Source organism: Ovis aries, chromosome 1 (genome assembly GCF_016772045.2).
Source record: "Ovis aries strain OAR_USU_Benz2616 breed Rambouillet chromosome 1, ARS-UI_Ramb_v3.0, whole genome shotgun sequence".
Lineage (NCBI taxonomy): Eukaryota > Metazoa > Chordata > Mammalia > Artiodactyla > Bovidae > Ovis > Ovis aries.
This window is the reverse complement of record NC_056054.1, coordinates 238,888,370-239,176,727: the sequence shown is the minus strand read 5'-3', so window position 1 is coordinate 239,176,727 and position 288,358 is coordinate 238,888,370. Positions and strand designations below refer to the sequence as shown.

Genomic DNA, 288,358 nt, shown 5'->3' with positions numbered 1-288,358 from the left:
TTTCAATTATTGTAAAATATATGTAGCATAACATTTGCCCTCTTATTCAGTTTTAAGTGAGTCCATCACATTGTTGTACAACCATCTCCAAAACTCTTTTTCCTGTTGCAAAGCTGAAATTCTGTGTCATTATACAGCTCTCCATTTCACTCTCCCCCCAGCCCCTTCTGTTTGCTACAATCGCCACTCTACTTTCTAAGAATCTGATGACTCTAAGTACCTCACATAAGTAGGATCATACAATATCTTTTTTGTGACTAGCTTACTGTTTTTAAGGTTCATCTATGTTATAGCATGTGTCAGACCCCACTGTATGCATATGCATTTTATCTATGCATCTATCAATGGACACTTGGGTTGCTTCCACCTTTTGGCTATTATGAATAATGCTACTAGGAACATGGGTGTACAAATATCATTTTGGGACTTTGCTTTCAATTCTTGTGGATATATACCCAGAAGTAGAATTGCTGGATTATAGGGTAAATTTATTTTTAATGGATTTTAGCCTAGGGTAGATTACTTAACATCTGTGCTTTGGTTTCTTCATCTGTAAATTCAGTTCAGTTCAGTTCAGCTGCTCAGTCGTGTCCGACTGTTTGCGACCCCATGAATAGCAGCACGCCAGGCCTCCCTGTCCATCACCATCTCCCAGAGTTCACTCAGACTCATGTGTATCAAGTCCGTGATGCCATCCAGCCATCTCATCCTCTGTCGTCCCCTTCTCTTCCTTCCCCCAATCCCTCCCAGCATCAGAGTCTTTTCCAATGAGTCAATTCTTCGCATGAGGTGGTCAAAGTATTGGAGTTTCAGCTTTAGCATCAGTCCTTCCAATGAACACCCAGGACTGATCTCCTTTAGGATGAACTGGTTGGATCTCCTTGCAGTCCAAGGGACTCTCAGAAGTCTTCTCCAACACCACAGTTCAAAAGCATCAATTCTTCAGCACTCAGCTTTCTTCACAGTCCAACATCCATACATGACCAAAGGGAAAACCATAGCCTTGACTAGACGGACCTTTGTTGGCAATGTCTCTGCTTTTCAATATGCTGTCTAGGTTGGTCATAACTTTCCTTCCAAGGAGTAAGTGTCTTTTAATTTCATGGCTGCAATCACCATCTGCAGTGATTTTGGAGCCCCAAAAAATAAAGTCTGACACTTGTTTCTACTATTTCCCCATCTATTTCCCATGAAGTGATGGGACCATATGCCATGACTGGAATAATCCTTTTACTATTATTAGCACAATGTCAGAAAGATAGAAACCAAGTAGATTCATTTCTGTGTTATTTTTGAGTTGACAAGTGTCAGCAGCTTCTAGAGTGTATGTTGGTAAGTTGGAGTGAGGCTACAAGAGTACATGTGTGTTTCCATGAAGTAGGGGTGGGCATTATTGAATCCTGACTCCCATCACCTCATCAGCCATTTGACATTCACTAGGAAGTTTTTTCTCTTTCCCTTCTCTTCTTAGGGGCTTATGTGAAGACCACTTTTACAGGAAATAAGTGTCCGAGATGGAGAAGGATGTGTAACATCTTTAATCAGTAACATTTTTCAACTAAATCACACCTTTAAGCTTATCACTTATATTTCTTTGTGTCAGTATTTCCAACAACCGTAGAAATAGCTAACAAATTTACCAGCAATCCTACTTATCACCTGGAGAACTTACACAAAAAAGATCAGTGACCTATTCAGAGAGCTTAGGATTTACACTCTGGGCTGTCAGGAAGATGAGCTCATGGATAAATTTGGTGGTGTGGTCATCCTGAATGAAAGTGGTTCGGCCCAGCCAGATGCTTCATTGAGTACCACAAAAGTCTATGCAGTCACACCCAAGAGAGCTACAACATGTGTGAGTGTGTGTTGTGAGAGAAGGACACTAGAACTCGTTATCCTATTTTATAGGGAAAAATCTACCTCTGCTCCAAGGCACACCCAGCCTAACCACTAGTTTCCATCCTTCGCAGACATCTCCCCTCAACCTTCATCCCTGGGCTTCCATCCAGTTACCCTCCTGACCCTGGTTTTTGCCCATGGCCAACCATGGGCCAGCTCTCATAGTCCTTGTGGTTTTCACCACACCTACAGTCTCAGCAGCATCAGTTGATTGGGCTCTATTTTTTTTAATATTTCTTTTTATTGATTTGACTGTGGTGGGCCTTAGTTGCAGCATGTGGCATCTTTAGTTGTGGCGTGTGGGATCTAGTTCCCTGACCAAGGATGGAACCAGGACCCCCTGCATTGGGAGCACAGAGTCTTAGCCATTGGACCACCAGGGAAGTCCCCTAGTCTCTCTTTCTTGAAACACTTTCTTCTCTTGCTCCTGTGACACCACATTTTATACTTACCCCTCCAGCTCTCAGTCTTCAACAGATTCTCTCCCTAGCTGTCTGACGTCTTACAGATGTAGGGCCCCAAGGCCCACAGGAATTTCTCCAGTACTGAGCTCACAGCCCTGCAGCACCGCTTGCTGTTCACATGCCAGGTATGTCCTCACCTTTGGGAGCTGGCATCGCCTCTGCTGGAACACTCTTCCCCTGGGAGTCCATAGTGCTAACTTCCTCACTTCTTTGAAATCTTAAGGTTCACCATCTCAGGAAGGCCTTCCTGACCTCCCTATTTAAGACCATAAGCCAGTTCCACCCCCTCACAATCCTAATTCTCCTCTTTGTTCTCTCTCAGAAGAAACCTTCATTTAGTAATCTTCTAGGATGGGAAATAGATGGGGAAACACTGGAAACAGTGTCACACTTTATTTTGGGGGGCTCCAAAATCACTGCAGATGGTGATTGCTGCCATGAAATTAAAAGACGCTTACTCCTTGGAAGGAAAGTTATGACCAATCTAATAGCATATTCAAAAGCAGAGATATCACTTTGCCAACAAAGGTCCCTCTAGTCAAGGCTATGGTTTTTCCAATGGTCATGTATGGATGTGAGAGTTGGACTGTGAAGAAAGCTGAGTGCCAAAGAATTGATGCTTTTGAACTGTAGTGTTGGAGAAGACTCTTGAGAGTCCCTTGGACTGCAAGGAGATCCAGCCAGTCCATCCTAAAGGAGATCAGTCCTTGGTGTTCATTGGAAGGACTGATGCTAAAGCTGAAACTCCAATACTTTGGCCACCTCATGTGAAGAGTTGACTAGTTGACTCACTGGAAAAGACCCTGATGCTGGAAGGGATTGAGGGCAGCAGGAGAAGGGGACAACAGAGGATGAGATGGCTGGATGGCATCACCGACTCGATGGACATGAGTTTGGGTAAACTCTGGGAGTTGGTGATGGACAGGGAGGCCTGGCGTGCTGCGATTCATGGGGTTGCAAAGAGTCAGACACGACTGAGCGACTGAACTGAGCTGAACTTAGGATACTATACAACTGATTCCTCCAGCATCAGTATAGAATATATCCACTGCATTTCGCTGGTGCCTCAGAATGTAAAGAGTCTGCAGGCAGTGTGGAAGGCCCCAGTTCTATCTCCAAGTTGAGAAGATCCCCTAGAGAAGGGAATGCCTACTCACTCCAGCATTCTTGCCTGGAGACTCCCACGGACAGAGGAGCCTGGTGGGCTACAGTCCACAGGGTCTCAAAGAGTCAGACACTACTGAGTGACTAACAAATACATTATAGACACTCAACATATATTTTTAAAATAAATGATTCAATCTCCATGCCAACAACTGTCACATTATATCTCCAGCTCTACTCCCTCTTCTGAGCTTCAAAACCATATGTTGAACTGACTGCTTGGCATTTGCATTTGGATATTTGAAAGGAATCTCAAAATTAGTATGACCAAAAATGAACTCCTGGTGAAATGCCATTTCAGCAATGGCAATACTGTACCCCAAGTCGCAGAGGCCAGAATCCTTGGAATCACAGTTGATTCTGTTGCAGTGAAAAGGAAAAAAGAGGAATGCGTTTTTATTTTCCCTTTTCTGAGCAGGCCTGACCGTTCCTAGTTTTTTTTTAGTTTCAGTTCAGTTCAGTTCAGTCACTCAGTCATGTCTGACTCTTTGCGACCCCATGAATTGCAGCACACCAGGCCGCCCTGTCCATCACCAACTCCTGGAGTTCACTCAGACTCACATCCATCGAGTCGGTGATGCCATCCAGCCACCTCATCCTCTGTCGTCCCCTTCTCCTGCTGCCCCCAATCCCTCCCAGCATCAGAGTCTTTTCCAATGAGTCAACTCTTCGCACGAGGTGGCCAAAGTATTGGGGTTTCAGCTTTAGCATCATTTCTTCCAAAGAAATCCCAGGGCTGATCTCCTTCTGAATGGATTGATTGGATCTCCTTGCAGTCCAAGGGACTCTCAAGAGTCTTCTCCAACACCACAGTTCAAAAGCATCCATTCTTCGGCTCTCAGCTTTCTTCACAGTCCAACTCTCACATCCGTACATGACCACAGGAAAAACCATAGCCTTGACTAGACGGACCTTAGTCAGCAAAGTAATGTCTCTGCTTTTGAATATGCTATCTAGGTTGCTCATAACTTTTCTTTTTTACTTTAACTGCGCCTAATTCTGCACGTCTGTAACTAAGTTTGCTTCTCTGTCCCCTAAGTCTGTAGGAGGTACATTTACACCTATTATCCTTCGACTCTATGCTAAATACATCTTGTAACACACAGGTAAGTATGTTACCCTTAAAACATTTTCTTCTCCTTATAGTTCTTTTTCACATATCAGAAAGAAGGCCTCAGGACGGCCAGACTCAGTTACTGGGTTACTGATGCTAGCTTATGACTGTTTTTGAAGCAATGCAAGAGTAAAAAGACAAGATCCTAACACAGTTGTTCCTCATCACTGACTGCTGACTGTAAGCTCCCATCAAGCCCCTAGACTCCTCATGGACAGGGGACACAGCCTACTCTGTTCCCCTCTCCGCCGGCTGAGAAGTAAAGCCACTTTTCTATTACCTCCAAACTCTGTCTCCATATTTTTTATTTGACTTCAGTTGGCTGAAAAAGCCAAGATTTTGGCCAGCATCAATTTCTCCCCTTTCCTGCTGCTTTGTATCCAGCCCGTCAGCAAGTCACCTCCATTCTTCTTCTACACCGTATCCTCCAAGTTCTGTTTCTCACCTTCTCCACCACTGAGACATGGCTGATGAGGTCTGAGCCATGTGAAGATCTGAGAGAGGAGCTTCTAGAGCATCAGGTATAAGCAAATGTGTAGGCTTTGTGACTAGGCGTTGCACTGAAAATAAACTTAGTCTGAAAGGAACAGAATAGGAAGGATTGAAAGGGGAAGTGGTAGGAGATGAGGTCAGAGAGGGATAGTGGGAGGGACATCTTGTGAAAATCATTCTAGACTGTGATTAGATTTTGAATTTTATACTGGAGTTTTTTAAGGAGATCTGCTTAATGCTTGAAAGAATTGCTCTGGATCACTGATGGTAATGACTAGAAATGGGGACATGAGTTAGGGCCTCAGGTCAGTCCTCTGGGCAAGACGATACTGGCTAGACTTTTTGCCTAGCTGTGGCTTTCTTCATATTCTTGATTTACTATTTTCCCAATATTTTTTTATTCCTGAATTCTTTTGAATTCACAAAAATTTCTGTGTTGTGATATGATTCCACTTTTTTACTATTCAAGGGATTTTTAATTGCTGACAAAAGCTTGTCAGGGACTGCCCTGGTGGTCCAGGGGCTAAGACTCTACACTCCCAATGCAGGGTGCCCAGGTTCAATCCCTGGCCAAGGAACTAGGCCCAACTGCAACTAAAATCTAGCTGCAACTAAAAAAATCCCACATACCACAACTAAGACCCATATAGCCAAACAAGTAAATAAAAATCTTGTATTGAGAGGAGAAGCAAATGTGACCTACATAAGTAGGACTGTGTAAGTAAAAGTGTTAGTTGCTCAGTCGTGTCCAATTCTTTGCGACCCCACTGACTATAGCCCGCCAGGCTCCTCTGTCCATGGAATTCTTCAGGCAATAATATTGGAGTAGGTTGCCATTCCCTTATCTAGGGGATCTTCCCAGCTCAGGGATGGAACCTGTGTCTCCTGCATTGGCAGGCAGATTCTTTACCATCTGAGCCACCAGGGTAGCAAGGATTGTGTAACTCAGCTTCATATTCTTGCGTCTTGTGAGCAGAAAGTTTTTAGTCTACTTTCTAATTAGTCTACTTAGATCAATACCAAAAGCTAATTCCTATGGGGCAGCCACAGCCCTTGATTTCCTGACTGTTCTCACCACTCTAAACCACAACTGAAATGGCCAAATAATTTATTGATAGATATTGCCCAATTCACTACTAAAGAGGTTGGGAAGTATTTGGAAACTCAGATGGTAAAGAATCTGCCTGCCATGTGTGAGACACAGGTTCACCTCCTGGATTGAGAGGATCCCCTGGAGAAGGGACTGTCAACCCACTCCAGTATTCTTGCCTGGAGAATTCCATGGACAGAGGAGGCTGGGGGACTACAGTCCATGTGGTCACAAAGAGTTGGACACTGAGTGACTAAAACACACACACACAGACTCCAGGACAATACAAACGCTAACTCACTTAATGTTCAAAAGAATTCTAAGAGGTATGTGTTATTATGATCGTATTTGCTGAGGTAGAAACTGAGCCTCAGTCAAGTCATAGTCTTTGCTCAAGGTCATGCTGTAAATAGGTGGGGGAGGGAGATGTCTGATGCCCAAGGCTACATGTTTCCCTCCACCCACACTGCTTCCCAAACAAGCCTTCAGATTTGACATTTCCTGCTGATGAGAGTGACTACCCTGGTGAGCAGAGTATGTGGGTGGAGAGGAAAAATAATACTGGGAAATAGGAAGGAGGTCTGAAACTTATGACTTGGGTTGGATTGGAGTTGGGGCAATTGAAGTTCAGAATATATTTTGCCATGGACTCAGTTGTTCTGTGTCTCACTCTTTATGACCCTATGCACTGCAGCACACCAGGTTTCCTTGTTCTTCACCATCTCTTGGAGTTTGCTCCATTGAGTCCGTGATCCCATCCAACCATCTCATCTTCTGCCACCCACTTCTCTTCTTGCTTTTCAATCTTTCCCACCATCAGGGTCTTTTCCAATGAGTTTGCTATCCAAGTCACATGGCCAGAGTATTGGAGCTTCAGCTTCACATCAGTCCTTTCAATGAATATCAGGGTTGATTTCCTTTAGGACTGATTGATTGGAGGGACTCTCAAGAGTCTTCTCTGGCACCACAGTTCAAAAACATCAATTCTTCCATTCTCAGTATTAATATATATAATATCAATAACCTCGGATATGCAGATAACACCACCCTTATGGCAGAAAGTGAAGAGGAACTAAAAGCCTCTTGATGAAAGTGAAAGAGGAGAGTGAAAAAGTTGGCTTAAAGCTCAACATTCAGAAAACGAAGATCATGGCATCTGGTCCCATCACTTCATAGGAAATTGTTGGGGAAACAATGGAAACAATGTCAGACTTTTTTTGGGGGGGGGCTCCAAAATCACTGCAGATCGTGACTGCAGCCATGAAATTAAAAGGCGCTTACTCCTTGGAAGAAAAGTTATGACCAACCTAGATAGCATATTGAAAAGCAGACATTACTTTGCCAACAAAGGTCCGTCTAGTCAAGGCTATGGTTTTTCCAGCGGTCATGTATGGATGTGAGAGTTGGACTGTGAAGAAGGCAGAGCACCGAAGAACTGATGCTTTTGAACTGTGGTGTTGGAGAAGACTCCTGAGAGTCCCTTGGACTGCAAGGAGATCCAACCAGTCCATTCTAAAGGAGATCAGCCCTGGGTGTTCTTTTGGAAGGAATGATGCTAAAGCTGAAACTCCAGTTGTTTGGCCACCTCATGTGAAGAACTGACTCATTGGAAAAGACTCTGATGCTGGGAGGGATTGGGAGCAGGAGGAAAAGGGGACAACAGAGGATGAGATGGCTGGATGGCATCACTTGATGGATGTGAGTTTGAGTGAACTCCGGGAATTGGTGATGAACAGGGAGGCCTGGCGTGCTGCAATTCATGGGGTTGCAAAGAGTCAGACACGACTGAGCGACTGAACTGAACTGAACTGAACTCATTACTAATATAAAAATATATTTCAAGTTTTCTTTAATATTTGACTTAAAAAAACTTTTCACCCATAAACTGTTAGAAAGTCAAGGTTATGATGCCAATTCTAAAAAGTAAAACAAAAACCAAGTTCTCTCCTGTAATGATATGAATCTTGAATTTTAAAATCTTATCAATTTATTTAACTTCCCAGAGGCAGTTGTCCCTCCCGTAAAGTGGAGATAACAGCAGCACCTCTGGGATGTATCTCGGGGTGGGGGAGGGGGGAGTTGGAAGATGGATGATAAGTACCACTAGGAGCACATGAAGTGCTCTACAAGTATTAACTTCTTTCCACATTACATATACTAATCACATGGTATTTTAGTGATAGCATGGGAATTGTATTCTTTTCATTTTTATTAGAATAGGTCAAAAATAGTTCATTGGCAACAAGCAAAATGTTTTCATCTACCAGTTTCTAAGGCTAGAGTAACATACCTGATTCAGAATCCATTGGTTATACCCTTAATTCATAGACATCATTGGTCTATGAAAATCAATGAGGGAATATAGGCAAAAGGGAAAGCCATAGAAATCTTTACTAAATGCTTTAAGAAGCAAGGGTGGGGATCTGGTAAGTAGTTGACTTTGTTTTACTCTTACCCTGAATGGATTTTTTAGTAGAAAAAGAGATCGCATGGAATTAAAAAATTTGTTTTCTGAAAAATCCTGGTGGAGCGGGCATCTATCTGAATCCAGTGGGGAGGACCAAAAATGTTGCTTAAAAGGCTTTTGTAAGAAAGGCAGGCATAGTTCTTGTGCAGAGTAGGCTAGCTGAATAAGGGAGATCCAGAAATCCAGAGTCCTGTTACTGCCTCCTGTGGTTATAAAAGCACAAGGGTAAGTGTTTTAAAGGGAAGTGTTTTGTTGAGAGGTGGGGAAGATAATGGGATAAGTTGAACAAGTGTTTAGAAAGATAAAGGTTTATAAAAAACTTGTAGATGTCCTTTGCTGTAGGAAGGGCTTCCCTGGTGGTTCAGATGGTAAAGAATCTGTCTGCAGTGCAGGAGGCCTGGGTTTGATCCCTAAGTTGGGAATATCCCCTGGAGAAGGAAATGGCAACCTACTCCAGGATCTTTGCCTGGAGAATTCCATGGACAGAGAACCCTGGCGGGCTACAATCTATGGGGTTACAAAGAGTCGGGACAACTGAGTGACTAACACCACACTACTACTAATCACATGCTGGGTGTGTGTGCTCAGCCACACTGACTCTTGGCAAACCTGTGGACTATAGCCTGCTTTGAAGGCTAGAGTAATGAATACAGTCTTCAAAAACAATGAAAAGTTAACAATAACAACAAAATAAGATTACAAACTGATTGTTTACAAAAACTACTTACAAGAACAACTCTTTCGACTGTGTTGATTGACAAAGGGTGAGCCTCCTGGTTAATCATTACTTTTTGTCTCTGATGGGTGTGTTGAATAGTAATTATCAGAAAGAGCAAAGCTGAATAGGTCTTTAAAGCTTCTTCAAGGAGCTGGAGTAAATCCAGAGGAGAAAACTTCTGCTGAGGGATGAAGGATTTGTGTTCCAGATACAGTGAAACTTAGGCATCTGCCCTCTGGTGCCCAAGTGGTGAAGGACAAGGGTGACAATTCAAGGTAACCAATTTGTAAATGTGAAATACTTTAGCTATAGATTAGGTGTGGAGAGGGCATAGTGAAGGAGAATATGCTCAGTTTGAGGTAAAGACATTAAAATTCATGTTTTGGAAGGTCTCAAGGTTTAGACCAAAAATTAGTAACTTGTGAGTGTTCAGGTATTTTCTAAGCATTTGTTTCCTCCCAAGATTTATATCACTGTTAGTGAAACAAGTAACATTATTATCCTCATTTTGGAAAGAACAGAAATGATCATACCATCAAGATTCTATTTATACTGAAAAATAAGTGATAGGGGAATCATATGAAATTTCATCCCTTGAACTACCTACTCAGGAAAAATAGGCCATCAACCCAAATATATCATTATATTACTTGCTCTTTTGCCTGATACATCTGTATTGAAACTAAGCTGTTGTTCAGTCACCCAGTCTTGTCCAACTCTTTGTGACCCCATGGATTGCAGCACTCCAGGCGTCCCTATCCTTCACCATCTCCCAAAGCTTGCTGAAAACTCATGTCCACTGAGTCGGTAATGCCATCCAGCCATCTCATCTTGTCATCCCCTTCTCTTGCCTTCAATCTTTCCCAGCATCAGGGTCTTTTCCAACGAGATGACTCTTCACCTCAAGTGGCCAAAGTATTGGAGCTTCAGCTTCAGCATCAGTCCTTCAAATGAATATAAGGATTAATTTCCTTTAGGATTGACTGGTTTGATCTCCTTGCAGTCCAAGGAACTCTCAAGAGTCTTCTCCAGCACCAGAGTTCAAAGGCCTCAGTTCCTTGGCACTCAGCCTTTTTTTTTTTTGTCCTGCTTTCACATCCATACATGAATACTGGAAAAATCATAGCTTTGACTAGACAGACCTTTTAGGTAAAGTAATGTCTCTGCTTTTTAATATGCTGTGTAGGTTTGTCATTGCTTGTCTTCTAAGGTGCAAGCTTTTTTATTTTCTTCTTCTTTTTTTAAAATTTCATGGCTGCAGCCACCATCCACCATGATTTTGGAGACCAAGAAAATAAAGTTTGTCACTGTTTCCATTATTTCCCTATCTATTTGTAATGGGACATGAAGTAACGGGACCGGATGCCATGATCTTGGTTTTTTGAATGTTGAGTATTAAACCAACTTTTTCACTCTCTCTTTTTACCTTCAGTCTAGAGGTTCTTTAGTTCCTCTTCTAGTTTCTGCCATAAGGGTGGTGTCATCTGCATATCTGAGGTTATTGATACTTCTTCCTGCAATCTTGATTCCAGGTTATGCTTCTTCCAGCCCAGCATTTCACGTGATGTACTTTGCATATAAGTTAAAAAAGCAGGGTTACAATATATAGCCTTGACGTACTCCTTATCAGGTCCTAGAGATTTTTTAAAAGTCTATGTGACTATCAGGTAATTCAAGGGCCTTCCAAAGTAACCTCATCCCCTGGAGAAGGGAATGGCAACCCACTCCAGTATTCTTGCTGGAGAATTCTGAGGACAGAGGAGCCTGGCAGGGCTACAGTCCATGGGGTTTCAAAGAGTCAGACAGGACTGAATGACTAACACTCCCTTCCAAAGTAATCTCATACTCTCCCTACCGCTCCTTTTTGCATAATGACATCAGACTTGGAATTCAAGATCTCAAGGAAGTGGGATTGTTCTCTTGGAAGCAGATGAGGAAAAAGGAATTGAGGAAGAAAAGGAAGCAGATGGCAGGAAGTGAGAGATTATTGCCAACCACTCACTCAGCCATAAGGTTCCAGCCGTAGGGCTGTTTTTATTCAGTTGCTCAGTTGTGTCCTGTTCTTTGCGACCCCATGGACTGCAGCATGCCAGTCTTCCCTGTCCTTCACTATCTCTCGGAGTTGGCACAAACTCATGTCCATTGAGTCAGTGATGCCATCCAATCATCTCCTCCTCTATTGCTCCTTTCTCCTCCTGCCCTCAATCTTTCCCAGCATCAGGGTTTTTCCAATGAGTCAGCCAGAGGGTACAATGGGCCAATAACCTCTACTCTCACCACCAGCTCAATAATTCCCTGGCCAGGGGGTGAAACTGGGCCCCTGCATTGGGGTGGAGTGGAGTCCTAACCAATGGACTACAGGGAAGTCCCTCTCTCTTCTTGACTAATTTTTTTAAAAAAGGAAAAAGAAAGCAGCATTTAATACTTCCCAATGGCCTAAAAATCTGGTGAAAATCATGGACAGTTACCTGCCCTGCCCCACAAAGGGACACATAATTCTATGTGCAGTTTCAGGAGGTTCATGGACACTGTGAAGCTCTCTAAGGATCCCAGGTGAAGAATCTCAGTTTCTGTTTACTGTAAACGTCCCCCTTCCTTACCTGGCCTTTTTGGCCTGGTTCTCTATCTCAGATACACAGAACTGTGAGGCTGGAAAGCATTTTTTTTCAACTGTGCTACTGAGGCAACTAGACATAAAGAACTCACATGCTGGCCCTAAATCCTGGAGTGTGAGGAGCAGAACTAGAGGCTCCACCGACATTTGTCACACTAACCTCATGCTGCCTCTGAATATTTCCTGCCCCTTTGAAGTCAATTAATACCAACTGCAAAACAGTCCCAAAACTCACTCTAAAAATACCTTCTTCATCGCACCTTATTCTCTCTACTCCCTTCCCTTTGTTTATGTTCATGCAATATTGGATTTTCTTGAAATGCAAACAGGAAAAATACAATCAGAAACCAGACTGGAATTGAAAAATCAGTTCACAAGTGCAAGAATGTTTTAGCTACAGAGGTGTCTGTGCCTCTTTGTCAGGGTTCGCTTTATGTTCGGCTGGGCTGTTTGCTCATTTGTGGAGAATCTTCGGGCTGGACCAGTGAACGAATATCTATGCACCTTGAGTAAAAGGTTGGGTTGAATCCTCTGGGGGCATTCTTGTATCATTCTCCCCAATTCCTCTTCCAGTGCTGGACCATACATCACAATCGAGTGTAGAGTTTTTTAAATTATGAAAAGAGGTGAGTGGAGATAAGTCTGCTGCAGGATTACTGACCTTGGAGTCAGGCTTCTGGGCATGCAAACAGGGATGAGAATCGTGCTGTGACGCTATGTGCAAGGACTCAACATCATCACTAGTCGTGGAAGCCTGGGAGGACACTAAAGTTGTTTCATCATTTGTAGTTCAGTAATAGGTATATTTTGTTTTTGTTTTCAGGCAAGAAAATTTCAGAAGGAAAGTCTGGAAGGAATTTGGCAAATGTAAACCATCCTGGGGTAATATTTAAAATATTCTATTTTTTCTCCACTATTTAATTCCTAATGTAGTATGAACTTCTTGGTTCAGCTGGCACATGGTTTTAGGTAATAAACAATATATATTTCATGTATACATAATACCTATCTCATTTTCTTTAATTTATATTATAAAAGTACTACATATATTTTGTAAACTTTTCAACTGTATAGAAGAATAAAAGTGACATCCTGGAGAAAACCCTGTTAAAAATTCCTTCTATATCTTTCTAGAAATCTGTTATCCACAGCTAGTATTTATATATGTCAATATTTATTAGTCTCTAGTAGTCTCAGGACTCAAGAGTCTTGGAGATTAGCATCAAGACATGTTTCTTTTACTTCCATCCTATCTGAAGGGTAACAGGAAGACCAGTCTTGTAGCAGGCTTACCTACCAAAAAGCTCCAAGAATCCCTGGGAAAATTTCTGTCCCATAGAACCATCATGGCGATTGTATCTGGCTCCTGGGAGTAAAACTCTATGCAGACACCTTCCTGAGATATTAGCACTGGCCTCTCACAGCAGGTTGCTAACGTTTTCCCTTGTACTGACTTTTTACATGCGTACTCAACCTCTTTTCTTAACCTCACACCAGACTGGGAAAACCAGACTACAACTTTAACATGATTTTGTTGAAGGTTCAGAGATAACAGAAGGAAAACACAGCACAGAAGACAAGCTATAATTCTTACTAGAGGTGGTCTATATCCAAATGCTCAGCCTCGGAGTCTGGTAACCCCTCCCTACCTCCCACCCAGATACCATAAGGCAGGGACCGCATCTCCTCCGTCTTTCAGGTAGCCCTTTGGCCTGTTTCTCCTAGCTGGAATCCAGGCTCCCAGATTCCCTCAGGCCATGAGCAAAAGGAATAGGTTTTACCTTGAGTCCATGTCCCTCATGACTGCCCCCTCCAAATGAGAGTGGGAATGTCCTCCTCCTTCAGGGAAGGCCTTCTCCTTTTCACTCAGGAAGGTGTGGTTTTGACCCAAAAGGTGGTCAGGAATCAGAACATTTTCCACATCTGGACTTTTCAGTCTTGTCATAAAAATCATGTTTGGCAGTAAGTGTCACCTGTGGGCCACTATGAGTCAGAAACCTAGCCACACCCAGTCCAGTTCCCTAAGGCTCAAGGTGAGGCTGTGGTCTGATCACCTCTCCTGGAGTTGTCAGTCTTGCTCTTGATTTCTTGCGAACAATCCCTTAAATAACAGCACACATCACACTCCCTCAAGACAAGTGAAAGTTTACCAGGATAAGGCTATACTTACAAGAAATTTTACTGTAAGGTGGAATCATATGAAAAAAAGCAAATCCTAACCATGGTAATCATTTTCATTTTAGAAGCCGAAATAAATTCGTTACCTCGGGAATGATGTCTGAGATCTGATTCAAGAATTACTTGGGAGTGCAAGTGGATGACACAAAGTGGGTAGGGGTTTCGATGAACCGAAACTGGCCATAGTTGATTGTTATTGAAATTAAGTGATGGATACATGAGGCTCCGTTATGTAAGGAGGGCAATTATAGGTTACCCCCCTTCCTCTTCAAGGGAAACTCTTATCATTAGCCCTAGTATGATGAGACCTGTGGGTCTTGTTCTCCTTTCACCATGTTTAGGGATGTGTGTCATCTTGCTAGATGTATAAACAGAGGATTCAGGCACTGTATTTCTAAATGATAAAAGAAATTCTAGGGCTTCCCAGGTGGTTCAGTGGTAAAGAATCCCCCTGCCAATGCAGGAGACACAGGTTTGATTCCTGGGTCAGGAAGTTCCCCTGGAGGAGGAAATGGCAGCGCACTCCAGTATTCTTGCCTGGAGAATCCTATAGACAGGGGAATCTGGCGGGCTCCAGTCTATGGGGCCACAAAAGAGTTGGACACGACTTAGCGACCAAACAACAACAACAAAAACAACAAAAGGAATTCTACCTGTGCTACTTTACACCACTTATTAAAAATATATATTTTATTGGTACAATTTGAATGGAACCTGGTGAGGGCAGCTTGAAAGAATGGCTGGTCACCAGGACAAGATGACATCTCTGGTCTTAGTACTAAGTTTATGGCAGGGGCCTTGTTCTGGAATGTGGTCCTCACTTTTACAAACTCAGAAACTTAAAATTAGCACATATAGACACAATGAGACTCTAAGGGTTAATGAATGCCAATAAATTAACTTGCAATAGGAAATATAACTCTAAGCAGACCCCAAATCCATGTTTGCTGCTTAGCACATTTTCTCTTACAGGAAACTTTTTATGCAAAATCAGTTATAATCAGAAGGGTGTTTGGTAAGAGCCAGTTGTAGAACAGTGAATTTTCAACCAGGGAGAGTTAACATCCCCTGGGGAGCTAGGTAAACAGAAGGACCTTTAGGGAAATTTTTGCGTGTGGTGAAGTTTTCTTTCTCTCTCTTTTTTTAGTATATGTCATTAGAAATGGAATAACAAATATAATTCAATAGTACATTTCGGGGGGGAACTTAAACCCTATTGCTTTCATAATGACAATTATAAAATGCAAAGCTCAATGGACTCTTCTTGGCTAGTGACACTCAGATTGGAGGGTGGCAATTCACAAATCAGACTCTCTGGAGGGTCTCATTTTTTGCTTTTTCAAAATGAGGAAAGAAAACATGTTCACTGAGGCACCAAGAAAAAGCCAGACACAAGGAAACTTATATTTGCAGGGCCCAAATCAAATTTTCTGTTCTCAAGGTTTTTTTCACTAAAGAGTTTTGTGATAAATATAACTTTAGTTTTTTATTAGTCACTAACTGGCCATCTGTGGGTCCGCACAGAGTCGGACACAACTGAAGCGACTTAGCAGCAGCAGCAACTGGCTCCAAAATCACTGCAGATGGTGACTGCAGCCATGAAATTAAAAGACACTTACTCCTTGGAAGAAAAGTTATGACCAACCTAGATAGCATATTCAAAAGCAGAGACATTACTTTGCCAACAAAGGTCCGTCTAGTCAAGGCTATGGTTTTTCCTATAGTCATGGATGGATGTGAGAGTTGGACTGTGCAGAAAGCTGAGCACTGAACAATTGATGCTTTTGAGCTGTGGTGTTGAAGGAGACTCTTGAGAGTCCCTTGGACTGCAAGGAGATCCAACCAGTCCATTCTAAAGGAGATGAGCCCTGGGATTTCTTTGGAAGGAATGATGCTAAAGCTGAAACTCCAGTGTTTGGCCACCTCATGGGAAGAGTTGACTCATTGGAAAAGACTCTGATGCTGGGAGGGATTGGGGGCAGGAGGAGAAGGGGACAACAGAGGATGAGATGGCTGGATGTCATCACGGACTCGATGGACGCAGGTCTGAGTGAACTCCGGGAGTTGGTGATGGACAGGGAGGCCTGGCGTGCTGCAGTTCATGCAAAGAGTCGGACACGACTGAGAGACTGAACTGTGAGAATCTTTTTTGTGTGGGTGCTCTGGGTCTCCATTGCTGCACGCGTGCTTTCTCTAGTTGCGGCGAGCAGGGGCTACTCCCTAGTTGCAGTGCACGGGCTTCTCATTGCCGTGGCTTCTCTTGTTGCAGAGCTTAGGCTTTTGGCGTGCGGGTTTCAGTAGTTGCAGCATGCAGGCTCAGCAGCTGTGGCACATGGGCTTAGTTGCTTCACAGTATGTGGAATCTTCCCGGACCAGGGATGGAACCCATTGCCCCTGCGTTGGTAGGCAGATTCTTATCCACTCTACCACCAGGGCAGTCCTAACTGTGGGAACTGATGTGAAAATGTATCTATGCTACTCACAAAGTAGCACACAATACTACAAAGGACTACCATAGTTTTGTGACCAAATTCTGCAGCTAGGCCAAACCACTGCGTGGTGACAGCAGACATCCGATGGTCCCAGCACTGACTTTCTCCCCTCCTCCTCTCCGAAAGACCCTCTGTTCACTTGGGGATGGCTATGATTCCTGGGAAGAGGACGACACTCTTGTGCTAGCACATTACAACCCCTCGAACACACAATTGGTTTGTAACTTAAACCAGTCCAATCAGTGTGGATCTGAGAACTTTTTCTAATAACAATACTGGGACAAAGATGGACTCCCTTTCCTGGTGGCTTCAGCAGCCATCTTCGGCCACGACGAAGGCCCACATTGGGAGTAAGTCTCCACCAAGACTGGTAAGAGAAACAGAAAGACGTAGAGTGACTGGGGACATCACTGCATCACTGGACCAAATGTGCCTGAAACCAGCACTGCCTTTGGGGCTTCCCTGGTGGCTGAGATGGTAAAGAGTCCACCTGCAATGCAAGAGACCTAGGTTCAATTTCTGGGTTGAGAAGATTCCCTGGAGGAGGAAATGACAATCCATTCCAGTATCCCTTGCCTGGAAAGTTCCATGGACAGAGGAGCCTGGCTACAGTCCAGGGGGTTGCAAAGAGCTGGACACGACTGAATGACTAAGCTCACAACACACAGCACTACCTTTGGACTTGACCAGTTACTTGTACCAAAGAGTTCTTTTCACTACTTCAACCATTTGTAGTTGTAGTTGAAAGCACTCGTGAGTGGATCAGGGTGCCGCTGAATCTGCATTGCTTGAAGTTCTTATTTTCCAACAGGCTCCAAAAGCAGTCAGTGAAGCAAGTCACAAAGACAGAAGCTCCAGTAACTGTCGTGTTCTTAACTTTTGCTGTGTATTAGAATCATATAGAGACCTTTGAAAAATCTCAGGCAGATTAAATGAAAATCTGTGAAGGTGGGACCCAGAAAACAATTTTTAAAACCCCTCCAAGAGATTTCCAATGGCAGACTATGCTGAAAACCCCTGGTCTAAGTAAATATTTAGTTCTATCCATTTAATGGAATCTGCAGACAAAATGTTCAAAATATATCTTCCCACTAAAGTGGGGAAAGAATGCTGACAGGTATTAATAACTTGTATCATAAGGTTAATGCAAACCATATTTGTATGACAGAAAAGCAAGATTTATCTGGAGTCTTGTTTTACCTTTAAAATGTATGCCAATTTTGTACTCTACTGAGCTTTATATTCTTTCTTCTCTTTCCCTTTCTCCTTTCAACATTTAATTGGAGCTTACCATGTCTAGTCACAGTGACAGACAACAGGAAAACAAGGAGAAACACAGTTCTTACAATCCAGAAAAAAATAGGTAATAAGTCTAGTAATTGCAACAAAATCTGCTGACTTTGTGAAAAGGGCAGCTCAGGGCACCATGTCAACAGAACAGGGACTCCGAACCTCCTGGGGGAAATGTTTAATCTGAAACCAAAGGAATGCATATGAGTTACCTTGGTAGACGATGGAAGAGGATCCAGACAGTGGAAGTAAAGGAACTGAAAGAACACAGCAGGGGAAGAGGAGAGTTCAAGATGAGGCTAGAGAATAAGGCAGGAGCCACAATTTATCCCACAAGCAATGCACATCAACTGAAGGGATTTAAGCAGTCAAAGGACATGATTTCTCTTTGAAAGATAGTTCTGGCTGCTGTGGAGGAAACGCACTGGAGGAGAGGAACACAAGCGGGGAAAAGAGGAACTTACTATGAAGGGATTAGGGAGACCAGTTAACTGGGGGTAGATACAGTAGCCCAGGTAAGAGCAAGGAGGCCACTGGATGGAGAGAAGTGGGCTCATTTGAATGACATTTTAAGAGAATGTAATTAATAGGGCTTGGTAATTGACTAGCTGTGATGAGTGAGGGGTAGAGAGAGAAGCCAAGGGTGATATGTCTCGTTTGAGCAACTATGTGGATGGTAATGCTATTTCTTGAGTAAGGAACACCGGAAGGAGAGCAAGTTTGTATGAAATGAGTTGAATTTTGTTTGTCTTGAGTTTGAAGTATCTGTTGTACCTGTTACACATGTAGCTACATGTAGCTACAGATAGCTGATAGCTGATACATGTGTTTCCAATTCAGGAGAGCAATATGCACTAGAGATCTACAGTTAAGAGTTATCAGCAAATTGATGGTAGTAAAACCAAGAGAAAGAACTAAATTACCAGGTATAAGTCTGTAGAGACATGACTTAGGACAAAACTCTGTGGACCACCTACAACTAAGAGGACAGTAGAGAACATGGTCTTGCAAAGAAAAATGAGAACACACTGATAAAGAGAGAGGAGACAAAACAAGAGAGGGTTAAAGAAAAAGAAAAGGTTGAGAAAAGGTATATTTTTTAGAAAGAGTGATCTACCCTGTCAAATGCTGATGAAAGAGCTCATAAGATGAGGATTGAAAAATGTACAGACAATGGATTTAGCAACATGGAAGATCCTGGAAGGGCTTCCCAGGTGGCTCAGTGGTAAAGAATCCACTTCCCAATGTAGGATGTGAAAGATACACAGGTTCCATCCATGGGTCAGGAAGATCCCTTGGAGGAGGAAATGGCAACCCACTCTAGTATTCCTGCTTGGAGAATCCCATGGACAGAGGAGCCTGATGGTCTACACCCATGGGGTCGCAAACAGTTGGACACAACTGAGCAACTGAGCACAATCACAAGGTCCTGGAAGTGTTACCATGCGTAGCTTAGGGAGGGAAGATAAACTTTTTCAGAAGTTACTGAAAAGGAGAATAGAAAGAGTGTGGTAATTGGAGAGGGATATGAGTCAAAGGATGTTAAGATGAGACAGACTGGGAAATGCTTTTTTTTTTTTTTTTTGTAATGAAAAGAAATCAGGAAGACAGATAAAGCAGAAAATACAAAAGTGTCAGGATACTGGAAGGAATGGGATCTAGACACATGAGGGTTGCCTTTTCTACTGGAATAGGAGAAAGAATATCAGTGCAGAGAACAGTGAGGATTGTAGGTTTGTTGGCCAGAAGTGGAGAAAATTCCTAACCGATCACTTCTGTTTGTTCTGTGAAGGAGGCAGTCATCAACAGAGAATGAGAGGAGGTGGTGAGTGGGTCAGAGGTGTAGAAGATCTGTCAGTGAAGAAGATCTGAAATAGTTGTTGAAAATGGGAGACGGCTGACTAGGGAATCAGTAGGCTAGGCAGGCAGTGGTAAGGGCTTCACTGAGACTGATGACCATCATAACCAGGATGGTCTGTGTGCTTCAGCGTATTTTCTTCTGTGGGGCTCAGCAGCCTATGAGCTAGCAAGAAAAAAAAAATGGACAGATGCATTCATACACAGTGGGCAAGATAGGCGCCACAGGAGGTGCTACACAAAGAATGTAGAATATTGGCAGTGACGGGTTGTTTGAAGATGTGGGTTGTGAATCAATCATGATTGGGAGAGGGAGTGAAATACAGACGCGCAGAGGCTGTTAAGGGGATCCCCCAGTGGTTCAGCGGTGAAGAATCTGCCTGCATTGCTGGAGATGCAGGAGATGTGGGTTTGGTCCTTGTCAGGAAAATCCCCTGGAGGAGGGCATGGCAACCCACTCCAGCATTCTTGCCTGGAGAATCCTATGGACTGAGGAGCCTGGGCATAGGATCCATAGCACCGTAAATAGTCGGACATGACTGAGCACAGCACAGAGGCTGTTAAATAGAGAAGGCTCGGGTGAGAGAACTGAAGGTCCCTTTAAAGCTGAAGAACCAGAGTGTTGGAGGTAACTGATCCATAAGCTGGATCAATTTCAGAGGATGGGGTGTCTGAAACTGTTTTCAGAAGCAGAACAGATCAGGCGAAGACAAGTGCCAGAGAGCCAGCAGTGAAAGCAAATGTCTGAAAGAAACATGGAAAACTTTGGGAAATAAGATCAAGGGAAGAAGAAGCCAAGTTGTTGGATGGACCACCTACATATCCCAGTTTGATGAGAGGACTTCAGAGAGAAGGACACTTGGAACCTAGTTCAGTTTAGTTCAGTCACTCAGTTGTGTCTGACTCTTTGCGACCCCATGGACTTCAGCACACCAGGCTTCCCTGTCCATCACCAACTCCCAGAGCTTGCTCAAAGTCATGTCCATCAAGTCAGTGATGGCATCTAACCATCTCATCCTCTGTCGTCCCCTTCTCCTGGCTTCAATCTTTCCCAGCATTAGGGTCTTTTCCAGCATCAGGTGACCAGAGTATTGGAGTTTCAGCTTCAGCATCAGTCCTTGCAACGAATATTCAGGACTGATTTCCTTTAGGATGGACTGGTTGGATCTCCTCACAATCCAAGTGACTCTCAAGAGTCTTCTCCAACATCACAGTTCAAAAGCATCCATTCTTCGACACTCAGCTTTCTTTATAGTCTCACACCCATACATGACCACTGGAAAAACCATAGCCTTGACTAGACTGACCTTTGTTGACAAAGTAACGTCTCTGGTTTCTAATATGCTGTCTAGATTGGTCATAATTTTTCTTCCAAGGAGCAAGCGTCTTTTAATTTCATGGCTTCAGTCACCATCTGCAGTGATTTTGGAGCCCAAGAAAATAAAGTCTGTCATTGTTTCCACTGTTTCCCCATCTATTTGCCATAAAGTGATGGCTGGATGACACGATCTTCATTTTTTGAACGTTGAGTTTTAAGCCAGGTTTTCACTCTCTTCTTTCACTTTCATCAAAGGCTCCTTAGTTCCTCTTCACTTTCTGCCATAAGGGTGGTGTTATCTTCATGTCTGAGGTTATTGATACTCCTCCTGGCAATCTTGATTTCAGCTTGTGCTTCATCCAGCCCGGATTTCGCATGATGTACTCTGCATAGCAGTTAAATAAGCAGGGTGACAATATACAGCCTTGATGTACTCCTTTCCCAATTTGGAAAATCCCAGTTTGGAAACTTGGAAGCTAAAGGCTCCACATGATCTTGCCACTGCCCATTCCTCCGATCATTTCTATCCTCAACTCCAGCCACCTCACCCTCCTTGCGCGCCCTCAGATGTGTGAAGCTCATTCTCACCTCAGGGCTTTTGCCCATACTTTTCCTTCCATTTTGAGTACTCTTCTTCCAAATAGTTCACATTTTTTCCCAGTGTAGTTCACTTCTAAATCCATGATAAAGCAATTTAATACGGTAAAATTGTTTTCTATCACAGATGAGTGATTTTCAAAAACTTGTTCTTGATAGCTATTATAAATCTCTGTGTCTTATTTTACTGTGATTCACTGAAACATTCCTAAACTCAAACCATAAATCTATACAGTACATTTTTCCTGTTCAAAACTGTGCAGTTTCTTTATTGTTACTAAACACAGACAAATCTGAGTAGTCACTTCCACAATATATGATTCATGCCAGGAAGCTCTGTGATGCCTTCCAGACCACAGTCTCCGCAGGTCAGTGAAGAGGACACTTCACTTCACCTTCTGATGAGCAAACACTCCAGCAATCCTCAGCCTGTCACTTCAGTCAGGTTTATGCTCCTGTATCACTTCTTTGGAATCTTCTCTGATCAGTCTATCTAAAATAGTAGCTCTCAACTCTGACTCCTCGCTCATAATTCCTATTCTAAAATCCTTTTTCAGAGTATTTAACGCAATGTGAAATTACAGTACACATATATTTTCCTAATTATCGACCCTCCCATTAGAATGTAATCTCAACGCTTGTCCCCACTGCATTCTCAGCACCTAAACAGATCATGGACTACACTAGGTACTTAATAAATATTTGTTGGACTGTATAGATGAACAGAAAAGAGGAAGGATCCAGGAAGCACATGAAAGGCAGCTATCAGTAATAAAGAAGGCATGGCTGAACAGCATAAATTCTAATTAATTTTGGCTTTTGTTTTTGGCCACACTGTGAGACTTGTGGGATATTAATTCCCCAACCAAGGATTGAACCCAGGCCCTCAGCAGTGACAGCATGGGGGCCTAACCACTGGACAATCAGGGAATTCCCATAAGCAGAGCTTTGAAACAAAGGTGAAAGGAGAAAGTTTGAAAGGTACAGTTGAAAACTGACTGCAATCAGATCCTATATTGCAGTCAATCTATATTCCAAAGTAATGCCTGAGTTTTAGATATGTGACAATGTGCAGAGCTCTTCTACAAAAATCCATTTTATGAGCTAGAGTATGCAATGCCACAAAATGAATCTAGTTATACTATTATCCTCTGTAGTATTTAGGATAATTAAGATGCTAACTCAAGCAGAGAAGGAATTTATTGGACATGTGTTAGGTACCCTGCAGAATCAAGGGGCAGCTCTGAGCCCAGGTCCTTAAGGGATATGAACAGGAGCATATCTGTGAGGTCACGGAGCAGGTCATTGAGCGTCTTGCAGGGCCGCTGCTAAAATGAATCTGTGCCAACCCTTCTGAGTCCTCAGGTTTCAAAGTCCCAGGAGAGAGACTTATGGGCTCAGCACGAAAAGCAGAGGGCACGTGGTCTTTTGTCTGACAGTCCCACCAAACTGTGTTCAACTGGAAAGAAATTGCTCTCCAAACGTAAACTGGGGTGCAATTACCAAGACAGCAAAAATGATCAAGGGGAAAGAAGTGTCTTCCTGATGCACTTAGTGAGAATTACTCACTCCCTCATATATGTATGCAGAGTTCCTTATTTGCCATACCTTTACCTATGCCTAACCACACTCTGACTGAATGAATGTTGTCTGCGTAGCTTTTCATTCCCTCTACCAGCTTACAGCCCAGAAGGCAGTGGCCACAGCAGCTGTATTATCTGGAAAACGGTGTCCTGGAGGTCTCCAATCCTCTATTTCAAAATTAACATAGAAATACTCTGAGGAGTGAATTTAGGCAAAAGTAAATGCATTTTTCTCCATTCCACTATAGAAAATTTTTATAAATTTTTAATTTAAAAAGAGTGAGAAACATTTTTCACATTTCTAATGTGAAAAACATACAAAATGAATACGGCAATACATCCTTAGTTGCTTTTCTATCTTCTCTAAGTCTGTAAAATGCCCACATAATGTCCTTATGTTAGCAAAAAATGTTTTAAATTAAAATTAAAAAGGATATAATACAAATCTAATTTTCTTTCGAGCTGACTCAGCTAAAAATCCCTTCAACAGTTTGGCCAATTAGCTCCCTACCTGGCAAAACTTTTGAATTAGGCTAGAAATAAAATGTTCAATTCACTGGAGAATAACTCTACTCATAACTGGTGAGGAAGAAATTATTCTCAGATTTTTCTAAGCTGTACCTGGGAACATAATTCTAGAAAACCATCATTGTAGAAAATACCTTACTGGATCTGTCAGAGGTTCTCTTATAACCACTGTAAAATAAAATAAAATGAAACAGACTAATTCCATAGGGAGACTAGGAGTGAAAATAAATCAAATACTATAAAGAGCAAAGGCATATCCATAGGATAAACATTATTCAGTCATTAAAATGTGTAAAGTATTGATACTTGCTATATCATGAACATTGAAAACACTATGCTAACTGAAAGAGTGCTTTCCAGGTGGAGCAAGTGGTAAAGAACCTGCCTGCCAATGCAGGGGACAGACGTCAGTAAGAGATACGGGTTCCATCCCTGGGTGGGGAAGATCTCCTGGAGGGAGGAACGGCAAACCACTCCAGTATTTTTGCCTGCAGAATCCCATGGACAGAGGAGCCTGGTGGGCCACAGTCCATAGGGTCACAGGTAGACACAAAAAGCCATATATTGTTTAAGTTCAGTTCAGTTCAGTCACTCAGCCATGTCCAACTCTTTGCGACCCCATGAATCGCAGGACGCCAGGCCTCCCTGTTCATCACCATCATCTGGAGTTCACTCAGACTCACATCCATCGAGTCCGTGATGCCATCCAGCCATCTCATCCTCTGTCGTCCCCTTCTCCTCCTGCCCCCAATCCCTCCCAGCATCAGAGTCTTTTCCAATGAGTCAACTCTTCACATGAGGTGTCCGAAGTACTGGAGCTTCAGCTTTTGCATCATTCCCTCCAAAGAAATCCCAGGGTTGATCTCCTTCAGAATGGACTGGTTGGATCTCCCTGCAGTCCAAGGGACTCTCAAGAGTCTTCTCCAACACCACAACATCAATTCTTCAGCGCTCAGCCTTCTTCACAGTCCAACTCTCACATCCATACATGACCACAGGAAAAACCATAGCCTTGACTAGACGGACCTTAGTCAGCAAAGTAATGTCTCTGCTGTTGAATATGCTATCTAGGTTGGTCATAACTTTTCTTCCAAGCAGTAACCGTCTTTTAATTTCATGGCTGCAGTCACCATCTGTAGCGATTTTGGAGCCCCAAAAAATGAAGTCTGACACTGTTTCCACTGTTTCCCCATCTATTTCCCATGAAGTGATGGGACCAGATGCCATGATCTTCATTTTCTGAATGTTGAGCTTTAAGCCAACTTTTCCACTCTCCTCTTTCACTTTCATCAAGAGGCTTTTTAGTTCCTCTTCACTTTCTGCCATAAGGGTGGTGTCATCTGCATATCTGAAGTTATTGATATTTCTCCCGGCAATCTTGATTCCAGCTTGTGTTTCTTCCAGTCCAGCGTTTCTCATGATGTACTCTACATAGAAGTTAAATAAGCAGGGGGACAATATACAGCCTTGACATACTCCTTTTCCTATTTGGAACCAGTCTGTTGTTCCATGTCCAGTTTTAACTGTTGCTTCCTGACCTGCATACAGATTTCTCAAGAGGCAGGTCAGGTGGTCTGGTATTCCCATCTCTTTCAGAATTTTCCACAGTTTATTGTGATCCACACAGTCAAAGGCTTTGGCATAGTCAATAAAGCAGAAATAGATGTTTTTCTGGAACTCTCTTGCTTTTTCCATGATCCAGCAGATGTTGGCAATTTGATCTCTGGTTCCTCCGCCTTTTCTAAAACCAGCTTGAACATCAGGAATTTCACGGTTCACGTATCGCTGAAGCCTCGCTTGGAGAATTTTGAGCATTACTTTACTAGCATGTGAGATGAGTGCAATTGTGCGGTAGTTTGAGCATTCTTTGGCATTGCCTTTCTTTGGGATTGGAATGAAAACTACCTTTTCCAGTCCTGTGGCCACTGCTGAGTTTTCCAAATTTGTTGGCATATTGAGTGCAGCACTTTCACAGCATCATCTTTCAGGATTTGAAATAGCTCAACTGGAATTCCATCACCTCCACTAGCTTTGTTCAAGAGATCTCTAGTCTTTCCCATTCTGTTCTTTTCCTCTATTTCTTTGCATTGATCACTGAGGAAGGCTTTCTTATCTCTTCTTGCTATTCTTTGGAACTCTGCATTCAGATGCTTATATTGTTCCTTTTCTCCTTTGCTTTTTGCTCTCTTCTTTTCACAGCTATTTGTAAGGCCTTCTCAGACAGCCATTTTGCTTTTTGCATTTCTTTTCCATGGGGATGGTCTTGATCCTTTATCTAGTACAATGTCACGAACCTCCGTACATAGTTCATCAGGCACTCTTGTCTATCAGATCTAGTCCCTTAAATCTATTTCTCATTTCTACTGTATAATCATAAGGGATTTGATTTAGGTCATACCTGAATGGTCTAGTCGTTTTCCCTACTTTCTTCAATTTAAGTCTGAATCTGGCAATAAGGAATTCATGATCTGAGCCACAGTCAGCTCCTGGTCTTGTTTTTGTTGACTGTATAAAGCTTCTCCATCTTTGGCTGCAAAGACTATACTCAATCTGATTTCGGGGTTGACTATCTGGTGATGTCCATGTGTAGAGTCTTCTCTTGTGTTGTTGGAAGAGGGTGTTTGCTATGACCAGTGCGTTCTCTTGGCAAAACTCTATTTGCCTTTGCCCTGCTTCATTCCGTACTCCAAGGCCAAATATGCCTGTTACTCCAGGTGTTTCTTGACTTCCTACGTTTGCATTCCAGTCCCCTATAATGAAAAGGACATCTCTTTCGGGTGTTAGTTCTAAAAGGTGTTATAGGTCTTCATAGAACCATTCAACTTCAGCTTCTTCAGCACCGGTTTGGGCATAGGTTTGGGTTATGGTGATATTGAATGCTTTGCCTTGGAAACGAACAGAGATCATTCTGTCGTTTTGAGACTGCATCCAAGTACTGCATTTTGGACTCTTTTGTTGACCATGATGGCTACTCCATTTCTCCTAAGGGATTTCTGCCCACAGTAGTAGATATAATGGTCATCTGAGTTAAATTCACCCATTCCAGTCCATTTTAGTTCACTGATTCCTAGAATGTCGACGTTCACTCTTGCCATCTCCTGTTTGACCACTTCCAATCTGCCTTGATTCATGGACCTGATATTCCAGGTTCCTATGCAATATTGCTGTTTACGGCATCGGACCTTGCTTGTATCACCAGTCACATCCACAACTGGGTACTGTTTTTGCTTTGGCTCCATCCCTTCATTCTTTCTGGAGTTATTTCTCCATTGATCTCCAGTAGCATATTGGGCACCTACTGACCTGGGGAGTTCCTCTTTCAGTATCCTATCATTTTGCGTTTTCATACTGTTCTTGGGGTTCTCAAGGCTAGAATACTGAAGTGGTTTGCCATTCCCTTCTCCAGTGGACCACATTCTGTCAGACCTCTCCACCATGACCCATCCAAGGAACGGCGGCTGTGAGGGCGCAGGAGGGCCGAGCGGAGCTACTCCATGTTCAAGATCAGGAGGGGCGACTTTGTCCAAGGTAAGGAGCAGTGGCTGTGCTTTGCTGGAGCAGTCGTGAAGAGATACCCTGCATCCAAGGTAAGAGAAACCCAAGTAAGATGGTAGGTGTTGTGAGAGGGTATCAGAGGGCAGACACACTGAAACCATAATCACAGAAAACTAGCCAATCTGATCACACTAGGACCACAGCCTTGTCGAACTCAATGAAACTAAGCCATGCTGTGTGGAGCCACCCAAGACGGGCAGGTCATGGTTGAGAGGTGTGACAGAATGTGGTCCACTGGAGAAGGGAATGGCAAACCACCTCAGTATTCTTGCCTTGAGAACCCCATGAACAGTATATATTGTATAATTCTACTTATTTGAAACATCCCCAAGAGGCAAATCTGCAGAAAGTAGATTAGTGGTTGTCAGGGACTGGAGGGAGGAGGAAATGGGGAGTGATTCCTCATGGATATGGGTTTCTTTCTGGAGTGATGAAAATGTTCTGTAATCAGATAGTGGTGACCATGTTTGCACAACTTTGTGAATATTCCAAACCGCAGTCAATTGCACTTTGAAAGGGTGAATTTTATGTTATTTGAAATATTTCTCAAAAAAATAATTTTTAAAAGGAGGGAAGGACTTCTCTGGTCATCCAGAGGTTAAGAGTCCATGGTCCTAATGCAGGGGGCACAGGTTCAAATCCTGGTTGGGGAACATGCCACTCGGCATGGCCAAAGAAATAAAATTTAAATTAAAGAAGAAGGGTGGGGGCGGGGAAGGAAGGAAGCTTAGAAAGTTTGGCATGAAAAGAAATTGTTCTAAGTGCCTAAGAAAGGCATGGAATTTGGTATTTATGTCTAGGCAAAGAGTGGAACAAAAAAAGGCATGGGAAAGGATACCAAATAATTATACCCTTAAGGTCCTAAACATTAAAAAAATTTTTTTAATTATATTGCTCATATTGTGAGACAAATCACTTTCTCCTTTTGGAAAGTACATGGTGACTCGCTCATTTTTTTAAGTACTGAAAAAAGTTGTCTATGGCCTTTCTCAGTTCTTTTAGTTTATGTATTGTGGAACAGTCTTGGTGCAAATCAAGTAATTCTATTTTGCTGCAGGACTTACACTCACTTGAGCTTTGTAAGGGCTTTTAATTTGGAATAAAAGCATATGGTTTGCAGACCATGCCAGAAAATCAAATTCTAACCATCTATACTTGCTCCAGTGAAACTCAAAGACTTCCCTGGATTTTCTTTTCCTCATTCTCTGAATTTTAATCTGTGTGATTTTAGCCTTTGAGTTAACTGAGAAGCCTTTTCGTTCTGTGCACTAAGCACATTCCTTCAAAGCCACAGGCATCCACTTCTCATTGGATTTATGACAATCACAACATCGGCATGCAGGTATTAAAAAAACTCCATTTGCTTTTCCCATCACACCTCTGGTTACCTCAGGGAACCCCTCTTCGGTAGAAAAGGAGTAAAGATAATTTCTGCCATCCAAACCATGTCCAAATACTCCAGAGTATTCTGCAGTCATGTGCCTTTTCTTCTGCACATTTCTACAGCCCTAGCTATTGAATCATACTAGGAATTTTGCTTTCCAGAAGAAGGTGGACTTTCAAGGAAAAATGGTTCCAACAGACAGCAGCCCAAAGGAACTTCCCTTCTGCAGAATAGCCCCCTGCCACCTAAGATACTCCTTTCTGTAGACTGGTAAGTTTATGAATTAAATGATTTTCAAGGATGGAATGGCCTGAGAGCATTCTAAACTTTACGACTTTACCCTTTGTTCAACACACAACATAGATCATTCTAAGTATTTAATATTTAACACGATGGAGTCACTGCCTTTGTAAAAAGAGCTAGAAAAGGTTTTAAAATTTGCTTTGTTTTCCTATCAGCACAATGCCATACGTAAATGGGTGGATCAGAGTTCAAAGTAAAAGAGTAAAGACTAAGAAAAATAAAGAATAAAAGAGGTAAAAGATCTCACGAAGTTTGTGAGAAAGGGCAAAAACCCTTTTCTCTGGGTTGCCTCTTTGTAGCTGGTCATTGGGCAGACTGTTCTGTGAGACTAGAGATGATAATGGCAGGAGAGGAAAATGAAAATTGTGATCTTTGCAACTAAAAAACATCAATTTAGTTTCAAGTACAATGAAAGTGCATGGCCTCTCATTCTGACAGTTATATAATTAGCAATATTTCTAATGAAACAAACAATTTACACTACACTTTAAAAATTCTTATAAAAAGTTGATAGGGTTTAAGTTGATTAATGCAGATATCTATATTCCTGATGCTTTTTTATTTTAGGCCCATTAAGAAAATAAAATTACTTTTCCCATGTATCCCTATTATAGTAAGTAGACTCTTATGGACTCATGGCTACCAAACATAATTAAGTCATTTGAGTTCCTGTGCAGAGAGGACTGGAACTATATAAAGATCCATTAATATTCAAGTGACAGTCATTCAATATATGTATTTTATTGCCATAAAGCATATAATTGTTTTCTCATCTTGAAATAGTATACACTATTTTGCAAAGCTGAGAAACAGTGGGTTTCTTCTGCTTTTATAATTAAAACATCGTTCTCAAAGTTTGCAAAGCTCACTGAAGTAACCACACTAATGGTGAAGCTGGGCTTGCTTGTTTTGCTTTAAAGGAAAGTATGTAGGTTTGAGCATAACTGTCATGGTGGTTTTAAAAACGAGTATGTTTAAACCAGAGGCAATATAGTACTACACCCTTTGTACCAAAGTATTTTTCACTTGTAGTGAAAGAAAGGAAAAGAGATGACAGTTACCAATCACTGTGGAAACCATGGAAGGGTAAGCTAAAGAGAGATTTAAACATATATATTAAAAGAAAAGGACAGAGAACAGTATGTAAAGTATAGTGAGTGAAGTCGCTCAGTCGTGTCCGACTCTTTGAGACCCCATGGACTGTAGCCTACCACGCTCCTCTGTCCATGGGATTTTCCAGGCAATAGTACTGGAGTGGATTGCCATTTCATCCTCCAGAGGATCTTCCCAACCCAGGGATCGAACCCTGGTTTCCCGCATTGTAGACAGACGCTTTACCATCTGAGCCACCAGGGAAGTAAAGTATAGTAGGAAGGCTTTAATATAACAGTAGACAGATCTTCCTAATCATGAAGGCTGTGAGAACTACAAAGAGGTATTATGTTTTCCTGTGGAGATTAAAAACTCCATTTAGATATAATATTACCTAGAAAAAAGAGAGCTGGCTTAGCTAGTGCCTTGAGATTCCCATGTTTCTTTCACTAGCATGGAGGGAAAAGGACAGAAAAAAAAAAAAAAAAGGACCCTGGACCAAGCCTATAGGTAAAACCTTCAGCCTGTCTACCTGAGTCCTTTGGAGACTAGGCAGTTCGAATAGCTGAGTTTTCTGGGGAGTTATGTGTGTATCATTCTGAGAATTAAATTTTTGTTTTGTTTAAACTTTATTTATTTTTGGCTGTGCTGGGTCTCTGTTGCTGAATGGGCTTTTCTTTAGTTTTGAAGAGTGGGGGCTACTCTCTAGTTGCAGTGTGTGGGCTTCCCATTGCAGTGGTTTGAGACCTCTAGGGCACTTGAGCTTCAGGATTTGGGGGTCCATGGGCTCAGTAGTTTCAGCTCCTGGGCTCTAGAGCACAGGCTCGATAACTGTGCACAGGCTTAAGTTGCTCCAAGGAATGTGGGATCTTCCTGGATCATGGATTGAACCCGTGTCTCCTGAATTGGCAGGTGGATTCTTTACAACTGAGCCACCAGGGAGGCCCATAAGAATTAAAATTTTCAATAAAAGTACTACTAAAAATGTATTTAAGTTTTTTCTTCTTTAGACTTCAAAAAAAATTTTTTAATACAAGTTAAACTCAGTATAGAAATTAAGAAGGCAAAGAAAGTCATAATCCTACCACCCAGAAACCACCAGGTAACATTTTCTCTCAGTTCCTTAGAGTGTTTTAGACAGAATTCATGTTATAAAATAATGAGACCCTCAGTCCACATTAGTATATTCTAAAGTCCTCTACTACACTGAACATTTTACATGCATGGTCTCATCTGGTCTCTACAAGCCAATGAGATAGGTGTTATTATTCCTATTTTAGAGATGAAGAAAACAAAGCTTTGAGAATTTATCAAGGATCCATAAGAAGCCACAAAAACTAAATTTAAATCCTTTTGTCCATTCCCAAAGACTGATTTCTCATAGGATCATACCCTAAAGGGCAACATACTGTTATACATTTTAAAGGTTCCCACACAAGCATCCTTTACACACTTTTTAAAAAATTAATTTAATTGGAGGCTAACTACTTTACAATATTGCTTTACCCACTCTTAATGCTTTTTCAAACTTTCCTTCGCATCAGGTTCTCATTTTCCAGTTTTCACAAAAGTCTGTTTTCTTCTTATAGTATCCACACCACTTTCTAGTTTGCTATTTTAAATTTACTCAAGCTTGGAAACATCAATAACAAAATAAACTCAGGAAATTTGTGAAATACAAAGGAGACTTCCAATGGGTGAAGTATATGTAGACTTTGTAATTACATATATTGATTATTCCCTATTCACAGAGCTGTTCAGAGAAATGATATGTTACCATTCTGGCTTTGAGACTTAAGAGCTATTATGCTTAAGTCTAAACATGAATCAGCAAATCCTAAAAAATAAACACACTCGTAATCCAAAATGTTTTAATATATATGTAGATAGTTACAGATGGAAAGGCATATCCCAGAGTCAAGAAACTGGTCATATAGGAGAGCATCTGCAGAAAATGTTCATATACAAACTACAAAAAAATTAATGTGCCATAAAACAAACAAGGCACAGGAGTGGGTAAGGGTGTGGAATGTTCAAACAAGAAAAGGAAGAGGCTCATTAGATGCTCTGTGGGGAACAAAAAAAAGTGAGTCCCAGATTCAAAAGGAAGACTGCTCCCAACTCATTCAGGCCCCAAAAAGCAAAGAACATCAGAAAGAACAACAAAGCAGAGAGACTGGAGACAAGGGGTTTTTGTTCAGTCACCAAGTCTTGTCTGACTCTTCATGACCCCATGGACTGCAGCATGTCAGGCCTCCCTGTCCCCCACCATCTCCTGGAGTTTGCCTAAGTTCATGTCCATTGCATCGGTGATGCCATCCAACTATCTCACCCTCTGTCGTCTTCTCTGGAGAAGGGAGCAGCAAACCACCCTAGTATATTTGCCATGAGAACCCCATAAACTGTAATAAAAAGACAAGGGGAGTTTGATACAAATAAAAAAAAGAGACTAACACATGCTTTGTTGTTTTGCTTGGGATAAGAATAATGGGTATAGAGGAAGAATAAAAGTTGCCCTAAGAAGACACAAGGATATTATTTCAATTTCAGCTGCAGTCGGCCCTGCTTATCTCTACCCAATGTGGACAAATAAGAAGCCTCACAGGGCTATTTTTATTGTATAAGCTTGGCAGGCATGTTGCTTTTAACCTGATGACATATGCTACAATTTCATGTACTATGTAAAGTTTTCTCTTATTTGTGAGGTTGTTAACATGAAAGCTTCATTAGTCAAGTTATCACTATAATCAAAAATGATCTGAGTATAGTCTGCTTACAGTTATTTTGCAAGTGCATAACATGTTTCTTCCACACATGTATGGAAAAAAGATGCCTACAAGGGGATGATGGGTGGCAATTTCAATTGTGCTTCTCTTCCACTGGCCTGTTTCCTGCGAGGCTCTCTCTTAAGAGAAAGAAGAAACATGATGCCACTTTGACTTGGAAATCTCTAACTCTTAGGGGGCAAAGTTACAACAGAGCCTGGAGCACTGCTTAGAGTCTGACGTTTCTAAAGCCCTTCCTGATTTGCTACGTGGGATGAGATTCTCAGAATAAGGTTCTGGATAGATATTCAAGACTGAACCCCATTTTCCACCCTTCCACGCAACTTCCTCCTTAAGCCTGTTCCTCCTTAAGTCTTCCTGTGTCCCTGAGAGTGACCTGACATGTCGGCATCTGAATTTTTCAGGCCAGTAGCTTATGGTCACCCACTTAAAAACAACACAAAACAAAAATCAAGTTTTTGTTTAAGGGAGAAGGGAAATTTGCCTGGAAAGTAGTAAACATGGCCTCCCTTTGCCCTCTTTACACTTTATTCAAACAGAATTTTAAAAAGTGACTGTAATTTATATCTAGATAATTAAGAACTGATTACAATTTGTCTGTATCCATTGTTTATAAATGTCGAATGGCAGTGTGTCTCTTAGATGCTTTGGTAATAGGGGAAAAAATTAATCCTTGATAAACTACAATATAGTCACACAAATTTGAGTACTATTTAAACTTATTAGCATGGCAACTTAAACTTAAGCAACAAGGTAAGTACTTAGTATATGCACAGCCAAATAAAATACATGAACTGCCTAAAAAATGTTGCATTTTAAAAATTCATATTCACGTCCCACTATTCTATGGCTATTAACATCATGGTGTGCTTTAAAGTCAAAAACATTAAACTGTCTAGAAATGCTATGAATAATAATAGAATTACATGGTGAACTTTATTTTTAAGTTTAGATCAATAAGGAGGAAAACAATAAACTAGTCAGGAAAAGCATCAAAAAAATATAGTCATTTATATACACAGAGGATTTGAACAGTATAGATTCACTTTCAGGTGATTCAATCCTATTTACACATTTACGATACAAACTACATCTTAACTCAAGAAACTGACCATATTTAGCACCGAGAAAGAAACTTCACTTAGCCTGTGATCATGACCTCAGTATCTTGACACAGGAAAAGAAATTTTATGAAATCTCTATGTATTTATCACTATCAACTTAAAAAATTGTTTTGAAAAATAACTACTGCGTATCATCAATTCACAAGTGATTCAGGAGGAAGAAACAAACTGGGACTACTTGATATTGCGCACGACTCTCCTACAGTGGTTTGTTTTCATCTCCTCCAAGGCTTGCTCCAACTGCTGAACCAAGTGGAGCAGGGTGGCTGGGTCTGTCTGCAGAACTTGAGTGTTGTGATCTCCATTCTGATTAAGGTGGAGCTTTATAGTCACTGATGGTTTAATCTGTTGCCTGAGGCTTCTGCTTGCAAGCTTAGTTTTAAAAGGAATAAGAGCATAATAACTATTTAACAATCATGCTGGACATATGAATAGTGACATTATACCATACACAAAAATTGAATTTCAGATAAATCACAGACTTCAAAATGAACAGTAAACTTTAAAATCTTTGGGAAAAAAAAAACTACGATGTATAGGTAGTCATACAGTATGCAAGGGTTATAAAAACAAAACTCATAAATAAAAAACTGATAAACTGAAATACATTAAAATTATTAAAACTTCTTGGAAAGATATCTAAAAATAGTTAAAAAAAAACACCAAGCCACAACCTGAGAAAAGATACTTTGTAACACATAAAACCAAAAAACAGTATCAAGAATGTATGAAGAAGTGTTCTGACTCAATAAAACCCCCACAAAACCAAGAAAATTGTACAGATCTATGAAAGCACTTTGCAAAAGTAATAAAAATAAACACAGGAAATACGTTCAACTTTATTAGAAAATGGCCAATAAAATCATGCTGTTTATCAGACTGGCAAGAATTAGAAACCTGCCCATAAGGAGCACTGCGAAGTGATGGTAATGACTTGGTAACTTATCTGCTGCTGGTGAGAGTGATGAGAGAATTACTTTGGAAAACAGATAAAATTACTAGCAATTCCACTCAGAGGTACATACCGTAAACTCTTACACATATACACATATTCATAATAGTACTTGTTTCCAAGAGCCAAAAGCTAGACATATCTCAAATATTCTTTACCAACAGAATGGATAAATTGAGAATATTCATACAATGAAATGCTTACTAAATGACAGGGAAGAGAAGTAAACTACAGCAATCTGAACTGTCAATAAATCTAAAAAGAAAATGTTTAATCAAAAAAGCAAGTTGCATATGCCTTCAAGGAGCCTATAATCTGCTTTATACCTTCTCCTGTGTTAATATATATTTAAGCACTCAAGACACTGGGATAGAATTGCTAAGCTTGTCTAGCTGAATTTCTGTAACCTATTCGGACCACTCAAATCAGAAGAATCTACTATTACAGCGGTTTACAAACGTTATTACACATTAGAATTACCTGGGTGACAAGGGAGCTTTAAAAAATCCTGATGCCCAGGTAAAACTCTGTACCAATAAATCAGAACCTCTGGGGCAGAACACAGATATCAGAATTTTTTTAAAGCTCCCTAAGGTCATTTCAATGTGCAATCAAGTTTGGGAACTAGGGAGCTATCCTACATATTCATTTGTTCATTCTCAGATTCACATGGGTCTTTACAACTTATGCTGTCTCCTCTCTCAATAATATCACCCTGATTATCTCCATTCATTTCTTTTTTCTGAAATTTACCCTTCTTTTATTGATGCTTTTCTGGAACATGCCAGTGTACACTGAACTACCTGAGATACAGCTTTTCTGAAATACTCAGAAGTACCTTTATTTATACAGTTATATTCTTTTTTTCCCTCCAGAACCTTATTTCATAACTATCTTTAATTACTAGTTATTTTGAGACATCTAATATCACTAAACAAATAATATCTTTTCCAGCTGAGAAAGTATCTTACAATCCTGGTTCCCAAAGCATTCAGCACAGCCCTAATCAGTGATTGGATGGCATTCAATAAACATCTCTTAACTAGCTTATCTGTCACTGCTTGAGAAAGGGCTGCATGCAATGTCTGAAAACTCCTTTTTGGTTGTGTACGTGGCTTTAAAAACAACCCAACCCTCATAAAAAGAAGGCAGACATAGAAGAATATTTATTGAATCATTTCATGAATAGAAAGTTAAAGAGCAGAAAAAAATAATCTATGCATTAAAAGTCAGGATGCTGGTTGCCTTTGAAAAGGCTGGGGAAGTAACTTGTAGAAGGCAAGAAGGATGCTTCTGAGGTGCTGATCATGGGTGCTGCTTTCATAGGTGTTTTTACCACATGATAATTCATTGGGCTATATACTGACCTATGCACTTTTCTATAAATGTGCTTTATTTAGACAGAAAAGGGTTTTCTAAAAGCTAAGCACCACTTAAAAAATATAGGTAACCATCTGCTTTTCCAAAATAACCTATTTCTTACAAACTTCACAAATTAAACCAATGTGAACATATTAAAAATATAAGAAAATGGGGAATTCCCTGACAGTCCAATGGTTAGAACCCAGCCCTCTCACTGCCAAGAACCTGGGTTCAATCCTTGGTTGGGGAACTAAAGAATCCCACAAGTCTTGCGGTGTGGTTTGGGAAAAAAAAAAGAAAATGAACTATTTGTGAAATGGTCTAAAAATGGACATTAAAAAACTGAAGTTTCAAACCAGAATTTGGTTAAGGTGGTAAAGAATATAATAAGTGTGAAGACATAAGCCTAAAATAAATCTTATATTCTATGTCAGATTTTTTAAAAAAAAGTCATACCTGTACATCCAGTCGCCATTCAAGGCTGTGGTAACTGGGAAGGTCTGGTGCCAATTCACTCAGGATAGTTCTGATCTCCTTTCTGTTGTCTAGATAAAGCTGAAGCAACAATTTGTTCAGTTCTTCAGGAAATCCCAGAACAAAAACAGAATCTTGGAAATCCAGTTCAGAAATCTAAAAATGAATCAAGTTTATCAAAATTTATTTGTGTCTAATAAATGCTGAAATACTGGATATACACACAAAAATATGAATTCTATTGTCTAGTAAAAGAAACAACACTGCTTAGTAAAAGGCAACCCCTGTCCACTATTCCAAATTCTGAGTTTCTGATACATAAAAATAAAAATAAGCAACAAAAGCGAAAACAAACTAGTGGGTCAAAAGGCTTCTGCACAGCAAAGGAAAGCATCAACAAAATGAAAAGGCAACCTACTGAATGAAAGAAAAATCTGCAAATCACGTATCTGATACACAATAGCAAAATAAATAAATAAATAAACCCATAAATAATCTGATTTTAAAATGGGCAGAAGATCTGAATTCATATTTTCCAAAGAACACATGTAGAAGGCCAACAGGCACATGAAAAGATGCTCAGCATCACTCATCACCAGGGAAATGTAAATCAAAATGATGAGATATCACTTCACATCCACTGGAATGGATAGTATTAAAATGACAAGAAACAAGTGTTGGTAAGGCTGTGGAGAAAAGGGAACTCTTGTACACTGTTGGTAGGAACATAAATTGGTGCAGTCACTATGGAAAACAGTATGGAGGTTCTTCAAAAAACTAAAAATAGAACTACCATATGATCTAGCAATTCTACTTCTGGATATTTATCCCAAAAAAACAAAAACACAAATTCGAACAGACATATGCACCCCCATGTTCACTGAAGCATCTATTTACAGTGGATAAAACGTGAAAACAAACTAAGTATCCATCGAAGGATGAACGCATAGAAAAGTTGTGGCATATATACACAGCGGAATATTACCCATCCGTAAAAAAAAAAAAAAAAAGGAATCTTGCCATTTGCAACAACATGGATGGAACTTGAGGGCATTATGCTAAGTGAATTAAGTCAGGCAGAAAAAGAAATACTATATGATCTCTCTTACATGTCAAATCTAAGACAAACGAAAAACAAAAAAAGCCCCACAAAACTCACAGATACAGAGAACAGATTGGTGGTTGCCAGAGGCAGGGGGTAGGTGGAAGAAAACGGTTTAGGTAAATCTTAGTGGGATATTCAGATGCTGACCAGACACATAAAGTCATGTATTTGGTCACCAAAGGGACCAAAGGGAGAGAAGGACGTGGAGTCACAGATTTTGGCTATCCAATGGAACAACATTATTAGGGACCAAGCAACCCTAACATTGGTGCTGACTCTAAATAGGAAAAAAGGAAACTGCCAACAGCAGGCTTGCTTTTACTCCCTTACTGGATGACCAACATGAGGAGGGATAAATAGGTGGAGAAAAAGTAGAGGAAGCACAAGTTTTTTGTTTCTCTTCCCTTCATTGCATTTGCCTCAGCCACTTTAATACTCTACTTCCCTTGCCCTTTTCCAGTTTCTGCACGCTGCCCTTTTTGGGAGGGGATGTCACTGTCATTAGACTTGTTTCTGTTTGTAACAGCATAGGCTTGGGTTATCTTGTCCCTTTAGCAAGTATTTCCTGAGATCCTACTATGGGATAGGTCCCATGCTAGGAATAAAGAACTGAATAAATCAAATGGGCTCAATCCCGGTGAGGAGGGCTTATAGTCTTTGGGACCAGGTGGGTTAGGTTTGTTGACCAATCACATCAGGTAGTCTGTCAGAAGATTCAACTCGACTAAATCGAAGAGCAAGAGGCTAGAGATTGATTGCGAGGAGGAGAGCAGCCAGGTAAGCTCTGAAGAGGGCCAGAAAAGATCACCTAGGAAGCAAAGATGAGTTCCTGCATCAACTAATGGAACACATTTATGTGACAGAGCATTTGCTGTGGAACACCTCTAAGTGTAACATTTTAGGAAGTCTGACAAAAGGAATCTATCAAATATATTTTTATGCAGTTAACCACTCAAATAATCTAATTATTTCACCCTAATTATTAGGGTGAAACACCATAACTCAATAAGCCACACTCTGTCTTTCATCACTTCCAGCGTGAGGATTTGCTATCAAAATGTTAAGCCTTTAGGGTAGTTTCCCAAATTTACCTGACCTTAAGAATGTTTTAAAGCACCTTAGAAAAATATTCTCAAGCCCCTCTTCTGGAAAATCTGATTCAACAGGTTTGAGACAGGAATCAGAAATTTGGTTTAAAAGGGTCACACAACATTCTCACTAAAAGGTAAGTCTGAGAAACAGTAGAATGGACAATATATAAATTAAGCTGTGTGTCTGTGTGTGTATGCGTGTGTGTGTGTTTGTGTATGTGAGTGAAGTCATTTCAATCCTGTTGGATTCTTTGCGACCCCATGGACTGTAGCCCACCAGGCTCCTCTGTCCATGGGATTCTCCAGGCAAGAAAACTGGAGTGGATTGCCATGCCCTCCTCCAGGGCATCTTCCTGACCCAGGGATTGAACCTGAGTTTCTTATGTCTCCTGCATTGGCAGGTGGGTTCTTACCACTAGCACCACCTGGGAAATCCCATGTAGCCAGCTGTAATTTTTCAAATATTTTTTTCTATTAAGAGCATGGAGAAACAACAACTGGCACAAGATTCTCAGCCAGTATTAAAAAGGGAAAAATGTGGGAAAAAAGGAAAAAAATACTTTATTAAAATACAAAAAGAACTGCCAAAACGCCCAGTTTTCTCAATTCTCCAACAAGCTAGATACTGCTAATACACAAGAAGTTAAATCATTTCATTCTCTGTCTTCTTAGGATATACACAGTAACATGTGGAATTACAGGCAATTCTAATTTATACCAACAAGAAGCATTCGTGCCAGCAGGTCACCTTACAGTCAGATTATGTACGCATGGCTTCACTCAATCAATTATAAATCAGTAACAACATTACTGAAATGAGGAGATCCTACCAGGACTGATACACAGAGTATACTGAACCTCCTTAAGGTCCTGGTAATACAAAACTGCCCACAAAAGCCCTTACCATGAGCTTTGAACTTTCAGTGAGGAGGTATATTAAGCCTTCCACACCATGTTGGACAGTGTCACTACTCACGCTGAGTTTTCCTGAAAAAGAGTAAATATGATCCATTACTCCATGTTTTCGAACACTGCAATAAAAAATAATTTTGGTAATAACCTCCTGTTCATCAGCCATTCCCAGGCAAATGCCTTCAGTTATTTCCCACCATGTAACCTTCTTTACAAAATACAGATGCGTGGAGACAATACCAGGTGTACTATCCCTCTCCTGAGCGCGCAGCTACTTCAAGCCTAACAGAAGAGACAATATCGGAAACTTCCCCTCGTCCATCGGGGGAAAAATAGTTCAGTAAAAGCAGATGTCTGAACAACGAACAACAGCCAAACACTTACGTATTTATGGTTCACCGAACTATTCCACACACTTGGATGCATATAAGCATCATAGTGTATCCGGCAAATGGTGTTATGTCCATTACACGCCAAAAAACACAAGCTTTTTTTTAAAAACAAACAAACAAACAAACAAACAAACAAAAAACCTCAGTATTTAGAGCACGGGCAGGATCTGCGCCCTGACTTAAGAGCCCTTCTGCCACAACGGCGGGGGGGGGGGGGGGGGGGCGGTGAAGGGGAGGGTACAACCCTTGTCCCAAGAACCCCGTCCTCTCCACGGAGATAGAGAACGGCCCACACTTCCCAGAGCAGACTGCACAGCTGTGCCTCCCTGTTTCTTACTGGCAGCGCCTTCGTAGATCTTGGGGTTCGAGCCACGCCTCAGGAACTCCACCGCAATTCGCCCAAACTCTGCGACCACTGCAACGGAAGCCAGGAGACCCTGAGCGCCAGGCGCTCCCTCGATCCCCTCCCCAGACCGCAGGGATCCACCCCCCGCCGCCGCGCGCCCTAACCCGCGCTGTCCACTTTCGGCAGGAAGGCCAGGTGCTCCTTGTGCTCCTCCGACAGGTCCAGCAGCATCTTCCCTGGGTAGCCAATTTCACTGGGCAGCGCCGACCCCACCCTCGCGACTTCCGGGCCCCGAGTCCAAGCGTAAAGAGGCTCCGGCGCTTCAGCGCCCGGAGGTTTGGGTTCCGGCTGAAGGCCGCCCTACACTCAAACGCCTTCCTAAGCGCAGACTGAGAGCAGGAGATCCTTCAGTTTGTGAATCAGATGTCCCCTGCGGGGCTCAGAATGCCTTGCTCTGAGGAAGATGAAAAGAAGTTTAAAATTCTACTCGCCCCCTTGCGGAGCTTACGTTAATGATGTTAGTGGCTAACATTTATGAAGCACTGTGTCAAGGCTGTATGTTGTCACCCTGCTTATTTAACTCATATGCAGAGTACATAATGAGAAACCCTGGGCTGGAAGAAGCACAAGCTGGAATCAAGATTGCCAGGAGAAATATCAATAACCTCAGATATGCAGATGACACCACCCTTATGGCAGAAAGTGAAGAGGAGCTAAAAAGCCTCTTGATGAAAGTAAAAGAGGAGAGTAAAAAAGTTGGCTTAAAGCTCAACATTCAGAAAACGAAGATCATGGCATCTGGTCCCATCACTTCATGGGAAATAGATGGGGAAACAGTGGAAACTGTCAGACTTTATTTTGGGGCTCCAAAATCACCACAGATGGTGACTGCAGCCATGAAATTAAAAGACGCTTACTCCTTGGAAGGAAAGTTATGACCAACTTAGATAGTATGTTCAAAAGCAGACACGTTACTTTGCCGACTAAGGTCCATCTAGTCAAGGCTATGGTTTTTCCAGTGGTCATGTATGGATGTGAGAGTTGGACTGTAAAGCCAAAGAACTGATGCTTTTGAACTGTGGTGTTGGAGAAGACTCTTAAGAGTCCCTTGGACTGCAAGGAGATCCAACCAGTCTGTTGTAAAGGAGATCAGTCCTGGGTGTTCATTGGAAGGACTGATGCTAAAGCTGAAACTCCAATACTTTGGCCACCTGATGCGAAGAGTTGACTCATTGGAAAAGACTCTGATGCTGGGAGGGATTGGGGGCAGGAGGAGAAGGGGACGACAGAGGATGAGATGGCTGAATGGCATCACTGACTCGATGAACGTGAATCTGAGTGAACTCCAGGAGTTGGTGATGGACAGGGAGGCCTGGCATGCTGCGATTCATGGGGTCGCAAAGAGTCGGACACAACTGAGCAGCTGAACTGAACTGAACTGAACTGATGTCAGGAATTGTTCTTAGGTTTATTAACTTGTTTAGAGTTCACAAGAACCTTATGAGGTAGGTATCCTTATTGTCCCCAGTAGAGATAAGTAAACTGAGACAGGTCAAGCAACTGAAACTAACTTTTTTTAGAGCTAAGTAGTTTGCACAGAGCTTCTGTATATATTATTTTACTTGATTTATCTTAATAACCATGCCATTGTTTGTACAGATGGGCCATTTGTACAGCGCGGGTCATCATTTGTACATGAAGAATCCAAAGCTCCAGATACTGTGTTATCAGCCAGTGACAGAGATGGAAGAAGGTCAGAGCCCTTGACCACCTGCTCTGAAATCCATCATTCTGCACAGCATCCTGAAAGATGGAGGTTTGTAACAAGTTCCATGAGTGATTATAAATTAGGATAAAGATGAGGAGGAAGACAATGACCCATTCTTGTCTTTATTTTTTATGTGTTAAGGGCAGTGGGAGAATTTGGTTCCTTTAGCAACTCATTCTTCTCACCTGCTGTGGTTCAAATATAAGAGACTATTGAACAGCTTATTAATAAGAATATGACTCCTCAATTCTCACTCTCTTAGTGGAGGAAAGGGTGGGGGGAAGGAGAGAAATTTCATGTCTATGTTTGTTATATCTAGGGTTATAGATAAAAAGCTAACTATATACTACAAGATATCTATATGAACATTGGAAATGTTTTTCAGCTCTACTCTCTGTGTCTCCCTCATCCCTTACATGTGACTGGAACTGAAATTGTTTCCTATTGTTGTTGTTCAGTCACTGAGTCATGTCCAACTTTTTGCTTCCCCATGGACTGCAGCATGCCGGCTTCCCTGTTTCCTATGTGGGGGCACAGAAAGGCAGATCCTTAAACTTGTTAGGTCTTGAAGCAGCATTTGCAGCTGCTGCTGCTGCTGCTAAGTCACTTTAGTCGTGTCCGACTCTGTACGACCCCACAGACGGCAGCCCACCAGGCTCCCCCGTCCCTGGGATTCTCCAGGCAAGAACACCGGAGTGGGTTGCCATTTCCTTCTCCAATGCATGAAAGTGAAAAGTGAAAGTGAAGTCCTCACTCTTAGACTATGTTGCAGATCAGCAAAAATGGCATTTTCTGAAGATTTTATTCATACATTATGGAGAGAATGTCCATTATAGAGGGAATAAGGAATGCTGAAATGAATTTACAAATAGGTATACTATTATGCTAATATAATATAGCATTTCTTCTCTGTGATCTCAGGGACTTCAGCAGGAGAGATGATGGAGGTTGAGGGTGAAGATGGGAAATAAGGATGAACAGAATGGGGTGGTCAAGGAAGGTGGTCAAAAAGCCAAGTTATAGCTGGGGAAACCAACCTGGGAGTTAGAACTTGCTAGGACAATGTATACAGTGACTTTCTGGCACCAGATGTTTTATGGTTGTTTAGAAGTAATTACCTAACTGAAAAACCAAAACTCTAGATTCCAGATCTGAATCTGACACTTAACTACTAGGACCTCCACCAAGTTGTTTTTATATGTTATCAATTTAGCCTCTTCATTTGTAAAATGTGTGCTTTAATGATGACTGTCCTTAGTGTGCCATGCAGGGCTGCTATGATGCTCAGATGAATTAACAAATTCATATTAAGAAATTCATCTTGATGATCAAATTAAATAAACTAGCATTAAGCAACTGATTTGTAAGTGGAAATATTTATGTTTTATGAGCAGATGTTGTGTGCATGTGTCATTGAGAATGCCTTGTACATGATTATCATAAAATTCATTTATTTAATTTAACAAATATTTATAGAGCAGTTATTCAAAGCTCAAGCATATGCTATTCATTGGCAATTTAGAGATGAATAAAACACTGTCCTTGCCTAAGAGAAGATAGTAAAGGAGACAGTCAAGGAATTTCAATACAGTGTGAAAGTGGGAATACCTGAGGAAAGAACAGAATGACCCAGAGCAAAGAGAAGGTGATGCTTAACGTTGATTTCAGTAAGATTCAGGTTTAGAATAAATGTCCCATGGTATCCTGCCTATGCTCATATACTGCTTGACAACTGTTTAATATTGTAAGAAAGTAAGACCTTAATATCACTTCATACTATCTTACTTCTAGAGCTAAAGTGAATAAAGAATAAAGACTCAGTTTTTCAGTTGATTCTGTCAGGGAATCAATTGTGCTGTCACATTCTTTTCTTATCATCCTCCCCCTCATCTACCTTCCTTTCCCCTCATATTTTTTCATATTGCTTTCTTCTTCATAGACATTCCTGCCCCAGGAACTTTGTACCAGGCATCTCCTTGGTTACGTTTCAGTGATAGGTAAATAGTTTTCATTCCAACCCCAAAGACAGGCAATGCCAAAGAATATTCAAACTACCCCACCATTGCATTCATTTCACATGCTAGCGAACTAATGCTCAAAATTCTCCAAGCAAGGCTCCAGCAGTATGTGAACTGAGAACTTCTAGGTGTTCAAGCTGGATTTAGAAAAGGCAGAGAAACCAGAGATCAAATTGCCAACATATGTTGGATCATAGGAAAAGCAAGAGAATTCCAGAAAAACATCTACTTCTGCTTTATTGCCTACGCTAAAGCCTTTGACTATGTGGATCACAATGAACTGTGCAACATTCTTAAAGAGATGAGAATACCAGACCACCTTACCTGCCTGCTGAGAAATCTGTATACAGGTCAAGAAGCAACAGTTAGAACCGGACATGGAAAAACAGACCAGTTCCAAATTGGGAAAGGAGTACATCAAGGCTGTATATTGTCCCCCTACTTATTTAACTTATATGCCAAAGTACATCATGTGAAATCCCAAACTGGATGAAGACAAGCTGGCATCAAGATTGCCAGGAGAATTATCAGTAACCTCAGATATGCATATGACACCACCCTTATGGCAGAAAGCAAAGAGGAATTGAAGAGCCTCTTGATGAAAGTGAAAGAGGAGTGTGAAAAAGCTGGCTTAAAGCTCAACATTCAAAAAATGAAGATCATGGCATCCAATCCCATCACTTCATGGCAAATAGATGGGGAAACAATGGAAAGAGTGACAGACTTTATTTTGGGGGGCTCCAAAATCACTGCAGATGGTGACTGCAGCCATGAAATTAAAAGATGGTTGCTCCTTGGGAAAAAAAGCTATGACCAATCTAGACAGCATATAAAAAGCAGAGATGTTACTTTGCCAACAAAGGTCCATCTAGTCAATGCTACAGTTTTTCCTGTAGTCATGTATGAATGTGAGAGTTGGACCATAAAGAAGGCTGAGCATCAAAGAACTGATGCTTTTGAACTGTGGTTTTGGAGAAGACTCTTGAGAGTCCCTTGGACTGCAGAGGTCAAACCAGTCAATCCTAAAGGAAATCAGTCCTGAATATTCATTGGAAGGACTGATGCTGAAGCTGAAGCTCCAATACTTTGGCCATCTGATGGGAAAAACTCATTGGAAAAGACCCTGATGATGGGAAAGATTTAAGGCGGGAGGAGAAGGGAATGACAGAGGATGAGATAGTTGGATGGCATCACTGACTCTCTGGACATGAGTTTGAGCAAGTTCTGGGAAGTGGTAATGGACAAGAAAGCCTGGCATGCTGCAGTCCATGGGGTGACAAAGAGTCAGACATGAATGATCAACTGAACTGAACTGAACTGATTATCTCTTGCAAGGAATTGCACTTCAGTTCAACACATGTTCAAGGGGAAGGTAACATGGTGGCATCCATCACATGAACTGCCCTCTTATGAGTCTGAGGCTGGCATCAAGTAGTTTATGAATTAGCTCCTAAAATTTTTCTCATTATTTTAGTTAACTTCTTAAACTGGATGATAAAATTCATTCAGGAAAGGGTACAGAGTTGGGGGAAAAAAACCACTTCTTGTCGAATTTTCTCAAATTGAACACATCTATTAATCCATATCAAGAAATAGAATGTTACCAGTACCCCAGAACTGTGCTGTGCTCTCTTTCAGTTACAATCCCCTCTTACTGTCTCTGCAATGACTAACACTTCTGTACATGCTGCCTACAACATCTCTTCAGCATTATCTTTCCTTTTTTTTTTTGTATCAACTTTCTATGTGCCCAACCCTATAATATCAAACTAGAAACCTACTTTTAGATGGCTTTAGATTTTAGGTGTCTCTGACTATTGTAAAAGGATCTATCTTATAAACCTTTCTAGCAAATAGAATTAAAATTTTTAAATATTTAAAAAAACATTTAATACCTGATTTGAAAGACTTCTACACTAAAAAACTAAAAAACTTTGATGAGTGAAATCAAGAAAGACTTAGATAAATGGGGACATATACCATGGATGGTGAGATATATGGTGGGTTGTAAGATTCACTATTATTAAGAAGTTAGTCTCAAATAATCAATATAGGCAACAATCCCAATAGCCTTTTTTTTAAAATAGAGGATGGCAAGTTTATTTTATTTTTTTATTTTTTACACGTTTATTTAAAAATCTTTTTGGAAATGCAGGTGGCTAAGAATAGCCAAAACAAACTAGGAAAAAGAACAAATCAATTGTAAATTGATTTTTGACAAAGGTGCCAAGGTACTTGGGCTTCCCTGGTGCCTCAGTGGTAAAGAGTCACCTACCAATGCAGGAGACACAGTATCGATTCCTGGGTCAGGAAGATCTCCTGGAGAAGGAAATGGTGACCCACTCCAGTATCCTTGCCTAGGAAATCCTATCGACAGAGGAGCATGGAGATCTACAGTCTGTGAGGTCACAAAGAGATGGACACCACTTAACAACTAAACACACGTAGACCTAAAGAACTCTGAAACTTCTAGAAGAAAACATTTGAGAATATCTTCATGGCTTTGGGGTGGGCAAAGATTCCTTAGAGAGGAAGCAGAAAGCATGAACTATAAAAGAAAAAAAAGATAAACTGTACTTCATTGGAGTTAAAAACTTTCATTCATCAAAAGACACCATTAATAAAGGAAAGAGAGAGGCCACAGATTAGGAAAAAATTCTTACAGTACATACATCTGACAAGGAACTTGTATCATGAGTATGTAAAAGTCTCCAATAAACCAATAATTAAAAGATAAACAACAGAATTTTCTAAATGGACAAAAACTTAATTGACACTTCACAAAATAAAAGGTACAAATAGCCAAGAATCACATGGAAAAGCATTCAATATTATTAGTCATCAAAGAAATGCAAATTAAAACCACAATGAGAAGTCATTTTAAACCCACTAGAATAGCTAAAAATCAAAAGTTCTAATGACACCAAATTTTGGTGAGTCTGTAAAGTGACCAGAACATTTATTACTAGAGGTGTAAAACTATAATACTGCTTTGGAGAACTGTTAGGTAGGTTCTTATAATGTTACTATATATTTACCATATTATCTCACAATTACATACCTAGATGCTTGCCCCCAAAGAAATGAAAGAATGTATCCAGAAAAAGACCTTTACCATAATGTTTAAAGCAGCTTTATTCGCAAAACTGGAGACAGTCCAAATGTCATACATCTGAATACATTGTGATGTGACCACACAGTGGAATACTACTCAATAGTAAAAAAAAAGATCCAAGGAAGACTTGTATAGAGGAAGTGCAAATATTGGAGTTATTAGACCTGGACTGGGAAATAACTATGAATAACATGTCCAAAATATTAGAATACTAGTAAAGTATTTAATCAGAGCAGCAGAAACTGTAAAAAAAAAAAAGTAACAAGTTAGAAAACAAATATACAATATAAAGAGTAAACAAAAGGGGTTCATTGTAGAAAACTAATAAAATTAGTAAAATTGACAGAACCATTAACAAGACTGACTATTCATGGCAAAAATAAAAATAGGGCAAAAGATCCCAGCAATGATATCAGCAATGAATAAAGGAATATTACTACATAGAGAAAAAAAAAGAACGTAGTACTAATACATACAACAATGCTGCTGCTGCTGCTAAGTCACTTCAGTCATGTCCGACTCTGTGCGACCCCATAGATGGCAGCCCACCAGGCTCCCCCATCCCTGGGATTCTCCAGGCAAGAACACTGGAGTGGGTTGCCATTTCCTTCTCCAATGCATGAAAGTGAAAAGTAAAAGTGAAGTTGCTCAGTCGTGTCCGACTCTTAGTGACCCCATGGACTGCAGCCTACCAGGCTCCTCCATCCACGAGATTTTCCAGGCAGGAGTACTGGAGTTGGGTGTCATTGCCTTCTCTGGCAACAATGTTAATGAGCCTCAGTTGATTAAGTTGAGAAAAATAACCCAGACATAAAGTGAACAGCTATATGATTCCTTTAATTGGAAACTGTTATATGCAGAGGTATATCAGGAAATCAGAATAGCAGTTGTCTATAAATTTAAGAGCTTGAAGCAACTTTCTGGGGTAATGAAGTGTTTACGTCTTGACTGGGGTATTAGTTACACAGATGTATATAATTGTTCAAGCTGTTGAATCTTACATTTAAGATCTTTGTAATTCACTGTAGGCAAACTCTACATCAGTTTAAAAAACTTAATAGCAAGCAGTGTTTTAGCAGAAATTCAAAAGATATCCGAGACCAGTATTAGACATAGATGGTATTTATAACTCTACCAGGGACTTTCCTGTATCAGTTGGGTTCAGTCACTCAGTCGTGTCCAACTCTTTGCCACCCCATGGACCACAGCATGCCAGGCTTCCCTGTCCATCACCATCTCCTGGAACTTGCTCAAACTCATGTGCATCAAGTTGGTGATGCCATCCAGCCATCTCATCCCTATATAGAATATTTTCCCTATATAGAATTTTTTGAATTAATATTTTCACTGTGTACTGCAATCATATGTTTGAAAACAAAAAACATTTTAAAAAGCCCCAGGAAAGCAAAAAATAAATAAATAAGATAGACATTCTTGCTCGTGTCCTTGTTTCTCATCTTCCCAGTTGCCCTACTACCCCCATAGGCAACTGCTCTTCTCAGTTTCTTATGAATTATACCTCAGACTCTTTGTGTAAAAACAAATGCCCTAAATTTTCTTTTCTTTTTTTTAAAATTTATTTATTTTAATTGAAGGCTAATTACTTTACAATATTGTATTGATTTTGCCATACATCAACATGAATCTGCCACGGGTGTACACATGTTCCCAATCTTGAACTCCCCCCCCCACCTCCCTCCCCGTACCATCCCTCTGGCTCATCCCAGTGCACCAGCCCCAAGCATCCTGTATCCTGCATCGAACCTAGACTGGCGATTCGTTTCTTATATGATATTATACATGTTTCAATGCCATTTTCCCAAATCATCCCACCCTCTCCCTCTCCTGCAGAGTCCAAAAGACTGTTCTATACATCTGTGTCTCTTTTGCTGTCTCTCATACAGGGTTATTGTTACTATGTTTCTAAATTCCATATATATGCATTAGTATACTGTATTGGTGTTTTTCTTTCTGGCTTACTTCACTCTGTATAATCAGCTCCAGTTTCATCTACCTCATTAAAACTGATTCAAATGTATTCTTTTTGATGGATGAGTAATACTTCATTGTGTGTATGTACCACAGCTTTCTTATCCAGTCATCTGCTGATGGACATCTAGGTTGCTTCCATGTCCTGGCTATTATAAACAGTGCTGCGATGAACACTGGGGTACACGTGTCTCTTTCACTTCTGGTTTCCTTGGTGTGTATGCCCAGCAGTGGGATTGCTGGGTCATAAGGCAGTTCTGTCCCCAGTTTTTTAAGAAATCTCCACACTGTTCTCCATAGTGGCTGTACTAGTTTGCATTCCCACCAACAGTGTAAGAGGGTTCCCTTTTCTCCACACCCTCTCCAGCATTTATTGCTTGTAGACTTTTGGATCACAGCCATTCTGACTGGCGTGAAATGGTACTTCATTGTGGTTTTGATTTGCATTTCTCTGATAATGAGTGATGTTGAGCATCTTTTCATGTGTTTGTTAGCCATCTGTATGTCTTCTTTGGAGAAATGTCTATTTAGTTCTTTGGCCCATTTTTTGATTGGGTCGTTTATTTTTCTGGAGTTGAGCTGCAGGAGTTCCTTCTATATTCTTGAGGTTAGTTGTTTGTCAGTTGCTTCATTTGCTATTATTTTCTCCCATTCCGAAGACTGTCTTTTCACCTTGCTTATAGTTTCCTATGTTGTGCAGAAGCTTTTAATTTTAATTAGGTCCCATTTGTTTATTTTTGCTTTTATTTCCAGTATTCTGGGAGGTGGGTCATAGAGGATCCTGCTGTGATTTATGTCAGAGAGTGTTTTGCCTATGTTCTCCTCTAGGAGTTTTATAGTTTCTGGTCTTACATTTAGATCTTTAATCCCTTTTGAGTTTCTTTTTGTGTATGGTGTTAAAAGTGTTCTAGTTTCATTCTTTAACAAGTGGTTGACCAGTTTTCCCAGCACCACTTGTTAAAGAGATTGTCTTTAATCCATTGTATGTTCTTGCCTCCTTTGTCGAAGATAAGGTGTCCATAGGTGTGTGGATTTATCTCTGGGCTTTCTATTTTGTTCCATTGATTTATATTTCTGTCTTTGTGCCAGTACCATACTGTCTTGATGACTGTGGCTTTGTAGTAGAGCCTGAAGTCAGGCAAGTTGATTCCTCCAGGTCCATTCTTCTTTCTCAAGATTGCTTTGGCTATTCAAGGTTTTTTATATTTCCATACAAATTGTGAAATTATTTGTTCTAGTTCTCTGAAAAATACCACTGGTAGCTTGATAGGGATTGCATTGAATCTATAGATTGCTTTGAGTAGTATACTCATTTTCACTATATTGATTCTTCCAATCCATGAACATGGTATATTTCTCCATCTATTAGTGTCCTCTTTGATTTCTTTCACCAGTATTTTATAGTTTTCCTTGTATAAGTCTTTAGTTTCTTTAAGGTAGATATATTCCTAAGTATTTTATTCTTTTCATTGCAATGGTGAATGGAATTGTTTCCTTAATTTCTTTTTCTATTTTCTCATTATTAGTGTATAGGAATGCAAGGGATTTCTGTGTGCTGATTTTATATCCTGCAGCTTTACCATATTCATTGATTAGCTCTAGTAATTTTCTGGTGGAGTCTTTAGGGTTTTCTATGTAGAGGACCATGTCATCTGCAAACAGTGAGAGTTTTACTTCTTCTTTTCCAATTTGGATTCCTTTTATTTCTTTTTCTGCTCTGATTGCTGTGGCCAAAACTTCCAGAACTATGTTGAATAGTAGTGGTGAAAGTGGGCACCCTTGTCTTGTTCCTGGCTTTAGGGGAAATGCTTTCAATTTTTCACCATTGAGGATAATGTTTGCTGTGGGTTTGTCATAGATAGCTTTTATTATGTTGAGGTATTTTCCTACTATTCCTGCTTTCTGGAGAGTTTTTAATCATAAATGGATGTTGAATTTTGTCAAAGGCTTTCTCTGCATCTATTAAGTTAGGGTGATGGAGTTTGAGAAAACATGGTATTGAACTTTAAATATTCATGTATCATCAGAACTGTTATTAGAAACCCCAAAATTAAAACAGTTTTCAGAAACTTTAGCATTAGAATTAGAAGTTCTGTCTGACCAGGTCTTCATACAAACTGGGGTTGTTGTGACTTTTCAAAGCACAATTTCTGGAGGATTTTCACATGCTGTCAAGCTTCCTTGGATAGTCAGATTAGAAATGCTCTTTTTCGCTAGGACTCTTGCTATTCCTAACTGTTGAAGCCATCGTTTCTCTTTAAAGGCACTGCAAGAAAACAGGGCATAATTTATAAGGAGGTCCATTCTTGTACCCATTTATAGCTGCTGCTGCTGCTAAGTTGCTTCAGTCATGTCCAACTCTGTGCGACCCCATAGATGGCAGCCCACTATACTCCCCCGTCCCTGAGATTCTCCAGGCAAGAACACTGGAGTGGATTGCCATTTCCTTCTCCAATGCACGAAAGTGAAAAGTGAAAGTGAAGTCGCTCAGTCATGTCCAACTCCTAGCAACCCCATGGACTGCAGCCTACCAGGCTCCTCTGTCCATGGGATTTTCCAGGCAAGTGTACTGGAGTGGGGTGCCATTGCCTTCTCCCCATTTATAGCTAAAGTGATGGAAACCTTGGGCTTATTTTGTGGTTCTTGTGGCTGGTTTGTCTTGTCCTATGAGGAGGTAAACAGGAAAAAGGAATCTTTCTAGAACCATTTCCTTGTGAAGCAGTGGGAATGAAATCATCCCAAGGCAATACCAAAAGGTGAGCACTCACAGCTAGAAACAGAAACCCACTCAATGTCATAGAATTTGCTGGGTTGAAGCTTTTTTTTTTTTTTTGGCCATGCTATACAACTTGCAGGAACCTTAGTTTCTGAACTAGGGATTGAGCCCACTTCCTTGGCAGCAACAACCTGGGGTGCTAACCACTGGACCAATAGGGAATTCCCTCCTTGGTACTTTTTATCAAAATGAAACAAAACAAAACAACATAGAGAGTTCTGCTTTTATCAGGAGCATAAGAGCCCATCAGAAACATCTCTGGGGATTACCATCTATTCTCAGTACACTCTGAACCTTCTGGACCAATCCTCCACATTTGGATCTTCACTAACCTGGATTCCTAGGTTACATCAAGTTCACTGGAATTAGACAATAAGCTGTAAGGAAGACAGTTTTCTAGGCACACCTTGGCAATATTCTTTGATGTATATAAAGCTGACACTGTCTTCTGAGGAATGAGATGGTCACTGTCAGCTCCATACCAGTTACCTGCACTCACCACCCGAGACCCACATTAGCACTGGATCTGAGTTAACTCAATACTCTGAGTCAACCTTCACAAGTATGTTTTTGTGAAGCTAAAGATGGCATTCCTAGAGACTTCCCTGGTGGTCTCATGGCTAACTCTCTGTGCTCCGAATGCAGGGGGGCCAGGTTCAATCCCTGGTCAAGGACCTAGATCCCACAGGCCACAACTAAAAGACTGAAGATTCTGCATGCTGCAACTAAGACCGAGCACAGCCAAATAAATAAATAAAAATAAATATTAAAATAAATGAATGAATGAATAATGTTAAAAATAATGTGGAGTTCCTGAATGACACATAGTCCAGCAAATGCTCTCATATGATGCCAGATGAAATGTCTGGGGTCCTGGTTGGGAGATCACATTTCTCACAAAATTGGGAACATCTAATGGACCCTCCCTGACCCAGTTCTCCTGGGTCACCACCATGAAGGATTAGTTAGGCTCTTTCCCATCTCCTGGCTATGATACTAGCTTGATAATGGTGGACCCCACCATCAAGATGGCATGTGTCCATTTCTCACATTTCAGCCCAAGAGCTGTAACTGGTCCTTCAGCACTAAGTGCTCAGACCACCTGGCTGCCTGGCTTGACTGCCAGCTTCAGATGGACATGGGTGCTTTCATGACTCCTGCGAGGGGCGACCTGAGTCAAACCAAAGAGAGCTTTTCAGGGGCATAAGGTGTGCAGGTTCCCCTGTGCCCTCCACAACACACCAACAGGGGAATGTGGGCTACATCCTGGGAAAGATGCTGTGGGAAACGGAGAAGACAGATGGGAAGGCAGTCAAGAGTACAAATGCAAGGAAGAGAAAAATATTGAGAAATGAGAAACAATAAGACTGGAAATAAGATTTCTATTCACAACCTCATTGTGCTCAGTTTAGTTCAGTCATTCAGTCGAGTCTAACTCTTTGTGACCCCTGCAGCACGCCAGGCTTCGCATGCATCACCAACTCCCAGAGCTTGCTCAAAGTCATATCCATCAAGTTGGTGATGCCATCAACCATCTCATCCTCTGTTGTCCTCTTATCCTCCTGCCTTCAATCTTTCCCAGCCTTAGGGTCTTTTCCACTGAGTCAGCTCTTCACCTCAGGTGGCCAAAGTATTGGAGCTTCAGTATCAGTTCTTCCAATGAATATTCAGAACTGATTTCCTTAGGATTGACTGGTTTGATCTTGCAGTCCAAGGGACTCTCAAGAATCTTCTCCAAAACCACAATTCAAAATCATCAATTCTTCGATGCTCAGCCTTCTTTATGGTCCAACTCTCAAATCCATACATGACTACTGGAAAAACCATAGCTTTGACTAGACGGACCTTTGTCAGCAAAGTAATGTCTCTGCTTTTTAATATGCTGTCTAGATTGGTCATAGCTTTTCTTCCAAGGAACAAGCATCTTTTAATTTCAGGGGTGCAGTCACCATCTGCAGTGATTTTGAAAGTGAAAGTGAAGTTGCTCAGTCATGTCCGTGGACAGTAGCCCACCAGGATCCTCCATCCATGGGATTCTCCAGGCAAGAATACTGGAGTGGGTTGCCATTTCCTTCTCCAGGGGATCTTCCCGACCCAGGGATCAACCCCAGGTCTCCTGCATTGCAGGCAGACGGTTTAACCTCTGAGCCACCAGGGGACCCCCCCACCCAACCCCGAACATCTATCTGCCATGAAGTGATGGGATCAGATGCCATGGTCTTCATTTTTTGAATGTTGAGCTTTAAGCCAGCTTTTTCACACTCCTCTTTCACTTTCATCAAGAGGCTCTTCAATTCCTCTTTGTTTTCTGCCGTAAGGGTGGTGTCATATGCATATCTGAGGTTACTGATATTCTCCTGGCAATCTTGATGCCAGCTTGTCTTCATCCAGCTTGGGATTTCACATGATGTACTTTGCATATAAGTTAAATAAGTAGGGGGACAATATACAGTCTTGATGTACCCCTTTCCCAATTTGGAACTGGTCTGTTTTTCCATGTCCGGTTCTAACTGTTGCTTCTTGACCTGCATACAGATTTCTCAGGAGGCAGGTAAGGTGGTCTGGTATTCCCGTCTCTTTAAGGATTTTCCATTTTTTGTTGTGATCCATGTAGTCAAAGGCTTTGAGGTAGTCAATGAAGCAGAAGTAGATGTTTTTCTGGAATTCTCTTGCTTTTTCTATGATCCAGTGGTTGTTGGCAATTTGATCTCTGGTTCCTCTGCCTTTTCTAAATCCAGCTTAACTATCTGGAAATTCTTGGTTCACGTACTGTTGGAGCTCCGCTTGGAGAATTTTGAACATTACTTTGCAAGCGTGTAAGATAAGTGCAATTGTGTGGTAGTTTGAGCATTCTTTGGCATTGTTTTCCTTTGGGATTGGAACGAAAACTGACCTTTTCCAGTCCTGTGGCCACTGCTGAGTTTTCCAAATTTGCTGGCATATTGAGTGTAGCACTTTCACAGGGTCATCTTTTAGGATTTGAAATAGCTCAACTGGAATTCCATCACCTCCACTAGTTTTGTTTGAAGTGATGCTTCTGAAGGCCCACTTGATTTCCCATTCCAGGATATCTGGCTTTAGGTGAGTGGTCACACCATCGTGGTTATCTGGGTCATGAAGATATTTTTTTGTGTAGTTCTTCTGTGTATTCTTGCCACCTCTTCTTAATATCTTCTGTTTCTGTTAGGTCCATACGGTTTCTGTCCTTTATTGTGCCCATCTTTGCATGAAGTGTTCCCTTGGTATCTCTAATTTTCTTGAAGAGATCTCTAGTCTTTCCCATTCTATTGTTTTCCTCTCTTTCTTTGCATTGATCGCTGAGGAAGCCTTTTTTTATCTCTCCTTGATATTATTTGGAACTCTGCATTCAAATGGGTAGATCTTTCCCTTTCTCCTTTGCCTTTGGCTTCTCTTCTTTTCTCAGCTATTTGTAAGGCCTTCTCAGACAACCATTTTGCCTTTTTGCATTTCTTTTTCTTGGGGATGATCTTGATCACCAGCTCCTGTACTGTGTCCCGAACCTCCGTCCATAGTTCTTCAGGCACTCTGTCTATAATATCTAATCTCTTGAATCTATTTGTCACTTCCACTGTATAATCATAAGGGATTTGATTTAGGTCATACTTGAGTGGTCTAGTGGTTTTCTCTACTTTCTTCAATTTAAGTCTGAATTTTGCAATAAGGAGTTCATGATCTGAGCCACAGTCAGCTCCCAGTCTTCTTTTGCTGACTGTATAGAGCTTCTCCATCTTCAGCTGCAAAAAATATAATCAATCTGGTTTTGGTATTGACCATCTGGTGATATCCATGTGTGGTATCTTCTTTTGTGTTGTTGGAAGATGGTGTTTGCTATGACCAGTGCGTTCTCTTGAAAAACTCTGTTAGCCTTTGCCCTGCTTCATTTTTGTACTCCAAGGCCAAACTTGCCTGTTACTCCAAGTATCTCTTGACTTCCTACTTTTGCATTCTAGTCCTCTGTGATGAAAAGGACATCTTTTTGGGGTGTTAGTTCTAGAAGGTCTTGTAGATCATCATCAGTTCAGTTCAGTTCAGTTCAGTTGCTCAGTCGTGTCCGACTCTTTGTGACCCCATGAATCGCAGCACGCTAGGCCTCCCTGTCCATCATCAACTCCCAGAGTTCACTCAGACTCATGTCCATTGAGTCAGTGATGTCATCCAGCCATCTCATCCTCTGTCGTCCCCTTCTCCTCCTGCCCCCTATCCCTCCCAGCATCAGAGTCTTTTCCAATGAGTCAACTCTTCACATGAGGTGGCCAAAGTACTGGAGTTTCAGCTTTAGCATCATTCCTTCCAAAGAAATCCCAGGGCTGATCTCCTTCAGAATGGACTGGTGATCTCCTTGCAGTCCAAGGGACTCTCAAGAGTCTTCTCCAACACCATAGTTCAAAAGCATCAATTCTTCGGCGCTCTGCCTTCTTCACTGTCCAACTCTCACATCCATCCATGACCACAGGAAAAACCATAGCCTTGACTAGACGGACCTTAGTCAGCAAAGTAATGTCTCTGCTTTTGAATATGCTATCTAGGTTGGTCATAACTTTTCTTCCAAGGAGTAAGCGTCTTTTAATTTCATGGCTGCAATCACCATCTGTAGTGATTTTGGAGCCCCCCAAAATAAAGTCTGACACTGTTTCCACTGTTTCCCCATCTATTTCCCATGAAGTGATGGGACCAGATGCCATGATCTTCATTTTCTGAATGTTGAGCTTTCAGCCAACTTTTTCACTCTCCTCTTTCACTTTCATCAAGAGGCTTTTTAGTTCTTCTTCACTTTCTGCCATAAGGATGGTGTCATCTGCATATCTGAGGTTATTGATATTTCTCCCGGCAATCTTGATTCCAGCTTGTGCTTCTTCCAGTCCAGCGTTTCTCATGATGTACTCTGCATAGAAGTTAAATAAGCAGGGTGACAATATACAGCCTTGACGTACTCCTTTTCCTATTTGGAACCAGTCTGTTGTTCCATGTCCAGTTCTAACTGTTGCTTCCTGACCTGCATACAGATTTCTCAAGAGGCAGGTCAGGTGGTCTGTATTCCCATCTCTTTCAGAATTCTCCACAGTTTATTGTGATCCACAATAGGATCACAGGCTTTGGCATAGTCAATAAAGCAGAAATAGATGTTTTTCTGGAACTCTCTTGCTTTTTCCATGATCCAGCAGATGTTGGCAATTTGATCTCTGGTTCCTCCGCCTTTTCTAAAACCAGCTTGAACATCAGGAATTTCATGGTTCATGTATTGCTGAAGCCTGGCTTGGAGAATTTTGAGCATTACTTTACTAGCGTGTGAGATGAGTGCAATTGTGTGGTAGTTTGAGCATTCTTTGGCATTGCCTTTCTTTGGGATTGGGATGAAAACTGACCTTTTCCAGTCCTGTGGCCACTGCTGAGTTTTCCAAATTTGCTGGCATATTGAGTGCAGCACTTTCATAGCATCATCTTTCAGGATTTGAAATAGCTCAACTGGAATTCCATCACCTCCACTAGCTTTGTTCATACTGATGCTTTCTAAGGCCCACTTGACTTCACATTCCAGGATGTCTGGCTCTAGGTAAGTGATCACACCATCACGATTATCTTGGTCATGAAGATCATTTTTGTACAGTTCTTCTGTGTATTCTTGCCACCTCTTCTTAATATCTTCTGCTTCTGTTAGGTCCAGACCATTTCTGTCCTTTATCAAGCCCATCTTTGCATGAAATGTTCCCTTGGTATCTCTAATTTTCTTGAAGAGATCTCTAGTCTTTCCCATTCTGTTCTTTTCCTCGACATAGAACTGTTTAATTTTAGCTTTTTCGGCATTTGTGGTTGAAGCATAGACTTGGATTACTGTGATATTGAATGATTTGCCTTGGAAAAGAAGAGAGATTATTCTGTCATTTTTGAGATTGCACCCAAGTACTCCATTTTGGACTTTTTTGTTGACTATGAGGTCTAGTGCATTTTTTCTATGGGATTCTTGCCCACAGTAGTAGATTTAATGGTCATCTGTATTAAATTCTCCCATTCCAGTCCATTTTAGTTCCTGATTCCTAAAATGTCAACGTTCACTCTTGCCATCTCCTGTTTGACCACTTCCAGTTTACCTTGATTCATGGACCTAACATTCCAGATTGCTATACAATATTCCTCTTTACAACATCAGATCTTGCTTCCATCACTAGTCACATCCACAGTTTTAAGGCTAAAATTATTCTCACCAGTAGGTGGCAACAATCTAGATGATATAAAGACAAATACAGAAAGGCCACTAAAACTGTCTAGCTTTAGTTTTTCTTTCCTTCTCATGATATTGAGTAAGGGGGAAAGCCATTCATAAATCTATATTTCCACTGTAATCATGGCACCCAAGAATGCCTCATAAGTCGTCGATGGGTCCTGAGATCTAATTAGAGTTCTGTTTTCAGTGAAAACTGATGACCCACATATAAAATTTTACCTTATAAAATGAATGTGCCTGAAAAATTTGCTTCTGACACACTTGTTTATGTCTTTAAATGTGATAATGGATTACTTTTTAAACTTACCTTAATGTTAATATCAATTCTATTCTCTTATCCAATGTAGTTCTCCCCCAGCCTGTATATCTTATCTATAAGTCAACTGAAGTCTTATGATTCAGTTTGTCATTAAATTGTTCTTTTCTTCCCTTCCACTTTCACTACCGTCCAGGCTTCCATTGACACTTTTGATATCTCCCAGATTGCAAGTTTCCCCCTTCTCCCTTTAATTATAATTAGCAGTTTCTTTTAGTTTAAAGAAAAAGAAGCAGCAGCAGCAAAGGAACTTATTCATTGATACAACTCTTCTCTTCCTGAAAATTTGATGAGTAGAATACTACATGGATGAACCAATAAAATCAGTTCATTTTGTCCTGAATGTGATGTTAGGCTGAGGACCTTGAAGCTGGGGACTGATGCATTGGAACAACCTGTATTACACCATATGGCATGTTAGGGCTTTGTGGACCATTTGTTCCCTGTGTGTGTGTGTGTTTTAGCCACTCAGTCATGTCCGACTCCGTGGGACCCCATGGACTGTAACCCACCAGGCTTCTCTGTCCATGGGATTCTCCAGGCATGCATACTGGAGTGGATTGCCATGCCCTCCTCCAGAGGAGCTTCCCGGCCCAGGGATCAAACTCAGATCTCCTGCATTGCAGGCCAACTCTTTACCATCTGAGCCACAAGGTTGTTCCCTAGAACTGCCCTATTAAAGTTCACCTTTGTTTGAAGAGAAAAGCTTACCTGGCCACAGCTAAGCAGTAGATGGCGTTCTCCCTTGGAGTCCTCCCACTATGCTCTGAGAAAGATGCGAGGGAAGATCTGAGTAAAAAGTCAGCACTGGGAGTTGCATAGTAAAATGATGGGTGTGAATAGCCCACTCTTGAAATTGGAGGGAGAGGGACTTGGGGCATATATGTATTTTTTATGAGCTTTTCTTTTTTCCTAGTTGTGGCAGTAATTTTTTTCCGGCTTTGTTGTCTTTTTTGTAATTCAGAGAATGTGTTTGCATCTACCAGTGGAGGAAATTTGACCGTCTCTTCTCTTGTGTCCTGCTGTGCAATTGCCAAAGGATGGGCAAGTTTCCTGCTCACAGTTTGCTCCTCGAGGGGCAGCAGTTTGCTCTCAGTGCCTCCTTGTGAGTTCTTGCCCATAGCTTTCTGCCAGCTCTTGGAGGTCATTTTGGGTTTGGTGAAACCGTCCACCATCACAACATCTCCAACTTTTGCCCCCAAGACCCTTGCCCCACAAAGCTGGCCTTTATTCAGGTTGTGACTCTGAGCTCTGAGTACCCATTGTTTTATTTTAATATAAATCCTCATGGAGACTGAGATTTTCAGAAAAGAAACCGTGGACCACATTTTACTCAGTAAATACAACACGCAGTCTTTATGCTTGTGTTTGCACGCAATGGTCAGAGGAGTTTGTCCTGCTGCGTTTTTGCAATCCAGGCACAGCACGCTGCAATTGACAAAGGCCTTCAGAATCAACAGTTGGCCAGCTTCCGCGGCTGCATGAATGGGGCATTTAGAGACGTCTGTGTGCAGGGCTTCCTGGCACCATGCTCGGTAGGGGTGCACGCCGACTGTCTCATGGGGCCGCACACCCTGTTTCAGGGCCCATTCAGTGAGCTCAATGTACCCATAAAAGGCGGCGATGTACAGGGCGACCCTTTTCTGATACCTGAATGAATGAAACAAGCCAGAGCAAACAGACAAATGTAGTTTCACTAAATACCCCTGAAGCATTCTGGTTAAAATATTTATTTCTTCCTAACTTTTACCTAAAATCAGAAAAGGCCTATAGTAATATATGGGCTTCCCAGATGGGGCTAGTGGTAACGAACCCACCTGTCAATGCAGAAGACACAAGAGATATGAGTTCGGTCCCTGGGTGGGGAAGATCCCCTGGAGGATGAAATGGCAACCCACTCCGGTATTCTTGCTTGGAGAATCCCATGGGCAGAGGAGCCTGGAGGGCTACAATCCATGGGGTCACAAAGAGTTGGGACACAACTGAAGTGACTTAGCATGCAATATGCAGGTTAAAGCACACAGGCCCTGCTTATACACGTTGTCCTACTGTGCATATGTAAATAATTCAAAGTGGTTTCTTTGGAGCAGTTTTCTTTTTCATGAAAATCAAATGTTCAAGAAAAATATTAAGCTTTGTATTAACTGGGAAAGTACGGGAAGAAATTCAGTACATTTTTAGAAATTTGAACGTTTTGTGTGTTTGTCTGCTTTGTCCTTATTTTCTGGCTTCTCAGAGTCTCCACTGCTGTTCTGATCTAAACCACTAGATTGCCTCCCACCAGCATGACCACCAGTGCCACAGTCTCCTAACGGGTCTCCCACTTCCTTCTTATCCCGCTATGGGCTTTTCCTCACATAGTGCTTAGCAATCTTTTTTTCCTTTAAGTTGGTGATGGCCTATGCCCTGTTCTAAACACTCTAATACCTTCCTGCTGCAACCGAAATTCTAATGCTTCACTTTGGCCTACAAGGCCCCTGTCACCAGGACCCTGCCCATCTCTAACATCACTTCCTACCAACTTCCCTTCTCTTCCCTTACTGGCCTTCCCGACATCTCTGTCCTTCCAATACCCCATCAGGCACAAATCAAATGATTGGTGAAGAGTGTTCAGAGAAATAAGAATTAGGGAGGCAAAGCTAGACAGGGCTCTGCCAGGTATTATCCAGATCCACTTGGACAAGGCTTATCAGACCCCATTGTAGAGATGGAGGCAAGCTAGACTGGTATCATCCAAAATCTACTGCATAGAACTAACTCTTGTTTCTGATTACATGCTCACCACAGCATCTGTTCCTGTCTGTTGGCTTCCCATGGAATTCTCCTGAATGAGAAAGATGGTCTTCCCAGAACATGGGAGTTTCTAGGGCCCTATGACAGTTAGAGTCTAACTAACTAGAGTTATACATGAACGCATTGGTGTTTTGGTTCATATATCAATTTATTTTGAAATTCATTAGTGTAAGCCAGCAACTCTGAATTTGATCAGTTTTCCTGATTTGGGGAGAAAAGCCTCTCCTGTGTCGCCTAACTGGCCTTTGCTTTCATCCTTAATACCCATGTTGTTGGAACTAGAGCACTCTTGTTGCTGAGACTAGTTGATTCTGCCTCCTAAACGATCTTTTCACTATCTATCTGTTCTCCTAGACCCACCTCTGCTACGTAAGCCTAGCTCAGGCTGCCAGTGTCATTTGCCTGTCTGCCTCTATTCCTCATACTGGAGCCAGAGCCAACATTCTAAAACGCAGATTGCATCATGGTCTTTCTCTACCTTCCATGTCTTCCCACCATTCAAAAGATAAAGTCCAAATTCCTTCACATTCCTACAGGAGCCTTCATGAGCTGGCCTCTTCTAACCTTTCCAGCCTCTGGCCACTAGCTTCCTCTTATTCTATAATCTACTATGTGGAACTTCTTTCAGTTTTTTAAATCTATTCTTGCCCCTGGGTCTTTGTACATGTGGTTCCATCTGTTTGAAAGTGTTAGTTAATTGATCGTGTCTGATTCTTTGCTACCCTGTGGACTGTAGCCCTCAAGGCTCCTCTGTCCATGGGATTTCCCAGGCATGAATACTGGAGTGGGTAGCCATTCCCTTCTCCAGGAGATCTTCCCAACCGAGGGATCAAACCCAGGTCTCCTGTATTGCAGGCAGATTCTTCACTATCTGAGCCACCAGGAAAGCCCTCATTGGAACATTTTAATTCTTATCCCAATCATTTACCTGAGTATCAGCCCTTCAAGTTCCTTTTTAAGGATGCTTTATCTGCTCCTGTAACTCTAGTTGTCCCTACTATACGTTCCTATATCTTCTTGCACAATACCCATGTCATCATACTTTTCAGGCTGAATGGTAACAGCAGTGACACCTAACATTTATATCCTCCTTACCGTGTGCCAGGCTGACCTCTAAGTTCCTTATGATATTAGCTCAGTTAATCTCTAAAGTAGTTCTATAAGATAGGTGCTATTATTATTCGCATTTTACAGAAGAAGAAACTGAGGATGACTACTTGCTCAAGTGTACACAATTAAACACTGAGGGAGTAGGGCTATGAATCTAAGTAAATGGGTACTGAAGTTTGTACCCTTGAACATTTTGCAATTCTGTTCTTCCAAGAATTGGTTACTTGTTTTGTGTTTCTTCTACTGGACTGTAAGCTTGCTAAAGGCAGGAACCATATCTTGTTTATTGCTCATAGTACATAGTAAATGCTCAACTGGTGTTTGTTGATTGGGTGGATGAATTGCAAAAGGAGTTTTTCAGTCTTATTATTTATATTCTCTGAGCTCTTAGATTTTATTTAAAGAGTAAGTGGAAATGGTTAAGTACATGAGCACTGGAGTAAGTTGCTGGGATCGAAAACTTAGTTGGGCCCTTTGCTAGCTGTGTGATGTTGGGGAGATTTCCTAAATCAGTTTCCTTACCTGTAAAATAAGATAAAGAATAAGATTTTTATGGGTAATCTCATAGAAATGTTCTAAGTATAAAATAAGGTAATAAGTAGAACACAATGTCTGCTACAAAGTATTCAACAAATATGCACTGTTGAAAGCAATGAAATGGTTCTTTGCATTCAGAGCATGAAAAGAGAGCATTATAATTATCCCCAAATAGAAATTGATTTAAATTATTTGAATATCTTAGAAAATTTCAAAAGCTGACTTTCCAGTCACCTCACAGCCTCCTGTGTGTGTGTGGGTATCTGTACATTATGATTAAATCACCACAAGGGGGCACTGTTCAAAAAAATACCACTGCATTAAAACCTAAAAGGTAGTTTATGCACCTGGGAAGCTACTGGCTGCAGAGATAGGTTAAAATGTCCACCTGCTTCTCTGAACCTACCCTCCTCCACTGCCCCAGCAGCACAGGCAACACTTCATGTGTGGCAAAAGTTTGAAGGTGAAGGTGAAGTCGCTCAGTCGTGTCCGACCCTTTGCAACCCCATGGACTGTAACCTACTAGGCTTCTCCGTCCATGGGATTCTCCAGGCAAGAATACTGGAGTGGATTGCCATTTCCTTCTCCAGGGGATCTTCCCAACCCAGGGATCGAACCCGGGTCTCCCGCATTGGAGGCAGACGCTTTAACCTCTTAAGTGTGCATTAAATGTAGTTTGATAAGTTATATGATAGCTTAGGAAGAGACCACGGATATTTTCAGCCAATCAATTAGCAATCAGTGGTTTTTAGAACAATTGAATATAAGAGTGGCAAGGCACTTATTATTGTGGTAGCCTTTAAAAAGTGCTGTTAAAAGTCTAATATCCAAACCAAACTGAAGTCTCCCATTTAGATTAGTATAAGGAAAGCCTTCCTGAATTGCAATTCATCACCAAAGGCTCTCAGCCCTGGTGACATCCTTGCTGTCTTATTCCAGAATATATTGCAATAAAAATGTCTAACGGGAACTTTCGTGGAGCAACACCCCAGCTAAAGAGGTCCTATGAGAGTTTAGGAAAAATTGATTAGTTTAGCATTTGCTTTAACTCGTACTTGAGGACTGGTCCTTCATTTGATAAATAGCGTTGGACTTGAAGTTTTTGTCCAAGGAGACAACCCATCAGAAACTCCTTCCATCCGTCCCAGACATCCAAACGAAGTGTTGTGCCTGTGGATAAAGAGAGGTGGAGATGGTTAGAGTCACCAGATTTTGGTGATCAAAAAACATCTAATGATAGCTTTCTCCAAACTGGCCTGAACTAGGTGCCAAATGAAAAGTAGCCTTTGAATAAGGAGACAGGGATGCCTAAAAGTGCGAGAGAAAGAGAGATGCTGTCTTTAGCTTAGGCCTACATTAATTTGGAAAAACTTTTTAACTTCTGTACACTTGCATTTTCTCATCTGCACAGTGAAAGCATACAATGCTGGACTTCTTTCTGCAGCTATCTTAAAGTAGTCCTGTGGACGCTGATTCCTTGCTGATCTATACATCACCATGTAAATGTAAGCTGTTGTGTTGAAAGAGAAACTCAATGGTGGCAGGACATATGGACTTCTTGGGCCTTTAGCTTATGTTGTGGGCTATGGGTAAAGACGAACAATCCTTGCATTGTCGCCTTCACAAAACAGGAGCCATTCTGCATTATGAACATAATTGCATTGCAGCTGGAGGACTTATCACTTGTTCCACAAAAGCCTGCCTGCTCCTGGCTTTCTGACTACATTCCCTTTGTCCTTCAGGCTGGTGTTTCCCAGGAATCTTTCCTCAGGCTTCTGCTCTTACTGTGTTCCCTCAGGATAAAACCCAGTCTTGGGAACTTTCTTGAAAGTCCAGAGGTTTAAACTCCATGCTTCCACTGCAGGGGGCATGGGTTTGATCCCTAGTTGGGAAACTAAGATCCCCTGGCTGGAGTCCAAACTCCAGCCAGGCCCCTGCTCCAGCTGCAGATTCCTCCTGCTGGGGACATCACCAGCCGAAGGATCATGCTAGAACCCTACTGTTGTGAAAGACAACCTTTGCAGTGCGACCAGAAAGAGAAAAAAACAAAACAGACTCCTCCCCATCTGACCCACTCAGACCTTGCTCCCTCAGCTTGCCTCCCTCACTCTGTTCTGGCCATTCTGACCATTCACCTGTTCTTCAGATACATGAAGTCCACTCCCGTCTGAGGATCGAAAGACCTACAGCTTCTTTTGCTTCCAAGGGGCTTTATCCAGGTCCACAGGGCAAGTGTCCTTGTTACTCAGCTTTGCCTTCAACATTGTATCCTCACAGAGGACCATCTTTCTGCCACAACCCACCCTCCCCAAAACCCCTTATGCTGTGACCTTACTTTTACTTCTTCATAGTCCCTATTGTCAGTACTTGAAATCATTTTACTAGTTTGGACATTTTTTTTCATGGCCTACTAAAGAGGAAGATCCTTTAGGACTCACCGCACCACCTGCCACTTGCTGAGTGTTCACAGATGGTCCTCTGTGAGGATACAAGTGCCCACTCCAAGTTTGTTGGCTGACTGACAGGCCACCTCAGTGCCACTGATGGCATCGTTGATCACCCCTGTGCCCTCACCCCTGAGTCCGCAAACTCCAGCCAGGCCCCCAGCTGCAGATTGCTTCTGCCGGGGACATCACCAGCCAAGGGATCATGCTAGAACCTACTGTTGTGAAAGACAACCTTTCCCCCTCAACCTGCTTTTCCTCCTGTCCCATGTCTCAGTTTGTGTTACCACCATCTTCCTTCCTTGCTGCCTGAACTGGAAACCTGGGAGTTGTTCTCCATCCCTTCCTTTCTCTCACACCCCCAACATCTATACAATCACTTGTTTTTCTTTAGTCACTCAGTCGTGTCCAGCTGTTTGTGACCCCATAGACTGTAGCCCGCCATGCTCCTCTGTCCGTGGGATTCTGCAGGCAAGAATACTGTAATGGGTTGCCATTTCCTTTTCCAGGGGATCTCCCTGACCCAGGGATTGAAGCTGTGTGTCCTGCCTGGCAGGCAGATTCTTTACCACTGAGCCACCTGGGAAGCTCATACAATCACTAAGACCTGACAGTTTTACTCTTGTTTTCTCACCTCCATCTCAACCAGCTCTGTCCTATTTCAGGCCTAGATAATCTCTCACCTAAATCTACCTTGAAAGCTCCCCACAACCTCCCCGTCTTTATTCAATTCTCTGCTCGAATGTCATCTCCTGCTCTAGCCAACCATCTACAATAACCTCTCCCCACCTTACCATACCACTCTCTATTCCCTTCTGCTTTCTTTTATAGTTCTTCATTCTATTTAAAATTGGATATTTTTCTGCTGGATGATGCATGCCTTCCCCACTGAAAAGCGAGCTTCAAGACAGTAGGAACCTTGTTACCTAAAAAAAAAAAAGGCCTTTTATTTATTTGGCTTTGGTCTTAGTTGTAGCATGCAAGATCTTTAGATGTGGCGTGTAGAATCTAGTCCCATGACCAGGGATCGAACCTGTGCCCCCTGCATTGGGTCTTAGCCACTGGACCACCAGGGAAGTCCCTGGAAACTTGCCACTCTAGCTCACAAGTCTGTGCTTGTTTTCCCTAAAGGTGCCTGGCTCATGGTGGATGATCAGTAAATACTTCTTGAATGAAGTTCTGACCCACAGCTCAAACACGTTCTGGCCATGTACTGCCCTCCTAACCCTTAGTAGCTCAGTAGACTGGCCTGTGTTTCTCTCTGTACCCCAGGCTGTTTCTGGATTTGTGGCTTCTTTTGATATCCCTTCTTTTAAATTCTTCTGATTCTCCCACTTTTCTCTCAATAGTTTACGATGCAATCCTGGCATCACCTCCTCCAGGAAGCCCTCTTTGACTGCACCATCCTCTTACTTCTCCAAATAGGATGAATGACTGTTCAGCTGGTTACCATAGAATACTTGGAAACTCTTTTGTCATTGAACATACATTTTTGCTTTGGAATTGCCAGTTGACAAACACTAAAAGAGAACTATTTGAGCCCAAGCGTTATGTTTCATCTAGTCTATGGGCTGTATTTTAATTGTGCTCTTGGGTTGCAAGGAGACCCTCAAGAAAATGGGGCTTATTATATCGAGATAATGACAACATCTTGATTTCTAAGGATCCAAGACACCTCTCAAAATGGGCCATCTCTCCCATGGGTCCCAAGATCTCTCTCTCATGCCCTCTAGGTCTCTTTGGGTGCTCTCCTTTCTCCACTGACAGGCTGCCCCGCTTACTCCCGGAGTTTCTGTCCTATCACAACTTTGGCATGCATGCCGCATGGATTTGCTGTAACCCAACCTTACTTCTTGACACTTTTCATTTTTCACCCCTACTGATAACCAATTTTGTCTCTCTACATTTCCCAGTTTGAATTCACAAGAATGATAGTTAGTAATAACAATAGTAATATATTGAATATGAATAGCTAATATTCACTGAATGCTTATTATATGTTCTAAGTACATGAATAATTTCATAATTTAAAATTCACAACAATCCTAAGTGATGGGTTGTATTATTTTCTCCATTTGACAGCTGAGGAAACTGAGGCACTGTAAGATGAAGTAACCCCCAGGTTTTCCATAACCAGTAAGTAGTGGAACCAGGTGTTGGACTTGGACAATCTGGCTCGTGGGCCCTTGTTCCTGTCCTCTATGTTATGCTTGTCTCCAAGAGAGACTCTAGTTGCCTCAGCTAGGAGAGCTGAGGTCACTGGACAGCAGATGGATTGATTGCTTTTGACTCAATATGATGGCCCCAGAAGTTGCATGCCAAAGTGATGATGAGACAGTGTGTGACTAGGCTCATCCACACATATCCTCAGGCTCAGACAGGTTCACCATAAATACTTGTAGGTGAGAAAGAAGGAAGGTAGAATATTCATAACAGCAGTAGCCTTAGAGTCACAAAAGGCTGAAGATAAGAAGATCCCCCAGGGCTTCCCTGATGGTCCAGAGGTATACAATTTGCAGGGGACATGGGTTCAATCTCTGATCAGGGAACTAAGATCCCACATGCCTCAGGGCATCTCCTCTCTGCAACTAGAGAAAGCCCTCTCAAAGACCCAGCACAACCAAAAAAACAAAAAAAAGGATCCTAAAAGACCAGCCCATGGAGAATTGTCTGAATTACTCAGTGAGCTGGGAGTAGAATTTGGCTTGGAATTCATATCTCTAGGATTCTTTTGAATGCTTAGAAAGCCTCCTTTTTTTTCAGTTACCTTTCTTCTCTTTCTTTCCTTTTTGCTTCTCCGCTCTCGCCCTTCTTGCCTCCACTTCACAGGTAGACACCCACACATGTTCTTCCTGCTGATCCCTCTCATGTGGTTTTGTTGTTGTTTGTTTTGTTTTTGATCCCTCCCTTTTACAGAATGGGTATTTTTTATGCCCCCTTCTGATGCCTATGTCAGAAGCTTTTTCTCTATCTCCTTTATACTTTAATAAAACTTTATTACACCAAAGGTCTGAGTGATCAAGCCTCATCTCTGGCCCTGGATTGAATTCTTCTCCTCCAGGGGCCAAAAATCCTGGCGTCGTGATTCAACAACAACCTTTCATTTTGGGGGCTCATCCGGGATCCTTCAGGACAAGGTGAGGATGCTTGGAGCTCTAGCTCTTTGTTCTCTTAGCGAACACGTTTTCTGCGGCGCTTGGACTTCCCTGGTGGCTCAGACGGTAAAGTGTCTGCCTACAATGCGGGAGACCCCGGTTCGTTCCCTGGGTCGGGAAGATCTCCTGGAGAAGGAAGTGGCAACCCACTCCAGTACTTTTGCCTGGAAAATTCCATGGACGGAGGAGCCTCATAGGCTACAGTCCATGGGGTCTCAAAAAGTCAGGCACGACTGAGCAACTTCGTTTTATAGAATGTTACAATCTGTAGTCTTGAAGTGGGGCTCTTCTTCCCTTACTCTTGGCCCTAGGATTTCTTGACCTTGGCCTCATTGTCCTTTGTGGGTTGATTCCTAGTTGATGGCGTGTTTACTCACAGAGCCTGATCTGCATTAATACCCTCAAAGCTCCTAGCCTACCTTAACCCTCACAAGTCTGGCCTCAGCTAGGAGAACTCACTCTCTTGCTGGAGAATTATGGAATTATTCTGTAGAGATTGAGTAGCAGTTCTACAAATACACTCTAGAAATGCCTTAATAAACATTTTCCAAAACATGGATTATCCCCGACATAATAGATTTGTTTTTCTAAAGCTTCTTGCTGTATTTAAACTTTCTTGTAAAATATTTGAGGACTTTCCTGACAGTCCAGTGGTTAAGACTTCATCTTCCAACACAGAGAGTATAGGTTTGATCCCTGGTCAGGGAACTAAGATTCCACATACACTGTGGCCAAAACACCAAAACATAAAAATCAGCAGCAATATGGTAACAAATTCAATAAAGACTTTAAAAATGGTCCACATCAAGAGAAAATCTTAAAATGAAATATTGAATTTCTATGACTAGCGCTAGAAACAAGAGATTTTAAACACTGTACCAAGTATACTGATATCATCTCCCAACTTAAGTGACTTACTATGTTTTTAATTTATGAAAATCACTCACACATGAGCATTGAAAAGCTTTAGCTTAGCACTCTACCCTAGGCTCCTTGGTCCTCCACAGTGAGGCCACATAGTCTCCATTTGAATGACTGGAACAGTCTGAATTTCAGTAGCAGAGGATGTGTTAAGATGGCAGGCCAGCAGCTCAGAAGTTTGGTGGAAAGTTGCTCTTCCTATTCATCCTGATCAGATGTTGTCCTGTTTTAATAACTTGCCTTACTCCTCCAGGAATAAGAGACCAAGCCCCCATCTTATGCCTCAGAGCACAAGTCTCAGTATCCTACTCTACCTTTGGGGTTTCAGAACTGAGATCCCACCTCTGTTCTCTGAGCTCAGAACCTGGAGAATTCTTATTCTGAATCCTAGTCTCTTCTCTTACACGTTGACAGAGGCTCCAGCGTCAGCAACCAGCTTGCCTCATTTCCTACCTTTTATGTCATTCATTCATTGATTCCTGGTGGCTCAGCAGTAAAGAATCTGCCTGCAACTCAGGGGACATGGGTTGGCTCTCTGGGTGGGGAAGATCCCCTAGAGAAGGAAATGACAACCCACTCCAGTATTCTTGCCTGGAAAATTCCATGGACAGAGGAGCCTGGCAGGCTATAGTCCGTGGGGTCTCAAAGAGTCCAACAGGACTTGACGACTAAATACCAAACAACAAAACAAAATAAATTCCTGGTGCTGATTCACCTACCGGGCCCCTGCTGGATCTCCCTAAGGTTCACCTTCTGTCTTCTTCCATCTTACCGATTGTTAATCCAGACTTACCTGCCTATTCCAGGACCCTCACCAGCACAGTATTTTACGTGAACAAATGTTACAGGTGTTTTAACTATTAATTTCAGTTTTTTGTAGTAAAGCAGTTCTAATTTCTCAAAGCTCAAAGGTGACAATGGATGGTTTTTCTCTTAATGCTTAACTTTGGAATTTCTAGCAAATTTCTAGGCAAGTTAGTAAGCACCATTTAGTAGATAATCCTTCCATCCAAATTGAGCTGTAATGCCTCCTTTGTCAAACATTAAATTCCTTCATAAGCTTAGGAATTCTGTTAGAAAATAGCAACTTATTTTTAAAGTGCTATGTTGCTCCAGAAAGTACAACTAAAATTTATAACCAAAAGTAAAACTAATGAGACTTAAACTTAAGGACTCTTCCTACATGAACTGTCTAATTCTTTACTCTTAATTTTTTAAAGTGGGTTCCCCAAATTGTATATATTTACAAAACCTGGATCCACCCACTCCCTACTTCCAGACCCATCTACCATGCCTCAGCTATTCAGGAAAGCAAGGGCAAGCAACAGTGCCCGTTCTAGGGAAGGTCTCCATCCTCTCCCTGTGTGGTCCCTATATCCCAAGTTCCTGGATTCCTCATGCATACTCTGGGGACAGTATTTGCCTGTCTGATTTGGGCTTTTTCTTTCTGAACGTGGAAACCATGTCTCTGGCTTGGGTTTCCCTTAATGGAAATCAAAACAGAACACTGATCAGAACTTTAAGAGGACAAATAAAATAGGTATCAGTAAAGACACTGGGTTGACAGTAAAAGTTGTTGGAAAGAGCCCCACCCTGAATGTGAGATGACTATTCATTACCCATATGACCTTGAACAAGGTCACTTAACTTCTCTGAGCCTCAGTTTTCTCATATATAAAAGGAATTAAAATGGCACAGTAGGTCTCTGCTGCTGCTACTGCTAAGTCACTTCAGTCGTGTCCGACTCTGTGCGACCCCATAGACGGCAGCCCACCAGGCTCCCCCGTCCCTGGGATTCTCCAGGCAAGAACACTGGAGTGGGTTGCCATTTCCTCCTCTAGACAGTAGGTCTCTAAGTGGCCTAAAATCTGGCTGAGGGGCGCTGGAGCCCACCTAGATTTCGTGGCCTGAGCTGACAGGACCCTTTTCTTGGAATAGTCTCTCAGATGTGATATGCTCAGTCTGGGCCATGAATACATGCCATGAGATGTTCACAGTGCCAAATGGATCATTCTGTCCTGTATAGGTTGATTCAAGAAAAGGTGTATGTGTGTGTGTGTGTGTGCATGTTTTTGTCTATTGGACCTATATAATGTGTCACTAAATCTGAAGTCATAAAATTAGAAAATCACAAACATTAGGAAATGTTTAGCTTTGATCAATGTTTGATAAGTTAATTCTCAGACATTCTATCACCAAAAGAGCCCTTTATCCCTGTAATCTTCTTTGTAATGCCTGCAACCTTTCTGTCTCCATCCGGTTTATTGAAATTGCTCTCTCTGAGCTCACCAATGACCTTTAAGCCAGATCAAAAGGTTTTTAATCACACACTGTCTTTGGTGTTTTACCAGCATCCAGTGAACAGTCTCTTCTTCATCATCTGTGACAATGCAGAATCCCTGCTCTGCTTCCGACTCTGACAGCTTTCTGTATCATTTTCTGACTCCTGTCTACTTATGTCAACTTCAGCACCTCCTTCTTTGAGGATCATTTTAAAGTGTGTTATCCTTGACATACCCCGAGCAAGTAATTTAAGCATATAGAATCTTTTTGTTTTCTTTAAATCTATAAAAAATTAGGGGTTGGGGGAATTCCCCGGTGGTCCCATGGTTAGGATTCCATAATTCCATTGCAGGTGGCACAGGTTTGATCCTTTGTGGGGAAGTAAGATCCTGATTCCACATGGTGCAACCAAAACAAAAAACAAAACAAAAATAGAGGTTGAACCAGGCCATTTCTGAATTCTCTTCAGTCTCTAAAGTGTCTCATCATGACCTGAGCAGCACAAGCCTGAAGAAAAGTCACCCTGGTTTTCTCACTTATCTTTTGTCATTTCATGAAATAACTAGGTCATCAGCTGCTTGAAGACAAATGCCACTTGTGTAGTATAGTGTGTGCATGCTCAGTCATGTCCGACTCTTTGCAACCCCATGGACTGTAGCCTTTCAGGCTCCTCTGTCCACAGGGATCTTCAGGCAAGAATACTGGAGAGGGTTGCCATGCCCTCCTCCAGGGGATCTTCCCGACCCAGGGACTGAACCTGCATTTCCTGCATCTCCTGCACTGCAGGCAGATTCTTTACCACTGAGCCACTGGGGAAGCTCTTGAGACTGTGAGAAGGTTCTTATTTTTAGTCTACAGACCCAGACAACAAAGAGGGTTTTTTTTTTTGTTGTTGTGTTTTGTTTTGTTTTTTGCTGTGCTGGGCCTTCAGTGTGGCGTGCAGGCTTCTCTAGTTGCAGTGAGCAGGCTTATTTAGTTGCCCCAAAGCATGTGGGGCTCTTAGTTCCTTGCACAGGAATGGAACCCGTGTCCCTGCATTGGAAGGTAGATTCTTTATCTCTGGACCACCATGGAGACCCCCCAAAGAAGGGGGGTAATTTTCATAAATTTGATCATTTACATCCACACTGCACCTATAGAGGTTTTAGTTTAGAAACAATCCCCCCTCCTGTGGTGCATCTGGTATCAAAGAACCCAAGTGCCGAGTAGTAGGTGCTGTCACACATCACGGGGGGTACCGAGGTCTGTCTTGTAGTCCCTGAGCAGGTTGCAGTCATACATCTCCAGTCCCTCTGGGGTCCGAAGACAGAAGACACTCACGGGGAAGCCACATCTCAGAGCTATCAGTGTTCTCAGATCAGACACTTTTTTACCAAGAAGGGAAATGCCCTCCATGATGGCCATGGTCTCTTGGGTCACAGCGTTGAACACACAGAGAGTGGGCTTATCTTCCTCCTAAGGGAAGAGGAAAGGAGAGAACTCAGAAATACGTCTTGTCTGGGGGTTGGGACGCGGGACAAACATCTTGGAGTGTTGCTCTCAGTGCCTCTAGCTCCTACAGCACGGGTACTAAGGTTGCAAACAAGAGCCAGTGAGGTGCCTTGACTTCTGGTCTGAGTCTCACGCTTCTGTCTGAAGATATTTGTGAGCCCTGATGGAGTAGGATATAGCAACTCACTCCAGTTTTCTTGCCTGGAGAATCCCATGGATAGAGGAGCCCAGACCATGGGGTCACAAAGAAGTGACTTAGCATGGCTTTGAGAAAAGTGAAGGAGACTTGGCAGGGCTTTGAGTCTCTTTGTACTTCTTATCTATGGGCCCAAAAACCCAGGAGGAGTGGTCATCATATATACCCATGCTCTGCTTCTGGAGGTGTTAGTTTAGTAACAGTTCCTCCATCATGATGTACTTTAATAAGGAAATACTGTGGATTCTAAACCTCAGCCAATTAAAAAACTCTAGGAGGTTGTCTGTGGGGAGTGGGACTGAGCTCAGGGTAGGAGTAGAATTTTGCTTATCATTTTATGCTCTTCCTCTTTTGTATGGTTTGACTTTTTTGTTGTTGTTAATAACTGCATGTATTTACTTTTACTGTTTTAAAAAGGGAAGTACTCGAGAAGATCCCCTGGAGAAGGAAATGGCAACCCACTCCAGTGTTCTTGCCAAGAAAATCCCGTGAATGGAGGAGCCTGTGCAGGCTACATACCATGGGGTCGAAAAGAGTCCGATATGACTAAGCGACTTCACTTTCACTTTTCACTAAATAAAAGTGACAAAAGTTTCCTTTGCTCTTTTTTTTTTTTTCCTTTGCTCTTTTTGTTTTGGAATCTAAGATGGAACTCAGATATCCGAGAGTTAAGAAGGAATGTTTAGGAGAATGTTAATCTGTTAAGACAGTTAAATCAATCAGACCAGAACTAAAAAAAAATGTAGCAAAAGGGGCCAATGGGGAAAGAGCGGGAAGGAAAGGTTACTAAAATTTCTAAAATTTTCCGTTTTACAACCACAACAACAAAAGAGAAACTGGCTTTACTTTCTCTTTAGCGGATTCAGGAAGATCTTGTTTTTCTTTAGCGTGATGCTGCCACAGCAGATGTCAGCTCACGGAGCTGCCACCCAGGGTCCCAGTAACTGGTTTCACAGGGTCTTGAGCAAAACTGAGAAGCTGGCCTGGCCTCCAGGTTCCTCAAGTGACTGCTCCAGCCAGCCACTGCTCCCTTGCCCAACTCCTGCTCCCCTCCCGCTTCTTTCTATCAGAATTGTCTTGGGTTTCTGCAGGAACCCCTCCCTGCTTTGGGGTCTGTAATACATGAAATTCGTTGTGCACCTCCCAGATAATACATTACCACAATGTGAGCAACACACAGATATCTTTGAAAGAGCCTTTAAGGAGTAGTGTTATTGATGATCGCTTAGGCTGTGGCGCTCTTATCTGAGGTCCATTTCGGGGACTCAGATCACTGGGAGCAGTTGAGCTCTCTTCTGCTGAGCTAATCTGCAGGCAGAGCTGCTCACTGAATTTTAAGTGCTTAGAACCATTTTCCTCAACAGCTCCTCATAAACGCCCTCAGAAAACATGGAAAGGACATAGGAGTCACCCTTTGTCTTTCATCACACTCCTGTGTTCCTATAGCCCCATTAAGGCTCCTAATCCATATGATATTTATAGCCAGGAAGAAATTCCTATGAAATCTGAATAAAAAGATAGTGAGGAAGAGAGAAAAATTATATTTTATGTAATAGTTATTTCTTATTTCTTTTATGATTACTCTGATTTCCCTAAAGTTAGCCCTTGATCTGGGTTTTAATTTATATTTAGAATTAAATGCAGAGTGTACAAACAAAACAGCAAAGCCCCAAGTCACCCTTAATGACTAACTGCTATTTGATGTTAGAAAAATAAGTTTAAAAAGTATTTTTCAGAATATGAATAAATATTTGCCTCCTTCATTCTAACGTGGGGTATGTTGGAAACTATTGCTTGAGTTTTGTTCATTGTTGTCACCCAGTGCCTAGAATAGTACCCAGTACAGAGTGGACTGTCCATAAATATGTATTGAATAAATAAGTCATAACACATCTGGAACACTGTTCTCATAGCACTATTTTAACTCTGTATTTTCACCATTTTATAAACTTTGTTTTTGTGGGAACCCATTTTAAGTTCAGTAACCCATTTTAGTGAAGGATAGGGAAACCTGGTGTGCTGTAGTCCATAGGGTCACAAAGAACTGGACATGACTTCATTGGAAGGACTCCAATACTTTGGCCACCTCATGTGAAGAGTTGACTCATTGGAAAAGACCCTGAGGCTGGGAGGGATTGGGGGCAGGAGGAGAAGGGGACGACAGAGGATGAGATGGCTGGATGGCATCACCAACTCAATGCACATGAGTTTGGGTGAACTCTGGGAGTTGGTGATGGACAGGGAGGCCTGGCGTCCTGCGATTCGTGGGGTCGCAAAGAGTCGGACACGACTGAGCGACTGAACTGAACTGAACTGAACTGGCAACTGAACAACATTTTAAGTTCTACTGTGGCATACCAATTGATGATGCTTCTTCATATTGGTTTTACAGAGAAGGAGCAGGTAACCATTGATTAATAGCAACTTGCTGACTTATCATATCTATTTATAAAAAAGGCATTTATCTATATGATATCCCTCCCTGAATGTTCTGAACATTGAAACACTGGTAGTTATACCCAAGAAAGTCAGATACTGTTAAATCAGCAATTCCATAAACAAACCATTATTGACAAATGTAAAATTAGGTTTTCTACTTTACAAGCAAACCAAGGCACCATGGTAAGAAATACATACAAAATGTCTTACTTTTCAATAAAGAAAATACATAGATCTATTTCATGCATGCGTGCATGCTCAGATGCTCAGTTACTCTTTGCAACCGTATGGACGGTAGCCCACCAGGTTCCTCTGTCCATGGGATTCTCCAGGCAAGAATACTGGAGTGGGTTGCCATGCCCTCCTCTAGGGGATATTCCTGACTCAGGAATCAAACCTGTATTGCAGGCAAATTCTTTACTGCTGAGCCACAGGGGAAATTCTCTAAATATAATTCTGCCAGAGAAGGAGAAAATAAAGATCATTAAGAATCTGTGGAACTTGAGTTTTTAACTAAACCCTTCATGTTGGCCAGTCCTGTGACTTATAATCCTATTCTTCCTGGACTCTCTGGAAGAGTCTTGTACCTCTACATTTGATTCTTGTCATTAGTAGTTTAGAACTTTAGGGAAAGTTTAGAGTTCAGTGCAAAGGCAGCTTGTATCACTGTGATGGATGATGCTTAATTGGCAGAAGTTATGAAATATTTTTGTAAGTAAAATTATGAACATTGGTTGCTTTGGGGAGAGAAACGGGGGGCCAAAGGAAGGAGAGAGACTTTTTATTGTATATCCTTCTGTAACATTTGAATTGAGCACCATGTGAATGTACTACCTGCTGCTGCTACTGCTGCTAAGTCGCTTCAGTCGTGTCCGACTCTGTGCGACCCCACAGACGGCAGCCCGCCAGGCTTCCCCATCCCTGGGATTCTCCAGGCAAGAACACTGGAGTGGGTTGCCATTTCCTTCTCCAATGCATGAAAGTGAAAAGTGAAAGTGAAGTCGCTCAGTCGTGTCCGACCCTTAGCGACCCCATGGACTGCAGCCTTCCAGGCTCCTCCGTCCATGGGATTTTCCAGGCAAGAGTACTGGAGTGGGGTGCCATTGCCTTCTCCAAAAACACATTATGTATATACATATTTAAAGACATGAAAGACATTTAAGAAATAACATGGAATTTAATCTGCTTAAAAATGTATTGTACTACAATTTTCTGAATATTAGAGGGAGAAAAGCAGAAGAAATTGTTTTTATTTCCTTTTCTGATGATTAAGCATCTTTCAAGAACATAAAAACAATACCTCTAAAATAAGAAACAAGAAAAGGATGCCCACTCTTGCCACTCTTATGCAATGTATTGGAAGCTCTAGTCAGAGCAATTAAGCAAAAAAAAAAAAAAAGAGAGAGAGAGAGAGAGAGAGATGAAAGGCATTCAAATTGGAAAGGAAGATGTAAAGCTGTCACAATTTATGGATGACTTGATTTTATATAGAGAAAAGCCTAAAGACTCTACAAAAAATCTATTAGAAATAATAAACAAAGTTGCAGAGTACAAAATCAACTTTCAAAAATCTGTTGCAATTCTAGGGACTTCCTTGATGGTCCAGTGGTTGAGAATCAGTGGTTGCAATTCAGGGGATACAAGTTCGATCCCTAGTTGGGGAACTAAGATCCCACATGCCTTGGGGCAACTAAGCTCACGTGCCACAATAAGAGAACCCAAACACCACAGTGAAGATCCCCTGTGCCACAGCTAAAGACCCAATGCAGCCAAATAAGTCAGTTCAATTCAGTTCAGTCGCTCAGTCGTGTCTGACTCTTTGCGACCACATAAACTGCAGCACGCCAGGCCTCCCCATTCATCACCAATTCCCGGAGTTTACTCAAACTCATGTCCATTGAGTCGGTGATGCAATCCAACCATCTCATCTTCTGTCATCCCCTTCCCCTCCTGCCCTCAATCTTTCCCAGCATCAGTCTTTTCCAATGGGTCAGCTCTTCACATCAGGTGGCCAAAATATTGGAGTTTCAGCTTCAACATCAGTCCTTCCAATGAATACCCAGAACTGATCTCCTTTAGAATGGGCTGGTTGGATCTCCTTGCAGTCCAAGGACTCTCAAGAATCTTCTCCAACACCACAGTTCAAAAGCATCAATTCTTCAGCACTCAGCTTTCTTCACAGTCCAACTCTCACATCCATACATGACTACTGGAAAAACCACAGCCTTGACTAGACAGACCTTTGTTGGCAAAGTAATGTCTCTGTGTAATGTCAAATAAGTAAGCAAATATTAAAATGCTACTCTCAATTCATCCCACCCTCTCCTTACCCTTCAAGAGGGAAGGGATATATATATATATATATATATATATACTTATGGCTGATTTATGTTGTTGTATGGCAGAAACCAACAGAACAATTACCATCCAAAGGGGGAAAAAAAAGAACAAAGAAAAGACAAAGAATCTGTTGCATTTCTAAATGCTGACAATGAATTAGCAGAAAGAGAAATTAAGAAAGCAATCCCATTTATAATCACAATGAAAAGGATAAAATACCTAGCAACAAATTTAACCAAGGAGGCGAAAGACTTGTACACTGAAAACTCTAAAGCTGTTGAATGAAACTGAAGACAACACAAAGAAATAGAAAGATATTCCATTAGTTCTAAGAATCAATATGATTGGACACCTGAAACTAACACAACATTGTAAATCAACTGTGTGCCAATAAAGTTTTTTTAAAAGTGGACTTGTTGTGACAGTATATGGCCTACAAATCCTAAAATATTTACTATCTAACCTTCTGCAAAGTAAAAAAATAACAAAACTTTGCCAGTTCTTGTGTTAGATAATTATATCTCAGCAATGTTGAAAATGTTGGCTTGAGTATTACCATAGTTTTGTAAGAGAATGTTGTTCTTGCTTCATAATACACACTTAAGTATTTAGAAACAAAGAATCAACATTATTAAAATGTTCATAATAACTAAAACAGTCTACAGAGTCAATGCAATCTCCATCGAGGTCCCAAGCACATTTCTCACAGAACTAGAACAACAACAACAAAAATCCTAAAATTTATATGGAACCACAGAAGATACTGAATAGCCAAAGCAGTTTTGAGACAAAAGAACAAAAAAGTTGAGGATACCACACATTCTGGTTTCAAACTATATTACAAAGCTATATTAATAAAAATGACATGGTATTGGCAAAAATAGATTCATGGAGTAGAATTGAGAGCTCCAAAATAAACCCACACATATATGGACAATTAATTTACATGAAAGAAGCAAAGAATATAAAATGGAGAAAGGATGGTCTCTTCAATAAATGTTGAGAAAACTGGAAAACCACATGCAAAAAAAAGAAGAAAGAAAGAAAAAAGAAAGAAACTAGATCAATATCTCCTACCATGCACAAAAGTCAACTCAGAATAGATTAAAGACTTAAATGTAGGACCTGAAACCATAAAATGTGATAGAAAAGAACACAAGAAGTATGCTCTTTGACATTAGTCTTGGCAATATTTTTCCAGGTATGTCTCCTCAGGCAAGGGGAACAAAAGGAAAACAGTACTACATCAAACTATAGAACTAAAAAGCTTCTGCACAGCAAAACAGTAATTCAAAAAGACATATGTACCCCTGCCCATGTTCATTGCAGCATCATTTACCATAGCCAAGATATGGAAACAACCCTAAATGCCCATCAACAAAAGAATGGATAAAGAAGATGTGGTGTATATATATATATATATATATATATATATATATATATATATATATATATATTTGTGTGTGGGGGTGTACAATGGAACTACTTGGCCATAAAATGATTAAATCTTGCCATTTACAACAACATGATGGACCCAGAGGATTTTATGTTAAGTACAATCAGACAGAGAAAGACAAATATCATATGATTTCACTCCATATGGAATATAAAAAGCAAACTAGCAACACCAAAAAGATGAACAAATCAAACCAAAGACATAGATACAGTGAACAGAGTAGTAGTTAGCAGACAGGAAGAAGTGGAGGTAAAGGGATATGACAGGGGTAAAGGGGATCAGTGGTACAGAGATGAATGGAAACTAAATTTCTAGTGACAAGCATGCTATAGAGTTTACGGAGTAGAAATATAATATTGCATGCATTAAAATTATATAATATTATAAACAAATGTTGTGGCAATGAAAATAAACTTTAAAAATACATGAACAAATGCTTATAAGACATGAAAAACACATATAAAAATATAGTCTTTTTATTTACCTAAATGGGGATCAAACAATGTTTATTTTTCTGTGACTTATCTTTATTACATAATAGTAAATATTTTAGAATATTCCTTTTAAAAATAGACTTCCCACTTAGTCTATCAGTAAAATACATGAAAACAAAGAGTTAGCTTTAGCTACCATTAACATTTTTTAAATGCTAAATATGAGAAAATTAGTGCCCCATTTAGCCAAGAATATGTACTTTACTACGTTCCTTGAGGTTGGTGTTTTCAGATGGAGTAGAGAACTAGTACTGAATAGTATTTCTATCTTAGAGAGCAACTCTTATATTGCTTGTCTCTTTGAGAAATTGTTAAAAGTTAAGGATCCTTCACCCCAAAAGTCTCCAGGTACATAGTTTTGCATATTTTGCTATTTTAGGATTTTGTTCTTAAAGCCCAGCCATGGATCCCAAATTAAGCACCACTGATTACGGACAGTTTAAATGGAAAATGCTGTCTCTGTACATACAGCTAATTCATGAATGGCTGTGCTGATGGATTTGAGTGTAGAAACTGCCCCTTCATTTTTATTGTTATGGAGAATTTCTTCCCTTTCCTCATTCCCATAATCTGTTGTAAACCCAAAGAAGTGACTTAACCTTCTTTCTCTCACATCAGTATTCTAGATCTGCTCCTTGGTCTTGCTTCCATATTGGTTTACGGGTTGCTCTGTGATGACTATTTTGGGGCAGGCAACTTACAGGGAAAGAGGAGGGAAGGGAAAAAAGGAGTTAATGAGGGAACTCTATCCAGTCTCCATGCCTTGTTTACCTTACTGCATGGATTTTTGCCCAAGACTAGTTTTACAAGTGGAAGAGAGGGGAAGGCAAGAAGAGAAAACCTCTTCCTAAGTTACAAAATCACTTTGGTTGAATTATCCATAAGTTTATCCAAAGTGAGGTAGACATCTTGGACAAATGTTACTCTGTTCATCCATCATACCTTAACAAAGCATTTGAGAGTTGAACAAAATGATATTCCAACATCAGCAAGACTCCAGCTGTCCTTTAGAGCTGCTCCAGCATACATCAGCTCCAGATACCTCCTGCCTTGTTCATCTTCAGAGAGAGGAATGTGGAAATAATCCTTTAAAATCAATAGCACATTATGAAAACAGCACATCTCTACATTACTAGACCAGCCATGTAATCTCTTTTCTTTTACATTTTCCACTGAGTATTATAAAATTGTTTGGGAGAGAAGGAAGAAGTCTTAGACAGGGGTTTTCAACCTGGAGTCTTTAGATATTCCCCAAAGTTTATGGATAGAATTTAGATGGGAAAAAAGTATATTTGGTTTTTATTAACTCCAAATAAAATTGGAATTTTTGTTATGAATATAGGCAACAAACTAAAGTAGCCGTAATTGCCTGTTCCTATGACTTTGTCACCAATAGAAATCACAGGTATCTTCATATCCCATTATAGTTGCTGCAGATATCTCAAAATATTTATACTGATCTCCTTTGAAACTGTAATAGTTATGAGACACACTGAAAACACTTGCTGTGTTAATAAGGAAACCCACATGTCACCAATTTGTTTTCTAATTTTTGAAAATTGTATTTCAGTATAACTGGTTTGCTTTTTGTGGATATGCATTTTATTTTATGCATTTAAAAAGGAGTCCATAGGCTTCACCAGACTGCCTAAGGGATCCATGACACATAAAGGTTAAGAGCCTCTATGTTAGAAGATCTAGATTTTAGAGGTCATAGTAATTAATAAATATCATATAACTATGATTCAATAAATGCTCCTCAGCAAGTGGGAATAGATCATCTCCAGTTAAATACCATTTGATGGTCAGTTCCTAAATATTTGTCTTAATTTCCCACTTTAGAGTGAGCATTTATAAGAAACTTTTAAGAAAAGTACTGCACTCAAATTATTTCTTATTCTGGCTCCACGATCCTAGGTTAAATGGTCAACCTCTCTGAACTGCAGTTATTCCTGGATGCAAAATGAGACTGTAGCCCCAAAGTCCCCTCTGCATCCCAAGTCCTTTGGTTCTTTATAGTTGCTTGCTCGACATACAACCCATTGTCTGATAACTGGCATGTTCTACTTACCCAGTCTAAAGTTAGTGTTTTGTTTTTCTCCTTTTATGAAGAATTGCAGTAATACTATCTGGCCAATGCACAGACATATGAATCTTATAAAGAGAAGTTAAATTCCACCCCCCCCCCAAGAATTTTCCTGTCTAGCACATTTACAGTTAACATTATCTAACAAATGATTATGTAAGCAAACAATGATATTTTCAAGTAGTTTTACTTCCCTGTTTGCTGAAAATGTACCCAATAATATCTTTACCCCACATACAGTTTAAGCTTCACTGCGTAGTTAAAATTAAAACACATCTTAGTGGCTCAGGGACAAAATACGTACCTTTATCATCAGCTTGACAGCCTCCACAGTTTCATCTGTTGAAACATCAAACGGTTCAAAAGATCCCTCAAAGGCTACGAAAATTCTCATTTTCTCAAAAGAAGAAGCTTTTCCCCCAAATTCTATTGTATAGCTGGGAGAATCCCAATTCACAATTAAAAATGATGGCCGGGGCCACTGTTACTGTCCAGCCTCAAAGGCGAGTTGAGAGAACGTGGAGAGAGCAGTCGTGCAGGGCCACAGTCTCGGGTGACACTGGCAGCAGCTCCAGTGGAGGAAATGTATCTCTGCAGATGGCATTAGTCAACAGCCACCTGTTCCTCTATTACGGAAGCCAGCAAGCTTGACAATGGTTGAGGCAAGTGTGAACAGGTGTCAAGCATGTAACACAAAAATGCCACATGTGAATTACAATTTGTGATGTGACCACCGTCCACTGACCCTTGAATCCATAGTCGCCCAAGTACAGCTGATCAAATGACCCTTTGAAAGAGATATTTGATTGGGATGCCTTGGCACAGAGTAAAGCAAAACAAATTTGATTTTCTTGAATGTGACCACCCTGGAAGTTCTCTGTAAATAACCGAGCTGAAGCATTCTGGTTTCCATAACAACTTTGTGTACTTGCTCCCCGCTGGTATTTCTAATCCTGCCACGGGGTACAGAACAATACCCACTTGCACCAGGGAGATGAATGTGTAGGCAAATGACTCTGTGGTTTTCCCTTCTCTGCATAATGGGATCTGCCCAATAACAACACAATACAGTTGGTATTTCTTTTAGTCCTTGCCCTTATGTTATTTAGAACAATTTACCATTGTTATCTTCTTGAACTTCCCTTAGTGTTGGTGGAAAATATTTCAAACCCCTCTCAAAAAAATGAGCAAACATATTAAGCACTATTACTCAAGTTTATAGAGCAAGCATTTTACTAGAGCTTAATTCTGACTCTCCTTTGAAATCCACAGTATTATACACCTTGTTTAATGTTATTATGTCTGATCATTTTTTTCATATACATAAATCCTGTTTTCTTCCTGAAATTCCTCCCAATCTAGGACAGAATCTCTATCTTACATTTCTTTTTATTCTCAACAGCACTTACCATAATGTCAGTCACATGATAGGTACTTAGTAAATTTAACTCTTGATTAATTCTATTCTGATTCCCAGTCTGAGTTCCAATTATAAGAAACTTGAGAAAACGGAAAACGTAAAAAAGGTAAAGGATTTCATCCCCAAACTGATTATTTTTCCTCATATTTTTCAAGTGTTGCAACGTGATGATATCTTCTTATGCTTTCAACATTTTGATTGAAAGAATATTAAGACAGGATGTAGTTTTAACACTGTTTTGGTGTCTTGCTTACCCTCCCTCACCCCCTCCAGCTGTAGTTACTGTTGACTACTAAAGGCTTATAGCTACACCATGTTTTCCAAAGAATTGCCCTCGGTTGATGGGAGCTGTCTTGCCAGGAAAGCTAAGCACTCCCTTCAATAATTGACCTCAGAAGTCATTTTGTAGCCCACTGTCTTACATCAAGGGGTGAAAATTCTGCAAAGGATCCCTGCAGAACAGGCCATAGCTGGACTTTAACTGAGATTGCATTCTTCCTTAGCTCTTTCTTTTTTCCAAATCCTGCTTAATTCTCTTCCTTACTAAGGTTTTCTTTTCTTTTTATTTATTTATTTATCTTTGTCTGCTCTGAGTCTTTGTTGCTTTGCATGGAGTTTTCTCTAATTGCACTTCCTTGGTGGTCTAGGCAGTAAAGAATCTGCCTACAATGCAGGAGACCCAGGTTCAATCCCTGAGTTGGGAGGATCCGCCAGAGAAGGGAATGGCAACCCACTTCAGTATTCTTGCCTGGAAAATGGATAGAGGAGCCTGGAGGGCTATAGTCCATGGGGTCACAAAGTGTCAGAGATGACTAAGTGACTAACACTTTCACTTTTTTCTAGCTGCTGCGAGTGGAGGCTACTCTTTGTTGTGGTGCCCATTGCATTGCCCAGACTTCTCATTGTGGTGGCTTCTCTTGTTGCGAAGCTCAAGTTCTAGGCTCACAGTCTTCAGTATTTGGAGCACATAGGCTCAGTAGTTGTGGCTCACTAGCTTCATTGCTTCACGGCATGAGGAATCTTCTTGGATCAGGGATTGAACCCATGTCTCCTGCATTGGCAGGCTGATTATTATACACTGCGCCACCAGAGACGTCCCAGGTTTTCTTGAAGAGTGCTCCCTCAGTAACTGGCACACATCCCAACCCCTGTCTCAGGCTCTGCTTCCAGAGACCAGCCTAGAGCAGAGAATCTTAAAGGTCATGTGTGCATGCTAAGTCACTTCAGTCGTGTCCAACTCTTTGCCACCCTGTGGACTATAGCCTGCCAGGCTTCTCTGCGGGATTCTCCAAGCAAGAACACTGGAGTGGGTTGCCATGCCTTTCCCCAGGGGATCTTCCCATCCCAGGAATCGAACCCGCTTCTCCAGCACCTCCTGTATTGCAGGCGGATTCTTTACAGCCGAGCCACCAGGGAAACGGAAAGAAGCTCATATAGGTTAAGAAATCACAACCAAGTACTTTGTAACTCCTGGGCTGCTTGCTTTCTTACCCATGTATAGTTTTGTCTTCTAGTTTTGTGGACTTGCCTTTGGAGTAAATGCTCAGCTCTGGTAGGGATGACTGGCCCCTGGTCTAGTTGGTTGCCAGGCCCTGACTTGTGTGGAGCTGCTGGCTACTGGTTGGTGGCGGGGGCGGGGGGTGGGGGGGGGGCGGTGGAGGGGGGTCCTGAGGCGCTGGCTGAAGAGCCCCAGGAGGCCCCAGGGCCAGTGCTGACCCACTGGTGGGTAAAAACTGGTTCTGAAGTAAGTGGTTGTGGGGCAGATCTAGTGTTAGCCTGCTGGTGGTTGGGCTTATTTCCTGAAATGGCTGGCTGCATTTTCTGGGGTGTTCTAAAGCGGGTGCTGGCCTACAGATGATTGGGCTAGATCCCAGGGCAGCTGGTTGAGGGGTCCAGAGTGTCTTGGAACTGGTGCTGTCCTGCTGGTGGGCAGAGCTGAGGGCCAGAGGTTTCTGGGGCTTATGCCCACTGGTGTGTGAGGCTGGTCGTTTGGTGGTGGAAGAGAGTCCTGCAGTTGCTGGCTGTAGGGAACCTGGGCTTAGTGTCAGTACACTTGTGTGTGGGTTTGAGTCATGAGTCCTGTGATGGACCAGGCTGTGTCCTAGGGAGATTATGGACTCAAGGGTTCCTTTAGGCAGCCTGCCTGCTGGTGGGTGGAGCTGTGTTCTTACTCAGCCAGTTGCCTGGCCTGAGGCATCCTAGTATGTACTGGTGTTTACTGTACCAGTGGCTGGGGCTGGGTTCCAGTTTGGGTAAGCTAGAGGGAGGATTCCAAAATGGCACTTGCCAGCACCAGAGCCCTCCTGGTAGAATGGAACTCCCAAAGTGGCTATCACCAGGGTGAGCTTCAGCTGCTCCTGACTCTGGGAGACTCTCCAAGATCAGCAAGTGGGTCTGACCCAGGCTCCTTTCAGATTACCGCTTCTGCTCTGGGTCCTCAAGTGTTGAGATTTTGTTGTACCTGCCTTAAGAATGGAGTTTCTGTTTCCTACAATCCTCTGGCTCTCCTGAAAATAAGCCCTCTGGCCTTCAAAGCCAAGTGTTCTGGGGGCTCATCTTCTCAGTGTGGGAACCCTGGGTTGAAGCCTGATGTGGGACTGGAAACCCTTGCTCCCCAGGGAGAACCTCTACAATTGTCATAATCTCGAATTTGTCGGTCACCTGCCCAGGGGTGTTGAGTCTTGACTATAGTGCATCTCTACCCATCTCCCTGTGGTTCCTTCTTTATATCTTTAGGTGTAGACGATCTTTTCTGCTAGATTACAGTCTTTCTCATCTATAGTTGCTCTGTAAATTGTTCTAATTTTGGTGTGCTCCTGAGAGGAAGTGAATTCAGGGTCTTCCTACTCTACCATCTTGGCCATTTAGCCAAAATGTCCTGACAAGAGAAATAAAATTGAAAAGAGCAAGTAAAATTACCCCATCATACAAGACATAATTATAAACCAATAAATCATGGCAATCAAAAATTAAAAAAAATATTTATTTATTTGGCTCTGTCGGATCTTAATTGCAGCAAACAGTATCGCTCTTTCGTTGAGGGACACAGACTCTCTAGTTGTGGTGTGTGGGCTTAGTTGCTCCGTAGCATGTAGGATCTGAGTTCCCTGACCAGTGATTGAACCAGCGTCCCTTGCATTGTAAGATGGATTCTTAGCCACCTTCCCTGGACCACCCGGGAAGTACTGAACTTTTAAGACTACTACAAATAATAAAGTAATTCAGCTAGGTGGCTGTATTTATATTAGTACACAGAAATTAATAGTTTTCTAGAAACAAATTATAGAATATAATGGAAGAAAATACGCCATTTATAAGAAGAAAAAAAGATAATATGTTAGGAGTAAGCAGCAGGAAACATGTAAGAAATGTATAAAATTTAAAAGTTAACCAATAAACATAAAAGACTTGAAGAAGTGGACTGGCATACCATGACTTCAGAAGAAAGGTTCAAAACCATTAAGTCATCAATTTTTCTAAAGTGAAAAGTCAAGTGAAGTTGCTAGTTGCTCAAATGTGTCCAACCTTTTTACCATGGACTGTAGTTCAACCTATGGACTGTAGCCTGCCAGGCTTTTTCGTCCAGGGGACTTCCCAGGCAAAAATACTGGAATGGGTTGCCATTCTCTTATTCAAGGGATCTTCCCAACCCAGGGATTGAACCCGGGTATCCTGCATTGTAGGCAGATACTTTACCATCTGAGCCACCAGGGAAGCGTTCTAAAGTTAATATAAAAGTAACTTCCTGAGCTAGTATATAAATTTAAAACATAAATTTAAAAAATCCTAACAAGATCTTTCCCCAGCTTTATTGAATGTAAAGGTGTAATGGTATATGTATATACCATTTTGAGATGATTTTGAGATGATTACCACAATAAAGTTAGTTAACACATCCATCATCTCACACACTATTTCTTTTAATAGTGAGAACATTTAAGATCTACTTTTAGCAACTTTCAAATATATAATACAGGACTTCCCTAGTGGTCTAATGGTTAAGAATCTGCCAGCCAGTTTAGGGGACACAGGTTCAATCCCTGGTCTGGGACGATTCCACATCCAGTGGGACATCTAAGCCTATGTGCCACAGGTGCTTGAGCCTGTGCATTCTAGAGCCCGAGCTCTGCTACAAGAGAAGTCACTGCAAGGAGAAGCCTGAGCATCACAGCCAGAGGGTGCCCCCTCCCACCGCAACACCACAGCTAGAGAAGGCCCTCACACAGCAATGAGGATCCAGCACAGCCCCCCAAAATATATATAGTAATATGTATGTATGTATATATATTTAATGTCACATGGTAAATAGTATTGTAAAGTAATGCTGAGTAATCAATGGTCCTCTACAGTAAAATTTACCTTAGTAGTATATGCTTTGGGTTGAAAATTCTCAATGCTGATGTGTTGAGGAAAACTGATAGCATCTGTTTTTAATATACAATTATGCTTTTATGGTTGTAACTTTTAAAATTTGTTACTGAATTCCATTATTTTCATTATGCATTAATATGCATTAATAATGCATTATGCATTAATACTTTTCATTTATGCATTAATAAAGCATAAATATGCATTTGAATTACCTGATAATCCTCTTCATATGTGGGTTCTCATTGAATGGTTCTCAAGTGGGCCTGAGATTTTCAGTTCTAACAGACTGACGGACCAAACTTTAAATGGCAAGGAACTGGAAGCTATATGGAGAATTTTTTAAAAAGTAATTATAAAGAAAAACATATTTTGATTCAGCTGCCTTCCAATTAAATATAAAGAAAATCAAAAGAAAACTATTATTTAAAATTTCACTAGAAATAGTCTTACAAAACAGATTTCAATCTTGCATTCCTTAGTTTTCTTGAATATGGTAAAAGACATAAACAAAATCCATTGTTGTATGACTGATACCAATAAGCATTTTTCATTTGTAGTTTAATAAAAGTAAAATGGCTACCTTCAGTTTAAAATTCACGAGTTTTAAAAATCACATTTATTAAAAAATAAATATAAAAGATGCAAGCTTGTTTTGACCACAAAGTTTGTTTCACATTTCTTAAGCCCTGAAAAGATTAAGAACCAGTAGTCTTTGCTACAACTATGAATAGGTGTGGTGATTTACTGTAGTGCTACCACTTTTGAGTAGCTCTTGATAACTGACAAAGGCTTTCAGAGAAAGCATTTGTCTGTAGTGACAGGTTGCACTTTATGTTTCAAATAGGCCAGCTTTTTGAGAATAAAAACAAGTTTGCAAAAAGGAAGTAAAATTCTTAATTTTCAATATTCTTCCTGTCCTTATATTATTCCTGATTCTTTTAAGATACTATTTTAGTTTTTTTAAGAAAGTAATTTATTATTTTTTTAATTTTAACTGGAAAAACAATCGTGTGCATCTGGGCAATGCTAAAACCTTTAGATATATTTAGCTAAATATAATACATCTTCATAAGCACAGAACTTGCAAGGAAGTAAGGAATATCCTCTTGGGTCAGACAAAGAGGAAACTAAAAATCAGATCTTACTGTTTCCCAAATTTGCTACTTAGCAAAGAAAAACAAGAAAATAATCGAAGATGAAAGAAAATGGACTTAACTCTAAAAGAAATGGATGATTTAGAAGTTTGGTCTGGTGATCAGCAGTATGAGTATCACCTGGGCACTTGCTGGACGTATAGACAGACTCTCAGGCTCCCTTCCCTGTGATGGAACCAAAATCTGCATTTGGATAAATGCTCAGGTGTTCCTATGATAATAGTTTAAGGATCACTGGTCTACAAGATGTCCTAATTGAGGGGTACTAGGAAGATTTCTGGAGAAGGCAATGGCACCCCACTCCAGTACTCTTGCCTGGAAAATCCCATGGATGGAGGAGCCTGGTGGGCTGCAGTCCATGGGGTCGCTAAGAGTCGGACACGACTGAGCGACTTCACTTTCACTTTTCACTTTCATGCTTTGGAGAAGGAAATGGCAGCCCACTCCAGTGTTCTTGCCTGGAGAATCCCAGGGACGAGGGGAGTCTGGTGGGCTGCCGTCTATGGGATTGCATAGAGTCGGACATGACTGAAGGGACTTAGCAGCAGCAGCAGCAGCAGCAGGATTTCCCTTGACCATCAAGTTTTTCATGCATTCTTTTTAGTATCTAAAATTTTGTTTTCATTTAAGATATTGTGGTTTTGAAAGCTGCTTTATAAAACATGCAACTCCAACAAGGCTAGTACTACTGTATTCATTTTCTAACAAGTTTTCTAAATGATAGCTGGCTGAAAGTGGAGTTTTGAAGATCTAAGGTAAATTTTAGGTAGTCAGAGAGAAGCATATGCTCAGATAAGGGGTGCTATTAGGCAGGACAGCTAGGCATAGACAGAGAATGTGGTGGAATCTATTAATAAGAAGTTGCATTGTTTGCCCCAGATTATACAGGAGCGAGTCATTTGGTTCCAACTTGAGCCCTCTCTCTCCTGTTATACTGGCTACTCTTTGTCATTTCAGTTCAAAGTTCAGGCTCTGAACCTTTTGGATGGACTTGCATTCAAGTTCCAGTTTCAGAAGCCAAGAGGTCTATTTAATTTCTCACCAGCTGTGTGTGTTTGGATGAGTTATTTCATTTATTGGAACCTTACAGTTTCCTGATCTGTGAAAAGAAATACAATAGTAGAACCTAAGGTTGTCATGAGATTTATAACATAGCATATAAAAGAGCTTAAAATAGTGTTGTTGCCGCTACTGTTATTGTTATTATTAGCGAAGGGAGCAGGGGGAACATGGAAAAGTCTAGGAATATTTTAAGAGCACTGATCTCCTGGGGATAGAGAGTTTGATATGGGAAATAACAATGTTGAAAGGAAAGATTGGAAAGGTTTAAGAGTAAAGTGTGCCTAATTAAAAGTTTTACTTGGCACCAAATGTGAAGAGATCAATGTAAAGTCGTTATACATTTCTCCAAAAAAGACAAGCAGATGGCCAATAAACAAATGAAAAGATGCTCAACATCACTAATTATTAGAGAAGTGGAAATCAAAGCTATTAATACAATGAGGTATCACTTCACACCAGTCAGAAGGGTCATCATCAAAAAATCTACAAACAATAAATGCTGGAGAGGATGTGGGAAAGAGGGAACCCTCCTACACTATTGGTGAGAATGTAAACTTACACAGCCATTATGGAAAACACTATGGAGATTCCTTAAAAAACTAGGAATAAATGTACCATATGACCCAGCAACCCCATTACTGGGCATATACCCTGAGAAAACCACAGTTCTAAAAGACGCATGTACCCTAATGTTCATTGCAGCAAACTATTTACAATAACCAGGACGTGGAAGCAATCTAGATTTCCATCAACAGATGAATGGATAAATAAGATGTGGTACATATATGCAATGGAATATTACTCAGCCATTAAAAAAAACAAATTTGAGTCAATATTAATGAGGTGGATGAACCTAGGGCCTGTTATACAGAATGGAGTCAGAAAGAGAAAAACAAACATCGTATATTAACGTATACATATGGAAACTAGAAAAATGGTATTGATGAACCTATTTGCAGGGAAGGAATGGAGATGAAGATGTAGAAAATGGACTTGTGGGCACAGTGCAGGATGGAGAGAGTGGGATGAATGGAGAAAATAGCATCAACGTATGTACACTATCATATGAAAAATGGATAGCTGGTAAGAAGTTGCTGTATAACACAGCCTAGTCTGGTGCTCTATTATGACCTAGAGGGGTGGGAGGTTCAAGTGGGAGGGGATATGTGTGTAGTTGTGGCTAATTTGCATTGTTGTATGGCAGAAGCCAACACAACATTGTAAAAATTAAAAAACAACATCAACGAAAAGTAAAGTCATTATGAAGTAGCAGAGAGGTAAGCCAGAGAAGACTGTAAGTAAAAATTGGAAAAAGCTAAGGACTTCGCTGGTGGTCCACTGATTAAGACTGCAAGCTTCCACTGCTGTGGGTACAGGTTTGATTCCTGATCAGGGAATTAAGATCCCATACACTGCGTGCCTACATGCTCATTTGCTTCAGTCATGTCCAGCTCTTTGCAACCCCATGGATTGGAGCCCACCAGGCTCTTCTGTCCATGAGATTCTCCAGGCAAGAATACTGGAGCAGGTTGCCATGCTCTCCTCCAGGGGATCTTCCAGTCCTAGGGAATGAACCCACTTCTCCTGCATGTCCTGTACTGCAGGCAGATTCTTTACCCATTGAGCCACCTGGGAAGCCCCATATGCTGTGTATCAGGGCCAGAAAAAAGAACGGCTAAAAAAACCAATCAGTTCTAGCAATTCTCTTATACAATCTGTCTTTTTTTCCATTTACTGGTTGTTATTACTATCTAACATGGCGGCGGTGGTGGTGGTTTAGTCGCTAAGTTGTGTCCAACTTTTGCAACCCCGTGGACTGTATCCTGCCGGGCTCCCCTGTCCATGGGATTTTTCAGGCAAGAATACTGAGTGGGTTGCCATTTCCTTCTCCAGGGGATCTTCCCAACCCAGGGATTGAACCCAGGTCTCCTGAACTGCAGGCAAATTCTTTACCAACTGAGCCATAAGGGAAGACACTATCTAACATACCTAGCACTTTAATTTGATCATCCGAACTGCTGCCGCCAAGTCGCCTCAGTCGTGTCCGACTGTGTGTGACCCCATAGTCGGTAGCCCACCAGGCTCCCCGTCCCTGGGATTCTCCAGGCAAGAACACTGGAGTGGGTTGCCATTTCCTTCTCCAATGCATGAAAGTGAAAAGTGAAAGTGAAGTCGCTCAGTCATGTCCGACTCTTAGCGACCTCATGGACTGCAGCCCACCAGGCTCCCCCACCCATGGGATTTTCCAGGCAAGAGTACTGGAGTGGGGTGCCATTGCCTTCTCTGATCATCTGAACTCATGCACGTGTAATTCAGCGGTTCCCCCACATCTTTATTTTTAGAAATGAACAAACTAAAGGCTGATGCATTTCATTACATTGCCAAGTTGATAAGATTTAGCCACAATCACGATGGAAGCTGGGAGAATTTCCAGATTATAGAGCTCGTCACCAGATGCTAAGCCTCTATCAAGGAAGTGAAATTGTGTGATTGATGGCTGGAATAAATTCATGCATGAAACAGGAAATAACAAGCAGTGAACAGAAAAGAAATCTACAATCGGGAAAACAAGCACTATTGGAGGAAATAGCAATTATATAACAGCGTATTGTCAACTGAAACAGAACAAACAGTAGGCTAATTAAAGTACTGTTTAAGTACCATTGTGTTAGTTGGAGTGTTTTATATCATGACAGAATTTTAAATTAAATTCTAACTTTAACTGCTGCCCCATTTAGTAAAATCAAGCATATCATGCTTGTCTCTCCCCTTCTGCTGGCACATGGTGTTGTTTTGTCTCCTGTTCTGTGTCTAAATTGTGGACAAAACTTTGACATTTTCATCCAAGCTCCACAGATGAGGACAATGCTGTCTCAGATCTGTGTTCTCATCTTTTCTGTTGTATCTTCTCTTCTGTAGAGTATCCTTCTCTGCCTGAAAAATGTATTTGATCTTGCGATTTGCAAGAGAGTGGCAGAGGAGGGGAGAATTTGTGAAATATGAGGTGTCAGTGGCTGACAATGAAATCTCCAATATCTACTCTTCTTTTTTGAGTCTAAGGAAAATAATTAGTGCATGAATTGAGGATTTCATTGAAAGGGTTCCATATGGAACAAACTGGGGGACATGAGCTAAGGATTCTTGGAACATAACATGTAGATGGCTACCTGCTTAACTTACACTAGGTGGTAGCTCCAAATATTAGTTTAGTTGTTTTTTTAAAGTACTGTAAAGGAGGCTGCCTGTAAATGATCTCATACACTTCTGTGTATTTAATGCTACTTTTACACTGAAGATTCCTAAATTTATATCTGCTGTTATTATCCCCCACTTTACATTCAGATGCCTCCTGAACATCTCCATTTAGATATTTCGGTCTTAATATATACAAAAACGAATGTGTGCTTCTTCCTCTCCAATTTTTTCTCTTTATCACCCAGTTTTCTCTGTGTCATAAATGGTACCACCAGTCACGCAGCTGCTCAAATCAGAAACCTGGCAGTCATCGTTTTTCCTTTTTCTCTCAGCTTCCACACCCATCATCAAATCCTCATTATTTAAACTCCAGAATATATCTTCACTCTGACTTCTTTCCATCTCTACTGCCACAGCTTCAGTCCTGCCCATTATTTTCTTCTTGGATTATTGCAGCAACCCCCTGACTGGCCTTCTTGTTTTCTCTCAGGTCTTTCTTCAGGCTCTTTCCTACATAGTTGCACGGTGGTTCTCTTGAAATGCAAATTAGATCATGTTATTTCTTGGCTTGAAATTACTAATTGCCTTAACGATAGAGCTGGAACCTTTTGAGGATTCCCTGTCAGTCCAGTGGTTAGGACTTGGCACTTTCATGGCCTTAGACCCGGGTTCAGTCCCTGGCTGGGGAGCTAAGATCCTGCACGATGCATGGTGTGGTCTACTCTCCCCCTCCCCACCCCCTTCCCCTGCAAACAAACAAACAAAAGACAACAACTGAAAAACTGGGACCTTTATTATTCTCTACAGACCTCCACATCAGTGATTTTCAAATGTAAGCATTTTAAAGAATCACTTGGAGTTAAAACACAGATCCCTAGGCCTGACTCCCAGAAAAATCTGATTCTCTGCTGTTAGGACCAAACTGAAGCCAGGACAGGCTCTAAGGGGCAGGCTAGGCCTGAGGTTTAGTCTCTAGGAAAACTGAGGCACTGGGAACTCCCACAGGCAATGTAGCTCGACCAATCAGAAAAAATCCCGGTAGCTCCCCGCCTGCGCCAGACCTGAGCCAATCCGGATAGGGATGCGAGGTTAAAAGTTCCGCACACGCGGACGGTTTAACCAATCAGCTATGCTGTTACAGGAATAAAGAACCATCTATATAAAAGTAGATGTGATTCAGAGCTCGGGGCTCTTGTTGGATTCCACTGTGCTGGATGAGATCTGGGCCCTAACTCGAGCTAGCAATAAACCCCTTTATGTTTTTGCATTGCTGTGGACGTCTTATTCTCTCAGTTTTGGGGACTCGGACTTTGGGCATAACATCTGCCTGGGCCTGAGAACTGAGATTTCTAACAAGCTCCCAGATGAGGCTGATTTGGCTAGTCGAGAAGCTCGCCTTGAATAGAAGTGTCCAATTAAACCTCTTCTCTTACCTCCCATCCCTTCCCTCACTAAATTCCAGCCTCAATGATTCCCCTACCCTCAATTATGCTAGACTTGCTCCAGCCTCAGGGCCTTTGAATATGCTTTCTAGGTGCCCTTACTAGCATTTATTCTATCTTTTTCTGATGACATCATCCTAATTTCCTTACTTCTCTCCTGTGGTGTGTGATCTCATGAAACAGTTAATTAAGACATCAAGGGATGAACAAGTGCCTCAGGTAAGCCAGTTGGAAACACTCTCATTGGAGTTTGAATTGTGAGCAGAATGATGAAAATGGCTGGAATAGTACTGCCAGGATGACAATATTGATTCACTGGGACAATTAGAGCCACTGGTTATTGATCTTTATAAGACTGTACTTCAGGCATCCCTTTAATCCTGTAAGTATTGTCATATTCTTCAAGTAAAGTGCCTTTTTTTTAAAACTTAAGTTGATCAGAATTGGTTCCTGTGAAGTTTTGTTCTTTAAATTTTGACTTATGTCAGCTTTTCAGAAAGTTTCTTTGACAATTTTGTACAATATAGGTCCCTCCTTTAATTCTCAAATGATTGTTCTGCATATATTAAGATAAACTTTTCAGTTTAAATATATTAATGTGGTGAATCGTACCAATCAATTTTATACTGTTAGGTTAAATTCAACATTGTTTGGTCATAGTATTTATTTTTAAAGCTTTGCTAGTTTTAGTATACTAATGTTTTATTTGGGATTTTAGCAATATTCATTCAAAGTGAGATTGGCCTATGATTTTTCTTTACCTGTATTGTCTTTGTTCAGTTTTTTTTAAAAGGGCTATTTATTATAATTTTATTTGTTTAATTTTGGCTGTGCTGGGTCTTTATTGCTGCATGGGATTTTCTCTAGTTGCAGTGAGCAGAGGCTACTCTCAATTTGCAATGCGTGGGCTAATCTCAGTGGTTTCTTTTGTAGAGCATAGGCTCTAGAGTGCAGACTTCAGTAGTTGTGGTGCACAGGCTTAGCAACCTCGTGGTGAAAAGCCTAAGCCGCTCCATTTTGCCACACACACAAAAAATAATAAAATAAAAGACTCCATTCTAGAGTTCTGAGGAAAGAGTCTTTGGAAATCCCCTGACCTCACCGCACCACCTGGGAGCCAATCAGATCCCAGATCAGGATCTCCTGACTTTAGGATCAGGATCTCCTGACTTCACATTCAGGACTTATGACCTGCCTGAGAAATTCGAATTAAGCCCGGGAAATGGGAACCAATCAGAACCCGTGGCCAGCCTGGGGAAATGAAAACCAATCCGAACCCAACACCTAATCCTTCCACAGAAGGTAACCAATTAGACGTCTCCCAGCCTGGAAACTCCCGTTTTTCGAATTTTTCGCGCGAGAATACCCTGTATAGGCAATGTAACCTAAAGTTCGGGACTCCTCTCCTTACCCGCTGAGTCGGTAATGGTGGGAGCCCCAGCTCGAGCTTGGTAATAAAAACTCTCTTGCTTTTGCATCGGATATTGGCTGCCTGGTGGTCACTGGGAGATTTCGCGACTTGGGCATAACAGCGGCATATGGAATCTTCCCAGATCAGGGATCGAACCCATGTCTCCTGCATTGATAGGCGGATTCTTTACCACTAGTCACCAGGGAAGCCTCTGCCCTCATTTTTAAACGATGGCTTAATTTGACACAATAAATTCTAGGTTGATAATTGTTAACTATTTATTTTAGTATTTGAGGATATTATTTCATTGACTCCTGGTTTCTTGTGTGCCTATTGGGAAGCCAGTTGCCATTCCTTTGCATTTCATTTTTCTTTCTGTTTATTTTAGAATGTCTATTTTTTTTCTTTAAATTTCCCCACAATGAACCTAGTTATGAATTTAATTTTTGCTTCTTTAGGGACACCTAGATAGGAATTATTGTGTCATAGGAAATATTACTTTCCAGTCTTTTCTCAGATAATACCAAATTGTTTCCCCAAATGACTGTCTTGATCCATATTCCTGAGTTCTTACATCTTTATATTACATTATGTCATCTGAATTTTTGTGTACTTATTTTTGTGATAATTTTTTTAGCAAATGGAGGAAGACTGCTTCTCAATGACCCAACTAAGAAAGGAAAAGTTGAAATTGTATGTCAGTCATCTGCAACTCATCTTAAGGGAAACAATGACCAGATTGTTTTTTAAGGCATTTATATTTAAATAGAACTTTTTTGGGGTCTGACCTTTCTTAAATCCTTGAAAATAAACTTATTGAAATACCTTTAATACCTGTTTGTGTGTGTGTTCTGAACTTTTCTTCATTTATAAGATTAACTTATTAATTAGTTTAGAATTTGGTAAAGAAATGGGAGACTTTCTAATCTTTGGCTAAAAATTTGCTAAAACAATTTTTAGAAGTCCTGTTTAGTACTTTTTCAAATGCGGATAGTCCATACATATATGGATTCCTATGGATGCTTTATGGACTTCCCAGGTTGCTCAGTGGTAAAGAATCCACCTACCAAGGCAGGAGACTCGGGTTCAATCCCTGGGTGGGGAAGATCCCGTGGCGGAGGAAATGGCAAGCCCTTTCAGTATTCTTGTCTGGGAAATCCCTTGGACAGAGGAGCCTGGCGGGCTACAGTCCATAGGGTCACATGACTTAGCTAATGAACAACAACAATAGCAATGGATTCTAATCCTTTCTTCTATCACGGTAATAATTTTGCTTTCTTCTTTTCAAAATCTTTTTATCTGAATAAAAAATTACTTTTTTTCTGATTCTAAATATAATAACAACTAGAGTAATTTTAATGTCTCTAGTTGATCTTAGTGATTAAAGAAAACTGCCTGCATCATTTTCATTATTTAGGAAAAACTACTTCTAAACCCTTTTAGACAATTAGGTTGTTGGGTATCTTGTCTTTTTAGTTGTTGCTGTCTTACACTATATTTTGTTTAGTCGCTAAGTGGTGTCTGACTCTTTGTGACCCCATGGACTGTAGCCTGAGAGGCTCCTCTGTCCATGGGATTCTCTAGGCAAGAATACTGGAGTGGGTTGCCATTTCCTTCTCCATACAGTATATTGGAGTTAGGAAATTCTACAGTTTTATATGTTGTTTGTACTTTTAGGAGGATATAAAAAATAAAAAACATCAGCGTCTGATTTTTCTTTTGTCTATGTAAGGAGATAATTAGTGGCTATTAATATCAGGTGCCACATTAACCCTTCAAGATCTGGAAAACCATAATTAAGATGTTTACCAACCTTACTGTCTAACCTACTTTAAAAAATTAGTACATTTTTCCAATCTACTTTCTTCTAGTTTGCCTTCATTCAACACAATGGGGAGAATAAATGCTTCTGTAGGATGAAGCACAATTCATTTGCCTAATTGCAGAATAACACATTACCTTGTTTGTAACTGAAAGAACTATATCTATTGTGATTTGAAGAGCACAATAAAGTCAGATTAAAATGTTCTGTATCCAGTGTGTCTTTATTTTTAAAAAATATTTATTTGGCTGCATTAGGCCTTAGCTGTGGCATGTGGGATCTAATTCCCTGACAAGGGATCCCAGCCCCCAACAAAGGGAGTGCAGTCTTAGCCACTGCACCATCAGGGAAATCTTCCAGTGTGTCTTTATTTAAGGAATGACCAAAGCTATTCTTTTTAACCTGTAAAATGTGGGCTTTATTTTTTACTTTTCTTGATGTCATGCAAGGAATCTCGGATTTAATATAAAGCCAGATTGAGATAATTTGATGAAAAAATGCTTACAGGATATTCTAACTATAATTACACCTATTACACTAGCCTTCATAACACTGTTCTCCATTCTGACTGTTTCCTTATAACTTTCTTAAAGGCAGGACTATTTATTAAGTATTGAATGTCTTTACAACTGATGAGAATCTAAGAATATATAGAATGTATAGTTAGGGATACACTGAAGAGGAAAGTACCTTTGATGACCTTTATTTAAATTTTGAGTGGGTAATACTCAAAAGGTACAAAAGTTGAAAGGCACAAAAGGATATACAACAGGGAGTCCTCCTGTTCCTCAGGTCTCCCCAGAGCAATCCAGGTAACAAGCTGCAGCCAAGGGTATTCTGCAGGTGCTCCAGGTAATAACTCCTTCTCGACTCTCCTTTTTCTAAAAGTGAGGTTGAAGGAAGTGAAGACTGTCACTGGCTCTTAGAGGCGCCTTATTTTAAAGCAGAAGCAGTGCCAGAATCCCTGGCATTCTAGATCATAACTCTTTGCAACCCTTGCAGTAAGCCCACATTACCTCTACAGTGTCTAGCTGTTAACTGGCTCATCAGCGTGGATGTTGGATGTTTCAATCCGGATAATTCAAGTTTAAAAGTAGCTTGGTTTAAAACCGGAGTACTTGGGGCAAGGAAGTCTTATCAGAAGGCAACATTTTTGTTGTTGTTGTTTATTAAAGGAAAGAAGGGTTTTAAAAGGCTGACCTAGGGTTTAATCACACGGTTTGACTTTTGTTGAGTCTCGGGGATGGCGCGTGTCAGACCCAAAGCACAGACGTCAGCACGGTTTCCACTCTGGCATCGGGGGACTAGTGTTCAGCCCAAGGGCTGCTCGCTCCTCTAACAGGGCGACCGGGACTCTAAGACGCTGGCCTTGGTTCCATTCTTCTAGATCTCGGCCTGGACGCGGTGCAGAAGGGATAAGGCCTCGTCCTCGCCTCTTGCACTGGTCCGGTGAGTGCGGCACAGGAGAGTCGCGATGGCTCCAGAGCAGGCCCGCCCAGGGGGAGCCCGCCAGCTGGGTCTCGGGCTGCTTCGGCCCAAACAGCCCCAACGGACTAGGCCAGCCAGCTCTGGCCGCTCGGTCCGATCCCCTCCTGACCCACGGCCTCCGCTCTTGGGGAGACGCGACAGGATTCCATAGCCAATCCCCTCGGCCATGCTATCCCTTTCCCCGCCAAAAGTAGATCCTTCAGCCTCGCTCCACAAGCCAGCCCCACCCTGCCCTGCCCTTCCATTCCAGAGAGGAACGGTCACGAGGCCAAGAACGCGACTCCACGCACTAGGCATCTCTCCGAGCTGGACCCGAGCAAGCAGCCAGACTCGGCGAGAGAGTGGGAAGGAGCCTTAGCGAGCAGTTCTATGGCCCAATGGCTTCCCTCTGCCTTCTGGTGCGGGCCAATGAGGGGCAAGGGGCGGGACTTCCGCCTCGCCTTCGGTGTTGTCGTCCGCGCTCCGACTCTGGGCTGTGGGGGTCGGTGTGGAGATTCAGTCATGAAGTCGGGGTAGAGACTTCTGCAGCGACGCGGCTGGCTGCCTGTTTGTGTTGCAAGGTCAGCTTCCAGGTAAGAGCCTCTCCTGCGTGTCGACGGCCGGACTGCAGGTTTTCCCCCGTGGGGCCTGCCGGGGAGAACACACCCCCTCGCCCGCCCTGAAGCTCCGAGGCGGCCCCGCCGCCGTGCTCTTGGCTGCTCCTCAGGCTGGGTGCGGAGGGAATTAGTTTAGTTTAGTTTTGTTTTGCAGAAGATAAAATAAAAAACCCTGCGCTCAGAGGCTGAGTCTCCCTTGCATTCCTGCGCTATGAGTTTGTGTGTATCTAAAGTTGTTGGGTTATCTGTTTCGCTTCTTGCATTCCGCTCTTGAGGTGTCTTGAGCCTGGGAAGCTGTCCGGAAGTCGTCTCTTTCCGGGCGTCCCTGGGCGAAGTCGCTTGAATTTAGTTGTGGGAAGGCTTTAGTCTTTGGGAAAAAAGAGGGCAGTCGCCTCTTTTCTTTCTAACCTTCCTGCCACCCCCACCCCACCCCCACCCCCACCCGGAAGCTCGATAGAAGGTGGGATGTGATTCTGCTAGGGACAGATAACCACGTCCCTGCCCCCTAAAGTTGGCAGCTCTGCCGGGACGCTTATTGAGTTGACCCGCACTGATGAAAGGACTTTCTCTCAGAGAGGGAGTGGGCAAACACCGAAGCCAAGCGATCCCAGAAGCACTCATGCGTATTTGGTGGCAATCACTGAATGTTCTCTGTCAGCTTTTGGGTAAATTCCTCTATTTCGTCCTAATTTGGCAATAGTAGATTTCCAAAACCATCGTTTCATCTTCAGTTTCAGCACCGTGGGCAGCTGCTTAGGTTCTTTGTTGTTACTCCAAAGTAGCCTGACAAGTGTTCCTCAGTGATGCTGCAGGAACAGGGAAAACTCATGCATTCCTTTCCACAATGATCTGTTGTTCTCCAAGGAGAACATCTGCAGTATTTGATACAATGTAAATAAATAAGATGGGTGTGCTGTCGGAGAGTTCTAGTTAGAGATACATCAATTCAGGGTTTAAGGAAGGGCTTTCAAGGATTTAGTCTTTTTAGGGATACATTTTAATGGGTCTATGAGATTAGCTTCATTTTGGAGTAACAAAACTGCGCTGGAGTAGCAGGTATTTTTGTTTGTTTTTGTGTTTTTGATTGAATAGCATGTGGGATCTTAGTTCCCCTACTCTGTGGTAGCAGTTTAAAAGAACTTTAAATAGTATATAAGAAATGTGGTGGGCGTCTCTGGTGACTCAGTGGTAAAGAATCCGCTTGCCAGTGAAGGAGTCATGGGTTCGATCCTGGATGGGGAAGATCCCCTGGAGGAGGAAATGGCAACCCACTCCAGTATTCTTGCCTGGGAAATCCCATGGACAGAGGAGCCTGGCGGGCTACAGTCCATGGGGTCCCAACGAGTCAGGAGAGACTAAACAGCAGTATCAAAGAAGTGTAGTGCAGGGCTCATGGGGATTTTGAAATTAATTTAGTGCATTGACATTAATGTTAGAAAAAAACAAATAGCATAGGACATCCTCTGGAGTAAGAGTAAGTATTATTTCGTGAAGCTTTTGTTTCAGATTTTAAAAAATGTCTGAATGTGAAGAGGAAGATGTAAATGTATACCGTATTATTGTGGATTGTGGCAAAACACTGGATCCCAAATTTGGGAGGCAGACTGGGTTCAGCCTTCAGCTCTGCCATTTACTAATTCTGTGACATTATCTGTGAATAAGGGAAGACTTATAATAATTAATGGATATGAAATATGTCTGTTACATAGTTAAGCCTCAAAGTAGTTGTTTTTGTTGTTGTTATTTTTTGGAAATGTTGGCTAGAAGCCCAGTTAATTCTGTAAGGAATGACAACTACTGTTTTAATAATATATTTATTTTTACCCCTGCCTTTATTTGAAGCCAGCAAGCTTCATGTCTCAGTGTATAACAGTAAATCATGTGGACAAAAATGTTAATTTGCAGCGTTTAATATTGAAGGATTGGGAGTAAGTTCTCATCTATCCTTGTTTAAAGCTCATTTCTTGTAGGCATTTTGCAGGGGCCTGTTACTGCATTCAGCACCCTTCCTTTGATGTTTTTCTGCATCCCAGAGTAACAGATTTATCAAAAGTTTTCCAGGCACTAATTTTAACAAAGTAAGGGCAGGACTAAGGGTATGATAGGTTTGTGTCTTTGAACAAAATTGGATAGGAAGGCATTTTATGTTTTATAGTTTTTGCCATAAAGATATATGAAATAGCATGGTCAAATATCATGGTGTGCTTATTTCATGTTGGTATGACCTAAATGGTTGATGTTTAAGTAAAAAGTGTGGTTTTGGACATTTTGAAATCTGGGAATGTTTAGCAGAAGTCAAAATGAGTTTGGATCAAAGTAGTGTTTTGTACCATTTGACATATTACTGCCATATGGCATTGCATATGGTAATTTCACATGACATTAAAAAGGGAAGAAACTAAGCATTGTTAGTTTTTTCAAAAGAAGAAACAGAATTAATAGACATTTCTTTTAATTAGGTCATGGTAGATAATCATTGTTTCAAAATTCATGTATTCTGCAAATATTTATTGAGCATTTATCAAAAATGCTAGTTTTAATAATCCTTTTGCATTACATAAAAGCTAATTTAGAAACAATGAGAACATATAATCAGTATTGTCAGTTTACATATCATAGTACATAGATAACAATCACAGTCATAATAGCTAACATTGTTTACTACAGGCAGACAATTCTAAGCGCTTAATATTTGTGATTTTCTTTTTATAGATAGGGAAATGAAGGCATCAAAAGCACAAAACTTTCTGAGTTCACACAGGTTGTTAGTGGAGTAACTGAAATTTGAATCTAGGCATTCTGATTGTAAAGCCTGTCTTGTATAATGTTTTATTAAAAAATACAAAATGCTGTGGAGTTATTTTGGATTCTTGCTGATTTGGATGACTTTAGTTAAGCTCTTTTGACCCTTGGTTTCCTCAGCTCCTTCCTCAAAAATATGTTATTAAGCCATTATGTTTTTGTGGGGTAAGGATAATTTGTGAAGCTCTAGACAGAGTATTTGTTCGATAAATCATATGCCTCAGCCTTTTCCTTTCATACTGAGGATGTGGCCATTTGAAAGATTGTTAGCAACTGGAAGAGGACGATAGAAGAAAGAATTTCACCTAAGGACACTGCTGAAGCAAAGGTATAGAAGTAGGAAAGCAGAGAACATTTGCCAAGGTAGTATGTTTAAGGAACAGGCTGGTATAAAGATGGATGGATAGAGTTTACAGGAATCCTTAAAGGAACCAGATTAAAGATTTTGTGCTTGATTCTGGTTGAGAAGAATCCCTCTTTATAGATACTAATTTGGAACAAAGTCCAGTGAAGGAGTGGAAGCCTGGAGATAGGAATACCACAGAGTTTAGTAACAGTGGTTGAAGCAAGAAGTGATGATGGTGGGATTGTTGTGCAGGGTTTAGATTGAGACTGTTAAGTGACCCTGGGAACCCACAGAAGTATGGACCTTATTTTGGGGAGGGTATTATGATGAAGAACAGATGTTGGTGGTGGAAGGAGATTTAGGAGAAGAATTCATGATACAGTCTTTGGCTTTGGAGCTGAGGATTAGTTCAGATGTTTGGAAATGTAAAATGGAACCTGGGAGCTCTGTGTACTTCATAAAAAGAGAAGAGACCAGTTGCTCACATTGTGAGGAAGTGGTCTAAAGCCATAGTCCCCCTGTGGGTCAGTTTCACAGGAGAGATGTGACTCCAGAAGACCCTCAGAAATGCAGATTTCTCACTTTAGATAGAGTTCTACCCACTGTTTTCCCCTGTAATTTTTTTTTTTTTTTTTGCATCCTGGGAGGATAGGGGTAAGGTAGTAGGGAGGGAAATTTTTGGAAAATTAGCAAGGCTCTCATTTATTATTTCAAAAGAGAGCCAGTACATTGAAGACTAGGGATTCTCACATTAATAATTTGGAAAGATGGTGTGATTTTTATATAGTACCAGACACTTATACACGTGTTGTATGTTGCATTGTAACATCTCCAGATTTCTTATTTTGTGTCATCCCCTCTTTGTTACCCTGAATTAAATAATAGCAAAACCTTTAAAATCAGAGGATCTATGTGCTTGTTATGGATCAGCAATGAAGAGGGGATCTAGAGAGATTGTATTCTACTTAAGCCGAGACTGTGGGAGAAGAAGCTTGGAGGATGAGAGGAGAAGGCCACTTGGTGTGGTAGGAAGTCTAGCAATTCTGTGAATCCTTGAACCCATTCTCTGGCTTCAGTTTCCTCATTTTGTAAGATGATGATGATGATAACACCAGTTCTGTCCTGTTGCAGGAAGAAATACGCCTGGAGGCCCTTTATACTTCAAAAATGGAGAAGGAAGTGGCAACCCACTCCAGTATTCTTGCCTGGAGAATCCTGTGGACAGAGGAGCCTGGTGGGCTGCTGTCCATGGGGTCGCACAGAGTCGGACAGGACTAAAGTGACTTAGCATGCATGCATGAATTGGAGAAGAAAATGGCAACCCACTCCAGTATTCTTGCCTGGAGAATCCCAGGGACGGAGGAGCCTGGTTGGCTGCCTTCTATGGGGTTGCACAGAGTGGGACACGACTGAAGCGACTTAGCAGCAGCAGCAGCATATTTCAAAAAGGGCTCAGATCTAAGTAGAACGGCCTGTGGTTTCCTTTCTTGGCAGATTTTCTAGAGTTTGGTGCAGTTAGGTAGTGGCATGATATTAAATTAAGTGGTATAGTAATTTACCGATCTCTGAACTATTTTCAGTTTCCTGTAACGCAAGACCCAAGTAACTGGCCAATCAAACAAAAAATTGGACATTAGGCAAGCATTGAGACAAGGAAGGTTTGCATAATCTGTTACTCCATTGCTGGAAACATTACTTGGACTCCACTACTTATGAATTTTTTTATCACAATCATTCACTCGACAAATATTGAGGTATTTTTATATCAGGCATTGTTTTAGGCATGCAGAGTATGTTAGTGAACCAAAAAAAAAAAAAAAATTAAAAATAAAAAATCCTTGTCCTCATGGAATTTACTTTAAAATAAGGTTAATTTTAATAGTTGAAAGTAATTAGATTTTTCTTGTGTTCTATGTTTAATATAAAATCATGATTCTGAACAGATAAAGTAAGAGTACTGTAGCAGATTGTAACTAATTTTGTAGAGCACTTTAAAGGAAGGGACTGCATCATTCTGACTCATGCATGTCTCCCCATTTCCCCTTTTCCTAATGAAATGACTTTAATGTATTTAATACTCAGCAAATGTAGGCACTCATTAAATATTTATGATGGGGAGAAGGAAGTTGTGTTAAGGCAAGGGGCAGATCTTAAAGACAGAGGAATTAGTTGAGTGTAACAAGTATTAAGGGCCCCATGTGCTCACTAGATTGAAGGTACAGAGAAAGACAAGTGTGCTGTGAATTGCATTGCCTGGCTTATGCATTGCCTATGAGGTTGAAGTGGAAAGACAGTTATACTGTAGCTGAAAGCATCACCATTAAAGGAATTTGGGTATCTGGGTGTTCCCCAACTTGCCCAGTAAGTAGCTCGATGACTTTGCATAGATAACTTGACCTCTCAGTTCATTTCCTCATTTGTAAAATGAAGTAGTTTGAATTTTCCAGTTAAAAAAGTCTGCTTTTAAGACTTACAAAATGTCTTTATCATTTCACTTTATTAATATGGATAAAACAGAGCCGATCATGAACTTCCATTGAATAATAATCAGACTGAATTTATGCTTTTAGTTAACAAACTAGATGTTTAGGAAAGATGTCTACAAAACTAATGCTACCTATTTGATGTTATTTACTAAGAAGACTACATTATAATTTTAAAAAACAAGGCAAATGTAGCCTAACATGTAGTTTCCCCTTTTGCTATTATGAAGGAAAAATAAGCCATAATATTTTAGACCCCAGTAAAGGATGTTACAAGTTGTTCATTTAGTTCTACAACAGCCTTTGATTACTGTGCTAGGTGCTAAGTATCTCAAATCTGAAACCGTCTAGTCCCTAACAAATTAAATGTTTTGTTATACCGAGGTGGCCCGGAGAAGGCACATAATGAGAGGCGCAGAGAAGAGAAAGTTTAGACGGTTAGAGGTTAGAGGAGATTGAGGTGGAATGGCAAGGGGCAGAACTGGAGCGGTTCATGAACTTTTTAGTTTTCAACTTTATTCTAAAAGTTGTTTATTAAGGAATTTTAGGCAGGGAGCAGTGTGATCAGGCATCTTTATATCTGTCTTTATATTCCCTTTAAGAGAATTATCCATGGGGAAGATATTTATCTTGCTTCCAGTTATTTCAGTGGTATAAATCCTATTTGAGGAACTCTGTCTTTTATTCTGAGGAACAATGTTAATTGTGTGGTTTTAGGGTATCAGTAACCTTGAAATAATTGGACATTAAAACTTATTTATGTCCATAGCCATATTAATGTAAATTGAGAAGACAGCTGAAAATTAAAGGCATTCTGCTTATTGAAATGAGAGAGCTTCTGGTCAGGTAAGAATTTGACTTAGGGTTATTTCTAAGGGGCTAGAAAATTTTGTCGAAGTTAGATTGAATATGACTCTAGTTTGGGCTCATTTTCTAATGATCAGGATATCCAGTTAAACTTTTAGAGGGAGTGACTCTTCAGGGAAAAATAATCCCACCTGATGATAGGTAAATATTTCTAAATCAAGTCATAAGAGAGTAGGAGTTGAATTTCTGCTTTGCTTAGGTGTAAAACACCTCACTAAATGTTGAAGAATAATTTGTCTAATCACTGTCCTTGTAATTTACATATTTGACCTTCAAAAAAGAATTGTCCTTGTAAGTTATACATTTATATAACAAGTATTATATGTATTAATTGCTTAACATTTTTTGAGGTGAAGTTCATGCAACATAAAATTAACAATTTTGAGGTTACTGATTGGGTGGCACTTAGTAAATCACACAGTGTTGTGCAACCATCACTCTCTATCTAACATTTTTATCACTAGAAATTAAAACCTTGTACCCATTTTCTGCTGCCACCAGCCCCTGGCAGCACCAGTTTGCTGTCTGTATGGATTTACTGGAGATCTCATTTATTCTGGAAATCTTATATAAATAGAACCATTCAATATGTGACCTTTAGTGTCTGGCTTCTTTCACTTAGCATAATGTTTTCAAGGTTCTGCAAGGTTGTTGCGAGCTACATTGCTATATGTATGAATCTTTCCTTTTTACAGCTTAATTATTGTATTGAATATATACAGCATCTGTTGAAGGACATTTGGGTTCTTTGCATCTTCGGCTATTGTGAATATTGTTGCCATGAATATTCATTGACAACAGTTTGTCTGAGAACTAGTTTTCATTTCTTTTGGGTATATGTAAGGAATGGAGTTGCTAGATCATATGGTAATCCTATGTTTAGCCTTTTAAGGTCTTGCCAAACTATTTTCCACAGTGACTGAACCCTTTTACATTCCTACCAGCAACGTATGAGGGTTCCAGTTTCTCTTCATTGTCACCAACACTTGTTCTTTCCCAGTTTAAAAAAAAAAAATTAGTGCTATTGCTACCCATTTGAATGCAGAGTTCCAAAGAATAGCAAGGAGAGATAAGAAAGCCTTCCTCAGCGATCAATGCAAAGAAGTAGAGGAAAACAATAGAGTAGGAAAGACTAGAGATCTCTTCAAGAAAATTAGAGACACCAGGGGAACATTTCATGCAAAGATGGGCTCAATAAAGGACAGAAATGGTATGGACCTAACAGAAGCAGAAGCTATTAAGAAGAGGTGGCAAGAACACACAGAAGAACTGTACAAAAAAGATCTTCACAATCCAGATAATCACAGTGGTGTGACCACTCACCTGGAGCCACACATCCTGAAATGTGAAGTCAAGTGGGCCTTAGGAGGCATCACTGTGAGAAAAGCTAGTAGAAATGATGGAATTCCAGTTGAGCTATTTCAAATCCTGAAAGATGATGCTGTGAAAGTGCTGCACTCAACATGCCAGTAAATTTGGAAAACTCAGCAGTGGCCACAGGACTGGAAAAGGTCAGTTTTCATTCCAATCCCAAAGAAAGGTAATGCCAAAGAATGCTCAAACTGCTGCACAATTACACTCATCTCACATGCTAGTAAAGTAATGCTCAAAATTCTCCAAGCCAGGCTTCAGCAATATGTGAACTGTGAACTCCCTGATGTTCAAACTGGTTTTAGAAAAGGCGGAGGAACCAGAAATCAAATTGCCAACGTTTGCTGGATCATGGAAAAAGCAAGAGAGTTCCAGAAAAACATCTATTTCTGCTTTATTGACTATGCCAAAGCCTTTGACTGTGTGGATCGCAGTAAACTGTGGAAAATTCTGAAAGAGATGGGAATACCAGACCACCTGACCTGCCTCTTGAGAAATCTGTATGCAAGTCAGGAAACAACAGTTAGAACTGGACATGGAACAACAGACTGGTTCCAAATAGGCCCTGCTTATTTAACTGTATGCAGAGTACATCATGAGGAACACTGGTCTGGAAGAAGCACAAGCTGGAATCAAGATTGCTGGGAGAAATATCAATAACCTCAGATATGCAGATGACACCACCCTTACAGCAGAAAGTGAAGAGGAACTAAAGAACCTCTTGATGAAAATGAAAGAGAAGAGTGAAAAGATTGGCTTCAAACTCAACATTCAGAAAACGAAGATCATGGCACCTGGTCCCATCACTTCATGGCAAATAGATGGGGAAACAGTGGAAACAGTGTCAGACTTTATTTTCTTGGGCTCCAAAATCACTGCAGATGGTGACTGCAGCCATGAAATTAAAAGACGCTTACTCCTTGGAAGGAAAGTTATGACCAACCTAGAGAGCATATTAAAAAGCAGAGACATTACTTTGCCAACAAATGTCCATCTAGTCAAGGCTATGGTTTTTCCAGTAGTCATGTATGGATGTGAGAGTTGGACTGTAAAGAAAGCTGAGTGCCGAAGAATTGATACTTTTGAACTATGATGTTGAAGAAGACTCTTGAGAGTCCCTTGGACTTCAAGGAGATCCAACCAGTCCATCCTAAAGGAGATCAGTTCTGAGTGTTCATTGGAAGGACTGATGTTGAAGCTGAAACTCGAATACTTTGGCCACCTGATGGGAAGAGCTGACTCATTTGAAAAGACCCTGATGTTGGGAAAGATTGAGGGCAGGAGAAGGGGACAACAGAGGATAAGATGGTTGGATGGCATCATTGACTAATGGACGTGAGCTTGGGTAAACTCAGGGAGTTGGTTATGGACAGGGAGGCCTGGCGTGCTGTAGTCCATGTGGTCGCAAAGAGTCGGAGATGTCTGAGCGACTGAACTGAACTGACGGCTATCTGTGTGAATGTGGGGCAGTATCTCACTGTGGTTTTGATTCACATTTCCCTAAGGACTGATGACGTTGAGCATCTTTTTATGTGCTTCTTTGGCCATATGTGTGTCTTCTTTGAAGAAATGTCTATTCTAATTTTTTGCCTATGTATTAGTTGAATTGTTTGCTTTTTTATTATTGAGTTTATGTTTTATGTATTCTGAATACTAGATCCTTATCAGATGTATGATTTGCAAGTATTTTCTTCCATTTTGTGGGCTGTCTTTTCATTTTCTTATTAATATCCTTTGATGCATGAAAGTTTTAAATTTTGATCAAGCTCAATTTATTTTTGTTTCTTATACTTTCAATGTCATATTTAAGAATCCATTGTGTAATCCAAGATCATGGGGATTTACTCCTTTATTTTCTTCTAAGAGTTTTATCATTTTTGCTCTTACATTTAGGTCATTTAATTATTTTGAGTTAAATTTTGCATATTGTGAATTTAGGGTTATAGCTTCATTGTTTTGCATGTGACTATCCAATTGTTCCAATACCACTTGTTGAAGAAAGTGTTATTTCCTTGTTGAAAGATCTTGGCACCTTTATTGCCAATCTTTTTGGCCATAGAACTATGGATTTATTTTTGGACTCTCAGTTCTGTTCCTTTGGTCTGTATGTCTATCCTTAGGCCCATACCACATTGTTTTGATTATGGCTTTATAGTAAGATTTTAAAATTGGAAAGTGTGAGTCCTCTAGCTTTGTACTTCTTTTTCAAATTTACTTTGAACTATTCAGGGCCTGTTGTGGTTTCATATGAATTTGAAGATTAACTTAACCATGTCTGCATTAAAAAGGCTGTTGGAATTTTGATAGGGAATGTATTAAATCTGTAGATTGGTTTGGGTAGTATTGCCATCTTAGCAATATATAGTCTTTTTTTTTTTTTTTTTTTTGGTCACACCGTGTGGCTTGCAGGGTCTCAGTTCCCTCACCAGGGATTGAACGTGGACCACAGCGGTGAAAGCCTGGAATCCTAGCCACTGGGCCACCAGAGAATACCTCAACAATATTTAATCTTATAATACATGGGTTATCTTTCCATTTATTTAGGTCTTTGATTTCATTCAGCAGTGTTTTGTGGTTTTCTATGTACAAGTCTTTCACTTCCTTATTAAATTTATTCCTGGGTATTTTATTCTTTCAGATACCTTTATAAATGCAACTGTTTTCTTTTGGATTATTCATTGCTGATATGTAGAAGCATGACTGATTTTTGTGTGTAGCATTAACTTCTTTTAATGGTCATTTACCTTCTTTTTTAACTTTATAAGCTGGATCACATAAGTAAATAAGAGAGTGGGAAGTGGAACACTAAAGAATTTTAATCTCGATGTATGATTATTGTGAATATTAGTAGTATGGGATGTCCTTTTAGCATAGTGTTGAATGATTATCTACTTATGCTATTGCATTCCTGGTATCAGATTGCATACACTTGGTCATTATAATATAGATAAGAATATTTTATTTTCTTTAAGCTTAAAGAAAGGTGGGGATATTTATTTTTAAAGTTAATTTTTTCTGCAACTTAATTCTGGTGTTACGGAGAAAGCCTTAGGGATAAACCATGTTTATCATTAAATCTAGTTCAGAAATCCATGAAAATAAGGTTGGAAATAGTTGTTGTTTAGCCACTGAGTTGTGTCTGATTCTTTTTGCGACCCCATGGACTGTAGCCCACTAGCCCCTCTATCCATGGGAATATGGGAGTATTCAGTATACAGGCAAGAAAACAGGAGTGGGTTGCCACTTTCTTCTCCAGCAGATCTTCCTGACCCAGGGATTGAACCTGCATCTCCTACATTGCAGGTGAATTCTTTACCACTGAGCCACCAGGAAAGCCCTTGGAATGGTAGCTGATTTGAATATGTAAATTATTATTTATATACATTAGTTTACCTTTCTTAGTTTTCCTTGAAAGAGAGTTTCAAATATTTAGCCTTAAAATTTCATTATGAACAATTTCATCTGTTCAAATTTAATATGAACAATTTCAATCTTACACATAATTAAATAAGTGCAAATTTGTATAGTAATCAGATGGTCTGAAAGGGCTGGCATTTCATGATACTCACCTGTATTTGAATGGTAGCTCCATTATTTAAGAGGTAAGCATTGTTGGGCAAGTTACTTAAGAAAGTGCATACTTTTAATGTGCTTGCTATATTCTCAGCACTGCTATAAGCACTTAAAAGTTATTTATCTAATTCTCAGTTTCCTATATTTATGGAAAGATAGTAAGACCTTCCACCATCTGTTCATACTGTTGGAATTATTAAAAGAAATAATGCATATTAAATACATAGCCAGACATTTAAAAAAATAATTTATAGCATATGTAACTTATTATCTAACACCAACAAAGATGAGAAAAGGATAATCAGTGTTTGAAATGTACATTTATTTGGAATTATAAATATTAATAGGAATATTCTCTCTGGAAAGCAATTGGCTACATGTATAAAGTTTTAGATCGTTTCCTTGGCATAGTGATTCCACATTTAGGAATCTATACTAAGGAAACAATCTGAAATATGGAAAGAGATTTATATTTATCATAGAATTATTTATAATTGCAATAGGTAGATTCAACTTAATATTAAACAGTTGAGGGATAGTTAGAGAAAGTCATGATTTAGCCATATAATGTAACATTCAGCAGCTGTTGACAAAATGTTTATGAAGAGTTTTAATAACAAGGGAAAATGATACAACTTTAAGTAAAAAAGCATACAAGTCATAATACAATAAGTATAAAAATGATAATAAAATACGGATTGGAAAAAAAACTGCCAGTAGTGGTTGGATCAGAGAAGTAGAACCAGTGTGAATGATGTGGGTGATACAGAATAAGGGAATAGACTTTTAAGAAATTGTGGTATCTGATTAAGGAGTGTATCAATGACAGTGCTGTTGCTGTTGTGCTGTAATATGTTGGGTGAACTGGGCCCTTATGGGTCGGCTGGGTGGTTGGAGAGCGAGGGTGTGTAGGGACCTGTGAGAATGAACCAGAACACATGGGGATGGACACTCATGTCATCTGTGAATGTTAAACTTTGGGTAATCAGTATTGTCTTCATATCTTCTACTGAGCATTATTTTTAATATTAGAAAAAACCATAAACATTTTGTTAGATAACAATATAATGAATAATGTGTAAGGATTAGAGGCTGATTACAGTGGCCTTAACTTAAATCAGTAAATGGTGGATTTACCTGGCCGAGAACTTTGATCTGTACTTTACAACTCTCCTCATAGTCTTTGCAGTTCCAACTTCAAAAGCTGAGTTCAGTTTGTCAGGTTCTGAGAGGAATCACAGTGATTTTTATAGCTGGTAAATTTTCATTCATCTGTACTGCTGGTATTTAGACAAGCCTCAAATAATTTGTTTTGAGTTTTGGAAGAAATTGTGTTGGTTGATATAAAATATGTATGTGTATATTTTAATTTTGAAATGATCTCATTTCTAGAACAGTACAGGGACCTTTTCTTTCCTTCCTTAATCATTTGAGAGTAATTTGTTAACCTCATATTCTGTACTCACCAGAAACTTCAGTGTAAGATTCCTACAAACAAGGATCTCTTCCTTTGAGAAATGACTGATTTGGGGGCTACAGCAAGGGAAATACAAGATGGGACAAGAAAATCTTGTGCCAGGAAACAGAGACATGCTCAAACATGATGAGATTGTTGTTGGTTAGTTGCTAAGTCTTATCTGACTTTTGCAACCCCATGGGCTGTAGCCTGCCAGGCTCCACTGTCCATGGGATTTTCCAGGCAAGAACACTGGAGTGGGTTGCCATTTCCTTCTGCAGGGGATCTTCCAGACCCAGGGATCAAACCTGTGTCCCTTGCATTTGGAGGTGAATTCTTCCCACTGAGCCACCAGGGAAGCTGGGGGTTATTCACATAGGCCCAGTATAATCACAAGATTTCCTGAAAGTGGCAGAGGAGGAGTTTGGAATGAAGTGATAATGAGAAGGAATCAATATGCCATTGCTGGCTTTGAAGATGGGGCATGGGTCACCTGAGCCAAGGAACTTGGGCAACTCCTAGAAGCTGTTAAGCATAACAATCAGTTGTTGCGTAAGTTAAAACATTTTGTTTTAAAACATACATGGATAATAACCTAGACTAGAGTAAGAAATTTGTGTGAATTTTAAAAATAAGTGATACGTCAAAGACTGTGGGTGCCCTTTCAGATTCTGCACCAATGGCCACGATGAACACTCATGGCCATGTACTCACTTTCCTTTTTCCCTGTTATTAAGTGAGAGAAGCACTGTCTCACTTAAATACTGGTAAGAGCAGAAAGGTAACTGTGTAAATTATAAATTCATTTTCTTTCTGCTCCAGATTCACCCTTCAGTACCTTCTCTGCAGTAATGGACTGGACTCTAACCATTTCTCCTTTACAAAGAGCATGATGTTAAGCTTTACTAGGTGCTAAAAGGGTCAGGGTGCTGGAGGGGAAGGGATTTTCTTCCTTCTTAGTTTCCTAGTGTTCCCTTTCCTAGCTGTGTGTGTGTCCTGTTCCCCTCCCCCATTCCCTGGGGACATCTGGTGGTGCTCTGCCTCAGCCACATGCCCAGAGTAAACAGGTCCTCACTGGTCCTGCAGTCCCGGTCCAGACCTGCCTTGCCATGGCCCTTCTAAAGTGGACACCATGTATGTCAGGCCTTGTGCAGGCAGTGCCTTGACATCTGCATGCCTGTGCACCAGCCTTGGCTTGCTTTTACCCAGGGAATTGTCTCCTACAGTTCTCTTCACACGCGTACTATGCATTCTTGTGCCTGTAGCAGTGTCCTGACTACCTCTGCACACTTGCACAGCAACCTCATAACCCCTGCATTCCAGAGAAGGGTTTCCTGCTTGTCTGGCAGTGTTGGACCAGCTCTGGTTCGCACAGTCTGATGAAATTCTCTGTTATCGCGTGTGTTGCAACCAGCGCTTCACCAGTGAGAAGCTCCAGGTTTGAGGAGGGGACACTTCTCCCAGGTTTAGTCTTTTGGGGTACTCTCCCTCAGCTTTATTTTTCCCATCAGAATTTAATAATTATTTTTCTTTAAAAAATTACAAATGGCTTTATTGACTTACAGCTGGCAAATAATACATATTTAAAGCTTATGCTTTTATTAGCTTTGACATATTTGTATAACAGTGAAACCATCGCCATACTGAAGTTAATGTTTTTGTTTGGTATATGTTAAATAAAATGAAATAAACTTTAGAAAGTTTATTTTGAAATGTGCAGGTAAATGTAAAATAAAATCATGAGAGTCCCACCACCCAGAGTTTACACATACATGTTAACAGGTTGTTTCATTTCATAGTATTTATGCATCTTATGAATGTAAACATGAAATATTTTTAACAGTAATACAGAAAAGAAGCCAAGAACTGAGTCTTGGAGTGATATTTTAAGAAGCAGTTGTTATCATCAGTGGGAATGGGATGTCTTGATCTGGCACCCCATACTCTTACACCATTGATTTAGTAGGATAAATTTCATGCCCCAAACAGTGTATGGGGCATTGAGCATGCTCAGCTTTTTGTTCAGAAATTATGCATAAATTAAAGGAAAAGGGTGGAGTGGGAATAATGGATATGAGAATTCGTTCATTTATTGTAGTATTTACACGTAGAAATTGAGTCCCCTAAAATAGGAAACTGGAATGATAACACAAGTTACTTTTCCCTGCAGTGTTTTTGTTTTACTTGACAAGGTTGTTCTGAGGATTAGATGGAAAAACATTCACATCAAATACTTAGCAGAGCGCTTATGTCAAAATTAGTAAATTCTCTACTGATCTGTGTATAGTGGTGATACTGATATTTGTGTGAAGCATCATAAAAAATTTTGATTCAGAAGATTGATATTTTGAAGTATAGATACACTAGGCATGAAGTATTGATGCATATATTTTAAAATATTTATTTGGCTGTGCCAGGTCTTGGTTGCTGCATTTGAGATCTTCAATTTTAGTTGCAGCATGTGGGATCTTTAGTTGTAGCTTGTGAACTCGTAGTTCCCTGACCAGGGTACATGGAGTCTGAGCATTGGAAGCTCACAGTCTTAACCACTGGACCACCAGGGAAGTCTCTGCTGGGCCTGATTTGATAACCTAGAAAACCATAATTTTCTACACTGTTTCCCCAAATGATGCTTAAGAGTCTAATGTTATGAAAGCAATTCATTGTCAATTGTCTGTCTTGTTTGCTGCATGGCTTGTTGCTGGGGTTGGCGTTGGCACTGGTGACAATGGTGGTATTGAAGAGAAATATGTTTATTTTTTGTCTACATTCCTACTTCCCTCCCTCCCTTCTTTCTCTTCCTTCCTTCCTTTCTCCTTTTTCTTGCTCTATACCTTTGACTTACAAGAAGTTTATAAATAACGACTTGCTATAGTACTTGCCAGTCTATAGTTGAGAACAGTGTTTTTCAAATTTGGCTTGATCATGTGGATTCACTAGGGGATGTTTTTAAGAAATAAAATTATAAGTCTTCTGTCTGAATCTCTGGGGAGGGACCTGGGAATATTTATTTTTACCACAAGCCCCTGGATGATATGTGCTATAGACACGTTACTAGATCCCATCTCACGTGCACTGAATGAAAAGATAACAACTCTGGGTTGAACATGTCTGGTTTTTAGTAGTTGCTTATTGTTTGTTGATTCGGTATGTGTGATCTTAATAGGCTTCTGCTTGCTAGCTTTCATAATATTTCCATGTCGTCAGAAAAACAAAGCAAAACAAAATCTTGTTTTAAAGACAAGCTGCTTTATTTTTGCTTTTTTTCATTTTAAAAATAGAGGGAGATTTCCCTGGTGGTCCAGTGGTTAAGACTGCGAGCTTCCAATGTGGGGGGCATGGTTTTATCCCTGATTGAGGAACTAGGATCCCACTTACAGCACTGCGTGGCCAAAAAAAAAAAAAAAAAAAAAAAATTCAATATCATAGATAGAAGAAAATGCACAAAACATTTGTATATGGCTTCAAGAACAATTATAGTGCAAATTCCATCTCATGGCAGCCCAGGTTGCGATGTGGACTATTGCTGGCATCCCAGAAGCATCTATTTCTTGGTCACACCCCTTCCTTACCTTTCTTGACCTCAAGACATCACAATCTTGATTTTTATGATGATAATGTCCTCATTTTTCTTTACCTTTTTACCTCTTAAATGTGAATCTGTACAGAATATCTTCTGTTTTGTCTTTTAAAGAACTTCATGTGAGTAGAATCATAGTGTTCGCCTTTTTATGACTTGTTTCCTTTGCTCAGGGTTATTCTTACGAAATTCATCTGTATTAGTCATACAGCTTTGATTTGTTTTCCTTATTGTACGGAACTACGTTATATGCCCATGCAAAAATTTAATTCTACTTTAATGCATAATGCTCAATAAAGTTTATTATCAAAAAGGATAACTCATTGCCTATGTCTGTATAAGGACAATGGAGATAATTGATTGGAGGAAGAACAGGACCTGACTTTTCGCCACTTAGTAGTAGAAATATCCTTGATTATATTATGTCGATGTATTTTTAAATTGAGGTAACATTGGATTATGCTTACATTATATTTTGATCTCTGTACATACTACAGCATGCTCACCACTGAAAGTTTGATTTTCATCTGTCACCTTGCATTTGACCCATTTTCCCATTTTGTCTTTCCTCAGCCCCTTTCCACTCTGGTAACTACTGATTATCTTCATTTGGTTTGTTCCTTTAGTTAGTTAGTTATAATCCACATCGCATGAAATCATATAGTACTTCTCCTTCTCCATCTGACTTATTTCACTTAGCATAATATCCTCAAGGTCCATGTGTCTTGTTATAAGTGGTAAGACTTGATTTTTTTTTTTAATGGCTAAGCAGTATTCTGTATGCTTACCAAATCTTTTTTATCCACGTGTTGACAGGCATTTAGGTTGTTTCATATCTTGGTTATTATAAATAATGCTGCAGTGAACATAGGGGTGCATATATCTTTTTGAATGAGTGTTTTCATATTCTTTGGATAAATATCCAAAAGTGTAGCTGGATCATATGGTAGTTCTCTTAATTTTTTGAGGCCTCTCCATGTTATTTTCCATATTATTTCCATAAAATGACTGCATCAATTTACATTCCCAGTAACAGTGTTTGAGGGTTCACTTTTTTCTACGTCTTCACTAACACTTATTATTGCTTGCCTTTTTGATAATAGTCATTCTGATGGGTGTGAGGTGTTATCTCATTGTGGTTTTGATTTGCATTTCCCTGATAATTAGTGATATTGATCATCTTTTCTTGTTCATGTCATCTGCAAATAGTGATGGTTTTACTTCTTCCTTTCCAGTTTGGATGCCTTTTATTTCTTTTTCTTGCCTAATTGTTCTGGCTAGGACTTCCAGTACTATGTTGAATAAGAGTGGCAAAAGTGGGCGTTTTGTCTGACTCCTCATCTTAGAGGTATAACTTTCAGTTTTTTGCTGTTGAGTGTGATAGTAATTGTGGATTTGTTTTTTATAACCTCTGTTATGTTGAAATACATTCCTTCTACATCTATTTTATTGAGTTTTTATGTAAATAAGTTTTGAATCTTGTCAAATGCTTTTTCTGTATCTGTTGAAATGATCAAAGACTTTTATCTTTCATTTATTAATATTGTATAATTGCATTAATTTGCAGATGTTGAACCATTCTTTCTTCCCTGAAATAAATTCCACTTCATTATGGTTTTAATCAATATGGTTTGAATATGTTTTTAAATGTTGCTGCATTCAGTTTGCTGGAATATTGTAGAGGATTTTGTATCTGTGTTTTATCTACTTATCTATTGGCCTATAACTTTTTTTGGCATATATGTGTTGTCCTTGTCTGGTTTTGGGATCATGGTACACACTAAGCAACGGGAATAGTTTGTATGAGTCCCAGAGGGAGAAACCTGTTTGCTAACCTCTTAAAGTTTTGGTTTATTTGTTTCATTTGTTTGAAAAATCAATTTGTCATGGAATCTGAAAAAAGCTTGCATTGATTGACAGTAAAAGTAAAAAGTCTTAGGTGAGGCTTGCTTTTAGTTTAGCTGACTTCATGTTAAAGAAATTAGCTGGGCAACCTTCAGCTCCTCTGCAAAGAACTATTGAGTATCTTATTTTTGCTTAAAAAGTTAAGCCCTGATGTTGTCATTTTTTTCCCCATTGTAACACTTTTGCTCATGATAGTGTTTCAACCATTTCTTTAAAAGCATTAAAAAGTATGCTTTATGGGAACTTAACTGTAGATATGTTCAGTAGTTCTCAGTTGAACTCTTAGAAGTCATATTATAAAGTTATTGATATATTCACTTGTATGAATTGAGCACACTGTTCTGGAGGAAATTTTATGTAACTTTATGTAAAATTTTATGTAATTTTATGTAAACAACATGACGAGCACATTGGTTTTTAAAATTTTTTTACAAGTCTTTACTAAAATGTGATTTGGCTATTATAAATTTTACAGTAAAATAGTTAACTAGCTGTTTCAGATTTTTTTTCTGTTAGTGCTTTCTGTAGTACATACTCTTTTGATGTGGTTTTGAAGTATATGATACATTTTTGGAGAAAAATAAATTGAAATTACTACCTAGTAAATCATTTTTCAAGTTAGGAAAAGATTACCATTATTTTAGCAGTGGGTTATTTTGGTCAAGTTTTTGAAATCCTAGTGATACGCAAGAATAGTTTGAGAACCAATGCAATATGAGCTTATTCAGAGTCATACTTACGGAGATGGTTAGCTGTTTTATGAGTGTTTTTTGGCACTGAGCCAGTTGATGTCAGCTATGTCATCTTCAGAGTTAAAGGTTATTTGAAAAGCAAATTCCTGAAAGCAGTGTTGGTCTTAAACACTTGCTAAATGCATCTCCATTTGTAACATTTAGAATGTAAAAAGTTTATAGTGAATTTTTTTTAGATGAGTTGCATGATATTGTCACAAATTTAAATGTGAGGTTAGGATTTATTCTGCTGCTTGGGGAAGTTTTAAGTTTTGCAATTATCAGAATAGCATTTGATGAATAACTGGCGTCTGTGCTCTTAAGCCATATGGATAATCACATGTAGCCGCCAAGGTACTCAAATTCAGAAGGCCAAGAGAATTAAGGGTTGTTCCTCAAAATTAAATTATTACTGTTACTATTCTTTTGGCTGTGCTGCCTGGCATGTGGGACCTTATTCCCTAACCAGGGATTGAATCCACACCCTCTTGCTTTGAAAGTGTGGAGTCTTAACCACTGTACTACCAAGGAAGTCCCTGGTTCCTCAAGAAATTGTGCATCAAAGGACACTATGGAGAGTGAAAAGAAAACCCATGGAATTGGTGAAAATGTTTTTCAATCATATATCTTACAAGGGAAATATATGCAGAATATATAAAGAACTTTCACAGCTGAACAGCAACTACATTGACAAATGAATGGATAAATAAGATGTGGTATATGTATATACAATGGAATATTGCTTAGCTACTAAAAAGAATGAAATAATGCCATTTGCAGCAACATGGATGGACCTGGAGATTGTCATATTCAGTGAAGTAAGTCAGACAGAAAAGAGATAATATTGCTTATATGTTGAATCTTAAAAAAAAAAAATACAAATGAACTTTTTTACAAAACAGACTCAGATTTAGAGAACATACTTACAGTTACTGGAGGAAGGGTAGGGAGGAGGGATAGTTAGGGAGTTTGGGATTGACATGTATACTCTGCTGTATTTAAAATAGATAACCAACAAGGACTGACTGTATAGCACAGGGAACTTTGCTCAGTAATCTGTAGCATTCTAAATGGGAAAAGAATTTGAAAAAGAATAGATACATGTGTATGTATAACTGAATCACTTTGCTTTACACCTGAAACTAACACACCATTGTTAACCAACTATACTCCAATATAAAATAAAAAGTTTAAAGCAGGAAGCTAATTCAGCCTCCAGTAATGGGGATTCCATTAAATCTATTAAAGAATATCTGTACAAAGTATCTTGTCATTATACACCATGTTTTAGACCAGTAGTTTTCATTTTATATATCAGTCAGATATGCAGGCCCAATATATGAAATGATTTTAAAATATTTGAAAGGGGTGGAACCCCTAGAGGGCCTCATGTACTATTGTCTATTAGGGTTCTTGAGGCGATGTTAATGGTACAGGGTTTGTGATTTAAATTTTTTTTGAATGTAGTAATGAATTAGGAAAATATTCATAAGGCAGTAAATGAAAATAATAGGTAACAAAACATGTATAGTGTATTCCAGTTTTGCTAAATATATATGTTTGAATTTGCATATAGCTAAAAGAATGGGAGGTTATACCTCAAAATATAGACACTGATTATTCTTTTATTTGGTGATTATGAATGATGTCAATTTTTCTCCCATTTTCTACAATGAAATTAGAATAAGAATTAGTTTTGTAAATAGACTTTAGAAACTCCTGAATGTGTTATTTTGAAAAAGGCAATAAAAGCAAAAATGTATAGCCAAAACCTAGTTGATGTTATTAAAAACACACACAGACACACACACAGCAAAAGAAGTTGATACCACAGTGACCACTGTGCCGTGAGCATTGGACTGAAGTCCTTGAGTGCCTGTTTGAGCATAGGTCCGTTCCTCTACCTTCTGGACACTGCCCTTGGGTATTGATGCTATTTTCAGTTGGGCTTTAGCATGTAGACTTCAGAGGCAGAGTGCCTGGGATTGAATACTGGCTCTGCTATTACTCATTATTTGATCTTGGACAAGTTACTTAATAGGGCCTGAGTTTTCCCAACTATGAAATGACACCTAATAGTGTGTTGTTAGGATTAGATGAATTAAATTCAATAACATGCCTAGAGCAATGCCTGGCACTTAGTAAGTGGTCAGTTATAGTTGTTGGGATTATTATTATTCCTATCATTAGAGTTATTTTCCTTCTAAATTCTCTCTTCCTCTCCCTCCCCTAAAGGTAGCTGGGAATTCCAAAACTTTACGAGTGAAGTCATACTTCTTATTCAGAGTAACTTTGCCAAACAGGTCAGTGGTCAGTATATTGTATACTAATTCTTTCTAGTAAAATTTAGTAGCATCCACACTTTATTTTATAAGGATTTTTATGTTTTTATGGTGTGATTTCTGCCCAGAAATGGTATACTGTGGTTCTGATGGGGGTCCCCAAGACCACCCTCAAGTTCACTGCTTCGCTATCTTAGTGGACTTACAGGACTCAGCATATGACTACTCATGATTCTGATTTATTACAGTGAAAGGGTACAGAGCAGAATCAGCAAAGGGAAGAGGTGCATGGAGTAAAAGTCCAGAGGAAACCAGGTGTGAGCTTATAAGAGTCTCTGGAGTCACAGGGGATATGCTTAATTTCTCAGCAGTGAGTTATGATGGCACATGTGAAATGTCTACCAAGGAAGCTCATTAGAGATTCAGGGCTCAGGGTTTGTACTGAGTGAGGGCTGTTTAGGTAGGCGCCCTCCACCCAGCATGTACCAAATTCTCAGACTCCCAGAAAGGAAGCAGGTGTCCACCATAAACCACATTGTTTGCAGCATTTAGACACAATGAGCTGTTCTTATCAAGGACTGATAGCAATCCTCCTGAAATCTTAAGTTCTCAGATGCCAACAATTGGCCAACCTTGCAAGCAGATCTTTCTAAGGACAGCAGTCTCAGGCCTGCTGTGTTTAACTCTTTTCTCAACAGAGATATATTATAAAAATGTATTTTTCCTAAGACATTCATATCAGTAAATCTATAAATCTTGAAAACAGCGTTATTGAATTATATAATACACCATAAAATTTACCCATTTAAAGTGAAAAGTGCAGTTATTTTTAGTAAATTTATAGAGTTGTGCAATCATCAGCACAGTCTTAATTTTAGAACATTTTCATTGTCCTGAAAAGAAACTCCATTTCCATGAGCAGTCATTTCCATTCCTATCTGTCCGCCTGTCTCCCTCTTAGCCCCATCCCCAGGCAACCACTAATTTATTTTTTGTCTTTGTTGAACAAATCTATACATTTAATGTATTTTTACCTTTATTTCATTTCTGCTCTTAATGGCTTTTGTAAGACAGTAGTTCAAAAATTATTCAAGAATATTTCTCTTCCAGTGTGTTTGAAAGAGTCAGAGTTTGAGTCTATCTGGTAGTCTCTAAGTCTAAAGCCTTACAAGCAGCAGTCGTCATCAAAATTGTTATTATATGAATTTGTGATAAAGAAATAATTATATGGGTCTTGTCTTTGCATACTTCATTCTCACCATTTAAAAAGTATACTATACAGTTGGTTGAGGCTTCCCAATGAGAATTTTGATACTTTACCATTTAGTTCTTTCATGGCATCTTTTTGCTGTAAGATAAAGATTCACGTAGAAAATTGAATGAGGTTGGGAGAGGTAGCTACACTAGTGCCATTGGGAGAAGGCACTAGGTGTAGAGAGGCACTAGAGAGGCAAAAAGGTGTGTTATGTATTGTTAGGAGGGAAAGGACAAAAAGTATTACTTTATAATAAATGGCTATTTAAAAAAAATTCTCTAATGTGGGTATAATATTCAAAGATAAATAAAACATACATTTACAAATTATATTTTTAAATTACCATAATTCTTTAAGATTGTAAAAAATGTTAAGTCAAGGTGCTTGTGCATTTTTAAATCATTATTTTGATTGAAATCTAGTTTCTCCCACAAATTGAGTTAGTAGACAAGCTGTACTGTACCTACTCCAGTATTCTTGCCTGGGAAATCCCATGGACAGAGGAGCCTGGCGGGCTAGGGTCACACAGAGTCAGACACACTGAGCAGCTAACACACACTATAAAGCGAGAACTGCGGGAGGATCTTTATTATGTAGCTAAAACAGAACTTAGTCACCATGAGTTAAGTAGGTATTGACTAACACTGAGTTTTACTTAAATGTCCAAATCTGTGTAAACAGTTATGCTTTTGAAATACTAGTTTCATTTTAATGTTAATCCATGTTTATAATTTAAAAGATATTTTTGGACATCAGGAATGAATCTAGCATATAACTTATTTTCAGAGACAAAGCCCCAGAACTTACTGTTACTCCTCTGCTTGTCTTCCAGGTGATTCTACAGCGAGATGCTGCTCTCTATAGGGATGCTCATGCTGTCGGCCACACAAGTCTATACCATCTTGACTGTCCAGCTCTTTGCATTCTTAAACCTCCTGCCTGTAGAAGCAGACATTTTAGCAGTAAGTAAATTTAAACAGTAAAATTTATTCATGTCTAAAAACATCCCTTAAAGAAAAGTTTTTTGTGTTAGTTCTAAATGATAGAGTGAATAATGAAATAATGAAATCTTACAGTGTTTACTTACAAACATGTAAGTTCATACATGTATTTGTTACTTGAGAGTGTAAGTGCTCGTTTTTTAGTTGGTTGATCTCTAACATAAGATCTCATGTACAATAAGTACCTGATAAATGTTGCTTGTGAGAGTGTTTGTGCTCTCTTTTGAGTGCTGGTGCCCACATTGATTTACATGCTACGTGTTTACATAGAATCTTAATGTTTTTTCCTGGTCCCCAGTGTATCTGTAATGACTTTGATAGTGATATTTTAAAAAATTGTACAAATGGCCATAAAAGTTTTTAACTTAATGTTAATGAGTCCAGAGGAGAAGCCTAACGATTTTATCTTTGATGGTGGGTAGAAAAATTTTTAGAGAAGAAGGCTGCTCATCAAAATCTTTTAGTCCTTTCTGAGCTACTGTCTTACTGTCCTCTATACTGGGAAGTGTATATACTTACTATTTCTCATTTCTGTGAAGCTAGAAAAAGAATTAACTGTATCTGTACATGTGATATGTGTGTGTGGATACACCTATACTCTTGGTACTATGCTAAGGATTTATTGGTTTTTTTCTTTCTGGGTGCAAGCAATTTGCTTATTAATATTAGAAAGAGAAGGGTCAAAATTGTTGCTGACCAAACTTTATTGTGGTCCTTAGCCATGCTTCTTCATACTGTGACATTTGTGGAAGGGCCTAGAATCACTGCAGAACTTTAGAGAGCAAGGCTGGTTTCCATACCTTTTTTCCCTTCTCTTCTGACATCTGCTACTCCTTGTCTTTCTTTCTTTCCTTTTCACCTGAGGTAGAAGTGTTAATTGCTCAGTGGTGTCCGACTCTTTGTGACCCTATGGGCTGTAGCTCACCAGGTTCCTCAGTCCATGGGATTCTCCAGGAAAGAATACTGGAGTGGGTTGCCCGGGAATCTTGTCCAGGGGATCTTCTCAACCCAGGGCTTGAACTGGGGTCTCCTGCATTGTAGGCAGATTCTTTTTTTTTTTTTAACCTGAAGTAAATTGTTCACCTATTCTATGATTCAGCTATGTGAAGGGTTAAATGATTTTCAGTGGATTGCTCTGGGAATATGACTGGCTATGTGATATGGATCAAAATTCTTGGTCATTCTAAATGCTTCCATTTTTAATTTTTTAACTGGCGTGTTATAATGATTAAATAAGGTTAACTGTTCAGAATAGTATCTACACATAGTAAATGTTTTATCTTTTTATCTTCATTATAATTATCATTCTCATCATCTTTCACTCACTCCCTTGGTCTTATGTGACTGTTTAAGTTGTATTTAAAAATATATATATTTATTTATTTAGCTGTGCCAAGTCTTAGTTGCCGTGTGTGGGAGGGAGCTTTCATTGCAGTATATAGGATCTAGTTTCGCAACCAGGGATGGAAGCTGTGCCCCCTGTATTGGAAGCACAGATTCTTAACCACTGGACAACCAGAGAAGTCCCTTAAGTAGTGTTTTTAAATTTAGATAGAGCACAAAATATTAGAGATAGAAGAACAATCAGTCCTTGCGAGCGGTGTTGCCTGTGCCTCAGGCAGGTTAGTGTGGAATGTATGTTGATGTCTTCTAGTGAAGGAACTATTCAGCATGAGAGCTACTTAAATCTGGTCTTTATATTGACCATTAATGCAGAGATAGCTGGTGGGGAGTCGGTTGTGGGGTCATGTGTCTAGGATAAAAGGGGAACTAAAAATTGAGGCAGAGGAACCAGATGTGGTAACACAGTCATTCAGAGGAAGTGAGTTAAAAGGTTGAAAACACTAGCTCTTTCTTTTAATTGAATAAGAACATCACTGTAATCTGTATTTGTAATAATAAAATTTAAGTAAGTTGGAAATCAGGTTGATTCTGGCTCCATTTTGGACAGGTGTTAGAATGTTGCTTTTGAAAAGCTATAGTCAGTGTTAAGTCATGCTGTTTGTATGCCAGATGATTTTGGTTTTGGCAGTTAAATTCTCCCACTTGACTATTACTTTGCTGGCAACAGTTTTGTCCAACTAGTTGGTGAGTTCTGAGAGGATATGGGGGGCTTCCCTGATGGCTCAGTGGGTAAAGAATCTGCCTGCAGTGCAGGAGACAGGAGACGCGGCGCGGGTTCAAGCCAAGGTCAGGAGGGTCCTCAGGAGGGGGAAATGGCAACCCACTCCAGTATTCCTGCCTAAAAAACCCCATAGACAGAGGAGCCTGGCAAGCTACAGTCCAAAGGGTTGCAAAGAGCTGGACACGACTGAATGACTCACACACACATAGGATTCGGAGATGCTACTATACGGTGTATTGCTGACTGGTCAGTAAGTGCCTAGGCCATGGGTACCTGGAAGACAGGACTGTATCTCACTAAACTTTGTGTTTCTGGTACCTCGTAAGAGTCACACAGGAGGAATTCAGTAAATATTTGAGTTGATTAATAGTTTTTCCTTGGAGAGTTCCTTCTTTTATATTTTCTTTTAATAGCATTTATTCCTTGGAACTCTTCTCTTTTCTTTAACCCAAAAGGAAATATGAAGTTATTAATTTGTAAGTTTATATCTAGAAACATGGAACTTTAGAATTGGCAGGGACCTTATACTTTAGAGACAACCAGATGAATGTTGAATATTCTGAGGTCCGTAGGCTACAGTGACTAGTTAGCTTCAAGCTGGACCATGATCTTGTTGAGAAGTAGTATTCATCTTATGTATTTCAGAGAGTCAAACAACCTAATTTTGTTTATTTCCAATCTGCCCTTTGATTCTGTCATAGAGATTTGTTAGAGACATTTCGTTGCTTGGTAGGTGTTCAGGGGGTCAATGGACAGAGTTAGGAGAGAAGCCCCTAGTGGTTTGTAATGTGGATGGATTGGATCATACAGAAAGGTAAGTTAAGCGCTCCAGCAATGGAATTACAATCTGGGCTGAATTCCACTTCTAACACTCTGTGACTCCATGTCCTTGGACAAATGATATAACATCTCTTAAATTTCACTTTACTTATGAAAATGAGATTGGAAAAGAGACAGTATAGGGCAGTGAGTTAAGAGCCAGGGTTCTGAGGCCAGACTGCCTGGATTTGAATCCTGGTTCTTCTTATTTATGAGAGCAAGTTATTTTCAAGCAGGGTATTTTATTATTTAGTCTGTAAAATTAGAATGATGATAATAATAGATGACTTAATAGTATTGTCCTAAAGATTAAGTAAGTGAATACCTGAATAAATGTTTAGCATGATATCTTAAATGTTCCATAATTGTGAGCTACTTGTTGCTTTTTAAGTTGAAGTAAAATACCCTGATGCTGGGAAAGATTAAAAGCAAAAGGAGAAAGGAGTAGCAGAGGATGAGGTGGTTAGATAGCATCACTGACTGAGTGGATATGAATCTGAGCAACTCTGGGAGATGGTGGAGGACAGAGGAGCCTTGCATGCTGCAGTCCATAGGATCACAGAGTCAGACACAACTTGGCGAGTGAATTTAATTGAATTAAATTTCTGTTAAGGCTGCTGTCAAGGAGAGCTAGTTACGAAGAGACTTTTTCAAAATGAGGAGATTAAAACGAAAGCACAGTAATCATTGAGCCTGGGATTCCAGAGAGGAATAATTTTATTTCTATTTTAACAGTGAGTGTGTTTTAATTTCATGAGCAGCAGTGGCCCCCTTGCTCCCCACTGTACTAAAAAAGTAAAGCACTTTTGTACTAAAGATTTTTCTGTTTGTCTTGTTCATGATAGAAACTTTTTTTTTTTTTTTTTTTTTTACAACGTGATTGTAAAAAGCAGTGTGAGCAAAGTAACATTTTGCTTTCTTGAGGAAAGGCAAAGCAATTTCAAAATAACTCTCACTCACTAACAAAACTTGGATTCCACGTCCCAGTGTTACAAGTACTATAGTTCAAGCTAGATATTTTATTTCTGAAATTCTAGCCAAGAGCATGAAACTCCTCAGTAGTAGGAAGTTATAAAAGAGTACTTTAGCACAGCTGTAGGCTTTTCATTTCCTAATCTTAAAAGTACATTTTAGAAAAAGTACTGCCTGTACACATCTGTCTTTTTCTTTGTGTTGATCTAGATCTATTTCCTTAAATAGAGGCTAAGTGTCTTTGGCCTTGGAGGAGTTAAATGGCTGTCTCAAGCTCAAAGCTGATTATAATTTAATCAAATCAATTAAAGAAGGATGTTTTAATTGAGAGATTAAATGATACATTGTGATGATGGAGGTAAAAGCACTTTGTTGACTAAAGCACTTTGTAACCCATAAAGGGAAGTTGCTCAGTCGTGTCCGACTCTTTGCGTCCCCATGGACTGTAGCCTATCAGGCTCCTTCGTCCATGGTACTTTCCAGGCAAGAGTACTGGAGTGGGTTGCCATTTCCTTCTCCATTGTAAACCATAAAGCACTCTGCAAATATGAATTGTTTTTAAAATAAGAATTTACTCTGAAGCATTGCTGGCTTTCAAGTATATTTCCAGGCTGATTATCCAAAGGTAACAGAATAGATAGGTTCAGTGATCAAACTTGGATAGTTGAGTTACAGTTTATTGAATTTATTACAAATATACAGTGAGAAGCATAGATAAAAGATGGGTATGTTAATACACTCAGGATAGGTGAAGAGTCACACTACCCAAATCCTGAATTCCCTGTTATTAGTTTGTCCATAGTTTGTCTCTATGCTGGGCTTCCCTGATAGCTCAGTGGTAAAGAACCCTCCTGCTAATGCAGGAGACGAAGGTTTGATCCCTGGGTTGGGAAGATCCCCTCGAGAAGGAAATGGCAACCCATTCCAGTATTCTTTCCTGGGAAGTCCCATGGACGGAAGGAGCCTGTCGGGTTGCAGGCCATGGGGTCACAACGCATCTGACACCACTTAGTGACTAAACAATAACAAATCTGTATGCTGCATCCACTTTCCCTGGTGACAGTATGTTTCCAGTATAGTTGAGGATGAACAGAGGGACTTAACAGATGGAAAGTGTCTGGATCCAGTGTTTTCTTGCTCTGTTGGAGAGACCTGAGGTATTTACATCTGAACACAGCTGTAATTTGCTGTTAACCTGCAGAGCTGTTGATCCACCTGTCTCTGGCAAATGACACATGAGGCTAAAATGAGGATTTCCAGTGGGTGTTTAATTTAAGGACAGCATTCTGGATGTGTGATCTAATCCATGTTGTGAATATTTAAGATTTGCATCATCGTTCTGTCTTGCGCTGTCTATACACAGCACTCTTGCTTTGTTCCATCCTTTTAATCTGTATTCAAACTAATTGTGTTCAGTTTTTTCTGTCTTTGGCCTACAGTTTACTGACAGCTACCTTAACTTCTGTTTCACTGTGTAAATTTCGCCTATGTTTCAAAAGTTACTTGTTTACCATTTTTGTTTAGTTTCACATCTTCCTTGTTTCTTTTGTTTTCCTTAAAGTACATTGAATACAGCATCTTAAATAATACAGTAATCTCACTTTACAATTATCATTACTGTTATCTTTCATTATAAAACTAGAGCAGATCCTTGTTTTGTTCTGTTTTGGTGGAGGACTGAAATATTGTAGAACAGGAATCTGTATCTATAAGGAATGAGGGGGGTAGTTTTTTAAAGAGATTGAATACCTTCAGTTCTTTATGTGTATGTATTTCATTGAGTTTAGATCTTTCATTTTCAGTCCTGAATAAAAGTGTTCAGATTACTTTAAAAATGGCAGTCTTAAAAGGATGGTTTGATGCTCCTTCCTTCTCTGGGGAAAAGGCATCTTTCCAAGCTAGATCCAGAAATCCAGTAAATCTCTTCCTTTATATCTAGACCTTTATAATATAGAGAAAATAAGATGGAATTCTTGCTGGAAAATAATCTGTCTAGAAAATTATTTGCTAGAGAATTGTCTATGGGGAAAAACTCAGGAAAACAGAAGGTAGTTAAATGTTACAGAATTATTGCTTCTGTTTAATAATAATTACATGAAATCAGAATCCAATTGAAACAGTTATATATATAGTAAATTTTATCCATATATTCCTTTCTTAGTGGATATGCATTTTCAAAGTTGAATTGTGATAAGCTGTGATAGTAAATCAGGATCATGGACAATTTAAATAATTTAAAAAACTTTTCTTTTTAATGTTATGTGTACATTGGTTGTAACTTGATTGTTTTTAATTTTATATTTAGTATAATTTTGAAAACGCATCTCAGACATTTGATGACCTTCCAGCAAGGTTTGGTTATAGACTTCCAGCTGAAGGTTTAAAGGTAAGAAAATAGTAATATATGATTAAAATTACAGGATTTTTAATAAAGTTATCTTTATTGCTCTTTATTTGTTTAAAGAATGAAAATATTTCTTACTGTTACTTATAAAACCTATATATATATTCATTCATAAAGGGCTCAGACTATTGACAAGCTATGAAAAAGAAAGTGAAAATTCCTTGTGATTGTATTTTATTATTCTGAACTAGCTGCTGTTAGCATTTGGCATTTGATATTCCAGATCTGTTCTTCTAGAATATGTGCTATGTGTTTGTTGAGATATATGTACAAATATATGTACAAATATGTACATATGTACAAATATTTGTACATATATATTTATGTACATATAATGAACTTCTGTTTAATGCTAATAGAAATATGTCACTTGGTTACGTGCCATTTTTACTTCATTGTAAACTAGAACATCTTTTCATGCTAATAGACAAGGTTCTGCATTTTAGTTTGCTGTGACTGCATGGTTTTGCAATATCATGAAATACTATGGATTTTTGAATAATTTTGTTTAATTTTTTTACTGTGGGTATTTAGCTTGTCCAAGTTTTGCTAATGCACTTTGCCCATTTTTAAATTAAAATATCCATTCTTATTGCTATGTAAGAATATATATTGAAAGTATTAATCTGTTATTTGCCTTATATGCCTCAGATTGTTGTCCTTCATCTTTTAACTTTAAAGTTTCAGAAGTTATATTTGTGTATTATAGTTGCATATTATTATCTTTCTCTTCTACCTCTGGAGTCATGCTTAAAAAAATCCTTCCGTGCTCCAATATAAGGTTTTTATGTTATGTAAGTGAGAGTACATGAAATTGTATATATATTGTACCACAGAATGTTTTCAGTTTGTTCTAATTTTTTAAAATTCCGTATTTAAGTGCCATAAAAATGTTATTCTCAACTAGGATACCAGGCATCTCTGGGAAGGATGTACCAGTTTTTAAGTTTTTCAAAGATTTTAAATTATTTTTAAAAATCCCAGTATTATACAACTATTTGTCATTGTAAAACTATTTAAACAGGAAAGAGGTATAGAGAGGAAAAAGGAAAAAGCGTTCCTGTACCCTCTTCCTCACCTATACGTATTTCTTTAGAGTTCATCATCAGATGTTATGTGCCCTCACAGTCTTCAGATCCTTTTCTAAATATGTAGTGTTTTTTAGTTCATACATTTATGAACTTATAAAGTTCATAAGTGGTTATCATTATGTATATGAAAGGTTTCTTAATTTTTATAATGAAACCCATCCTAGCTAATTTATCCAGAAAGGAATTTATGAAGGGATAGAGATATTGAGAGTATTGTAGCCTGGAGAAGCAGTTTCCAGACTGTTTCAGCAAAAAAACCTGGAAGTGCCTTGTAGAACTGCCATGATAAAAGATTGATGGCAGCCACTGACCGCCAGAGAAAAGCACAGAACCTTGTCCCTGACCAAGAAGCTTCTGTGGTCTTAAAACAATCTGCCTCTGTGTCTACCCAAGCTGGTCAAAGAGATACCCTTGCCAAACCGTTTCCTCAAATCTGTCACCTGGATTTTTCTAATTGACAGACTCTAGACCACACAGTCTTCCCTGGTGGCTCAGAGGTTAAAGCGTCTGCCCACAATGCAGGAGACCTGGGTTCGATCCCTGGAGAAGGAAATGGCAACCCACTCCAGTATTCTTACCTGGAGAATCCCATGGACGGAGGAACCTGGTGGGCTACAGTCCACAGGGTTGCAAAGAGTCGGACATGACTGAATGACTTCACTTCACTTCACTTCAGACCACACAGTCTAGAAAAGCTATGACAAACTTAGACAGCATATTAACAAAGCAGAGACATTACTTTGCCGATGAAGGTCCGTCTCGTCAAAGCTATGGTTTTTCCAGTAGTCGTGTATGGATGTGAGAGTTGGACCGTAAGGAAACCTGCGTGCTGAAGAATTGATGCTTTTGAATTGCAGGAAATTCAAACCAGGTTTGAATATCAAACCCGATATTCAAGGAAATCAGTCCCAAATATTCATTGGAAGGACTGATGCTGAAGCTGAAACTCCAATACTTTGGCCACCTAATGAGAAGAACTGGCTTGTTAGAAAAGACCATGATGGTGGAAAAAATTGAAGGCAGGAGGAGAAGGGGACGACAGAGGATGAGATGGTTGGATGGCATCACCAATTCAATGGACATAAGTTTGAGCAAGCTCCGGGAGTTGGTGATGGACAGGGAAGCCTAGCGTGTTTCAGTCTATGGGGTCACAAAGAATTGGACCCAACTGAGTGACTGAACTGAGATCACCCAGTTACTAGCTATATATTAATACTTTAGCGAAATACCTGGCTGTGAGGGAGGCTGGATAATATAGTTGTTATTTTTGTTGTTTTGTTCTACTTTGGGAAGGTAGGATCATAGTGTGGGAACAGTGATTTCAAAAAATTTGGGCATTATGAAAGAAGAGTATCCACTATAGTATTTACATTTGATTCCCCCACCTCCCCATATTAGCATTATGTCTTAGAGATCTTTGCACAGCCTTGCTTGGTATTCTGTAACATGAATGACCACCGTTTATTAGTCATATTCTATTAATAAATATTCAGATATTTTGGTTTCTTATCTAAGCCAGTTATTTTGCTAAAATAGGTTTGGACGTGTAATAAATGAATGCATGGGTATTTATATATAAAATTTTTCTTACATGCACTAAATTACTTTTCTAAAAACCTGTACTAATGGGTATGAGAATATTCATTTTCCTACACCCTTGCCAATCCTGGATATTATCAATCTTTTAAACTTTTGCCAATCTGATGGGCAAAAGAATTATCTTGTTTTAATTTGTATTTCTCTGATTATCAGTGATTTTGAGTTGGCAGCCTTTCTTCCATTCAGCATAAAGAGTCCGACCATCCCTTTTCACTGAAGAATTTTTCTGCTTAGTAAGCTTGTTTTAAAGAGTTTCATTAACTCCTGATAACCATAGTCTTATTGTAGCTCTTCTGTGCTATTGTGAATTTTGTTGTTTAGTCATTAAGTTATGTCTGACTCTTTTGTGACCCCATGGATTATAGCCTTCCAGGCTCCTCTGTGCGTGGGATTTCCTAGGCAAGAATATTGGAGTGGGTTGCCATTTTCTTCTCCAGGGGATCTTGCAGACGTAGGGGCTGAACCAGAGTCCCCTGCTTTAGCAGGTGGATTCTTTACCACTGAACCACCTGGGAAGCTCATTGTACATTTAGTTTACGTTTAAAAGGTATTTTGACAAGTGTGTTTATTCACTGCCTGGGGAAAAGAAATAGTGTTAAATATCTGCCTGCTTTTACCCTATAATTCTAGGGCAAGCCCAATAGGTGAAATGCAGTGATAGTAAAGAGAGTATTCTAACAAACTGCAAATTGTTGGATCATTATAGATAGCTTTTATAGTTGCATGACTGGCTTGCCATTGCCTGGAATCAGAATTCACAAACGCTAGCCTACTTCTTATTGTTTACAAGGAGGACTTGACGATAAAGTGGACATGGCTCACAGTAGTGTAATGTCTATAAAACTAATTAAACAGATGTGTTAAAAATATAACCAGGTTAATTTAAAAATATTGTATGGTTATAGCATTAAGAGATATAGCTGAGAAATATTTTTACTTTTGAGCTTTGTCCAGAGTGTTTAGTTGGGATAGTTTTTGTAGGCTTATGTTCTGTAGATAGAATCTGTATATTTTATAATAGTATAAAATATAGTAAAAAATTCTGTAGAATCTGTAGATTTTATAATAGTATCACTGAATTACACCATTTATAAAAGATTAGATATGTATGATATAACATATCAATTGAAATTGTTTGCATTCCATTTACATATGCCCCAATTAACCTAATAGTAACAAAAGAAAATTTTAGCTTTAATGTAAAAATGTGAATTTTACAAGAATTAAAATGTCTTGTTAGTGTTGTTGAAGTTTTAAAAGAAAGATTTGTTATTTTTACCAAGGGGAAACTCTTTGTTTTTGGTTATATATTTTAATTGGCTGTTTTAGCCAGTACCTTTAACAGAAAACCTTTTTTTTTTTTTTTGAGACCTTATTGGCTGTGCCTCAGATCCAAAAGGAAGATGTATAACATCAGTATGTTCCTTTAAGTCTAAATACCTTATAAGAGACCTGACAATGACATATCGTAAGGTGTGTTCATTGTCCAGAGTTAGATCCTTACAAGAAGTTCCTTTCTGAGAGTCCCCGTTAGACACTGCAGAAGGTCTTTAACCTCTCAGTTTGATGTTGTAATTCCATTCTCTCTCCTGCCTCACTAAAATAAAAACTTAACAAGTAAGTGTTACTCTTTTGCCATATTTGCCAAGACTTATTATCAGAATTAAAGGATTGCCAACTTGATGGGGTATGAAGTGCTATCTTTCTGCTTTTACTTGTTATTTCTTGAATAATTAGTGATATCAAGCATTAGTGAGATGTGCGTGTATGTGTGCTAAGTCACTTTAGTCATGTCCGACTCTTTGCGACGCTATGGACTGTAGCCCACCAGGCTCCTCTGTCCATGGATTCTCTAGGCAAGAATATTGGAGTGGGTTGCCATGCCCTCCTCTAGAAGATATTCCCAACCCAGGGATTGAACCCACATCTCTCATGTCTACCTGCATGTAGCATTATATAATTATTAGTGAGATATAGCATTATTGGTCAAGCAGGCTTCTGGTTTGTCTGTTTTTTAACCCATTTTTGTATTGGTTTGTAAATTTTTAAAATATCCACTTTTAGGAGTCCAGACACTAATCTTTTAGTTCAATTTAGTCCAGTTGCTAAGTTGTGTCTGACTCTTTGCGACCCCATGGACTGCAGCACGCCAGGCTTCCCTGTCCATCACCAACTCCCGAAGCTTGCTCAAACTCATGTCCATTGAGTTGCTGATCCCATCCAACCATCTCATCATCTGTCATCCCCTTCTCTTCCCACCATCAGTCTTTCCCACTCACTTTTCCAGTGAGTCAGCTCTTTGCATCAGGTGGCCAAAGTATTGGAGTTTCAGCTTCAGCATCAGTCCTTCCAATGAATATTCAGGACTGATTTCCTTTAGGATTGACTGGTTTGATCTTCTTGAAGTCCAAGGGACTCTCAAATGTCTTCTCTTAACACCTCAATTCAAAACCATCAATTTTTTGGTGGTCAGGTTTCTTAATCTTTTAGTTATATTGCCTTATAAATATTTTCTTCTTTGTGTTATTTAACTTAAAATTGCCTTTTAAAATTATGCCTATGTTTAAATTAATGCAGACATCTTTTTTTTGATGTTTTGAGTTTTCTATATCTTAAGTAATCCTTCCCTACCCTGAGGTCTTGAAATATTTTTCTGTTTACTGCAAAATTTGTAAATTTTTCCCATGCCCTTCACTCCATGCTTGGGAGGTCTTTAATCTACCCAGGATTATTTTATTGTATAGTGTAAAATAGGCCCTTTTTGAAAGAATACCCAACTACTGAAGTATCATTATTGCATAGTCAAGATTTTATCATGTAGATTAGTAATGCTAACAAAGTTTCTGATTAGATTCTCTGTATATTATCAATATCATTGGAATAATTCAGTTATACACCAAAGACCAGTCTCAGGGGGAGCAAACTTTTCTAAGTTTCTTGCTTCTTTGCTTTTAAGAAGTGTTTTGACAAGTAGAGGGAATAATAATGATTACTAAAAATTCAAATCAAGATTATCTCTGAAAGGTAAGCCTAATATTTGGGGTTTCCTGAGTATTCCTATCAATGGCAAATCTTGTTTTCAGCAAAATGCCTTTTGGGCTGGATTTACCATGACCTCTTTTTTTGACGTGTGTTTATTTATTTGGCTGCATGAGGTCTTAGTTGAGACAGACGAACTCTTAAAGTATGTGGTATCTAGTGCCCTAGCCAGGAATCGAACCAGGGCCCCCAGTACTGGGAGCACAGTCTCAGTCACTGGACCACCAGGGAAGTCTGGTACCATGATGTTTGTATACAGTGTTTTTGTAACGTGATACTCAGCCTAAGTTCTTCATGTGAGTGAGAAGACAGGATAAAGATCTTCACAGGTAGATTTGTGCTTGACTGCCTTTCCTCATATATAGACAGACAAATGTACAAATAAAAGGATTTCCTCTTACAATTAGTTTTTTTTTTTCTGATCTTTAGTCTTAAATTAGTACCTTATAGCATCATCACCAGTTAATTTTTCACAAACTATACCATTCTTTGAAAATAAATTTACTAGTTAATTTTAGGATTATTTTATAAGAAATCATTTTGTTTAATGTAAAGATGAGATTAGAAGAGAGTGGGTGTGGGTTTTGTTTTTTTTTTTTGGCTGTGAAGGAAAATGCAAATATTGCAAGGGAATGTGTGGTTGTTTGTGAGACTTCCTTTGCTTCCTTTGTAGCAGATATCCAAGAGAGATTCAGGACTGCTGCTGTGTTTTTCCTCCCAGACACTTGACAGCTTTGTGATAGGAAGAAGTCTTGGTTAAGGCTGCATGTGCATGGCTGCCTCTCTCCTAAGAACTATGAACTGTTGCAATGTCACCTTCAATTTGTTGGCTAAAACAGAGGTCAGACTTTCCTTTTTGAAGGAAAAATAAGGAAATAGGGCCGTCAAAATAAGGAATAAAACCACCTGGTTATACATGAAAGGAGAATTCTAAGATACAAAGGCATTTTCAATTGCAGAAACTTCGATCATATTCAAAGAATGCTTCTTCAGTGACTTTTGAACATATAAAAATAAGCCTTTTCCTGTTGATTTCAAAGGTGATGATTGCTTATTCATGTATTACTGAATCAAGGAATATAGACTCTCATTAGAGATAGAAAATAATGAAGAATTATTTCATTATGGTAGCTTATCACTTAGATGTGGGGCAGCTGGGAGAGAGCATAAAAGGAAGGGCCTGAAAAGAGTGCATCTATGGCATCTCACCCATCTTTTGTGGAATTCGTAAAATCCAACCTTGGTTCTTTTCCTTTGCTCCACAGTTTGGGCCCTAGTCTCTTGCACCATCCTTGGACCCACCCACATTGTTCTGTTTGTTCTCTTGCCACCTTGGAAGTAATAGGAGGCTTAGGTTCTGATATTGTAAATCAACATAGTCAGCCTACATACATCCCTGCTTCATTGCTGGGCATTTCTGTTGTCTGTTCACTTAGTAGTTTTCCTTAGATTTTCTTGCTGGCTTTATCAATTTGATATGGTAAAAATTGGTAATTACCTTAAAGGTACCTTTTTATTCCTTTGCCCATGAAAACCTATTTTTCTGGTTATAAGAGTAATATATGGTCACTATAAAAATTAAGATGATGTAGGATGTGAAAAGAATTTGAAAATCATCCATTTATATATATTACTTTGCAACTTCTTAAAATCTGGCAATATTATAACATATCCAATATCATGGGTATCTTTTCATGTAAAAATATATGTATTCATAGCATCACTAGAAATTCTGTAATTTATTGGAGTACTGGAATTATACCATAATGCACCAATCCCTTGTGTCATTATACATTTAGGTTGCTCTTAATTTTAAAAATTATGAAATATTGGAAACAGAATAGAGTAGGGAAATAATAGAATATCCAACATACCTACTACTTAGATGCGAATAGTTTACCGTTTTTTAAAGAAAAAGTGTTATCAGTACCACTGAAACATCTCTTTATCCTCCCAATTAGGTTCCCTTATCTTTCCTCTCATAGATAATCATTACCCTGAAATTTATGTGTAATTTCCCATTTAATGTTATAAAACATGTTACCTTATAAATACTGTTGTGCCTGCTTTTATATGTTTCATGAGGCTTTTAAACTTGCCTTTTTCATCCTACAATATATTTGAAATTCATGTTATTATATAGTCTTAATTCATTTCAAAGAATAGTACTTCATTTTATGACTATGCTACAATTTATTTTTTTATTCTTTTGTTGGTAGATATGTAAGATGCCAGTTTTTAGCTATTATAGTGTTGCACTGAATAGCCTTAAAATTATCTCCTTGCATACAGTATAATTACAGGTTATTTCACACTCATCAGATCAGTGGGAAAAAAAAAGTCTTATCAATGGATGACAAGGAAATGGGAAGCCAAGTATTCTTGTGTATGGCTGGTATATGAACTTCTGACCACTTTGGAGAGATTGATAGTATCATGCTTCTATAAATTAGAGTTTGCCATGGTGAAATAATTTATTTTTTCCCATACTTACTGTATTTCTTATTTCATTTAATAAAGAAATCAGTGATCATCATCTTTGAAATTAACGGAAAATCCAATACCAATACCAATACTTATTATTTTGTATTTTCTCCCTACTTTTATCTGTGTACCTGCATCACCCCTTCTTGCTATTCACCATTCTTTTTGAACACTGCATACTGAAACAATTTCAGTAGTTAGGATCTGACCATTGCTATCAGTAATTTTAAGTTCTGACCCCCTTAATCAGCCTGATAACCAGATTATATTCAACTTTAGTTAACTAGATTGTGCTCAACTATAACTGAGTTATTGTAGAAGGAAATGACTACCCACTCCAGTATTCTTGCCTGGGAAATCCCATAGAGAGAGGAGCTTGGCAGACCACAGCCCATAGGGTCGTAAAGAGTCGGACGAGACTTAGATACTGAGCACATGACTGACTTGTGATAATGACAAATTGCAAACAGTTATGATGACATATAGGACTTCCCTGGTGGTTCAGATGGTAAAGTGTCTGTCTACAATGCGGGAGACCCGGGTTCGAGCCCTGGGTTGCGAAGATCCCCTGGAGAAGGAAATGGCAATCCACTCCAGTACTATTGCCTGGAAAATCCCATGGGCAGAGGATCCTGGTAGGCTACAGTCTATGGGGTCGCAAAAAGTCAGACACGACTGAGCGACTTCACTTCACTGTGAAGATATATTACTCAGGACTCACTTTTGTTTATAAAACTGAAGGAGAATTTCTTTGCTGTCTTTTAAGTTTTTACAGATTTACTTTCTGTATTTGTTTCTGAACTTTTTGTTATCAAAGATTTTGTTAAGAACTCTGTAATTGATTAACACATTTAAAGTTTTTATGTTCTTAGAGGATTTGCCAAGTACTACAGACTATAAAATATGAATAAATATTCCTTACTGATGTGTATTGATTATATGGCAATATAGAAGACTGTCTTAAAGGACATGTAATTACAGTGTAAGCTCAATTCACTTAAAATTCCTGTTTTAAAGAAACAGTCTTGTTGGATATATCAAGTCCTACAAGTGTACCAGTCTTTTGAGCTTTTAATTTTCCACTTTGTTGATTCACCGTACATGTGCTTCAGTCATGTCCAAGTTTGCAACTCTGTGGACTATAGCCTGCAAGGCTTCTCTGTTCATGGAGGTTCTCCAGGCGAGAATACTTACGCGGATTGCCATGTCCTCCTCCAGGGGATTTTCCTGACGCAGGGATCAAACCTGTGTCTCAGTATGTCTCCTGCACTGGCAAGTGGATTGTTTACTGCTAACTCCACCATGTAAATCCCTGTTTGTTCAGACTGAAGTGACAATTGTTAATTTTTCTTAAGAATGATAATGATATGAGTGGGTATGCTGGTGAAACAGTATGCATGCAACCTATTACTAAAAAGCATTGTCCACCAGAGGGCGCAGTGATTTTGCTTTCTAAAATGTCAAAATACATCCCCTGAGTGAAGCAGTATCTCTACATGCTGAATGAGAAGCATGTACCAGGTGGACTTTTCCTCATGGAGCTTGAGATTTATAAAATCAAAATCCTGACAAATGACTACTTCTATGGTAAGTAGAACTCAAGGCAACAATCTTTACGTTTTTATATATTATGTTGTTATTTTTAAGAATTTGATACTAGAATTAAATCTGCCCTGGCCTGGTGGCTCAGACGGTAAAGCATCTGCCTACAGTGCGGGAGACCTGGGTTTGATCTCTGGGTCAGGAATATCCTCTAGAGAAGGAAATGGCAACCCACTCCAGTACTCTGGCCTGGAAAATCCCATGGACAGAGGAGCGTAGTAGGCTACAGTCCATGGGGTCGCAAAGAATCGGACACGACTGAGCGACTTGATTTCACTTCACTTTAAGTCTTAAAAGATAGGTTCTGAAAAGAGAAGAAGTATAGCTTAGTAGGAGCATGTCAAAATTTTGTTGAAAGGACTGTAATGTGTTTGTCAGAAACCTAATTTGGTTTTATGGCGCGTCAATTGACATATAGTATCTAGGAAAGGTTAAAGTGTGATATTTCCTCTCTGTTGTTGTATTGGTCAGATCACTTATAGTAGTATATTTAGGTTTGGGCACCAGATTGAACTATAGTAAAGTTTAAGAACCAAGTCAAACATCACCTTTTCTGTTACTGCCTCACATAGAATAATTTTCTCTCATCTGTGCATTTGTACTTCATGTTGTTTTTATTTTATCTTATTGAACTTAAAATAATGCGTAATGGTTAAGGGGTGTTTTACTGCCTAAGAGGAGAGTAATGTCCAGCAATTTGTGAAAAGGGAATTAAATGTACCTTGTATGTGAAAGTTACTGGTAGATTTAGTTACTGGTAGAAGAATGGTCTAACAAAGCATTAGAGAAAATAGCAGTGGATCTTTTTAACATCCTAGAAACAAATTAATCTGTCACACATTAGGAAAATGTTAGCTGATAAAATCTGATTGATCAGTGTGACTCTTTTTGTCTGTATTTGAATGTAAAAGTTATGACATCTTTATCATTTGAAATGGTTGTATTAAATTTTGGAATCAACCTTAACTGCCTTTTAAACGAACAATTTGTTCATTTTTGTAAATGTGCATTTCTCTTCTTATTGCCCATTTTCTTCTTCACCTGTTTTTTTTTTTTTTTTTCCTGTCCAGCAGGAGGACAAGGGCAGAGTGGTTGAGAATGTAGGGTCTAGACCCAGACTTCCTGGGATTACATGCCTGCTCTGTGTAACCTTAGACAAGTTACCTAACTCTTTTGAGACTCAGTTTCCCTCCTCTTTACGATAGGGATATAACAATAGGAGTTACCCCATAGGGTTATTGCAAAGATTAAATGAATTAGGGCATTTAAAGGGCATAGTGCCTGACACAGTGCTCAGTGCCATGGCTCAACAAATGTTAACTGCCTGCTATTACTGCAGTTATTGATTATTAATAACTTCAGGTATTCACTAACAAAACAGCTCACTACTTTTTTTCTTCATGCTTTTACTTTTATATTTTTACAAAGGGAACGATGCTCTGTTCCCTTGCTTTCAGCATTTTTGTTGACATTTATCTTTGCATATACTCTCCTTACCCTAGGTCAAGAAGATTCCCTGGAGGAGGGCATGGCAACCCACTCCAGTATTCTTGCCTGAAAAATCCCATGGACAGAGGAGCCTGGTGGACTACAGTCCATAGGGTCGCAAAGAGCTAGACATGACTAAAGATACCGAGCACACACATACTCTTCTTAATTTTATTCATTGTATAGTTGCCATTCAGTTCAAACTGAGGAGAGGAAAGTCTAAGGCTTTTCAGCCTGAAACAGTCTTTTAAATAAAACCGTCTTTTAAAATTATCTGTCTCTTTTTGACTTCATTAACAGTGTAATTTATCAAGCAAAGTAATTCTCTCATAACACCCTGCAGTTTCACAGTTCTAAGTACTTTGGAAGTGGTAAAACAAAATTATATTCAGTATGATTTTCAAGTTTAGGTTATTTGAATATTCCAGTTAAAACATGATAACCCAGACCACTTTGGAAAAATGAATTGCTTGGTGGTATTTACTAGAGCTTGAAACTCTGTAATCCAGCTTGATATCCTATGGTTCTTCTTTGTACATAAACATCATGCACATGTGTTCATGGAAACACTTGCACTGGAAGGTTTATAACAGCACTGTTTGTAATAGTGCCTGCTATAAATTACCCAAATGCTCATCAGAAGAATACATTTTGGTATATTCACACCATGTAATACTATAGAGAAATGAAGATGTAAGATCTGCCAAATACATCTTAACAGTATGGTTGCTGAAGAGCAGGGATGAGTCTGAGAAATACAGTACTGAGAGAGAGATGTCTAAAAGAGAATCTGCTGTATGTCTGATTCTGTTTAAGTAGAAAATTAGGCAAAATCTGATCTAAGCTCTTCAAAGTCCATGTAGTGACACTGCTGATTGGATGGGGGTGGGGGGTGGTAGTGACTGACAGGGATGATGAAGGGAGCTCCTGGAGGGGTGTTAATATCTGTTTCCTGACACAGATATGTTCAGTTTGAGAACACTCATCAAGCTGAAAAACCATCTTCTGTGTATTCTGCTTCATGTATTGCCATAAAAGCTTTTTAAAAAAATCCATAAATATATATACCACAAACCTATTCTGTTATGCATTTGGTGATACTGAGGTGCCAGACTGAAAGCACTATTTTTGTCCTGCCTCTTTGTTTCATCATCAGAGAATTACAGCAACAATGGTAAGAAAGATGGGCATCCTCTCTGAATCTCCTCGACATTGGTAGTTTTCTTGGGCTTCCTACACATTGGTGTAAACTGCCCCATCAGTAAATAGGGATAAGGAGGATCCTTGATTGCAGAGCAAGCATCCTTTTATTTTTATTTATTTATTTTTTTGCATCCTTTTAAGAAAAAGGAATTGGCTGTGGAGGGAAACTTGAGGCATGTGGACCTGGAATAAGGCAGCACCTTCTTGGCCACTCTTTAAGGGACTAGAGAGTTCTCCTAAATTAATTGGCAAAGTCCATTACACTGCCTTGTAGACTTTGTGGATGAAACAAAATAAATTTTCACTGTTTTAAGTGACATATCTGGGGGAAGGGTAGGAACTGGTAGGCTAGTTTTATCAAGTTACTGTTTTTAGCATAGTCTACAGGAAAAATAATATTTAATAATTTTAAGACCTGTTTTGGGGAATTCCCTGGTGGCCCAATGTGTGCTTCACTGCCAGGTATTCTGGTTTGATCCTTGGTTAGGAAACTAAGACCCCATGAGCCATGTGCCCCCCCGCCCCCTCAAAACAAAACAAAAACCTGTTTTTTTTCTTTTTAGGCTTCAGTTTCCATTAGTGCAGATAGATTTTTTTTTAATTTTTAGCTTATGTGTATTTAAGTTTTGTAAGTTTTCTTATGTCTAAAAATAATGCATAATAATACTATATATACAATAATACATACACAAAGTAATACATAACAGATTCATCAATACAGAAATGATTAAAAAGCAAAAGCCTTTTCCTGGTTCCACTCGTAGACCTTTTGGTGTTCTATACATATTATACATTTATTGATTCTAAAGTGAAGTTGCTCGGTCATTTCCAACTCTTTGCGAACCCATGGACTTTAGCCTGCCAGGCTCCTCCATCCATGGAATTTTCCAGGCAAGGATACCAGAGTGGGTTGCCATTTCCTTCTCTAGGGGATCTTCCTGACCCAGGGATCGAACCCGGGTCTTCCGCACTGCAGGCAGACTCTTTACTATATGGGTCACCAGGGAAGCCCCATGTTGATTGTGCACTCATATTGATTCTAAGATTCTAAGCCCTGTATTGATTCCAAGATGCACTTTATTAACCCATGTTTTAACTTATCTGAAATTAGGATGTGTCTTTCACTTGTTATCCGCTAGATGGCGATCATGATGGAGTTGTCCTCACAGGAAATTTGGTCATAGCTGTTCATATTGTCTTCACTTCAGTTGAGTTATATACCCTGTTGCTGCCACATGGCTTGAGTTTAATTGCTGTTATAAGTGTCTTGAAAAGAACTGCGCTATGTGATTTGGCTGTAAGGCATAAAGTTAGTTTGTGTGCAGAAAGGCACAGGAAAGGCAGCAGGGAGCAAATTTAATATGAATAAAGTAAATATTCTTTGTTGGGAGGATAACCACATTTCTGTTTCCTTGCAAAGTAAAAATCAAGCGCTTTATGGAGTCAAGAGAGGGAGTTATTCTTTGAGTAAGTGAAGGTATGCTGTATTTTATTCCAGAAACATGTGCAAAAACATTCTCTATCACAAGCCAGGCAATTCATTTAAGGCAGGAGAAGTTACCAAATCCTGTAGAATAGATGGTTGGTGTGACCAGTTCATGTACCATACAGGACTGTTTTAAGACACTGTGTCATAGCCTTAATTACTCAGTTCAGTTCAGTTCAGTCGCTCAGTCGTGTCTGACTCTGAGGCCCCATGGACTGCAGCACGCCAGGCCTCCCTGTCCATCGCCAACCCCCGGAGCCTACTCAAACTCATGTCCATTGCATCAGTGATGCCATCCAACTGTCTAATCCTCTGTTGTCCTTTGTCCTCCTGCCTTCAGTCTTTCTCAGCATCAGGGTCTTTTCAAATGAATCAGTTCTTCACATCAGGTGGCCAAAGTATTGGAGTTTCAGCTTCAACATCAATCCTTCCAATGAATATTCAGGACTGATTTCCTTTAGGATGGACTGGTTGGATCTCCTTGCAGTCCAAGGGACTCTCAAGAGTCTTCTCCAACACCACGATTCAGAAGCATCAATTCTTCAGCGCTCAGCTTTCTTTATGGTCCAACTCTCACATCCATACATGACTACTAGAAAAACCATAGCTTTGACTAGATGGACCTTTGTTGATAAAGTTACAAAATTACTCATTTCTTATAAATGAATTTGAAGACTTTGATAATATCTTTATGTGTTTATTCAGTGTTTTATATCTGTTGATTTTGGTTTTTTCTGTTTTAAACTATTAATATAACATTTTATATTAATATATTTCAGATGTGAAACCATCCTGTATTTTTGGGAGAGCAACTTGCTGTTTTTTTTTTTTTAATTGGTAGTTATTTTGTGAATGCCTTTTCAGTTTAATATGTATAGATTTACCTTATTCCTTTTAGTGATTCTATTATTTTCCACTGAAAGAGTATATTATAATTTCTTAAATGGCTGCCATATTGATGAACATGATTTCTGGTTAAAAGCAATGTAAGAGGGAACATCTTTCTACATACACCTTTATATACCCAGTCTAGTGATTCTATAGAATAAGCTCCCAGAAATGCTGTACATTTTCATTGTTTGATGAAAGAAAATCAGTAGTTACTTTTTAAAAAGTATTCACTTGACTTAGAAATGGGAATCATTGTTGGAAAATATATCAACATGCTAACAGTGGTTGTCTCTGGGGTGATGGACTTATGTGTGATTTTTTTTTTTTTTTTTTTTTAGTTTAATAGTAAAAATGGAATGAAAAAAATGCTTAGGAAACCAAATACTACTTTAGTAGTTCTGGGACTGTGAGCACTGTGCAGGTAGAAACTGTTGTAGTTGCCAGATAATTCATCTAGTGTAATGCAAAACATGGGGAGCAAATTCAAAAGGTGTTCATAGAAGTAAGTTGAATTCCTTTTTTAATTTTTAGTTTAACAGAGAGAAAACTTACTGCTAATTCTTTTTTTAGGGTTTTTTGATTAACTCAAAACCAGAGAATGCCTGTGAACCCATAGTGCCTCCGCCAGTAAGAGATAATTCATCTGGCACTTTCATCGTGTTAATTAGAAGACTTGATTGTAATTTTGATGAAAAGGTAATGTTTCCGTTTTCATTTTTTGGTTACTGTTTGTTTAGCTAGCTAGTTTAAATTCTCTCTTGTTTCAGAAAGGATTTAAGAAAGTTTACACAATTCATTCAGATTAAATAAAGGAGTTAAGGGCAGAAAGAAAATGAGGAGACAATGAAAGGAAAGACAAGAATGAGTTTACTTACCTCTTATTCATTTGCTATAAAATTTAAGCTTTTAGCTGCCAGTACAAAGAGGAAAACACCATCAGTTTTATGATTCAGTTTTACCTACTTACTATTGGTTCTAAGACTTTTCACATGGTTATTGGGCATCTTGAACTGTGAGTTAATAGTGGTCTTGCTTGATCTAACCTAGGAATGGAAATGTTAGTCTTTAGTTTTATGTCTTCACCCTTCAGTATGATTACAACATCTGTATATCTTTGTTGATGCTGGGATTCTCTTATAATAAGCTGACTGTCACATGTATAAAGTTTGTCTCCATGAGGTGGGTTATGCTGGCATTTCAAATAGTTAAAACAAAGTTTGCTATAGGACTTCCCTCACTATCATCAATTTAGCTCTAAAGATGTGAGATTTTAAGGTTTGTTTTTTGTTTATTTGTTGTTGTTGTTGTTGTTTAATACTATCTTTAAAAATTTGTTTTCGGATTGTCTCCTTGTCAGGAGAGCCAGATTGAAGCCTGTTACTTTTATTGAACTATCTCAAACCTGAGTGTCTTACATGTATCTTAGAGAACAGATGTAGGATATCATTTCATGTACTTTCCATGCTTGATATTAGATGATTTATCTGTTAAGTAAGAAAGGCTTCTCCGACTCCTGCTGTGCCTGCCTTTTTGTCTCTGCTCCTTTAATTTCATGAAAGAAATTACACCTCCATAATAAACTTTTTAAATAAAATAATAACTGTAAAGGAGTTTGAAAATGTAGAGCACTTTGTAAATAATAAATGTTTTTGTATTGTATATTAGTTCCAAATTTAAACTCTGAATTGCCTTTAAGTGGGAAATAGAGCTTGAAGTCAAATGTATTAGATTTACTTCTCTTTCTAATTGTTATGCTTTTATAGTAGTTTGAATTTAAACCGTTTTAAGATTTGATCTAGAACTAAATTATAATAATTACAGATTGTTCCAACAAAATGAAATATTATTATAATATTTGATAATTTCATGCCACTAAGAAATGAAAAGTAAGCTAATTCTGCTGATTTCAAGATTTATTGCATCATTAAGGTATGTAATGTTTGTCTTAGTCCAGTCTTTGGTAATTTGAAACTGCAATACCTTTTATTTTTTTAAAGTAACTTTCTTTTTAGGTGGGGACGGGAGGTGTTGCACTACAACATTTAGGGAAATACTGTCATTAAATAATTATTTTTAGGGTAAAACCCAACTCAGGAATGGATAGGAGGGCTTGTTAGTCCTCCGCTCCCTTCAGTGGATCCTCATCACATACATGTCTGAGTATTTCTAATGGAATTTCCTGGTTTAGCTAATATTCCAGCTCATCACTTGCCACTTCCTGTCTTGAATTTTGTGCTGTAGTCATATCACCTACTGAAATCTCTCAACTTGCTGTGTTTTTGTGCCTTCACACATACTATTTCCTGTGTCCAAGATCTCTAAGATGACCTTTATCACCTATATTTCTGGCCATTTAAGTGCTGAGACTGTTACCTCTTCTGGAAGCCTTACTTTTCTTTCTCCCCTCCCTCGGACAGAACAAACCATTCCAGCTCAAATCTCTTTATCACATTATTGTTTTCTGTTATATATATTTCACTTATATGCAGGCTTACTATGTTTAGAGTTCATGTTTTAACTATATTTAAATATCTAATTGGAGAAGGCAATGGCACCCCACTCCAGTACTTTTGCATGGAGAATTCTGTGGACGGAGGAGCCTGGTAGGTAGGCTGCAATCTATGGGGTTGTGAAGTGTCGGACACGACTGAGCAACTTCACTTTCACTTTTCGCTTTCATGCATTGGAGAAGGAAATGGCAACCCACTCCAGTATTCTTGCCTGGAGAATTCCAGGGACGGCGAAGCCTGGTGGGCTGCTGTCTATGGGGTCGCACAGAGTCGGACACGACTGAAGCGACTTAGCAGCAGCAGCAGCAGCAGCAGCAAATATCTAATTTGTATTATAGTGCATAGTAGGAGAGCAATGAAAGTTTGTTAAATCAATCTATGTAGTATAGTAAGTCTTCTGCTTGTGTGTATAATGTATTCTTTAAAAGCACTTGCATATAAAGAATATGTAAAAACGTTTTAATTGAGGATTCTAATCTTAGAAAGAAAACATTAAAATCTTATTATATAACTCATTGTGTAGACATAGTCTTAATGGATAAAGTTCTGTTCTATACATATTCTTTAACTTTGTTAATTTTCCTTCACAAATATACAACAGAATAAATTATAGACATTTAAAGTGAAAGATTTCATACTCATATTATTTCTAATGATTTCTTTCAGTTATATTAAATTTACAAGACATTAATTTACTGAGGGAGACATATTGGTTGTATTCAGGATCTGGAAGCAGACTGCATACATTTGAATCACATCTTTATCATTTATAGTAGTGTGATCTTAGACAAGTTATTTTTATCTCTGTGTGCCTCAATTTCTTTATCTGTAAAATAAATTGCAAATGTTCCTAATATCATAGCATTGTTATAAGGATCAAATGAAATAATCAGTGTTGAATGCTTGTCAGACAGTGCCTTGCACACAGTAACTAGGCAGTAGTTATTAACCATCAATGTTTTATTGATTTTTTTCATTATTGGTATAAAATAGAATAAGGGTAAAGATGGCAAAGGTGCTGACTGTACTAGGCTGAGAGGTCCTGTAATCTACTGTCTGCAAGCTGGATAACTAGGAAAACCAGTGGTGTAATTCAGTTAGGGTCTGAAAGCCAGAGAACCAGGGGATCTGATGGTATAATCCTAGAGTCCAGAGACCCAAGAACTAAGAGCTCTGAAGTTTAAGGGCAGGAGAATGTGGATGTCAAGAACAGACAGAGGGAATTCACCCTTCCCTTCATCTTTTGTTCTGTTTGGAACCTCTAGGAATTTGGTGATGCCTATTCACATTGTTGAGGGTGGATCTTCTTTACTCAGTCTACTGAATGAAATGACAAACAATTCAAAAACCCCCTCACAGACACCTGCCTAACTATTTTACCAGCTGTCTGGACATCTCTTAGCCCAGTCAAATTAACACCTGAATTCAGTTCTCACCTTTCAGAAACTAATCATTGGCTGATAAGTCACACTGTGATACAGTAACTCATGTCAACTGATGTGTAAAATTTTTAATTTGGCTTATAAAGGACAGTGTTTTCATGCCAGTGTATAATGTATACAAAATAAGTTTCATAAATACAAGCTTATGAATTACAGATCATCTGTCAAGGTAGGGTGAGTGGATAAAGTCATCATGATTACTGGGAAAACAACTGGAATCTCATTCCAAAGAAAATTTCTTTTCTAATGGTGATCACTGGTACACAGGCTATTAGCTTTATTAGCTATAATCTTCAGATCAGAAATCCATGACTGTACTTTTTTGACTTCCAAGTTGGTGATTAAGTTTTGTAGTAGGTATGTTACAGAAATCAGTTATTTACAATTTATGTATGATACTTCTCTTCTGAATTGCAAATAAATAGCTCTTTGTGGATACTCAATAGTGGTTCATTCATGTGTAGCCACAATTTTTATGAATAAATTGGCTTAAGAAAATAGTTAGAAAAAGAGCTCATTTTCTTATTCCTGATGTAGCATGCTAGGACTGAATACTGACAAAAGCTTAATTCAGCACCATACTATATGCCACAGTATATTGAGAATAGTTACAAGGTGTTTTTTTTTTTTGCTATGCCTCCTATCCAAAGTGAAACCCAAATTATCTCAGACAAATGAGAGTTGGCATCATCTTACAGAGCTTTCTTTGGTGAAATGAGCCCTTTCCATTGTAGATAGCAGAAGAGAAAAGAAGTAAAAAATACAATTCTCTCAAGATTCTTCAAATGATTAGGGTATTTCAAGGTTTACTTATTATAAATCTTTAGACTTTTTTTGAAGAAGAACATTATGCTATAATTAAAGAAACCTAAACTTTTATTCTCTCTTAAAAGTAAATGAGTAAAAGCTCTGTTACAATAAAGAAGATGACAGATTTTCTACACAAACTATCTCAAGTGGTTTGTGACTCAAGGTAGCTAATAAGATGCTGAAATGCAATTAACAGTTTTTGGAAGGTAGAAAATTGAATTGTTTGTATCATTTTAAAATAGAGTACTGTTTTAATTTTTTTTTTTTTAATCTTTTGTCTAGAGAAGCACATTTGAGCCTTTTAGTCTTCTTGTCCTGGAGAGATAATAGCAGAACCCATACTCAGAATTAGTATTTGGATATGTGGAATGTCCAGAAGGCCAGTAATAACTATTGATTACATGCCAGCTGCTTAATCTGAAAACAGTCACTTTTACTTACACTGATAAAAACTGTATCTTCTGAAAAATACAGCACTTTAGAGGAAAAGCAGAACAATGTTATTTTGTTTATCTTTGTGCACTTGTGCTTCACTGTGACAAAATATAATTGTTTGGAAATGTTAGTTTTTGGTGAGTGTTTGAAATTAGGAAAACATTTCTGGCTTTCTGGTAAATACATTAAGGCTTTATTAAATCTTCTAGTTAGAAAAATGACTTCATAGCATTCTGAGGCAGAGAGTTCTCAAAAGACTTGAATTGGCATCCCAGTGGGAAATAACATTTAAAAATTTTTGTAAAAATACTTGGTTATTTCAAGAACATTAAAATAATCACTTAAAATAGAACTTTTCTAAACTACACAAATTTCTGTGTTTATAGTCAAAAAATCATTAGTTGCCAAAAATCTGTTGCCATTGCAGTCTAAAATGTTTCTACCTTGTGGTTTTAATGCTGTCAACTTCTTCAAATAGTCAATTTGCTTTATTTCAACTGAATTCAAGGGAAGCTTGGTAAACAGAAATGGTGTAGTCCATGTACTTCTGTTGAATCTTATTACTGCTTAATGCTCTAGTGATTATTTTCGAAAAATGTAGCTAGCTGCAGGAGGCTGAAAGGACTTAGATATTATTCCCTCCATATTTCAGGGAGGGGATTCATTAGATGGAGTTATATTTGGATTGTAGATGAATACAATCCAAGGAATACGCTGGTACTCATTTTCTGTTGGAATGTGACTTTGACAAAACCTAACTGGGGCACAAACCCCTACTTGACCTGACTTTTGTCTCTGTCTAAAGTCAGGTCACATCTGTACTTTGCCTGTCCCCTTACCTTAACCATGAAGAATTTACAAGTCCCAGGAGGTGCTGAGCAGTCTCTTCCCCTCTGTCTTGGTTTCTGCTGTGTCCTTCATTTGAGTATCTCCCTCGCTTGTCTACCTGGCTTGTTTTAGGTCTCAGATGAAGTTTCATCTCCTATCTGAAACCTTCCCTAATCTTCAAGGCAGAGCAGATCACTTCTTTTTTTTTTTTTTTTTAATTAAAAAGAATGGATCTTTAATCAGAATAAACTGAAAAATTTTTTACGTAGGACACGTATACCTTGATGTTTAAATCCAGTTTAACTGTTTAACATTCTAGTTCACCAAAACTTATAAAGTTATTTAAATTGTGTTAGGAAGATAATAAATTATTGTTAAAGGGAATAATTCAGTCTTACAGGTATTTTGCTTATTCAGATTTACTCACAGAAAAACATATACAGATAATGTATTCATTGTTTTACATTTTCCACTGTCAGGTTTTTTTTGCATCCTGCAAATCAATCTAAAATTATTATAAATTATACAGTATTTTGACTACTTTATAAAATGAATAATGAATCTTATAGAATTCAGTTTTCTCTTACCCGTATCTTGTAAGAAATCGTGGAGATCCTTTCAAAGAGTTAGGATTTCTAAGCAGAAAATAATAAAACAGCACTGGAATGACAGTAACACACAGAGCAAGTCCTTGCATACCCATTCATTTTGGAGGCTTTATTTCCCAAGTTCTGGAAAATGTTGTTTAAATAAACTTGCTTTGAATACAATAGTCAGCAAGTTGTATAACTGTTTATTTTTGCCAGAACAGGAAGAAGTGAAGAACTAAAATTCCCAGATAACATACAAGGATTCCCTTTAGGACAAAACTAAGCTTTTCCTCTGGGTATATAGATTTGAACATGTAGAAGTCCAGGTTTTTCCACAGGGCATTATAGCCTTAAAATTGTAAATATCAAGTCATTGTTGGCAGTCCTTGTTTTAACTATTGAAATTGCACTGTTTTCCACCACAGATGACACTTCTGACATATTTATGTAAACTTCAATTTATCTGTAAATTTTGATGCTGTGAGTGCCTTGATCAGTATGTTTTTTTCTGAGCTAATCATCTTGAGTTTACTTGGACAAAAGTTCCAGATTCCTTTCAGGAACTGACCCCAAGAAAATTGTCCTCCTGATCAAAATTTAACTCAAATTCCAGACCTACAAGTAACTTTCCACCTTAAGCTGAAAATTGATCAAAAATCTTACTAGGCAACGTTTGGTGGGAGGAGCAAAGGAAAAAGAAAACCGGGAGACCACAGTGGGAGGTGGCCTAGATCAGTGCTTCTCCAAATTTAATCCTTGTGAATCTCCTGGAAATTTTTCTAAAATGTAGATTCTATTTTAGTAGGTGAAGAATAAGGCCTGAAGGTCTTCATTTCTATCAAGGTGATGCCTCTGGACATTTGCCATCCTTAGGATCTTCCATAATTGACAGGCCTAGCTTATCAGTGGAGCTAGATTATTAAAGAAATGAAGAATAACAAATGGAGCTGGCATGCAAAGAGAGAAGCAAAAAGGAGCTAGAAGGGAAAGGGAGGCCAGCATTGGTGGGATCACAGAGGATCTGGAGGCGAGGTCAGGGACTTTGCTCTTTACGCATACTAAAAGGAAAATTACTGATGGATTTTGAACATGATGATCACATGTTCTGATCTGACTTTAGTTATTAACAGAGAAGTTGCTATTGAATGTTAATTTAAAAAATGATATTATATATGATAAAATAGTATGATAAGAAAACATTTCGTGTTTTGATATTTGAAAAGTCAAAAAATGTTTAATTTACACTGGAACTTGATTTATAGCTAAGGGAAAAGCAAAGGGCATATTTTCTGTAGATTCATTAATCATTTATCTTATGTCCTACTGCTGCTGCTGCCAAGTCACTTCAGTCGTGTCCGACACTGTGTGACCCCATAGACGGCAGCCCACCAGGCTCCCCGTCCCTGGGATTCTCCAGGCAAGATCACTGGAGTAGGTTGCCATTTCCTTCTCCCACTTCTTTTATACATTGCTTATTTAATCCTCTGTGAGGGAAAAGATCATGTTTTTCTTTCTACAACTCAAATTCCTAATACATTGTGTGGCACTTGGTAGATGATTAATAAATATTTGCTGAATTTAGAATATTTAGAAAATCCTAATGGCTTAAAATTAAATTTAAGTAGATTAGGGAATAAACAGTATTATTGGAACATTCTGTTGGCTTCATTTTCATTTCACTTAATGTTCTTGGAATGCCCTTGGAAGTATTTCTAAATCTAGATAGTCATGTATCCCACATTTTTCTCTGGGTCAAAATATTTTATGATAATTAAAAAATTAACATAAACATTTTTGAGTTATTTGTGTGATCTTATTATAGTAACAAATAATAAAATTTTTGAAGTGAAATTCTGTCATCTTACAAAACAGGCATCTAGTTTTTCTTTCTAAGCTTACCTTTCATTCTCCTCTCTCAGGCCTCCAGGCTGATACAGTATATGGTATTCTCAGAATTGCACTTTTATTTCAGTAGTACTAAGCAAGTAGATATGAACTTAAATAGAAGTTAAAGTCATATATTAAAGTCATCTATAATATCATATAGTTCTATAAGGTAACCTATAATGTTTGTTGCTAATCTACTTTGGAATCCTGTATAATAGATTTCACTAAAGAAACATGTTAAATAATACTCAGTAGATGGAAGCGTTTCTACCCATATAGGATTCAGATAGCTCTATGCTACTAGTGCATTAATGTATTCATTTCTTTCTTTCTTCCACCCTTTCGTAAAAGTATCTGTGTTAATAATTAGGTTCCTTTATATACAAATTCATTCAGTATTAAAACAGTGAAACAGATTCTCTTCTTTTACAAGGAAAGTAATATTTAATGAAAGAAAAAGCTGAAAAACAGGAAATTACATGTACTTTACCCTAACCTAGTGAAAACATATAATGCCAATAACTTCTTGGCTCAGAGGTTAAAGTGTCTGCCTGCAGTGCGGGAGACCTGGGTTAGATCCCTGGGTTGGGAAGATCCCCTGGAGAAGGAAATGGTAACCCACTCCAGTATTCTTGCCTAGAGAATCTCATGGACAGAGGAGCCTGGTGGGCTACAGTCCACTGGGTTGCAGAGTCAGACATGACTGAGCAACTTCACTCACTCACTCAATACACATTCTTTTATTGGAAGAATAGTTGATTTACAATATTACATTGGTTTCAGGTGTACAACACAGTAATTCAAAACTTTTAAGAATTATACTCCCATTTAATATTATAAAATATTAGCTTTGTTTCCCTGTGCTGTACAATATATCTTCGTTGCTTACCTATTTTAATCCCATATCCCTATGTTGCCCCTTCCCTCTCTCCAATGGTGACTACTAATTCTATTTGTGAATCTGTGTCTATTGATATTTTGTTATATGCATTCATTTCATTGTTTAGATTCCACACATAAGTGATAAAGTATTTGTCTTGTTCTGAGTTATTTCACTAGCATTACACTCGTAGGACCATCCATGCTTTAGCAAATAGGACAGTTTCATTATTTTTTCATTTTTAGTTGTATACTGCCTCTTCTTTAGCCGTTCATCTATTGATGGACATTTAGGTTGCTTCCATACCTTGGCTATTATAAATAATTCTGCTGCAAACATTGGGATGCATGTATTTTTTCAAATTAGTGTTTTCGTTTTCTTCAGATAAGTCCCAGGAATGGGATTACTGGATCATATGGTAATTCTATTTATAGTTTTTTGATGAGCTTCCATAGTGTTCTTCATAGTGGCTGAACCAATTTACATTCCCACCAACAGTGTATGAGGGTTCCCTTTTCTCTACATCGTTGACAACATTTGTTACTGTAAAACTTTTTGATGATAGCCATTCTGACAAAAGGGGCTTCCCTGGTAGCTCAGCTGGTAAAGAATCTGCCGTTAATGCAGGAGACCTGGGTTCAATTCCCTGGGTTGGGAAGATCCCCTGGAGAAGGGAACGGCTACTCACTTTGGTATTCTGGCCTGGAGAATTCACTATACAGTCCATGGGGTCACAAAGAGTCGGACATGAGCGACTTTCACGTTCACCTTTCATTCTGAGAAACATTAGGTGATATCTCAATGTGGTTTTTATTTGCATTTCCCTCATAGCTAGCTATTATGAGGGAAATTGAGCATAATTGAGCATCTTTTCATGTACCTGTTAGCCATTTGTATGTCTTCTTTGGAAAAATGTCTATTCAGGTCTTCTGCCCAATTTTCAATTGGGTTCTTTGTTTTTGATACTGAATTGTATGCACTGTTTATATGCCTGACATATTGACCCCCTATTGATCATATCATTTGCAAATATTTTCTCCCACTCAGTGGGTTATCTTTTTGTTTTAGCAGTGATTTCCTTTGCTATGCAAAAACCTTAAATTTAATTCAGTCCCATTCGTTTATTTTTGCTTTTTATTTCTTTTGTCTTAGGAGGCAAATCCAAAACACCATTGATCTGATTTATGTCAAAGAATATTCTGCTTGTGTTCTCTTCTAGGAGTTTTATGATTTCAGGTTTTAAATCTAGGTCTCAAATCCTTTTTGAGCTTATTTTAGTATATGGTATGAGGGGATGTTCTAATCTCATTGTTTTATATGCAGCTGTCAAATTTTCCCAGCACCAGTTATTTATGAGACTATCTTTTCTCCATTGTATATTCTTACCTCTTTTGTCATAGATTCCACACACATTGTTTCATTTAAAATAAAGTTATTCGGATTATTCAGATACACATTAAATGAAGAATGTCTAGTTAAGGAAGATGGAATCTAAAGAAAGAGGGAAAGATGGCTTGTGTCACTGAATTCATTTTAATGAGAGTGAAAACATCAGACAGACAGACGATACTCCATGAACACTGGACACGCATCCCCTACAGGTGCCCCTTGTTTCTGATGTTATCCGCTTTGAGGTGAAGTAGCGCTTCCCAGTGTGTACTGTAGTGATTCTGAAATATGCAGGGAAGAATGATGTTGGATTTAATCTTGGTAGGATTGCTTGCCACAGTTCTGGATCTTATTTCAACAATTGCTTATTCCCTACTGTACTATAATGTTTCCAGAAATTTTTATCCTATAGATAGAATTAACAGTTTTTACATTAAACCTGAACTGCCTCCTATTGTTCCATTCTCATCTTCATTGGTTTGATCATTTGAGAAAGAAATTTTACTTCTTAATTTCTTCTTAACTTCTTCAGATGAAAGAACATAGCTACATTTTGACAGTTATCTCTGTCCTCTAAGTCCCCTATGAGTTTCTTTGCTTCATCTCTTTCCCTTATAGGGAAAACAATTTCTTTCCCTGGGTTAGATATCCAGATCGGGAAGAAGTGTAGTTTGTGTCCAGGCTGATGGTTGAGTTATTGTTGCTTTCTATTGGCAATTCTGAGAGAAAAGAAAATCAGTTTTCCAGAGAATTTTTTTTTTTTTTTAGTTGGCATTTGGAAATACTTAGAAGCAGAGTTACACTACATTTTCTGCAGAGGATCTGCAGAGGTTGGACAGTAAAGTAGTGCTCCAGTTCTCAGATTATAACCGGAAGTGCCGAAACCCACTGTACAGCCAGGGTGGACAGAAGAGACCAGGTTCCACAACCACCCAGCATCTGTGTGATGCTTTTTTGACTTTTTACCTGTTGTGTTTTCAAAGATAGAATAACACAGAAACACTGTTCATAATGTATGTATGTACCACTCAAGTTGCAATTTAAATAGTAAAATAAATATCTGAGCACTCACTGTTTAGCTTAAGAGAGACCTGTTACTTACTAACGTTAATTAGTTAATGTTGTTAATTACTTTAACCAGACTTCATTGGAGACTTTGTTAGGTAAATCGTTTAGATTTTATTTCAGTTACAGATTATGTTGAAGTGAAGTTGCTCAGTCGTGTCAGATTATGTTGAAGTGAAGTTGCTCAGTCGTGTCCGACTCTTTGCAACCCTACGGAGTATAGCCTACCAGGCTCCTCCATCCCTGGGATTCTCCAGGCAGGAATACTGGAGTGGGTTGCCATTTCCTTCTCCAGGAGATCTTCCCAACCCAGGGATCAAACTTGGGTCTCCCGTATTGCAGGCAGACGCTTTACCATCTGAGCCACCAGGGAAGCCACAGATTATGTTAGACTTGTATTAATAGCTTTTTTTCGTGAAGGAACTTCCTATTTGGAGAATTCTTGCGATAATTTCAGATGTTTTAATACCACAAAGTGACTGCTAATTAAAGCTGTTCATTTTCTGTCCTGTGTTTGAAAAGTTTGTGATAGGAAAGATTCTTGGCTGAAGCCAGAGCAAATCCCAGCCAGCATTACTGTGCATTTCCTATTTCTTTAGAGATTCTTTCTTTTTGCCCCATAATATTTTTCCCCCTCTTGCTTGATTCTAGCTTAAAAAAAAACCCCATGGGTATATCTTTTCTTACTTCAGTTTCTTGGGAGTAGGACTTATATTTTTATGCAGATCTGTGTGCTGAGCTTAGAGCCCTAAAATGAGTAGGCAGTCGAGGGAGGAGTATACGTACCAGAATTCTCATCATAACTGCCTTGCCAGTTATTTTTCCAGTGCAGCATGAGCTTTTGGCATTACTTGGAAATTCCTAGTAGGCTGATAGCAAGTTTAGATTTATCCTTTTGCTTCACAATAATTTCTTCCAAAAAACTTTATTAACCGTGCTGATTGGGTTAGAATGGAGCTACTGCTGTTGTTAGGATGAGAAATAAGATTTGATTGGAATATGAATCCAGTAGTATCTAAAAAATAGGAACTTAGTTTGGATCCTTCATTTTAATATGCACTTTAATATACATAGATAACTAGAGGATACTTCAGTGATACTTTTGTAAAATTTAAATTGTGATTCTCAAAATTGAATATTTAGGTAGCTTTTAACTAATATAGTTTAATTGGTATGGCTCATTATATAAAAGTTTTTTAAAGAAAAGCTTCCTTAATAGCAAGCATCAGAAATAGCTATGTAAAGGTTTATTTGGGTTTTCTTAATGACACCAAGAGAAAAGCATCACTTTTAGTTTTAATCTTTAGTACTAAAATTACATGCTAGGTATAATATTAAAACTACATTGGAAACCGCCACATTCAACGGCCTATACATTAATGACTTTGATTTTGTGATGGTATGTTACACAATAATATTGTTGGAAAAGCACAATCTATTTTCTGATTGCAGACAATCTACAGAACATTAAAAACTCACTATATGGGTTTCAAACTTTTTTGACTGCAATCTATATTAAGAAATTTATTTTTACACATGTCCCTACAGCACACAGCCTATAATAAATTTCATAAAACAGTACTTACCTATATTAGCTAAAATACTTTGGTATATGAAATTTCCTTTTATTAAAAAAAGTTCACCCAGGTTCACTAAATTATTTTATTATCTACAGTGTTCAGTACCGTCAATATTTAGAATTGCTTTCCCATGTACAAAGATTGACTTTAAAATCTGTCACTGGGATATAACATAAGCTCTTTAATTAATTTTTAAAGTTCCATGGATTCTGGTTTGTTTTCTGCTCTACTTGAAACGAATAAGTATGGCTTTGCTGATTTTGCAAATTTTACCAGCTCTGCCCCCCCAAATTTTCTGATGAAACGAATTCAATTTATCTCTCAGCCTAAGTAAGAAATAAACTTGTATGTTTGTAACATGCCATTTATCAAAAGGTCAATGCTCTCAGTATGTAACGTAAAATAAAAGAAGGAAGCATGCCTTTGTACCACAATAATGTCATAAAATTCCAGCTTTTAAAACCATGTACTTTTCCTGATGACTTTTTCTTGGAACTTTTTCTGTACTTTTTCTTTTTTTGAAGAATAGAATTCTAATCAGGTTTTCTCCTTTGTTTCTGTATTGTAGAAAAGAATGTAAGAGTGGAGCAAGTTTAATGACTACTAGTAGTCTAAATACAGAGAGAGAGGAAGTGACACTTAACATTGAGGAGAAAAACCAGCTAGGATCTAGTAAACATGTTCATGATGATCCCAAGTCATTGGAAAAGGTCAAATCACATTTGTTGTCTTCTAATTGAGACAGCTAGGAAGATGCAAAATATTTCAGAAAAATTTTTTATCCACAATGACTGAAGTAAAATTTTTGGTATGTTTTTAAGAGGGAACTAAGCCGTAAATATAAATTCATTTTTATGGCATATATCTTTCTGGGTAGGACTTGATAGATAGTTCCCTTAGTTATGATTAATTTGACTAAATAAGTATTTATGCGAGAGATTTTTCTAGGCTGGAGATACATGCTAGTGAACAAGATGGTTCCTTAGGAAACATGAAGTCTGGCATTCAAAGAGCTCTAAATGTTATTTTATCAGATCTCTTATTTTTCAAGGTGATGTCAGGATTAACTTTCTGATAATTAATGCTTTTTACTGACACACATGAAACAATGATCTTTTGTTAATTTTTAAGGTAATACTTTAAGTTATCACAAATTTAGATTTCTAGTATTGTGATTTCTATTAAGACAGCGGGACTTTGGCTTTATTATATTTTTGAGAACATGCGGAGATTAGTGTACATTTATGTCATTTAATGAACTATGGAAGTTGAAAATTACTCTGTGTAAGGTTAATTATGTGACATTGGCTTGATTAAAATGTATCAGGTTGTCAAAGTACCCAGATGGGTATTAAAAAAATAATTCATTCAAGACAAAAGCTTGTGGTGTATATAATAACAAAGATGAAAACAGAGGTATCCTGCAGAAGTTAACATTGTTAATAATTCCCAAGTATTGATATTTTGTCTTTAACTATTTTAAGAGTTAAATCTTTTGTGTCTTATTCCTCTCTTTCCCACAGCAGCATTCTCCTCCATGTTCACAAAATATAGTTACCACTCTTAGGAAATTTATTATTGATAATTAGGTAGTATATCCTATCTGATAATATGGAGTACATACCCTTCTGCAGGGAAGCAGATGGAGAGCAAGAAGAAAATACAATGCTTTTCAGGCACTGAAGGTTATCACCTGATTGATGGGAGTTCAAGAATATCTCGTCATTCTCTTCCTGGTGTTAATTAAGCAGTCAAATTACATCTTGAGATAGATGTATTTTTCTTATTTATACATAAGCCAGAATAGTATTGAATTTCCCTAATATTTATTGCATCTTTCTGTACTTCTGTTCTTTCTTTCTTTCTTTTTTTTTGGTCCTGCTATGCTGCAAATGGGATTTAGTTCCCCCACCAGAGATCAAACCCACCCTCTCTGTATTGGGAGCGCCAAGTCTTAACCCCTGGACTACCAGGAGAGTCCCTCTACTTCTAGTCTTATTACTCCTTTAGTAAATAAAACTATAAGTCATCACTGAAATTTCCCTCTAGATCACATTTTTGTTTTGTTTTTATTAAAGTATAGTTGATTTACCATGCTATGTTAATTACTGCCATATAGCAAAATGACTCAGCTATACGTATATACATTCTTTTCCATTATGGTTTATCACGGGATATTGAATCTATTAGTTCCTTGTGCTCTACAGTAGGGCCTTGTTGTTTATCTATTCTATATATACCAGTTTGCATCTGCTGATCCCCAAATCCCCATCCATCCCTCTCCTACCACTCCCCACCTTGGCAACCACTAATCTATTTTCTGTGTCCCTGATTCTGTTTCTGTTTCATAGATAGGTTCATTTGTGTCATATATTAGATTCCACATATAAATCACATATTTTAATTCTGCATGAATTACAATCTGAAATATTTCAGTGTAGTATTTTCTTTCAACTTCCCAATTAAAATTAATGACCTTTTAACACTTAATAAAAGTGTTGAAATAATGATCTAAAGGTTGTATTATCATTCAAATTAGAAGAGGATATATTTTAAATGGCTGCTACTCTCAAACATCTTTTGCCTGGCACCTGAAGGCAGATAACATCAGAAACACGGGCATCTGTAGGGGATGCATATACGATGTTCATGGAGTATCGTCTGTCTGAAATAATCCTGGTTTTTAGCTTGCCTTTTCACTATTGTTCAAACATTAAAATTATTCTTCATACAAGGGAAAAATAACACTAGAATTCAGTTAAAGACCTCAGAACTTTAAATACATTTCAAATAAAAAAATGTTCCAAGTGTGCCTCATTTTACACGAACATCCAGACTACTGTCTGATATATAATGAGGTTCTTTTCATGGTTCTCTTTCATCAAGAAAAGTTACCTCATAACATTTTTAGCATTCTTGCAGGTATACTAGAAATGAGTATACACAGATTTACTTATTTGTAGCGTATCCTCTCAGGGGAAAACTAAAGTGTACTTAAATTTAGTTCACGTATAGAACTTAAAGGACATTGAAGACTGTAAGATATATAACACTGTGAATGGATTATGTTTTATTAGAAGTTTAATTATTTTTAGCAACCAGGTAGCAATCTTTATTCCAGATATTTGTTGAATGAATTAATCTGCTGAAAATATGTACATTTAAATCTCAGGTCCTGATATTTTATATTCTACCTACCTAGGAAATCTATATATAGAAACCTCCCTAGCTCTCAAATTTAGTGTGCTCAGAACCATTTTCTTCTTCTTCCTTTGAAAACAAGCTGTTTCTCAGCTTTCATGTTTTTGGTTAAGTACATTCCTAAATTTCCTAGATTCAAAAGTTGGTTTTGAGGAAGAATGAAAATATTGTTCTTTCACATCATTGCAGTCATTCTGCCTTGTCATAACAACTTCCAAATCTTCAGTCTGTCTTCTCCATATCAAAGTATTACCAGATTGTTCTAAAACGTTGTTTTAGCCATGTCACCTCCTTATTCAAGTGCCTGTTGTGAACCCTTAAGCTTCCTGGTGACTCAGATGCTAAAGAGACTGCCTGCAGTGCAGGAGACCTGCGTTCAATCCCTGGTTGAGAATATCCCCTGGAGAAGGAAATGTGAGCCCTTAACAGGGAAGACCTCACGTCTACTTTACTGAATGGCCTTCAAGATACAATACTATCTGTCCTTTTTTCCCATCTCTCCTAATTTCTGACTCTCCAACAGCAGCTGTAAAATTGAACAGCAATGACAGTAATCATAACTAGCACTTATTTAATATGTGCAGATGGTGACTGCAGCCATGAAATTAAAAGACGCTTACTCCTTGGAAGGAAAGTCATGACCAACCTAGATAGCATATTGAAAAGCAGAGACATCACTTTGCCAACAAAGGTCCGTCTAGTCGAGACTATGGTTTTTTCCAGTGGTCATGTATGGATGTGAGAGTGGGACTGTGAAGAAAGCTAAGCGCCGAAGAATTGATGCTTTTGAACTGTGGTGTTGGAGAAGACTCTTGAGAGTCCCTTGGACTGCAAGGAGATCCAACCAGTCCATCCTAAAGGAGATCAGTTCTGATGTTGAAGCTGAACTCGAATACTTTGGCCACCTGATGCAAAGAGCCGACTCATTTGAAAAGACTCTGATGCTGGAAGGGATTCGGGGCAGGAGGAGAAGGGGACGACAGAGGATGAGATGGCTGGATGGCATCACTGACTCGATGGACGTGAGTCTGAGTGAACTCCGGGAGTTGGTGATGGACAGGGAGGCCTGGCATGCTGCGATTCATGGGGTCACAGAGAGTCGGACACGACTGAGCGACTGAACTGAGGCACTGTTTAAGCACTATTTTAAGTGCTTTCCGTATATTTAGTAATTTAATCCTCAGAATGACTCTTAAGTTGGGTGTATTATTATGCTCATTTTACAGAAGTTATTTGCCCAAGTTTGTACAGCTTGTATATAACAGAGTCAGAATCTGAATCCAAATAATCGTCTTCCAAGAGTATAATTTTAACTCCTCTGCTGGAATTAGAGTCTTCCTTTCTGTAACACTCTTTTTTCACTTAAGGTCCTTCTTTGTGTTTTGTTTTTAATGTGCCTTTTGCCTTGTTATTTCTCTCTTCTTCTCACATGAGAAATTTCCCCACAACTCTTTCCTGTTAACGTAGATTTCATTTCTTTATTAAAATGTTTCAGGTCCTATAAAATCTGCCTGCCATAGGTACTTCAATATAATTTTTCCCTCTCTAAGTTTTTATAAACTCTACCACACTATTTGAGTACTTTTCTTTTTGGTTTATACTCTGATTTGTATATGTTTTATTTTGCCCGTAAGATTTTAAGATTAATGTGATGTGAGTTTTGGTACTTTCTTAGTATCAAAGAAAGTAATCCCTTAAAGTGATCTCTTTCTTAATCCCTCTTTTAGGACATTTGTAAAATGTTAAATAAGATTAGTGATCCTATTTCTTATTCTGATTCATTGGGAAACTCCATGCTTTTCTATCTAATCAAATAAAATTGTTTTCAAATCTCAGCTCTGCCTAAGTGTGACCTTAGGGTATATTCATTTCTAGAATATTGAAAAGAATATCTACATGGTAGAGTTCTGTCAGATATTAGAGACAATATATGTAAGGCACCAGCACATAGAGACTTCTTTTATTCATAGATAGAGCCTTTGGTCTGGAACCTTGTATGTATTCTGTCAACAGTTTCCTCCACCTCCTCATGCCTGTGTGTCCCTTAAAAAATCTCTGCTTATGATCATCTTGACAGCACAGTGAATTCCTTCTTCTTACAAGGTGTGTTTATTAGTGTCAATATCACCAGTTTGTCCAGTCTGGAAATAGGATGAACTATTATTTCATTCCCAGGATTCCTTTTAGAATCTGTCTCATTGAAGGTTCTTCCATTAGCAGTCTGCTGTCTTCTGGTATACTGGCTATTTATAATAACAAGTCGGCAGTCGCATATTTTTTTAAAATTTGTGGTTAAGTGCTATCTGGTCTACATAATTTAGTTGCAGTTAATTGGTTGATTTGATGTAAACTAGTACATTTAGCACAATTTGAGTCTCCTTAAAAAGGCACGTTTGCAGTTCAATTCAGAAGGTCTTTTTGTGCAATTTTCTGTTTGATGGCTGTTTTGAAATTTAGGTTTGTTCACTGTGCCTGCTTTTTATTAAAGAATCTTTGAGTTCTCTGCTTCCATCTGACAACATGTTTGAGATTGCATTTTATGAATGTGAAACCCTGCACATGCTTACTGATGATTTAGGCCTTATTTCTGCCTCCTGTGTTTTTGAAAATACCAGCTGCTGCATAGTTAAAAATGTAATTTAATTTGACTGACACATGATTTTTGCAGTTCATAACATGAATATATTTTCCTTGTTTGTATTCGTAAGCCCATTGGTCCGTATGTTAATGTGTTTCTTTGATTTAATTTCATTAGTTTATTTTAAAAATCAGTAACAACAACAACAAAAGTCTTGGGGAAGCCTTCTTATTAAATTTTTGAAACATGTTTCTATTTTCTGGAATTCACACTTGTGCTTATAAAACTCCTTCCTATTTTAGTGGTTTTCTATTTTAAGAATTTTATTTTTTTAATTAGAGAACAGCTTTTGATATTAATCTAATTTTATATTGTATTTATGGAACCAATTGCATTTTGGTTATGTGAAAGAAACATATTTCCTCAGTTGCTCAATGCAGTTTTCAGAAACTACTCGCTAGATTTAGTTACACACATAGCAGATTGCTGTTAATTTATATTGGTGATTTTTAACAATTTGCAGTTCAGAAAGCCTCTTTTAAGAGTTGTGATATTTTGTCCCTTCTTTACACATAGACAACTGCAGAAGATTAAAGAACCCCATAAAGCCTTGTTTTATAAATGGGATAGTATGTATAATGCATAAATATAAGACACTGTAGAAGATCTTTAAGAACAATATAACAGGTGTAAATACCAAGTGGGAAGCAGCTATAAGGGTGCTTGGGACAACATGTGGACCAGGGCATTAGAAATAGGGCATGGAACAGGACAAATTTGAAGCCTGATTAGGCATTCAGAACCCAAAGGCTGTTCTAGGCACAGATGGTAGCTTGAGCAAATAGAGAGGCTAGAAAGCACCCGACCTGTTTGGATGTCCAGGAGTACTGAGTCCCTTTGAGGGTAATGATTGTTTCTGATTCACCTTTAAGTTCTGCATTGTACCCAACACATAGTACCTTACATGTTATGTAAATTCAACAAATATTTACTAAACTGAACTATATTGTTTTACATTTCATGGTTCCTGGGACCACTTTTCTCTGTATCCTAACATGTTGTATCTTTGCTCACAAATACATATTTTTCAGGGAAACAAGTCAAATTGTAATTTTAGTGACTTTGTGTATTAGTTGGCTTTAAAAAGAAAAGTAAAAGTTAAGTTTTATATAAGGAAAGAACAGCTTTTGATATAAATTTTGTATTTCTTAAATTGTATCTCTGGAAACACTTGCTTTTTGGATTTGTGAGAGAAACATTTCTCTGTAGTTACTTGTTTAGCTTTTTTAGGAACAATTAAATGGTCATTAAAGCATCAGATAAATTAATAGCAACCTCAACCAAGTACACTTTAAATAAAAGTTTAAATAAAAGCTAAGTGAAGTCTGTCCTGCTATGAAAATGTAATGAATAAATAATAGGTTAATAAATAAGTAGCAAATAAGGCTTAGAAACTATTATATCCTTCTTGAGAGATTTTTTTTTTTCTCCCCTTGGAAAGCAATAAAATCTATGGATAAAAGACTGTAGAGGTTGGCATTTTTAAAATTTTAGTTGGATAGCAAAATCTACCTAAAATTAAAACATGCACACATAGGCAAAAAGTAGTAAACTTATTTTCTTTTTTATTTGGTTGTTGACTTTTCCTTGCATGACTACAGAACATTCCTTGTAACAGTTCTGTTGGCTGTGTTGGTTTTCTTGTCATTATTCCGAACATCAGAGCAGTAGGTCCTATGTTGGTGAACTATTTATGCTATTTTAATTCATTAAAAAAACTCTAGAGTCCCAGGTTTGATCCCTGGGTCGGAAGATCTCCTGGAAAAGGAAATGGCTGCCCACCCCAATATTCTTAACTGGAGTATCCCATGGACAGAGGACCCTGACCAGCTACAATCCATGGAGTTGCAAAGAGTTGGATACAACTGAGCAACTAACACACACACAATTTTCTCTCTTGTATTTGTAATGTTATAATATGAGCTGTTAATTTAAGCACTTACATATTTTCTCATTCTAAAAATATTTAATGAGTGCTTACTCTGTGTGAGCCTGCTATTTCATATGAGTTATAGAGACTATAAAGGCTTCCCTAGTGGCTCAGTGGTTAAGAACTTGCCTGCCAATGCAGGAGATACAGGTTTGATCCCTGGGTCAGGAAGATCCCCTGGAAAAGGAAAAGGCATCCCAGTTCAGTATTCTTGCCTGGAAAATTCCCTGGGCAGAGGAGTCTGGCAGGCTACAGTCCATGGGTTTTCAGAATCAGACATGACTTAGTTACTAAGCATACCCACAGAGAGACAGAATATTAATTCTTTGAGGCCTTTACAGATTTAGATTTTTTTTTTTTTTGGTGATAAGATAAAATTATTCTGAGTAACCCACATTATTATCTCTTTCAGAATTCTAACTTTCATTTGCGAGGTAGTTTTTGAGTCAGGGTAATATAGAAGGGAATTTTACTCTTGCCTGAGTAGGGTTGACTACAGAGCCTCATTTCTGTTACCTACCATTCAAGTCCAGTCTGCTGAACACTTGGGCATTCCTTTTATTCTTAGGAACTTGACTTTTTGGACTTTCCCTTACTCTTTGCAACTTGATGCAGGTCTTTATTGAATTACTGTAGAATTTTGAATCATTGTTATGTTGATAACTAAAACAGAGCTAATATTAGACCTTCTGGGAATTATTTTTAAAATTAATTTTAGAAGTATTGATATTATAAAGAAAAGTTTGAGACATATCACTATGCAGTGATTATAAGGTGATATGTTTCAAATTTCTTGCCATATTAAGTATTTAGAATTATATGTATATAGTTTTCAAAGTATTCAAAACTATTATATATATTTACATACCCAGTTTTCATTTTATTTAACCAGTATGCAAATAGTAACCTTCAGTTTTACCAAATGGTTCAAAGGTGGTACAATAAGAGGTTAGTCTGGGTTTATTTTTCTTTAAAACAAACTGTTACCTTAAAAGTGAGATGTGGTAACATGTGTTATATACTTTTCAGATCTTTGCTCTAAGAAAATTCTACTGCATATCTAGCCATATTCTTAGGGTGTGAAACTGACTATTAATATTTTGGAAACTAGTTTTAGGAAAGATTGTATAGCTAAATAGAACCAGAGTAAGCAACTTCAGGCTGGAGTATTTTTATTTTTAATTTTTTCAAAGCTTTAGAAAAGCTTTCTAAAGAAAATGGTTGTTGATGAAGCTAATAATAAGAATAGCTTTTATTTTACTCATTTCTTTGTATCATCATGGTGTTAAGCATTTTAAAATTATTTTACATATGAGAAAAATATTGTTGCTATTTTGTTTTAAACTTGGGGAAACTGAGGATTGAGGAAGAAAAGCAATTTGCTCCAAGTTTATTGCACTAAGTAGTGGAGGTAGATTTGACTTCTCAAGGGCTGATGGCTCTTGAGCGTGGTCCCAAGTCTGTATCCCATTAGAGCTAGACAGGGTTAGTGCTTTGGATCCTTTTGGTAGGTAGCTTATATCTCCGTCCTTTATTTGTCTCTCATTTCACTTAATACCTTGAGTGAAATCAAGAAGATATCTAAAGACTTAGTCCTTGATAATCAATTGTAAAAGGTTATGTTTCAAGAATACACTTGAGATCTGTTTATATATATATTATATATATATAATATATATGTACATAATCTAGTCTGTCCTTTATGGGGTTGTTGATCTATGTTTGTTGAAGTTGAGGGACCTTTTGGCACTTTCTTCCTCATATCGCGACTGTTTTCTGACTTGCAGGTTTTAAATGCACAGAGAGCAGGATACAAAGCAGCCATAGTTCACAATGTTGACTCTGATGACCTCATTAGCATGGGATCCAACGACAGTAAGTACAGGTATCACTTTTCTTCTCTCCTGTTTGACCAATCATTCGAAACTAAAATTTACCAGAGTCTCTCTTCTTTCATTTTCTGCTTTAGAAAGCAAAATTTCTTCCCATCAGAAAGATAATTTCCAGTATTTAAACCTCTTGGGATAATTTTGCTCACAGTATAAATGGAATTGACTTGTTCTTTTCTGAACAGTTTGTTGTTGCTGGTTTGTTTTTTTTAACCTATGTGTTTCATTTTCGAGGATGTGTTGTTATTTTGGTAAAAGCTAAAGGAAAACCAAAGCTTTAAATAGAGATAAGCATGTTGAGTTTAGGATGCCAGAGGAGAATTTTTGTGATTTATTTAGAGATTCACAATGTTAAATTTTAGAATATGCAGAAATACTAAGTAGCTACTGTATTCCTGTGGAATGTCAAAGCCACATACTTGTGCTCTTTTATACCAGTTGGTTATTATTAGCCCCTTTATATATATTGTCATGCCTATAGCTTTTTGTTCAAAATGGCAATATCTTTCCTTATTCTCTATGAAATATTAGCTCATAGGGAAAATGAGCCCATTTTAATGAAATAACTGGCTTTAATCAGACTGATTTTTAAGCTGTATGCTTTCACTTAGTTTATTGAGAGTGATAAAGGTGTCTCCTTTATGTTAATGAGGCTACTTTTGGACCCCACCAAATGATGGGGCTGGTTGCTAGGAGAACTAACTAGGTGATTAAAGGATTGAAACTTTCAGTCCTACCCCCTAACCTCAGTGGCCAGTGGGTTTAATCATTCATGCCTATGTATTGAAGCCACCATGAAAACCTACAAGGACAGGTTCAAAGAGCTTCTGGGTTGGTGAAAGTATGGAGATGCTGGGAAAGTTGCACTCCTGGAGAGGGCATCGAACCTCTGTATCCCTTCCCATATACCTTGCCCTATACATCTCTTTCATCTCCTTGTTTCTGAATTATATCCTTTCTTTAAAAACTGGTAATCAAGTAAATAAAATGTTTCTTTGAATTCTGTGAACTGCTCTGGCAAATTAATTGAACCCATGTGGTAAGGATTGTTGAAACCTCCAGTCTATAACTGGTAGGTCAGAAGCAAAGGTGACAACTTAGACTAGTGGCTGGCATCTGAAGTTGGGGGTGGGGATTCTTGTGAGACCAGACCCTTATCCTGTGGAATTGGTGCTATCTCGAGGTCGATAATGTCAGAATTGAATTGAGTTGTTTGATGGTGTGGGGAAGATGCCCATGTATGTTGGCAGTTGGGATCGGAATCTAAGATACACTAAATAAACTGCCAACATTCATGATTAAGTATTTTGTTTTTCTTTTTCTTCTAGCATATATCCATAATACCTCTTGTTGTTAAGTTGCATTGAGTCATATATGTAAGAAAGTTTGCAGCCAAGAGCAGACATATAAAGCATGGATTGATATACTCCAGTGAAATGTATTTAGGGCTTTAACCGTATCCTCAATAGGAAATATGTTGGATTTCTTGACCAAAAAAATCTCTTTATAACGTGGGACATTATTTGTTGTTGTTGCTGTGCTCAGTCGTGTCCAACTCTTCGCGACCCCATGGAGTAGCCCACCAGGTTGCTCTGTCCATGGAATTTCCCAGGCAAGAATACTGGAGTGGGCTGTCATTTCCAACTCCAGGGGATCTTCCTGACCCAGGGATCAAACCCATGTCTCCTGCAACTCTTTTCCTTCTTATTCCTAATACAATCTATGGTAAAATTACAAGTTATAAAAAGTAAAACTTAGTGATAAGTTCCTTACTTTCTTTACATTTTCAATGATTATTTTAGTCTTCTGGCTGGTTAAGTCATAATTGTAGAATGCATGAAGTAGCCCTAAGAGCTTCTGGCACATCACCAAAAGTTTAACAACCGCTGATAGGAATTAGAGGAATTGATTAAGGGATTTTGCTTATCAAATAAACTAGTACTGTTGGTACTGCACACTTCTTGGTACTCCTCCTTTAATCACCTCCCTTAAAAAATTAATCTACACCATACCTCCCACATTAGTCATTTTTGTGACCCGTACACATTATTGACAAAATGGAAAGCACAGACACTCTGAAAAATAGGCCTGAATTCAAGTACAAGCTCCTGCTTGAATTGACTGTATAATTTTGAGCAAGTTACTTACTCTGTTTGTGTTTTGCTGAAAACCTAGGCTTAGGGTTTAGCAACCCTCAAGACCTTCTCAAGGGTTATGGGTTGAATAAAATAATTAGTATTTGTAAGCTATTTATTCTTTTAACACACTTTTAATAAAAAAATTTTCAAGTTGGAATTGTCAGTTCCCTTGGACACCTGTTTTGTCTTCATGTCAATAATAAAACTTTTTTGTGATAATCATGTCAGTTCCTAAGGAAAGTGTGCTAAATATTAGAAGTAGCACATAACCATATAATCCTGTTGTTGCTGTGGAAATGTTCCAACTGAGTTATTTTATTTCAAAGATTGTTCACAATTTTGGTTCTTGACTTTATTGCTTCGATTACTTTCCATGACATTTTTCTCTGTCCTTGAGTATGTATGTTTTTGAACATTTCATATTTCCAACACACTGTAAAGATATTTCCCATTTTCATCTTTGCTTTCATCTTTGCTGTCACTGGTAGAGGAAAGAAAGCATGGATTTATTAAAATAAGCATGTATCTGTCACTCTTTTTAGGTTTAGATCATAACCACAAGGAAAATACTGCATGTATACTCCTAATACGTGGTTCTGACATCTGGAAACAAAAGGAATTTTTAAAGACCTCTTGTTGCCAGCATTTCACACAGGAATGTGTCTGTTTTTTATTTCAGGTAGGACATAGGATGGGTTCACTTTGAGTGAATCACATTTGTCATCTTCAGGAGGCAGGAGAATGTGATGAGCATGAACTTCAAGACTAGGAAGTGTGGGTTTATTTCAGGCTAGTTCATAAAAGTTACTCATCTTTCCAAGCTGTTTATTTTCATCTGTAAAACTGTGAATAGTTTTAATTTTTTTTAACCCAACAAGACTGTGAAGATCATATGAAAGAAGGCGTATGAGAAAAACCCATGATAAGGCAGAGTGGAAAGAGTCTAGATTAGGAGTCTGAGCCTCAAGTTTGGGTCTAGGCTGTGCAGATTGCTGTATAAACAGGGCAAGTTATCAATGTGTCTGGGCTTGTTTCTTTTTTCTTCCTTGCTTGCTTCCTTCATCAAATACTTTTTGGTAGCCTACTCCACATCAAGTACTCTCTTAGGCATCATGACTACAGAGGAAATGATATAGTTTTAAGGCTTCGCTCATACTTTTCATTGAGGTAGCAGAATGATGTAGTTAAGAGTGTGGTTTCTGAGTACGGCCTTACAAGGTTTGAATCCCAGCTCCACCTACCAGTGGTGTGGCCTTGGGAACATTACCTAGCATCTCTGTGCCTCACTTTTCTGATATGTTTAATGTGGATAATAATAGTATTCAAGTTTGGTTTGTTGCTTATGACATATAAATATCTAGACAACTTCCTGGTTCTTAATAGCTGTTTAATGATTCTTTAGCTGCTTTAATTGTTATTGCTGCAGTTATTATCATTACAGGCTATAGTGGGAATAATACTCAAAGAGGTATGGTATATGTCAAGTAGTGAGTGGTAAGTGCTATGAAGAAAAACATGCCAGGTTAAAGGGATACAGGGTGACAGGGATGAGAGGCGGAGAAAGGCTGTTTTAGGTAGGGTGATCAGAGAAGGTCTCTTGAGGCTTTGACATTTGAGCATAGGTCTGAAGTGAAAGGCTACGCCTTGCAGATTTCTGGAGGAGGGTATTTCAAGGAAAAAGAATAGCAGACGAATGCAAAGGCTCAGAGATAAAGCAGGTGTGACAGAAAATCATGGTGGCTGCAGTCAGAGTGAACAAGGGAGAGAAAGAATTGTAGGGGATGAAGTTAGGGGGGAACCAGAGGCTAGAGCTTGGTGGGTATTGTAGGACTTTAGATTTTGTTTTATGTAGGTTCTAAATAGAATGTGGATCACAGTAAACTGTGGAAAATTCTGAAAGAGATGGGAATACCAGACCACCTAACCTGCCTCTTGAGAAATCTGTATGCAGGTCAGGAAGCAATAGTTAGAACTGGACATGGAACAACAGACTGGTTCCAAATAGGGAAAGGAGTACGTCAAGGCTGTATATTGTCACCCTGCTTATTTAACTTATATGCAGAGTACATCATGAGAAACGCTGGGCTGGAAGAAACACAAGCTGGAATCAAGATTGCCAGGAGAAATATCAATAACCTCAGATATGCAGATGACACCACCCTTATGGCAGAAAGTGAAGAGGAGCTAAAAAGCCTCTTGATGAAAGTGAAAGAGGAGAGTGAAAAAGTTGGCTTAAAGCTCAACATTCAGAAAACAAAGATCATGGCATCTGGTCCCATCACTTCATGGGAAATAGATGGGGAAACAGTAGAAACAGTGTCAGACTTTATTTTTTTGGGCTCCAGAATCACTGAAGATGGTGACTGCAGCCATGAAATTAAAAGATGCTTACTCCTTGGAAGAAAAGTTATGACTAACCTAGATAGTGTATTCAAAGGCAGAGACATTACTTTGCTGACTAAGGTCCGTCTAGTCAAGGCTATGGTTTTCCCTGTGGTCATGTATGGATGTGAGAGTTGGACTGTGAAGAAGGCTGAGCGCCAAAGAATTGATGTGTTTGAACTGTGGTGTTGGAGAAGACTGTTGAGAGTCCCTTGGACTGCAAGGAGATCCAACCAGTCCATTCTGAAGGAGATCAACCCTGGGATTTCTTTGGAAGGAATGATGCTAAAGCTGAAGCTCCAGTACTTTGGCCACCTGATGCGAAGAGTTGACTCATTGGAAAAGACTCTGATGCTGGGAGGGATTGGGGGCAGGAGGAGAAGGGGACGACCCAAGATGAGATGGCTGGATGGCATCACGGACTCGATGGACGTGAGTCTGAGTGAACTCCGGGAGTTGGTGATGGACCGGGAGGCCTGGCGTGCTATGATTCATGGGGTCGCAAAGAGTCGGACACTACTGAGCGACTGAACTGAACTGAACTGAAATAGAGTGTGAGATGATCTGACGGTTTTAAAAGGATCGTCACTTTGGTTGTTCTTTGGAGAACAGACTGGAGGTGAAAGATGAGCAAGAGTGCCGGCTGAGAGACCAGTTAGAACATTGTTGCCGCAGCCAGGCAAGAGATGACAGCAGTGGAGTACTAGCAGTGACTGTGATGGCAAGTGATAGAATTATGGCTGCATTTTGAAGTTGATAGAGTTTGACCTAAGGAATAAAAGGGAGGAGTAAAGGAGAACTCCAAAATGTTTTACTTGAGAAACTAGGTGAAAATAGTTAGGCTATTTACAGAGACAAGGAAGAGTAGGACTGATGAAGGGAAAAGAGATATTGAGAGATCCATTTGAGAAACATCTATTGTGCATTCAAATGGAGATATTGAATAGGCAGTTGGAATATGCATCTAGAGAGGTTGGGGTTGACCACTTAAATTATAACCTGTCTATGGTATGATAATACTACTTGGCATGTATACTTTACAGAGTTATTTTGTGGATCAGAATTAAAATTAGTATTTTTAAAGTATTTTTTGAATGAAAACATTTGGTTTTGTTTTCAGTAGATAAACGATGTGGCAGAGTCTCCAAGGTGGCTATTCATATTTGTGTACATCATTTCCCTCCTCTTCTTAACTTTCTTACTGAAGTGAGGAGCTTTTAACATCTCATTAGATATCATAACTCAAAGAAGTTATGTTAATTCCAATAATTATAAGCCAGTAGTTACAAGCCAAAAATTCCTCGAGTTTATCAGAGTATCTTCGTGAAACAGAACATTTTACAAAGGGTATTCAATTCCAAACTTTAATTTTCAAATAAATTAAAAGTTAAACTATTATGTGAAAGAGAAAGATCTCTTGGCATGCAGCTATTAAAAATTATGAGGTGGATATTTATTTAGTGACATGACAGAATATCTGAGATATACCATTGAGTAGGAAAAAACCTATACTTTTTCCCATTATTATATGATCCCATTAATAGAAAATTTTAAATATTTATTGATCTTATTAATATAAAGATAGTGATTAAAATATTGCTCCGCTAACCATTTTGGCTCCTTCCCTTTTAGGGCTTATATGATATTGGAGTGTGTGTGGGTGTATGTGTGTGAGAGAGGCAGAGACAGACACAAACAGTGTGTGAAATGGATGATTTTGTTTGCGTAAATTCAATCTGAAAATGAAAAAACATATATTCTATTAAGGATACTAAGATTTTAAGACTAAAGAAAAATATATCAGTGGTTGCTGAGGTTGTGGTGAGGGCTTGACTGTAAAGGGGCATGAGAGAATTTGGACGGATGATAACGTATTTTTTTATCTTGGCTGTGGTGGTGGTTACATAATGGATCCTATTTGTCAAAACATATAGAACTGTTTCTGTTGCTTCAAATAAAGCCTTATCTTTGGGTGGGAAGGGTTATGCTTGTGTTCTGTTCTTCTTCATGTGCATCCACCTCCCTCTTTTAAATAAATAATAAATGTGCAGTTTTTAAAAGAAATGTAGAACAAAGTTGTTATGCAGAATGTAACAAAAGAAAACAAATGGACTTTCTCTAAAGCCAAATGTGTTAAAATAACTCATAGTTAAAAATATGGCTATTTTCTGTGGTGACAGTAAGATGATTGTTTTTACTTCTCTTCTTGAGTAATGGGTAATTTTTGCAAAGTTCTTTTTTTGTTGGCATTTGATTTTGGTTTTTTAATATAGATATAGAAGTAAATTTTGTAAGATACTTGTCAAAACACAATGCTTTAACATGCACTCCGAGCTTAGGAGGAAGTAGAAATTTACCAAGCTTCCCTATCCAGTGCCCTTTCTGAACTCTTGTCAGCCCTTCACTCTGAAAAGCCTTAGATGTGTGATGTCATTTTTCAGACTGTTGTAAAGTGGTCTTTTCTTACATTCTTTGGCTTACACCTCTCCTGGGAATGGGTATGTAAAAAAAGCTTTTTCACTTTTTCATTTAGGAATTAAGTTATGTGTGGAAAAAATACTTTACATTTCTTCCTCTTATTTCTTTTCTAAAAGTTAAGTATGTCTGTACGGGAATAAATCAAGTAAATCAAAATGGAAATAGAGTAAGATTTATATTTCAATCTCATAGGACTATTGAGATAGTGTGGTAATGTATATATGCAAAATGTTATTAGCTTTTGTTGTTGTAAATGTCATCATGTTTCTCAGCCATTCGGATCGTGGTATTAATCTGCAATCTGGAAAATCAACTAACAGACAATTCAAATTGATTATAGTTATTTCCACCTACATTGATATTTGCTGTTATAAAGAAAGTTAACTTGATTTTATATTAAGTATGGGCTTTGAAGAATAACTTTTACTATTGTTTTATACAGTTGAGGTACTAAAGAAAATTGACATTCCATCTGTCTTTATTGGTGAATCATCAGCTAATTCCCTGAAAGATGAATTCACATATGAAAAAGGGTAAGTAAGTAATGGATATAAAAAATAATCATGTAGCTTAAATTCTTTTCTGTGTGAGGGTAGAATTATAAAAGATTAGTTGTAATCAAAATTGTGTTTTAAAATGTACTCTATTGTGCTAAATTATATCTTCTTAAATCATGATTTTAAGACTTTCCTTTTCTTCTGTGTATGATTATATACTGAAAATATATTTATGCTAGAGAAATTAAGGCACCCATGTTGCTAAAAAGGGAACTTTCCCTTTTATAGTTTAGTCAAACCATTGGTATTTAGAAGCAATGTGATTTACATTTATATGATACTTTACATTAAGACATATTTGTATTTTATTAAATGGAAATGTTTTATAAACAAAGAATCCAACACGTGATGCGTTTGGTGACTAATTTTTACAAACACAAACAGTTTGTTTTCAAGTTTAAAAAGTTTGATTTGGATTTTAAAACTTATTATGGAATTTCTCCCCAAATTCTCATTACCATGATAAAAATTCAGACTGAAACTAACCTAAGGGACAGCTGTGTTATCTAATATGGAAAACAGTGCAGTTCAATTAACACTTTAGAGCTTCTTCTAAAAAACAGGTACCAAAACATAGTGGACAGGAATAGGCATTTGACCAAGGGAACAATATTAATAATAAAAGTGGTAATATTGTAATATAATATAGTAATATAATGAATCAAGGATTTAGCAAGAGCCAGGCACTCATGAAACAAAGCTTTTATATTTGTTATCCATTTAATTTCTAACAACAACACTCTAGAAGTTATTATTATTATCTCTTACCATCTACATTTGCCAAAAGAGGAAACTGGCACAAGGAAATGCAATTCTAATTATTTGGGGCGGGGGGTGGGAATCTGTAATTATTTGAGTTTGAATATGAATAAAAAAAAGAGAAGGAAAGAGTGTCTGTTTACATTTTTTGACCTTTTCCCTATATGGTTTTCATATTTAAAATACTGTTCCCATATTTTGTGCTCAGAACATCTTTATTAAGTTAGGGAATATAATTTGGAATATTGTATTAAAAATAGTTAAGCAAGATGCTATTTTGCCAGCCATATTTGTGTAGTTAATGGGGGTGAGAACTACTACTTGCTTTTATCTCAGTATTATTCTCTCATATAGAAAAATTATGTGTATTTTAAAGCCTTTTTGTTTTAAAATAATAAAACCATTTCTTTTTGAATTAAGAAGTAATAGATACCTCCTGATAAAATATGGAAAAATTCAGAAATAGAAAACATTTAAACGAAAGTCCCTATGATGCTCTTCACTGACAGCTTAATTTTTTCCCCATGTGTGAATGCTGACCTTAACTAGAGATACCCTGCTCATAAAACAGTGCCTTGTAATACTCAGTATTTTGTTACGTACTTTATTTACTTAATATTTAGACCCTTTCCATGTTAATGCAAGGCCACAAAATCTCTTATCCCAGCTCTTTGGGACAGATATGATGTGGAATTGAAGCGTTTTCAGATTTTTAAAAGTTAAGTAATATTACAAGGGATAGAATTTGAGGATTGAGGCAGCATTCTATAATCAAATAACATATATATCTGTAATAAATGTATGAGTGTTTGATCGTGTCGGTTAGGTTCAGGTTGACTATCAAATGAATTGCAGGCATTACTTTTTAAAGCTTTTTAGGTTTCAGAATTATGCTTGAAGGATTGTAGACCTATGCAGACTGGCTTGTATCATCTGTCTGTTGACTGGCCAGTTGACCAGTCTGCCTGCTTGCCTACCTACCTACCTATTAATTTATTATTTATTTATTTAGTTTAAAACTAGAGATGGGTATGATGAATGTCATTCAGTCTCAGAATTATCAACTATGGCCAACTTTGTTTGGACTGTCCACTCTTTAAGTGCTGTCTGCCCTTTTTTCCCCACTTCATGATAATTCTGAAGCAAGTGCTAGATACCCTATGATCTAAACTGTAAACATCTCAAAATATATCATTAGAAAATGGAGTCACATATAAAAACCATAATGGCATTTTCATTACTTTAAGTTCAGTTCAGTCGCTTAGTCGTGTCCGACTCTTTGCGACCCCATGAACCATGGCACGCCAGGCCTCCCTGTCCATCACCAACTCCTGGAGTTTATCCAAACTCATGTCCATCAAGTAGGTGATGCCATCCAACCATCTCATCCTCTGTCGTGCCCTTCTCCTCCTGCCCTCAGTCTTTCCCAGCATCAGGGTCTTTTCAAATGAGTCAGCTCTTCGCATCAAGTGGCCAAAGCATTGGAGTTTCAGCTTCAACATCAGCCCTTCCAATGAACACCCAGGACTGATCTCCTTTAGAATGGACGGGTTGGATCTCCTTGCAGTCCAAGGGACTCTCAAGAGTCTCCTTCAACACCACAGTTCAAAAGCGTCAATTCTTCGGCGCTCAGCTTTCTTTATAGTCCAACTCTCACATCCATACATGACTACTGGAAAAACCATAGCCTTGACTAGACAGACCTTTGTTGGCAAAGTGATATCTCTGCATTTTAATATGCTGTCTAGGTTGGTCATAACTTTCTTTCCAAGGAGTAAGCATCTTTTAGTTTCATGGCTGCAATCACCATCTGCACTGATTTTGGAGCCCAGAAAAATAAAGTCAGCCACTGTTTCCACTGTTTCCCCATCTATTTGCCATGAAGTGATGGGACCAGATGCCATGATGTTAGTTTTCTGAACGTTGAGCTTTAAGCCAACTTTTTCACTCTTCTCTTTCACTTTCATTGAGAGGCTCTTTAGTTATCCTTTTTTAAATTAAGAAACATTAATATCAAAACATGTCAATCTTTAGATTTGTTTCAGAGCAAATAAGGGCATATGACTTTATTTTTAATCTATAAGTTTGCTATGCCTCTTTTTTTTTTTTCCCTACACATTTATTTATTGAATAAACAGAGTCATTTGTCCTGTAAAATTTTACCACAGTCTGGACTTTTCTGACTGCATCCTTGGTGTATTGTCTAGAGGTTTCCTTTATTACTAATTTTCCCTGTAAATTGCTAGTTAGATCTAGAGGGCTGTTCAAATTCAAGTATGGCTTGGGGACCAGGAGGATAGGTAAGGCAAGAATAATTTATATGTATTATTATGTATTTCCATCAGGATACATAATATTTGGTTCTCTCTTTGTGATGTGAGCAATCATTAATAATCATTGTCTGAAGCCATCGGTTCTTTAGGATTAGCAAGTAGTCTTATTTTATAATTCCTCCTTAATTTATTATCTGAAATAGCTCCATAAAGAGGAATCACACCTCATCAATTATTTGATTACCTTGATGTACAGTCTGTGATACGAATTATCTGAAATCAGTACCTAAAAAATCACCCAGCTGTGGGTAACAGTATAATGTTGCTGACACCATACTAGTTGAGTAGCACGGAAGTACAATGGAGAAATCAACCATCTTAGTGACCATTATATAGACCCTTCCCTAGTCTGAGGAAATTTTCTATTGCAGGATTTGCTGCTATATAAAATTAGCTCATGCAGCATAAATAGTGTGCTTATTCTGTTCAGTTTCATTTCTGGATTCCCTGTCAATTTTTATAATACTTGTATAGTTGATAACCATATAACTGTATTAACCATGGTTAATAACGAGGAGAATAGGGCCTTTGGTTATTTCCGCCCCTCCAACCCCCACAATATATACAGTTTTGTAGTTTTTTTGCCCTTTTTTTTTTTTCAGTCAAGCAGTAGAGAAGGTTTAGAATAGAAAAGAAGCTACAACTCTTGTGAATCTTTGCCAGTTTTCCATTCCATATCTCACAGATGAATGTGGAGTATGGGGGTTATATCCATTGTACTTGGTACAACAAATTCCCATAAAGCATAAAGGGAATAAGGAGTTTATTTTCGTCAGTAGTGGCTTCAGAGTCTTTTCATGGGAGAAACTGATGAAAAGTAATTTGGTGTGTGTGGGGGCGTGTGGTTCTTGTTGACATACTGCCTGAGGTACTGCCACTTTTAAATACTGATTTTTGCTTGTGAAATATGCTAACTTTCATCATTACTAAATTCAGTAAACACATGTTCTTGGAGGGACACAGTAAGTATTGCTTAACTGATTTCCTCTAACCAATCTAAAGTTTCTTTTAATTAAATGGCAAATTATTTTGGTAAATACGTAAAGCTGATTTAAAAATGGAGAAAACATCCCTTAACTTAATGGAAATCACCTATTAGAAAATGAGATGGGTCTAGTGGATTAAATTGTAATGTCTAAATGCTTTAAAAATATTTTTCTTTGCTTTCAATTAACATCATAATTTGACAAGTCAATATTTCCTAATTATTAATTTTTGTTTTCTTGCAGGGGCCACATTATCTTAGTTCCGGAATTTAGCCTTCCTCTGGAATACTACCTAATCCCCTTCCTTATCATAGTGGGCATCTGTCTCATCTTGATAGTCATTTTCATGGTAGGTAAATTAATTTTAAATACTTTAAAAAATAATATGAATGGCTCTAAAACACATTGTACTGAGAGAGGCTGTACATAGAAGAGTACATGTTGTGTGAGTCCATTTACGTGACTCATTCTGGAAAAGGCAGAAATAATCCGGGTTGAAAAAAACCAGAACAGTGATTTCTTTGGGGGGATAGGTGCGGGGAGGAAAGGAGGTGAGAGATTTACTCAGGAGAGTATGAGGGAATTTCCTGGAGAGTGAGAATCATGTTGTCTATCTTGTTTAGGTTGCACAATGTCTGATTCACCAAATTGCATACTTAAATTTTGTGCATTTCATTGTATGTAAAGTTTACCTAAAAATAAAAAAAAGCTATAAAAATACTAATCTCTAAGTAATGAGTTTACATGCTGAACTATTTGAGGGGAAGTATATTGATATTTGCAACTTACTTTGAAATGCATTGTAAAAAATAAAGAGAAAAAAATGTATTGATGGGTGAATAGTGGGATAAATAGATATGTGATTACAAAATATAGTAAAATGTTAATTGTAGAATCTAGGTAGGAGATATATGCATTTTATTATAAAAATTCTTTTAACTCTTCTCTAATTTGAAATTTTTCATATTAAAATGTAAATAAAGAATACTGTGAGGCCTCAAGGTTAAAAGGGTGACACATTGTTTCCAAAACAGTGGTTATCAAGTATGATCCCAGGACTCTTGGTGGGTCTGCAAGGTCAAAATTATTTCCGTAATGATACTAAGTTATGATTTGCCTTTGAGACTCTCATTCTCTTTTAGAGGATGGTTTATAGATGGTTTATAGAAGAGGTTTCTAGAGGCTACATGGTCTGAGATATCAAAACAAATTGAATGCAGAAGCACATGTGAGAATCTTTCTGTATTCTATTAAGATAGATATTAAAAGAGATTTACAAAAATATAAAACAATCCCACTATTGTCCCTAACCTTTTTATTTTTCATAAAGAATATTTATAGTAACATCCAATGAGTTTATTATTGTATTGAATTAGTAAAGATTAAACACTGTCTTTGTAATAGTCTTCCTATGATGTGGTATTTCTTTTACTTTGTTGGTTTTTCATATCCATCAGTTTAATCATTTTTTTTCTGTAAACATTTAGTATATCTTTTGTTAGATTTTTTAAAATCGTATTTTCTAATTAGATATTACTGAGGTATAGGAATGTTATTGATATGTTAAAATAAACTTTTAATTTTGTAATAATAAGATTCACAGAAAAATTGCAAAGAAGAGAGTTCCTGTGCATTCCTCATTTGGTTGTCCCCATTGTTAACATTTTACTTTACCACGATACATTTGTCAAAACTAAGAAACTAACACAGTTAACATTACTGTTACTGAAGTCCAGACTGGATAGATTTTACATTTTTCCATTAATGCTTTCTTTCTGTTCCAGGACCCAGTCCAGATTACCACATTGTTTTGTTATCATGTATTCCCAATCACCTCTGACCTGTGACAGTTTCTTAATCTCTCCTTGTTTTTGAGGAGTCCTGCCAGGTATCCTGTAGAATGTTCCTCAATCTGATATTTTTCTTATGATTAGAATGGGTTGGTTATAGGTTTTTATAAAGAGTATCAGCAAAGCAAATTGCCCTTCTCATCCTAACATGTCAGCCAAGGGTACATGATACTCGCATACCATCACTGAATGATGTTAACCTTCATCCCTTAGTTTTTCCACTATGAAGTTAATATTTTTTCTCTTTCTCTATTCTATTCTTCCTTTGGAAGTGAGGCACTAAGTATAGCCAGTCTTAAAAGTGGGGAGGGGCAGTAATTAAGCTCCACTTCTTGAAGGGAGGGAAGTATCTACATACATTATTTAGAATTCTTTTGTAAGGAAGATTTGTCTATTTTTGGCATTTGTTTATTTGTTCAATCACATTTATATTGGTATGTGCTCTGTATATTTCTTTTATACTTTGGGTAATAATCCAATACTACATTCTTTTTGTTGTTTAATTGTTTGAGCTTTGGTCATTGGGAGCTCTGCAGGCTGGGTCTTGGGTCTCTTTGATTTGGCCCATCCTTGTTTCATAAGTATACTTCTTTAGTGTTTGGTCCTATAAGAAACTCCAGACTCATCATTGCTTTCTCTTGCCCTAGCCCTAAAATCAGACATTTCCCCCAAGGAGCCCTGGATTTGTTTTGTTTTGTTTTGCCTTTTTAAATTGAAGATTAGTATTCAAGAAACCACTATTTGGACAGTGGACAATTATTGATTTTTATATATTAATTTTATCTCTACAGACTTACTGAATTCTCCTATTCTGGTAATTTGAATTTTTTTATTCTCTTGGGTTTTCAGTGTATAAGGAAATATGGAAAGTTAGAACAACAAAAAGTATCCTTGGCAAATTAGGAGTAAATTTTTAAGCCAATAAAGATTACTGACTAAAAACTGAAATGAAAACATTATGTAGTGAATTATTAGAAGCCTTCCCGTGAATGTTAAAAACAACAAAAAACGATGCCTGTTGTACTTCTGTTTAACGTTGTGCTATATTTTCTGGTAAGACAAAAAAAGTATAAGAATTAGAAATAAGGAAACAAAATTTTTCTTTGCCTTTTTTCCTTTTTAAATAAAGAATGGGTGATGCCTTATATGTCTTTTTTTCTATCATGATGATCATTGTTTTTTCTTTTACTCTATTCTTATGTTGGATTACATGAATTTGTTTTGTAAATTCTAAAAACCCTTGTATCTTATGTACACTCTTTTGACTAATATATAAATTTTGCCTTTGTATATTGGGTTATCAAATTTCCAATATGGATCAGCCAGTTATACACTTTGGACATAGGTGCAAAAATCCTAAATACTAGCAACCTGAATGTCCAGGTAACAGAAATTTAGTTTTATGGGACTAGAGTAATCTTGACATCAAAACTAGGTAATCCCTTGAGCACTGCTGGTGGGAATGTTAAATGGAGCTATCGCCATAGAAAACAGTACAGCAAAAAAAATTTACTGTATGATCTAATTCCAGCTTTGGATATGTACTCAGAAGAATTTAAAGCTGGAAGTTAGATATTTGCACGCTTATGTTCATCACAGCATTATTTCAATAGCCAAAGGTGAAAGTAACCCAGTTATCCATTGATGGATGAGTAGATAGACAAAATGTGGTATATACATGTGATGGAATACTGTTCAGCCTTAAAAAGGAAGGAAATTCTGACAGATGCTACAAAATTGATGAATCTGTAAGACATGTTAAGTGAAATAAGCAAGTGCTAAAGGACAAATGCTGTGTGATTCTATTTATGTGTGGTACCTGGAGTAGTGAGATTCAGAGACAGAAAATAGAATGATGGTTGCCAAGGGCTATGGACAGGGGAGGTTGGGCAATTACTGGTTAATGCGTACAGAGTTCCAGTTTTGGGAAACGTAAAGAGTTTGGTGGATGGATGGTGGTGATGGTAGCACAACAATGTACTTAATGCCACAGAACTGTATGCTTAAAAATGGTTAAGATAGTAAATTTTATGTTTTGTATATTTTGCCATAATTTAAAATAACTACATAAGATAAAGCTAGTCCCATAAAACTAAAGCTTTCTTTTATTTTCTACTTTCTAATTTTTTTTTTAAATAAAATTGGGATTGTCTTTTTCCTGGAAGTTTTGGTGAAGGTTGCCTATAAAAGTATCTAAATCTGCTGTTTTTTTCTTTTTTCCCCCACAATTACATGAGTATATAAATGGTTGTCTTCTTCTTTATACCAAATTATATTTCTAAGAAATTTTCTGTTTTGTCTGTTTTCAAGTATTGTATAAAGTGATTTATAACATCTGTGTACTCCTGTAGCAACTTAAAGAGAATTCCTACTATATGTGGGGTGAGTTCTGGTTTATTCGCATCCACCCATGCCTTGCACAGTGTTGTCAGAAGTTTGTCTTTGTCTTTTAGAGGACTGGATTTTGCAATTTTCTTTTTCCCTTTCATTCAACAAATGGTTGTTCTGCACCTCCAAACCTAGCCACTCCTCTAGGGTCTGAAGTTTCCTCAGTGAACAAAATAGGTAAAAATCCCTGATCTCAAGCAGCTTACATTCCAGTGGGACATGTATTCTAATGTCTTTACTCTTCTTTTTAATCCAGGTGGTGAAGGGGCATGCTAATTGTTGTTAAAATGTATAAACCTTCCCCATGTATGTGAAAAGCATTGTAGGGTGTAAAATTTTATATATGTCCATTAACTTGAGCTTGTGTATTTGTCTTGTCTAGTCTATTTCTTTTTTTTTTTTTAGTATTTTGAAGAGAGTTTGAGATATACTTCACATAACATAAAATTGACCCATTTAAATCATACAGTTCAGTGGTTTTAGTATATTCACAGAACTGAGCAACTACCGTGTGCAATAATGATTGCAGTTGTCTATAGATTTCTGCACTCCTCTCTCTTCTGAAGAAGTGCTATGGAATAAAATGATATTGTGAGTCACATTTATTGTAATTTAAAAATTTTTTGATAGCCAGATTTAAAAAGGTAAAAGGAAATATTTCTGTGAGATTAGCTTAATATTGTATTTATTTAACTTGGTAAATCCAAAATGTATTTCAACATTCAGCTAATAAATAGTTATAAAATATATCCTACATCCTTTTTATACTAAGTCTTTGCAATCTGGTATATATTTTATACTTTCACAGTAAATCTCAATAGAGATTAGCCACATTTCAAGTACTCAGTGGCTGCCTGCATACAGTGGTTGCCATAATGGGCACCTTGGGTCTGTGGTCTTTACTTTTTTTGTTGTTGTTTGCTTTACCTAAAAATTACCAAGCTTATGAATTTATCTATTCTTCCACAATTTTGTCATTTTCTAGGTGAAGTATCCTTTTTGATTCATTGTGATAACTATTTCCTAATGATGATTTTTGTCTTATATCCTAGTTTACTTGATAAACCAAATTTTACTTGATACTATCATAACTATCTACCCCTGTATTTTTTACTTTTATTTTAGTCTTAATGTGTCATTAAGTTTTAATCTCATACCTTGTAAATAGCGTATAGTTGGAATTTTTTCTTTATCCAGTATGATACACTTTAAATTTTAAAACTGGTGAATTGTATCCATTTCAGTTCAGGTCAGTTCAGTCGCTCAGTCGTGTCCAACTGTTTGTGACCCCATGAACTGTAGCACGCCAGGCCTCCCTGTCCATCATCAACTTTTGGAGTCCACCCAAACCCATGTCCATCGAGTTGGTGATGCCATCCAACCATCTCATCCTCTGTCATCCCCTTCTCCTCCTGCCCTCAATCTTTCCCAGCATTAGGGTCTTTTCAAATGAGTCAGCTCCTCGCATCAAGTGGCCAAAGGATTGGAGTTTCAGCTTCAACATTAGTCCTTCCAATGAACACCCAGGACTGATCTCCTTTAGGATGGACTGGTTGGATCTCCTTGCAGTCCAAGGGACTCTCAAGAGTCTTCTCCAACACCACAGTTCAAAAGCATCAATTCTTCGGTGCTCAGCTTTCTTTATAGTCCAACTCTCACATCCATACATGACCACTGGGAAAACCATAGCCTTGACTAGATGGACCTTTGCTGGCGAAGTAATGTCTCTGCTTTTTAATATGCTGTCTAGGTTGGTCATAACTTTCCTTCCAAGGAGTAAGTGTCTTTTAATTTCATGGCTGCGATCACCATCTGCAGTGATTTTGGAGCCTAGAAAAATAAAGTCTGACACTGTTTCCACTGTTTCCCCATCTATTTCCCATGAAGTGATGTGACCAGATGCCATGATCTTCGTTTTCTGAATGTTGAGCTTTAAGCCAACTTTCTCACTCTCCTCTTTCACTTTCCTTTTTTTTTTTTAGTTTTTTATTTTTTTAATTTTAAAATCTTTAATTCTTACATGTGTTCCCAAACATGAACTCCCCTCCCACCTCCCTCCCTATAACATCTCTGTGGGTCATCCCCACGCACCAGCCCCAAGCATGCTGTATCCTGCGTCAGACATAGACTGGCGATTCAATTCTTACATGATAGTATACATGTTGGAATGCCATTCTCCCAAATCATCCCACCCTCTCCCTCTCTCTCTGAGTCCAAAAGTCCGTTATACACATCTGTGTCTTTTTTCCTGTCTTGCATACAGGGTCATCATTGCCATCTTTCTAAATTCCATATATATGTGTTAGTATACTGTATTGGTGTTTTTCTTTCTGGCTTACTTCACTCTGTATAATCGGCTCCAGTTTCATCCATCTCATCAGAACTGATTCAAATGAATTCTTTTTACGGCTGAGTAATACTCCATTGTGTATATGTACCACAGTTTTCTTATCCATTCATCTGCTGATGGGCATCTAGGTTGTTTCCATGTCCTGGCTATTATAAACAATGCTGCGATGAACATTGGGGTACATGTGTCTCTTTCAATTCTGGTTTCTCAGTGTGTATGCCCAGCGGTGGGATTGCTGGGTCATACGGTAGTTCTATTTGCAATTTTTAAGGAATCTCCACACTGTTCTCCATAGTGGCTGTACTAGTTTGCATTCCCACCAACAGTGTAGGAGGGTTCCCTTTTCTCCACACCCTCTCCAGCATTTATTGCTCGCAGATTTTTGGATCGCAGCCATTCTGACTGGTGTAAAGTGGTACCTCATTGTGGTTTTGATTTGCATTTCTCTAATAATGAGTGATGTTGAGCATCTTTTCATGTGTTTGTTAGCCATCCATATGTCTTCTTTGGAGAAATGTCTATTTAGTTCTTTGGCCCAGTTTTTGATTGGGTCGTTTATTTTTCTGGAATTGAGCTGCATAAGTTGCTTGTATATTTTTGAGATTAGTTGTTTGTCAGTTGCTTCATTTGCCATTATTTTCTCCCATTCCGAAGACTGTCTTTTCACCTTGCTTATATTTTCCTTTGTTGTGCAGAAGCTTTTAATTTTAATTAGATCCCATTTGTTTATTTTTGCTTTTATTTCCAGAATTCTGGGAGGTGGAATTCTGGGAGGTGGATCATAGAGGATCCTGCTGTGATTTATGTCTGAGAGTGTTTTGCCTATGTTCTCCTCTAGGAGTTTTATAGTTTCTGGTCTTACATTTAGATCTTTAATCCATTTTGAGTTTATTTTTGTGTGGGGTGTTAGAAAGTGATCTAGTTTCATTCTGTTACAAGTGGTTGACCAGTTTTCCCAGCACCACTTGTTAAAGAGATTGTCTTTACTCCATTGTATATTCTTGCCTCCTTTGTCAAAGATAAGGTGTCCATATGTGTGTGGATTGATCTCTGGGCTTTCTATTTTGTTCCATTGATCTATATGTCTGTCTTTGTGCCAGTACCATACTGTTTTGATGACTGTGGCTTTGTAGTAGAGCCTGAAGTCAGGCAAGTTGATTCCTCCAGTTCCATTCTTCTTTCTCAAGATTGCTTTGGCAGTTCGAGGTTTTTTGTATTTCCATACAAATCTTGAAATTATTTGTTCTAATTCTGTGAAAAATATGGCTGGTAGCTTGATAGGGATTGCATTGAATTTGTAAATTGCTTTGGGTAGTATACTCATTTTCACTATATTGATTCTTCCGATCCATGAACATGGTATATTTCTCCAGCTATTAGTGTCCTCTTTGATTTCTTTCATCAGTGTTTTATAGTTTTCTATATATAGGTCTTTAGTTTCTTTAGGTAGATATATTCCTAAGTATTTTATTCTTTTCATTGCAATGGTGAATGGAATTGTTTCCTTAATTTCTTTTTCTACTTTCTCATTATTCGTGTATAGGAATGCAAGGGATTTCTGTGTGTTGATTCTATATCCTGCAACTTTACTATATTCATTGATTAGCTTTAGTAATTTTCTGGTGGAGTCTTTAGGGTTTTCCATGTAGAGGATCATGTCATCTGCAAACAGTGAGAGTTTTACTTCTTCTTTTCCAATTTGGATTCCTTTTATTTCTTTTTCTGCTCTGATTGCTGTGGCCAAAACTTCCAGAACTATGTTGAATAGTAGCGGTGAAAGTGGACACCCTTGTCTTGTTCCCAACTTTAGGGGAAATGCTTTCAATTTTTCACCATTGAGGATAATGTTTACTGTGGGTTTGTCATAGATAGCTTTGATTATGTTGAGGTATGTTCCTTCTATTCCTGCTTTCTGGAGAGTTTTTATCATAAATGGATGTTGAATTTTGTCAAAGGCCTTCTCTGCATCTATTGAGATAATCATATGGTTTTTATTTTTCAATTTGTTAATGTGGTGAATTACATTGATTGATTTGTGGATATTGAAGAATCCTTGCATCCCTGGGATAAAGTCCACTTGGTCATGGTGTATGATCTTTTTAATGTGTTGTTGGATTCTGATTGCTAGAATTTTGTTGAGGATTTTTGCATCTATGTTCATCAGTGATATTGGCCTGTAGTTTTCTTTTTTTGTGACATCTTTGTCAGGTTTTGGTATTAGGGTGATGGTGGCCTCATAGAATGAGTTTGGAAGTTTACCTTCCTCTGCAATTTCTGGAAGAGTTTGAGTAGGATAGGTGTTAGCTCTTCTCGTAATTTTTGGTAGAATTCAGCTGTGAAGCTGTCTGGACCTGGGCTTTTGTTTGCTTGAAGATTTCTGATTACAGTTTCAATTTCCGTGCTTGTGATGGGTCTGTTAAGATTTTCTATTTCTTCCTGGTTCAGTCTTGGAAAATTGTACTTTTCTAAGAATTTGTCCATTTCTTCCACGTTGTCCATTTTATTGGCATACAACTGCTGATAGTAGTCTCTTATGATCCTTTGTATTTCTGTGTTGTCTGTTATGATCTCTCCATTTTCATTTCTAATTTTATTGATTTGATTTTTCTCTCTTTGCTTCTTAATGAGTCTGGCTAATGGTTTGTCAATTTTATTTATCCTTTCAAAGAACCAGCTTTTGGCTTTGTTGATTTTTGCTATGGTCTCTTTTGTTTCTTTTGCATTTATTTCTGCCCTAATTTTTAAGATTTCTTTCCTTCTACTAACTCTGGGGTTCTCCAATTCTTCCTTTTCTAGTTGCTTTAGATGTAGAGTTAGGTTATTTATTTGACTTTTTTCTTGTTTCTTGAGGTATGCCTGTATTGCTGTGAACTTTCCTCTTAGCACTGCTTTTATAGTGTCCCACAGGTTTTGGGTTGTTGTGTTTTCATTTTCATTAGTTTCTATGCATATTTTGATTTCTTCTGTGATTTGTTGGTTATTCAGAAGTGTGTTGTTCAACCTCCATATGTTGGAATTTTTAATAGTTTTTCTCCTGTAATTGAGATCTAATCTTAATGCATTATGGTCAGAAAAGATGCTTGGAATGATTTCGATTTTTTTGAATTTATCAAGTTTAGATTTATGGCCCAGGATGTGATCTATCCTGGAGAAGGTTCCATGAGCACTTGAAAAAAGGTGAAATTCATTGTTTTGGGGTGAAATGTCCTATAGATATCAATTAGGTCTAACTGATCTAGTGCATCATTTAAAGTTTGTGTTTCTTTGTTAATTTTCTGTTGATCTGTCCATAGGTGTGAGTGGGGTATTAAAGTCTCCCACTATTATTGTGTTATTGTTGATTTCCCCTTTCATACTTGTTAGCATTTGTCTTATGTATTGCGGTGCTCCTATATTGGGTGCATATATATTTATAATTGTTATATCTTCTTCTTGGATTGTTCCTTTGATCATTATGTAGTGGCCTTCTTTGTCTCTTTTCACAGCCTCTGTTTTAAAGTCTATTTTATCGGATATGAGTATTGCCACTCCTGCTTTCTTTTGGTCTCTATTTGCGTGGTATATCTTTTTCCAGCCCTTCACTTTCAGTCTGTATGTGTCCCTTGTTTTGAGGTGGGTCTCTTGTAAGCAGCATATAGAGGGGTCTTGTTTTTGTATCCATTCGGCCAATCTTTGTCTTTTGGTTGGGGCGTTCAACCCATTTACGTTTAAGGTAATTATTGATAAGTATGATCCCGTTACCATTTACTTTATTGTTTGGGGTTCGGGTTTATACACCCTTTCGTGTTTCCTGTCTAGAGAATATCCTTTAGAATTTGTTGGAGAGCTGGTTTGGTGGTGCTGAATTCTCTCAGCTTTTTCTTGTCTGTAAAGCTTTTGATTTCTCCTTCGTATTTGAATGAGATCCTTGCTGGGTACAGTAATCTGGGCTGTAGGTTATTGTCTTTCATCACTTTAAGTATGTCTTGCCATTCCCTCCTGGCCTGAAGAGTTTCTATTGAAAGATCAGCTGTTATCCTTATGGGAATCCCCTTGTGTGTTATTTGTTGTTTTTCCCTTGCTGCTTGTAATATTTGTTCTTTGTGTTTGATCTTTGTTAATTTGATTAATATGTGTCTTGGGGTGTTTCGCCTTGGGTTTATCCTATTTGGAACTCTCTGTGTTTCTTGGACTTGGGTGATTATTTCCTTCCCTATTTTAGGGAAGTTTTCAACTATTATCTCCTCAAGGATTTTCTCATGATCTTTCTTTCTGTCTTCTTCTTCTGGGACTCCTATAATTCGAATGTTGGAGTGTTTCATATTGTCCTGGAGGTCTCTGAGATTGTCCTCATTTCTTTTAATTCGTTTTTCTTGTTTCCTCTCTGATTCATTTATTTCTACCATTCTATCTTCTATTTCACTAATCCTATCTTCTGCCTCCGTTATTCTACTATTTGTTGCCTCCAGAGTGTTTCTGATCTCATTTATTGCGTTATTCATTATATTTTGACTCTTTTTTATTTCTTCTAAGTCCTTGTTAAACCTTTCTTGCATCTTCTCAATCCTTGTCTCTAGGCTATTTATCTGTGATTCCATTTTGACTTCAAGATTTTGGATCATTTTCACTATCAATATTCGGAATTCCTTCTCAGGTAGATTCCCTACTTCTTCCTCTTTTGTTTGGTTTGGTGGTCAACTCTCCTGTTCCTTTACCTGCTGAGTATTCCTCTGTCTCTTCATCTTGGTTATATTGCTGCATTTGGGGTGGCCTATTTATATTCTGGTAATTTGTGGAGTTCTCTTTATTATGGAGCTTCCTCACTGTGGGTGGGGTTTTATCAGTGGCTTGTCTAGGTTTCCTTGTTAGGGAGGCTTGTGTTGGAGTTCTGGTGGGTGGAGCTGGGTTTCTTCTCTCTGGAGTGCAGTGGAGTGACCAGTAATGGGTTATAAGACATCAAAGGTTTTGGAATAATTTTGAGCTGCCTGTATATTGAAGCTTAGGGGAGTGTTCCTGTGTTGTTGGAGAATTTGAGTGGTATGTCTTGTTTTGGAACTTGTTGGCCCTTGGGTGGAGCTTGGTTTTGGTGTAGGTATGAAGGCATTTGATGAGCTCCTATTGCTTAATGTTCCCTGAATTCAAGAGTTCTCTAATGTTTTCAGGCTTTGGATTTAAGCCTCCTGCTTCTGGTTTTCAGTTTTATTTTTACAGTAGCCTCTAGACTTCTCCATCTATACAGCACCAATGATAAAACATCTAGGTTAAAGATGAAAAGTTTCTCCACATTGAGGGACACTCAGAGAGGTTCACTGAGTTACGAGGAGAAGAGAAGATGGAGGGGGTAGTTAGAGGTAACTGGAATGAGATGCGGTGAGATCAAAAGAGGAGAGAGCAAGCTAGCCAGTAGTCACTTCCTTATGTGCGCTCTATAGTCTGGACCACTCAGAGGTATTTATGGAGTTATACGGGGAAGAGGAGAGGGAGGAAGTAGACAGAGGTGACCAGGAGGATAAGAGAGAGGAATGAGAAGGAGAGAGACAAATCCTGCCAGTAACCAGTACCTTAGGTGTTCTCCACCATCTGGAACACACAGAGATTCACAGAGTTGGATAGAGAAGAGATGGGGGAGAAAAGAGACAGAGGCCACCTGGTGGAGAAAAAGGAGAGTCCAGAGGAGGAGAGAGTGGTCAAGCCAGTAAGCTCGCTCTCAGGTAAACTTGGGTAGTGAAGTTTGGGTTTTTAAATGTACAAAATTGACAACAAAAACCTAAGAGCAAAGATTAAAAATCTAGAGTAGAGGTTGGGTTTTCAAAGATACAATATTAAAGAAAAGCAGAAGGAAAAAGGAAGAAAGAGAAAAAAAAAACACCAAGAATTATTAAAAAAAAAACAAACCAAAAAACAAACAAACAAACAAACAAGGAAAAAACCACCAACAACCATCCAAAGACTATATATGGTGTTTGCCCTTAAAAAAAAAAAAAAAGTCTTTTTTTTTTTTAAATAGTAATAGTAGGTTATAGAAATAAAAATTAGAGGAGAAATAGAAGACTTAACAATTAAAGAAAAGAAAAAAAAACAAAAAAACAAACAAAAAAGGAATGATTTTAAAAATAGTAAAAATATCTGGCCCTTCTTTGATGTTGTGGGCCGTGTGGGATCACTTCCAAGGTGGTTCCCTCGTTTAACTTCTGTTTGCTGGTTTTTTAGGCTCACTAGTTCAGTCGCGCTGTGGGGAGGGGCGATGCTGCAAACAAATAGCACTGTCATGTACACACAGTGTCTCAGCCCCGCTTGACCTGTCCCTTCTCGCAGTGCACAAACCGCTCCGGCTCTACTGATGCTCAGCCGGGAACCGTCTGGGGCCGGCCCTAGGCTGCGTGCACTTCCCCGGTCCAAGCCGCTCAGGTTCGGCGCTCAGGCAGCCCTCAGAGGCACAGATTCGGCTGGAACTGCGCTTTGTGCCCTTCCCAGGTCCGAGTAGCTCAGGAGTTTGGCAAGCGCGATCGCCGCGGCATGTCACCTTTTCTGCCGCTGCTGCTCAGCTTTCTGGGTGGACCGCTGGCGCCCCCCGTGAGGCAGATTGTGACTGTCCAGCACCCCCAGAAGTCTTAGCAAAGAAGCCTGCTTGCAGTTAGGTAAGTAAAGTCTCTCCGGGTCTGCAATTGCCCCTTTCCAGTCCTTAGGGCTCTGGCTGCCTTTCCCCGGCGGGGGATGGTCTGCAGCCGGCTTTTTCCCTTCCGTCCTTTGTCCTGTGCTCGGTCCTGGCGGTGTCTTATGTTCGAGCTTTTCGTTTGGTAGCTATCCCACAGTCTGGTTTGCTAGCCCAAGTTAGATCGTTCTGGTTGCGCGTGGGGCGTTCCTGCCCGATTCTTACAAAGCACTGCAGCCCGCGCCTCCCGCGCTTCCCTGCCCTGCCCCGCCCCCACTTCCCAGTGGCGGATGCAGGCGTCTGTGCTGCTTTTCCGTTGGGGGAGTTACTGTTGGGCTTGTAATCTCTTGGTTTTAATTATTTCTTTATTTTTCCTTCCTGTTATGTTGCCCTCTGTGTTTCCAAGGCTTGCCACAGACTCGGCAGGGAGAGTGTTTCCTGGTGTTTGGAAACCTTTCTTCTTAAAATTCCCTTCCCTGGACGGGCTTCCCTTCCCAGGACGGAGCCCCCTCCCCACCTCCTTTGCCTCCTTTCTCGTCTTTTATATTTTTTCCTACCTGTTTTTGAAGACAATGGTTTGCTTTTCTGGTTGCCTGATGTCCTCTGCCAGCCTACAGAAGTTGTTTTGTGGAGTTTGCTCGGCGTTGAAATTTTCTTTTGAGGAATTTGTGAGGGAGAAAGTGGTCTTCCCGTCCTATTCCTCCGCCATCTTTCCTCCTCTTTCACTTTCATCAAGAGGTTCTTTAGTTCTTCTTCACTTTCTGCCATAAGGGTGGTGTCATCTGCATATCTGAGGTTATTGATATTTCTCCTGGCAATCTTGATTCCAGCTTGTGTTTCTTCCAGTCCAGCGTTTCTCATGATGTACTCTGCATATAAGTTAAATAAGCAGGGTGACAATATACAGCCTTGACCTACTCCTTTTCCTATTTGGAACCAGTCTGTTGTTCCATGTCCAGTTCTAACTGTTGCTTCGTGACCTGCATACAGATTTCTCAAGAGGCAGGTCAGGTGGTCTAGTATTCCCATCTCTTTCAGAATTTTCCATAGTTTATTGTGATCCACACAGTCAAAGGCTTTGGCATAGTCAATAAAGCAGAAATAGATGTTTTTCTGGAACTCTCTTCCTTTTCCATGATCCAGCGGATGTTGGCAATTTGATCTCTGGTTCCTTTGCCTTTTCTAAAACCAGCTTGAACATTGGGAAGTTCAGAGTTCACGTATTGCTGTGATTTCAACTGACTTCTGTTGTGGACTTTTTATTCTATTTTTTCTACTGTGCAGATTTGGATTACCCAACTTTTTTTCCTCTTTATCCCTCTCTCCATTTTCCTGCTAGTTTGAAAGCTTATATTGTTATTCTTCTAGTAGTTACTACTAAATTTTTAAAATAAACCTGTATTGAAATATGATTAATATATTAATAAACTGAACATACTTAATTGTACAGTGTGGTAAATTTTGATATACGTATATGGATATGTGTGAAACCATATGATTAAAATAACGAAATATCAACTCACTCAAAAAGTTTCCTTATACTCTAATCACTTTCTTTTTACCCCTTCCAAATTTCTCCTTCATTTCTTCCCTTCCCACCATCCCTGGGCAATCACAGATTGGCTTTTGGTCACTAAGATTAATTTGCATTTTCTACCAATTTGTATACAGGGACTCATAAATTATGTACTCTTTTGTGTCTGCCTTCTTTCTCTCAGAATACTTATTTTGGGACTCATAAATGTTATTGAATATGTTGATATTCCTTACTTTTTATTGACAAGTTATATTCTGTTGTATGACTGTACTGCAGTTTTGTTTATTCACTTACCTGCTGATGAATATTTGGGTTGTTTGTAGTGTGGGGCTATTAAATAAAGCTGACATAGACTTTTTGGTACCTTTGTGTACTAGTTGTTTTATGGATATACACCTTCATTTCTTTTGGCAAAATATAAGTAGGAGTGGGATGATTAGGTCATTTCGTAAATATCTAGTTAAATTTATAAGAAATCACCAAACTATTTTCCAAAATGGTTGTACAATTTTACAGTCCTTCCAGTAGTGTATCAGCGTGCCAGCCCTTCTGCTTGCCTGCTGACACTTGGTATAGTCAGTCTTTTTCATTTTAATAGGTATATAGTATGTATATATATATATATATAATATAGTATGTATATATATAATATAGCAGTGTTTGTGATTTTGAATTTTCATTTTTGTCTTGACTAATTATGTTGAACATCTTTTCAAGTGCTTATTTGCCATCTGTATATTTTCAGTGTTTATTCAAATATTTTACCTATTTTCTGTTGGGTTGTTTGTATCTTATTATTGGGCTTCCCTGGTGGCTCAGAGGTTAAAGCGTCTGCCTGCGATGCGGGAGACCCGGGTTCAATCACTGGGTAGGGAAGATCCCCTGGAGAAGGAAATGGCAACCCACTCCAGTACTCTTGCCTGGAGAATCCCATGGACGGAGGAGCCTGGTAGGATACCGTCCACGGGGTCGCAAAGAGTCGGACACGACTGAGCAACTTCACTTTCACTTTCTTTACTTTTCTTATTATTGTATTTTGAATTCTTTATATATTCTGGATAGAAATCCCTTGTGAGACCTGCAATTTGCAGATATTTTTCCCAGTCTGTGACTTGTCTTTTATCTTTAAACAGAATCTTTTGAGGATGGAAGTCATTGATGTAGACAGAAGTCTACTGTTGTAGTCAAATCTGTCAAAAGTTTCTTTTGTGAATGTTGTTCTTGGCATTTGGTTCTGACCCCATGTATTTATTTTTATTCCTGTAAGCATAGCAGTTTATATTTTAAAATGTTTTGTATATTTTATCTGATATTTCTGTATATTTATAATACAGGTTATCTGTATTCGTCCTGTCCATTTTGCTACTAGAATCACTGAAAGTGCAGTTTAATGCCTGTTATGTTTGAAATTTTTATTAGTTTGTAACTTATAGAAATTTCAACTCTCCCGTTTTTGATTTAGTGAAGTCTTTGTAACCTAAAGTCTACCATTTATATTTTTGCAAACCAATAGTTACATGTTATGTATAATGTTTCTGTCAGAGTGAAGTAAAGATAATTTAGGTCAGTGAATAAAAATTCAAAGATAATTTATGGGCTAACCACTAATAATAAAGATAGAGCTATAGTGTTAGACCCATGCTTCTCCCCAGCTCTGTCAGTACTGGTGATGTGACATTAAATTTTTTGTCTTTCTGCCCCTCTATTTCCTCATATACAATACTCATTATAAAATTTGAAAATTTTTATTAGTTTGTAACTTATAGAAATTTCAACCCTCAAGTTGACAAATTTCAATACAGTTTGTCAGTACATCTAATCATAGATAATAAATTGATTTGTAGCAGCTATCTAGAAACTTAAAAGGCATTTATTATTTTAATAGTCATTTTCTATCTGCATGTTTAATATCTGATTCCCTTTATGTTTCTCTTTTATTTTTAGATCACAAAATTTGTCCAGGATAGGCATAGAGCTAGAAGAAACCGACTTCGTAAAGATCAACTTAAGAAACTCCCTGTACATAAATTCAAAAAAGGTAAGTGATTATTTTCTAAATAACCATTAGTTTATTTAATAATACATGGTGATCATACTTTAATACTACCTGCTGAGTCCTTCCTGTACCCTATGCCTAATTCTCAGTTAGTAATTAATGAGTGAATGTAGAAGGTGGTCTTTTGCTGTGGTTTATCCTGGTAAAGGCAGGAACAGTCGGGGCCCGGGTGGGTACACAGTCTTCAGAGATTTTAAAAACAATAATGAAACTGACCAAAATGCTTTTTATTATCCCCATGTGCCAGAAGTTCAAAACATCAGTGGATAAAATATTTCTCTGCACCAGGTGGTCTGCTCCCATTGATCCTCCTCCTCCTCTCGTCCCTACATTACTGTGTTAACATTGTGTTAACTAAACACATATAGTGTTGGTTTAACTAAACACAATAGGGTAGCTGTTATGTATCAGTGTATTTTAAATGTATCATCTCATTTTAATTTCCATATTCCTATGAAATGGGTACCATAATAGTTATTGTATATGAGGAAATAGAGGGTCAGAAAGGCAAAAAATTTAATGTCACCTCACCAGTACTGGTAGAGCTGGGCAGGGGTCTAACACTCTAGCTAATGTAGTTTCTCCTGCTTAAGCTTAGTGAGCTTTCAATGCGGGTACATGCTTATTAAATCTTTTTGGCCAGTAGTTCCCTAGAATGTTCAATTTCTATGCCAGTAAAAATGTTCTGTTTTTTAATTCAGTAGAGAAAATGCATAGAGAGTAGAAAGGAGAAAAAGAGAAGGCATTAATAATTCTGTCAAGTATACTTCAATTAAAAAAATTAGTTCTGTAAAATTTTTATTTTTCCAAGTAATAAACTATTCAAAAAACCTACCAAATATAATAACCATTACTTTATGAATATAAAGTTTAGCAACAAAAAAAATAGGAAAATCACATGTTAAATAAATATCAACATTTACAAAAATGCAGTGTACTGTCATTATACAGTGTGGATTAAAAGTTATTCATAGGACAGTTTGAGGACTGGCTTTAGGAATCACTTTTTAAGGCTCCATTTTGTGTGTTTATTTTGTTTTCTAAAACGAGGGGGAGAGGAGGGAGAGGAAAAAAAGAATGATGTTGCTATTGTCCTAGGCTAAAAAAGAGCATCCATAGTTGGCTTTTCTTCTGAGTAAGATGAGTAGCCATTGTAGGATTTTGAGCAGAGAAAAAATAAGATCTAAATTAAAAGTTAAGTGGATCTTCCTTGTTGCTGTGTTAAGAATAGGATTTAGAGGGTCAGAGGTGTGAGTGGAGAGAACAAATAGGAGGCTGTTGCAGTAATCCCAAGTGAAAGATGAATGTGGCTTGGCCTTGAGTGGTAGCAGTAGAGGAGATGAATATATTTGTAAAATGGAATTACTAGATTTATTGATGGACTAGATGTGGGGAGAGGAAACAAGGACAACTCCAGATTTTTTGGTTTCAGCAGCTGAAGGAGGCATTGCCTTAAAGAAATAAGGATGGTTAATAAATGGTGGCACAGGTTTGGGGAGAAAACTTGAGAAATCAGTTTTGAATATGTGGAATCTCAGATGTCTGTTAGACGTTTGAATGAATCAGGACTTTCATTCCTCAACTGGAAGTATTGGTATAAATATGTAATTAAATCATGAGACTGATGATATTACCAAGAGAATGAGTATAAATGGACAGAAGAATACCAAAGACATTTTGGGGCAGCCTAACACTGAGTAAGGAAGAAGTGGAATCAGCGGTGGAGACCAAGAAGGAGTGACCATTATACAGGGGAAAATCAGAAAGTAGCGGTTTACCAGAAACCAAGTGATACCAGTCTCTAAAGAGCAAAGAGTGATTGATAACCTGTGTCACATGTTCCTGATAGATAGGTGAGAACTGATCGATTATTGATTATCATCATGTGCAGTTTTGACAGAGTGATCAGTCCAGAAACCTGATTGTGGTGGATTTGAAAATGGAAGGAGAGGAATATTAACTATAGACAACTTTTTCAAGAAATTTAACTATAAAGGAGAGCAAAGAAATGGTATAGCAGCTGGTAGGGGAAATTTCACTGAGAAGTAATAGCATATTTGCTGAAGAAAATTGATGATGTAGGGGATAGATGGGAGAATTGCTATAATATATGTCTTTGTGAAGGCAGAAAGGCATGGGATCTGGTGTACAAATAGGTGGATTGGCCTTAGATAGCTGCATGGAGAGCTAAGCTAAGGGAAAGTAGAATATGTGGGCCCCGAATCCTGGCAGTGTTTATGGTGGTCAGAAGCATTCTTTACTTCCATGGGTCTCAGTGAAGTAGGAAACAGAATCATCAATCAAGAGATAGGATAGGAGAGATGTTGGAGGTTTAAGGACAGAAAGTGAAAGTGAAGTGAAGTCACTCAGTCGTGCCCAACTCTTTGTGACCCCATGGACTGTAGCCTACCAAGCTTCTCTGTCCATGGGATTCTCTAGGCAAGAATCCTGGAGTGGGTTGCCATTTCCTTCTCCAGGGGATCTTCCCGACCCAGGGATCAAACCTGGGTTTCCTGCATTGGAGGCGGATGCTTTAACCTCTGAGCCACCAGGGAATCCACAGAAAGGACAGAAAGGTGTGGTATGTTATTCTAGGAGAGTAGATGGGCAGATGGAATAGGGAAATATGATTGCCTGGGAACCTGAACCTCCCTTTCAAGTTCATAGTTATGAACCAATCAGCATAACTGTATTTTTCTGTAGCCACGTTCATCTTTATGGAGTGGTGTTTATCCTTACTATACCTTCACATTTTTTAGAAATGTGAAGTATAATATGTATACAGAAAAGTATATAAGACATTTTACTGAAACTATCCAGTTCAAGAAACAGAACCTTATTAGTATTGCAGAAAATACTGTGTCCCCTTCTAGACTATAATCCTTTCCTCCTCACTGGAAGTAATCACCATGCTGGCTTATGCTAATCATTTCATTGCTTTTCTCTTAAGTTTTATCACCTATGTATGGATTCCAAAACAATAAGATAAAATTTTTCCTATTTTTGAATTGTATTTTTTGGTCCTTCTTTTATTAACATTTTTTGGATGCAATTAACCCACTTTATTGCTTGTATGTGTAGTTCATTCAGTGTCATTTCATTGTATAAGTCTATTGTATATCCATTTTACTATTGATAGACAATTGGGTTTTTGTTTTGTTTTTATTTTTTATTGAAGTACTGTTGATATACAATGTTCTGTTTCCCCTGTTTGGGGGGATCTTTACAGACCATACTTTTAAGAACATTCTTGTACATATATCCTGATATATATAAGCATGGGTTTCTTTATAGAGTACATACCTAGAAGTAGATTAGCTGGCTCATAGGATATACATATCTTCTATTTTATTGAATAATACCAAATCTGTTTCAGAGTGATGATGTTAACAGTTTATATTCCCATCAGTATGTATAATTCCTCTTACCTCACATCTGAACCAATATTTTGCACTGACAGACTTTTAAATTTTAGCCAATCCAATGGGTTTATAAAGATGGCTCATAGTGGTTTTAATTTACATTTCCCTCATCAGTGAAGTGCCTATTTTATTTACTAGTTAGATTTTCACTTCCGTGAAGCACCTTTCATGTGATTTTCCTGTTGGGTTGTCCTCCCCTGCTTTTTACGTGTAGGAGGAATTCTTCACATATTTGCACAATAGTTGCCGTCCCCCCACCCCACCCCAAGAGTTGTGGGTGTGTTTGTGAATCAGTTCGTCACTAATTTTATGTGTCCTAACTGTCTTCTGGTTTCGTTGCTAATTTTTTTCCACAGGACTAAAGTTCTTTTATGGTAGCGTTTTGCATGTTTTAAAAGAACTTCTTCCATACTCTAAGATCATGTGGATATTATATTATCTTCTCAAAGCTTTATAATTTTGCCTTTCATGTTTGGACACTTAGTCTGTCTAAATTGATTCTGTAAAATGAGGGCCCAATCTGTCTTCAGTTTGATATTTTGTATAAGGATATACAGTTGTCCCAGAGCTATTAAACATACACTGTTCGTAGTGTCGGTCAACTGTGACACAATCAAGTGTCCACGAATGTGAGTTTGTTTCTGGACTTCTGTTAGTCTTATTCTTATCTCAGTTATTGTAGATTTATAGTAAGTCTTGATATTCTGTTTGAGTTAGTCCTTCTGCCTTGCTCTTCAATAATTTTTTAGCTATTCTTGACACTTTGCATTTCCATGTAAATCAGCCTGTCAAGATCACCCTACCTCCAAACATATATATATATATATATATATATGTATATATATATATATACACACACACACATATACAGTTATTGTATTTTTTGTAATATACATAACAGAAAAGTTACTGTTTTAGCCATTTTCAAGTGTAAAGTTCAGTGACATAAGCTATATTTACATGTGCAGTCATCACCATCATCCATCTCCAGAACTTTTCCATCATCCCAAATGGAAACTGCACCCAGTAAACAGTAACTCTCCATTGCCCCCTTAACCAGTCCATGGCAACTGCCATTATGCTTTCTGTCTCTATGAATTTGGCTATTCTAGTCATGTAGTGAAGTGTAAGTCGCTCAGTTGTGTCCAACTCTTTGTGACCCCATAGTCCATGGAATTCTCCAGGCCAGAATACTGGAGCGGGTAGCCTTTCCCTTCTCCAGGGGATCTTCCCAACCCAGGGATCAAACCCAGGCCTCCCTCATTGCAGGCGGATTCTTTACCAGTTGAACCACAAGGGAAACCCTCTAGTCTTTTAAGTAGAATAATAAGTAACTGGCTTGCTTGACTTGGCATAATGTCCTCAAGGTTTATCCATGCTGTAGGTTCATCCATGTTGTAGTATATGTCAGAATCTCTTGCCTTTTTAAGGCTGAGTAGTATTCATAATATTCTATGTATATACCACATACTGTTTATCCATTCATGCGTTGATAGATATGTAGGTGCTGTAAACATAGAGGGACCTCTGTCAGTCTCTGCTTTCAGTTGTTTTGGGTGTATATCCAGAAGTGAAATTGCTGGATTAAATGGTAATGCTCTGTTGAATTTTTTGAGGAAAGCTATACTATTTTCTATAATGACTGTATCATTTTACATTCCCACCAGCACTGCACAAGGCTCCCAGTTTTTTTACATCCTTGCTAACACTGTCATTTTCTGTTTTTGATTTTTGATAGTAGTCATCCTAATGGATGTGACATGGTACCTCATTGTAGTTTTGACTTGCTTTTCCCTGATGATTAGTGATGTTAAGTATGTTATCATGTGCTTACTGTTATTTGTCTGTCTTCCTTGGAGAAATTTCTGTTCAAGTTCTTGGTCCTATTGTATTCATCTTTAACCTTTTGGGAAATAATTTCAAACTTAGAAAAACTTTCCTTCAAAGTTTAAAAACTTTTGTTCTGAGGAAGACTGTTAAGAGGACAAGAAAACTTTGCATGATTTCTCCAAAACCACTAGTATACCTTTTATTGAGATTCACCTATTACTTACAATATTAGTTTCCATAGGGTTGCCATAATAAAGTATCACAAACTAAGTAGCTTAAAAAAAAGGGTAATTTATTTTCTCACTGTGTTAGAAGCTAGAATTCCAAAATCAAGGTGTTGGCAATCAAGGTGTTATTTTTCTTCCTAATCTGAGGAAGGATTCTTCCTTGTCCTTTCCTTATTTCTGATGTTTGCTGGCAGTTCTTGGCTTTCCTTGACTTATGACAGCAGAATTCTAATCTCTTGCCTCCATCTTCACATGGCTTTTCCCCGTGTGTGTGTGTGTGTGTGTGTGTGTGTGTGTGTGTGTGTGTGTGTGTCTGAATTTCCATTTCTTATAACACCACCCAAATCCATTAAAACTTCATCTTGACTTGATTACATCTGGAAAGAAATTATATCCAAATGAGGTAACATCTACAAGTTCTGAGTGGACATGAGGTTTTGGCTGCAACCTATTGCTTTACCATTTTTGCTCTCCTTCTTTATATATGTATGTAACATTTTCATTGGAATAATTTGAGAGTAAGTTATATACATCATGACCCTTTGTGTCTAAATATTTTCATGTGGATTCTTAAGAATAAGAAGATTCTTTTGTGGTACTGCATTTAAGTCACCAATGATAGGATATTTGTTGATGGGCTATTTTAATCTAATTCATTGTTCTTTTTCTAGTTTAGTTGTTTGTTCCAGTAGGTTCCTTTATAACAGTAGTATCCAGGCTGGTATCCTTTATTGCTTGTAGTTCTATTTCTTTGGGTTTCTTTAATTTGGACTTCTTCTTTAGCCTTTGTCTTATATGACGTTGACATTTAGAGTAACACAGTGTCCTGGCTTTGTTAAAAATATACTTTCGTTTTTTAATTAATGGATGGAGGAGCCTGGTAGGTTGCAGTCCATAGGATTTTCCAGGCAAAAGTACTGGAGTGGGGTGCCACTGCCTTCTCCTAACAGGCCTACTATTTGTCAAAATTTTGTAGCCAAGGCTTTACATCCAATGTGACAGCAATTCCTTCATGCATATACCATTAATAATATACTATAATTACAAAAAGGAGAAATGATATTTTGACACTGAATGGCCATGATATTCTTTAGATTCCAGAGAAAACTGATTAAAATAAAATCTTTTTTGAAATTGCAAAACCGGTTCTTCTTACACATGCAGTTAGGAAAAGGTTAACTTGTTAAAATACTTTTTTTGGAGCTCCAATTCTGCCTAGGAAACAAAAACAGGCCTAAGAAAAACCTAAAGTTAACTCTTATCATGTCCTTGGGATACACAGCCCACTCTATCTAGGACTCCAGCCATAAACCAGTTGGTGGAACTCAGGGAAAAAAAAATTTTTTTTAATTTCAAGCAGAAAACTATGCCTGTCTATCTAAAATTATCTGTCTTTGTTTTTGGATAATATGAAGTTAATACGCTCTATTTAAATTCAGCTTCACATGAACTGAAAAAATTCAATATTTATTTATTCAATGTTTATTTAAATATAAATATAATTTATTTAATTTATATAATTTAAATGTAATTATTTGCTAATCTAATTAAGACATGTCTTAAGTCATCAACAGTTATGTAACATTTTTTTTATGCCTAGGTTTAAGGTAAACTAAATTTGTCAACAAAAAGGTAACTCTTAATATATAAATATATAAATGAGATGAAAACTTTTAGATAAACTCTATTAAAAATAATTATATTTTTAATAGAATTATTATTATAATCTAAAATAATCTCTTAGGGTTGGGGTAACTTAAATTTCTAGAGTTATACTAAACTAAATAATAAAAGTTTATTAAATAGCTAGATCATCTCCAAATAAAATAAGATTTTAAAACGCTAATTACTGAACCTTAACTTCCTCTTACAGAAAACTAAAGAGATTTTAAACTATTAATAAATATATAATGTATAATATATTTATATATATAAATAATATGATATAATAAATATATTCACCAATCTGTAAAATGCTAATATACAAGACACTTCATAGTTGCTAAAGAAAAGTAAAAAATATATTTTTAATAAAAGATATAAGAAATGGCAAATAAAATGATGAATACAAAAATATAAAAAAGATTTATGACAAACTAAAGAGGATTTTATGGCAAATGGATGTAACTCATTGCCCTGAACTTTCTTCCTCTTCCTTGTTACATGTCTCGATAGATACAAATTCTTCTTTATATGGGCCACACCTCTCCAAGGTCAAACTACATGACATGTTATAACCCACCTGATAGCTTAGTTTACAATAATGACAACACCTAATTCTATAAAAACAGAAAATGGCCCTGCCTATATTTCTAAACAATTCAAACAATTTTTACATTCATTCTCTATTTAAACAAATTATAAACATTCCTTATAATCCACAAACATAAGACATAATTAAACAAACACATTACACACTAAAACTACAAATAAAAAAATAAGTAAGGGGAAATACACAGGAACACTTTCATCTTCCTTATCCAGAGCAAACTTCACTAGATTCTAATGCAATATATTCTTTAAGCCTATAACTATTGTTAATATAGCTTTATTTCTGTTTCCAGCCTGTAAGATTCTTAAAATAACATCAACTTCAGTGCCTATTTCACAATACAAAACAAAAACAACATAAAAAGACACCATTTGCCAAATAAGTTATTTGTTTCTAAGAGTATCAAAAGTGCAAAATATTCACCTTCTTTTCAGGTCTGTCTTGAAAATATAATCATCTTCCTTAACACACTGAACAGAGAGATTCAGCAGCTACCAGGCTGCATTTCTTTTCCGGGGACAAGGTCAGGTATTTGGATGTGAGCAGCATTTCATTTGTCAAGTTGTTCTGCATCAGCTTTTCAGTAATTTCACTTAGGAAAAATGTTTGAGTGTTTGCTCCTAATCCTTTGCCCCAAATAACACAAACCACTTAAAATATAGTTAGATCCCATTTCTTTTCATATCAGGAAAAATGTATGTACTAAATGAGGAGGAAATCAACCTATTAATTCAAACCCCCAGCCAAATACCAGTCCCCAAACAGATCTCTAGGTGATTTTTTTTTGGACTGAAATATTTCCTAGGAATGTTTTCATTCTTACCGCTTTCCTTTCTTTCTTTAACTATTGTTAATATAGCTTTATTTGTTTTAAATTTTTTAAAACTTACCGTAAGAAGATATTTTGACAAAAGCAGAAAAACATTGAGAGACATTGAAGGACACCTCCCTTCCTTTGCCCATTTGGTATCAAGACAGGTTAACTAATCAATGGAAATCTAAGAAATTAATCTTACAGGGAAAAGGTTATGCTTCTATTTCTCCAGATGGATCCAATGAACTCACATGGCTTCCTCTTCGGAAGATTCAACCTAAGGGGGCCCCCAACATTCAAACTAGAGATGAAACAACAAAAACCCCAGGAGGAAGAAATTCCAGTACAAGCCATGGCAGCTTTAAAAATTTCCAAAAAACACCGCACTTGACATCATCAACCTTATGATCTCCCTACTTGGGGACAGCTAAAAATCCTTACTAATCAAGCTGAAAATCTGATTTCACAACAGGGAATGCCTCAGAATCCTGAAAATATTTTTTTTCTTTTTTCACTATGCTTGCTTTGCTTGCTTTTACTTCCCCAGCTCAAGTTGACTTGATTGATCATGCTTATTGGGCTTATATACCTAACCTCCCCCCCTTTTTATTGTAGGTTATAAAATGGACAGATGTAGGACCATTTGAAACCACTAATGACTCAACACATATGCCCCCTCCTTGGAACTTGGAGGGGCCCTCTAATCCTGAGAAAAAAGGAAAACTAATTAATATTTCTCTAGGCTTTGAGATCCTTCCTTTATTCATTGGCCCAACAAAATTATATATTAATGTTAGTCGACAAACATGGGCTTTCGTCCTGCCTCCAAAAGAGGACTTTAGGACGCTGCTTGGATTATTTACTGCCCTTTCTTTGTCCTTGAACCATGTTTATACTACTGAAACTTTAAGGAAAGAACAAAGAACATTATGCAAAGGGTTTACTAATAAGAACTTTAAATATATTCCTGTTGATTGGGACAAATGTCAGGCCAAGTCAGGAAAATTAATGTTTATGGCTAATCATACAGTTGTCGATTGGGGACCCCATGGTATGTGGTTATCTAACTGCTCAGATGATATTGACAGCACTGTGTGTGATTATGTTACTCGAGTAGCATGGAAGGTTACTAGTACTGCAGTGGAGCATTACCATGACAGAGGACTTCTTGGGTGGCTTGATGGTGGAATGGCCCCCCCTTGTCCTTGAATCGTCCTTGATAAACAGATTGGGCCTAAACAGTGGGACATCTGGAAACTTGCTCTGAACACCGAAGAACTTAGGACTTGGACTGGACATTTCACAGGGACCAATCGTAGTCATAGAAACTATTTCTTTTGTTATAATCAATCATATTTCATACAAACTTGTGTTCCACTTCCTTTTGTTATAGCTATAGGAAATTTACAAGTCACTAAGACTTTACATTCTGTACTTGCATAAATTATAAATTATATTCTTGTCTTAACTCCTCTATTTCCTTGAGAAATGATTCTCTTTTGATTCTTTGATCTCATCATAATCTGTGGTTACCAATAAATCTCTAGCGGCCCTGGGAAGAAGTTCCCATGGCTGGACTTGCTTCCCAGTTACTTACTAAATTGTTCTGATGATCTAGACAATTCACTGGATGGCTGATTTGTGGCGTTTTGGGATTAATAGCTGTTTGCACCACTGCTGCCATCACTGGCGTTACTTTATAAACCTCAATTCAAACACATAATTTTATCCAAAATTGGACTAAAGATGCTCATACTATGTGGACCACTTAGGCTCAGATAGATGACGATATTTAAGATGAAATACAGGAACTAAAAACAGCCATCAAATGGGTTGGAGATCAATTAATAGATGTACAAAAACAGGTGATGCTAAAATGTGATTGGAATTCTACTCAATTTTGTGTTACTCCTGTTCATTTCAATAATAGTGCCTACAACTGGGAACAAATCAAATTTCATTTACAAAACATACATGATAATGCCTCTCTGAATGTACAGTTATTACAAAAAGAAATTTTTGAAACATTTTTTAAAAATCTGTCCTCTTCCACTAATTTGAAAACTAGCTGAACAACTAGCTGATCAATTATCTGGGCTAGACCCACGCAGATGGTTTCAAGCATTACTCACAGCATCGGGTCTGGAACTGTAATTTTGGTGATTGTCTTGACAATTATATTTGTCATCTACCATTGCCTTCATGCAAAGATTGTTAAAACTAAACAAACTCTAATGGTCAGAACTCTTTACAAATTTTAAATAAATAAGGAGGAATTGTCGGGGAGTGTTTAACAGGAGGATTCCTATGTGTTGTTTCTCACAAGTCCTTTGTTTCTTTTCAAGCGGAGCAGCATGCTGCTCCCAGGGACTGAGGTCATTGTGTGAGATAGGCTTGAATCTCCTTTAGTAAACATTCTCTTTACGACAGAACTGCTTAGTCTCGATCCCCTTGCTTGAGATATGGATTGTCTCCTGACCTTGTGACCATTATTAATCCCTTGTTCCCAATGGTTGCTGTATGTTTGGTTTTCTGATCTTTATCATTGTAAGAAACTTCTTGTACCACAGCCTATATATACTCACAGAAAAATCATTAAAGCACCTTTGTCCCATCAGAGCTCGGGTCCCCGTGTCTTTCTTTCTTTCTTTCTCTTTCGTTTTTCTTTCTCTTTCTTTCTCTGTCTCTCTGGCTAATTCTCTGGAGCGTAGAAACCTGTCGTGCTCACTGTCCTACCCGGGCTTCTAAGACCCTCTCGAGAAGGCTCCCTGTGCCTTCACCCCCTTGAGAGGGCGCCCGGTGCCTTCGTGAACGATGCAAGCCCTGTGTCAAGGGCTTTATTGGTTCTCTGCGTAAAGCAGGGACTATAAGCCTCTTTCTCTCTTTCACTTTCTTATCGTTGACTCCGGACCACCAGGTTCCAGTCCATTAAAGGACCCCAACAGAGGTTGAAGAGTCTGTCTCTACTGCGGGAGACCTGGGTTCGATCCCTGGGTCGGGAAGATCCCCTGGAGAAGAAAATGGCAACCCACTCCAGGATTCTTGCCTGGAGAATCCCATGGACGGAGGAGCCTGGCGGGCTACAGTCCATGGGGTTGCAAAGAGTCGGACACGACTGAGCAACTTAACAGTATTGTAGCTATTCTAGTAGGTATGTAGTGGTATCTCATACATATATTGTTGAGCAGCTTTTATATGCTTATTTGTACTTGCCATCTGTATATCTTCTTTAATGAGATCTTTTAGTCATTTTTTAATTGGGTTTTATACCTGACTGAATGTTTGTGTTCTTCCACAATTCATGTTAAAGCCACAATACCCAGTGTGATGATATCTGGAGGTAGGGCCTTTGGGAAGTGATTAGGTCATGAGGGTGAAGCCATCATGAATAGGAGTAAGTGCTTTCATACTTGAAGAGACACAGGAGAAATGGTATCTCTTTCACCTGAGTATACAGCGAGAGGGCAGCCATCTGCAAATCAGAAAGAGGGTGATCACCAGAACAAAACTGGCCAGCCTCTTAATCTTGGATTTCCTAGCCTTCAGAACTATGCGAAGTAAATGTTGTTTAGACCACCCAGTCTGTGGTTTGTTACAGCAGCCCAAATTGACCAAGACAGGTTGTTTTCTTATTTGGGTTTTAAGAGTTCTTTGTACATTTCATATAACAAGCCTTTACAAACATTTTTGCCCAGGGTGTGACTTGTCTTTTCACTCTAACAGTGTCTTCGTCAAAGAAGAAGTTTTTAATTTTGATGACGTCTCTCCTGTTGGTTTTTTTCTTTCATAGTTCATTCTTTTGGTTTTGTACCTAAAAACTCACTGTCAGATTCAAGATCAGCTAGATTTTCTATGTAATCCTCTACAAATTTTACAGTTTCGCCTTTTCTGTTTAGGTCTGTGCTCCATTTTTAGTTAATTTTGGGGAATGGTATAACATCTGTGTCCAGCTTCTTTTTTTTAACAGATCTTTTTATTCTGGTAACATATGTATATAATATAAAATATGTCATTTTAACCATCTTTAAGGGTACAGTTCAGTGGTTTTAATTATATTCACAGTGTTTCTGCAGCTGTCACCACTATCTATTTCTAAAATTTTCTCATCACTCTAGAAACTCTGTACCTCTTGAACAACTACTTCCTATTCCTACCTCCCAACAGTCTCTGGTAACCTCTAATCTACTTTCTGTCACTGTGGATTTGCCTATTCTAAATATTTCATATACATGGAATCATACAGTATTTGTCCTTTTGTGTCTGGCTTATCTTATTTAGTATAATGTTTTAAGGATTATTCATGGTGTAGGATATATCAGAACTTCATTGCTTTTTATCAGTTCAGTCACTTAGTTATGTCCAACTCTTTGTGACCCCATGGACTGACTGCAGCATGCCAGGCTTCCCTGTCCACCAACTCCCAGAACTTGCTCAGACTCAGGTCCATTGAGTCGGTGGTGCCATCCAACCATCTCATCCTCTGTCATCCCCTTCTTTTGCCTTCAATCTTCCCCAGCATCAGGGTCTTTTCCAGTGAGTCAGGTCTTCACATCAGGTGGCCATAGTACTGGAGCTTCAACTTCAGCATTAGTCCTTCCAATGAATACTCAGGACTGATTTCCTTTAGAATTGACTGGTTTGATCTCCTTGCAGTCCAAGGGACTCTCAAGAGTCTTCTCCAACACCACAGTTCAAAAGCATTAATTCTTTGGCAATCAGCTTTCTTTATGGTCCAACTCTCATATCCGTACATGACTACTGGAAAAACCATAGCTTTGACTAGACGGACCTTTGTCAGCAAAGTAATGTCTCTGCTTCTTCATATGCTGTCTAGGTGGTCATAGATTTTCTTCCAAGGAGCAGTAATATTCCTTTCCATAATAACGTGGTGTGTTTTTACATTTTGTATATCCCTTTATCTGCTAATGAATACCTGAGTTAACATCCACCTTTTTGCTCTTGTGAATAACACTGAAAATTGATGTAAAAGTATATTTGAGTTCCTGCATTCAGAGAGTTGGACTGTGAAGAAGGCTGAGTGCCGAAGAATTGATGCTCTTGAACTGTGGTGTTGGAGAAGACTCTTGAGAGTCCCTTGGGCTGCAAGGAGATCCAACCAGTCCATTCTGAAGGAGATCAACCCTGGGATTTCTTTGGAAGGAATGATGCTAAAGCTGAAGCTCCAGTACTTTGGCCACCTCATGCGAAGAGTTGACTCACGGGAAAAGACTCTGATGCTGGGAGGGATTGGGGGGCAGGAGGAAAAGGGGACGACAGAGGATGAGATGGCTGGATGGCATCACTGACTCGATGGACGTGAGTCTGAGTGAACTCTGGGAGATGGTGATGGAGGCCTGGCGTGCTGCGATTCATGGGGTCGCAAAGAGTCGGATACAACTGAGCGACTGAACTGAACTGAACTGAACTGAAGAGAAGTATTGCTGGGTCATGTGGCAGTTCTGTTTAACTTCTTGAGAAAGTGCTGCACTGTCTTCCAAAGCTACTGCACTGTTTTACATTCCCAGCAACAATGCACAGGGGTTCCTATTCTTCTGCATCCTTGTCAATGTTCTTTGAAGCACAAAGGTTTTTAATTATGAGAAGTATGAATTCTCTGTTCTTGTTTTTGTTTATGCTCTTAGTGTCATAGTTAAGAATACATTGTGAGTTTTATGGTTTTAGCTCATATTAGGCCTTTAATCAGTTTTTAGTTAATTTTTATACATATATTGTGAGGTAGGGCTCCAGCTTTATGCCTTTGCAGGTGGAAATGCAGTTGTCCTAGCCCTAGCACCACTTGTTGAAGTGACTAATCTTCCTTCTTTGAATGGTCATTTACCCTTGTCAGAAATATTTGCCCCAGATAAATGGGTTTATTTCTAGACTCTTAAATCTATTCCATTGATCTCTGTGTCTATCCTTATGCCAGTACCACATTGTTTTTGATTACTCTGGATTTGCACTGTATTTTGAAATTGGGAAGTATGAGTTCTCCAACTTTGTTCTTCATTTTCAAGATTTTTTGGCTATTTAGGATACCTTGCTTGCCTGGTTTCTGAGAAGAGTTGGATATAATTCTTATCTTTGTTCCTGTAAAGGTAAAGTCCTCTCCCCGCCGTGCCCCACTCCCCGGCTTCTTTCAAGACTTTTTTTTTAGTGAGCCTGTGGCTTTGGGCTGGGAACTTCACAAGTGCCTGTCAGTTTTTTTCCGCAGCCTTTAAGTGTGACTTGATGGCTGGAAAGGTTGAAGGTGGGTTTTTCCCTTCCTCCATGTTGGTTAGACTCTGAAACCTAAAACCACAGTAGGTTATGACCTGGTTAGATAGTTTATTCTCGAGGGCAGGCTTGTGAAGAACAGAATGCTGTGGCATTCTTCAAAGTGGCCACTTTTCCCCTTCCCTGCCAGAAGCCCGAGGGACTTCTTCTTCTCTATTCACTGTGAGAACCTGGTAAAGCTCCACAAGAGAAAACTCACACACAAAAAATGTTCAGGCTCTCCTGGAGTTTAAAACTCTCAGACTTGTACACACTGGGCCTTTGGCAGTTTATCAATTACAGTTTAGTTTTCCCTGCCCTGGTACTGGTCCCTGGGGAAGTCTCTTCTAGGGGTTTCTGCTCTCATGAGCTGTGATTCTCTGTATCTACCTGTTTGTCTCTCTTAATTTGTGTGTGTTGTGGGGAGGAGGGCAGCAGTTTGCCCTGTGAGTTAATTTCTCTGATGGAGCTAAGAAGAATTGTTTATTTTTTCAGTTTGCTTAGCTTTTTACTTGTTGTTATGGGAAAATGGTGACTTTAAGCTTCTGATATCCTGGACTAGAAACCTTCTCCTAGAGTTTTCACTGTCAAAAACATCCATACTGGGCTCCAGCCATTTATCGCTCAGTTTATGATTGTCTATCCAGTACTGTTGCCCACAGCATTTTCTGCTCCTGGGCTTCTGCTCCAGTAGGTTGTGATTCTCTTTATCTGCTTATCTGTCTGCCTAGTTTGGGGGCAGCAGATTTCTCCGTGACCTTTTCAACAGGTCTAAGAAGAGTTATTGATTTTCAGGTTTTTGTTTTTGTTCTTTTTTTAGCTTTTTTCTTGTGAGCACAGGAGCGATAGCTTCTAAGACCCTATTCTGCCACACCAGAACCTGGAAGTCGCCCTCTGTCCTTCTCATCCTACTACTACTTCGTTTCATACCATCATGGTTACACATGTTTCTCTAGGTCGTATATTTACCTAGGAGTGAAATGGCCAAGTCATAGCATTTAGGTATATTATCATATTTACTGCATAGTGCTAAGTTAATTTCTAAAATGTTTATACCAACTTACCATCCTACAAGAGGTAAATGAGAATTTCTGTTACTTTACACATTTCCAGATCAATCCAGTATTCTTAGAAAGTTGTGGGTCTGATCAGATCTATCTGTCTTCATGAGGTCTTCATTTAGTTTAGTACCAACAAAATTATTTGCTAATATTATTTTTGATCTATACAGACTGCTTTTAAAAAATACTGCCCTTAAGTAACTTATACATTAACTTAGATGGTAAATTCCAGATTTAAATAATCATTCATTCATTCATTCATAGTGGGTACTTGCTGTGCTCTAGACACACTGTTCTACCTAACACTGGGGATGCAATGAGCATAAAACAAAAAGGAACTGTCATTCCACATTTTACTGAATGACCTCACACTGGTTTATTTAACTATTGAGTTAGTAGTTTAGAAAACATTTTGACTTAATGCATCTTTTTTGGTGAATTCCTAATATATTAATTTTAAAATTATTTGTTATTAGCATCTTAAAGATATTTTGTTTTGCATAGGCTGTATTTTTAACTTTTAAAGACATTCATACCTAGCATGGCACTTATTTAGTAGGAATTCAGATATTTGCTACTTGCTCTAAATTATAATTGTCACAAACCATTTAAATTCAGTTATCCTTGTCCTAAAAATATTAAAGTTTCCAGCAACTGTTAGAGTTCCAAACGTTTGCTAACATGCCCTCTATTGCATCCACTGACAGTAGTTTTTCATTTGCACAAAAGGTTTGATGGTGTAAAACTTTGTTATCAGCGTATCTGATCATTACATTATAAGCCAAATTATGAGAAACCTAGAACCAATCACTGGATGGATTTTTTAGGAGTATCAGACTAAATACATTTTGATAGTTGTTATTTTGTCTGTGAAAAAGTCAAACTATGTCATAATTATGAAAAGGATAAAATCTAAGTGGTTTTCACATGAACACAGCATTGGAGACGATTACAAAAAAATTTTTTTAATTAATCCTTTGCCAAAAACTTTAACCATGAATTCGTTTTTAGTCCAGATGCTTGGGGCCACACAGTTTGAAGTATGAAAAGCCTGTCAAATTTACCAGTCAAAGGATAATGATAGTGTTGAAAACTGATGCTCTCTCTGTCTTTCAAGTTTAAAGTGTGAAATAAACTAGTTTACCCAAAAGAAATCCCATCCACTTTTTCTTACTTGTGGGAAGTTATCTTACCAAGAACTCTGAATCCAGGCTGCAGCATACGATTGTACTGGTTGTACACTGCATAACTCTGGGAGGTTTTCACTCATTCTTCATCATCAGAGATTTATGTATTTGTGGTAACAATTATATGGGGGCAAAGAGCAATAAAGTACCTTGCGTTGCCTTTTTTTCTAATTTGCTCAGGGTGTCGTTGAGCTAGTAGAGTTTTTAGTCTGAAGATACAATGATCGATGTAGTGCTGTAGCCATTGTAACTATCTGCTGTGTAATCAACTGAATCTCGAATGCAGGCAGATTTATAGGAGAGATGATCCATTTCTTTAGCAAATAAAGTATACAAAGATGGCAGGACACACAGTTTTAGATTAAGACTTATAAGTCATCAGCCAGATGCAGTGTTTAAACCTTGTTTAGATCCTAGCTTGAATAAATCATCTGCACAGAGAGTTTTGAGATAGCTGAGAACATTTGAGTATGCCTTGGGCTTCCCTGGTAGCTCAGCTGGTAAAGAATCTGCCTGCATTGACAGAGACCTGGGTTCAATCCCTGGGTTGGGAAGATGCTCTGGAGAAGGGAAGGTCTACCCACTCCAGTATTCTGGCCTGGAGAATTCCACGGACTGTATAGTCCACTGGTTCGCAAAGAGTCAGACCCGACTGAGTGACTTTCACTTTTACAGAGTATTGAATGGTATTAAGAAATTACTATTCATTTTGTTAGGTGTGATCATAGTATTGTGATTACATCTTTTAAAAGTCCTTATCTTTTAGAGATGTATACTAAAGTATGTGTTGGTAAAATGATATATCTCAGAATTTGTTTTAAATACTTCAGGAAAAAAAGCAGAGGAAGATAGATCTAGCAAGAAGAGAAGCTGAAACTCAGTGACGATACATGAGGTGGTATAATGGTATTTTTCGTGTCCTACTCTGGGACCCCATGGACTATAGCCTGCTAGGCTCCTCTGTCCATGGGATTTTACAGGCAAGAATATGGGAGTGGGGTTGCCATTTTTCTCTCCAGGGCATCTTCCCCAACCCAGGGATCAAACCTGCATCTTTTGCACTGGCAGGCAGATTCTTTACCACTGTGCCATCTGGGAAGCTTGGTGTAATGGTATGCCATTATACTCTTGCATATGTTTGAAACTTTTCTAATTTAAAAAAAGTAGAGAAAGAAAGTAACTAGCTGTCACTAGATCTTATGTCCAAAAGGAAAGCCAATAGAAGTCAGTGAGGAATGTTCATCATTTCTTGCTGCAGGAATCATTCCATTTTAGGAACTATAGACAGCTCTAAAATGCCACTGAAATCACAGGTCATTTTCTTTCCTATAGCTGGTTCCTAGTCTTCCTTCTACCACAGACAAACTTTAGTAGTTGGAGGGGTGGGGGCTTATACGTTGTTCTTATGAACCCCGTAGCAGTGAGGAAGTTAGCACTTAACTTTTAGAAGATCAGCTAAATGTTACAGTGGAAAGAATACAGGATATGGAACCAAAAGACCTGATTCTTGGTGATTAGCTCTGTGGCCTTGAGCACTTAACCTCCCTCTCTGGTAATACTTGCTGAAAGTAACTCACTAAGATTTGAAAAGTAACGTAAAACCTTGTCTTTTCAAATACAAATTATTATAGACCCAAACTAAACAAGTTTAGTATCATGCTAGCCATAAAGTCTATACAGTTTCATAGGCCAGCTTAGATTCTCAGGATGCCTTAACTTCTGAAGAAAAAGAAATCTGGAGTTGTTATATAGCGGTGTCTCCTGTGTCTTACTAGATTATTTCTTACAGTTAGACTCTTGAGTTTTTGTTTTTACAGTACTCTGTTATGGGAAATGTTTTCACATATATATTGCCTTACTTGGCTTATTATCCATGATCTGTAGTTTGACTTTTTATTTAAAGATGTTTTCCCCCAAATGGTATTAGCAGATTTTCATAGGCTGATCATCCTCTAAGACTCATTTTAGTAATTTAACAAATGTGTATTAGTTTCATGGTGGCTATGCTCTGAAAGAAGCAATGAATTATTTTATAAAGTTAGTTTACAGTCCCTGCCCTCAAAAAAAAAAAAAAAGGTTATGCCTCAGAAAGTCTCAACATTTTTCTGCTTCCCTAAAATTGACATATGCAACTCACTGCCACCAGTAATTTCTCTTCTATGCCATGTTTTTTAATGCTGGTTGGTTGTAGGTGGGGTAGGCATCAGGAACACTGCTATAGTCGGTCATCAGTATTTTGAGTCCTCTTCTTTTATAAAGTGGGAATCTCCTTTGCTGCCATTTATTCTCTGGTTCACTGCTTGCTTAAAAAACAGCACGCATTTGATCTATGGGCTTTATATCAGGTAATGATCTCCTTAGCCCTTGCCCCTTTCTGGTGAGCTATTTCCTGGTGACTTCCATACTTTTGATCTCCCACCTTTCTCTTGAGCACTATTTCCATATATCCAGTTAACTAATAGACATCTGTGCCTGGATATACAGTCAAGTTCAGTATGTTCAGAACTATTTTTCCTTTTGCATTTAGTCAACATTTGTGTGACCAGCCACTGTGCTTGGTGTTAGAGATAGCAGCTTACTGTCTGTAACTATATACAATAAGAGAACCTCTATAGTTTATTCTGAGAATCATTTTTAAAAATTTTAATTTATTTATGGCTGCTCTGAGTCTTCATTGCTGTGTTCAGGCTTTCTCTAGTTGCAGCAAGCAGGGGCTACTCTTTCTGCGGTGCATGGGCTCATCGCAGTGACTTCTCTTGTTGCCACTCTACTTGCAAAGATCAGAGCAAACCTGTATTGTATGTCTTATATTTCAGTAAAGTGTGTGGTCCAGGAAGAGTAGATACTCTGTCTTTGCAGAGATATTATCGATACATTTTGACACACTGTAGTCTAAATAAGCTACACACATACTGTTCAGGCTATAATTAGTCTTTAGTAGTAGTTACATTATTTTAGGATAAAACATAGTCACAAAATATTAACCACTTCCTTTACATTTATAATTAATTTACCAATTCTTATATTTAAAAAAAATTACCAGCTTGTATGCAGTTTTCTCCCAGCCCCTGTCTTGTTTCTTTTATATGTTGTGTCTTAATAATGTCAAATAAAACACTTAAAAGTTGTTGAATTTCTGTTAAATGAAAATAGCCATCATGCAAGATTACATGTGTTATCTTCAATTTACCCTTTCTTTTTTATTACCTATGTCTAGTCTCCTAATGCAATGAGTTAGTTGTTCTCCCAAAATGATTATTGGATGTGATCATTTCTTTCTTTTGGTCACTTATCATGCAAGCCAACATCAGTTTATTCCTTGATTTTTGAAAGTACTAAACATTAGGTCAGTTCAACCATCTCTAGGCTGACCTGTACATCCCAGGCCCAAGTCCCTTCAGCACCCTTATGAAGAAGTTTTAAGATGCTGTTTCATACATCAATTACTCCTCTGCTTGAAAGATTTCAGCTGGCCTCTACTGCCTAAGAGATGCCAAGATCAAGTCTTCATCTCGATGTTAAAAACTTTCAGAATTTGACTCCACCAAACTCATCCACCTTTAAGTGCCACTCCAGTACTCTTGCCTGAAAAATCCCATAGATGGAGGAGCTTGGTAGGCTGCAGTCCATGGGGTTGCTAAGAGTCGGACACGACTGAGCAACTTCACTTTCACTCTTCACTTTCCTGCATTGGAGAAGGAAATGGCAACCCACTCCAGTGTTCTTGCCTGGAGAATCCCAGGGACAGAGGAGCCTAGTAGGCTGCCGTCTCTGGGGTCGCACAGAGTCGGACACGACTGAAGTGACTTAGCAGCAGCAGCAGCTCTTTATTTCTAGCTTTGCATAACTTTGATCTTGCCATGTTTCCATGTTTATTTCTTCTTTGCAACAGTCTTTCAACAGAACTTTCCCAATCCTGTCTTTTCCTCCTTAGATTTTTTAAATTCAGTTTACCTGTAAGGCTTGACCCTTAGTGCCTCTCTAAGCACTCTCCTCTAGTATCTCTTGGTCCAATGAACTCCTCTTTTCGTGGGTATCTCTTGTCTGTCAGTAGACATAGTGTTGAGTGTGGCCACTGTGCAAGCATAGTATTCCTTGTGAACTTTGTTGCATGTTGTCTTCTGTTGTCTTGAGCATTGGCGGGAATATTCAGCACGGAAGTAGGAAGACAGGCCACTTTAACTCTGTCAGTCAGGATCTACACAGAATTTACCTACATTATTAGCTTTTTATACTTAGATCTATCTGATTAGGTTCTCTGATAAGAGTTTCAGGTAGAGATCAGGATTTTTCTGGGAATCACTTATGTAGTTATTTGTACATTCTTCCAGCAGATACTTACTGAGTGATTTTACTGTGTGCTAGGCACTGTTCTGGGTGGGAGTGAAACAGCAGTAAATAAAATGGGAAAAAAAAAAAACCAACCCTCATGCCTTTGTGGAACTTTGTGGGGGCAAAAAGACAAGTTAAAGCAGTAAAGTCACAGTGTCCAGTGAAGAAAAACAAATGAGCGATAGGTCATGGGACAGGATGCTATTTTAGATAAGACAGGGAAGACCTCTCTGAGAAGGACACCCTGCAAGAGATCCAAATGAGGGGAGAGAATAAACAGAGGGGGCAGGAGAGAGGGGAGAACAGTGGAGGCAGAGAGGGAACAGCAAGTTCAGAGGCCTTGAGGCAACAGTGTGTTTGATATAATCAAGGGACAGTAAAAAGGGCATGTGACTAGACTATATACAGTGGCTTAGAGCGCGATTGGTTAGAGATGAGGCCAGAGAGATGCATGGGGAGCTAGGTCACACCATAGTCAAGGACTTGTGATTTTATTGTGCTGTGGTAAAACCTGGATGGGTTTTGAGCAGAAGAACGCCATGCCAGGATTACTGTGGGAAAGGAACCCTCACTGGTGAGTGGGGAACAGACTAGAGGTGAGCAGTGGAGCAGGGAGAGTCCGTGTGCCAGGTCTGGGCGAGAGATAGGTGCTTGTTAACCGTCCCTCAGGACATGAACAAAGGCTCTGTGGCATATCTTACTCTGCATATATTTTTTGGGGGCCTACTGTCTACTGGGCACAGTATTAAACACTAGGGTGAGGAAAAGACATAGTCTGTCTCCTCATAAGTTAAGAATCTACAACCAGAGTTCAGTCCAGCCAGTGCTGGTAGGTATGTTTTCCTTGTTGAACTATTTTAAAGGAAAATGCTCTGAATTTACTCTTAAAAAACGAATCTGAAAAGGGAATATCCTCAATTCCTCGAATACTTTTTATAATGGCCGCAAAGCAGTAAAATAATGAGGTTCCAAGTCAGCTAGAAGCTACTGTAATGGCTGTGGCTCCTCAGCGATCACTGTTCTCCTGAGTTACCTAAAAATGAACGGTTTTATTATTTTAGGCCCAAGGTCTGCACTGTAGTCTTGAGACAGACTGAAGGGGATTGAGAGAGTTGGTCAGGTTGATTTACAGCATGGCACTGTTGACTTCATCATTTGCCTGTAGATGTGATTGCTATAGACAACCATACCTTCAGTCTGTTAACCAACTTCTCACTGAAGAAGTCAGTGTCATTCATACCAAATGAGTTAAGCAGTATTAAACTGGATTGGGATGGACACTGTACCCAATTAAAATATTGATAATTTTCTATTTTAATCTTATAAGCATATAATACACCTATTATATAGTATAAAAGCAAACCATGTACCTTGCATAATTTATCTCATTTAGTTCTCAGAGCAGCATAATTAGAAAAGTACTGTCATGACAATTTAATAGAAAAAGAAAATGAGACTCAGAAGTGTCAAGTAAATTACCTGAGTGTGCATAGCTAGGTAAATAGCAGGCTTTTGACTACAAACATTACAATTATAAATACTACCCAAGCCTGTCTTTCCTTTGCAATCACTACCACTTCAAAATGAAATAAATTGCCTTCTAGCTTTACTCCACCTCTTCCCCCTTCTCTAATCTTCCCCCAACCCCTAGTTGTACTTACCCTCACCAACTCAATTCACTGTGTCAAGAGACAGAACATTTTTGAGAAAAAACTAATTTCCTAATGGTTCAAGTCTACCAGCATACTCATTTTATCATATTCTCCATTAACAAAGTAGATTACCTGTTTATATTTCTGCCTTTATAACCTGTCTTGTCCTTTGTTCACATTTCTTTGGGGGTCTCAGTGTTTGCTTACCAAACTTGTACATACTTTTTAGGAGGAAATTTTATGTGTGATTGTTTATAGTCATTTTTGCTACACTGAGAGTGGTAATAAAAACTAGCTCAATCTGGTCAGCAGGCAGAAGTCATCTAGAAGGAATTCTGCTTTAAGCAAAAATAATGTGTCTTGTTGCTTCCTCCACTTTAAGCTTCAGGTATACCAGAGGCTGCTCAAATTTCTCATTTAATTCCTTGAGGAGTGTGGTTTAAAGCTCAACATTCAGAAAACTAAGATCATGGCATCCGGTCCCATCACTTCATGGCAAATAGATGGGGAAACAGTGGGAACAGGGGCTGACTTTATTTTGGGGGGCTCCAAAATCACTGCAGATGGTGATTGCAGCCATGAAATTAAAAGATGCTTACTCCTTGGAAGGAAAGTTATGACCAACCTAGACAGCATATTAGAAAGCAGAGACATTACTGTGTCAACAAAGGTCCGTCTGGTCAAGGCTATGGTTTTCCAGTAGCCATGTATGGATGTGAGAGTTCGACTATAAAGAAAGCTGAGTGCCGAAGAATTGATGCTTTTGAACTGTGGTCTTAGAGAAGATTCTTGAGAGTCCCTTGGACTGCAAGGAGATCCAACCAGTCCATCTTAAAGGAAATCAGTCCTGGGTGTTCACTGGAAGGACTGATGTTGAAGCTGAAACTCCAATATTTAGGCCACCTGATGTGAAGAGCTGACTCATTTGAAAAGACCCTGATGTTGGGAAAGATTGAGGGCAGGAGGAGAAAGGGATGACAGAGGATGAGATGGTTAGATGGCATCACCGACTCAATGGACATGAGTTTGGATAAACTCCGGGAGTTGGTGATGGACAGGGAGGCCTGGCGTGCTGCGGTTCACAGGGTTGCAAAGAGGTGGACATGACTGACTGAACTGAAGGAAAAGAAAAATAATTATTGGATTAGAATACTGAAGTATTTGAGTTTGCTGAAGTTGACTCTGGAAGGGTGTTGTCCACCTTGATTTCCTAGTCACCTTAAAAGTAGTAATGAAAAAAAAAGAAACCTTTAGTACTTAATGCAAAGAAGTGATTTTTAAATACTACAAAGTCTGGCACAATATTTACCATTCTAAAATCCCTTTTAACTTTGGTTTTTCACTTTAGGATAATGGCAAATCTGTAAATCTGTTTCAAAATATCTTGGGTGCAACTGTAGTTAATCTGCATAATGTAATCAAATTAGAACCAGTAAACACTAATACAGAATGGCTTTTTGAAATACAGGAAAAAGTTAGGTTTGGAGGAAAAATAATTACCCAAAATGGAGTTTGGTCAAAGCTAATACTAGTGCCTATGCTTGGATTTAAGTTTCTTGTATGGATTTGTTTATAGTCTGTGCATGTGTGTGCTCAGCTGGCCAGTCGTGTCCAACTCTTGCAACCCAACAGACTGTAGCCCACCAGGCTCCTCTGTCCTTGTAATTTTCCAGGAAAGAATACTGGAGTGGGTTGCCATTTTCTGCTCTAGGGGATCTTTGTGATCCAGGGACCAAATCCATGTCTCTTGCATCAACAGGTGGATTCTTTACCATTGCACCACCTGGGAAGCCTTATGGTCTCTAAGACAATGATTTTTATTCTAATTAATTAATGAAGTAATTCACTAATACATATCCCCCAAAAGAACTTGCCCACAAAATACTTTCCTTCAATAGTCATTTGATTGTTTCCTTGTGTTCGACCCTTGATGAAAATTGTAGAATATTGCTACCATTTTGTAGCATCCTTGAAAGATTTGTAATAATATGAAACCACGGAAGACAAGACTAAAAAACAATCTTTATTCCCTGTCCACGTATTGCAATCTGAAAAAAATTCTCTGGTTTATGAATTGGAAACATTTTAATCTCTTTTAAGAGGCTACTTAAGATTATTTCTTAACTCCTTTTATACTGTGAATCAAAGGGGATTATTTAAATGTGAAACTCAAAGACAATAGAGCATAATGGTTCAGACCATGCATGGACTTTGGAGTCTGACAGACCTGGGCTGAAATTCTAGATCATCCATTCATTGGCTGCGTGACCTTGTACAAGTTACCTCTCCCCAATCCCTTCATGTGTAAATGTGACTAAAAACCTACCTCATAAGATGGGTGGAGGGATTTAAATCAAGATGTGACAGATGCTTGTAACAGTGCCTGGCACATAGCAACAGCTCAACAAATGGCAGCAATTAGTATGAAAACACAACAACCCCTTAAATAATAACCATAAGTAAATATTAGTGTCATCTGTCTTCAGTCATTAAACATTTATGGTGGAAAAAATAAATAAAAAGCAGCTTAACAGTATGTAACTTTATAAATATGACTCTTGCATTTCCTTCCCAGTAAATGTAAGTTTGAGCCAGCTGTATTTTTGTTTTAGAATATTTTGGTCGTCAAGAAATTTAACATCTAAGGTAAAAAGAGTTATATTTGTTATGCATATTATTGTATTCTAATGGTTTTGACAAAGCATACATGGATGTTAGAAAGAAAAAAAATCCTAATTACTGTAGTTTTTCATAGTTGTAGGTGCAACTATATTTGAAAACATGAAAGGAAGTTAAAATACTTCTGCGGGTTCATCACTCTAATAAGTCATAGTACCAAAACTTGAAGCCCTAAAAGAACTCTTAGGGTTGAGAATATAGTAGAAACATTCAGGTGGCAAGAATACACAGAAGAACTATACAAAAAAGATCTTCATAACCCAGGTAACCATGATGCTGTGATCACTCACCTAGAGCCAGACATTCTGGAATGTGAAGTCAAGTGAGCCTTAGGAAGCATCACTATGAACAAAGCTAGTGGAGGTGATGGAATTCCAGCTGAGCTGTTTCAAATCCTCAAAGATGATGTTGTGAAAGTGCTGCACTCAATGTGCCAGCATATTTGGAAAACTCAGCAGTGGCCTTGGGACTGGAAAAGGTCAGTTTTCATTCCAATCCCAAAGAAAGACAATGCCAAAGAATGCTCCAACTACCGCACAATTGCAGTCATCTCACACGCTAGTAAAGTAATGCTCAAAATTCTCCAAGCCAGGCTTCAACAGTATGTGAACCATGAACTTCAGATATTCAAGCTAGATTTAGAAAAGGCAGAGGAACCAGAGATCAAATTGCCAACATCCGTTAGTTCATAGAAAAAGCAACAGAATTCCAGAAAAACCTCTACTGCTTTATTGACTATGCCAAAGCCTTTGACTATGTGGATCACAACAAATTGTGGAAAATTCTGAAAGAGATGGGAATACCAGACCACCTTACCTGCCTCCTGAGAAATCTGCAGGTCAAGAAGCAACAGATAGAACCGGACATGGAACAATGGACTGGTTCCAAATGGGAAAAGGAGTACATCAAGGCTGTATATTGTCACCCTGCTTATATTCAGAGTACATCATGTGAAATGCCAGGCTGGATGAAGAACAAGCTGGAATCAGGATTCCTGGGAGAAATATCAATAACCTAAGATATGCAGATGATACCACCCTTATGGCAGAAAGTGAAGAAGAACTAGAGAGTCTCATGATGAAAGTTAAAGAGGAGAATGAAAAAGCTGGTTTAAACTCAACATTCAGAAAACTAAGATCATGGCATTCAGTCCCATCACTTCATGGCAAATAGATGGGGAACCAATGAAAACAGTGACAGACTTTACTTTCTTAGACACCAAAACTACTGCAGATGGTGACTGCAGCCATGAAATTAAAAGACGCTTGCTCCTTGGAAGGAAAGTTATGATCAACCTAGACAGCATATTAAAAAGCAGAGACATTACCATCAAGTCAAAGCTATGGTTTTTCCAGTAGTCATGTATGGAGGTGAGAGTTGGACCATAAAGAAAGTTGAGCATCGGAGAATTGATGCTTTTGAACTGTGGTGTTGGAGAAGACTCTTGAGAGTTCCTTGGACTGCAAGGAGATCAAACCAGTCAATCTTAAAGGAAATCAGTTCCAAGTATTCATTGGAAGTACTGATGCTGAAGCTCTAATACTTTGGCCACCTGATGTGAAGAACTCACTCGTTGAAAAAGATTACAGTGTTGGGAAAGATTGAAGGCAGGAAGAGAAGGGGACGACAGAGGATGAGAAGGTTGGATGCCATCACCGTCTCAATGGACATGAGTTTCAACAAGCTCTGAGAGTTGGTGATGGACAGGAAAGCCTGGCGTGCTGTAGTCCATGGGGCTGCAAAGAGTCAGACATGTCTGAGCGACTGAAAAGAACTGTTCATGTTTATATTAGGGGAATCTGTAACATTTAGGAAATATAGGAAATATTTGCCAACAAACAAAAAAAGAATATGGCATTTAGAAGTATTTCATAGACACTTGTAATCAAACCCACAGAAATTAGCAACTTGAGGCTGTGGCACAGGTAAAATGTCTGTAAAGGTTAGTCAGCACTCTCATTCATTTACGGTATTGTGGGGACAAGATCATCTTAAATCTTCCTGTCTTGGTGTTCTTCATCTTTGTTGCTTGTTCAGAATGTTTATGCAGAATAATATTTAAATGTTGAAAATATTGATTTAGCTAGTTCTAGCAGAGAAGGCAATATAAGCAGCTATATAAGCTTATATATAAGCTTCTCTGCTTAGCTATATAAGCAGAGAAGGCAATGGCAACCCATTCCAGTACTCTTGCCTGGAAAATCCCATAGACGGAGGAGCCTGGTAGGCTGCAGTCCATGGGGTCGCTAGGAGTCGGACATGACTGAGTGACTTCACTTTCACTTTTCACTTTCATGCAATGGAAAAGGAAATGGCAACCCACTCCAGTGTTCTTGCCTGGAGAATCCCAGGGACGGGGGTGCCTTGTGGGCTGCGGTCTCTGGAGTCGCCCAGAGTCGGACACGACTGAAGTGACTTAGCAGCAGCAGCAGCACATACGGGCTTCTCTGGTAGCTCAGTTGGTAAGGAATCCACCTGCAATACAGTAAACCCAGGTTCAATTCCTAGGTGGGGAAGATTCCCTGGAGAGGACATGGCAACCCACTCCAGTATTCTTGCCTGGAAAATCCCGAGGACAGAGGAGCCTGGCAGACTACAGTCCATGGGGTTGCCAAGAGTTGAACATGACTTAGCAACTAAACCATCACTAGCACGTACAAAATAATAATAGCCTTTTATTAGTTACTTTCTTGCTTTTGAAGCAGCCAACTTCCTTATAAATTTCATTATTCACTATTGTCTTCAAAAATACCTCTTCAGTTGACATTGTGGTTTCCTGAGTTTCCTGCATCAATTGATGCATTTTCTATAACCATAAAGACTGGTTACCACATACCATGTTTCATAGCAAATGAAAAATCCTTATGTTTTCCCTTAATAGTTTCTCAACTAAGCATTTAAGGCGGTCTCCATGGGAGCTGTCTCCCTACCCCATTAGTGTGTGAAGGAGGCAAATCCCTGAGACGTAAAGGATGAAAAAGTGGATTTTATATTTGAAGTTTTAAGTTACCAACATTTTTTCTTTGTAGCTTAATCACTGAAATTTTCTAATCATGTTTAGAAGGACGAAGATTTTATTTCAGAGATTGAAAAAATGGAGTGTGACATTTTATAGCAGATCACAAAACAGTGGGGCAGTATTTAATTTTTAAAAATTTTCTTATATGTATTTATGAAGACATCCTTATATTTTATTACTATTTAACTGCCTTTGAAGTGAAATCACTCAGTCGTGTCTGACTCTTTGCAACCCCATGGACGATAGCCTACCAGACTCCTCTGTCCATGGAATTCTCCAGCGAAGAATACTGGAGTGGGTAGCCTGTCCCTTCTCCAGGGGATCTTCCCAACCTGGGGATTGAACTGGGGTCTCCTGCACTGCAGGTGGATTCTTTACCAGCTGAACTAACTGGGGAGCCCTAACTGTCTTTAATACAACCTTAAAAGTAAATATTTGTTCCTTTGCTCAGGGTTTAAATATAATCAGGAATAATTCTTAAGGAAATCTGGCTTATGAAATATTTTATCTAGTTTGTCTTCTGTTCACATTTCTTAGGAACAGGTATGGAGGAGGGGAAAACAAGAGATAAGATTTATTTATTTAAATTTGCTAGAAAGAGCTGCCATTGTTTCCTTTACTGGCAAAGCAGGGAATGCGTGGCAAGGCATTTTCTTTATAAGAACAGTAATTTTTGATTTGAAGCTCATGGATTCAATGCTGTATCTTCCCTGGACATATTATTTAAAATAGATATTCTTTTCTCATGAAAATGGTATGTGTTTAGCTCTGAACATTCATTCTTTTTGAGGAAACCTATCTAGCTGACTTAAGGTGGACTAGTGTGTTATAAAATTGAACAGTTAAGGTTGGCATCAATTTTTGTATATGACTAGATTATTTCAAGTAAACTTATTTTTTGATTGAGGTCTATTTTATTTATAGTATCATATAACTGTCAGGTGTACAATATAATGACTCTCACTTTTTAAAGGTTATACTCCATTTATAGTTCTTTTAAAATACTGGCTATATCCTCTGTGCTATACAGTATATTCTTGTAGCTTATTTATTTTATACCTAGTAGTTTGTACTTGTTAATCCTCTACCCCTTTCACCCCTCCCCTACCCTCTCCCCACTGATAACCATTAGTTTGTTCTGTATGTCCATGACTCACTTTTTGTTATATTAGTTTATTTTTTAGATTCTATATACAAGTATATCACACAGTATGTGTCTTTCTCAGATGTAGTTCACTAAGCAGATCTTCCAAGTCCATCCATGTTGTTGCAGATGGCAACATTTCATTCTTGTTTATAACTGAGTGGTATCTCATTGTGTATATATATACACTATGGAATACATACACACTGTGTGTATATATATATACACATAATGGAATCTATATACTACATCTCCTTTATCCATCGATCTGTTGATGGACCAGTTGCTTCCCTATCTTGGCTATTGTAAATGCTGCTGCTGTGAACATGGGGTGTGCTTTTTGAATTAATGTTGTTTTGGATGTATACCCAGGAGTGGAACACTGCTGGATCATATGGTAGGTCCGTTTTTAGTTTGTTGAGGAATCTCTATACTGTCTTCCACAGTGGCTGTACCAGCTTACAGTCACACCAGCAATGTACAAGGGTTCCCTTTTCTCCCCATCCTTGCCAGTATTTTTGGTCTTTTTGATGATAGCCATTCTAAAAGGTGTGAAGTGATCTTATTGTGGTTTTCATTTGAATTTCTCTTATGTTTAGTGATGTTGATCATCTGTATGTCTTTTTTTGGAAAAATATCTGTCTAGGTCTTATGTTGTTTTGATGTGAGCTGTTTATATATTTTGGATGTCAGCACCTTGTCAGTCAAATCATTTCCAAGTATTTTCTCCCATTCAGTAGTTGTCTTTTCATTTTGTCAACAACTAGTTCATTTTTAAGTCATCTTTAGAAATTACAATTTCTATTACTTTGTTCAAGACTGAAAGAAGGCCAGTGTGACTGAAGTGTGAATGAAAGGGGATAGAGTGACGTGAGATGACCGATCTGTATATCAGATCATATTCAGCTATATGAAGGCCATGACAAAGAGCTCAGATTTTATTCTGAGTGAGATGGGGGACTGTTTATGTTTTTAAAATATCACTTTGGCTGCTATGGAGAAAAACCATATAGGACAGGAAAAGAAGGAGGCTCTTTAGTAATCAAGGCTAATGGATTAGTGTAATTGAGGAATCAGAGAGACCAACTGAAGATGTTTTACAGAAAAAAGTGTATAGGACATGGTGATGTTGAATCTAAGCTCTAAGTGAAAGAGGCATCAAGGACATGCCTAGGCCTGATAATCAGTGGATGCTGCTGCAGTGGCTGCCTTAAGTCTTGTGTGTTTTCTGATAGGTCAGTGCCTTTGCCATATCTGATGACCCAAGGTTTGGGGGAAAAACTAGGGAGAAACAGGTTTAGAGGGGAAAATCAAAGTTTTGTCTACTTACGTATTATTATAATGTTCCTAGATTGATGAGATTTTAACTGTCTTGAAAATTTTCTGAAACATTTAAATAACAATAATATAACAATCCAGATAGAAGTGTTTCCATATGGTCACACATAACAGACATGAATCTCACCCCTCCTGCAGCTTCTGAACATCTATCCATTAGTGAATTAGCAGTCTTTGAGAAAGCCTGGAGGGGTGTTTATATCAGGTTCTCTCAGCCTTCTCACTATTGGCATTTTATGTGGGAAGATTCTTTGAGGGGCTGTCGAGAGCATTATGGACTTCCCTGGTGGCTCAGACAGAAAAAATCTTCCCTGCAGTGCAGGAGACCCAGGTTCAGTCCCTGGATCGGGAAGATCCCCTGGAGCAGGAAATGGCAACCTAACTCCAGTGTTCTTGCCTGGAGAATGCCATGGACAGAGGAGCCTGGTGGACTGCAGTCCATATGGTCGCAAAGAATAGGACATGACTGGGTGACTAACACTCACTTTCACTCCAGCATTATAGGATATTTAATAGCCTCCCTGATCTACTAGATGACAACAGTACCAACTCCCAATTGTGAACACCAAAGATGTCTCCAGATATCACCAAATATCCCTAGGGGCAAGGGAACAAAATTATCCCCTGGTTGAGAACCACTGGTTTATAAGCAGTGGAACTTTCTAGCATGGTGCTGACAAGAACAAAATTAACAGCTGTTAGCACTTGTTATAGCCCCTTTATCTCATGCTACCAGAATCACTGGACAAATTGGTTAATTTTAATATCCACTAAGGTTGAAAATAATTTTCAAAAATATATAAATGCCTTTATCTTTAACTCAAATATAAAACCATTTAATAATTGCTTGATGTTGGGCCATTCTCTTGAATATGAATGCACTGGCTGGATTTCTAAGTTGTCATATAATACATTTTCTACCATTTTTAATTTTGTCTTTTAAAACGGGACAGAAATTTGATTGTTTTCCTTTTTGCTTTTTTATTGATATATAACCTTGTCTGTTTTTTAGGTTTCTCACCCATACCACATTTCATCACATTTTGACTGGAGAAGGGCTGGGGGGAACACTTTTATCAAGTGTCTACCAAACCTAGCTTTCAAATAAAACCGGAAGTCATACACATTCACAGCTCAGGGGCTGCTGAATACTTAAATTACATAATTACCCCAGGTAGAGCCAACAGGTTCACTGACCATTGCCACTAGCTCTTTGCTACTAACAGAATCACGTGGGGATATCAGAGAGCAGATTCCTAGCCACACAAGCCAGCCTTCACAAGCCAGTATGCCTACCAGGTCAGTTTTATCAGGTGGAGACTGGCTAAGAAGTACTGTTTGTGCCTGACACTCTGCTTGCATTCTCCTTTAATCCACAACAATCCAAAATCATAGTATGTTAGTATTTTTGTTTTGCCTTTGAGAATACTGAAACATAAAGGTGGCATCTTGCACATGGTTGGTTATGCAGGTAATAAATAAAAGTCAGGATGTGATTTACCATTTCATCACACACACCATGGGGGTTAATTCTCCACAGAACACTAAGGCTTCCCTTCTGGTCCATGATCACAAATTACACCTTTCAATGTTGACCAGTTATCATCAAAGCAAGTACTGTGCCTAGAAAATATGGGCGATCAATAGTAAACCTATCACTTCAAACACTTGAAAGCATCAATTCCATATGTCTAGCCTAACCCCCTGATAAGCTCAGCTGGTGAGGAATCTGCCTTCAATGCACAAACCCTGGGTCGGGAAGATCCGCTGGATAAGGGAAAGGCTACCCACTCCAGTATTCTGGCTTAGAGGATTCCATGGACTGTGTATAGTCCATGGGGTTGCAAAAGTCAGACATGACTGAGCAACTTTCACTTGCAGGCTAACCCTACTACTACTAATTTCTTACTGCTGTGGTGACAAATTTAAAGCCACAAACTTAGTGGCTTAAAACAACACATTTATTATTTTCGTTTTGTAGGTTTGAAGTCTTGACAGGCCTCACTGAGCTAAAATCAAACATTCTTTTCTGACGGCTCTAGTGGGGGAATCCATTTATTTGCCTTTTCCAGCTTCTAGAGGCCACCATGTTCTTTGGCTTATGATCCTCCTCCCCTCCTGTCTTCAAAGCCAGTAATATTGTCTCTTTCTGACATAGTCACATCTCCCCCTCTGACTCTGAACTAGAAAAACATCCTCCTCATACTTTTAGGGACCCTTGTGTACATTGGGCCCACTTGGATAATGCAGGGTAACCTTTCTACCTTAGTAAAATGAGGCTTAGAGCTGTGGTACAGCTTCGGATTGGTTCAGTCCTGTTCAGTTATATTAACTGAATCTGTTTTTAATGGGCATTTTCACAAAGCCGTAAGTCCGAAAGTTTGATTTGTATGAGAAATCAGCATGGTTGAATTCCTTATGTATTGGAACTAGCCTCAAAACCCAGGTAAATGGATCTGTGTAATTACAGATAATTATAGATATGTTGGAGTCCTTTAGTATTTTAATAGTTTGAGATAGGTAAAATCAGTCTCACTAAATCTCAAAACAGGAGGTTATAATAGAACCCTGTATTTGTTACAGAGTGTATTTGATAAGTGATAATACAGTAACCACACTCAAGATACTGAACAAAAATTTTCCTTAAAACTTTCTATTTAGGACTTCTCCTAAATGTGCTTAAATGACTACACGTTAAAGGGATTCTTTCAGTTGGAACAATTATTCTTTTCAGTATGTTATGTTCTTCCCACCTATCTTTCCAGACAACGGCTTTATCCTAACATGCTTCCTGATATGGTTGCCCTCTGTGTGAGATAGGCAATGACTTTGTCTTTTTTTAAAATAAAGGTCGTAAGTTCAACAGTAAGGAATTAAAAAGGGATCTTTTAATTAATTTTATTATTTCTGTCATAGGAGATGAATATGATGTATGTGCCATTTGTTTGGATGAATATGAAGATGGAGACAAACTCAGAATCCTTCCCTGTTCCCATGGTATGAATAATTACATACTGCTTTGAATTTATACATAATTTGTACTTAGGTTCAGTATTAGACAGAAAATAGTTACTAGCACATCATAATCTCTTATTAAACGATGAAGATTTATAAAAATTTACAAACGTTTGTCTCGTCCATATATGATGCATACTGATCAGAACATGAATAACCGCGGCAGGAGATGATGTTCTCAACAAAAGTGTACTATCTCAAAGATGTGTATTTTGCTTCAACAGCTTATCACTGCAAGTGTGTAGATCCTTGGCTAACTAAGACCAAAAAAACCTGTCCAGTCTGCAAGCAAAAAGTTGTTCCTTCTCAAGGCGATTCAGACTCTGACACAGATAGTAGTCAAGAAGAAAATGAAGTGTCAGAACACACCCCTTTACTCAGACCTTTGGCTTCTGCCAGCACTCAGTCATTTGGGGCTTTGTCGGAATCCCGCTCCCATCAGAACATGACCGAATCTTCAGACTATGAGGAAGATGACAATGATACCGACAGCAGTGATGCAGAAAACGAAATCAGTGAACACAGTGTTGTGGTCCAGCTGCAGCCTAATGGTGAACGGGATTACAACATAGCAAATACTGTCTGACCTTCAGAGGATACTGGGTTACTTCCTTTTAAAATGTTTATTTAGGCATATAGTTTGATTTTTCTTTTTGCTCCCTTCAGAGATTTCTGTAGAGATAATTTATTTTTTATTCTACAGGTTAATCAAGATTACTGAAACAGGTTGTTTTGATCTGGTATATCTGCAGGAGTGTACTTCATTTCACTAATAATAGACTGGTGCTGTAACTCAAGCATCAGATCAACTCTTTTGGAATGAAACAGCCAAAACATCAAGATTCCTCAGTATAGCTTGCAATTAAGACCTAGATCACAGTATGCACACACTTCATGTTCTTATACACAGGGTCAGTGCTGTGGCCACCGAGCATGAGCTGAGCCAACTCCCATCTCCATAAAGTTACCTAGAGTTGTTGAGCTGGAATATGCTTGTTCTGGTATTTGCCCAAATTGCCGTAATTAGCAAGAGGCGACTATCAGCACCACAGAGAAACTCAAAGCTTTTTCCTTTCTATTGCCAAGTAGTCTTACCCTGATAGGAACAGTCAGTACTAGGGCAGTTTGCAAAATGTTTTTTATTTTTAAGGCTTTTAATACTATAGTGTCATGTATGAACTTCATTATCAGCTGAAGTAATGTCTCTGACTTTACTTACTGAATTTCAGTATCCTTAAGAATTCTGTGTGGTGATCAAAACATAAACAAAATGCTGTATAAAAATACCAAACTTCAGTAATTGTTAATGCTCAGATTATATACCTCTTAATAAAGAGCATCCTATGCTTATTAGCCCTGCTAAACTATGTACAGAGGAAACTGTTCAAGTATTGGATTTGAAAATGTTGCTTATGTTTAACAGAACTAATAATGTATTTAAACAATGTATTATGAAAAGCTAAATTACACATTATTGTTAACTATGTAGAAAATATAGGCTTATTATATATAATCAAAATGCTAAGAATTTTTATATGGCCTGTATGAAGGGAGTTTGAATGTTAATAAACACGTTTTCCACTTTGTTTGTTCTCCTGTAGTATTACCCACATTAAACTTATTTATGTGCACAGTGTTTTTTAAAGTTATAACAAGGTAATTTAGGGCAGATAAACACACATTACCTTAGGATTTTATACAAAGTTAACTGCTCACAAGCAATTAGGGAATCCCCCCAAAACTGCAGACCAAGTCGTTCCAACAACAGTGTACATTATGGTACCTTCTTATAATTATGGTACATCTTTACAGTAAACTGCTGTACAGTCCCAAGAGGGTAAATAGCTAGATTCATCTGTATTAACATGGGAAATTAATAGTGAACAGAAGCATATTAGAGGAAAGTTAGACTTCTGTTGTAAAAAAATTTAATACATTTTTTAAAAATGTAACACTATTGAGGGAAATTTCACTTTTTGAACTGCTATAAAAAAATTCTTATAAGCAACAACAAAAAATGAGTATTTCCACTTAGGAAAATAAAAAATTGAATTCTTCATTATTCTCCCACCCCTACCCCACAGAAATAAAAATAAGACCTGAGAAACAGAATTATCAGTTTACTACGGTAGTTAAAACAGTGCTATGGAATTTGACACACCTGTTTGATCCTAACTTTTCCAAACCTGTCTGGTCATTTGTGTAATTCATTTATCCTAAGGTAGGGTGTAAGGTCCAAATGCTGAGCTCAGTGTCCAGAACATAATCGTTTTTATAACTATTTAATAAGATCATACCTAAAATATAATTTTTTAAAGGGAAAAAGTTAATCACTGTTAAGTGTATCAGATATTATATTCCCTCAGCCTTTAATCCACAATTCAAGGACTTGATTCCTTCAAATTTGTTAGGAATTTTTCTGAGGCAAAATAATTTTCTTTTGAAACTCTATAAACTCTCAGTTGTTACAAATAGGTATACTTAGCACTATCTAGGACTGTTACTAGTTCTAATAGGCACTTGAAATCTTTTATAATTTCTCTATGGTATAATTACACAGCTTTTTTTAAAAGCCCACTGAATAAAATCCCATTTCCACTAAAAAATATCTTCCTAATTAAAAAACCTTCTGATTATAAAAGTATAGTTACCTAGCAACTTACCAGAGAAAAACTGTTTTGCCTTCAGAAATCCATATGTAAAATACATTATATACGACACATATTTATCCCATTATATAAAATTCATTGGTGAGCACTGTCTTATGTAATTCTTCAGTGACTATTTTATCTTCTGAACATAGTCATTTATTCGACTCATAACCCTGAAAGTCAAATCTTGTAGTTTTCCAAGTTTAGTTATTCTAAGTAACACTGTGGGAGTGACATTCTGCTATACAAATTTATATAGCTCCACTTCTTTAGGTTAAATTCCTAGAAGAGTACAAAGCAAAGTACATGTATATATTTTCATAAGTGCTTTTCTAAAGAAATTATGGGAAGGGGGCCAAAGACTAGTTTCATTCATTATTTTAGTGATAAAGTTGCCATCTAGTGTCTTCTCTGGTGGCTCAGGAGGTAAATAATCCGCCTGCAATGCAGGAGACCTGGGATTTGATCCCTGGGTTGGAAAGATCCCCTGAAGGAGGGCATGGGAACCCACACCCCAGTATTCTTGCCTGGAGAATCCCCCATGGACAGAGTCTGAAAGAGTTGGACACAACTGCGGGATTAAGCAACACAACACAACTACTGCCTTCTCCTCCTCACCCACACCTCTACCACAGACACATCCCCTTGCCTGCTCAGAGGTTCGTTCAGGAGGGTTTCCCAAGTCTCCCTACCGACACCTCTACCAGACACATCCCCTTGCCTACTCAAAGGTTCGTTCAGTGAGGGTTTCACAAGTCTAGTCACTGCTTTCTAATTAGTTACCCCAAAGTGTAAATTTACATTACTATAAAATCATAAACCATCACAACCCAACCACCAAATTTCCATCTGACCTCTTGTTCCTAACAGGGATCTTAATACATCAAGAAGTTTTTTTTTTTAACCTTTCTAAGGTGTGCCTAACTATCACAGCAGCCCCAAATCCCACATCTTCCATACCTTTACATCCCTGTATGGCCAATCAAATTCATAACAACAACTGTCAAAAAAATTTTAGTTATGCACAGTGTATCTTAAGAGATTAACTTCTATTCCTTAACCCACTCTTTCTCAAAGGGTAGCATATAGTCCACTTAAAGTGGATCAGACTGACCTAATGATTATTTCTAAAATGACTTCTGGAAACTTCATCTCCAGGGTAGCATTCCAGAGCCCATAATCTGAGTTATAACCAGTCCCCCAGTTTTGCTTAGACCCACCAAGTTTTGAGCTTGGACCTTCCACTTGACTGTTCATGATAATCACTTACCTCAATAGTATTTAAAACATATTTACTAAAATTCAATACATCTCCTAGACCTTATGACCTCTGGGATTAAACTTGGCTATTACATAGTCATAGTTAACATGTCAGTCCATAGCCAGAAACTGCCAGACATCCCAATCCCAGTTATCTTTTATGCTGCCTAAGGAATGTCTTCTCTTATGTGCGAGTCCCAGCTGACTGACTGCAGCCTGCCAACACAGCCTCCAATCAAGAGAAGTCATATGTATGACAGTTCAAATACAGAAGAATCCACAAATGCAGAAACCGTTCATGATACTGGGACCCTTATGGCTCACTAGATTTTTCATTATCAAAACATCAGCAACAAAAAAAAAGTATTTAATTTCTAGTGGATAAATCAATTTTTGCTTCATTAAGCCTGAAGATGCACCCAAAATGATAAGCCATTTTTAACAGGGCAAACAAAGCTTATTAAAAATAAATTCCTAGGCACTCATTTTCTTTATAATACTAGAGGAAATGGATAGGCCACCAGCTGAAGTTTTTGAAAAATTTTATGCTTGCAGCAGAGTATATTCCCATTGTGTCAAAGATCAACTGTAACAGTAAGCTAACAATTTATATAAATAACAGGAGTCTAGAGTATTTGGTTGGAATAAATTTATTTCATCTGTCTGTAAACAAGGTGTTTAATAGTTATGGCATTTTTTTAAATGCATATTAAATCAGATGAGTTAGACTGTATCCCAGATGTAACAAAGTGCAGGGAAAGAAATGGACAAATCAGCAACAAGATTTGTTTTTAAATCTGTACATTATCCACAAGGCCCAAACAATAGAAGCAAATACTAGAATGTCCCTAAAGTAGTGCCATTCGAACGAAACCTTTAATAGGTCAGTTAAAATCCATCTCACAATAGCAACAGTTCATTTTAACAATAGTATGGCACAGAATACATATGAAAAAAATTCATCACAAGACAGCCAAGTCCACAATAATGCAACTTTATATAAAAACTCAAGCTGCAAATAAAAGTTGGTCCTATGAAGAACAAACTGGACACACTCCAGATGGTTATGTTGGGATACCTAATATGTCCATAATGGCAGCCTTTTACAATTTTACTAAAGAGTAGAGCTGGTGTGCAAAGAAAAAGACAGAAACAAAAATCTGAGCTATTGCAATGATGGAATGTCCCTTGGGATTTAATCAGTACGGTTACTATAAGGTCACGGGAGGAAGTGCATTTTGCTCTTGTTTTGCAGTTGCACTTGTATGTCCTGTGGACACTGTGATAAAAGGTTTGTCTCTACTCAAGTGCAACAACAATACTAAAAGCAAACTACTGCAGCTCTCAATAGCTCATCAACAAAAGTGATATTAATTGGTTAAATAAACCAGGCACTGCATAAAAGATGGAAGCAAACCAAATACCTATGTGCAAAGGGAGGGGGTGGGAAAAGAGGAGTGAAGGAAAGATGCATGCACTTTTTCCGCCCAACCATGCGCTATGAAAGGAAGACTAGATGAGCTAAGTAAATGCTCAAAGTGCTGAGAGACACTGATCAAATTAGAGATTGTACAACCGGCACCTTGCTTAATATTAACTTATTTTAGTAATCAATATCCCATTAATTGCTAAGACAAAGTGATGCCCAAGTTGGCATGCCCCCTCCCCCCAAATTTCAAGGTATCATGCAAATCATTATTGTGCTGCAATTATGTTGCCAGATAAGGTTGGTTACATACAGTGGTTAACATACAAATGATCCACTGGGCAAACAGGAATTGTGACATTAGAAAATAGGCAAAGAAAAATTAGCTACCATCTATAATCAGGTAGCTCTGTGACCATAATTGGGGTGATGATGAAGACAGTTGCTAGGAAGATGGGGAGAGGCTGCTTACACATCAGACCTCCTCAGGTATAAAGCGAGTTCATATGCTTTCTTGTTAAGTGTGCCTCCGTGGACACCTTCCTTTCCCATGACTATAACCAATGCTGGAGTACACAAGGAAACAAAACAAAAGTGAACAGAATTATTTAAGGGGGGGGGGCAGAAAGAAAGACACCTTTCCCCACCAACAGAGGGATACAAAGGAGACACAGGTTCATACCCCATCACCCTGCATTGCTAATAAAATTTCCAGAATTAAGACTCAAGCTTACAGCTAGGAAAGTTTAAGAGCAATTTTCCCCTAATACTTAACAGTCTGCCTAGCAGCTAGAACCCAGAGTCTCTCAAGTATTTTGCCATTGAGTATGCCTTCTTATTCAATCCGCCTCCATGGACCCCTTCTTTTCCCATTACAAAGACCAAGACTGAAAGAGAAAGAAGAAAAGTGTTTCAAAAGAAGTGTTAATCAAGAGAGTCACATAAGTTTTAGCAGACAGAACCCCGATTAATAAGTTAACATTAAGTCAGTTTTTCATGAACAACGAAGCACTGAAGTCAGCCAGGTCTCCAAAAAGGAGAACTTTCAAACTAGTAATATGCTGAAAACATTTTGACTATTAACTGCATCTTGGAAGTCCAATCAGTACAGCTGCAGTGCTCTATAACAGTATCTTTACACTAGCTAGGGGGAAAAGAGTGTGACTGTTTATCTTTTTTTTTTTTTAAATACTGGAGTATAGTTGATTTACAAATGCTGTGTTAGCTTCATAGAAAAGTGATTGGTTATACACATGTATGTGTGTATTGTTTTTCAGATTTTTTTCCCATTTAGGTTATTAATATTGAGTAGAGTTCCCTGTGTAGATCTGTTTACTTTATATATAGTAGTGTGTATTTGTTACTCTCAAACTCATAATTTATCCCTCTTCCCCAACTTTTCCCCTTTGGTAACCGTTAGTTTGTTTTCTAAGTGTGTGAATGTTTGTGTTTTATAAATAAATGCCTTTGTATAATTTTTTTTAAGATTCCACATATAGGCGATTTATATTTCTGTCTGACTTTTATTACTTAGTATAATCTCTAGGTCCATTCATATTGCTGCAAATGGCATTCCTTTTATGGACATCTATCTTATACAGAGAACAAAAAACTTCTGATTAGCATGACAAATACACATTAGACTGGTCCCCCCAAAATAAATTTTTAAAAACTCACTTATAAAATTCTTCCCAAATTTAACTGCTTAAGTACAAACTGTTAAGTCTTACCAGTGAGGCTAAATGTGTATTACTTCCAGAGAAAAACCAAGACTGAATTTTAAATAGCATTTTCAGTGCCATTCAGAAGAGCCCAAATGAAAAGTTCTGAAGGTCTGTGCTTACTGATATCCTCACTGTTAGCTTTGTTTTTAATTGAGTATAAAACCCTAAAATAAATTTATTATTTCCAACAACAGGTTTTTCCATGATATAGTTCAAAGGTCTATCCTCAAAATATGTGTATGTGTATATCAGATTTTATATTTATTGCCACTAGATGTCAGTAGTGCAGTGTGGCACAAAAACATTCTGGTTTTATGTCACATGGTTGATGCTTCTTTTTAGTATATTTATCTGAGCTCAGCTATTTTTTTGAGATTTATCTCCTATTTCACAGCCATCTAATTTTCCTACAGAGAAATACTTATACGTAGCAATGCACAGCAGAACAGGAGGAACCTTTAGGACAGTCCTGGGAGTTGGCAGGCCCACTGCAGCTCACAGTAGCTTCAAGTTTCTTCACATGGTAGATTTGGTCTTAACATTACATGGGCCAAATCTGCTCTATTAGGCTACACCAGCCTTCTTTATTTACAAAACATTTTCACAGGTTAACACATTTAAATGTATTTTTAAACCAATTAGATGTCATAATAAATCTCATTATTTAGTACAGTAAGAATTTCTGCAATGTTGATGATAGGAAACACAAGAAGTTCTGGATCAGTATATAAATGAAATATAATTTCCTATTTTTCAAATAAATCAGGCACATATAGTCTTTCAAAATATTTCATAAGTGCAAAACTTACTCCAAAGCCCTCATTCTAATTATTTCTCTCTTCTCCAGCAATGTTTCTGATAGAAATGGAAGCCAATAGAAATTTTTCATTTTTTATGCTGAATAGTGAATGACTAAAATGTGAGCAAGAAAGAAAAGGAAGACATTCAAAAGTCAAAAATCCAGAGGGACTAAAATAACCAATTTGAATGATTTAACAATCTGAATAATTAGCAGTTGAGGAACAAAGTGATTTTATTTTTTAACTTTTTACTTTATATTATAGTTGATTAACTTAATTTCAAGTGTAAAGTGGTTCAGTTATACATACAGAAGAGACAAATTTAGACTTTCAGTTTACTAAAGCTGGAACTGAAGAACTGATATTAATATTCTATTTTCAGCATAAAGTCAGGATCTCAGAGGTGAGGCTGTATATGCAGCTGCTGTAGAGCAAATGAATCTAAAGCAGTGCCTCCTTCAGTGCTCGGCAGTTCACAAAAACCACCTTAATAGCCATTATGGACTAACACTTTATTCAAAATGTTAAAGAAACTGCTGAATAAGTTGTAATGTGACTTGCAACTATTAACCAAAAGGGTACTGTACTCACCTCTACCAGCTCTGCCGACGGCAACGTTGTATGTTGGCTCCCCACCTTGACTCTTTGTCCGGATGTCCATTGTGCAGTCACCATCCACGTATAGGCTATCTCTGATCACTGAGCACTTCTTTGCACCAAGAGTCAAACCATTGGTAAAGAAACCTTCCCGGTCTTTTCCTACAATCATATCTATTTCTACTGGCTGCCCCCGCCCCCAACCACAAAAAAAAAAAAAAAAAAAAGAGAGAGAGAGAGAGAAAACAAAACAAAAAGTTTTAGTTAATTTCTTGTCCTGGTATAACAGGAAAAGTGTCAAGTTTGTACTACCACTACAAGACATCCACATTTCATTAATGTAAAACCAAGTTTCAGTCATTTCTAAAAAATAACTTAATCTTAAACGGGATGACATTTTATATCAGTTAGATTTCACAGTTAAGAGAGTGGTCTGTTAACTAAGCCCAGTCTATGCAAAGAATCTCCAGTTAGTAGATGACACTAGATAAACTACAAACTTAAGAGTTATTTATAAACTTGTTTCAAGTCAGGTGGTACCCGAAGTGCTTATGTAATGGTAAAGATTCACCCAGAAACTTTCAACAAAATCTTACCTATCACAATCACGTAACAGTCTTGTCATATCAAACTTAAAGTTGTTTGAAAGTCTCCTGGAACAAAGCCCATGCTTGGCAGATCTGGTTACATCTACTCTGCTTCAAATAGCTTGACATACCCCCCTAGTATGAACTTCAAGCCCTGAATCTCAGCGCATCCCCAAATTCATATTTCCCTCCTCTTTTATTTTCGCTGCTACTCCCTCTCCAACTTTCCTTCCCCTCCCTCCTAAGTAATCAGTTTTCTTTCTGGGCAAATGCAAAGAGGATTCTGTCTGTAGCGCTGCAATAAGCAACCATAAAAGAACAGAGAAAATGGAGGGAGAGTGGGAAAGAAACTGAGGTAGCGACCAGAACCGGAAAGGAGAAAACGTGCATTCTAACATTCCATGAATAAGAAGGAAGGCGTCGCCCCCATCAGAACTGCAGAGTCATAGCAGGCCCCAGCCATTTCCAAGCACACTCCCGCAATCTTCCCAGCCAAACAGCGGGAACTCACACACAAAGACAAGAGGACTGCAGGAAAAAAGTTGATCGCCAGACGGCAATTCTCTGTAAGATTTGTAGTCCACTGCGGCAACAGAGAGCCGGAAAGTACCTGGATCAGGAGTTCTACACAGTTAGACCTTAAACATGTTAAGCAGTACAAGAATAATTAGTAGCACCCATAGTAAAGGGGCCTGAATTTTGGCATTTGATAGGAAGGGGGCGTGAAGCGTAGGAAATTAAGAGAATGGTCCTGTATTTGATATAATGTCACCATTTTAGACCCTTGTGCAGAAAGAGGCAAAACAATAAAGCAGCACTGGAGGGCTTATTGACAGTTATTCCCCAAACATGTGGCAACCGAGTCAAACCACCAAGTCACAAGAAAATCAGGCACCGGGAAGCATTAATCTGCATTAGTTCCCTTACGAAGATCACTAAAGAGGGAGGGACTTGGAGAACTGAACATCCCCTCGGTCTTCGCAGATTATTGAAAGCCCCAAGCACCCCCTTTTTTTAGAACTCTGTTGCGTAACTGGGGATAACGGTATATCGATGAATCTCCATAGGAAAGAAATCAATGGCAGATCGCCATCTTGGAGAATTAAAAAAAAAAAAAAAATCCTATGGAGCCAGAGATTCACGAATCCACCTACGTTGTCTGCGTTCATTTCTCGCAAGCCCAAGAGGCCTGGACACCGGCAAATCTACGCCAAGTGGCCGCGAGGATCCTGGGGGCCGGGCAGCCGCCGCCTCCCACAGCTCGCGGCGCGGGCGGCGCGCCGTCACCGGAGGAGCTAGGGGCGGCTAGACCACCCGAGGACCCGCGCCCCAGCCCGGCTCCTCCGGTCCCCGCTTCCACCCGGGAATGTACAAAGCAAACCTCAGGGCTTCCAGGGGACCCCAGGGCGGGGGCGAGAAAAGGGAAAAGGCCCCCCACCCACGAACCGGTGCGTACCCCCTCCCCCAGCCTCATCCGGACAAGCTGTGGGAACGCCGGCGAGCCCGGCCGCCGCCCCCGCCACTCAGCGCAGCCCCTGCGAGGGGGCGTCCCCGGGCCTCGGCCTCTCCGCCCGCCCGGTAGCCGCATCCTCGGCGCCCGCCGCTCCTCACACCTGCCGGCGCGGCCCTGCCCGAGTCCGGCCCCGCGCTGCGGCGCCCCCACGGCCGGCCCCGCATGGGTCCGGGGCCGGGTACCCAGGTCCCCGCCGGTCCTCACCGTAATGCTCTGGAAGACGCCCCCGGCCGTGGCTGCCCAGACGTATTTGGCGTCGCAGTAGCCGACAATGGCGGCCTCCTGGCAGCAGCCATCGCACATCAGGTTATCCACGTAGCTCTGCCAACCGGCCATCTTCGAGCCCTTCGCACTGCAGCGGGGACGGCAAGGAGCAGCAGGCGCAGCGGCGGCGACGGCGGCGGTCGCGGGCGGCGGCGGCGCGGGGGGAGGCGGGGCGGGGGCGGAGAGGAGGCGGCTCTGCGCAAGCACCGACCGCCCCCCTCCCCGAGGAGCTGCGGAGGGAGGACGCGGGGACGGCGGTGAGGGACAAGCCGCGGAGCGCGCCCGGCCCGGCCGCCCTCCCGCCCGCGACCGCGGGGCTGATTAACTAGCGGCGGCAGGCTGCGGAGCGGCAGTGCCGGCGACGGCGCTGGAGACTACTCCTCACTGTGGCTCCCTTAGCTCTCCGCCGTTCCGGCGGGGCGTGCGCGCGCGCGTGCGTGCGATCCTTCCGCGGCGCCCTGACTCTGAGGGTCCCGAGAAGGGAGGGGGAGACTGAGCGGGGGCGCGGCCGCGGAGGGATACTGCCCGGGGCAATCACGGCGCCACGTGCGGCCGGCGAGGTCTGAGTGAGGCGGGTGGTTGAGGGTGGCTGAGCCTCGGACCCCGGGCCTACGGAGAGGGCGTCTCTCGAGTTGCACTCAGTACCCCTGGGACGGCGGCGTCTGGGGAGCCTCGGAGTCCCCGCGTCCGGGCTGTGAAACGCCTCGGTCCTGCGGCCGGCGGCTCGGGATGCGGAATCTTGCGCCTCGGTGTCGGATTGCAGAGTTGCCCTGGTGACGGGATGCGGAGCGTTAACTCCTCTTTGTGGTCCCGGCGGGCGGGTAGCAGAGTCGGCCACTGTCATCTTAGGCATCCTCAGTGGGACCCTCTTCTCTGGACCTCTCGGCCACAAAGGCTACCAGGCGGGCGCACTCCAGCAATCTGAAATCAGAGTGGCATTCTTGGCTTTCAGGAACATTTCTGAGCTTTGCTGGTCTTTCATTGTTGCTTCATTTGGGTACCAAAGGCCTCTCATTGTGTGGGTTCCTTGATAGGAAGATCCTCTCTTCCCCTGTCTTAAAGCGGCTAAATTGCTCGTAAATTCCGAAGGAAACAAATAGCTAGCAATGTAAAACTATTGGTTGGTAACGGAATATTACTGGTGGGTCGAAGAAATCTGAATATATAAAGAATTTAAAAATCTAAGAACGGGTTCGTTGTATGAACATGTTAGTATTTCTACTCTCAAAAGCTAAACTAATTTCGGGACCCAGATCGGAGAATGGCTTGTATTTAGGTGGTAAAACATGGGTAGAGTCCCTGTGAATATTGCGTGGTCTTTAGTAACCGCTGGGCGTTATGACTATGCAAAGGATTAGGAGACTTCCCACAATTTCGATTTTAAATGAACTAAACGATCTGTCAGTGAAGGGAAGAGAGCGTCTCAAAGCGTTTTTGAAAAAGTTGATTTTCAATTTTAAAGTTATCATGTAAGGTCACAATTAGTGACAAGGAGGATTCCACAGATGTTGCTCAGGAAAGAAGATAAAAACGTTGCTACGTAATCTAATTGCTTCTGACGTTTTGTATTTTTTCTGATGTTTGCTTTGAAATGTACAATTCTTAGCGGCAAGGAGGGGAAATCACAGTAAGGAACTCCCAAGTCAGGCTCCTATCAGACTGAGATAATGTATTCTCTCAGGTTCTGATGATACATAGAACCTATGTGCTGTAAAATGTGCGCCAAACTTGTTTCATTTTTGCAAATGTGCCGCCCACCTGATTTAGTTACACTGACTCATTCTTGTTTACTACTTTTTGTGTGTGTGTGGTGGTTGTTGATGGTTTTAACCCTTCAGTTTTACCAGTTTATCAGCCTCAAAGTTAATGATACACTGTGCTGGTAGCACAGTGCCAATGTAAGAATTCATTAAGCTGTACACTTATTTGTGCTCTTTATACAGGTTGTAATTCAGTAAACTTAAACAGTAAACAAAGGTAACGAAAAAAGAAAAATAAAATGATAGTTTGAAGTTGAAATTGACTTATTTGTTAATCTACAATGAAGTTTTATTTGAAGTTTTTAAGATTTAATTTTTACACTATTTTCGTATAGCAAAGCAATGCAAATAATTCTTGTTCTTTTATTGTCTAAACAGCAAGAGTTAAGTCAACTGAATATTCTGCATATTCAAATCTCAAAAGATTCCAAAACACATTGGGTAAAACAAAAGACTTTAAAATTCTTATTATTTTTTAATATTTTTCAAAATACAAACCTAAAATTACTGTTTTATTTTTCAAACGGTGTCATTTCTATCCCAGTATTGCACACAGAATTCCTCCTCCAGGGGATCTTCCTGACCCCTGGAGAATAAAAATAAAAAATAAAGTAGAAAACTATGAAAAATAAACTTGTATAATACAGGTTTTACAGTTTAGATTTTGAGATGATGCATTCGAAGAGTCTATTTACTGTCTCTTTTTGATATTATAATAAAAGACTCCTAATGCCCTTTTTCTTTAGAACAAGCCTCAGAGCATGGGTGCCTTATTTTCTGTTTGTATACAGTGATCTGTTCCTATCTCATTTAACTGTTGCTTACCACAAGGTGTTTCAAAAGGCATAAGTAGATGTTGAACACTGTTTTAAGAATTGCAATATAAGTCCAAGAGAGTCTCAATATGAGAAAAAGTATCAATTTGTATCTTTCTCTGCTTTTATTTTGGGTAATTGATTAATAGTGATGTCTGGGCAGAACCAAAGGAAAATAAAACCGCTGTTGTTGAAACAGATATCCAGAAGTAGCTAATAACAATCAGTTGTAGCATATTTAAATGTGGAATGCATTATTATGCATTGTTTCCAAAATATTGTATTCTTATTTAGAATAAGAAGTAATAATAACTGTGGTAAGTCATATTTAATGTACAGTCAAGGAGTGCCTGAGCCATTTATGTCCACATGTAAAAAAATCATTTGACTTTTTACCGAAACACAAAGAAACAAGTTGAAATTAAGATGTATCCAACCTGATAACTGTGGTGTTGGCAAAGACTCTTGGACAGCAAGGAGATCCAACCAGTACATCCTAAAGGAAATCAGTCCTGAATATGCATTGGAAGGACTGATCCTGAAGCTGAAACTCCAGTACTTTGGCCAGCTGATGTGAAGAACTGACTCATTTGAAATGACCATGATGCTGGGAAACATTCAAGGCGCTGGGAAACATTCAAGGCGCTGGTAAAGATTAAAGGCAGGAGGAGAAAGGGACGACAGAGGATGAGATGGTTGGATGGCATCACCAACTCAATGGACATGAGTTTGAGTCAACTCTGGGAGTTGGTGATGGACAGGGAGGCCTGGAGTGCTGCAGTCCATAGGGTTGCAAAGAGTTGGACACGACTGAGTGACTGAACCTGATAAACATTGGGGTAAGGGCTATAGAACTAACCCCAATACAGTAAAACTCTAATAATAAAAACTAGACCCACCTCAAGTCCTCAATTAGGATTTTGACTTCCACACTTGGTTTTCTTCAAAGGTGTTTTAATTATAAAATTGTCACAGCAATCAAGAAAGTTCAGAAAATGGAACAAAATCACCATTAATGCCACAAGCAATACAAATGTTATCTTTTAAATCTATTCACTTGTTTTATGATTTTTACAGTTAAAAACAAGGAGTACCTACAATTCTGGATTTGTCAATTTTACCCTGAAACTATGAATTTTTTTTTTTACTAGCTCTAGGTTTTTTAATACAAGTTAACATTATATTGCCATTCTGATAAACTGAATTTTCAAGTAATATCCCTCTTTAGGGCTTCCCAGGTAGTGCTAATGGTAAAGTATCTACCTGCGAGTTCAGGAGACATAAGAGATGTGGGTTTGATTCCTGGGTCCGAAGATCCCCTGGAGGAAGAAGTGGCAACCCACTCCAGTATTCTTGTCTGGAAAATTCCATGGACAGAGAAGCCTGGGTGGGCTATACAGTTCAAGGGGTTTCAAAAGAGTCAGACACAACTGAGCACAATGGCCTTCTTTATTACCAGTATTGTTTTTTGTCGTAAAATCTTTTTTAATTGAAGCATAATTGATTTACAATGTTGTGTTAGTTTCTGGTATACAGCAAAATGATTCAGTTATATATTGTTATTTAGTCCCTGAGTCATGTCCTGGGTAAAGTCTATTTTGTCAGATATTAAACTATGTTACGCTGTCCTTTTTGTTTTTGAATTTAATTTTGGCTGTCCTGGGACTTCGCTGCTGTGCGTGGGCTTTCTGTAGTTGGGGAGGGGGTGTTACTCTCTAGTTGTGGTGTGCAGGCTTCTCGTTGGCGGTGACTTCTCTTGTTGCACAGTACAGGCAAACTCAGGTGCACAGGCTCTAAGGTGCAAGCTCAGTAGTTGTAGCACACAGGCTTAATTGCTTTGTGGCATGAGTGATAGTTCCAGATCAGGGATCCAGCCCATGTCCAGTGCATTGGCAGTCAGATTCCTAACCACTGGGCCACCAGGGAAGTCCCCTGCTCTCCATTTATTGATGTTTATCTACTATATCCTTCTTATCTCCCTCCTCTCTCCTGCCTCCCTTTTGCCTCCCTCTCCTCCTTTCTCTTCCTCCTGGTCCTCCCTCCTCCTTCCTCTCCCTCTCTTACTCTCAATTCCTCTGTCCTTAAATTTTAATGTCTCCTTTTATATTCACTTAGCTACATTTTATCTTTTTGTCTAATGTGCATACTATTTAATTTTTTTTATTCGTGTGGAACTCATATGTTCATTTTCTATTCTTTTAGTGTTACACTGAAATTTTACCATGCTTATTTAATAGAATAAAACTTTAAATTAGATAATATACTCCAACCAAATAATCCAAGGACCTTAAAACACTTTAAGTCTGGTCACCCCTCTTCATAATGCTATTATTTGAACAGATGCTTCAGTTCAATTCACTCAGTTATGTCTGACTCTTTGTGACCCCATGGGCTGCAGCATGCCAGGCTTCCCTGTCCATCATCAACTCCTGGAGCCTACTCAAATCCATGTCCATCGAGTCAGTGATGCCATCCAGCCATCTCATTCTGTCATCCCCTTCTCCTCCTGCCTTCAATCTTTCCCAGCATCAGGGTCTTTTCTAATGAGTCAGTTTTTCCCATCAGGTGGCCAAAGTATTGGAGCTTCAGCTTCAGCATCAGTCCTTCAAATGAATATTCAGGACTGATCTCCTCTAGGATTGCCTGGTTGGATCTCTTTGCTGTCCAAGGGACTCTCAAGAGTCTTCTCCAACACCACAGTTCAAAATCTACAGTTCTTCGGTGTTCAGCTTTCTTTATGGTCCATCTCTCACATCCATATATGACTTCTGGAAAAATCATAGTTTAACTAGATGGACCTTTGTTGGCAAAGTAATATCTCTGCTTTTTAATATGCTATCCTGGTTGGTCAAAGCTTTTCTTCCAAGGAGCAAGCATCTTTTAATTTCATGGTTGCAGTCGCCATCTGCAGTGATTTTGGAGCCCAAGAAAATAAACTCTCTCACTGTTTCCTTTGTTTCCCCATCTATTTGCCATGAAGTGATGGGACTGAATGCCATGATATTCATTTTTTGAATGCTGAGTTTTAAGCCAGCTTTTTCACTCTCCTCTTTCACTTTCATCAAGAGGCTCTTCAGTTCCTCTTTGATTTCTGCCATAAGGGTGGTGTCATCTGCATATCCAAGGTTATTGATATTTCTTCCAGCAATCTTGATTCCAGCTTGTGCTTCCACCAGACCAGCGTTTCTCATGATGTACTCTGCATATAAGTTAAATAGGGTGACAGTATACAGCCTTGATGTATTCATTTCCCAATTTGGAACCAGTCTGCTGTTCCATGTCTGTTTCTGTTGCTTCTTTATCTCCATACAGATTTCTCAGGAGGCAGGTAAGGTGGTCTGGTATTCCCATCTCATGAAGAATTTTCCACAGTTTGTTGTGATCCCACAGTCAAAGGCTTTGGCATAGTCAATAAAGCAGAAGTAGATATTTTTCTGGAATTTTCTTGCTTTTTCAATGATCCAGTGGATGTTGGCAATTTGATTTCTGGTTCCTCTGCCTTTTCTAAATCCAGCTTAAACATCTGGAAGTTCATGGTTCATGTACTGTTGAAGCCTCACTTGGAGAATTTTGAGCATTTGCTAGCGTGTGAGATGAGTGCAGTTGTGCAGTAGTGTGAACATTTTTTGGCATTGCCTTTCTTTGGGATTAGGAGAAAGCAGTGGCACCCCACTCCAGGACTCTTGCCTGGAAAATCCCATGGACAGAGGAGCCTGGTAGGCTGCAGTCCATGGGGTCACTAAGAGTCGGACACGACTGAGCGACTTCACTTTTACTTCTTTGGGACTGGAATGAAAACTGACCTTTTCCAGTCCTGTGGCCACTGCTGAGTTTTCCAAATTTGCTTGCATAATAAGTGCAGTACTTTAACAGCATCATCTTTTAGAATTTAGAAACAGCTCAGCTGAAATTCCTTCGTCTCCACTAGTTTTGTTCATAGTGATGCTTCCTAAGGCCCCCTTGACCTAGAAATCAAATAAGAGAAGGGTTGAAAGGTACTCAAACATCATGTGATATGACATATATGGAATCCCCAAAATGATAGGAAAGGACTTATTTATGAAACAGAAATACACACAGACATAGAAAACAAATTTATGGTTACCAAAAGGGGGAAAGGGGTAAACTGGGAATTTGGGGTTAACAGATACACACCACTGTATATAAAACAGACAAAATCCTACTGTATGGCACAGGAAACTATATTCAATATTTCATAATAATCTATAAATTGAAAAGAATCTTGAAAAGTATATATGTGCATATATATATATCAGCATCACTGCTGTTTATCTAAAACTATCACAACATTATAAGTCAACTATACTTCATTTTTTAATGTAAAAAGAAACACCTTGTGCTGTAATGATTCTCAACTTCATAAATAACATCCCAAAATCCATAGGTGAATGCCTTAAAAACTTGAAGTATAGGGAGAAGAATTGGCCTTAGACAAAAGACTGGAAACCTTCATTATAATAGCAGTGTATGATTATCATTTTTTCACTTTTTTACTGCAGTATAAGATACATACAGAAAAGAGAACCAATCATAAATGCATACCATGATGATTTTCAGCAAGTGAACTCAACTGGTTAACCCACACCTAGATCAAGAAACAATATCAGAAGCCCTAGAATTCTCTTCTTGTTCATGTTAAGTACTACTCTTCTCAGGATTTTAACTACTTTTATGACTTTTCAGAACTCAGGATAATTTTGCCTTTTCTGAACTTTAGATAAAAGTATACTTACACAGTAGGTCCTTTTCGGTGACTCTGGCTTCTTTCCCTCAAATGCTTGTGAGAGTCATCCATTTGTAGTTTGCTCATTCTCACTGCTGTATGCCATTATGTGACTATATCATCATTTATTTATTCCTTACACTGTCCGTGTGCATTTGGTTAGTTCCTAGGTTTTTGCTATTATGAATATTAACTTTTCTGTGCATGTGTTTTGGTGAGCACATGCCTAGGAACAGGACTGCTCATAGATTTAAGGTCACTAGAAACTATAACCTTCTGAAGAGGTTTTATCCTGGTACTAGCAACGTATGAAAGTTTCAGTTACTCCACATCTTCACCAACATTTGGTATTATATCTTTTTAATTTTAAACATTTTACTGTGTATGCAATGGCAATTTATTATGGCTTTAATCTGCATATTCCTAATGGCAAATGGTGAGCATCTCTTTCAAATGTTAGTCATTTGGACACTTTTTTGTGAAGTGCTTGCAGTAGTACTGACAATGTAGTCATTCAAGTAGATGTATCTTAAGTTATCCTTTTCGAAAAATCAAATAAGTTGAGAAAGAAAGAAAATTTAGTTGTGATTTGTCTGATGGTGAGCTTTCAAAGGCATGGGAATGATAAACACATTTGTAGAAAGGTGTCTAACAGCAAAATTTAAAATACAAAGTATGACAATTACGTTAATCTAATGGGCTAGATATTACCAGTTTCTCGTGTTCTTTCTTGCTAACAGAATCATAAATTTACTTGGGGTGGGAGTGGGAGGTAACAATTTAATTTAAAATAATTCCAAAAGTTTGGTGAGCATCCAGTCCTCCACTGGCCAAAAATTGTCTAATGGAAAACTGCTTTCTCCCTGATAAGTCAAAAAAAAAAAAAAAAAAAAAAAAAGGCCAGTATAAGCTTTCTGCCTTTAGCCTGCCTTCCCACTGGTCCAGATGGTGATGATGCAGTGCTGAGGTAAGGCAGCCATTTGTGACTATGCTGAGGATGGTGGAGCAGCTGGGGAGAAGGGACCTGCTTTCTTAAGTGCTTCACCAGCCTTTCACCGCTGACCCCAGGTTCTTGTTACATTGGACAAATGAATTCCTTACTTGGTTAAGCTACTGTATGATCAGCCTCTGTTAAGTGCAATTAAACCCTTTGCTCACCAGAACATCCGTCTTCCTAGCCCACCTCAGGTCCTTAAGGTTTATCCAGTGTCATTTTTCCATTATGAGCTAAGCGTTTGAGGAGCTGCTTTAGTTACTGCATCCCTGTAGTAATAGTGACTGGACTGGCCGTATCATGGGAAATTGCACTGGACTGGCCATATCATGGGAAATTGCACTGAATTGGCCATATCATGGGGAATTGCTCTGCCAGTTTTGTTGCAATCCTACATTAAATTGTGCCCTGGAGGCTTCAAGGATTCATGTCCTTTCCTAAATGTCACACAAGCTCCTAACACAAATTCTGTCACACAGAACTCCCTAAGAGTTTTGATTCATTTTCTCTGATTTTTTTTGTTGTTGTTCAGTTGCTCAGTTGTTTCTGACTCTTTGCAACCCCATAGACTGCTGCACGCCGGGCTTCCCTGTCCTTCACCATCTCCCAGAGCTTGCTCAAACTTATGTCCATTGAGTTGGTGATGCCATCCAACCATCTCATCCTCTATCGTCCCCTTCTCCTCCTGCCTTCTATATCTCCCAGCATCAGGGTCTTTTCCAATGAGTTGGTTCTTTGCATTAGGTGGCCAAAGTATTCGAGCTCTCTGATCTACCACGTGCAAAAAGAAGATTCTTGAATCATAGCTGAAGCATCTCATTCCAAGGAAATTGTGCTTGAGTTTGAGGGGTGGGTTGTAGAATTCCAGGGGAAGAGGGCCAGGCCTATAGGAGCACTGGCCATCTTGTTATCTGATATGTGAGAGAGATGCAGGCACTCCGGCACAATCCTCCCCAAAGAGATAACACATCTAATTTTTCTTGATCTCAGTCCCAGAAGGCAAGCAATGAAATTTAATTTAATTAAATAGATAGCCTTCCCCAAATAGTATTAAAAGGAGGCTTTAAATTTTTGTGGTTGGTCTTCTCTAGTAAAGCTCTGATTTCACTTCTAGGGAAAATGTTTCTGGGTCTACAAACATACTGATGAACAGAGAACTAAAAATGTAAATTAAACAATTATGCATTACATTTAAGAGTAGCTCTTAAAGTGAATATTAAAATATGTAGGAAGAGATAAATTAGGAGTTTTAGATTAACAGATACACACTACTGAAAATAAGCAACAAGGACCTGCTGTGTAGCATAGGGAACTATGTTCAATATCTTGCAACAGCCTATAATGGAAAAGAATCTGAAAAAGAATATATATATATATATACACACACACACACACACATACATACATACACACACATATGTGTATAACTGAATCACTTTACTGTACACCTGAAACTAATACTTTATAAACCAACTATACATCAAAAAATTAAAAATATATGCGTGTTTTTAAAATATCATTTGGTATTTAAAGAACATTGGCATCCCTGGTGGCTCAATCGGTAAAGAATCCACCTGCTAATGAAGGAAATATGGGTTTAATCCCTGGGTCGGGAAGATCCCCCAGAGAAGGAAATGGCAACCCACTCCAGTACTCTTGCCTGGGAAATCCCATGGAGAGAGAAGCCTGGCAGGCTGTAGTCCATGGGACTGCAAGTTGGACACACCTTCCTAACTAAACTACCACCACCACATTATCACCACCACCACCTGCAGTACCCTCACCTTTATGGAGAAACAAATAGTAGGCAGCTAATTTTGGACATAACAAGACTCTCAAAGACCATGGTAATGCCCTACATTGCCTTGCCATTTCAGGCTTGTCCAGACTCATGTTAAGTGACACCTGTGATAAATATTGGCAAAGATTTGAATGTGCACTTTACAAAAATGGTTCGCAAGGTCAATAACCACAGGAAAAGGTGCTCAACTTCTTTAATCACCAGGAAAAGGCAAACTAAAACTACAGTCTACCATCTCATACCCATTAGGATGGCTACAATTTAAAAAACAAATGTTGGCAAGATTGTCAGGAAATTGTAACCTTTGGGCACTGGTTAGTGGAAATGTAAAATAGTGTAGTCACTATGGAAAATAGTATGGCAGTTCCTCAAAAAATTAAAAATAGATTTATCACATGATCCAGGAATTTTACTTATGGGTATGTACTCAAAAGAATGGAAAGGAACGTAAACAGATATTTGTGCACCCATGTTCATAGTAGCAGTATTCACGATTACAAAAAGGTGGAAGCAACACCTGTTCATCAATGATTGAATGGATAAACAATATGTGATATATACATACAATGTACGTAAGGAATTTCCTTCCTAAGGAAGGAAATCCTACAGTATCAATGAACTTTGAGGATATTATCCTACGTAAAATAAGTCAGTTATAAAAGGACAAATAATACATCCTTCTACTTACATGAGGTACCTAGAGCTGTCAAATTCAGAGACAGAAAGCAGGACAGTAGTTAACTGGAGTTGGGGGGAGGGAAATGAAAAGCTATTATTCAATCAGTACAGAGTTTCAGTTCTGCAAGAGGAAGAGTTCTGTGGAAGAATGGTGGTGATGGTAGTAGCACAGCACTCTAAATGTACCCAATACCTCTGAGCTGTACAGTTAAAAATGGTTAATGGAACTCCCTGGTGGTCCAGTGGTTAAGACTCCATACTTCCTATATATATGGAATCTAGAAAAATGGTACTGATGAGCCTATTTCAGGGCAGGAAGAAAGATGCAGACAGAGGATGAACGTGTGGACACAGCAGGGGTCAAAGAGCGTGGGATGAACTGAGAGAGCAGCACTGAGATTTATACACTACCCTGTGTACAGTACACAGCTAGTGGGAAGCTGCTGTATAACACAGGGAGCCCCCCTCAGTGCTCTGTAATGGCCAGAGGGATGGGATGGGGGTGGGGTTGGAGAAAGATTCAAGAGGGAGGGGATATATGTATCAGTTCAGTTCAGTCGCTCACTCGTGTCTGACTCTTTGCAACCCCATGAATCGCAGCACGCCAGGCCTCCCTGTCCATCACCAACTCCCGGAGTTCACTCAGACTCACGTCCATCGAGTCAGTGATGCCATCCAGCCATCTCATCCTCAGTTGTCCCTTCTCCTCCTGCCCCCAATCCCTCCCAGCATCAGGGTCTTTTCCAATCAGTCAACTCTTTGTATGAGGTGACCAAAGTATTGGAGTTTCAGCTTCCACATCAGTCCTTCCAATGAACACCCAGGACTGATCTCCTTCAGGATGGACTGGTTGGATCTCTTTGCAGTCCAAGGGACTCTCAAGAGTCCTCTCCAACACCACAGTTCAGAAGCATCAATTCTTCGGTGCTCAGCCTTCTTCACAGTCCAACTCTCACATCCATACATGACTACTGGAAAAACCATAGCCTTAAACAATAGCAAAATAAAAAGCAGGCTTGGTGATGAATTCCAAGGTGATAAATTTCCCAAATATCCTGTTAAGGTTTGCTTAGCAGAGAGATTCAACTTTCAGGGAATGAAATCCCAGTGGTTTCATGAATAGTCATAAAAACATCAATAAGGACACACTTGATGTTTATAAACCTAATCGACCACATCAGCCTGTTACAGTATAGAGCAATGCATTGTGTAATCTTGGCCAAAAGAGTTCTAAAACATATTTTTGGAGACAAACACCAACTTCTGGTGACAAACTTAAATCTAGAAAAAGAAGTGGACTTAAAAAATCTAAGTAACCTAACAAATAAGTTTTAGAATAAGAAACGCATGCTCAGTACTGTAACAATTCGGTTGGATTTGAATCACCTAGGGAGAAAAAACAATATTTTTGTGCCCCAACCAAGGAATCATGAAGCATTCAGAAACTGAGTTTTGGGGTCTGTTGAGAATTGTAACTAGAAGGTACCAAACTTGTATTACTAGAACATTAGGAAGATGTCAAAACAAATTCATTCATAATCCAAGGGAGATACGAAACAAACTTAATGAAGAAATAAATTCAACATATGGTGTTTGATATTTAGAATAGTCTGAAGTTAAATATTGTAGTAAGTTTTGCTGTCTTATGTGTTTTGCCTGCTATTGAAGGTGTTGAAGTTTTCAAAAGAATTGATCATATTGGATTTGCAATTTCAGTTTAAAGTAAGGTAATTTAATAAAATTTTAGATCATGGGTTAAATGTTCAATCTGTGGAGAGTTCAAATCATTGTGGGTGTTTCTCTGTGTGCCAAAAACCTCTGAGATACTAAAGAGTAAGCCATATGGCCAGCACAACTACCCTCTAGGGAGACAAGAGCTGTGACTCACAAGGTGCCGGGCACACTGAAAGATTTCTGCCTTCATCTTCTCTGGCGGCCATAACAAGAACCACAGTCTAGGGGGTTTAAACAACAGAAGTTTGCTTTCTCACAATTCTGGAGGTGAAAAGTCTGAGATCAAGGTATCAGCAGGATTGATTTCTTCTGAGGAACCTCTCTCCTTGACGGAAGATGGTCCTCTTCTCCCTCAGTCTCCATTTTCTCTCTCTGCCTACCTGCTTCCTAATCTTCTGGTAAATCCACCATATTGGGTGAGGGTTCACCCGTATGCACTCATTCCACCTTAGTTACCTCACAAAGGCCATCTGTCCAAATACAGTTGCTTTCTGAGGGACTTCAACATAAGAATTTCGGAAAGACACAATTCAGCCCGTAACACTGTCTAAAACTCTGTAGTCTGGGACTCACTCACTGCTGGCAGAAAGACCCAGTCTTGGAAAGTTGCTGAGGTGGCAACCTTGGGGGAGGGAGAAAAGGAACTGAATGATCAGAGGAGCTAGAATCAGGCAGGATGGGGTGTTTGGAGCAAGAGAGAGAAATTTGAGTCCTAACAGTTGTGACACGGAGACCCGTCACGGCACATAGGTCACTAGGGTGCTTTGAAACATCTTGGTACCCAGGTTATGCCTCAGAACCATTAAATCAGAATGTCTGGGGGTGAGACTTGAGTACCAATTACTTGTAAATCTTTGCAGGTGATTCCCATTGTGTAGTTCAGGATGAGAGCCTAAAGAGTTGATCAAATGTTCTTGACAGCTCCAGCATTCACACAATGTTAGTTAGAGGGTATAACTTTCAAACTGCATGGCCCCTGCCCGACTGGAAGTCAACAGGTAGATCCTCCAACTTCACTCTGGGAGGGGAATGCTACGAAAGACCACTGGTAGTAATGGCCCCTCCTGACGAACACTAAGGCTAATACTTGGGTCTCCCAGACACTTTGTCCCTGATATTGAACCCCCAGTGTGTTTCCATAACTGTATCCAGCCTTCCCACCCCTCTTCACCCTCTATTTCCAAGAAAAAAAAGGAAGGAAGTGAGAAAGCTATTTTTGGATATTTGTAGATATACATATTCTAAGATATGCTGGGAATGTTTGAGCCATGTGAATGGGTTGAATACCGCTACTCAATCTTCCAGGAATCCCTCATCATGGAAATACTGTGCTAGAACAACACAATATCACCGTGGACCCTTCTGACCTGTGCAAATATTAGCCTTCAGCTGAAATGAACAAAACCAGATGTTTCATATCTAGAATGTTTTCTCACACAGATTTTCATTAGAAATATTTTAGCTCTCCAGATACATCCAAATAAAATATTTGGTTTTGAAACATCCTATTAAAAGTCAGTGAGTTATGACTGTATTACAACAGAAGTGTGAATGAGGGCCCTGTTTTCAGGGCCCTTTCTCGTCTTCAGTCTGAGCAAGGGTGAACTGTGAAAAGTGGTAAAATTCTGAACTCTAGTGATTTAGAGATGATTTTTTCAAAAACATGCAAAACTGAGGTAATGAAATTGAGAAATGCCTGTGATATTTACTATAAAACCTGCTTGGTGACTCTTTTCACATAATAGATTTGCATTATAAAACCAGAAATGGCTTTCGATTATAAAAATTTGTCCCCAGGACATAATAAAATCATGCATGTAGCCAAATTGTAAAGTCACATCATCAGAGAAAATGTATCATTCTAGAGACATAATATCACCCAGATCTTAGTATTAATAATATGGTATATTTAAAATAAACTCCATAGAAAAACTAGAAAGTGAAAATACTCTACCACCATGCTTCAGAATCAGCTGGAGATCTTATAAATTCTGATTCTGGTAAAGTTCAAGATTCCTCATTTCTAGTAAGTTCTCAGGGGATGTTGCTGCTTCCAGTCAGTAGATCAAAGTCTCTGAAAGCTTAATTTCTGCCTCCATTAATTATGCCCACTCCAAAGATAATTTCTAAAGCCTTAACTCTTCACTAACATTTTCATCAACTTGAACAGTCTTAACGGTTACAATTTTATATCTGTTAGCATTATCTATCCCCTCTTCCTAAGGTTTATTTTTTAACTTCTTGGGGAGGTCTCTTTGTAAACACATTTTCTAATATCACTCTTTTTAAACTTGATTATATAGTCTATAAACTATGCATAAAGCCATCAACTCATTATTAATTAGTAAACCAAGACTTCTCCCAGTGACTGATAAGATGTGTACTAGTGAGACAATTGCTAATGTTTAACAATGATCACCCATAGCACCTCTAGGAATAGTAATGACAACTATTATTGATTGATACTTACTATTTGTCTAACACAGTGGTCTAAGTGATTTATTTAATCTATCTTAATTGTTACAAGGACCTAATGAGGCAGTATCTATTTTATTTAGCAAACAGTTATGCAATGCTTTCTATGTGCCAGATACTAAGTGCTCTACAAATATTCACTCAATCAAGCCTCAGAAACTGTATAAGGTTGGTGGTATTATTATACCCATTTTGCAGATGAGAAAGCTAAAGGCCTAGAGAAGTTAAGTAACTTAGTGAGAATTCACTAAGTTAACTTAATGAGAAGGAAGTGGTTTGGTTAGAACCTAAGAAGCCTGGCTCCTAAGTCAACCTCCTAAGCAGAGGAGGAAGCAGATAAGAAAATAAAAATTGAGCTAACTTGGCTCATGGCCAATAAGAGGAGACAGCAGGGGTCAAAAGAAGGATTTGTTGGACTCTGTACCCATTTATGGATGTGAGTCTGAGTGAACTCCAGGAGTTGGTGATGGACAGGGAGGCCTGGCATGCTGCGATTCATGGGGTAGCAAAGAGTCGGACATGACTGAGAGACTGAACTGAACTGAACTGAACTGAACTGTACCCCCTTATCTCTGAACGTTCCACATTGCCTCTCCTAATTAGCAAAAAATGCCACTATGGAACATTTGACTCTCATTGAGGGAATATGATCTCAGATCATTTGTTTTGCACGCTTAACTGCTCATTTTTGTCTTCATTAAAGATAGTTATAATTTCAAACCATGATTTTCTATGCTTAAGAAATGGTTTTAAATATTAGATCATGTCTAATATTTAAATGTGGTGTATTAATACATATAGTTATGAAAGGAACAGGAAGTTATAGGAATGAATAATCAATTGGCAGCAGTTGAAACAAGAGTATTTCATAAAATCCCCAGATTCCATCTGTTCAGTGAGTTGTGACTCTTAGAAGAAACTGTAACCATTTAGTTAAACTCCCAAATACTTCAACCACTTTTAGTTAAAACCAGGACTATTTCTAATTTCATGATGTACACATTAGAATCATCTATTCAGAGATAAACTGGATGTTAACCTAAATCTTGTAGAGAGCATTTAGTTGGTTCTTGCTTTTTAAAAATCCAGCCTAATAGTTTCATGTCTTTTAACTGGTGTGTATAATCCACCTATAATTAACGTGTTTATTGATAGAGTTGGATTTAGGTCTACATTTCGCTATTTCTTTTCTAGTGTCCCATCCTCTGTTCCTCCTTTTCCACTTTTATATGAGTTAGTCAAATGCATTTGGATATTCCTAAATTTAGATTCCTCCGTTTTTAAGATAGAACTCTTGGTCATTTTTTATTGGTTGCACTAGGGATTACTTCATCTTAATTTATCACAGTCTATTTAGAGTTGACACTGTACCCTTCATTTAAAAATTTAAAAAATAAAATAATTTGTAACAGTATAATTCCATTCTTGCCACCCATTCTTTGTGCTATTATTGTCATATATGTTATATTTATATAGATTTAAAATATGTTATAAATTTTTGCCTTAAAATTTTAAATAAAGCAAGATAAGAAAAAGTAGTCTTTTATATTTACCCAAATATTTACTATTTCCAGTGTTCTCCATTCCTTCCTATAGATTCAAATTTCTGTGTGGTGAGGCTTCACTTCTGCCAGAAAAACCTTCTTTAACATTTCTTGTAGTACAAGTCTGTTAGTAACAGATTCTCTCAACTTCTGTTTATCTAAAAATGTCTGGACTGGCAGTTTTTATTTACTTTCATCACTTTAAAGATATTATTTCATTGTCTTCTGGTCTCTCTCTCTTTATCAGAAATAAGCTGTCATCTGTGTTGGTTTTCTCCGGTATGTAATGTCTTTTATCTCTAGCTGATTTTAAGACTTTAGTTTCCATTTGATTATGACGTTACTAGATGTGCTTTTCCTTGTGATTATCTGCTTAGAGTTTGCTGAGACTCCTGGATATTTTAACTGATATTTTTCATGATTATTTCTTTAAATATATTTTCTGCCTCAATTTCTCTCTCTTTTCCTGAGACTCCAGTCACATATATATTAGAATGTGATATTTCCCATAGGTCATTGAGGCTTCTTTTTCAATTTTTTCCTCTCTATTCTTCAGATTCGATGATTTTCAATTAGCCTTTCTTCTCCTACTTCCAAGATGCTATTAAGTAATTTTTTTTCATTTCTGATGTTTCATTTCTAGATCTGGATTTCTATTTAGTTCTTTATAGTGTCCATTTCTTTGCTAGTTCAGTTCAGTTCAGTTCAGTCGCTCAGTCGTATCCGACTCTTTGCGACCCCATGAATTGCAGCAAGCCAGGCCTCTCTGTCCATCACCATCTCCTGGAGTTCATTCAGACTCACATCCATCGAGTCCATGATGCCATCAGCCATCTCATCCTCGGTCGTCCCCTTTTCCTCCTGCCCCCAATCCCTCCCAGCATCAGAGTCTTTTCCAATGAGTCACATCTTCGCATGAGGTGTCCAAAGTACTGGAGCTTCAGCTTTAGCATCATTCCTTCCAAAGAAATCCCAGGGTTGATCTCCTTCAGAATGTACTGGTTGGATCTCTTTGCAGTCCAAGGGACTCTCAAGAGTCTTCTCCAACACCACAGTTCAAACACATCAATTCTTCGGTGCTCAGCCTTCACAGTCCAACTCTCACATCCATACATGACCACAGGGAAAACCATAGCCTTGACTAGACGGACCTTAGTCGGCAAAGTAATGTCTCTGCTTTTGAATATGCTATCTAGGTTGGTCATAACTTTTCTTCCAAGGAGTAAGCGTCTTTTAATTTCATGGCTGCAGTCACCATCTACAGTGATTTTGGAACCCCCCAAAATAAAGTCTGACACTGTTTCTACTGTTTCCCCATCTATTTCCCATGAAGTGATGGGACCAGATGCCATGATCTTTGTTTTCTGAATGTTGAGTTTTAAGCCAACTTTTTCACTCTCCTCTTTCACTTTCATCAAGAGGCTTTTTAGCTTCTCTTCACTTTCTGCCATAAGGGTGGTGTCATCTGCATATCAAGTATATTTCTCCCGGCAATCTTGATTCCAGCTTGTGTTTCTTCCAGTCCAGCATTTCTCATGATGTAATCTGCATAGAAGTTAAATAAGCAGGGTGACAATATACAGCCTTGACATACTCCTTTTCCTATTTGGAACCAGTCTGTTGTTCCATGTCCAGTTCTAAATGTTGATTCCTGACCTGCATACAGATTTCTCAAGAGGCATGTTAGGTGGTCTGGTATTCCCATCTCTTTCAGAATTTTCCACAGTTTACTGTGATCCATACAGTCAAAGGCTTTGGCATAGTCAATAAAGCAGAAATAGATGTTTTTCTGGAACTCTCTTGCTTTTTCCATGATCCAGCGGATGTTGGCAATTTGATCTCTGGTTCCTCTGCCTTTTCTAAAAGCAGCTTGAACATCAGGGAGTTCACGGTTCATGTATTGCTGAAGTCTGGCTTGGAGAATTTTGAGCATTACTTTACTAGCGTGTGAGATGAGTGCGATTGTGTGGTAGTTTGAGCATTCTTTGGCATTGCCTTTCTTTGGGATTGGAATGAAAACTGACCTTTTCCAGTCCTGTGGCCACTGCTGAGTTTTCCAAATTTGCTGGCATATTGAGTGCAGCACTTTCACAGCATCATCTTTCAGGATTTGAAACAGCTCAACTGGAATTCCATCACCTCCACTAGCATTGTTCGTAGTGATGGTTTCTAAGGCCCACTTGACTTCACATTCCAAGATGTCTGGCTCTAGGTAAGTAATCACATCATCATGATTATCTGGGTCATGAAGATCTTTTTTTACAGTTCTTCCGTGTATTCTTGCCACCTCTTCTTTATTTCCCATATATTCAATCATTGTGACATTTTGTCTTTTAAGCCCTCAAACATATTTATAATATCTGAAACAAAGGCCTTGTCTTCTAATTCCAACATTTAATCCCAGAGTTGATTTTTACTGATGGCTTTTCCTCTCAGTATTAGATCACATTTTCCTGTTTCTTTGTATGTGTGTCTATCAATTTATTGTCTCCCAATTCCACTTTCACTCTTAGGACCTGCTCTGTGAAAATGGACTGACTCTTTAAACATTTGTTTATATATCAATAGTTCATATAATGTTAAGCTTTCTCAGGGGAGGAGGCTGGAGGCACACTGCAGGATAAAGAGCACATCTCTTCCTGGTTCTGCTTATGCTGCGTTGTTTTCACTTGGTCCTGCTGCAGAGTCCATCAGCAGTGTGTGTGTGTGTGTGTGTGTGTGTGTGTGCGTGTGTGTGCGCGTGTGATTGAATATCCAGTGGTACTCTACTTCAAGCATGTGCCTAGAGCACATAGTCCTTTGGTAACTGGCAGTCCTATCCCAGTCCTGGTGACCACCACGCTGTTGCAGACAATAGCACATTTCAGTCTTACACTAGGAAAGACACCCCAATTCCCTTTGTACCACTGCCGACTAGTCTGTTTGCCTGCATCTCTGAGAACTGGTTTCTGTTGTCTTCCTGATGCAGACACCGCCATGCTTCAGGCCTTGTACTGGCAGCGCTGCTCTGACTGCCTTGCCTTGCCTGCCCCTCAGTCGGTTCCTAAGATCCTTCAGACATGGACATTGCACACAGGCCACAGCTCTTTGACTCCCTCCCTGTTTCTACCTGCCAGGATTGGCTTGTCTGTGTACTGGAAGGTTGACACCTGCTGCCTGCTAACGTGGACAAGCTCTGGATGGAGCAACCACTAAAATTCTCTGCTATCTATTGCACTGAAACCACTCCTCCAACAAGGTCTGAACCCTGAGGAAAACCAGTTCCTAGTTTGTTCTTCCTTGAGTGCTCTCTGTCAGCCCCAGAAGACCTTTCTGAGTTCTTTTTGCATTTTCATTATTACTCTGCTCTAATAATTTAATAACTCTTTATATTAAGCTTTTTGCTGCAATTACTGTGAGGTTCCTATTCCCTGATTAGATCTAGACTGATATAACCTATCTGGTAACTTTTAAATTATATTTGTTGCTGTTTAGTCCCTAAGTTGTATCTCTTTGTGACCCCATGGACTGTAGCCCTCCAGGATCCTCAGTATTTTCCGAGTGAGAATACTGGAACGCATTGCCATTTCTTACTCCAGGGGTTCTTCCTGACCCAGGGATCGAACCCACATTTCCTGCTTGGCAGGTGGATTCTTTACCACTGAGCCACCTGGGAAGCCCCTTTAAATTATATATTGAACATTGTCACTGACATGTTATAGAGACTCTGGATTGTGCTGTTTTCTTCTAAATAGTATTGATTTTTGTTCAGGTCATCAGTTTAATTACTTACTCATCACTTTGAGTTTCTATAGGCTTGGTTTTATTATTTGTGAGGGTAATTCTGTTTCAGTTTTGCCTTTATTCCTAGGCAAATGCCCTAGTACTGAGACATGGTCATTTTACATAAATTATGGCTATTCTGGAGTTCCAATGGAAAGTTCAAGGTATTTGCCAAGCTTTTCTAATTTTGCAGGACTAAAACTTAAAATTCAGCCTTCCTATGCTATGCAGCGAAAGAAATATCTACTTAGCTCCATGAACTTCTAGCTGTTGCTTTCCACTGGGCTTCTTGAAGTCTCCCCCATATGTGCATAGTTCAGAAATTGGTCAAGGATTTGAGGGAAGTTTTTGCACAGATTTTAGGATTCCCCCTCTCCCTCCTTTCTGAGATTTTCTCCCTTAATTTCCAGGTGTTTTATCAGTTTGAACTCCATTTTTTGACATTTCAAGCCAATATTGCAGTTTTCTGTCTGAATTCCAGCCACTCTGCATAGTGTAGGCTGGGGTGTGCTTTCAGGGCAAAACATATAAATGTGGCTTTCATCCTTCCTTATTCTCTTCTATGTCTGCCAAGTTTGGTTGTTCTCTGGTGCCTTATGATAGCAATTTTTATGTTTTATCTAAAGTTTACCATTGTTACATGCAGGAAGATTTGTCTGATATAAGCTTTCTGCCATTACCAGGATCAGAACTCTAAACTGGGAAGCCTGATGTGCAGTAGTCCATGGAATTGTGAAGAGTCAGACATGACTTAGCTACTGAACAACAAGAAAACATTATCCAAATAAGTAATTGATAGCGGTATTAACAATATTAATCCTGGACAGGATTGTACTAAACAAAAATTAGAGAACCCATATTTCTGAGTTAATTTTTGATATTAAAATAGCAGGCCAATTTTGATTATTTTTAAAGAAAATATCTAATTTTTTTTTTAGAAAATATCTAATTTTGATTATGTTATATAACAGTAAATTGTGGTTATTAGTTTGCCCTCAAAGTGCCTTACACAATCAACAGATTGTGTGAAATATGTTAAGTATTCAAGGTTTTAAAAATAAGATTTCAACTAGGAAAAAAAGGGTGTCACTGACAAAAGTTTTCATGATAAAACTGGGCAGATTATGACATGTGATACTACATTTTGATGAGCATAGTATATGAAAATATTATAGTCTGGACCAGGTTTTTAGGTACAAATGTTACATACTTATGATTACATTTCCTTGCCCATATACCATCACACTATCAACAATGCGGTTAATCTAGGGAATCAGTTAATAAGGATATAAAATCTTTTATTTTAATTTTTTATAATTTTAAAGGTTACTTCCCTGGTGGCTCAGATGGTAAAGAGTCTGTCTACAATGCGGGAGACCCGGGTTCAGTCCCTGGGTTGGGAAGATCCCCTGGAGGAGGAAATGGCAATCCACTCCAGTACTATTGCCTGGAAAATCCCATGGACAGAGGAGCCTGGTAGGCTACAGTCCATGGGGTCGCGAAGAGTCAGACATGACTAAGCAACTTCACTTCACTTTCCATTTATAATTATTATAGAATATTGGCTATATTCCCCATGTTGTACAGTACATCCTTAAGCCCATCTTACACCCAAGAATTTGTACCCTCCACTTTCCCACCATAGTATTGCCCCCTCTTCCTCCACGGTGGTAAATACTAGTTCTCTATATCTGTGAGTTTGCTTCTTCTTTTTGTTAAAAAGCAGATACTTTTAATAAGACATAGAAACTTTGGAAATGTGTAAGAATCTTTGATAAACTTCAATTTGTTTCTTATCCAGTTGTTTGTAGAAATCAGAATGACTGTGACAAAGCACAGGGTTGCACTTAAAAAATTTTTTTTTAATTTATTTTTGGCTGTGCTGTATCTTTGTTGCTGAGCAAGCTTTTCTCTAGTTGCAGCCAGCAGGGGCTATGCTCTTGGTGGGGTGCACGGCCATCAGGGGTTGGAGCACGTGGACTCAGTAGTCGAGGCTCTAGAGGACAGGCGTCGTAGTTGTTGCTCAGGGGCTCGTTTGCCCCTCGGCACATTGGATCTTCCTGGACCAGGGGGCGAATCCATGCCTCCTGCACTGGCCAGCAGACTTTTTACCACTGAGCCACTAGGGAAGCCCCAGGCTTGCACTTTTATTCTCTTTCTTTCTACCCTTTTTATGGTGGTATTTTGTAGTTGAGAATTTTTAAACCTATGAATATTCAAATTATGTGTGCTTGGTCGCTCAGTCTTGTTTGACTCTTTGCTACCCCACAGACTGTAGCCCTCCAGGTTCCTCTGTCAATGGGGATTCACCAGGCAAGAATAATGGAGTGGTTTGCCATCCCCTCCTTCAGGGGATCTTTCCAATCCAGGGATCGAACCCAGGTTTCACACATTGCAGGTAGATATTTTACTGTCTAAGCCACCAGGGAGGCCCAAGAATACTGAAGTGGGTAGCCTATCCCTTTCCCAGGGAATCTTCCTGAAAGGAATTGAACCAGGGTCTCCTGCATTACAGGTGGATTCTTTACCAGCTGAGCTACCAGGGAAGCCCATTCAAATGTATAGTGTATTTTAATAAAATGGGAAGCTACCGATATTGATGGTTCAGTTCAGTTCAGTTCAGTCACTCAGTTGTGTCCGACTCTTTGCGACCCCATGAATCGCAGCACACCACGCCTCCCTGTCCATCACCAACTCCTGGAGTTCACTCAGACTCACATCCAGCCATCTCATCCTCTGCCGTCGCCTTCTTCTCCTGCCCCCAATCCCTCCCAGCATCAAAGTCTTTTCCAATGAGTCAACTCTTCACATGAGGTGGTCAAAGTACTGGAGTTTCAGCTTTAGCATCATCCCTTCCAAAGAAATCCCAGGGTTGATCTCCTTCAGAATGGACTGGTTGGATCTCCTTGCAGTCCAAGGGACTCTCAAGAGTCTTCTCCAACATCACAGTTCAAAAGCATCAATTCTTTGACACTCAGCTTTCTTTATAATACAACTTTCACATCTGTACATGACTACTAGCTTGGAGAATTTTGAGCATTACTTTACTAGCATGTAAGAAGAGTGCAATTGTGCATCACTTTCACAGCATCATCTTTTAGGATTTGAAGCAGCTCTACTGGAATTCCATCACCTCCACTTGCTTTGTTCCCATAAGGGATTTGATTTAGGTCATACCTGAATGGTCTAGCGGTTTTCCCTGCCTTCTTCAATTTTAGTCTGAATTTGGTTTTACGGAGTTCATGATATGAGCCACAGTCAGCTCCCGGTCTTGTTTTTGTTGACTGTATAGAGCTTCTCCATCCTTTTGCTGCGAAGACTATACTCAATCTGATTTCAGTGTTGACCATCTGGTGATGTCCATGTGTAGAGTCTTCTCTCGTGTTGTTGGAAGAGGGTGTTTGCTATGACCAGTGTATTTTCTTGGCAAAACTCTATTAGTCTTTGCCCTGCTTCATTCTGCATTCCAAGGCCAAATTTGCCTGTTACTCCAGGTGTTTCTTGACTCCCTACTTTTGCATTCCAGTCCCTTATAATGAAAAGGACATCTTTTTTGGGTGTTAGTTCTAGAAGGTCTTGTAGGTCTTCATAGAACCATTCAACTTCAGTTTCTTCAGTGTTACTGGTTGGGGTATAGACTTGGATTACTGTGATATTGAATGGCTTGCCTTGGAAACGAACCGAGATCATTCTGTCGTTTTTGAGATTGCATCCAAGTACTGCGTTTCAGACTCTTCTGTTGACCATGACGGCTACTCCATTTTTTCTGAGGGATTCCTGCCTGCAATAGTAGATGTAATGGTCATCTGAGTGGTAGATTTCTTTAATTCAATGTCTCTCTGCAATGCAACTGTTCTCCTAATGTAAGATTGTCTCTGTTTCCTTGGGTTCCTAATATGTTATAAGTTCCCCATTCATGGTGGTGTTCCTGTTGTTGTTGCTATTGTTGTTCAGTTGCTAAGTTGTGTCCTACTCTTTGAGATCCCCTGGACTACAGCATGCCAGGTCTCCATGTCCCTCACTATCTCCTGGAGTTTGCCCAAGTTCATGTCCATTGAATTGGTGATGCTATCCAACAGGCCCAAGTTTATGTCCATTCAAAAAGCCCAAGTTTATGTCCACTGAGCCCGTGATACTATCCAACCGTCTCATCCTCTGCCGTGCTCCTCTCTTCTTGCCTTCAGTGTTTCCCAGCAGCAGGGTCTTTTTTAATCAGTTGACTCTTTGGGTCAGATGGCCAAAGTATTGAAGCTTCAGCTTCAGCATCAGTACTTCCAATGAATATTCAGGACTGATTTCCTTTAGGATGGACTGGTTGGATTTCCTTGTAGTCCAAGGGACATTCAAGAGTCTTCTCCAACATCACAGTTCAAAAGCATCAATTCTTTGACACTCAGCTTTCTTTATAATACAACTTTCACATCTGTACATGACTACTGGAGTCCATTCTGAAGGACATCAGCCCTGGGATTTCTTTGGAAGGAATGATGCTAAAGCTGAAACTCCAATACTTTGGCAACCTCATGCGAAGACCTGACTCATTGGAAAAGACTTTGATGCTGGGAGGGATTGAGGGCAGGAGAAGAAGGGTACGACAGAGGATGAGATGGCTGGATGGCATCACTGACTGGATGGACGTGAGTCTGAGTGAACTCCAAGAGTTGGTGATGGACAGGGAGGCCTGGCGTGCTGCGATTCATGGGGTCGCGAAGAGTCGGACACGACTGAGTGAATGAACCGAGCTGAACTGAAGTGAACTGGAAAAACCATAGCTTTGACTAGACGGACCTTTGTCGACAAAGTAATGTCTCTGCTTTTTAATATGCTATCTAGGCTCGTCATAACTTTCCTTCCAAGGAGTAAGCATCTTTTAATTTCATTGCTGAAATCACCATCTGCAGTGATTTTAGAGCTCCCCCAAATAAAGTCTGTCACTGTTTCTACTGTTTCCCCATCTATTTGCCATGAAGTGATGGGACCAGATACCATGATCTTCGTTTTCTGAATGTTGAGCTTTAAGCCAACTTTTTCACTCTCCTCTTTTAGTTTCATCAAGAGGCTCTTTAGTTCTTCTTCACTTTCTGCCATTAGGGTGATGTTATCTGCATATCTGAGGTTATTGATATTTCTCTTGGGAATCTTGATTCCAGCTTATGCTTCATCCAGCCAAGCATTTCTCACGATGTACTCTGCATATAAGTTAAATAAGCAGGGTGACAATATACAGCCTTGACATACTCCTTTTCCTATCTGGAACCAGTCTGTTGTTCTATGTCCAGTTCTAACTGTTGCTTCCTGACCTGCATACAGATTTCTCAGGAGGCAGGTCAGGTGGTCTGGTATTCCCATCTCATGAAAAATTTTCCACAGTTTGTGGTGATCCACATAGTCAAAGGCTTTGGCATAGTCAATAAAGTAGATGTTTTTCTGGAACTCTCTTGCTCTTTCAATAATCCAACAGATGTTGGCAATTTGATCTCTGGTTCCTCTAACTTTTCTAAAACCAGCTTGAACATCTGGAAGTTCATGCTTCATGTACTGTTGAAGCCTGACTTGGAGAATTTTGAGCATTACTTTACTAGCGTGTGAGATGACTGCAACTGTGCAGTAGTTTGAGCATTCTTTGGCATTGCCTTTCTTTGGGATTCGAATGAAAACTGACCTTTCCAGTCCTGTGGCCACTGCTGCATTTTCCAAATTTGCTTGTACTGAGTGAAGCACTTTCACAGCATCATCTTTTAGGATTTGAAATAGCTCAACTGGGGTTCCATCACCCCCACTAGCTTTGTTCGTAGTAATGCTTCTATGGCCCACTTGACTTCGCATTCCAGGATATCTGGCTCTAGGTGAGTGATCATACCACTGTGATTATCTGGGTTGTGAAGATCTTTATTGTATAGTTCTTCTGTGTATTCTTGCCACCTCTTCTTAATATCTTCTGCTTCTGTTAGGTCCATACAATTTCTGTCCTTTATTGAGCCCATCTTTGCATGAAACATTCCCTTGGTATCTCTAATTTTCTTGAAGAGATCTCTAGACTTTCCGATTTTATTGTTTTCCTCTATTTCTTTGCACTGAGGAAGGCTTTCTTATCTCTCCTTGCTATTCTTTGGAACTCTGCATTCAGATGCTTATATCTTTCCTTTTCTCCTTTGCTTTTCACTTCTCTTCTTTTCACAGCTATTTGTAAGGCCTCCCCAGACAGCCATTTTGCTTTTTTGCATTTCTTTTCCATGGGGATGGTCTTGATCCTTGTCTCCAGTACAGTGTCACAAACCCCTGTCCATAGTTCATCAGGGACTCTGTCTATCAGATCTAGTCCCTTAAATCTATTTCTCACTTCCACTGTATACTCATAAGGGATTTGATTTAGATCATACCTGAATGGTCTAGGGGTTTTCCCTACTTTCTTCAGTTTCAGTCTGAATTTGGCAATAAGGAGTTCATGATCTGAGCCACAGTCAGCTCCCGGTCTTGTTTTTGCTGGCTGTATAGAGCTTCTCCATCTTTTGCTGCAAAGAATATACTCAATCTGATTTCGGTGTTGACCATCTGGTGATGTCCATGTGTAGAGTCTTCTCTCGTGTTGTTGGAAGAGGGTGTTTGCTATGACCAGTGCATTCTCTTGGCAAAACTCTATCTGTCTTTGCCCTGCTTCATTCCGTACTCCAAGGCCAAATATGCCTGTTACTCCAGGTGTTCCTTGACCTCCTACTTTTGCATTCCAGTCCCCTATAATGAAAAGGACATCTTTTTTGGATGTTAGTTCTAGAACGTCTTGTAAGGTCTTCATAGAACTGTTCAACTTCAGCTACTTCAGCATTACTGGTTGGGGCATAGACTTGGATTAGTATGATACTGAATGGTTTGTCTTGGAAATAAACAGAGATCATTCTTTCATTTTTGAGATTGCATCCAAGTACCGCATTTCAGACTCTTTCATTGACTATGATGGCTACTCCATCTCCTCTAAGGAATTCTTGCCCACAGTAGTAGATATAATGGTCATCTGAGTTAAATTCACCGACTCCAGTCCATTTTAGTTCTGTGATTCCTAAAATGTTGATATTCATTCTTGCCATCTCCTGTTTGACCACTTCCAATTTCCCTTGATTAAAGAACCTAAAATTTCAGGTTCCTATCCAATATTGCTCTTTACAGCATCGGACTTTGCTTCTATCACCAGTCACATCCACAACTGGGTGTTGTTTTTGCTTTAGCTCTGTCTCTTCATTCTTTCTGGAGTTATTTCTCCACTGATCTCCAGTAGCATATTGGGCAGCTACCAACCTGGGGAGTTCATCTTTCAGTGTCCTATCTTTTGCCTTTTCATACTGTTCATGGGGTTCTCAAGGCAAGAATACTGAAATGGTTTGCCATTCCCTTCTCCAGTGGACCACATTTTGTCAGAACTGTCCACCATGATCCGTCTGTCTTGGGTGGCCCTATACAGCATGGCTCATTGTTTCATTGAGTTAGATAAGGATGTGGACCATGTGATCAGATTGGTTAGTTTTCTGTGATTGTGGTTTTCAGTCTGTCTTCCCTCTGATGGAGAAGGATAAGAGGCTTATGGAAACTTCCTGATGGGAGAGACTGACTGAGGGGGAAACTGGGTCTTGTTCTGATGGGCAGGGCCATTCTCAGTAAATCTTTAATCAATTTTCTATTGATGGGTGAAGATGTGTTCCCTCTCTGCTGTTTACCTGGGACCAAACTATGGTGGAGGCAATGGAGATAATGGCAACCTCCTTCAAAAGGTCATATGCATGTACTGCCACAGTCACTGCACACCCGCCCCCCGCCCCCTCTACTCCACAACAGGCCACCACCGACCCACACCTCCACCGGAGACTCCTGGACACTCACGGGCAAGTCTGGGGCAGTCTCTTGTCTGGTCACTGCTCCTTTCTCCTGGGTCCTGGTGCACAAGGTTTTCTCTACCCTCCAAGAGTCTATTTCCCAGTCCTGTGTAAGTTCTGGCAGCTCAGTGGTGGGGTTAATGGTGACCTCCTCCAAGAGGGCTTATGCCATACCCCAGTCTGCTGCACCCAGAGCCCCTGTCCCTGTGGCAGTCTACTGCTGACCCATTCCTCCACAGGAGATGCTCAAACACATGAGCTTCATGAGCTTTATGTTGAATCTAGTCTTGCTATCACCTTGATCCACTGTCCCTGTGAATGTGCTTAAGTCTCTTAAGTCGTTCTGGTTCTTTGACCCCATAGACTGTAGCCTGCCAGGCTCCTCTGTCTATGGGATTCTCCAGGGAAGAATACTGGAGTGGATTGCCATGTCCTCCTCCAGGGGATCTTCCCAACCCAGGGATCAAACCCGCATGTCTTATATCTCCTGCATTGGCAGGTGGGTTCTTTACCAGCTGTGCTACCTGGGAAGCCCATATATGTTGATATATGCTGATAAGTATATAAGTATATATATTAGTATAGGTATTGATACATACTTCTAAGTATCTATTAATATATACGGGCTTCCCAGGTGGCACTAAGTGAAATTGCTCAGTCGTGCCCAACTATTTGTGACCCCATGGACAGTAGCCTTCACCAAGCTCCTCCATCCATGGGATTTTCCAGGCAAGAGTACTGGAGTGGGTTGTCATTTCCTTCTCCAGGGAATCTTCCCGACCCAGGGATTGAACCCAGGTCTCCTACATTGTAGACGGATGCTTTACCGTCTGAACCACCAGGGAAGTCCATAGTTGGCACTAGTAAACTTCAATTAAAAAAAGAAGAAAGAGTGTATTAGATTATATGTCCTTTTGTGAATTATATATTGATTTTAGAATCTTTGTTCTAGGTAGGTAAGACAAGATTCTACTCTTTAAGGTTCTTGATAAGCCAGTAAAATGTGTTTTGTTTGTATTTTGTTTATCTTCATACATGAATTTATTGTATTTGTTTACTACAATAATTGTAAAAATAAATCTGAGGTGATATCCTATTAGTCTTTATAATTTATATTTATTACATGGGTGCAAAAGGTGACCCCCTTCTTTATTAGTTGCTTCGAGGTATTGGGAACTTGGGAGAACTCAGGTCAGTGGTGATGCTCACTGGGCTGAGCAAGGGTACCAGGTAGAGTTGACAGAGATACCACACCCTTCAGGAGGCTTATTACAAAAGCATCTTCTTGCCTTTAGTTCTGTCTTTCTAATCTTGGTTTATTTTCTTGAAAAACAGAAGAAAGGAAAGTAAAAGAACAAAAATAAATATAGGCTGGGAATTGTCTTGACTAGCGAGGGTGAATGGAAGTTTTGTTAGGTTTTCCAAAGGAACTGAGAGTAGTTAGTACAGATGACACTCACTGATTAGACAGAATAAGCATGAGGAGACTTCCCTGGTGGCTCAGATGGTAAAGCATCTGCCTGCAATGCGGGAGACCAAGGTTTGATCCCTGGGTTGGGAAGAACCCCTGGAGAAGGAAATGGCAACCCACTCTAGAACCCTTTCCTGGAAAATCCCATGGACAGAGGACCCTGGTAGGCTACAGTCCATGGGGTTGCAGAGTCAGACATGATTGAGTGACTTCACTTTCACTTTCATCGTAGAGAAGTAATGAGAAACATTAAAGGAAACTTTGAAAAAGTTACATGAATGTTTGAAATGTCCAGGCAGGGATTATATAGTATTTCTCATCAGGTTTGATGAATGAAATGATCTCACATCACTCTACCTGTGAAAACTGATGACTGTGGGGAAATCTAGAAATGCACTACTACATGCTGGGTCAGGGTTAAGCCTCTATTGCTGCTGTTAAGTCGCTTCAGTCGTGTCTGACTCTGTGCGACCCCATAGACGGCAGCCCATGAGGCTCCCCCATCCCTGGGATTCTCCAGGCAAGAACACTGGAGTGGGTTGCCATTTCCTTCTCCAGTGCATGAAAGTGAAAAGTGAAAGTGAAGTTGATCAGTCGTGTCCGACTCTTAGCAACCCCATGGACTGCGGCCCATCAGGCTCCTCCGTCCATGGGATTTTCCAGGCAAGAGTGCTGGAGTGGGGTGCCAAAGCCCCTACTACCAACTGGCAATTATGCTGAGGTGTTTGAAAGAATGCTTACATGAAAATTTACCTGGAAGCCTGGCAGAAATATATGTTTTTGAAAATATATTTAAGAAAACAGTAGTAAAACATATCAAAACACTGTTCCTAGTCTTCAGAAGAAATGCGAGCCTTTCAAAAAGATCTGCTTTATTCACATTGATTAGGTATAGATATTCCCACCCCCATGAAGTGAAGGCCTGATTGTTGAAAGATGTATCTGGATTCATGAGTCATGGGAACAGTCTGTTGACTTTCAATTTAGAGATTAGATCATATCTGATATTCTTGGAAGCTCCAAGGTATTTGGAGCTCCAGTTCCTGTAAAAGAATGTAGGCCTTCCGCCTCACTGGGTAGCCCTCCCCCATGTAGACACACACACACACACACACACACACACACACACACACACTTGTCCTGTGCCTTTCTTTCCCTTTAGAATGAGAACTAAAAGAATGTGAACTATGCAGGAAAATGATACTCAAACTATTCAGAGGAAACTAATGTAAACAATATAATAGGATCCTTAGCGCAGAGCAAACAAAGTTTTGCTCCAGGAATGTGCTTGGTAAGTTACCAGAAACACAAAACATTGCTCTCTTTTGCTTCTATGGCCCCAAGAAGATGAAACCAAACAACAGTGAAATGCTAGGAATCATTAAGGAAGACATGGGAAATGAAAAGAAACCCTATCCTGCCAGTTTACTGAACCTGAGAATGTCATCTGTTGCTCTGGTTCTTGCAGCTAAAGAAATAAAACCAAACCATAGCAGGCTTGAAGAGTAGAGGACATTTCCGTTCGCAAGGAAGAGAGATGCTCTCTGCCCTGCCTCCAGCCCCCACCACCCCAAAAAAAGATTTAGAGGAAGATGGGACTCACAAGAGAGGGTATGGCTGAATTACCCAGACTCAGCAAGAGCATGTTTACCAAACACAGGGCTCCCTTTTAAAGCTGGAGAAGGTGCAAATTGGGACAAATAAAAGGAAGCCTTACTCTGCACTAAGCTTAGTGTACTAAGAGCGCACTAAGAAATAGAGTGCTCAGGGCTTTCCATGGTTCAATGGTAAAGAATCTGCCTATCAACACTGGAGACACAGGTTCAATCCCTGGCCATATGCTGTGGAGCAACTAAGCCTGTGGGCCACAACAACTGAAGCCTGAGCTCTAGAGCCCAGGAACCACAACTACTGAGCTCACATGCCTCAACTACTGAAGCCTGAGCACCTAGGGTCTGAGCTCTGCAACAAGAGAAGCCACTGCAATGAGAAGCCCACGCATCTCACCTAGACAGTAGCCTCCAACTCGGTGCAACTGGAGAAAGCATGTGAGCAGCAGGGAAGACTCAGCGCAGCCAAAGTAAATTTTAAAAAGAAATAGAGCACTCAGCAACACGGATGGACCTAGAGATTATCATACTTGGTGAAGTAAATCAGTTCAGTTCAGTTCAGTTCAGTCACTCAGTTGTGTCCGACTCTTTGCGACCCCATGAATCGCAGCATGCCAGGCCTCCCTGTCCATCACCAACTCCCGGAGTTCACTCAGACTCACGTCCATCAAGTCCGTGATGCCATCCAGCCATCTCATCCTCTGTTGTCCCCTGCTCCTCCTGCCCCCAATCCCTTCCAGCATCAGAGTCTTTTCCAATGAGTCAACTCTTTGCATGAGGTGGCCAAAGTACTGGAGTTTCAGCTTTAGCATCATTCCTTCCAAAGAAATCCCAGGGCTGATCTCCTTCAGAATGGACTGGTTGGATCTCCTTGCAGTCCAAGGGACTCTCAAGACTCTTCTCCAACACCACAGTTCAAAAGCATCAATTCTTCGGCCCTCAGCCTTCTTCACAGTCCAACTCTCACATCCATACATGACCACAGGAGACAAATATTATAGCATATGATATTGCTTATATGTGGAGTCTAAAATAAAAAATGATAGAAATGAACTCATACAAAACAGACCCACAGACATAGCAAACAAACTTATGATTACCAAACAGCGATAAGTTAGGAGTTTGGGATTAACATAGACATACCGCTGCTGCTGCTGCTGCTGCTGCTGCTGCTAAGTCACTTCAGTCGTGTCCAACTCTGCGCGACCCCATAGATGGCAGCCCACCAGGCTCCGCCGTCCCTGGGATTCTCCAGGCAAGAACACTGGAGTGGGCTGCCATTTCCTTCTCCAAAGCATGAAAGTGAAAAGTGAAAGTGAAGTTGCTCAGTCATGTCCGACTCTTCGAGATCCCATGGACTACAGCCTACCAGGCTCCTCCATCCACAGGATTTTCCAGGCAAGAGTACTGGAGTGGGATGCCATTGCCTTCTCCTATAGACATACTACTATATATGAAATAGATAATCAACAAGGACTTACCGTATAACACAAATAACTATATTCAATGTTTTGTAATAGCCTATAAGAGAAAAGAATCTGAAAAAAATAGATAAATAGATATAACTGAATCACTTTGCTGTACACCTAAAACTAATGCAACATAATAAATCAACTACACTTTAATTTTAAGAAAAAAAAGCAAAGAAATAGAGTCCTAGTGGCAAACTTCCATGATGACCGGAAAGGCTCAGGAAGTGACGATGACACCAGAAGGAAAGGTATTAACTTTGGTGCCAGATAGTCGTGGGCTTCCCAGGTGGCGCTGGTGGTAAAGAACCTGCCTGCAATGCACAAGACGCAAGAGACGTGGGTTCCATCCGTGGGTCAGGAAGATTCCCTGCAGGAGGAAGTGGCAACCCTGCAGTATTCTTGCCTGGAGAATCTCACGGACAGAGGAGCCTGGCTGACTACTTACAGTATGTAGGGTCGCAAAAGGTCGGACAGGACTGAAGTGACTTAGCACGCATGCGCATAAACATTAGTTTGCCTACTGCCGCTCTAAGATAACTAGGGGGTTCAGAATAAATCACCCCAGAATGTGCTGCTTTGGTACGTGCATTAGTTTAAGATAAAGACACTAAAGACCCAGCTGCAAGAAAAGCTGCTTTACTCCTCTTCGCCACCTCCTTTAACTGCCTGAAAGAAATGAGAAAGGGAGCCGATACCAGGAAGAAAGCTGTTACCAGATACAATTTCATCATCTGACTTCTCTGCCTGACAGGGCAAATTTTGTTTACCAAATACCTGCTCTTCTCATCCTCCTGGAAACTGCTCTCCTCCCCCTCCTGGAAACTGCTCTCCTCCCCTGTGAAGCCCTAGGCTCCTATCTCAGGATGGAAAAGCCTATAGGCTTCTCCTATACCATTTCTTAGCTCAGGATGGTATGCAAGGCTCAATTGCTTGGGTGGCTTTGGGTCTCATACCTTTGTGGTGCTCCCATAGGTACATAGTTAAATGTGTTTTTCTCTTGTTGATTTGTCTTTTAATTATGTGGTGGTGGTGGGGGCGTCTTGGCCAAGAACTTAGAAGGTTTGAGGGATAATTACTTTTTTTCCCCCCAACAATAAATAATTCAGTTCACTTGGTTCTGAGAATATTAAGAGCATTTCTCAATCTCTAGTTCGGTAACACTCTGTTCTCAGAGGACACAAGCAGTCTACTGCTAAATGTGCTGCCTGGAATCTCTGTATATGAGAAAGTGAACTAAAAATATCTTTTGAAAAGAACAGGAAAATTTCAGGATTCCACTGGAGATTCTGGCCATCTGTAGACTTGTATGGAGCTAATAGTAAAGTACTTGCCTGCCAATCCAGGAGATGTAGGAGATGCAGGTTTGATCCCTGGGTTGGGAGAATCCCCTGAAGAAGTGAATGGCAACCCACTCCAGAGTTCTTGCCTGGAGAATCCCATGGACAGAGGAGCCTGGAGGGCTACAGTCCGTAGGGTCCCAAAGAGTCAGACATGACTGAAATGACTTAGCACGCAGACCCGTAGATTAAGGTAAAGGAAAGTGAATTTGAATCACACTAAGAAAATTGTAATACATTGTCTCTTAGTGATAAGTTCTGCAAATGACAAATGTGAAATATTGTAGGAGCCATTGCCAATCTTATGTCTTTCCATTTGTAACTCAGTGGATTGTTTGACTGGAGACTCAGTTAATCAACAACTGAAAAATATTATGATTGAGAAGCCCAAGCTTCAGAAGGTAGCTCTGTAAACATCTTTTAAAATGGTCTTTCTCATGACTAATGCTAGGACGTCTGCAGAGGTGTTTGTAGTGAAGGACAAAATTTATTCTTGATATTCTGTTCATGTGCTTAAATAAAATTTCCCTTAAAATTGGAAACTGTAATTCTCTGTTACTACAGTGTTGTGGTGACTTGTGGGGGTAAGGGGAGAATGCCGCTTCCCTCCACAGACGTTCTACCACCCTTAGGAGTGAATCAGAGGTTCTGAAATCATCACGGCTGAGAGCAGGAAGCTCAGGGCAGGGTGGACAGATGGAAGGAGATACAGTGAAGGATTTTCTACAAAGCTTCATCCTGAATATCATGATCTTTCCCTTCATCTACTGATCCATTCACGAGTACTTAGTGGCACCTCTTAATAGGCTTAGCATCTGCTTAACCCTACAGGCACAGTACCCAGGACCTACAATATTTTTAAGGGTGCATAAAAATGCTTTCATTTCTCTTTAAAGCGAAAGAGAAACATAATGTTTAGGTTGAAGAAAAAGCTTCAGTATATTATACTGACTTGTTTGTTCTTTATCGCAATCCAACAATAAAATACAATTTAAAGTGTTTTTTTATGGAGGAAGAGGCCCAGGATGATAGAGGTATCTAGGGCCCGTGAAAGTCATAATGTGGGCCTGCCTCTTCGGTCCTCAACTCTCTGGCATGAACTTCAAAGGAAAAGGAGAAAACCTAGACTCTAATCTCTTAGCCCTTCCCAGCCTTACTCCTTTGGTTTTAGACACTCTGTGTAGCAAAAGAAGGAGGAGATGTCCTAGACTTTGGCCCTGAGGTCCTAGCCACCCACAGAATTAAATATACCCTCCAGACCGAACTTCAAGGACACCTTCACCAAGAGCACCTATGATGGACTTAGCATGCAAAGTAGATGGTGTGGACTCAGTAGAGCAAACTCTCTCTGCAAAGCAGCATCTTAATCCTAGGGAAGTGGTGGAACCCACTTTAAACCACTCCAAGTTGTGGAGCCAACCTTCAGGGGAGCTGTCTGACCCAGGGCTAGCTGCATGATAAACAGTCCGGCTTGCCCTGGGCCTCTGGGCACTGCCCAAGATTGAGAGGGTCCCCTCCCTCAGCGGCTTACAGGCTGCATGCAGTTTTATTGTTTTGCTTTGTTCTGATCTGAGCCTCCAAGATCACAGTTTCTGAAATGTAAATTCATTCCAGAAAAGATAGGAAGTCAGAGCCAGATATTAGGGATGGGTGGTATGAGTAGTGTTTACAGTGCAGAGGGTCCCTACGTTCAGCTGCTCAGCGAGCTGCTCATATCACTGCGCAATCATCCAGCAACTCCACGTGGCAAGTGTCCACCAAAGTGATGGGGAACTTGGACAGCAAGGCTTCCTGAAGCCAAAGGACTGGACTATGACCTAGTCCTAAACCAGACCTCTTTGCCTCCTCTGCAATGTAGAGACCCCAGAAACTGACCAGCAAGTCTGGTCTAGTGTCCACATTAGGAGAAACTGGAGCAGTCACATGACAGCTTGTTACAAGTACCTTCCTGAGTGTGTGTGTGTGTGTGTGTGTGTGTGATTTTCTCTTTTACTGGAGTAATCTGAAGAATCATCATAAATGGGTCTCCTCTCAGCAGATGGAAAAAGAGACACTCCATGAAGATTTGGCAACAGGTGGCGTTTCCATGAAAGCTGGTGGTGACAGCTTAGGGAATAGGATCCTGTATGGGGTCACAGTAAACAAAATAATGGGCTCACTGTCATCTCACCGTAGTGAACTGCTGCATTTCCCAACATGCTGATAAAGGTTAGCACTGGAATCTCTAACCTTTGTGCATAAGTGATTATGAAGGATGTCAGCAACCTTTTCCCAGAATCTACCTTATGGGAATGGAGATGGTTTGTAATTTCTTCCACACGGTTCTCTATCCATTTACAGCCAGGAGTACTGTTCTGCGGTCTTCTTTAATCTCAGAATAATTCAGAAGTGTGTTTGGGGGCTTCCTTTTCCTGATTAGAGTTTGGAGAACTTGGGATTGGACTATTTTGCAGATGGTTTCTAGGAATGATGATGCTGGGGTCAGGTGCCCACCCCTTCCTAGAAGATCTAACAAATCAATAGGTACTGCAGGTACATGGTCAGTTCAGTTCAGTTCAGTCTCTCAGTCGTGTCCTACTCTTTGTGACCCCATGGACTGCAGCACACCAGGCCTCCCCGTCCATTGCCAACTCCCGGAGTTTACTCAAACTCTTGTCCATTGAGTTGGTGATGCCGTCCAACCATCTCATCCTCTGTTGTCCGCTTCTCCTCCTGCCTTCAATCTTGGCCAGCATCAGGGTTTTTTCAAATGAGTCAATTCTTCGCATCAGATGGCCAAAGTATTGGAGTTTCAGCTTCAGTGTCAGTCCTTCCAATGAATACTCGGGAGTGATTTCCTTTAGGATTAACTAGTTTGATCTCCATTCAGTCTAAGGGACTCTCAAGGGTCTTCTCCGACACCACAGTTCAAAAGCATCAATTCTTCGGCACTCAGCTTTCTTCACAGTCCAGCTCTCACATCCATACATGACTACTGGAAAAACCATAGCTTTGACCAGATAGAGCTTTGTTGGCAAAGTATTGTCTCTGCTTTTTAATATGCTATCCAAGTTGGTCATAACTTTTCTTCCAAGGAGCAAGGATCTTTTAATTTCATGGTTGCAATCACCATCTGCAGTGATTTTGGAGCCCCTGAAAATAAAATCTGTCACTGTTTCTACTGTTTCCCCATCTATTTGCCATGAAGTGATGGGACCAGATGCCATGATCTTAGTTTTCTGAATGTTGAGTTTTAAGCCAACTTTTTCACTCTCCTCTTTCACTTTCATCAAGAGGCTCTTTAGTTCTTCTTTGCTTTCTGTGATAAAGGTTGTGTCATCTGCATATCTGAGGTTATTGATATATCTCCCAGCAATCTTGATTTCAGCTTGTGCTTCCACCAGCCCAGCATTTCTCATGGTGTACTCTGCATATAAGTTAAATAAGCAGAGTGACAATATACAGCCTTGACGTACTCCTTTTCCTATTTGGAATGAGGCTGTTGTTCCATGTCCAGTTCTAACTGTTGCTTCCTGACCTGCATATAGGTTTCTCAAGAGGTAGGTCAGGTGGTCTGGTATTCCCATCTTTTTAAGAATTCTCTAGAGTTTGTGGTGATCCACACAGTCAAAGGCTTTGGCATAGTCAATAAAGTAGATGTAGATGTTTTTCTGGAACTTTCTTGCTTTTTCGATAATCCAGTGGATGTTGGCAATTTGATCTCTGGTTCCTCTGCCTTTTCTAAATGCAGCTTGAACATCTGGAAGTTCACATATTGTTGAAGCCCGGCTTGGAGAATTTTGAGCATTACTTTACTAGAGTGTGAGATGAGTGCAATTGTGCAGTAGTTTGAGCATTCTTTGGCATTGCCTTTCTTTGGGATTCAAATGAAAACTGACCTTTTCCAGTCCCATGGCCGCTGCTGAATTTTCCAAATTTGCTGGCATATTGAGTGCAGCACTTTCATAGCATCATCTTTGAGGATTTGAAATAGCTTCAACTGGAATTCCGTCACCTCCACTAGCTTTGTTTGTAGTGATGCCTCCTAAGGCCCACTTGACTTCACATTCCAGGATGTCTGGCTCTAGGTAAGTGATGACACCATCGTGATTATCTGGGTCGTGAAAATCTTTTTTGTATAGTTCTTCTGTGTATTCTTGCCACCTCTTCTTAATACCTTCTGCTTCTGTTAGGTCCCTCCATACCATTTCTGTCCTTTATTGAGCCCATCTTTGCATGAAATGTTCCCTTGCATGCATGCTAATTTGCTTCAGTCATATCTGACTCTGTGCGACCTCATGGACAGCAGCCCACCAGGCTCCTCTGTCCATGGGATGCTCCAGGCAAGAATACTGGAGTGGGTTGCCATTTCCTTGGTATCTCTAATTTTCCTGAAGAACCAGGATCCTCCTGGGGTGAATCTATCACTGCCCAGACAATGCCATTCAGGAGAGCTGGCGGGGGTGGAGTGTAGAGGCAGGCCCAGAATAAACTCAATTGCCATCTGGTATGGAGAGACCACTGTTTCTACATTATAGGCAATGGCACCACCCACCCTTCCTCAGCCAGGAGCTTTCATAAAAACTATAGCCTCCACAAGGTTATCAAGGGAGATCATAACACAAGAGACTGGCAATTTGACATCAAATATGTATACAATACAGGGTTTCCCAGGTGGCGCTAGTGGTAAAAAACCTGCCTGCCAATGGAGGAGACATAAGAGACCAGGGTTCAGTCTCCGGGTCTGGAAGATCCCCTGGAGGAGAGCATGGCAACTCACTCCAGTGTTCTTGCCTGGACAATCTCATGGGCGGAGGAGCCTGGTGGGCTACAGTCCATGGGGTCACAAAGAGTCAGGCAGGATTGAAGTGATTTAGCCCACACACACATAAACATACAGCATTCTGGAAGGACCAAATGATGAGCACAACTGGCTTTGTTTCTGATAAAACCACATTGTCTAAATTGAATTTAATGATCCACCTCCCTTTCTGTCTGTTTGAAACAGACACTATACAGGGCTTTGGCTGTCCCTGCCATCTTTTCAATGTGTTTTCCCTACCCTGCCATATTTGTTTTTCATCCATACAGAAACCTGGAAACAGCTGTATGCTGAAGGGAAACAAAACTCGGCAAACATTCCACCTCCCAATCCTAGAAGAAGAAATAGACTTTGTTTAGGGGGATGGAGTGTGTAACAGATTAAATTTAGATCTTGACATTTCCCCCTGCCATCTAGTTTCAAATTTCCCAACTCCTGGACTTTTTAGAAGGTTTTTTACATGTAGTTCCTGGCCTATTCATGGATTGTAAAATCACTTTTGTGGGGCATCACCAATATTTTTGTTTTGCTTTAAATTTTTTATTATGGAAGATATCAACTTTATAAAATATTAGAGAAAATAGTATAATGAACCATCATGTACCATGTGCCTCTCACCAAGTTTCAACAGTTATGAACTCATGTTCAATCTTGTTTCATCGATACCTCAATTATTTTGAAGCAAGTTACAGACCTCAGATCACTCTATCTGTAAATAGTTTGTATCCCTGAAATATGATGTGTATTCTCATTTTAAAATGACGCACATGGAATAGAAAATAGGGCATAAAGGTTAAATAATGTCTTATTAAACTTTTGTTTCAGTAGTGTGGTGTGTGTGTGCGCATATGTGTGCCCTTGGCTGTAATGTAAAATGTATTTCTTACAGTGGGTCTCAAAAAAAGTTCAAAAGTCATTGTTCTAGAAGAAACTTTGAAAGACACAGAAGCAGGCAGCCTCAGCTCTCCTTACCCCAACCTTGCTGATGTCAGAGGAGAAACTGGCTCAGTCTAATAGGAGACAAGTGGTGGGGGAGGTTGTTGGGTGGGCTATGAGTTTGGAAGGTGACCTGGATGGTGTGATGTCCTCTGGTTGTTTAGTCACTAAGTCATGTCTGACTCTCCGCAACCTGTGGACTGTAGCCCATCAGGCTCTTCTGTTCATGGGATCTCCTAGGCAAGAATACTGGAGTGGGTTGCCATTTCCTTCTCTAGGGCATCTTCCCAACCCAGGGATCGAACCATCTCCTGCATTGGCAAGCGGATGCTTTACCACTGAGCCCCTAGAGAAGTCCACGTCCTTTTCTTAGAGAAGAGGAAAACTTTTACCAGGCAGGATTTGTGCTGGGGAAGAAGAGAAAGTCTAGTGTAAAAAGAGTTTGCAGCCTTCCCCTTCCTTTCCAGGGAGGCCTTGGAGCCTGGCTTTCAGTTGCTACTGAGAATAAAAGATGAATTGAAGCAGGCCTAGAAAAGCAAAATGTGTCTCCTTAGTGAAGAGCTGAGCAGAACTGGGGAGGGGAGAAGAAACCGGCCAACCCTGGAGGAGTTTGGGGGGAAAGTTTGCAAAGAGAAGAGTGGGGAAAGGAGCCAGGGGAGATTTCTGCGTGGCTGCTGTGGAGACGACCCGGATGACTGATGAGATATTTCAGGGTAAGCTGCTGTGAGTCATGCGGTGTAGCTTGCTTAGACCCTGTATTTAAAACTTCAGTAGAATTTAAAATCCTTGTCAGTGCTTTTTGTATGTTGAGTTAGTGCCTCCATTGAAAGGAGAGGAGGCTTGTGTGGTGTGGGCCAGTGTGAAATGTATAGTCTCCTCCACTCCTGACTGTATAGATCTGATGCTTGTACTTTCAACCTACAGCTTGGGCAGCCTTCCTTCCAGAAAGCCCCTTCTTGGTGCTCCCGAGAAGGTTATCGCACTTCCACACTCCATGGTGTTTGAATGATGATTACAGGCTGGTCTTCTTCTACTGGCCTGTGAACAACTTGAGAGCCAGGGCTCTGATTCATCTCAGCCTTCCCTGGGACTGCTGGCATACGAGACAGCCTTTGCTGTTTCTCTGTCTTCAAGGAAATGAAGATCCTCCTGGGGGCGGGGGGCGGTCTCAGGAAACAATAGGGAAAAATACAATTAGGGATAAAGCTAAGTATTACATTTGTGATGTGGACTATCCTGGGTGCTTTCTGAGTTCAGGACAGAAAAGATGAAGTGATGATAGCAACAACAATAAAAACAGTAAATGCTTGTTAGTGCTGTCAGTGTACAGGGCACTGTTTTCAGTGCTTTACTTACATTACGTTAACTCATGCAATCTTCACAAGAGCGCGGTAAATTTGATACTATCCCTTTTTCTTTTTTTCTTTTTTAGCTTTTTATTTTACACTGGAATAAAACCTGTTAACAATGTTGTGATAGGTTCAAGTGCACAGCAGAGTGACTCAGCAATACGTATACGTGTATCCATTCTCCTCCCAATTCCCCTCTCATCCAGGCTGCCATATTACATTGAGCAGACTTACATGTGCTATACCGTAGGTCTTTGTTGGTTACCCATTTTATATTTTTTTTATTTTTTCATGACCTATAGAAATAATTTTATTTTTTCTATTTTTTAATTTTTATTTTTAATATAAATTTATTTATTTTAATTGGAGGCTAATTACTTTACAATATTGTATTGGTTTTGCCATACATCATCATGAATCCGACACGGGTGTACATGTGTTCCCCATCCTGAAACCCCTTCCCACCTCCCTCCCCATACCATCCCTCTGGGATAAATTAGATACTATTATTGTTCCCATTTTTCAGATTAGAAAACAAAGCACAGGGAAGTGGAGTGGCTTGCTTGCTCATGGTTCCACTGCAGGTGTGGGGTGGAGCTGAGCAATCTGTTTCCAGCCCTAGAGCTCTTTATCACAGCCATATACTGAGTGATGGGCAGATGTTCAGTGTGGAGAAGGAGGACTCAAGTGGTTGAGAGAAGAAATGAGGTCATGCTGAGGTATGTGCAAAATTGTGGGAGGGAAGGATTTTGTTGTGTTCACTGCCCTGTGAAGCAGGAGTCTTCAGAAGGGGTTCTGGGTCAGGCTGGATGGGAGGTGTGGAGCCTGGTGATGGGGTTTAGAGAGGATGTTGCAGGAGCTAAGGGGCCACTGAGGTCTCTGGTTGGAGAAGAGTCACGATGAAGGCCACCCCCCCGGAAGATTTAGAGTAGGGGCTCCAGGCTAGTAGGATTGGTGTGTGAGCGTTTAGTGGGGTGAAACGGTGCGGCTAGAACCAGGAGGCATGGACCCTGGAAGACTGAGGGCTTGAGACAGAGGCTGATGATGAGCACAGGCAAAGCTGCTCCTCTCTGCTACATGGGCACTGGGAATGGTGACCACAAAGCAGATGTGCGGGGAATTTGAGAGGGTGGTCAACTGGACAGAGACCCTCCCTGAGGGGCATGGCATCCTGACGGAGAAGAAGCAGAGGTGACCTCAGGGTTCCAGGACCCTGTGGGAGAACAGAGGAGTCCCTGGTAGAGGCACATTCATGAAGATTCCAGATTGGCCACAAGATGAGCAAGGTCTAGGCAGGACAGAGATGAGTGGCCTGGAAACACGAAAACCCTTCCCAGGACCTGACCGGCCAGCCTCTCTCCCTCTGAACTTCTCTCCGGTGTCCCAGGAGCCAGGCATTTCTCGCCCTCAGAGATTTTCTGTGTGACCTTCTGCTCTCTTCCTTGCTACCTGCTTTGCGCCTTTCTCCTTTTCACCTTTTGTGTGCTGTGTACTTAGTTGCTCAGACATGTCCAGCTCTTTGCAACTTCATGGACTTAGCTCACCAAGCTCCTCTGTCCATGGGATTCTCCAGGGAAGAATACTGGAGTGGGCTGCCATTTCCTACTCTAGGAGATCTTTCTAACCCAGGGATCAAACTCGGGTTTCCTGCATTGCAGGCAGATTATTTATCATTTGAGCCACCAAGGAAGACCTTGATCTTCACTTAAACTTCCACTTTCTCAGGAAAATGGTTCCCATTCCACACCTCTGAAATTAGGTTAGTCCATTCATCATCATAGGTTAGGTGCTCCCATAGCACCTGACACTTTTCTTCATATTCATCATCAACAAGATTTTATGCAGCACCTACTACAGGCCAGGCACTCTTTTGGAGCTGAGGAAGCAACAGAGAACAAGACAAAGCCCCTGCCCTCATGGAGCTTACTTTCTAGGTGCAAGTGATGAAAAAAAATAAGTTAAAAAACACATCATCATGAACAATGTCAGAGAGTTAGCAGTGCTATGCAAACAATTAAAATAGAGTGCTGTCACACTAGATTCGATAGTCTGAAAAGGAAACCTTGAAGCTGGAGGCTGACTAGCAAGTCAGCCAAGTCAAGACTAGGGGCAATAGGTAGTGCAAAAGCCCTGAGTAGAAGTGGCCTTGGCCTGTCTCAGCAGGGAAAGAAGACCTCATGGCTAGAATGTGGTAGGTGAAGGCAAGAGTCACATGCAAAGAAGTCTGAGAGGCCAGATGATAGAAACAAGGACACAGAGTTTAGAAATAAGGATACAAAGACACAAGCTTTTCTAAGTACAACGTGTGCTCAGTGGCCCAGTCATGTCCAACTCTTTGCGACCTGATGGACTGTAGCCTGACAGGCTCCCCTGTCCATGGAATTTTCTAGGCAAGAATACTGGGGTGGGTTACCATTACCTACTCCAAGGGATCTTCCCGACCCAGGGATTGAACCCACACCTCCTGCGTTGGCAGGTAGATTCTTTACCACTGTGCCACATGGGAAGCCCTCTAAGTGCAGAGGAGGTCATTAAACAGAGGAATCACTTGATAATAATCTATGCTTCTAAAAGATACTCGGGATGCTATAAGGAAAAGGGATTGTGGAAGGACAAGAGGGGAAACAAGGAGGCTTGAAATTTCAGCAGTCTGCTGGGAGAGGATGGTGACCTGCACCAGGATGGAGAAGCTGAAGCTGAAGAGGAGTGAGTAGATTTGTGGATGTTTTGGAGGTACAGTCATAGGGCTGCCTGCTGGATTGGAGGTGAGAGTGAAACAAAGAGAGGAATCAAGTATCACTCATTTGTTCTCGAGATGGGATTGGGAAGAGGCCATTTATTGGGACTGAGAAGCATGAGGGAGAGTGAAAGAAGCAGGTAAAACACCTAGAGTTCTGTGTGGGTCATGGTATGTCTTTTGGACCTATACCAGTCTGTGGGTCTGAGCAGGGATCAAGGTTGGAGAGATGGATACCTGAGCCATCAGCCTAAAGATAGTATTTCAAACCAAGGGCCTGGTCAAGATCATTTTGGAAGCTGTTTGCTTTCTGACTGAAGTGATGGGGAAGTCACTGTGAAGGATGGGATCCAGGGCTCAAGAGGATGGAGTAAACTCCAGAGACACTTCATTCAGAGAAACAAGAGAGAAGGTGGGTGGAGAGTTCCACAGAGATGCTGGTAGGTAAGGAGTTTACATCCTAGGTCCCTAAGTGAAGGAATCCCTCCTCGATTATTTCCATATCTCAATGGAAAATTGAAGAATGTTTACCACCTGAGCATGAGAGCAAAGGAGGAGGTACTCGAAGTTTGAAGCAATTGATCAGTTGTTGTTCAATCTTCCCTTTTGAAGGACTGTCAGCTCCATGAAAGCAAGAACTGGGTCTGATTTCTTCATTGCTTGTTTCTAGGACCTTGCAAGTTGCTGCAGATGTAGTAAGGTTCAACGAACAATTGCTAAGTGAATGAAAGAGTCAGCTATTGAATGAAATGTCTTAGATGTCTCTTCTGATTATTTATGATTCTGTGATTCTGATAAGTTCAACTGGGTAGTTTTCCCTTGGGACTGATTCCTTATAGGATTGCAGTCAAATGGCAGCGAGGGCTGAAGTCATGACTTCTTGGTTCATGATTGTCTGGTGTTTGGGCTGTGATGTCTGGGCCACTGGGGACCGGTTGGGTGTCACTCCCTCCACATGACTTCTGCTTGTTGCTAGAATGGGCTTCCTGACAGCATGGAGGTCTCAGGATAGTTAGATTCTCTCATGGTGGCTGGTTCCCCCAGGGCTGGCTCCTCTTAAAAGTAATATTCTAAGAGACCCAAGTGGAAGCTTCAAGGTGACTTAAAACCTAGTCTTCAAAATTCTACAGCATCACATCCATTATATTCTGTTAGTCAAAGCAGTCACAGCCCCCCTCACCCAGATTCACTGGGGGTGAAGGAATAGGCTCCACCTCTCAGAGGGGGAAGAAGCTGATGCAGCTTTCTTGAAGACAAGCTACATCAGTGTGAGCGTGTCCTGTAGACCTGGAAGTTAGGTGAAAGGATAGAACTAGAGACAGAAAGTAGAAATCATAGACAGAGATTAGAAGTTGGATTCATGAGATAATTAGATCCCTTAAGGGAGAAACTGTAAAAGGGTTGTGCCTTAGAGGATGTTCCTGCCCACCTCCTCCCCTAATCAAAGGTGAAGAAGGGAGAAGAGGAGTGAGGGAGAGAGAGGCAAAGAGGAAGGAGGAGGGAGAGAGGGGAAAGGGGTGCGAAGGCAGGAGTGAGGGGAGAGAGACAGAGAGAGAGAGGATTTGGTATCTAACTGTAACCGAGCAAGACCCCATGTGGCCTTCCTGGGACAGACTCCCTTCCTCATATCCTCTGCTATAGCTTATCTCTGAAGTACCTAGAGAATAATACCTGATACACACTTCCTGAGTTTTTCAGACGCTAAAACCACCACCATGGAAGACATTAACTACTTGGTGATCATGACTAGCCACCCACCCCCCACCCCCAACTACAGGTCTCTAAGAATTGACAATGTTAACTGCCCTGTTACCTCAACATCAGCCAATCAGAGAATTTTATACATGAGCTGATCATAAACCCCAAGGATGCTCCTCTATCATCTGGTCTTTAAAAATGCTTTTCTGAAACCCTCCTTGCTAGGCCCTGCAATAAATTTTTCTCCGCTCCAATCTTTAATATTTAGGTTTGTTTGGCCTCACTGTGCATCAGGCACATGGACTTGCATATGATAACATAACTGTAGTTTGTGGCATAAGTAAAAACCCACTTGAGTTGGACTATAAAGAAAGCTGAGTGCCAAAGAATTGATGCTTTTAAACTGTGGGGTTGGAGAAGACTCTTGAGAGTCCCTTGGACTGCAAGGAGATCAAACCAGTCCAGCCTAAAGGAAATCAATCCTGAATATTCATTGGAAGGATTGACACTGAAGCTGAAACTCCAATACTTTGGCCACCTGATGCAAAGAGTTGACTCACTGGAAAAGATTCTGATGCTGTGAAAGATTGCAGGCAGGAAGAGAAGGGGACGACAGAGGATGAGATGGATGGATGACATCACTGACTCAAAGGACATGAGTTT

The 288,358-nt window shown here is 39.2% G+C and overlaps 4 protein-coding genes across 16 annotated transcripts; 1 reads left to right on the top strand and 3 right to left on the bottom strand.

Annotated features, from left to right (window-relative positions):
• Positions 1 to 32,056: 32,056 nt before the first annotated feature.
• COMMD2 (COMM domain containing 2) lies at positions 32,057 to 40,998 on the bottom strand. Of its 2 annotated transcripts, none has more exons than XM_004003262.4 (5): positions 40,908 to 40,998; positions 40,735 to 40,812; positions 39,998 to 40,080; positions 36,880 to 37,053; positions 32,057 to 34,481 (listed from the first exon to the last, which is right to left on the bottom strand). In XM_004003262.4, the coding sequence occupies exons 1-5, from the start codon at positions 40,972 to 40,974 to the stop codon at positions 34,284 to 34,286; spliced, it is 600 nt and encodes a 199-aa protein (XP_004003311.1). In that variant the 5' UTR covers positions 40,975 to 40,998; the 3' UTR covers positions 32,057 to 34,283. The 2 variants fall into 2 exon arrangements, with proteins under 2 accessions (XP_004003311.1, XP_042091653.1); XM_042235719.1 differs by having other exon boundaries at positions 36,880 to 36,978.
• A 6,648-nt stretch (positions 40,999 to 47,646) lies between these two features.
• On the bottom strand, positions 47,647 to 83,486 carry ANKUB1 (ankyrin repeat and ubiquitin domain containing 1). 2 transcript variants are annotated; one of them, XM_004003864.6, is made up of 6 exons: positions 83,016 to 83,486; positions 81,568 to 81,711; positions 73,448 to 73,664; positions 64,462 to 64,576; positions 59,678 to 60,616; positions 47,647 to 51,899 (listed from the first exon to the last, which is right to left on the bottom strand). In XM_004003864.6, the coding sequence occupies exons 1-6, from the start codon at positions 83,103 to 83,105 to the stop codon at positions 51,770 to 51,772; spliced, it is 1,635 nt and encodes a 544-aa protein (XP_004003913.2). In that variant the 5' UTR covers positions 83,106 to 83,486; the 3' UTR covers positions 47,647 to 51,769. The 2 variants fall into 2 exon arrangements, with proteins under 2 accessions (XP_004003913.2, XP_014948093.2); XM_015092607.4 differs by having other exon boundaries at positions 81,568 to 81,683; positions 83,016 to 83,231.
• Positions 83,487 to 99,906: 16,420 nt separating this feature from the next.
• On the top strand, positions 99,907 to 232,879 carry RNF13 (ring finger protein 13). 9 transcript variants are annotated; one of them, XM_060394880.1, is made up of 11 exons: positions 99,907 to 100,037; positions 122,022 to 122,089; positions 124,156 to 124,285; positions 130,546 to 130,626; positions 146,098 to 146,223; positions 168,500 to 168,587; positions 176,042 to 176,132; positions 180,478 to 180,583; positions 196,935 to 197,028; positions 231,195 to 231,275; positions 231,518 to 232,879. In XM_060394880.1, the coding sequence occupies exons 3-11, from the start codon at positions 124,172 to 124,174 to the stop codon at positions 231,877 to 231,879; spliced, it is 1,143 nt and encodes a 380-aa protein (XP_060250863.1). In that variant the 5' UTR covers positions 99,907 to 100,037; positions 122,022 to 122,089; positions 124,156 to 124,171; the 3' UTR covers positions 231,880 to 232,879. The 9 variants fall into 9 exon arrangements, with proteins under 9 accessions (XP_060250863.1, XP_042091638.1, XP_042091637.1 ...); XM_042235703.2 differs by lacking the exon at positions 99,907 to 100,037 and adding an exon at positions 100,501 to 100,648 and having other exon boundaries at positions 122,026 to 122,089; XM_012101521.4 differs by lacking the exon at positions 99,907 to 100,037 and adding an exon at positions 100,501 to 100,648.
• Positions 232,880 to 235,838: 2,959 nt separating this feature from the next.
• Positions 235,839 to 242,219, bottom strand: PFN2 (profilin 2). Of its 3 annotated transcripts, none has more exons than XM_027959356.2 (3): positions 242,056 to 242,219; positions 239,746 to 239,938; positions 235,839 to 237,517 (listed from the first exon to the last, which is right to left on the bottom strand). In XM_027959356.2, the coding sequence occupies exons 1-3, from the start codon at positions 242,185 to 242,187 to the stop codon at positions 237,420 to 237,422; spliced, it is 423 nt and encodes a 140-aa protein (XP_027815157.1). In that variant the 5' UTR covers positions 242,188 to 242,219; the 3' UTR covers positions 235,839 to 237,419. The 3 variants fall into 3 exon arrangements, with proteins under 3 accessions (XP_027815157.1, XP_014948092.2, XP_060250876.1); XM_015092606.3 differs by having other exon boundaries at positions 235,839 to 237,196; XM_060394893.1 differs by having other exon boundaries at positions 235,839 to 239,938.
• Between the last annotated feature and the right edge of the window lie 46,139 nt (positions 242,220 to 288,358).

What these genes read in the sequence shown, in the direction of transcription:
- COMMD2 (XM_004003262.4), bottom strand. Translation starts at nt 40,974, where the DNA reads ATGCTGCTGGACCTGTCGGAGGAGCACAAGGAGCACCTGGCCTTCCTG. An exon ending in GCCGAAAGTGGACAGCGCGG is followed by an intron (nt 40,813 to 40,907) that starts GTTAGGGCGCGC and finishes CTTCCGTTGCAG; the next exon opens with TGGTCGCAGAGTTTGGGCGA. An exon ending in GATCTACGAAGGCGCTGCCA is followed by an intron (nt 40,081 to 40,734) that starts GTAAGAAACAGG and finishes ACTCTTTTTCAG; the next exon opens with GAAAACTCAGCGTGAGTAGT.
- ANKUB1 (XM_004003864.6), bottom strand. Translation starts at nt 83,105, where the DNA reads ATGAGAATTTTCGTAGCCTTTGAGGGATCTTTTGAACCGTTTGATGTT. An exon ending in CTCTCAAATGCTTTGTTAAG is followed by an intron (nt 73,665 to 81,567) that starts GTATGATGGATG and finishes CTCTTCCCTTAG; the next exon opens with GAGGAAGATAAGCCCACTCT. An exon ending in AATGAAGGACCAGTCCTCAA is followed by an intron (nt 60,617 to 64,461) that starts GTACGAGTTAAA and finishes TCATTCATTCAG; the next exon opens with GTATCAGAAAAGGGTCGCCC.
- RNF13 (XM_042235704.2), top strand. Translation starts at nt 124,172, where the DNA reads ATGCTGCTCTCTATAGGGATGCTCATGCTGTCGGCCACACAAGTCTAT. An exon ending in TAGCATGGGATCCAACGACA is followed by an intron (nt 168,588 to 176,041) that starts GTAAGTACAGGT and finishes TGTTTTATACAG; the next exon opens with TTGAGGTACTAAAGAAAATT. An exon ending in GAATTCACATATGAAAAAGG is followed by an intron (nt 176,133 to 180,477) that starts GTAAGTAAGTAA and finishes GTTTTCTTGCAG; the next exon opens with GGGCCACATTATCTTAGTTC.
- PFN2 (XM_060394893.1), bottom strand. Translation starts at nt 242,187, where the DNA reads ATGGCCGGTTGGCAGAGCTACGTGGATAACCTGATGTGCGATGGCTGC. An exon ending in GCGTCTTCCAGAGCATTACG is followed by an intron (nt 239,939 to 242,055) that starts GTGAGGACCGGC and finishes GGGCGGGGGCAG; the next exon opens with CCAGTAGAAATAGATATGAT.